Genomic DNA, 288,358 nt, shown 5'->3' on the forward strand with positions numbered 1-288,358 from the left:
GCCCCTCAAAAGTGATCTTTTTATAGCGCCGCAGCGATTTTACTGTGTTTTTGCAGTGATCAGAAAAAAAAAATTCGGTCACTGCGGTGGGGCGGACTGAACGCAAGTGTGCGCACAAGATCAGGCCTGATCGGGCGAACACTGCGTTTTTTGTAGAGCCTATAGAACATGTCCTATTCTTGTCCGCAATTGCAGACAAGAAAAGGCATTTTCTATATACATTTGCAAGAAAAAGTATGTGAACCCTTTGGAATTATATGGATTTCTGCACAAATTGGTCATAAAATGTGATCTGATCTTCATCTAAGTCACAACAATAGACAATCACAGTCTGCTTAAACTAATAACACACAAAGAATTAAATGTTACCATGTTTTTATTGAACACACCATGTAAGCATTCACAGTGCAGGTGGAAAAAGTATGTGAACCTCTAGACTATTGACATCGCCAAAAGCTAATTGGAGTGAGGTGTCAGCCAATTGGAGTCCAATCAATGAGATGAGATTGGAGGTGTTTGTTACAGCTGACCTGACCTATAAAAAACAGACACCAGTTCTGGGTTTGCTTTTCACAAGAAGCATTGCCTGATGTGAATGATGCCTCGCACAAAAGAGCTCTCAGAAGACCTACGATTAAGAATTGTTTACTTGCATAAAGCTGGAAAGGGTTATAAAAGTATCTTCAAAAGCCTTGCTGTTCATCAGTCCACAGTAAGACAAATTGTCTATAAATGGAGAAAGTTCAGCACTGCTGCTACTCTCCCTAGGAGTGGCCGTCCTGTAAAGATGACTGCAAGAGCACAGCACAGACTGCTCAATGAGGTGAAGAAGAATCCTAGAGGGTCAGCTAAAGACTTAGAAAAGTCTCTGGCATATACTAACATCCCTGTTAGCAAATCTATGATACGTAAAACACTAAACAAGAATGGATTTCATGGGAGGATACCACAGAGGAAGCCACTGCTGTCCAAAAAAAACATTGCTGCACGTTTACAGTTTGCACAAGAGCACCTGGATGTTCCACAGTAGTACTGGCAAAATATTCTGTGGACAGATGAAACCAAAGTTGAGTTGTTTGGAAGAAACACACAACACTATGTGTGGAGAAAAAGAGCACACCAACATCAAAACCTCATCCCAACTGTGAAGTATGGTGGTGGGGGAATCATGGTTTGGGGTTGCTTTGCTGCGTCAGGGCCTGGACGGATTGCTATCATCAAAGGAATAATGAATTCCCAAGTTTATCAAGACATTTTGGAGGAGAACTTAAAGCCAAGTAAATCAACAACAGAATGGCTTAAACAGAAGAAAATATGCCTTCTGGAGTGGCCCAGTCAGAGTCCTCACCTCAACCCAATTGAGATGCTGTGGCATGACCTCAAGAAAGCGATTCACACCAGACATCCCAAGAATATTGCTGAACTGAAACAGTTCTGTAAAGAGGAATGGTCAAGAATTACTCCTGACCATTGTGCACGTCTGATCTGCAACTACAGGAAATGTTTGGTTGAAGTTATTGCTGCCAATGGAGGTTCAACCAGTTATTAAATCCAAGGGTTCACATACTTTTTCCACCTGCACTGTGAATGTTTACATGGTGTATTTAATAAAAACATGGTAACATTTAATTCTTTGTGTGTTATTAGTTTAAGCAGACTTTGATCGTCTATTGTTGTGACTTAGATGAAGATCAGATCACATTTTATGACCAATTTGTGCAGAAATGCATATTATTCCAAAGTGTTCACATACTTTTTCTTGCAACTGTAGTTCTGGCAATGTGCGGATCCGCAAAATGCGGAAAGCACATTGCCGGTGTCCGTGTTTTGCGCATCCGCAGTGTCCATGTTTTGCGGATCCGTGGATCCGCAAAACACATACGGACATCTGAATGAAGCCTTACAGGGGGGTGATCAATGACAGGGGGGTGATCAGGGAGTCTATATGGGGTGATCACCCCCCTGTCATTGATCACCCCCCGTCAGGCTCCATTCAGACGTCCGTATGTGTATTGTGGATCCGCAAAACACATACGGAAGTCTGAATGGAGCCTTACAGGGGGGTGATCAATGACAGGGGGGTGATCAGGGAGTCTATATGGGGTGATCAGGGGTTAATAAGTGACAAGGGGGGGGGGTGTAGTGTAGTGGTGTTTGGTGCTACTTTACAGAGCTGCCTGTGTCCTCTGGTGGTCGATCTAAGCAAAAGGGACCACCAGAGGACCAGGTAGCAGGTATATTAGACGCTGTTATCAAAACAGCGTCTAATATACCTTTAAGGGGTTAAAAAAAATCGGATCTACAGCCTGCCAGCGAATGATCGCCACTGGCAGGCTGCAGATCCACTCGATTACCTGCAGTTCCTGTGAACGCGCGCGCCTGTGTGCGCGCGTTCACAGGAAATCTCGCGTCTCGCGAGATGACGTTCCGGCGCGTCCACTCGGAATAACAGGGCCGCCGCAAAGACGCAATCTTGCGTACGGCGGTCCTGTAGTGGTTAAGGCTATGCTTATGTTTAAATATATGTGTGAAATAAAAACACTTAAATCGGACTTTATCCTGTCTGTGTCCCTGCTTCCTGCACAGCTACAAAATGTCTACCAGAGCGACCCCCACAATAGAAAAAAGAAAAATAAAATAGACGTATTTGGTATTGCTGCGTCCGTGACAGCCAGCTCTATAAAAATATCACATGATCTACCCCATCAGGTAAACGGCATAAAAAAATAAATAAATAAACATTATCCAAAACAGCTTTTTTTATTTACCTCACCTCCCAAAAATCATAATGCTAATCGATCAAAAAGTCGTATGTACTCCAGAATGGTAGCAATAAAAAAGTCACCTCATCCTGCAAAAAAAAGTCTTCACACAAGACTATAGCCCGAAAAATTAAAAAAATATGGCTCTAATAAAATGGCAACATAAAAACATGAGTTTTTTTCCTAAAAATGTTCTTATTGTATAAAATATAAAAATAAAAAACACTAGACATATTTGGTATAATTGCGCCCGTTACGACCGGATCTACAACTTCCCAAAAGAATGAGCTAAAAAGCTACCAGAAAGCCAAAGCCAAATGTATCCCAAAATGGTGACAATAAAAACTACAGCTTGTCCCGCCAAAAATAAGCCCTCTCACAGCTCAGTCAACAAAAAAAAAAAAAGTTATCGCTCTTAAACATCATGACAGAAAATTCCATGTTAGAAAATCCAGATGCTGCTCCTTCCCTTCTGAGCTCTGGCGTATCCCCAAATAACAGTTTACGACCACAATTGGGGTGTTACTGTATTCAGGAGAAAATGGGTAGCAAATTGTGGGGGAAAATTCTCCTGTTATCTTTTGTGAAAAAGAAAGTTTGGGTCTAAAGTACCATTTTCTTGTAAAAGAAATAAATTATTTTTCATTTTCACAGCCAAGCGTTATAAATTCTATGAAACGCCTACTGGCTCAAAGTGCTCACTACACCCTTTAAAAATTCCTTGGGTAGTGTAGTTTACAAAATGTGGTCACTTTTTGGGGGTTTTAACTATGGGGATACATCAGGGTCTCTTTAAATGCAACATAGCACCCTAAGACCATTCCAGCAAAATCTGCCCTCCAAAAGTCATAAGGCACTCTTTGCCTTCTGCACCCATACAGCAGTATAAAAACACATATGGGGTGTTTCTGTAAACTGCAGAATCAGGGTAATAAATATTGAGTTTTGTTTGTTTACCCTTGATGTGTTACAGGTAAAAAAAAAATATTAAAATGAAAAATCTGCAAAAAATGGAAAATTTTGAAATTTCATCTCTATATTGCTTAAGGGGTTAACAACATTTCTAAAACCAGTTTTGAATAGTTTAAGATGTGTAGTTTCTAAAATGGGGTATTTATGGGTGGTTTCTATTATGTGAGCAGATGGGGTTTAACACAGACAAATGTAACTTATGCACATGGGAAGGAATAATGCAAGTCACCCGTACATACTAAATGGTAAAACACTGGTTAACATTGACATGGAAAATGATCTAGGAATTTTAGTGAACAGCAAACTAAGATGTAGAAACCAGTGTCAGGCAGCTGCTGCCAAGGCCACTAAAATAATGGGCTGCATCAAAAGGGACATAGATGCATTTGATGAGAACATAGTCCTGCCACTTTACAAATCACCACACATGGAGTACTGTGTACAGTTCTGGGCTCCTGTGAACAAGGCAGACATGGCAGAGCTGGAAAGGGTTCAGAGGAGGGTAACTAAAGTAATAACTGGGATGGGTGGACTACAGTACCCTGAAAGATTTATCAAAATTACCGTTATTCATTTTAGAAAAAAGACGACTGAAGGGAGATGTAATAACTATGTATAAATATATCAGGGGTCAGTACAGAGATCTCTCCCATCATCTATTTATCCCCAGGACTGTGACAAGGAGACATCCTCTGCCTCTGGAGGAAAGAAGGTTTGTACACAAACATAGAAGAGGATTCTTTACGGTAAGAGCAGTGAGACTATGGAACTCTCTGCCTGAGGAGGTGGTGATGGTGAGTTCACTAAAAGAGTTTAAGAGGGGCCTGGATGTATTTCTGGAGCAGTGGCGTGCCCAGGAAGGGGGGCGGGGCGCCCCGGGTGCCGGCTGACGGGGGTGCCAGCAGGCCCAGAAGCAATGAGCGCTTCCATCAATACAGATGGAAGCGCTCATTGCTGAAGCGCTGACACACGTGACCCAGTCCCACATACTGCGGCAGGGCAGGGAGCGGAGCGCATAGTTCCCTGCCCAGCCGCCGATCACCGCCATAGGCTTCAGGCCTAGTAGGCCTGAAGTCTATGCGGTAGTGAAATCCCGGCGCAGGCGCGCGTGATGACGTCATCGCGCGCACCTGTGGCGGGACTCAGCAGCACAGTGCTGGGACTCTGCAAGCAAGCGCAGGTAAGTATTTAGCTTTTAGGGTTTCCTTCTTTTTTTTTTCTTTTATGTGCCAACTTTGGGGGGACATGAGGGGGCCGGGCTGGACAGAGGACGTGTGGGGGCAAACTTTTATTTTATTTTATAATGTGGCAACTTTGGGGGACATGAGGGGGGTGCACACAGGAGGACGCGGGGAAAATATGGTGGGATACTGTGTGGCACAGTGGGGGGGCAATTTATTATGGGAGGGATGGCAATGTGGGGGACACTACTGTGTGGGGGGGCAGCGTGGGGGACACTACTGTGTGGGGGGGCAGCGTGGGGGACACTACTGTGTGGGGGACACTACTGTGTGGGGGCAGTGTGGGGGACACTACTGTATTGGGGAAATTTCTGTGTGGGGCAGCGTGGGGGACACTACTGTGTGGGGGGCAGTGTGGGGTAAATTACTGTGTGGGGGGGCAGCGTGGTGGACACTACTGTGTGGGGGACACTACTGTGTGGGGGGCTGGCGTGGGGGAAATTACTGTGTGGAGGGCAGCGTGGGGGACACTAATGTATGGGGAGACTACTGTGTGGGGGCAGTGTGGGGGAAATTACTGTGTGGGGGGCAGCGTGGGGGACACTACTGTGTGGGGGGCAGCGTGGGGGAAATTAATGTGTGAGGGGACACTACTGTATGGGGGGACTACTGTGTGGGGGCAGTGTGGGGGAAATTACTGTGTAGGGGGCAGCGTGGGGGACACTACTGTGTGGGGGGCAACATGGGGGACACTACTGTGTGGGGGAAATTACAGCGTGGGGGGACTACTGTGTGGGGGGCAGCGTGAGAGGACACTACTGTGTGGGGGGCAGCGTGGGCGGACTACTGTGTGGGGGGCAGCGTGGGGGAAATTACTGTGTGGGGGACACTACTGTGTGGGGGGCAGCATGGGGGCCTTGCTATTGGGGAGGCACTGTAGAGGCCAGTCTATTATTTCTGGGGACACTATAGAGGGATTATTACCTGGAGCACAATATAGGGTGTTATTATTATTACTTGGGGCATTATAGGGGACGTTATAGCTGCTGTAGACACTATAGAAACATTTGGGGTCATTTATCAAACTGGTGTAAAGTAGAACTGGCTTAGTTGCCCATAGCAACCAATCAGATTCCACCTTCCATTTTTGACAGCTCTTTTGGAAATCCAGTTCTACTTTACACCAGTTTGATAAAGGACTCCAATTATGTCTATTAGGGTCACTATTTTTTCAGCAGTATAGTACCTGGGGCATTGGGGGGCACAACGGGCACAGGTATTGGGGGTGGCAGCAGGATGACACTGTGGGGACACCAGGATGGAGAGGTTGATGGAAAAATTGAGAAATCTAACGTGTCTGTGTTAAAAACTCTGTAGAGACGAGATGCGGCTGAAATAATTTCTCATGGCGGTCTAACGGAGGAGAAGAGGAAAGAGAAGGTCTACATGACAGGAGATGTCCCTGGATGTAAGAGGTATGTGGTCAAGTATTAGGGGAGGGGGGGGGCCCGGGTGCCAAACACTCTGGGCATGCCACTGTTCTGGATTGTAATAATATTATAGGTTATAGCTACTAGAGAGGGGTCATTGATCCAAGGAGTTAGGCTAGGGCTACACGACGACATTTGTCGTGCGACAATGTTTATAATGATAGTCTATTGTGTCGCACTGCGACATGTTGCGTGTCACGGATGTTGTAGGGGAGAACACCAAAGGGCAACAAGAAGGAAGGGAAAAGACACTAGGCCTCACCACTAGGGAAGGAAAAGGGTCACCACCTATAAAACCCTGTTCCTGGCCCTAACTCCTATCCGTATGGGCACCTCTCGATGGTAGAGATGCCCATGCACAGGAACCTAGAAAACCCTGGTGGCCCTCAGTTGCCCTAATAGTAATGACCGGGCAGAGACAACCCACCCCTTCCCTGGTGAAGGAACTAGCGTCTCGCTGAGGCCTAGTAAACAACAAAGGTGGGGGGGATACAAAACACAACAAGCGGAACACTTAACTTCTGAGGCTGATGGATGATGGACGAACAGGACTTCACCACGAACCACACTCCAGCTCTTCCAAAAACCAAATGAAGCTATCCAGAGCAAGGAGTGATGGGTAAAGTCAGACTAAATAAGGGGAGGTGAAGATCACATGATCCACACCTGAACAGGGGGTGTGGACATACCAGCAACACACAGACAAAGTGAAACCAAAAGAGGCTGTCAGATAACTAATGTGCAGATATTCTTTCAGACCTTCTCAAACCTGTCACCGGCATGACTGTACCCCCCCCTTCTACGGGTGACCTCCGGGCACCCAGGACCAACCTTATCAGGATGAGCTCTGTGGAATGCTCTCACCAGACGGCTAGCATTAACATCGGTCGCTGGAACCCACATCCTCTCCTCTGGTCCGTACCCTCTCCAATGAACGAGATACTGGAGGGATCTCCGGAGAACTCGGGAGTCCACAATCCTGCTTATCTGAAATTCTAAATTGCCATCCACCATGACAGGAGCGGGAGGCAAGGAGGACGGTTCAACACATTTCTTTAACAACGATTTATGAAATACGTTATGGATTTTCAATGCCTGAGGAAGTTCAAGACGGAAGGCTACAGGGTTAACAATGGCAGTGATTTTATATGGACCAATAAATCTTGGTCCCAACTTCCAAGAAGGTACCTTAAGTTTAATGTTTCTTGTAGACAGCCACACAGAATCACCAACTCTCAGGTCCGGACCACTCACACGTCTCCTGTCAGCCGCACGCTTATACCTGTTGCCCATCTTTTCCAGGTTATTTTGGATTTTCCACCAAATAGAAGACAAAGAAGAGGAAAATCGTTCCTCCTCAGGAATGATGGAATTATGAGCACCAGAAAATGTACCAAACTGTGGATGGAACCCATATGCCCCAAAAAACGGCGACTTATCAGTGGATTCCTGTCTACGGTTATTTATAGCAAACTCAGCTAGCGACAAAAATAAAGACCACTGTTCTTGATTCTCTGAGACAAAACATCTTAAGTAAGTCTCCAGATTCTGATTAGTGCGCTCCGTCTGTCCATTCCACTGAGGATGAAAAGCCGAAGAGAAGGACAATTGTACACCCAGATGAGTACAGAACGCTCTCCAGAATCTGGAAACAAACCGAGTCCCTCTATCGGACACCACATCAGAGGTAATGCCGTGTAGTTTCACGATGTTGTCAACAAACACCTGCGCAAGAGTTTTAGCATTGGGTAGACTAGTTAATGCAATAAAGTGTGCCATTTTACTAAAACGATCGACAACCACCAGAATCACAGTCTTTCCCGAAGAATTCGGTAAATCTGTGATAAAATCCATGGACAAATGGGTCCACGGTCTGGACGGGATGGGCAATGGCTGACACATAGTCCTCAATACACTTACACAACCCCGGCCACCAGAATCTGCGAGAGATGAGATCGACAGTCGATCTGCTCCCAGGGTGCCCAGCAAGCACCGTACAGTGATGTTCCTCGAACACCTTGTGACGTAATTCGGAGGGAACAAACAATTTCCCCTGAGGACAAGAGTCCGGAGCATCCTCCCGTGCCTCCAACACCCTGGCCTCGAGATCAGGATAAATAGCGGATATAACCACCCTTTCAGATAAAATGGGACTAGGGTCATTAGACTCACCCCTTCCCCAGGAAAGCTACGTGACAAAGCATCCGCCTTGACATTCTTAACCCCAGGGAGGTAAGTGACGAAGTTTAGGCCTCATGCACATGACCGTTATTGTGTTCCGTGTTCGTTGTTCCGTTTTCCATGATTATCTGCGGACCCATTGACTTTCAATGGGTCCGTTGAAAACTCGGATAATGCACCGTTTGTCATCCGCTTCCGTGATCCGTGTTTCCAGTCTGTCCAAAAAATATGACCTGTCCTATTTTTTTCACGGACAACGGTTCGCGGACCCATTCAAGTCAATGGGTCTGTAAAAAAAAACAGAGGCACACAAGATTGTCATCCGTGTCCGTTTTTTTCCTATCATTTGCATGGCAAACTTGATTTTTTTTCACTTTCCTTAATGTCTGGTGATCCTCCAAAAATCAAGGAAGACACACGGAAACAAAGACGGAAACGGATCACGAAAAAACGGAACCCCGTTTTGCGGACCGCAAAAAAATACTGTCGTGTGCATGAGGCCTAAGTCTGGTGAAAAACAATGACCATCTGGCCTGCCTTGGGTTCAGTCGCTTAGCCGACTCCAAGTAGGCCAGATTCTTGTAATTACTGTAATAGGATGAATTGCTCCTTCCAACCAATGCCGCCACTCCTCGAACGCCTGCTTAATGGCCAGCAATTCCCTATTCCCCACATCATAATTCCTTTCAGCAGTCGAGAGTTTTTTAGAAAAAAATGCACATGGGCGCCATTTACTGGGTGAAGGACCCTGCGACAATATTGCTCCTACCCCAACCTCAGACGCGTCAACCTCAACAATAAATGGCTGAGACACGTCCGGTTGCACCAGAATAGGGGCTGAAGCAAAACATTCTTTCACAGCAGAAAAGGCCTGTAATGCCGCATCAGACCAGATAGAAATATCAGCACCCTTCCTAGTCATGTCTGATAAAGGTTTAACCACCGATAAATAGTTCAAGATAAATTTACGGTAGTAGTTGGTAAACCACAAAAACCGCATAAGCGCTTTCAGATTTTCGGGTCGATCCCAGTCCGACACGGCATGGACCTTCTCGGGATCCATACGAAAACCTGAGGATGAGAGCAGGTAACCCAGAAATTGCACTTCCTGTACAGCAAATACACACTTTCCCATCTTACCATACAACTTATTCTCTCTTATGATCTGTAACACCTGTCTCACATGATCCTGATGAGTCTCCATATTAGGTGAATAAATTAGTATGTCATCAAGGTATACAACGACAAACCTCCCCACCAGATGATGAAAGATGTCATTGACAAAGTGTTGAAAAACCGCAGGAGCATTGGTTAACCCAAAGGGCATGACTAGGTTTTCAAAATGACCCTCAGGGGTATTAAATGCGGTCTTCCACTCATCCCCCTCCTTGATCCTTACCAGATTATATGCCCCCCTCAGATCCAATTTAGAGAACACCTTGGCACCGACAATCTGACTAAACAAATCCGGAATCAAAGGAAGGGGGTAAGGATCACGGACGGTAATACGATTGAGCTCACGGAAGTCCAGACATGGTCTCAGGGTACAAAGAAAAATCCTGCAGCCACTGGGGACTTGGATGGTCTAATATGTCCCTTTGCCAAACTCTCGGTGATATATTTTCGCATAGCCTTTCTTTCGGGTTCCGAAAGATTATACAACCAAGATTTGGGTAATTTAGCTCTGGGAATAAGATTGATGGGACAGTCATACTCCCGATGTGGAGGCAACTCCTGATTTTATTTCAAGACACGGAGGCTTCATATTGCTTAACCCTTTCTTTACTACACACAGTAGCAGCAAGGAATTCAACAACAAAATCCACCAATGGGCACACAGCCCTCCCCTCAGTCCCAGTATAAAGGGAACACCCCTCAAGTCCTTCCTCCTCTTTCTTTGCTGCTACACAAGCTAAGTATCCCACTCTCCTGCCTGCAGGGGTTGGTGGGGGTTTTTGTCACATATATTTTAGTGTTTATCCCATTATAATGTGATATATATTATCCCCTATTACAACGTAATATATATATATTGTTTTCCCCGTTTTTTCTTTAGCCTGTTCATACTGTTCGGACTGTAGGTCCGTGAGTTTTGTTTGTCCTTTTTCCTTTACAGGCTCCTATCTGCTCACCCCCCCCCCCTTATCTCCCTCTTATCTGGAGGATCGGGGGTTCGGCTGTATTTCTCATAGTTTCTTGGTGCCAGCGCTCCTACCTTCATCTTCGCTGCACCGTCGCGTCCGAGATCTCGCGGCTTCTCGCGGGATCTCGGGCGCCATCTCGTCTTCCCTGCCGCTCGTTCCCGCCACTCCAGCTGCTGCGTCCGAAGTCTCGCGTTGCTTGACGAGATTTCGGACGTCATCTGTGTGAGCCGCACCGCTGTAGTCTCTGGTGTGCAGTCTCTTGCAGCGGCGGTCCGGAACAGCGGCTCCTTGCAGAGTGACTAACTCTGCTCTCTGTCTCCTAGCCAGGCCTGGTAGGGTTAGTTAGACTAGTCAGATAGTTTACTCCTCCATTATTATTACACCTTAGACATACTCCTGTCATACAGTTCAAGGTCATGTCTACCCAGAGACTCCCACATGCGATCCTTGGGACCCCATCTCAAGGGGAATCCCCTTGTCCCCCACAGAATATGGGGGTTATCCCGTCTACTGAGGGGGCTCCCTCAGGACCATCTGATTCTCAGGCCCTGACCCTGCAGAGATCTATCTCTGAGGCCATTATCTCTGCCATGGGTTCTATGTCCTCAGTGCTAACTCACTCTATATCTCAGGTGCTGATCGCCAATACTTCATCTGTGGTGGCCCCTATCCCCACTCCTATACCTGCCCCTAATGCCTCCAGAATTGATATGACTGATGGCCTTGTTCCATCCAATGACGGCGCGCTTCGGCCGCGCAAAAGAGCCTGTCCGCGCCAGGCAGAAAAAACACGGCATTGGAAATCTGCTCGGTCCCACCCCGAGCTAGAATCCGATTCTAACGGAGAATCTGAGGAGGAGGCTTTGATTGAATCGTATAATGATTCAGAGGAATTTGACGATGATGTGTCACCGGCTCAGGGAACATCCGTCTCTTTCTCATCATTACCCCGGCGTCCTGCAGAGGTCGACCCGGCGGTCCCGGGCCAATCCGTTTCCCTTATGGATCCGGCAGGGGAGGCCCTTTTTGATCCGGACTCCCTGCATCACCCCAGGTCCGCGGAATGGCTTCCAGCTCCCCATATCTCTAGTTACCTAGAGTCCATGGTCCGTAAGCCCCTTACCAAGGAGGCACGGAACAAGCTCCGGGCAGAATGCCCTCGCCCGGCTATACCCAATAAGGTATGCGATACACCGGTCGTGGACCCAAAAATGGTTCAGTTCCTGTCCAAAACAGGATTTAGCCCCAAGAGAGGCCTAGATTCGGCCCTTAAAGCTTGTCAGGACAAGCTACTTGATATCATGGGACCCCTAACAAAAATCTTTGATTTGGCGGAGTCCGCCAAGGCTGAAGGCCAGATGGTCGACCCGGACGAACTCCGTGGTTGGGCCCAAAGAGCCATTTGCATGGCAGGTAATGCAAACACCTCCTTGAGTATTGAACGGCGCAAAGCCATTCTGTTGAAAATAGAACCAAAATTAACCAATATGGCTCTGTCAGAATCCGGCAAGGATGCCCAAGGTTTCCTCTTTGGGGATCCCTTCATTAAGGAGCTAGGGAAGTTCGTAGGGACCTTTACCGCATTGGATAAAGCCCAAACGTCGATGCGTAGGGTATTCAGGGGTAGGGTCTCCACCAGGGCCGGCAGTACCAGGGGCCGTCTGTCCGGCCGTTCATCTTTCCAGACCCGAGGTTCGGGTCGAGGCTCCTTCTCGTCATACCGCCCGCCTGCTCACGAACAGAGATACCAACCGTCCTTCTTCCCGTCCCGGGGTGCTTCCGGTCGGGGAAGACCTTACAGAGGAAACCCAAACCTCAGACGCCCGTTTGGTAAGTCTACCTCCCCTTCTCCCTTTTTCGGAAAACTGTGTAGGGGGCAGACTCCAACATTTTATTCATGCTTGGGCGTTCATTACCAACGACCCCTGGGTGTTGTCCACGGTTCGGGGTTTCCACATAGAGCTAGTCACCGCTCCTGTGATTCCATCACCTCTTCCTCCCACGTGCCGTTCACAGGAATCTCAGAACCTCATAGACGTAGAAGTACGGGCTTTGTATCTCAAGGGAGCTATAGAACCGGCTCCTCTCCACCTCGAGGGGGTGGTCAGCAGTTTTTTCCTGGTGGAGAAGAAGGGAGGCCAATTCCATCCCGTTATCAACCTCAAGGCACTCAATGTATTCGTCAGGTACAGACATTTCAAGATGGAGGGCATCCATCTTCTAAGGGACATGTTACTGCCCGGGGACTGGATGGCCAAGTTAGACCTCAAGGATGCCTACTTGACGGTCCCGATTGCTCCTCCTTCCAGGGATCTCCTGCGTTTCCATTGGCAGGAGACGGTTTGGCGCTTCTCGTGCCTCCCCTTCGGTCTTTCGTCCGCCCCCTGGTGCTTCACCAAACTGATGCGTCCGGTGGTGGCTTGGCTCCGCTATCGGGGGGTGAGGCTAATCATCTATCTGGACGACATTCTGATTATGGCGGAGGACCGTCCCTCTCTGCTGTCCCACCTGCAGATGTCAATTCATCTCCTTTCATCTCTGGGCTTCATTATCAACCGAGAGAAGTCTTGTCTAATTCCTTCTCAGTCCATGGAGTTTCTCGGATTCCAGGTAGACTCTCTGTCTTTGACTCTCAGTCTTCCTCCTTCGAAGGTGCGGTCGGTCCGCAAAGAGTTACGTCGCACTCTATCCCTTCCGCGGATTTCCCTGCGTCATCTGGCCAGAGTGATAGGTCGCTTGTCATCTTCGATTCAGGCTATCTTTCCGGCTCCCCTTCATTATCGGGCCCTGCAGCGCCTAAAAATCGCACACCTGCATGCCGGTGCTTCTTATGCGGACCTTATCTCTCTGGATCAGGAAACGAGAGACGAGTTGGAATGGTGGATTGCCAACCTATCTGCCTGGAATGGCAGGGCTCTGTTCGGCCCTCACCCGGATATAGTGATAGAGTCGGACACCAGCCTTCACGGTTGGGGCGCTCATTGCGAGGGTGTTTCCACGGGAGGTCCTTGGTCCACAATAGAATCCCACTTACATATCAATGCTCTGGAGCTTCTGGCGGGTTCCTTTGCTATCCGCAGCTTCACCAGTGGGAGGGCCAAGGCCTGTATTCGCCTTCGCATGGACAATGTCTCGGCCGTCCGTTACATCAATTCAATGGGAGGTACCCGTTCGAGGATGTTGACACACCTGGCCAAAGACTTTTGGGATTATTGCCTGTCCAATGGCGTTTCTGTAGTGGCGGAATACCTGCCCGGGTTACACAACACGCTAGCCGATTGGAACTCTCGCTACATCTCAGATGCCAGCGACTGGAGATTAGACGTGGAGATATTTTCTGCCATCGAATCTCGTTGGGGCCCGTTTTCGATCGACCTTATCGCGTCACGATGGAACGCCCAACTGCCCAGGTACTTCAGTTGGAGACCGGACCCGGCCGCGGAAGCAGTGGATGCTTTTCTCCAGCAGTGGTCAGAGGACGTGATGTATGCATTCCCACCGTTCTCGATGATTCCTCAGACTTTGGCCAAGATACGTCTTCAAGTTTCGGAGCTGGTGTTGATTCTCCCGTTCTGGAGCGCACAGTCGTGGTTTCCGCAGCTGTTGGAACTTCTGGTGGAGATTCCCATCTTACTTCCTCTCCGGACATCGCTACTACTGGATCCGCTGAACCATCCTCATCCGCTGGTACTGGAGGGGTCCCTGCGTCTTCTGGCCTGCAGAGTTTCGGGTTGTCCTGGCAGACCAAGGGACTTTCGGAGACGGCTCTTTTCCTATTGGAGAGCGCGTGGGCCCCAGGAACCAGAAGAGCCTATAGGACGGCTTGGCGATCCTGGGCTGGTTGGTGCAGCATTCGGAACCTGGATCCCACTACGGCCGCTGTTGGCAATATAGTTCAATTTCTCAGCTCTCTTTATGAAGAAGGAAAAGCCTATCGAACTATAAATGTGTTTCGATCAGCCATTTCTTCCGGACATAAGGGATTTGATGGTTGTTCGGCTGGACGTCATCCTTTAGTGTGCCGGTTACTTAAAGGCTCCCGCTTTGCGCGTCCTCCCAGGCCGCGTTTTTCTAGCTCTTGGGATGTTTGGTCCGTTTTATCTTTTTTGTCAGCTTGGCATTCTAATGCAGATTTGTCTCTTCGCCAGTTATCGGCAAAATTGGTTACTCTTTTTTGCCTGATCTCTTGTAAAAGGGTTTCGGACGTCCGGGCATTAGATCATGACGCCCGGTCCTTTACTCCAGAGGGGGTAACATTCAATATTTCCTGGCGTACTAAAACTAATATCACTTCGGTGTCTTACCCCTCTTTCCCGTCTTCAGTGGCGCTCTGTCCAGTCGCTTGTCTGAAGGAGTACGAGTCCAGAACTCGGTCCTTAAGGTCTTCCTCTGCTTCTCAGTTGTTTATTTCTTTCCGTAGGCCTTTTGCTCCGGTTGCCGTGGTAACTCTGTCGCGTTGGGTGAAGTGGATTTTGTCTCTCTCTGGTATAGATACTTCCATTTTTACGGCACATTCGGTTCGTGGCGCTTCAGCGACTTCCTTGACTCTGTCTGGTGCGCGCCTGGAGGACGTCATGAAGTTGGCAGACTGGTCGCGTGTCTCCACGTTTAGGGAATTTTATTTTAGGCCGGATCCACATGTTTTCGCTTCTATTGTGGATCGACTTTAAACTAGCAATATGAAGCCTCCGTGTCTTGAAATAAAATGGAATGATTTTCCTAAAATATGACGTAAAGTCATGATTTTATGAAAGACACGGAGGCGAGTATTGCCCCTCCCTTGTATTTCCCTCCCTGGGGTTATGTGGTATGTTATTTTCTTATGTAAATGTTTTTTGTCATTTTGCATTATTTAGGACTATTGTGGATATTGTTAAATTATTAACGTTTTCTTACCTGGTCTGATGCCTTGTCACACCAATAGGATTGACGCTTTTGCGTTGCTAGAGATTATCTGTTTGTTTTTTCTCTTTTAAGGTTGACCCCATCGAGTTCGGTGAAGAATGGAGAGGATCTTCTGCAGTTTCGGTTTGCCGTTTTTTCCTTCAAGTCGGTGGTTCAAGACATGTTGGTCTTCTTGTTGGAGTTCTCCTGGTTCCGGTTGTTCCAGTTTGATTCGTGGATGGAGTTGTGAGGACAAAGAAAGAGGAGGAAGGACTTGAGGGGTGTTTCCTTTATACTGTGACTGAGGGGAGGGCTGTGTGCCCATTGGTGGATTTTGTTGTTGAATTCTTTGCTGCTATTGTGTGTAGTAAAGAAAGGGTTAAGCAATACTCGCCTCCGTGTCTTTCATAAAATCATGACTTTACGTCATATTTAAGGAAAATCATTTAATTACCACTCTCAGAAAAAACATCAGAAAATTCTGAAATGAACGAGGGTACAGTTTTAGTGGTAACCATAGAGAACGATGCAAGACAGTTGTCCATGCAAAAATCACTCCAATCGAGAATCTGTCTCGCTTGCCAATCGATGTTAGGGTTATGTTTGCTTAACCATGGTAAGCCCAACACCAACGGAGCAGGCAGACCCTCCAACACATAACAGGAGATAGATTCCTGATGCAAATCACCCACTCCTAAATGAATGTCATTCACTACCTGCGACAGGCATTTTTGGTGCTGAGTCAATTGCAAAGACAGAAATACTATTCTCTAATGCATTAGTAGGCAACCCGTGAATGCGTACAAACTGTCCATTAATCAAGTTGCCCCACTGTCGATAAATGCTTTGATTTTCACCGTTTTGGACTCTAGCACCACCTCGGCAGACAGGAGAAAATGGGTACTACCAGTAAAAGACAAAAGTAGGTTTTCTTGCTCCCCACCCATACTACCAATAGTAATTTGGGGATTAAACATTTTTTTCTTTTTGTTTACACCTTGATGCTGCAAGTACGGACAAATATTCACCAAATGTCCCAACAAAAATAGACTCCTTTCACATGACCCAAGCTTTTGCCAATAGTTCCAGGAGTAGCTCCTCCTAACTGCATAGGCACAAACACTTGTGTCTCTACACCATAAGTGTCAAAGGAAGCAGTACCCTTATTGCACAGTATGTCCTGAAGGTGAGGACCCCTAGATCTCTCCCTCAGGCGTCTATCAACCAGACGTACAGCAAGAGACATAGCTGCTTCCAATGACTCAGGATTTTCATGAAAAGCCAATGCGTCCTGCAGTCTCTCAGAGAGACCCTGGCAGAATTGGCTACGGAGAGCAGAATCGTTCCACTCTGTATCTGTAGCCCATCTCCTAAATTCTGAGCAATAAGTCTCTGCAGAACGTTCTCCCTGCCGCAAACCCCGTAACTTGGTCTCGGCCTGAGAGATCCGATCCGGGTCATCATAGATAAGACCCAAGGCTCTAAAGAATTCATCTACCAACCGGAGGGGCGGTGATCCGGTCGGCAGAGAAAAAGCCCAAGATTGGGCGTCCTCTTTTAGCAATGAAATAATCTTACCCACCCGTTGACACTCATCCCCAGAAGAGTATGGACACAGCCTAAAGTATAATTTACATGACTCCCTGAACTGGATGAAATTGTCACTACCCCTGGAAAACCTGTCTGGGAGAGCTACCTTCGGTTCAGGGCAGGTCTGGAACCCACCACCGGAACCAGCAGCCTGTGGACTCTGAATCTGCAAAACCATCGCACGGAGGTCTGCTACCTCCAAAGTCAAATTTTGTAGCTGTTTGACCAGTGCAGTCATAGCATCCACAGCTGCATAGATCAGAACAAAAAATGGCGGTATTGGCTCTGGATAATGTCACGGATGTTGTAGGGGAGAACACCAAAGGGCAACAAAAAGGAAGGGAAAAGACACTAGGCCTCACCGCTAGAGAAGGAAAAGGGTCACCACCTATAAAACCCTGCTCCTGGCCCTAACTCCTATCCGTATGGGCACCTCTCGATGGTAGAGATGCCCATACACAGGAACCTAGAAAACCCTGGTGGCCCTCAGTTGCCCTAATAGTAATGACCGGGCAGAGACAACCCGCTCCTTCCCTGGTGAAGGAACCATTGTCTCGCTGAGGCCTAGTAAACAACAAAGGTGGGGGGGGGGGGGAGAAATACAAAACAAGCGGAACACTTAACTTCTGAGGCTGATGGATGATGGACGAACAGGACTTCACCACAAACCACACTCCAGCTCTTCCAAAAACCAAATGAAGCTATCCAGAGCAAGGAGTGATGGGTAAAGTCAGACTAAATAGGGAGAGGTGAAGGTCACATGATCCACACCTGAACACGGAGTGTGGACATACCAGCAACACACAGACAAAGTGAAACCAAAAGAGGCTGTCAGATAACTAATGTGCAGATATTCTTTCAGACCTTCTCAAACCTGTCACCGGCGTGACACTGTGACTGAGACATGACAGTCGCAAAAAATCCATTCGATATGGATTTTTCTGTGACTATTGCGTCGCAGTATGTTGGATGTCGCAGTGCGACACCATAGACTATCATTATAAACATTGTCGCACGACATTGGTGCAACAAAATGTTGCGCGACAAATGTTGCAGTGTAGTTGAGCCCTATGTGTCACGCGACAAATGTTGTCGTGTAGCCCTAGCCTAACTCTGATTGCCTGATTGGAGCTGGGATGGAATTTTCCCCCATAAAGTGAGGAAAATTGGCTTCTACCTCACAGGTTTTTTTTGCCTTCCTCTGGATCAACTTGCAGGATAACAGGCCGAACTGGATGGACAAATGTCTTTTTCAGCCTTATAAAGTACAAACCGGATTCCAAAAAAGTTGGGACACTATACAAATCGTGAATAAAAACTGAATGCAATGATGTGGAGGTGCCAACTTCTAATATTTTATTCAGAATAGAACATAAATCACGGAACAAAAGTTTAAACTGAGAAAATGTACCATTTTAACCTCTTGCCGCCAAGCTAACGCCGAAAGGCGTCATTGCGGCGGCTCTCCCAGGCTACACTAACGCCGATTGGCGTCATCTCGCGTGAGCCGAGATTTCCTGTGAACGCGCGCACACAGGCGTGCGCGTTCACAGGATCGGAAGGTAAGCGAGTGGATCTCCAGCCTGCCAGCGGCGATCGTTCGCTGGCAGGCTGGAGATGCGATTTTTTTAACCCCTAACAGGTATATTAGACGCTGTTTTGATACCTGGTCCTCTGGTGGTCCCTTTTGTTTGGATCGACCACCAGAGGACACAGGTAGCTCAGTAATATGTAGCACCAAGCACCACACTACACTACACCCCCCCTGTCACTTATTAACCCCTTATTCACCCCTGATCACCCCATATAGACTCCCTGATCACCCCCTGTCATTGATCACCCCCGTCATTGATCACCCCCTTGTAAGGCTCCATTCAGACGTCCGTATGATTTTTACGGATCCACTGATATATGGATCGGATCCGCAAAACACATACGGACGTCTGAATGGAGCCTTACAGGGGGGTGATCAATGACGGGGGTGATCACCCCATATAGACTCCCTGATCACCCCCCTGTCATTGATCACCCCCCTGTCATTGATCACTCCCCTGTAAGGCTCCATTCAGACGTCCGTATGATTTTTACGGATCCACTGATACATGGATCAGATCCGCAAAACACATACGGACGTCTGAATGGAGCCTTACAGGGGGGGTGATCAATGACGGGGGTGATCACCCCATATAGACTCCCTGATCACCCCCCTGTCATTGATCACCCGCCTGTCATTGATCACTGACAGGGGGGTGATCAATGACAGGGGGGTGATCAGGGAGTCTATATGGGGTGATCACCCCCGTCATTGATCACCCCCCTGTAAGGCTCCATTCAGATGTCCGTATGTGTTTTGCGGATCCGATCCATGTATCCGTGGATCCGTAAAAAACATACGGACGTCTGAATAGAGCTTTACAGGGGGGTGATCAATGACAGGGGGGTGATCACCCCATATAGACTCCCTGATCACCCCCTTGTCATTGATCACCCCCCTGTAAGGCTCCATTCAGACATTTTTTTGGCCCAAGTTAGCGGAAATTTTTTATTTTATTTTTTCTTACAAAGTCTCATATTCCACTAACTTGTGTAAAAAAATAAAATCTCACATTAACCCCTCACAAAATTTTTTAGACATTTATATTCCAGACTTCTTCTCACGCTTTATGGCCCCTAAAATGCCAGGGCAGTATAAATACCCCATATGTGACCCCATTTCGGAAAGAAGACACCCCAAGGTATTCGCTGAGGGGCATATTGAGTCCATGAAAGATTGAAATTTTTGTCCCAAGTTAGCGGAAAGGGAGACTTTGTGAGAAAAAACAAAAAAAAATCAATTTCCGCTAACTTGTGGCAAAAAAAAAAAAATTCTATGAACTCGCCATGCCCCTCATTGAATACCTTGGGGTGTCTTCTTTCCAAAATGGGGTCACATGTCGGGTATTTATACTGCCCTGCCATTTTAGGGGCCCTAAAGCGTGAGAAGAAGTCTGGGATCCAAATGTCTAAAAATGCCCTCCTAAAAGGAATGTGGGCCCCTTTGCGCATCTAGGCTGCAAAAAAGTGTCACACATCTGGTATCGCCGTACTCAGGAGAAGTTGGGGAATGTGTTTTGGGGTGTCATTTTACATATACCCATGCTGGGTGAGAGAAATATCTCGGTCAAATGCCAACTTTGTATAAACAAATGGGAAAAGTTGTCTTTTGCCGAGATATTTATCTCACCCAGCATGGGTATATGTAAAATGACACCCCAAAACACATTGCCCAACTTCTCCTGAGTACGGCGATACCACATGTGTGACACTTTTTTGCAGCCTAGGTGGGCACAGGGGCCCACATTCCAAAGAGCACCTTTCGGATTTCACCGGCCATTTTTTACAGATTTTGATTTCAAACTACTTCTCACGCATTCGGGCCCCTAAAATGCCAGGGCAGTATAACTACCCCACAAGTGACCCCATTTTGGAAAGAAGACACCCCCAGGTATTTCGTGATGGGCATAGTGAGTTCATGGAAGTTTTTATTTTTTGTCATAAGTTAGTGGAATATGAGACTTTGTAAGAAAAAAATAAATAAAAAATCATCATTTTCCGCTAACTTGTGACAAAAAATAAAAAATTCTAGGAACTCGCCATGCCCCTCACGTCATACCTTGGGGTGTCTTCTTTCCAAAATGGGGTCACTTGTGGGGTAGTTATACTGCCCTGGCATTTTAGGGGCCCAAATGCGTGCAAAGTAGTTTGAAATCAAAATGTGTAAAAAATGGCCGGTGAAATCCTAAAGGTGCTCTTTGGAATGTGGGCCCCTTTGCCCACCTAGGCTGCAAAAAAGTGTCACACATGTGGTATCGCCGTACTCAGGAGAAGCTGGGCAATGTGTTTTGGGGTGTCATTTTACATATACCCATGCTGGGTGAGATAAATATCTTGGTCAAATGCCAACTTTGTATAAAAAAATGGGAAAAGTTGTCTTTTGCCGAGATATTTCTCTCACCCAGCATGGATATATGTAAAAAGACACCCCAAAACACATTGCCCAACTTCTCCTGAGTACGGCGATACCAGATGTGTGACACTTTTTTGCAGCCTAGGTGGGCAAAGGGGCCCACATTCCAAAGAGCACCTTTAGGATTTCACCGGCCATTTTTTACAGATTTTGATTTCAAACTACTTACCACACATAAGGGCCCCTAGAATGCCAGGGCAGTATAACTACCCCACAAGTGACCCCATTTTGGAAAGAAGACACCCCAAGGTATTTCGTGATGGGCATAGTGAGTTCATGGAAGTTTTTATTTTTTGTCACAAGTTAGTGGAATATGAGACTTTGTAAGGAAAAAAAATAAAATAAAAAAAATCATCATTTTCCGCTAACTTGTGACAAAAAATAAAAAGTTCTATGAACTCACTATGCCCATCAGCGAATACCTTAGGGTGTCTACTTTCCGAAATGGGGTCATTTGTGGGGTGTTTGTACTGTCTGGCCATTGTAGAACCTCAGGAAACATGACAGGTGCTCAGAAAGTCAGAGCTGCTTCAAAAAGCGGAAATTCACATTTTTGTACCATAGTTTGAAAAACGCTATAGCTTTTACCCAAACCATTTTTTTTTAATCAAAGACATATAGAACAATAAATTTAGAGAAAAATTTATATATGGATGTCGTTTTTTTTGCAAAATTTTACAACTGAAAGTGAAAAATTTCATTTTTTTGCAAAAAAAAAATCCGTAAATTTCGATTAATAACAAAAAAAGTAAAAATGTCAGCAGCAATGAAATACCACCAAATGAAAGCTCTATTAGTGAGAAGAAAAGGAGGTAAAATTCATTTGGGTGGTAAATTGCATGACCGAGCAATAAACCGCTAAAGTTGTGGAGTGCCGATTTGTAAAAAAGGGCCTGGTCACTAGGGGGGTATAAACCTGTGGTCCTTAAGTGGTTAAGGGAAAAATATGTTGAATCAGAATTTCATGGTGTCAACAAATCCCCAAAAAGTTGGGACAAGGCCATTTTCTCCACTGTGTGGCATCTCCCCTTCTTCTTACAACACTCAACAGACGTCTGGGGACCGAGGAGACCAGTTTCTCAAGTTTAGAAATAGGAATGCTCTCCCATTCTTGTCTAATACAGGCCTCTAACTGTTCAATCGTCTTGGGCCTCCTTTGTTGCACCTTCCTCTTTATGATGCGCCAAATGTTCTCTATAGGTGAAAGATCTGGACTGCAGACTGGCCATTTCAGTACCCGGATCCTTCTCCTACGCAGTCATGATGTTGTGATTGATGCAGAATGTGGTCTGGCATTATCTTGTTGAAAAATGCATGGTCTTCCCTGAAAGAGATGACGTCTGGATGGGAGCATATGTTGTTCTAGAACCTGAATATATTTTTCTGCATTGATGGTGCCTTTCCAGACATGCAAGCTGCCCATGCTACACGCACTCATGCAACCCCATACCATCAGAGATGCAGGCTTCTGAACTGAGCGTTGATAACAACTTGGGTTGTCCTTGTCCTCTTTGGTCCGGATGACATGGCGTCCCAGATTTCCAAAAAGAACTTCGAATCGTGACTCGTCTGACCACAGAACAGTCTTCCATTTTGCCACACTCCATTTTAAATGATCCCTGGCCCAGTGAAAACGCCTGAGCTTGTGGATCTTGCTTAGAAATGGCTTCTTCTTTGCACTGTAGAGTTTCAGCTGGCAACGGCGGATGGCACGGTGGATTGTGTTCACTGACAATGGTTTCTGGAAGTATTCCTGAGCCCATTCTGTGATTTCCTTTACAGTAGCATTCCTGTTTGTGGTGCAGTGTCGTTTAAGGGCCCGGAGATCACGGGCATCCAGTATGGTTTTACGGCCTTGACCCTTACGCACAGAGATTGTTCCAGATTCTCAGAATCTTCGGATGATGTTATGCACAGTTGATGATGATAGATGCAAAGTCTTTGCAATTTTTCGCTGGGTAACACCTTTCTGATATTGCTCCACTATCTTTCTGCGCAACATTGTGGGAATTGGTGATCCTCTACCCATCTTGGCTTCTGAGAGACACTGCCACTCTGAGAAGCTCTTTTTATACCCAATCATGTTGCCAATTGACCTAATTAGTGTTAATTGGTCTTCCAGCTCTTCGTTATGCTCAAATTTACTTTTTCCAGCCTCTTATTGCTACTTGTCCCAACTTTTTTGGGATTTGTTGACACCGTGAAAATTGGAATCAACGTATTTTTCCTTTAAAATGATACATTTACTCGGATTAAACGTTTGATCTGTCATCTACGTTCTATTACAAATAAAATATTGACATTTGCCATCTCCACATCATTGCATTCAGTTTTTATTCACAATTTGTTTAGTGTCCCAACTTTTTTGGAATCCGGTTTGTATTTATTAATGATCTTGTAGAAGGCTTGCATAGTAAAGTATCAATTTTCGCAGATGACACTAAACTGTGTAAAGTAATTTACACTGAAGAGGACATTATACTGCTACAGATGGATCTGGATAGATTGGAGGCTTGGGCAGATAAGTGGCAGATGAGGTTTAACACTGACAAATGTAAAGTTATGCACATGGGAAGGAATAATGCAAGTCACCCGTACATACTAAATGATAAAACACTCGGTAACACTGACATAGAAAAGGATCTAGGAATTTTAATAAACAGCAAACTAAGCTGCAAAAACCAGTGTCAGGCAGCTGCTGCCAAGGGCAATAAGATAATGGGTTGCATCAGAAGGGGCATAGATGCCCGTGATAAGAACATAGTCCTACCACTTTACAAATCGCTAGTCAGACCACACATGGAGTACTGTGTACAGTTCTGGGCTCCTGTGAACAAGGCAGACATAGCAGAGCTGGAGAAGGTCCAGAGGAGGGCAACTAAAGTAATAACTGGAATGGGGCAACTACAGTACCCTGAAAGATTATCAAAATTAGGGTTATTCACTTTAGAAAAAAGACGACTGAGGGGAGATCTAATTACTATGTATAAATATATCAGGGGTCAGTACAGAGATCTATCCCATCATCTATTTATCCCCAGGACTGTGACTGTGACGAGGGGACATCCTCTGCGTCTGGAGGAAAGAAGGTTTGTACACAAACATAGAAGAGGATTCTTTACGGTAAGAGCAGTGAGACTATGGAACTCTCTGCCTGAGGAGGTGGTGATGGTGAGTACAATAAAGGAATTCAAGAGGGGCCTGGATGTATTTCTGAAGTGTAATAATATTACAGGCTATAGCTACTAGAGAGGGGTCGTTGATCCAGAGAGTTATTCTGATTGCCTGATTGGAGTCGGGAAGGAATTTTTAATTCCCCTAAAGTGGGGAAAATTGGCTTCTACCTTTGTTTGTTTTTTGCCTTCCTCTGGATCAACTTGCAGGATAACAGGCCGAACTGGATGGACAAATGTTTTTTTTCGGCCTTATGTACTGTGTTACTATGTTATTATAAGGGTAATGTTTTTGTAATAGAACACATTATAAGGGGGGTATTTTTTGTACTGGCACACATTATAAGGGTTGTTTTTTTTGCACTGGTGCACTTTATAAAGGGGGCATTTTTTGTATTGGCACACATTAGGGGGCATTTTTTCAACTAGCACACATTATAAGGGGACACAATTAGGACATTATTACTATTTGGATCACTGTAGGGGGAACTTTAACACAAAGTGATATCTGGCAAAGAATTATTATTATTAGTGGGACTTTTTGGAGCACTATTACTGTGGAGGCACCCTGGCACAGTATAAGTTAAGTACAAGTAATGAGGGATTATTTTGAGGGATATTGGGGGTCATTTATTAAGACCGGCGTTTTAGACGCCGGTCTTTATAACCCTTATATCTGGTGGTAACAACATAAATTTGCTGCATCCAGCGCCAGTCTAAAGGTAAGCCAGCTTCCTAGGCGTAAAACAGGCGTAGAAAATGATGAATGAAATGGGTCTGCCTAGCCTCCTAATCCTAGGATAGACTCAATTTGCTTGGTTTCCAGACTAGCAACTGATGCTTGTCTGGCAGGCATAGCAAACCAATGCAGCAATACGAACTGGTGTGACATGAACTACTGACATAGAAAATAGATCACACTTGGTAGCTACTGTATATACATGGTGTCTCAAGTCACATTAGTCATTATATAAGACATAAACTTAAATATAACGTTGGTTTGTAAGAAGTATTAGGCCGTGATGTTTAAAACATGAATAAATGATGGGAAACATGAATAAATATTTTAATAAATTAAAATTATAAATGAATATGAATAAATTAATTAAAACCATAAAATATTAAAACTAATCATCAATTAATGCATGAGATGATACATCAACCAGTTCTAGCAGCCTAGCTGGGTGACAAAGCTCGCACTGACAAACATTGCGACTGTTTTTTGCGTTTCGTATATCAATGGTTCCGCAAAAAAAACGGAATGTACTCCGTATGCATTATGTTTCCGTATTTCCGTTCTGTTGAAAGATAGAACATGTCCTATTATTGCCCGCAAATCACGCTCCGTGGCTCCATTCAAGTCAATGGGTACGCAAAAAACGGAACACATATGGAAATGCATCCGTATGTCTTCTGTATCTGTTCCGTTTTTGCGGAACCATCTATTGAAAATGTTATGCCCATCCCAATTTTTTCTATGTAATTACTGTATACTGTATATGCCATACGGAGAAACGGAACGGAAAAACTGAACAGAAACGGAAACACAACGGAAACAAAAAACGGAACAACGGACCCGTGAAAAGCGGCCCGCAAAACACTGAAAAAGACATACGGTCGTGTGAACGAGCTCTAAGGGAAAATTTTCCTGCCATTGGCACTTTGACCCAGACAACTCAAATCTTCTGTGGTGCCACTATAATAGATAAAAGGGGGAGGGACTTCCAGGGGTGGGGCATCTCGGATTGCCGCATTTAACAAGGCTCCAGCTGGCCCTTCGTGCTATCGCTGCCAATCTAAACACTACAGGCAGGCACAGCCACAAACGACAGTGGAGGGATTGTGGACATGGTCCCCCAGCAGGAGCCTCCATTTTCAGCTCCGTATCATCGAGAGGTGAATTAGCTAAAGCCTGTGGCAGGACAAGGCCTCATAATCGCGCACTTCCCACAGTCTTGATCTGACTATGGAGCACAGCCTCTCCCTGCTGTGCCCCTCCACGATTGCTACTGCCTTGGAAGCCATCTTAGATGTCAGGGTGCTGCTGGGCCGGACAAAACCAGGAGGTGGCCATCTATTATATGTCAGGCCAGCGCATGCACTGCAGCCAGCCTGTTACGGCGTATACCGGATAGGGATTTTTTTTTCTATATTTTAATAGTTCAGACATTTTCGGACGTGGCAATACCTAATATGTTTTTTTATTTATTATATATATGTTTTTTTTATATAAAATTGGGAAGGGAGGGGTGATTTAGACTAATATACAGCTGCAAGAAAAAGTATGTGAACCCTTTGGAATGATATGGATTTCTGCACAAATTGCTCATAAAATGTGATCTGATCCTCATCTAAGTCACAACAATAGACAATCACAGTCTGCTTAAACTAATAACACACAGAATTAAATGTCACCATGTTTTTATTGAACACACCATGTAAACATTCACAGTGCAGGTGGAAAAAGTATGCGAACCCCTAGACTAATGACATCTCCAAGCGCTAATTGGAGTGAGGTGTCAGCCAACTGGAGTCCAATCAATGAGATGAGATTGGAGGTGTTGGTTACAGCTGCTCTGCCCTATAAAAAACACACACCAGTTCTGGGTTTGCTTTTCACAAGAAGCATTGCCTGATGTGAATGATACCTCACAAAAAAGAGCTACGATTAAGAATTGTTGACTTGCATAAAGCTAGAAAGGGTTATACAAGTATCTCCAAAAGAATTGCTGTTCATCAGTCCATGGTAAGACAAATTGTCTATAAATGGAGAAAGTTCAGCACTGGGAAGCCACTGTTATCCAAAAAAAAACATTGCTGCACGTTTACAGTTTGCATAAGAGCACCTGGATGTTCCACAGCAGTACTGGCAAAATATTCTGTGGACAGATGAAACCAAAGTTGAGAACATCAAAACCTCATCCCAACTGTGAGGTATGGTGGTGGGGGAATCATGGTTTGGGGCTGCTTTGCTGCGTCAGGGCCTGGACGGATTGCTATCATCCAAGGAAAAATGAATTCCCAAGTTTATCAAGACATTTTGCAGGAGAACTTAAGGCCATCTGTCCACCAGCTGAAGCTCAACAGAAGATGGGTGTTGCAACAGGACAACGACCCAAAGCATAGAAGTAAATCAACAACAGAATGGCTTAAACAGAAGAAAATACGCTTTCTGGAGTGGCCCAGTCAGAGTCCTGACCTCAACCCGATTGAGATGCTGTGGCATGACCTCAAGAAAGCGATTCACACCAGACATCCCAAGAATATTGCTGAACTGAAACAGTTCTGTAAAGAGGAATGGTCAAGAATTACTCCTGACCGTTGTGCACATCTTATCTGCAACCAGGCTCGGACTGACCCACAGGGGAACAGGGGAATCCCCCGGTGGGCCCCTGAGAAAGGTGGGCCCCCAGTCCACCAGCACAGCATCTCAAATAACCTATATCAATATAAAAAACTGGGTAGACTATCCAGTTTATTATTATATATGCATCGGAAGGTTAAAATAGCCTCTAGGAATAGAGGCAGGCCAGCCAGTATTCTCTCTTCTCTGGGACCCACTTTTTGAAGTTGTTGCAGAGACCCCCATAATCAATCATCTTGTAGTGTCTTGCTGCTGTCTGCCTCTATATAGGCAGGCAATATTTGCATGTCGCTGTACAGTGGGCCCCCAGAATGAATTTTACTGGTGGGCCCTAGGCATTCCAGTCCGACACTGTCTGCAACTACAGGAAACGTTTGGTTGAAGTTATTGCTGCCAAAGGAGGTTCAACCAGTTATTAATCCAAGGGTTCACATACTTTTTCCACCTGCACTGTGAAGGTTTACATGGTGTGTTCAATAAAAACATGGTAACATTTAATTCTGTGTGTGTTTATTAGCTTAAGCAGACTGTGATTGTCTATTGTTGTGACTTAGATGAAGATCAGATCACATTTTATGACCAATTTGTGCAGAAATCCATATCATTCCAAAGGGTTCACATAATTTTTTCTTGCAACTGTAAATTTTTGAAATGTTTTTTTTTTTTTTTAACAATTAGCCCCCTTAGAGGTCTAGAAATGGGAATCTTTTTTTATCCTTGTTCTGTGATGCTTGGGAGGCTCGTCCCCATCATCGCCTGCCATTGACTATCCCCCCCCAACACTGGATGTTTTCGTGGGAGGCCGTGCGGGCTTCAGAAGCGACACGGGTGCTGTCTGCATCCGTTCAGAACGGATCCGTTTGTATTATCTTTAACATAGCCAAAACTGATCCGTCTTGAACACCATTGAAAGACAATGGGGGACGAGATCCGTTTTATATTGTGCCGTATTGTGTCAGTGAAAACGTTTGGCTCAGTTTCGTCAGACGGACACCAAAACGCTGCTTGCAGCGTTTTGGTGTCCGCCTCCAAAGCGGAATGGAGGCGGAACGGAGCCAAACTGATGCTTTCTGAACAGATCCTTATCCATTCAGAATACATTAAGGGCAAAACTGATCCGTTTTGGACCGCTTGTGAGAGCCCTGAACGGATCTCGCAAACAGAAAGCCAAAACGCCAGTATTAATGTAGACTAAGTACATTGTGTGTGAGTGGCCCAGGCATATGGAGGGGCATTTCAGGGATCGATTTACCCCTTTAAATACAAACTGATGTCATACTTAACCTTTTCTCCAGTGTTGTTCCTGCTGCTGCTTGCTTACAAATTGCAGCAGTGAAGTGCCTGCATACAGTGTGAGTGCCACATTGTTCTACTGCTACATATGATTAGTATTGGAGTTTGGATGTAGAGCACTACGAGGACGATCCCCCTATTCTCAGGCGTGTGGAGAGGTGTGCGGACAGCGTGAAGGAAGCTGCGGGAGGGTCAGTCTGATCTACACTGTAGTATCTGTATACAGAATGTGCCTGCAGCACCAATCATTGTCCTCATCAGTGTACTGAAAAGACAGTGATTGGCTGCAGCTGTCATGTGCCATACACCTGCACCACCCTGCAGCCAATCACTTTCCTCAGTGGTAGCCCAGGAGCCAGAACTGGTGGGGAGCAGGTAAGGTTACGATGGCTAGGGGTGTGGGAAATGTAAAAAAGTCAACCCCTCCATCCAGGACAACCCCTTCAGCCACCTTGTCATTTCTGCGTTTATGTTTTTCACTCCCTGCCTTCCCAGTTTCATAACCTTTTTACTTTTGCGTTCATATGAGGGCTTTTTTTCTTGTAGGACAAGATGGCAGCTAACGCTCCTCTGTCTTCTGGTTACATAACATGGTCAGTGTTGAGCAAGTCTCCACAGTTATGTGAACAGAAGACAGAGGAGCGCTGCTAGGGCTCATAATGGGCCACTTTACAGCTATTTTTTTTATCGAAATATACGATATCAGTAATTAAAGTATATTACAAAAATGGTCATTATCACTGCCCCTATACATTACAAAAAAAAAATAAGAATGACTGTTAAGGGTCCATTCACACGTCCGTATGTGTTTTGCGGATCTGCAAATTGCGGATTCACAAAACACGGACACCGACAATGTGTGTTCCGCATTTTGCAGACCGTACATCACCGGCACTCTCATAGAAAATGGCTTTGCTTGTCCGCAATTGCGGAGAAGAATAGGATATGTTCTATTTTTTGGCGGAACGGAAGTGCAGTTCCGCAAATGTGGATGTGGACAGCACATTCCGGCCCCATTGAAAATGAATGGGTCCGCACCTGTTACGTAAAATTGTGGAACGGATGCGGACCCATTTTGCGGACGTGTGAATAGACCCTTACGCTTTAAAGGGAACCTGTCACCAGTTTTATGGTGTCCTAACTAAGGGCAACCTAAATAAGTGACTGATTCTCTTAGCACAATGCGGGGTCACTTACTTTAATTGACCCAGTCAATCTGCCAACATCTTGTATTGAAAAGCTCCAGCTGATAATGATGAGTCCTGAATATTCATGAGCTCCTGACTCTCCCCGCCCATCTGCTGCTTAATGACAGTTATTTTCCATATGAATCAGCAGCAGGTGGGCAGGGGAGTGGCTATAGCTCTGAATTAAATAAACGCTGGACTCACTGACATCACGCTGGACTCAAATCAGCTCCTTAGCATGCAGCATCTTTGTGTGTGTATTATGAGGTAACCATCTGTCACACCAGTAAGTGAATACATCTAAGGTACTTTTTAGTAGTTAATGATTGTATATAATTAGTTAGATTATAATCAAATATCCACATGACAGGTTCCCTTTAAGTTCACCACTCCCATTCACTTCTATGGGAGCAGCGCTTGGAGGTGGACGGACCCTGGGAAATCCAGGGTCCTCCAGTCACAGCCCTCCCCGATCCGTTCTTGTTGGGCAGACTGGATGGGCCGAATGGTTCTTATCTGCCGACACATTCTATGTTTCTATGTTTGTAGGTGCAGGTCCCACACCTATCAGACAATGGGGGATATCCTAGTGCTATGACCCCATTGTCTGTGAAGGGAATACCCCTTTAACCTAACCCCTTCCTTACAGCTCATGGCCCTTCGGATGCCCCCCTCTTGCCCCTACCTGGTGCTGCCTGAGGCCACCCCCTCACTTGGCCTCATTGGTGGTGCACCCCTGGGTATGTGTGCCCATCGGTACATTGTATGTACCTGTTTGCAATTGATGTGGCACGGCTGAATCCATCACCCGTATCGGAGGCTATGCCTAAGGCAGGCTATATGGCTGTTCAGAACTAGGCAGCGCAGTACATGTAGCCTTACTGTATGACTCCCTCTGCCTGACACACCCACTGCACGGAGCGCACACCCAGTGCAGCACACTACAGCCTGCTGACACTACAGGCCGACAGCGCGCCGCACAGCCCTACAGGAAGTTCCCCATCTCAGTGCTGTGCCCTCTTCCTCACTGCGCAGACCGGAGCCGGGAGCAGTCGTCAGATCCAGGCCCAGCACAGCCGGACATGGGAGATCCGGGCAGTACACAGCCGCACACCGACACACCGACACAAGGTACCGGCAGCACCGCGCCTGACTCATTGCGTAACCAGTGTGACAGGGGGACACAGCTGCCACATGTCACCAGTATAGCTCTATAGGTGTGTGCACATAGCAGTGGTCTCTATTAGAGACGCCCATCCTTGTAGTCCTTTGGACCTCCTTTGGCCTTTAGAACCGCAGCAGTTCAATATTCTGCAGAAACATTGGCCCATGTATTGAGCTATAGACCATGTATTACTTAGAATCATTTATCATGATGGTTTTCCAGTTTGTCCATAAAGAAACATGTTGGCTGTCTGTAACTTTGGGATAAGTTGTGCAGAATAAAGAGGTGGCGGTACTGACGCAGTGCGAACAGCCCATGTTTTATAGGATTAAGATTTGGGGAACGTGAAGGCCAGGAAAGCAAAAAATAAATGAATGAATAGCTGTCATCAGGGTTGTCAACTTTCCAGAATTTTCTGGATAGTCGGTAACAACAGATGACTTGTGAAAAATAACAGAAGTGTCCGTGATTTTTTTTCTGAGGCAGGTGGTACTTGACTAGATTCTTTTGGCGGTTGTTATCCTTGTTAGGCCTCATGCACACGGACGTTGTTTTGGTCCGCATCAGAGCCGCAGTTTTTGCGGCTTGGATGCAGACCCATTGCTGTCCGCATCCGTTGCTCCGTTCTGTGGTCCGCAAAAAAAATATAACCTGTCCTATTCTTGTTCGCTCTTTGAGGACAAGAATAGGCAGTTATATTAAAGGCTGTCCGTGCTGTTCCGCAAATTGCAGAACGCACACGGACGCCATCTGTGTTTTGCGGATCCGCGATTTTCAGATTGCAAAACACACCGGCAGTGTGCATGTAACCTTAGTGTTGAGCGAACATGTGTTTTCAAGTTCGGCGTACATAGTTCGGGTTATCTAAGAATTCCGTTATTGACTCCGCTACCACGGACCATAATGGAATTCTATGCCTGTAAGAGGCATTCCGTCATAATAGAAATCCTTACTTTACAGCTCCCAGTCTGTGCTGATAATGGGTTCTTATCAGTATTCTGAGCTATAGAAATGGATTATTTATAATCTTTTTCAGTATGGTTTTCCAATTTGTCCATAAAAAGATAAAATAAATGCTGTCCCTGATTTTGGGTTATGTTGTGCAGAAAAAAGAAAAATTCTGGTTGGCAATTCTGATCATGACTGTACAACCCTTGTGGCATGGTGCATTGTCCATAGGGTAAACAACAGCCATGAAGGGATGAATTTGATTGGCCACCAGTGATGGCCGGTTTGCAGTGTTCGCCCGATGAAGGCCCCCGGCGGCTGTTCTCGGAACTTCCTGCTCCAGGTGACCGCATTTGATTTCAGACCGGCTCGCGGCGCAGGTAAGGGCTTACCTGTGCCTCGCCGGACTTGTGAGTTAAGATGGCAGCCCGCATGTGTTCGCTGGCCATCACTGTTGGCCACAACATTTCGGTAAGCCCTTCTGTCCAAACATCCATCAGCAGGTACAGTCCTGATCAAAAGTTTAAGACCACTTGAAAAATGGAAAAAAAATCTTATTTTGCATGGCTGGATCTTAGCAAGGTTCCAAGTAGAGCTTCACCATGCAACAAGAAGAAATGGGAGTGAGACAAAACATTTTTTGAGCATTCATTTTAATGAAAACAACGAATAAACTGAAACAGGCTGTTTTTCAGCTGATCAAAAGTTTAGGACCACACCTCCAAAAAAACCCTACCCCTCCCCCCCCCAAAAACAGAAATCCAACCCCCAAACATGAACTCAGTAATGAGTAGCTCCACAGTTATTGTTTATCACTTCAAAAATTTGTTTCAGCATGCTTGATGCAAGCATTTCCATGAGGTGAGTGGGAACATTTCTCCAAGTGGTGAAGACGGCCGCACGAAGGCCATCTACTGTCTGGAACTGTTGTCCATTTTTGTAAACTTCCCTTGCCATCCATCCCCAAAGCTTCTCAATTGGATTTAGATCAGGGGAACACGCAGGATGGGCCAAAAGAGTGATGTTATTCTCCTGGAAGAAGTCCCTTGTCCTGCGGGCATTGTGTACTGTAGCGTTGTCCTGTTGAAAAACCCAGTCGTTACCACACAGACGAGGGCCCTCAGTCATGAGGAATGCTCTCTGCAACATCTGGACATAGCCAGCGGCCGTTTGACGCCCCTGCACTTCCTGAAGCTCCATTGTTCCACTGAAGGAAAAAGCACCCCAGACCATTATGGCGCCCCCTCCACTGTGGCGCGTAGAAAACATCTCAGGTGGGACCTGCTTGTCATGCCAGTAACGTTGGAAACCATCAGGACCATCAAGGTTACATTTTTTTTCTCATCAGAGAATAAAACTTTTCTCCACCTTTTTGAATGTCGCATGTTTGGTGCTCTCTTACAACGTACAAACGAGCAGTTCTGTGGCGTTCAAGGAGACGAGGTCTTTGAAGACATTGATTGCTCAAAAAATGTTTTCTCACTCCCATTTCTTCTTGTTACATGTTGAAGCTCTACTTGGAACCTTGTTAAGATCCAGCCATGCTAAATATGTTTTTTTGCCATTTTTTAAGTGGTCTTAAACTTTTGATCAGGACTGTATCACAGGATCCTGGATGTGCCTAGAAAACATTTTTCACACTGTTTCTTTTCCTCCACTAGCTTGAACTGTTGACAGGTTGGGTTCATCGATTTTTGCTGCTTGTTCCAAATTCTGACCCTCCCATCAGCATGGTGCAACAGAAATCTGGATTTATTTGGCCAGTTGATATTTTTCCACTGCTCAGTGCGCCGCTTTTTTGCCCACTGGAGTCATGCCATACAGTTTCCCTTAGGCCCCTTTCACACGGGCGAGCATTCCGCGCGGATGCGATGCGTGAGGTGAACGCATTGCACCCGCACTGAATACCGACCCATTCATTTCTATGGCGCTGTTCACATGAGCAGTGATTTTCACGCATCACTTATGCGTTGCGTGAAAATCGCAGCATGCTCTATATTCTGCGTTTTTCACGCAACGCAGGCCCCATAGAAGTGAATGGGGTTTGCATGAAAATCGCAAGCATCCGCAAGCAAGTGAGGATGCGGTGCGATTTTCACGCACGGTTGCTAGGAGACGATCGGGATGGAGATCCGATCATTATTATTTTCCCTTTATAACATGGTTATAAGGGAAAATAATAGCATTCTGAATACAGAATGCATAGTAAAACAGCACTGGAGGGGTTAAAAAAAATTAAAAATAATTTAACTCACCTTAGTCCACTTGATCGCGATGCCCGGCATCTCCTTCTGTCTCCTTTGTTGAATAGGACCTGTGGTGAGCATTAATTACAGGAACAGGACCTTTGATGACCTCACACCGGTCATCACATGGTACGTCACATGATCTTTTACCATGGTGATGGATCATGTGATGACCGGAGTGATGTCATCAAAGGTCCTGTTCCTGTATTTAATGCTCACCACAGGTCCTGTTCAACAAAGGAGACAGAAGGAGATGCCGGGCCGTGATCAAGTGGACTAAGGTGAGTTAAATTATTTACTGTATTTTTTGCTTTATAAGACGCACCTGATGATAAGACGCACCTAGATTTTTGAGGAGGAAAATAAGAAAAAAAATATTTGAACCAAAAAGGTGTGCTTTTGCTGGGTTTTTAACTAATGGTGGTCTGTGGATGACGCACTGTTATGGGGGGACCTGTGGATGACGCACTGTTATGGGGGGACCTGTGGATGACGCACTGTTATGGGGGGACCTGTGGATGGCGCACTGTTATGGGGGGACCTGTGGATGGCGCACTGTTATGGGGGGACCTGTGGATGGCGCACTGTTATGGGGGGACCTGTGGATGGCGCACTGTTATGGGGGGACCTGTGGATGGCGCACTGTTATGGGGGGACCTGTGGATGGCGCACTGTTATGGGGGGACCTGTGGATGGCGCACTGTTATGGGGGGACCTGTGGATGGCGCACTGTTATGGGGGGACCTGTGGATGGCGCACTGTTATGGGGGGACCTGTGGATGGCGCACTGTTATGAGGGGGATGTAGCATCATATATAGCATCTTATGTAATGGGGGTCACTATTCACACAGGGACAATATACTGTGACACATATGATACTGTGACCAGCATAAGATGATCTTATGCTGGTCACAGTATCATATGTGTCACAGTATATTGTCCTGTGTGAATAGTGACCCCCATTACACCACAGTGCACACAGACTTTATATGTAAAATCTTTTAATGGCTCTGCTTTCTTCTATACCAGTACTCACTATAAAAGCAGCAGTCCGGCCAGCACGTGACGTCACTCAGTCAGTCACGCTCCTGCCAGCTTCATTAATGAAGTGGGAGGAGCATGACCGAGTGAGTGACGTCACGTGCCGGCTGGACCGCTGCTTTCATAGTGAGTACTGTTATAGAAGAAAGCAGAGTGTAATGAAGCCGTTTTCATATGTAAAGTCTATTATCTTCAAGCAGTATCTCTGCTTTTAACTAGGGCAATCCTCTGTAGTAGTACACGCACCTTACTATGAAAGCGGCAGGCAGGGCGGCAGCGTAATCTCGCGATGCTCACTAATTCATGAAGGAAGTGGGAGGAGCGTGAATGAGTGAGCATCGCGAGATTACGCTGCCGCCCTGCCTGCCGCTTTCATAGTAAGGTGTACTACTACAGAGGATTGCCCTAGTTAAAAGCAGAGATACTGCTTGAAGATTATAGACTTTACATGTGATAATTACCGTGAGCGGGGCCCGATGTATTACAGTACAGTGACTGCATCGGGCCCCGCCGCGAGCGTTGCCAGCCTCCGTCCCCTCCTCCCACCCCTCTGATACATCGCGGCTTGCGATGTATCAGCGTCACCAAAGTAAACATGGCAGTGTTCGCTTTATAAGACGCACTGCCATTTTCCCCCCACTTTTGGGGGGAAAAAAGTGCGTCTTATAAAGCGAAAAATACGGTATTTATTTTTTAACCCCTCCAGCGCTGTTTTACTATGCATTCTGTATTCAGAATGCTATTATTTTCCCTTATAACCATGTAATAAGGAAAATAATACAATCTACAGAACACCGATCCCAAGCCCGAACTTCTGTGAAGAAGTTCGGGTTTGGGTACCAAACTAGGGATGTCCCGATACCATTTTTTTAAGACTGAGTACGAGTACCGATACTTTTTTTTAAGTACTCACCGATACCAATTACCGATACTAATTTTAACAATAAAATACACACACATGTATTTTCTGACCACTGACCAACCAAAAGGCCCAAAAACAGAACTATAACATTCCAAGGAGACATTATACTGTATGGGGGCAGCCACAAAGAGACGTTATACTGTATGGGGGCAGCCACAAGGAGACGTTATACTGTATGGGGGCCACAAGGAGATGTTATACTGTATGGGGGCAGCCACAAGGAGATGTTATACTGTATGGGGGCAGCCACAAGGAGACGTTATACTGTATGGGGGGGCAGCCACAAGGAGACGTTATACTGTATGGGGGGGCAGCCACAAGGAGACGTTATACTGTATGGGGGGGCAGCCACAAGGAGACGTTATACTGTATGGGGGGCAGCCACAAGGAGACGTTATACTGTATGGGGCAGCCACAAGGAGATGTTATACTGTATGGGGGCCACCAGGAGACGTTATACTGTATGGGGGCCACAAGGAGATGTTATACTGTATGGGGCGGCCACAAGGAGACGTTACACTGTGTGGGGCGGCCACAAGGAGACGTTATACTAGGGTTGTTGCGGGTATCGAAATTTCGATACCCAATCGATACTTTTGTCCCGGTATCGATACGATACCGGGATTTCCGTTTTTTCGATACTGGGCTGCGCTTCTGCGCAGTCTAGTATCTCTGAACATGAGCGCGCTGCTATCGGCGCGCTCATGTTCTCTCTCAGCAGCACGGGGAGAAGGAAGCTGTCCTCCCTCCCCCTGTGCTGCTGCCGCTGCCACCAATGAGAAGAGAGGGGCGGAGGAGGGGCGGCAATGAGAAGAGAGGGGCGGAGGAGGGGCGGCAATGAGAAGAGAGGGGGTGGAGGAGGGGCGGCAATGAGAAGAGAGGGGCGGAGGAGGGGCGGGCGCACTGCGCCCCCAATGATAGGATTACTATCGGAGCGATGGGAGGAGACATCAGCTTCACTAGTGGGCGTTCCTTTTCCCTGCGCTGCGATTGGACAGCGCTACAGCCAGGGAGAAGGAACGCCCACTAGTGAAGCTGATGTCTCCTCCCATCGCTCCGATAGTAATCAGCAGCATGTGGAGCAGGAGAGGAGACAGTAATGGGGCACTGCGGGCGAACGGAGCGGCGCCCAGGACTAAATGGTGAGTGCTGAGACATCGCTGGGCGCCGCTCTGTGTGGCCTAATAGTGAAAGTCTGGACTCATATACAGTAGTCAGTCTTTAACACATACAGGAGGCGGGTGCCGGCAGCAGAATCGCATTGCCGGCACCCTGCCCCTGACAGGGAGCTGCGATCAGCGGCAGTTAACTGCCGCTGATCTGCTAGTACCCGCCTCCTGTATAAAGGGGTAAAATCATTGGTGGTGCAGTGTGCCCCCCCCCTCAATCCCCCCATCCCATTAAAATCATTGGTGGCACAGTGCGCCGGCCCCTCTCAACCCTCCAGTATTAAAATCATTGGTGGCAGTGGCCACAGGGACCTCTCCACTCCCCCTCATTGGTGGTGCAGTGGCAGCTTCTGATCGGAGCCCCAGCTGTGTAAGCCTGGGGCTCCGATCGGTTACCATGGCAGCCAGGACGCTACAGAAGCCCTGGTTGCCATGGTAACATCCCTGATGCTGTGTGCACAAAGCACAGAGCAGCAGGGACAGTGTGGAGTCCTATTCACCCTGATAGAGATCTATCAGGGTGAATAGGAAAAGGGATGAAAGATCCCAGGTTCTAGCCCCTAAGGGGGGAAATAGTTATTAAATAAAAAGTGAAAAAAAAAAAAACACTAAAATATGAAGTATAAATCACCCCCCTTTTCCCAATTTCACATATAAAATATATAAATAAACATATTACATCGCCACGTCAGAAAAGTCCAAACTATTAAAATATAAAAAAAAAATCTAGGTGGTGAATGCCGGAACAGAAAAAATAAAATAAAAACTGCGCGATTCGCCATTTTTAAAAATGAGGAATGCACGTGGCTTTTTTTGTTTATTTTTTTCGCGTGGTATCGAATGGTATCGAGTATCGCAATACTTTTTCATGGTATCGAAACCGAATCAAAAATTTGGTATCGCAACAACTCTACGTTATACTGTATGGAGGGCAGCCACAAGGAGACGTTATACTGTATGGGGGCAGCCACAAGGAGACGTTATACTGTATGGGGCGGCCACAAGGAGATGTTACACTGTATGGGGGCAGCCACAAGGAGATGTTATACTGTATGGGGGCAGCCACAAGGAGACGTTATACTGTATGGGGGCAGCCACAAGGAGACGTTATACTGTATGGGGGGGCAGCCACAAGGAGACGTTATACTGTATGGGGGGCAGCCACAAGGAGATGTTACACTGTATGGGGGCAGCCACAAGGAGACGTTACACTGTATGGGGGGCAGCCACAAGGAGACGTTATACTGTATGGGGGCAGCCACAAGGAGACGTTATACTGTATGGGGGCAGCCACAAGGAGATGTTATACTGTATGGGGGCCACCAGGAGACGTTATACTGTATGGGGGCCACAAGGAGACGTTACACTGTATGGGGCGGCCACAAGGAGACGCTACTGTAAGGAGTCAGGAAAACAATTTTTGAAGCCCCCCTCCTCAGTATAATAGTCTTGTGGCCATCATACAGTAATGTATATTTCTTCTTGCCCTAATGCCTGCTTTTAGAGATCAATGTGCAGCTTTCAGGCAGGAAGGGAAGGACCAGGGCCATAGAAGACAGACACTATCACCAGGGACTTGCTCCTGGCAAACACAGCTCTGCTGCAGTGAATGCAGTGGTGCAGACTGTGATATAATTACAATGTATAGTTATTGCAGGGATTCAGAGAATCGTCTGAGAGTTTATTAGTTAAAAGAATCTAATGAGTCAGAGACTGTGTCACCGAGTCCCTGGCAGACTTCCTGCTCTGCTACATGCACCCTGTACACACCCAGCTCCACTACATGCTATGCTAATAATGCCCCCCCCCTTCCCCCTTCCCCCTTCCCCCGGACAGACTTACAGGGAGCGCAGAGCAGGGAGCCTGGCAGGGACTCGATGACACAGTCTGTGACTCATTAGATTCTTTTAACTAATAAACTGTCAGACGATTCTCTGAGTCCCTGCACTACGCTCCCTGTGCTGTGAGTCTCTGATTGGTTGGAGGGCGGGGAGGGGCGGGGCTAGCTTCCACTGTCGGCTCCTATTACACAGTGCCTGCTGCTGCCTCTGAAGCTGTATCAGCTGTGCGAGGTGCAGGGGCAGGCTGCGGACTGACACAGACACATAGAAGCGGCGCACAGGTATCGGCAGTGGTATCGGGGACATTTGCACGAGTACATGTACTCGTGCAAATGCCCGGTATCGGTCCCGATACCGATACTGGTATCGGTATCGGGACATCCCTATACCAAACATGCGCGATTTTTCTCACGCGAGTGCAAAACGCATTACAATGTTTTGCACTCGCGCGGAAAAATCCCGCAACGCACCCGCACATTTTCCCGCAACGCCCGTGTGAACCCAGCCTTAGGGTACATTTACTAGACAGTAAAAAAAAATGGCCATGTGCTAAGGGTGGGGGGACCTGTCCCTGGTGCCAGTTGTAATGGGGGTGCTAGCTGCTATGAGCATTTCCATCAATACATTGCTACAGCGCAGCAGAGTCGGCAGTTTTTTCACTCACTGACCGCAGCTCATCTCTCTGTGCTCCTTCTCTCCTCCAGGCCTGGCACAACGGTGACATAATGTGCGTGTGTGTGTTCCTGCTGTGCCGGGCGGGGGCAGAGAAGGAGCATGGGGAGATGAGCTGCTGTCAGTGAGTGAAAAGACTGCTGGTTACCCACAGCTCCAGCAATGACAGGTGTGTGAAGGGGCCACTGGGGGGGGGGGGGGGTCATTATACTGTGTGAAGGGGCCACTGGGGGGGGGGGTCATTATACTGTGTGAAGGGGCCACTGGGGGGGGGGGGGTCATTATACTGTGTGAAGGGGCCACTGGGGGGGGGGGGTCATTATACTGTGTGAAGGGGCCACTGGGGGGGGGGGGTCATTATACTGTGTGAAGGGGCCACTGGGGGGGGGTCATTATACTGTGTGAAGGGGCCACTGGGGGGGTCATTATACTGTGTGATAGCCCCTTGTAGAATATAATGAGCCCCAATGCCCCCCATACAGTATAATGAGCAACAGTGAGCCCTAGGGTTGTTTCGACACCAACATTTTGATTCGGTTTCGATACCATAAAAAAGTATTGCGATACTCAATACCATGGAAAAAAAATAAAACACCAAAAAAGCCGCGTGCATTCCGCATTTTATGGAACGTCCGGCCCATACTTGAACAGTCCTATCCTATTTTTTCCGGGGGCAAGGTGACTAAAATTGCGACTCGTGCAGTTTTTATTTTTTCTGTTATGGCGTTCACCGCATAGGAGTTTTTTTAAAATATTTTAATAGTTTGGACTTTTTAGACATGGCGATATGTAATTGTAATATGTATTTATTGTTTATATATTTTATATGTAAAAATGGGAAAGGGGCGATTTATACTTAATAATTTTGTGGTTTTGTTTTTGTTTTTTACTTTTTTCTTTTTTTTTATTTAATAACTATTGCCCTTAGGGACTAGATCTTTTAATCCCTTGTCCTATTCACCCTAGTAGATCTCTATTAGGGTTAATAGGAGCTGTCGGCAGATAAGAACCATTTGGCCCATCTAGTCTGCCCAATATATCTGAATCCTATGAATAGTCCCTGGCCCTATCTTATATGAAGGATAGCCTTATGCCTATCCCATGCATGCTTAAACTCCTTCACTGTATTTGCAGCTACCACTTCTGCAGGAAGGCTATTCCATGCATCCACTACTCTCTCAGTAAAGTAATACTTCCTTATATTACTTTTAAACCTTTGCCCCTCTAATTTAAAACTGTGTCCTCTTGTGGTAGTTTTTCTTCTTTTAAATATGCTCTCCTCCTTTACCGAGTTGATTCCCTTTATGTATTTAAAAGTTTCTATCATATCCCCTCTGTCTCTTCTTTCTTCCAAGCTGTACATGTTAAGGTCCTTTAACCTTTCCTGGTAAGTTTTTTATCCTGCAATCCATGTACTAGTTTAGTAGCTCTTCTCTGAACTCTCTCTAGAGTATCTATATCCTTCTGGAGATATGGCCTCCAGTACTGCGCACAATACTCCAAGTGAGGTCTCACCAGTGTTCTGTACAGCGGCATAAGCACTTCACTCTTTCTACTGCTTATACCTCTCCCTATACATCCAAGCATTCTGCTGGCATTTCGTGCTGCTCTATTACATTGTCTTCCCACCTTTAAGTCTTCTGAAATAATTACTCCTAAATCCCTTTCCTCAGATACTGAGGTCAGGACTGTGTCAAATATTCTATATTCTGCCCTTGGGTTTTTACACCCCAGGTGCATTATCTTGCACTTATCCACATTAAATTTCAGTTGCCAGAGTTCTGACCATTCTTCTAGTTTTCCTAAATCCTTTTCCATTTGGCGTTTCCCTCCAGGAACATCAACCCTGTTACAAATCTTTGTGTCATCAGCAAAAAGACAAACCTTACCATCGAGGCCTTTTGCAATATCACTTATGAAGATATTAAACAAAATTGGTCCCAGTACAGATCCCTGTGGAACCCCACTGGTAACACGACCTTGTTTTGAATGTTCTCCATTGACTACAACCCTCTGCTGTCTGTCACTCAGCCACTGCCTAATCCACTCAACAATATGGGAGTCCATGCTCAATGACTGCAGTTTATTGATAAGTCTTCTATGTGGGACAGTGTCAAAAGCCTTACTAAAATCTAGATATGCGATGTCTACTGCACCTCCACCGTCTATTATTTTAGTCACCCAGTCAAAAAAATCTATAAGATTTGTTTGACATGATCTCCCTGAAGTAAACCCATGTTGTTTTTCATCTTGCAATCCATGGGATTTTAGATGTTCCACAATCCTATCCTTTAATAGGGTTTCCATTAATTTGCCTACTATTGATGTCAGACTCACTGGTCTATAGTTGCTCGATTCCTCCCTACTACCTTTCTTGTAAATGGGCACGACATTTGCCAATTTCCAATCTTCCGGGACGACTCCTGTTACTAATGATTGGTTAAATAAATCTGTTAACGGTTTTGCCAGCTCACCACTAAGCTCTTTTAATAATTTTGGGTGTATCTCATCAGGCCCCTGTGACTTATTTGTCTTCACTTTAGACAGGAAACTTAGAACATCTTCCTCTGTAAAGATACATGCATCAAACGATTTATTAGTCATCCTTTCTAGTGGAGGTCCTTCTCCTTTTTCTTTTGTAAAAACTGAACAGAAGTATTCATTAAGGCAGTCGGCTAGCCCTTTATTCTCTTCTACATACCTTCCGTCCTTTGTTTTTAATTTAGTTATTCCTTGTTTTAATTTCCTTTTTTCATTTATATATCTGAAGAATGTCTTATCCCCTTTTTTCATAGACTGAGCTAGTTTTTCTTCTGCCTGCGATTTTAGAAGTTCTTATAACTTGCTTGGCCTCTTTCTGCCTAATCTTGTAGATTTCCTTATCTTCATTGCTCTGGTTTTTTTTATAATTATAAAATGCTAGCTTTTAATTTTTAATGATTTGGGCCACTTCTGCTGAGTACCACAGTGGTCCCTTCCTTTTTTTGCTTTTACTGACAAGTCTAATGCAATTTTCTGTTGCCTTCAATAATGCACCTTTTAAGTAGTCCCATTTCTCCTGGACTCCATGTAATCCGTTCCAGTCTGATTAGGACTCATTTATGACTAATTTCATTTTTGAAAAGTCTGTTTTTCTAAAATCTAAAACTTTTGTTTTTGTGTGGTGGGACTCTTTCACAGTTCTTATATTAAACCACACTGACTGGTGATCACTAGATCCCAAGGTTTCGCCTACAATGACATCATATACCGAATCCCCGTTTGTGAATACCAAATCCAAAATGGCCTCCCTCCGGGTTGGCTCCTCAACCACTTGTTGTAGAGATAACCCCAGTAGGGAATTTAGAATATCTGCACTCCTGGTAGAACTTGCTATTTTGGTTTTCCAGTTTATATCTGGAAGATTGAAATCTCCCATAATGATAACTTCTCCTTTCATTGTCATTTTAGCTATTTCTTCAACTAGTAGATCATCTAGTTCTTTAACTTGACCAGGTGGTCTATATATCACACCTACACGAGTTACTGCATGGTTAGCAAACTGCAACGTAACCCAAACTGACTCTATGTTGGCCTCACCAACTTGTATTAGGTTAGATTTAATGCTATCTTTCACATACAGGGCCACTCCTCCTCCTTTCTTGCCTTCTCTGTCTCTTCCGTATAAAGAGTACCCTGGTATGGTTATGTCCCAGTCATTTCTTTCATTAAACCATGTCTCCGTAACAGCCACTAAATCTACATTCTCAGATGCCATTATTGACCCAAGTTCATTGATTTTTTTTTTTACCTAAACTGCGAGCATTTGTAGACAGGACTCTGAGCTTATCATTTCTTAACCTCTGTGCTTCTGACCTGTTCTGGCATTGTTTCGGGGGGCAATTGGACTCTTTTATTTTCACTCTTTTGCCCCCCCTTCCTAGTTTAAATACTCTTCCGCAAATTCTTGGAGTTGTTCACTAAGTACATTTGTTCCTTTGAGAGAATGATGCAAACCATCTTTTTTGTACAGTTCCTTTCTATTCCAAGTAGAGCTATCATGAGAAACAAAGCCAAATCCTTGCTCTTGACACCATTTACCAAGCCATATGTTGAACTCCTTTATGCGCCTCTGCCTATCATTCTGAACATTATGCACAGGCAGAACTTCAGAAAATGAAATGGTGGATGCAAAATCCTGTACGTCATTACCAAGTGTGATTAAAAGATTTTTTTCACCTCTGACACTTCATTGCAAGCCAGGTCATTTGTCCCTAGATGGACAAGAACATCCACGTCCCCTTCCTGCTTTGCTTGCTTAACAATATTGCCATGGTAACTGATTGGAGCCCCAGGATTACACTGCTGGGGCTCCGATCACAAGCTGCCGCTGCCACCAATGAAGAGGGGACCCTGTGGCCACTGCCACCAATGATTTTAATACTGGGGGGTGGGGGTGGGGCGCACTGCGCCACCAATGACTTTAAAACTGGGAGGTTGGGGCACACTGCTCCACCAATGACTTTCATACTGGGGTGTGTGGGGGAGGGGGGGGGAGGCGCACTGCACCACCAATGATAATTAACCTTTAATACAGATACAGGAGGCGGGTACTGCCGGCACCCGCCTCCTGTATTTGTATTAAAGGTTTATTATCATTGGTGCCACAGGCACCTGCTATGGCGGCTGCCTGACTCTGGGGAGTACACTCAGGAGGAGGAGGCTGCCGTTCGCCGAGCTCACTAGCTCAGACGGCGCAGCAGTGTATTCCCTCCCCGTCCTGCCTTCTGCTTTAATTAATAGCGGCACATTCATTGGTGGCAGTGGTGCGGGCAGCTTCCGAGCCCGCTCACTTCATTGGGCTCACCGTGGCCGCGTCATATGAGGGAGGGACTTACTCCCTCCTTCTCAACTGTCTGCGCGTGCCATAAGAGGAGGGTCTAGTATTGAAAAATTAACATCCTGATACCGAATCGATACTGGAGTAAAAGTATTTATTGGGTATCGAAGGTTCGATACCCGAAAACAACCCTAGTGAGCCCCCTCATTCAGTATAATGACCCCCCGTGCCCCCCATATATTATGACTGTGGCCTCCCCATACAGTATATAGAGCCCCAGTGGTTCCCCATACAGTATAATGTGCCCCCCATACAATACAATGAGCCCCATTGCCTACCCCATACAGTATACTAACTCCCATTGCCTACCCCATACAATATATTTACCCCCAGTGCTTGTTTTGTACATTGGTCCGGCTATCTTATATAAAGTTGCAGGAGCCAGCCACCAGCCGATATCTGGAGTGCTTCTGAGTGCATGGGGTGTGGTGGATAGTGTTTGATGATGGGTCGTGTTCAGAAGAATGATGATGAATGGAGAAGAGTTAGATTAGGGGATACGGTAGACTGGACTATTAAGATGTGTATATTGTGATTTAACCTAATTGCTTGGAGTCTGACATTCCAGAGAACCGGAGCAGCACGGGAGAAGTCTTGGAGATGGGAGTGAGAGGTTCAGATTTTGGTGGATGTCAGTCGTTGAGCATAGAGCACTGGTGGTAGACATATTGGAGGGTGCAGCACTGTGGAGAGCTTTGTGGGTGAGAATGAGAAGTTTCAACTGAATCCTGTACTGTGTGGGCAACTAATGCAGTGATTGGCACAGGGCGGAGGCATCAGAGTAGTGGTTAAGCAGATATATGATCCTGGCTGCCGCGTTAAAGGGGTTACCCCTATAAGGACCCCCCCCCCCCCCCCAATGACCAGGCACCTCATATAGATCATACTTGCCCCGCTCCCCGGCACCCGTTAGGATCAAGAGCAATGCGGGTGCCAGGGAGCGGCGTAAGTATAATCTATATGAGGTGCCTGAGTATTGGGGGGTCAGTATAGGGGTTGGATGACCCCTTTAAGGATAGATTGGAGAGAGGAAAGTCTTGAGGGGGGAGACCAATTAGTAATGATTTAAAATAATCGAGGCGGGAATAGATCATGGTCACGAGTTTTAGTTGTTTCCACAGTAAGAAAGGGTTGGATTCTAGAGATGCTTTGAGGAGCAGGCAGCATGAGCGGGCATGAGATTGAAAGGAAGGGGCGAAAGAAAGATCAGTGTCATACATAGCACTGAAAACGCTGTCTAGGCGTGATTAAAGTGCCACCCGCTGAGAGGAAGGTATCATATTTAGGTTGGTTAGTAGAGAAAGAAAAAACATGAAGTTCAGTTTCAGATAGTCACTTGTTTTCTATAGTACAGCAGAGTGATGTCACAGCCAGGTTAAAGTATACAGTTGGGTGTCATCGGCATAGAGATGGTACTGAAAACCAAATCTGCTGATAGTCTGTCCAATATGGGTTGTTTGGAGAGAAAAAAGGAGAGGACGTAGGACTGAACCTAGAGGAAGCCCAACAGCAAGAGGGAGAGGAAGGGAAGTGGAACCAGCAAATTATACGCTGAAACAGAGGACAGAGAGATGGGAAGAAGACCAAGAGAGAGCAGTGTCCGTAAAGGGGTTTTCTGAGATGTTAATACTGATGACGTATCCCCTGAATAGGTCATCAGTATCTGATCGTGAGGGTCTGACGCCCTGGACCTTCACCAATTAGCTGTATAAGAAGGCACTAACACTTGCAGTAGTGCTGTAGCCTTCTCTCAGCTTTACCTAGGCCAGTGACAACGCGTTTATCGGTCACGTGTCCTATGCACAGTTCAGCCCCATTAAAGTGAATTGGGGCTGAGTGCGATAACAATCACAGCAGCTGTACAGTACTGTGTTTGGTAAGCTGTGAGAAGGCCACGCCGCTCACAGAAGCCCCAGTGCCGCCTTAAACAGCTAATCTGCTGAGGTCTCGGGTGTCGGATCCCAAACGATCAGATACAAACTAGGGCTATGGCCTAAAATCTATATCTCAATATAACAGGGATCTCAAGTCTCCCTGAAGTTCAGGGAGTCTCCCGCTATCTATAGCGGCTCCCTGACACCATGTCCGGAAAGGTTTATCTCAGTCAGATAGCAGAGCAGAGAGATAAGAGAAGTGACAGGACAGAGTTTAGATTACAGGTTGAATTAACCCTTTAGGATCAAATTGGCTTCTCAAGGAGATCTATATGTTAAAGGCATCCCTTCTTCTGTCTCATTCAGTAGCTATATAACTATTGAGAGAGATGTACCGTATATGCCGGCGTATAAGACGACCCCCAACTTTTACACTGAAAATATAGAGTTTGGGATATACTCGCCGTATAAGACTACCCCTTTTTCAACACACAGCAGTACATTACTGCATCCCACCACCATCCCTGGGTACCTCTGCCATCCCTGAATCCCACCACTATCCCTTGGTACCACTGCCATCCCTGCATCCCACCGCCATCCCTGCATCCCACTGCCATCCCTGCATCCCACCACCATCCCTAGGTACCACCGCCATCCCATGGTATCACCACCATCCCTGCATCCCACCACCTTCCTTGTCCTCCCTCCCTGCCTCCCAGACCCTAAACATGTGCCACCTATACCCTGAACATGTTTTTGTTATGTTATTCTTCATATTCACATTCACATTCACATATGCACATCTGCGCCGCACTTAGATACGCCGCACGGAGATCTCGCACATGCGCAGGAGCGAGATGCGAGCGGCCGTGCAGCACCCGCCATACCCGGCGTATAAGACGACCCCCGACTTTTGAGAAGATTTTCATGCGTTAAAAAGTAGTCTTATACGCAGGAATATACAGTATTTTTTTTTTTAAATACATTTACACATTTAACCCTCCATTTTAATTATATTATTTACCCCAGTGTTAAATTCACCCCCCCTGGATGCTTTAATCATATATATAAATATGATAATTTGGGGCAGGGTAATGAGCCCAGTCCTCTACACCATAGAGCACAGTGTGCAGATACTGCATATGTTTGGAAAATGTAATAAAAAGTTCGTGAAAAAAAAAAAAAAGAAAACCTCCCTGAAATGAGTTTTTGCAGGTTGGGATGTCTGATATAATTTGAAGCATGTGCGATAAGGATATATAGTGATATATTATTCCGTGGTCATCTATCGCAGTAGGGAGATATAGACAAAATCTATATTGTTGCCCAAATTCATATAGTTTAGTTTATATCGCATATTGTTTATATTGCCCACTCCTAGCCCCATGCCATTGACATTTGCCATCATCCATGTCCCCAAGCCAGCGCCATCAGCCCCTTCAAATGACAGGTGCCCCCTTCAAAACACCAACATTTTTTGGGGGGGACAAGGTGACCAAAAAATTGTAAATTGCGTGTTTTTAAATATATATATTTTTTTTCTGTTACTGCATTCACCGCATAGGAGGAATTTTAATCATTCTGACTTTTTCAGACGTGGCGATATGTATGTATGTATGTGTGTGTATATATATATATATATATATATATATATATATATATATATATATATATATATATATTCTCTATCTATATCCCTTTTTTGTTGTTTATATTTTTATATGTAAAACTAGCAGAAGGACCCGGCTTCGCACGGGTATATTTCATCTAGGGATCGACCGATATTGATTTTTTTAGGGCCGATACAGATAATTTGTAAACTTTCAGGCCGATAGCCGATAATTTATACCGATATTCTGGGTATTTTTATTTTTGTGAAAAAAATTTTCCTACACAAATCTGCTGAAAATTAATATGTTTATTGTTAACGTGTATTTCCATAGCATCATCACGACGGCATACAAGGAGATTGACCCCTGACCTCTGTAGGGGCAGGAACAGAGAAAGGTTAAATACCCTCCTCCCACCACCAACACCAGTGTTTCCTGTCCCTACAGAGGACAGGGCAGAGAAAGGTCTCCCTGTATGCAGGGAGATGAAGCTAAGGAAATGGAACCTGTTTATTTTTTATTTTCCGTTACCTTTGGAAAACGCCGGCATCCAGCATGGCGTCCCCCTGCCCTCCCGCGGTCCAAGTACTAACGCTGGGCAGGGGGTTCAGGGCTATCTCGTCCTGGTTATTCCGGGGCCTGTCCCTGGCGCAGACTCCCTCCTAGCCTAAGGAAAGGGCGATAGCTGGGTGCGCGCCGGCGCATGGAGCGCATGTTTCTGACGTCACGGCCGGCGACCCGGAAGTGACGTCGCGGCGGCAGCGTGGAGCCCAGTTTAAAACCGAGGCATAAACGCTGGTTACCGCCCGTGTCAGAACGCTCCCAGGATCGGTCCCCACTGGTGCGGAACCCTTGCCTACAGAGAGGACGATGTCAGCATCTGAGCGATTCCCCCAGAGCTGAGCCACCGGCGCTGCTACCAACTGTGAGTCCCCTTCGCCTATTGTTTGTGCAGGTCAGGGAGTCTGTTGATCCCCCTCTCCTGCTGTAATGGGTGGAAGGGGGAAAAAAGAGAGAGAGGAAGTTATTTCCAGGGGCAGCTAGCTCGCCTCTGCTGTCCCCCTCTTGCTCTCTCTCTCTCTCTCTCTCCCTCTAGTGGTCATACCCTGATGCCCTGCCTTCTCCTCTCTTTTAGGCTAAAGAAGCCCCGAAAAAAATCAAAAAGACACTCAAATGTATCTCCTGCAATAGCAGATTTCCTGACTGCTACCCTAAAAAGTTGTGCAAGTCTTGTATTTCTAATATTGTACGGGATGAAGCACCCTCCTTAAAAGAGGAATTGAAAACCATGATTCAGGAAGAGATCCGTTCTCCGGTTTGCAATCCAGGATATATCAGGAAACGTCCATCACTACCAGTTCAGGGCCCTTCCCTTCGGGATTTCATCTGCGCCAAGAATATTTACCAAAGTAGTGGTAGAGATGGTCGCCTTTGCCCGAAGACAGGGACTTATGATAATCCCTTATTTGGACGATTTCCTTCTAGTCAGCGAAAGTCTCAGCCAAATCAGTTCGAAGCTGAAGCTTTTTCTCTCCATCCTAGACGATCTGGGGTGGATCGTGAACAAAGGAAAGTCCGTCCTCACCCCCTCAAGGGAAGTTCGTTTCTTAGGGATGATCCTAGACTCCCGAAGGCAAGCGGTATTCCTACCTCGAGACAAAATATCAGTTCTCCAACAAAAGATCAGGTCCTTTCAAAAAAGAAGATCCTGCTCTATCAGAGAGGCGATGAGTCTGCTGGGCCTGCTAACATCCTGTATTCAGGCAGTTCCCTGGTGTCAAATACACTTCAGACCCCTACAGTCCTGGATCCTGAGTGTCTGGGACAAGTGCCAATCCTCTCTAGATCATCAAGTAAGTCCACCAACTCAGATTCTGCAGTCCCTAAATTGGTGGAAAGACCACGGAAACTTATCTCGGGGAAATCCGTGGCAGAAAACTCCCCAGGTCCAGGTAATAACAGACGCAAGTCTGTCCGGCTGGGGTGCAAAGGTGGGGGATCGTATGTTCCAGGGCACTTGGCCAGATTCGATCAGATCCCAGTCATCGAACTTCAGGGAACTGAGAGCAGTCTGGGAGGTGTTAAAGGTAGCAGAGGAAATGTTGTGTCATCATCACATAAAAGTGCTGTCGGACAACACTACGGCCATTGCCTACCTCTCCCATCAAGGGGGAACGCGGTCCGTAACCCTACAAGCACTGTCAACAAAAATCTTTGCTTGGGCAGAACAGAATGTGGCCTCGATATCGGCAGTTCATCTGAAGGGAATACTAAATCAGGAAGCAGATTTTCTCAGTCGCCACAGAATCGACCATACAGAATGGTCTCTAAGTCCAGAAATATTCGGGCTAGTAGTAAGGAAATGGGGTATGCCCGACGTGGATCTGTTTGCCACCAGGGCAAACTCAAAGGTGGAAACATTCTGTTCCCTAAACCCCAGGGACAGACCTCATGCCTTAGACGCCTTCGCCATTCGTTGGCATTGGAATCTGTGCTATGCCTTCCCTCCACTTCCTCTAATTCCGAAGGTGGTACAAAAAATTCTTCAAGACAAGGCCACGGTGATTGTGATCGCTCCCCTATGGCCAAAGAGAAGCTGGTTCTCATCCCTCCAAAAATTTTCCCTACAAGATCCATGCCTCCTTCCTGTGCGGGGGGATCTACTCCAGCAGGGTCCAGTTCTACACCCAAACCCACAGTTCCTGAAATTGGCGGCTTGGATCCTGAGTCCCAAACCCTGAAGCTTCAGGGCCTGTCAGACGGAGTTATTGCTACTTTGAAAGCCTCCAGAAAGAAGGTAACGTCAGCAATTTACCTTAAGATATGGAAACGTTTTTGTTCCTGGAGTGGGGACGAATCGCCACATTTGCGTAAACCCAACATCCAAAGAATACTGGATTTCCTACAGCAAGGTCTGGACCTGGGACTTAGACCCTCTACCTTGAAAGTCCAAATTTCAGCCCTAGGTTGTTTCTTTGACCAAGATATAGCCGGCCATCGTTGGATCAAAAGATTCATTAAGGCGGCGACGAGGCTCCGCCCAACGATCACCGCCCGTGTCCCTTCCTGGGATCTGAACGTCGTTCTTACAGGCCTTACTTTACCACCCTTTGAACCCATGTCTGACTGTCCAATAAAATTATGGTCCTTGAAAACGGCCTTCTTAATTGCGATAACTTCGGCCCGCAGAGTAGGGGAATTACAAGCCCTATCAATCAGGGAACCCTACCTCCGTATTCTAGATGATAGGATTATTCTCCGTTTGGATCCTGGATTTCTCCCCAAAGTCGTATCCAATTTTCATCGGAGCCAGGAGGTTACCCTACCTTCTTTTTGCCAGCACCCCTCTAATGATAAAGAATCGGCGTTTCACTCTCTGGACGTTAGACGGGCAGTCCTAAACTATATCACGGTGACTGAGAAGTTTAGAAAATCTGACAATCTTCTAGTCCTGTTTGGAGGAAGATTTAAGGGCCAAAAAGCCTCCCGGTCCTCTATAGCTAGATGGCTCAAAGAAGCCATTAGTCTTTGTTACCAGATACAAAACCTTACATGTCCAGTCAACATTAGGGCCCATTCCACTCGAGCCATGTCTTCCTCTCAGGCGGAGAGAGCTGGGGCTTCTCTGGAGGAAATCTGTCGTGCTGCCACTTGGTCCAGCATTCATACATTTATAAAGCACTATCGCCTGGATCTTTCCAGATCTTCTGATCTGTCCTTCGGGCGGAAAGTCCTCCAGGCTGTAGCCCCCCCTTAACTGATATATTTTTTATATCTCCTTGTATGCCGTCGTGATGATGCTATGGAAAAACCGGAATTAGTCTTACCGGTAATTCTGTTTCCATGAGATCATCACGACGGCACGTTATTCCCTCCCTATGATTTAAATCATTTTGACCTAGTAGGTCTCTAGAAGGTATGAAGTAATACCTTTGTTTCACTATTTTCCACCACCGGGTTGCTCTGTGTGATTTTGGAAACACTGGTGTTGGTGGTGGGAGGAGGGTATTTAACCTTTCTCTGTTCCTGCCCCTACAGAGGTCAGGGGTCAATCTCCTTGTATGCCGTCGTGATGATCTCATGGAAACAGAATTACCGGTAAGACTAATTCCGTTTTTTTTTTTTTTTTGTAAATCTTTTTCATTTATACTTAATATTTGTGTTTTTTTTACTAACCTTTAGCCCCCTTAGGGACTAGAACCCTTGTCCTATTCACCCTGATAGATCTCTATCAGGGTGAGTAGGATCTCACACTGTCCCTGCTGCTCTGTGCTCTGTGCACACAGCAGCATGGAGCTGAACATGGCAGCCAGGGCTTCAGTAGCGTCCTGGCTGCCATGGTAACCGATCGGAGCCCCAGGATTACACAGCTGGGGCTCCGATCGGAGGAGCAGGAGAGAGGGGATCCTGTGGCCACTGCCACCAATGATTAATACTGGGGGGGGGGGGCGCACTGCGCCACCAATGTATTTACTATTGGGATTGGGATGGGGGTGGGGGGTGCACTGCGCCACCAATGATTAATATTGGGGGGGCGCACTGCGCCACCAATGTTTTCACTATTGGGATGAGGGTGGGGGGCGCACTGCGCCACCAATGATTAATACTGGGGGGCTTGGGGGGGGGGGGGCGCACTGCGCCACCAATGAAGATAAGTCTCTCAATCATTCATATACAGGAGGCGGGAGCTGGCTGCAGAATCACATAGCCGGCTCCCGACCTCTATGAACTGTAGCTGCGATCTGCGGCACCTAAGGGGTTAACTACCGCGGACCGCAGCTACAGTTCATAGAGGTCGGGAGCCGGCTACGTGATTCTGCAGCCAGCTCCCGCCTCCTGTATATGAATAAATGAAAGACTTATCTTCATTGGTGGAGCGGTGGCCACAGCCCCTCCCCTCCATCTTCTGTCCTCTCATTGGCGGCAGCAGAACAGGGGGAGGAGACACTGCTTCCTTTTCTCCTGTGCTGCGGAGGGAACACAGAGAGCGCTGAGAGCAGCGCGGTCTGTGTTCCCAATACGTTATCGGTATATCGGCAAAATAGATGCCGATACCGATAACGGTCAAAATCCTCAATATCGGCCGATAATATCGGTAAAACCGATAATCGGTCGATCCCTAATTTCATCTATTTCATTTTATGTTTCCGTGTGTCGTAAAAAGATATCAACAGTTTCCCCCATAACAGTGACCTCTACAGTGGCCTTCCCCTTTAACAGTGACCGCATCTTTAGCATTGACCGCCACAGTGCCCACCCTTTAAAGGGCTGTTTCACACGAGCGAGTCCATTGCGGGAATCGCGCTCCGTGTGTGAGTTTGATCCTCTGCTCTGGACTTGCAGGAGCGCACGGCATTATCATGATTTATAATGCTACGTGTCTCTGCATGACCTTATTTCTACAGAATCATACTGACAGCTTTATGTCACTATGATTCTGTGGAAAAAAGGCCATGCAGAGACGCATAGCATTATAAATCATGATAATGCCGTGCGCTCCTGCAAATCCACAGCGGAGGATCACACTCGCACACCGAGCGTGATTCCCGCAATGGACTCGCTCGTGTGAAACAGCCCTAACAGTGACCTCCGCACTGTCCGCTCCTTTAACAGTGAGCTCCACAGTGGCCGTCCATTTAATAGTGGCTCCTTCTCCCCCCCATCATGCATGTAGCAGTTGTGACGTCATATGACTGAATATTTAAGGACCTGCAAACTGCTAAAACCCGGTCAAGGTATCTGTGTGTTATGGGTCCTACCGCTAAACTACCTATCGTGTGTGTGAACACAGTCTAATAGGTGCTAAGGACCGACTCGCAGCCAAGCTCCTCCATAGTAAGATCCCTATTACAATGGGAGGGAGGAGGAGGCTGCGAGCCCCACCTATAACAGGCCATATGACACAGGCTACCAGGTGCACCAGAATGTTATTAATGACAAGCATTAGCACATTCAATACATGTAAAGAAAAATCACTGAATGTGGCCATAAACTGCTGTACAGGCACACCGTTTTTGGAGGGCAGATTTCAATGGGATAATATTAACTTGCCATGTCACATTTGAAGACCCCCTGATGCAGACCTAGAGTAGAAACTCCAAAAAAAGTCACCCCATTTTGGAAACTATGGGATAAGGTGGCAGTTTTGTTGGTACTATTTTAGGGTACAGATGATTTTTGGTTGCTCTATATTACACTTTTTGTGAGGTAAGGTAACAAAAAAAAATTGCCGTTTTGGCACTGTTTTTATTTTTTGTTATTACAACGTTCATCTGACAGGTAAGGCTACTTTCACACTTGCGTTCGGTGCGGATACGTCTGGTATCTGCACAGACGGATCCGCACCTATAATGCAAACGCTTGCATCCGTTCAGAACGGATCCGTCTGCATAACAGCTTTTTCAGATCTGAGTTTTCACATTGTGAAAAGTCAGACCCGACAGTATATTCTAACACAGAGGCGTTCCCATGGCGATGGGGACGCTTCAAGTTAGAATATACTAAGAACTGTGTACATAACTGCCCCCTGCTGCCTGGCAGCACCCGATCTCTTACAGGGGGCACCTGTGGGGTTAATTGTGCGGATCACAGCCCCCTGTAAGAGATCAGGTGTTGCCAGGCAGCAGGGGCAAGACCCCCCTCCCTCCCCAGTTTTAAATTCATTGGTGGCCAGTGCGGCCTGCCCCCCCCCCTCCCCATCATTGGTGGCGGCGGAGAGTTCCGATTGGAGTCCCAGTTTAATCGCTGGGGCTCCTATCGGTTACCATCGCAGCTAGGACGCTACTGCAGTCCTGGCTGCCATGGTTACTTAGCGCAGGTAAGTATAATGCTTCTAAAATTGCTAAGTAACCATGGCAGCCAGGACTGCAGTAGCGTCCTGGCTGCCATGGTAACCGATCGGAGCCCCAGCGATTAAACTGGGACTCCGATTGGAACTCTCCGCTGCCACCAATGATGGGGGGGGGGAGAGGGGAGGACGCACTGGCCACCAATGAATTTTAATACAGGGGAGGGAGGGGGGGCCGCACTGGTGGCCACCAATGAATTAAATACTAGGGAGGGAGGGGGGGCCGCACTGGCCACCAATGAATTAAATACAGGGGAGGGGGGGCCGCACTGGCCACCAATGAATTAAATACAGGGGAGGGGGGGCCGCACTGGCCACCAATGAATTAAATACAGGGGAGGGGGGCCGCACTGGCCACCAATAAATGTAATACTGGGGAGGGAGGGGGGGGGCCGCACTGGCCACCAATGAATTAAATACTGGGGAGGGAGGGGGGGCGCACTGGCCACCAATGAATTAAATACTGGGGAGGGAGGGGGGGCGCACTGGCCACCAATGAATTAAATACTGGGGAGGGAGGGGGGGGGGCGCACTGGCCACCAATGAATTAAATACTGGGGAGGGAGGGGGGGGCGCACTGGCCACCAATGAATTAAATACTGGGGAGGGAGGGGGGGGGCGCACTGGCCACCAATGAATTAAATACTGGGGAGGGAGGGGGGGGGCGCACTGGCCACCAATGAATTAAATACTGGGGAGGGAGGGGGGGCCGCACTGGCCACCAATGAATTAAATACAGGGGAGGGAGAGGGGCCGCACTGGCCACCAATAAATGTAATACTGGGGAGGGAGGGGGGCCGCACTGGCCACCAATGAATTTAAAACTGGGGAGGGAGGGGGGTCACCTGAGGGGTTAATTGTGCGGATCACAGCCCCCTGTAAGAGATCGGGTGCTGCCAGGCAGCAGGGGGCCGTTATGTACACAGTTCTTAGTATATTCTATATCATTATGGGAATGCCTCTGTGTTAGAATATACTGTCGGATATGAGTTTTCACGCTCTAACTCAAATCCGATTGTATATTCTAACATAGAGGCGTTCCCATGGTGATGGGGACGCTTCAAGTTAAAATATACCATCGGATTGGAGAAAACTCCGATCCGATGGTATATTAATAGGGACTCCTAACTTTACATTAAAAGTCAATGGGGGACGGATCCGTTTGCAATTGCACCATATTGGCGACTGTCTTATGTAGGGGGTAATTTTTTTTTCCGTATGAGATGACGGTTTGATTGGTATTATTTTAGGGTGCATATAACTTTTTGATCACTTGGTATTACACTTTTTGTGATGTAAGGTGACCAAAAAATAGCCTTTTTGACACCATATATTATTTTTTTTTACGGTGTTTAGCTGAGGGGTTTAATCATGTCATATTTTTATAGAGAAGGTTGTTACAGATGCTGCGATACCTAATATGTATACTTTCCGTTTCATCCACCACGACGGCTACGGATGAGAGATTTACCTCTGGACCTCTATAGGGGCAGGAAATACACAGAGAGAAAGTTTAAGAAGCCCCCACCCACTCTCATCCTCAGTTTTTCCTATCCCTAAGGGGTTAGGCCGCACAGAGTAACTCCTACGGGGTTAGAAGAGTTCTTACTTTATTTTCTGTTCTTAAACAAACGATTGGCTTACCAATCTCCTCCTCAGCCCTCCCGCAGCTTATGCCAAAGCTGGGCTGGGAAGGTTAATGTGGATCTCGTCTCAGACTTGGGAGGCCTGATTTCACTGGGACTGGATGCGGTCTTCCTTCCCATCCTTTTGCGGAAGCAGACCGGCAGGTGTAAGGACGCTGAACGGGCCAGAGACTTCACTGCAGTCTGCCGTTTCCGGAGGGGCAGAGCTCATTGGGGCACACGTCATCACGTTGGTCCGGCGGTTCCTGATGACGTCAGATGCCGTTCTATCAAACAAGCGCGGGAGCGCATAGCCAGCGTCTCCCTCGGCAGCACCAATCTCTGCTCCGGAGGCTCCTGGGACCCGCGGCGACTGCACAGACCCACCTTCGGTAACTCCCACAATCCAAATACCCTTTCAAAAATCTGGCAGGACATAATAGAATTAAAAAAGTCGAATGTAAGAAAACAAGTCCAAATACCAGAGGAAAAACAAGGGTTTTACTCAAGACTCTTCTTAATCCAGAAACCGGATGGATCTTCCAGAACCATGATAAACCTAAAAGATTTAAACAAGTTCATAGCGTACAAAAAATTCTAAATGGAATCCATCTCCTCAATCGTACCCTTAATAAGAAAAGGGCCATACATGACGTCCGTAGACCTCAAAGACGCATACGATCACGTCCCTATACATCAAAATTCTCAAAAATTTCTGCGGTTTGCCCTGCCAGGCTCGGATCATCAAATTCATCATGTCCAATTCTGCGCTCTACCGTTCGGCATTTCATCCGCACCAAGGATCTTTACAAAACTGGTAGTAGAAATGCTGCCCCCCCCCCTAAGGGAAGTGGGACTTGCAATTTTCCCATATCTAGACGACTTTCTTCTATTGGGAAATTCAGTAGTCTTCTGGCAAAAAGAGCCAGGAGTACAGGTGGTAACCGACGCAAGCGCAACAGGATGGGGTGCAATAGTGGGCTCCTCAAACTGGCAAGGAAAATGGCCAGAACAAATTAAAAAACGAATCATCAAACTACAGGGAGTTAAGAGTGGTCTGGCTGGTTCTAAAATCAAACCCAGTTTTATTAAGTGGCAAACACCTAAAAGTCTCCTCAGACAATACAACAACAGTTGCCTATCTGAAACATCAAGGAGGCACAAAGTCCGAAAAACTAAAATCCTTAACAAGGAAAATCTTTTTTTGGGCAGAAAGAAATGTCTTATCCATCACAGCCATTCCCTTGAAAGTTCAGAGAATGCCGAGGCAGACTTTCTAAGCAGACAAACTCTAGACCCAGGGGAATGGTCTTTAAATCCAGCCATATTTAAAAAATTAATAAACAAGTGGGGCCAACCACAAATAGACCTATTCGCATCCAAAAGGAATGCAAAGGTCAACAGTTTCTGCTCACTCAATCCCAGGGAAAGTCCATGGGCAGTGGACACATTTTCAATAAAATGGAACTGGTACCTAGCCTACGCATTTCCTCCATGGGCTATAATACCCAAGGTTATTCAGAAAATCCTCACGGATCCTGTTACAGTGATTCTAATCACCCCCTATTGGCCCAAGCGAACCTGGTTTCCCATCCTGAAAAATCTATCCTTGGAAGATCCATGGCTGATTCCGTTCCAGAACGACATTCTCTCACAGGGTTGAATTTTACACCCAAACCTGGGACTCTTCAAACTGGCGGCTTGGATCCTGAAAGCAAGATCCTAAGGAGTAGGGGCCTCTCAAATTCCGTAATTAGTACCCTAAAAGCCAGCAGGAAAAAAGTCACAAACGTCATCTATTTAAAGATATGGAGAAGATACTGCTCATGGCTGGGGAAAGATTGTACTGATATATCATCCCTCGCCATACAAAAAATCTTAGAATTTTTACAAAGGGGCCTAGACTTGGGCCTTACTTCTACGACACCAACCTTTCAAATCATAGATGTGTTAGAAGATTTATTAAAGCTGCGTCTAGACTCAGACCATCTTTAAAGCCAAATACACCGTCATGGGACCTAAATTTAGTCCTTAATGGGTTAACAAATCCTCCTTTTTCCCCACTATCGGAAATCTCCCTAAAACATCTCTCCTTCAAAACGGCTTTCCTAATGGCGATTACATCCGCTAGACGCGTAGGAGAAATCCAGGCCTTGTCATGTAAGGAACCATACTTATTAGTTTTTCCCGATAAGATCCTACTAAAACTAGATCCGGGTTTTCTCCCGAAAGTAGTTTCAAACTTCCATAGGGACCAGGAGATTATCCTACCTTCCTTCTGTAGGGATCCAAAAAATCCCTCGGAAGAAAAATGGCATCTACTAGACATAAAAGAGACAATTATCCAATACCTAGAAGTGACATTATCCTTCCTAAAAGGGGCTAACTTATTAATTCAATTTTCCGGAAAAAATAAGGGTAAAAAAAACTCTCAAAAAGCTGCAACCTGGTCTAGTATAAATATTTTCATTAGACATTAGGCTGGGTTCACACTTGAACGTTTTACAGCGCATTCAAACGCGCTGTAAAACGCTCAACACATGAAAACCAATGCTTCCCTATGGCCCTGGTTCTCACTTGAGCGTTTTACAGCGCGTTTGAACGCGCTGAAAAACGCCCTACGCTCAAACAAGTTCTTGAGCGTCTTTGGGGCGTTTTGTCGTGCTTTTGCAGCCATAGGACACTAGTGTTAATCACACAAACGCGCGTAATACGCGCGTTGACTATGGACAAAAAACGCGCGACACAAACGCGCGTTAAACGCGCATATCAAATATGCTCAAGTGTGAACCCAGCCTTACCGCCTGAATTTTTCTGCTGCAGCAGATTTGGTGTTTGGCCAAAAAGGGCTACAAGCAGTTGCCCCCCCTACTTAGTAATCTGGCAGTTCTCATCCGTAGCCGTCATGGTGGATGAAACGAAAAAACCGTAATTAGACTTACCGGTAATTCTGTTTCCTTGAATCCACCATGACTGCTCATATATTCCCTCCCATAATAGAAAAAAATAAATAAAAAATCATGTTTTAGTGTCTCCATAGCCTGAGATCCATATTTTTTTGGGGCGATTGTCTTAGGCTTAGGTAGGGTATCATTTTTGCAGGAAGACATGATTGTTTGATTGGTACAATTTTGGGGTGCGTATGACTTCTTGACTTTTTGATCGCATGCTTTTTTTTTTTTTGGTGTTTACCTAAAGGCTTAGGTCATGTGGTATTTTTATAGAGCAGGTTGTTACGGATGCGGCGATACCTAATATGTATATTTTTTATGGTGTCTATCGGACGGCGTGGACGTGGCAATACCTAATATGTGGTTTGTTTTTTTTTTCAAATTTTTTTTTTATTATAAAATCGGGAAAGGGGGTTTTTTTTTTTTTTTTTTTACTTTAAAAAAAAACGTTATTTCTGTTCCACTCTGGGACTTCACCTTTTGGGGGTCTGATTCCCTCTGCAATGCATTGCAATACATCTGTATTGTAATGCATTGCCTGTTAGTGTAGTACACAGAGTAATCCACTAACAGGTGCCTAGGAGATGCACACCCTCCACAGCAGCGCGGGGACCCGATGCGCTCCTTCACCCGCTGCAAACCACTTCTATGTCTCGGTCAGCGCTAACTGCGGCATAGAAGGGGTTAATCCGCCGGGATAGCTGTAAACAGCGATGTCTGCGGATACAGCAGGGGCTCGGCTACCAGGAACTGCCAGACCCCTGCAGTGATCGGGCTGGCACAGCTCCTGCACCCACCCGATCAGCCCGCCGTGCATGTACGGTGGAATGCATTCTGGCACTGCATCCCCCGCCGTACATGCACAGCATTTTGCGTTAAGGGGTTAATAAGTATTTTATGGTGTATTGCTATCTGTCTTAAAAGCAGAGAAACTCACATTTTTCAAAGTTTTCGGATAATTATATATATTTTTCCTATAAATAAAGGTAAAACTTATTGACTCAAACAGGTCATACAATGTGTCACGAAAAAACTATCTCAGAATGGCTTGGATAAGTAAAAGCTCATGTCAAATTTTCTAAATTCGACTTGGTCAGGAAGGGGATAAATGGTCTGGAAGTGGTTAACTTTCTTTACATGATAGATTCCATTTAAGGTGCAAAATAGAGTGGTCAATAAGGGATTAATAATTTTTATATGATTGTTGTATGCCCCTGCCATTCAGCTTGATGCATATACAGGTTTGTGTTTTATTAACCAACCTTTTCCCACAAGACCGCACAGAAGATGCCTGCACAGGGAGTACAATTTAGAGCAAGTACTGCATATGTTCACGACTTGCTTACTCATGATGCTATTTACGTATGTAACAGAACAAGCCTAATACAACTAGAGCTCACTATGCATATGCAGTTAGCAGTGTGGGTTTTACAGCAGAAAACCTAACCGCACATGAAGAATACTATACAGGTGAAATTCGATAAATTAGAATATCGTGCAAAAGTTCATTTATTTCAGTAATGCAACTTAAAAGGTGAAACTAACATATGAGATACTTTCCATGTAATGAGTCTAAGATATTTCAAGCCTTTTTTATAATTTGGATGATTATAGCTTACAGCTTATGAAACCCCAAAGTCACAATCTCAGAACATTAGAATTTTGTGAAAAGGTTCAATATTCTAGTCTCAAAGTGTCACACTCTAGTAGTGATCGACAGATATAGATTTTTTTTTTTTTAGAGCCGATAACGATAACCTGTGAACTTTCAGGCCGATGGCCGATAACTCATACCGATATTCTGTGCATTCTCATTTTCATCACAAGTGCAAAGTGAAATATATATATATATATATATATATATATATATATATATATATATATATATATATACAGTCCTGATCAAAAGTTTAAGACCACTTGAAAAATGGCAAAAAATCCTATTTAGCATGGCTGGATCTTAACAAGGCTCCAAGTAGAGCTTCAACATGCAACAATAAGAAATGGGAGTGAGACGAAACATTTTTTGAGCATTCATTTTAATGAAAACAACGAATAAACTGAAACAGACAGTTTTTCAGCTGATCAAAAGTTTAGGACCACACCTCCAAAAAAACACCCCCCCCCCAAAAAAAAAACAGCAATCTAACTTCCAAACATGAACTCCAGTAATGAGTAGCTCCGCTGTTATTGTTTATTACTTCAAAAATTAGTTTCGGCATGCTTGATGCAAGCGTTTCCATGAGGTGAGTGGGAACATTTCTCCAAGTGGTGAAGACGGCCGCACGAAGGCCATCTACTGTCTGGAACTGTTGTCCATTTTTGTAAACTTTCCTTGCCATCCATCCCCAAAGGTTCTCAATTGGATTTAGATCAGGGGAACACGCAGGATGGGCCAAAAGAGTGATGTTATTCTCCTGGAAGAAGTCCCTTGCCCTGTGGGCATTGTGTACTGTAGCGTTGTCCTGTTGAAAAACCCAGTCATTACCACACAGACGAGGGCCCTCAGTCATGAGGAATGCTCTCTGCAACATCTGGACATAGCCAGCGGCCGTTTGACGCCCCTGCACTTTCTGAAGCTCCATTGTTCCACTGAAGGAAAAAGCACCCCAGACCATTATGGCGCCCCCTCCACTGTGGCGCGTAGAAAACATCTCAGGTGGGATCTGCTTGTCATGCCAGTAACGTTGGAAACAATCAGGACCATCAAGGTTAAAAAAAATTCTCATCAGAGAATAAAACTTTCTTCCACCTTTGAATGTCGCATGTTTGGTGCTCTCTTGCAAAGTCCAAACGAGCAGTTCTGTGGCGTTCAAGGAGACGAGGTCTTTGAAGACTTTTTTTGTTTTTGAAGCCCTTCAGACTCAGATGCCGTCTGATGGTTATGGGGCTGCAGTCAGCACCAGTAAGGGCCTTAATTTGGGTCGAGGATCGTCCAGTGTCTTGATGGACAGCCAATTGGATCCTCCGGCTCAGTGCTGATGAAATTTTTTTTGGGTCTTCCACTTGACTTTTTTGTTCCATAACCCTCAGGATCATTTAAGAAATTCCGAATGACTGTCTTACTGCATCCCACCTCAGCAGCGATGGCGCGCTGTGAGAGACCCTGCTTATGCAGTTCAACAACCTGACCACGTTCAAAAAGGGAGAGTTTTTTTTGCCTTTGCCATCACAACGTGTGACTACCTGACAGAAAATGACAATGAATCCACATCTTTGCACAGATTTGGCGTTTTAAAGGCACGTGGTCCTAAAATTTGGATCAGCTGAAAAAAAGCCTGTTTCAGTTTAATTGTGATTTTTAATTAATTGAATGCTCAAAAAATGTTTTGTCTCACTCATTTCTTCTTGTTGCATGTTGAAGCTCTACTTGGAGCCTTGTTAAGATCCAACAGTGTAAAATGTTTTTTTTTTGCCATTTTTCAAGTGGTCTTAAAATTTTCATCAGGACTGTGTGTGTGTGTAAAATATATATATATATATATATATATATATATATATATATATATATATATATATAATGCCAAACCATTCATCAAATCAATAAACATGATGCAAAACAGTAATAGAAGATATGGCACTCATATATCTGGAGGACTGCTCAAACAAACTATTTTATTTAAGTTCAACTGTTAATAATTCGCAATGTTAAAAAATCATGATATTAAAGTGTCTTTCAAGATACGTAAATTGTACAGAAATTTAAAAACAAATGAATAAAACATCACAAAAATGACGGTTGGGATAAAAAATCACTTGAGGTATGGATTAACTAGTTGTCACAGGTCAGACAGCATATAGGTGCTTGGCATATCCACGATAAAATCTGGTTATCGATAATTCACCGAAGCAAAGTTCTCGATTTAAATGGTCACCAAATATTCGGTTAATATAATCGTCAATTCTCGGTAGTATGATGCACTTATATACTTTTCGATTCAATTATTAATTCGAGCGGCTGACAGAGTCAATATTTCATAGTGATAATTCTTATGCAACAATTCGTAGGCTGATCGAATTTTTAAGTTATTCGGGAGTTCAGCTCTAGGTGGCGTCCCACCTATTATCGAGCTGTACAATTCCCTTACCTCCAACATCAGAGTGCGGCTTATATCTTTGATCTCCGCTCCTTCAGCATCCCTCGTGCTCGAATCCTCGCTAGCTCCGATCAAGCTGGGAATGGAACTGTATCACTCCAGGAAGTTAACGAGCACAGGTTTCTGTATGAGACGAATCAGTCCCATACAGAATCAGTCCCATTATTGATGAGGAGGTAAAAGTAAAGATGTTCTTGCGTACGCCAGAATGGTGGTATTATGGGGTCCAGATTCCTCCCAGACACGTTTTTGAAGTCCCAAAAGGTACTGACTTCTTCCTCAGTGGTATCCTGGCTCCCACTAAACCACCTTTTTATATCCTCTTTTCGAATTGGATCCAGATGGTGCAGAATCCAGTCTTAGATCAGGATTCAAGTCACATGGCAACGAAGATCCGGCCCGGATTGTAATGGCGGAATCCCAATACAATAAAATTGGTGATAAAGTAAGATTGTTTGAAGATATAGCATCTCTCCATGTGTAATAAGTCTCATACATATATATTATATCAAAATCTTACTTCCGATTGAAAAAACGCAAGTGCAGTAGTGATGCGGTTCTGATGCGTTTTTTATCTACCGATGCGTTTTTTTTCACAAATGCTGCTGAAAACTTACCCTTGATAACTTGGATAAAGGGTTTAGTGTTATCTGCATTCTTTAATGAGTTATATCCAGATTTTCACTTAACTCCCACTAATGTAATTTATACTAGTAGAATTAAGATGCATATGATCTAAAATATATAAACGAGTATAAAAATTGATATATAAAAGGTCATTAAAATCCTATATCATTACAATTGAACACATTTTTTATTCTTATCTATACATAATCGACACAAGATAGTAGAGGAGGACTTGTGTTCGGTATGATGGACATGAGATTGTGGTTGAATAAGAGTGGGTGCCCTCCACTAAGGCACGGTCGGACGTACGTAACTAATATACCATCCGACCACGCATCAGTGGAAGGCATCCACCCCAGAGCCTTCGTAATCTATAGAAAACCAAAAATTTCAAGTTCTGCGTTTAAACCATGTGGGATGAGAGTGTCCAGTTCAAAAATCCATCTTGATTCTATTCTGGACATTTTATCCACATGGTTCCCACCTCTCCAATCCATTTCAACCTTCTCTATCGCTGCGAAGCTCAGATTTTTTGTTTGTTGGTTGTGAGGTTCCTTAAAATGTTTTGAGTGGGTGATCCATATGGCCTTTTCTGATGTTGTTAAGATGCTCCGCAATCCTTTTCTTTAGCATCCGTTTAGTCCTTCCCACATAAATTTTATTACACGGGCAGCTTATTATATAAATGACACTCATGGTACTGCAGGTGAGATACTCCTTTTATGTCTCAATTGATTTACTGGGGATACTATTTCAGGCGTTTTCCGTGGAAAACACGTTGATCGGCAATTGATACAAGTGCCGCATCTATAAAAACCTTGGATATCTAACATTGTATTGTAGGTTTATTAGTTTTCTTTCTTTTTGTTGTTGGGGCTACCTTTTAAACCTAAGTTGGGAGCTTTATTATATACAATATGTGGTATAGTCGGGATGAATGGACCTATCAATCTGTCCCCCTTCAGAAAGTGCCAGTGCTTTTTAATTATTTGTTGAATTTTGCGGTACTGGGCATTAAAGGGCAAGACCATTCTTATAATTCCCTCATCTTTGTTCATTCTCCTAGGTTGTATTGGATTAAAAAAAGATTTTCTGTCTAGTTCTCGTACTTTAATCAAGGATGAGTCTACTAGGGTTTCAGGATATTCTCTAGTTACAAATTGTTCTTTCATTTTACAAGCTTCCTCCTCGAATTGCTTGTCTCTAGTACAATTACGTTTTATACGTCGGAATTGTCCATAAGGTATATTCAACAGCCATCTGGGTAGATGGCCGCTAGTGTAGGGGATCACACTGTTTTTGGCCACATCTTTCAGAAAGGTGTTGCAGATAACATTTTCACCCTCAATTCGTATGTTTAAATCCAAAAATTCTATATTTTCATCATAAATTTTAGATGAGGTGTATGTTTCTGTCATTTCTATTCAATGTGTCTATAAAGGAGGTTAAAGAGCCCCCATCCCCATTCCATACTAAAATAATATCATCAATATACCTGTACCATAGCACCAGGTCCGTCCCCAGCCGAGGTAAAACGGACCTCTCCTCCCAGTCAGCCATGAAGAGGTTCGCATTGCTGGGGGAGAACCTGGTGCCCATGGCAGTACCGCATTTTTGCACACAAAAACTTGACCCAAAACAAAAATGGTTGTGGGATAAGATAAAGTTTACACTTTCTTCCAGGAAACCTATTTGTTCTCTCTTTAGTCTACCTTCCATTATTAGTTGATTCCTCATAGCTTCTCTCCCTTGTTGGTGATCAATAATTGTATACAACGACCGCACATCCAGTGTGCACATTGTCCATTCGGGGTTAAATTTTAGTCTTTCTAAAATGTCAATAATTTGTGTCGTGTCTCGGATGTAAGTTTTCATATTCTTTACTGTCGGCTGAAGATGACTGTCAATATATTTTGACAGGTTACTCGTAATAGAGCCTATCCTGGACACAATGGGTCGGCTGGGTGGTTGTGTAGGGTTCTTGTGTATCTTCGGCAGACAGTAAAAAATAGGCATTCTTGCTTGAGTGTCACATATAAATTCATATTCCTGTTTGTTTAATATTTTTCTGGAGATTCCTCTTTCACATAGTTGTTTCAACTCCTCTTGGTACACCCTAGTTGGGTCCAATTTTAATTTCATATATGTGGTCTCATCCTCCAATTGTTTTAGACATTCCATATTGTACTCTTCCACACCCCAAATTACGATAGCCCCTCCTTTATCAGCTGGTCTGATCACTACTTTTTCTTTCGTTTGTAATTCTTTTATGGCTTTTATCTCCTGATTTGTAATGTTGCATCCCCTATTATTATTTTTAATCTTTCTTAGATCGTATTCGACTGATTGGCGAAAGGCAATAATCTCCTGATTTAGCTCTTGTATGGGATATTTCTTGGATTTCTTTTTTAAATCCGTATGTATATATTCCTGTGTAACTAACATAGGTCTTTCAACAGGATTTTTAAGATGATATTTCTTGAGGCATAGTTTTCTAACAAATTTCTCGACGCCGATATATGCGTCGAAGTGGTTTAACTTTTGTGTAGGTGCAAATTTTAGCCCCCAGTAATCGCATTTGAATTTCTGTTAGTGTCATGTCACTTAAATTTACTACTAAATTCTGTGATAAATCTTCTATCTGTGTCTTCGTGCTCCTCTTCCCCCTTCCCCTTTTGTATCTTCTTCTTTTTCCCTCCCAATATGTGTCCCGTGCTGGTGATCTGTGTCTCGTGCTCTGTGTTTCGTGTTGTCCTGGTGATTTGTGTCTCATCTTGTTCTGTGTCTCGTGATGTACTGGTGTTCTGTGTCTCGTGTTGTTCTGTGTCCTTTCCACATAATTGTGAGTCTGTTCTATCTGCCTGTGCCTTAGGTTGTAGTGATGTGGGCTTGGTGAATTTCGTTGGTGACTCCGTATTGGAGACTGTTGTGATCTCCCTCGTGTGCGTACCATGTGAAGGGGTTACATCTAAAAAATGCTCCTCTGTTAATAAGTCAAATTTGTTGCTAACTGGGATTGTATGTCTATTGCCTTGGTCATCTCTCTCTTGTCTTTCTCCTGTTGGGCCCTTATTCCCATTTTGTACTGCCTGTTGTCTATTTATATCTTGTTTGTTGCCCGAAGGGTTTTTCACTATTTTTTTGGATTTCCTATTTATAATGTCCTGCTCTGTTTTATCAAGACTTTTAATTAGTCTTTGTTGCCACATCTCATATTCATCATCCCTCGGTAGTTTATCTATTTTATCTTTCACCAAGTTCAATTGGCTTGCTATTTTATCCAACATCACAGTCCTCCTTTTTATGATTAATAGTATCAGCAATTTTGACTGTTCTTTCAGCAATGTGTTCCATTCAATTTCAAATTCCGGAGGATCCCATAGGTCCTGGACTGGTATCTTAGTCAAGCTCAGTCCCCTTGGGATAATATCACAATGGATATATTGTTGTAGGGATTTGATTTCCCATCTCTGCCGTAATTGTTTTAACAGCAGAGATTCAGCTTCCCTGAATAAGTCGGTCACTGATTGGTTACACTTGCATCCGGAACGTCAAAGTTAAACGATGCAAAACAGTCATGTGCAATTAATAACATAATCAATATATGAATAAAATTACTATATAGAGATAAAAACAGTGATCAAAGTATATCATGTACATGTGATGATACAACAATGTGGTAAAAATTGGCAGTGTTACATAATTCATAAATATATAGATGATAAAGTGCATATGTGCTTGTAACAAAGTATATCACACAATTAAAAACATAATCGGAGCGGAGATCAAAGGAGAAATGACCATATAGTCATACCCAACAGGTGGATCCGCTGTGTACAATGGCGCAATACTCAGTGTGTAATAGGTCACAGTGCGCATGCCCCAGCCTACGGCACCGCTGCGCGGAAGCAGGATGGGATGTGCAGCAAAAAACAGTGCATGCACACCTCATACCCGCTCCACACACCACCATCTTAAGTGTGGTTTCTATCAAATAAGAGTGCGCACAAGCATAATGGAATAACTCCGCCATATTGGAATCTGGCGGACTGCCCAGAAAGGAACTCGTAAGGCTCGGGGAAAGCTGCTAACATTCCTACCATGTAGAGGAGAGGTCACGCCTCTTCAGAGGGGTGAAACCTCCCCAGAGAAGGCATCCCAGACTAACTTGTACAGCACGTTGGTGCCATACATATTAAGTGAGTATGCCGAATGGTATCAGTATATCGCTCGCAGCTACATCAGGGAATCTCCTGCTGGACAGAACAAATATATATGCAATAAAATCTACTATAACCACACATGGAATAAAAGCTTAGTGACCAATAAAAATAAATAGCATTTCTATAAATCCAGGTGCTGAGTATTTTTGTTCCCATCTCCCAGATCTTCCGCTTCATAATTCCAATTACTAGAAAAAACAAAGAGAAAAAACAATTACTTATCTATCCAAGATGATATAACAATCTGTGTTCAAACTCAACCACTAACCAGGAGCGGAGTAGAGCAGATTATACAGAAGGAAAGGGCAAGCCACTAATCAAATAACACTCCATGTTTTATATTCGATATTAAGACCAAAAGGTTTAAGACAGTTCAGTGTATGTATCCAATACATTTCTCTTTTTTTCAACAAAGACAATCTGTTTCCACCTCTCCTGGGTAGGGGGACATGATCAATGATCCAAAATTGTGTATAGTACAGCTATCCTCTTTATGAGGATTCCTTGTCAAAGTAGTTCTCCTTTCCATCTTGCGAACCTCATTTAACTGTGATTGCAGTAGACCACTTGGATAACCTCTTTGTAAAAATCTATCCGTCATGATATCAAGAGTACCATCCAGAACCATAGGGTCAGAAACAATACGTTTCGCCCAAAGGTACTGCGAAAACGGAAGATGTTTGACCATCTTCCTAGGATGATTGCTATCCTAGCATAAGATAGTATTTTTATCTGTTGGTTTAGTATACAAAGAGGTATCCAACTTGCCACCAAGCACTTTAACTGTAGTGTCAAGGAATTGAATCTTTGAATCAGAATAAACCAAGGTAAATTGTAAATCCTTGTTCACATTATTCAACATGCTCTGAAAATCGATCAACTGTGTTGTCAGACTGCCTGTCGATAAGAGGAAGATGTCGTCAATGTATCGCCACCACGACATCCTCCTCAAAGCATCTCCTAAAAAATGTTGGCGTAGGTGGGCGCCTCGTTCGAGCCCATCTCCACGCCCCGTTTTTGCATATAAAAAACATCCTGAAACAAAGTAATTCTGTCTCAGGATGATATTGATTCAGTCAATAATGAAATCACAGGCTGGTACCTATGAAGACCTTTCCAACATATTTTTAATAGCAAAAATGCCCAAATCGTGATCAATGGAAGTGTATAAGGATACAACATCAAAGGATGCCAATATGACTGTGCCTGTATCACCCAACTCCACTGCCTCCAACTTGCATAGAAAAATCTGTTGTGTCCTGAATATAGGACAACGCTCCCATGACAAAAATACGTAAGACTTGATCTAGAAAAATTGCAATGTTGGAGAAAATTGAATTGGAACCAGACACAATAGGGTGTCCTGGAGGATCAATGAGTGACTTATGGACCTTAGGTAATACATAGAACACTGGGGTGACAGGGTGGATCACTGTGAGGAAATTATTGTCGATAGTACCAGCTGCAACAGCTTCGGTCAACAATGTTTGATCAGCCGTGCAATATGAAATTAAGGATCGGCCTCAATGGCACTGTATACTTCTGTATTATTGAGCTGGCGCATAACTTCGGCATTGTACCTGTGAGTGTCCAAAATCACAATGGCCCCACCTTTGTCGGTGGGTTTCACTGTGACAGACAAATTGTCCCTTAATTGTTGCAAAGCCTCAACCTCTAATCTGGTGAGCTTTGGATGTTTACATACACTAGGTGAACATGTGGATTTAAAGGAAGCAATATCCTGTTTCACCACTAACATAAATACTTCAACAGCAGGTTAATAATGACAGGTGAAAAATAACTTTTGGCAGACAGATTGAGACTCCTCAGAGTAAGTTCACTAGTCTGTGGGGTCTGAATCTGTGATCTATTATGAAACTAGGGGTGCACCGAAATTCCGGCAGCCGAAAATATCGGCCGAAAATGTACCTAATCCATTTCGGCCGATATTGTTACATATCGGCCGAAAATATGGGGTGTAGGATTTGTCACCCACCATCTGCGGGCGGGCGCCGGGCGGGCGGTTTTCTGCAATTTTTTTTTTACCTTACAATCGTGACGCTCCAGTAAGAACTCTGCAGGCAGAGCGGAGGGCGGCGTAACGTCACTTACTCACGTGACGCGCCTGCTCCGCCTCCTTCATTCATAAAGGGGGCGGAGCAGGTGCGTCACGTGAGTAAGTGACGTTACGCCGCCCTCCGCTCTGCCTGCAGAGTTCTTACTGGAGCGTCACGATTGTAAGGTAAAATAAAGATGCAGTGAGTGATGCTGTGAGCAGCAGGGCCGGGGCTGTTATGGGTAGGGGGATCGGTCTATGGCACTGCTATGGGGAGGGGGGATCTGTGCACTGTTATGGGGAAAGGGATCTGTGCACTGTTATGCCCATAACAGTGCACATATCCCCCCCCCTCCATAACAGCGCCACCCACAGATCCCCCTCTCCATAACAGCGCCACCCACAGATCCCCCTCTCCATAACAGAGCCACCCACAGATCCCCCTCTCCATAACAGAGCCACCCACAGATCCCCCTCTCCATAACAGAGCCACCCACAGATCCCCCTCTCCATAACAGCGCCACCCACAGATCCCCCTCTCCATAACAGAGCCACCCACAGATCCCCCTCTCCATAACAGCGCCACCCACAGATCCCCCTCTCCATAACAGCGCCACCCACAGATCCCCCTCTCCATAACAGAGCCACCCACAGATCCCCCTCTCCATAACAGCGCCACCCACAGATCCCCCTCTCCATAACAGAGCCACCCACAGATCCCCCTCTCCATAACAGCGCCACCCACAGATCCCCCTCTCCATAACAGAGCCACCCACAGATCCCCCTCTCCATAACAGCGCCACCCACAGATCCCCCTCTCCATAACAGCGCCACCCACAGATCCCCCTCTCCATAACAGCGCCACCCACAGATCCCCCTCTCCATAATAGAGCCACCCACAGATCCCTCTCTCAATAACAGCGCCACCCACAGATCCCCCTCTCCATAACAGCGCCAATCATTAAAAAAAAAGTATTTTAAAAGTATTTGGGCAGTTTCGGTTTTCGGTCAAGGGCATCCTGAATTTTCGGTTTCGGACCAGAATTTTCATTTCGGTGCACCCCTATATGAAACCAAACTGTTAGCTTAATGGAACGAAAAAAGGCTGACAAATCACAGTTAAGATTAAGCCAATTAACTGGAGAACAAGGACAGAGACAATCCTTTTGATAAGACACTCACTTGTGCATGGGTCAGTATCTGGGAAGATGGGTTAATCACAGTAATTTTTTCTTGGCTGTCTAAGATCTGTTCTGTGACCGCGCTATGTTGTTGCGTAATTTTCCGGAATCTGTGGTGCCCACGACCCCCACATCTGGTGCGTCGTCGTCTTGGTGTTGTGCACTGAACTTGTCCCCTAAAAAATAAGAAGGTTGCGCCATCGCAGGTGTCTGTATGTTCTTTTTATTTCTAATGTCCTTCTGGATCACATTATCAGACTGCCAAACATAGATAGTTCCCTTCTTATCATCCTCAATGTCTCTATTCTATTTAGAGCGTTTCCTCGCCTCTGTTTCCAATTTAAATCTAGTCAATTGGAGGGCAAAATGCTCTATGAAACGGCCATACTCCTCTGCTGACAAATATATATAAACTCATAGTATATAAATATATATACATGTGTTATATATTTACAGTATATACATAATTATATGTATATAAATTATAAACAGTGTAATATAGAGCAACCAAAAATCATATGTACCCTAAAATAGTACCAACAAAACTGCCACCATATCCCGTAGTTTCCAAAATGGGGCCATTTTTTTTGAGTTTCTACTCTAGGGGTGCATCAGGGGGGCTTCAAATGTGACATGGCAACTTATCCCAGTGAAATCTGCCTTCCGAAAACCATATGGCATTCCTTTCCTACTGCGCCCTGTGGTTTGCCCGTATAGCAGTTTACGACCACATATGGGGTGTTTCTGTAAACTACAGAATTGGGGCAATAAATATTGAGTTTTTTATGGCTGTTAACCCTTGCTTTGTTACTGAAATTTTTTTATTAAAATTGAAAATCTGCCAAAAAAGTGAAATTCTGAAATGTGATCTCCATTTTCCTTTAATTCTTGTGGAGCACCTAAAGGGTTTACAAAGTTTATAACATCAATTTTGAATACCTTGAGGGGTGTAGTTTCTAAAATTGGGCATTTATGGGTGGTTTCTATTATGTAAGCCTCACAAAGTGACTTCAGACCTGAACTGGTCCTTTTTAACCACCTCAGCCCCCAGTGCTTAAACACCCTGAAAGACCAGGCCACTTTTTACACTTCTGACCTACACTACTTTCACCGTTTATTGCTCGGTCATGCAACTTACCACCCAAATGAACTTTACCTCCTTTTCTTCTCACTAATAGAGCTTTCATTTGGTGGTATTTCATTGCTGCTGACATTTTTACTTTTTTTGTTATTAATCGAAATTTAACGATTTTTGTGCAAAAAAATGTCATTTTTTACTTTCAGTTGTAAAATTTTGCAAAAAAAACGACATCCATATATAAATTTTGCTCTAAATTTATTGTTCTACATGTCTTTGATAAAAAAAAAATGTTTGGGTAAAAAAAAAATGGTTTGGGTAAAAGTTATAGCGTTTACAAACTATGGTACAAAAATGTGAATTTCCGCTTTTTGAAGCAGCTCTGACTTTCTGAGCACCTGTCATGTTTCCTGAGGTTCTACAATGCCCAGACAGTACAAACACCCCACAAATGACCCCATTTCGGAAAGTACACACCCTAAGGTATTCGCTGATGGGCATAGTGAGTTCATAGAACTTTTTATTTTTTGTCACAAGTTAGTGGAAAATGATGATTTTTTTTTTTTTTTTTCTTACAAAGTCTCATATTCCACTAACTTGTGACAAAAAATAAAAACTTCTATGAACTCACTATGCCCATCACGAAATACCTTGGGGTCTCTTCTTTCCAAAATGGGGTCACTTGTGGGGTAGTTATACTGCCCTGGCATTCTAGGGGCCCAAATGTGTGGTAAGGAGTTTGAAATCAAATTCTGTAAAAAATGACCTGTGAAATCCGAAAGGTGCTCTTTGGAATATGGGCCCCTTTGACCACCTTGGCTGCAAAAAAGTGTCACACATCTGGTATCTCCGTACTCAGGAGAAGGTGGGGAATGTGTTTTGGGGTGTCTTTTTACATATACCCATGCTGGGTGAGATAAATATCTTGGTCAAATGCCAACTTTGTATAAAAAAATGGGAAAAGTTGTCTTTTGCCAAGATATTTCTCTCACCCAGCATGGGTATATGTAAAATGACACCCCAAAACACATTCCCCACCTTCTCCTGAGTACGGCAATACCAGATGTGTGACACTTTTTTGCAGCCTAGGTGGGCAAAGGGGCCCATATTCCAAAGAGCACCTTTCGGATTTCACAGGTCATTTTTTACAGAATTTGATTTCAAACTCCTTACCACACATTTGGGCCCCTAGAATGCCAGGGCAGTATAACTACCCCACAAGTGACCCCATTTTGGAAAGAAGAGACCCCAAGGTATTCGCTGATGGGCATAGTGAGTTCATGGAAGTTTTTATTTTTTGTCACAAGTTAGTGGAATATGAGACTTTGTATGAAAAAAAAAAAAAAAAATCATCATTTTCCACTAACTTGTGACAAAAAATAAAAAATTCTAGGAACTCGCCATGCCCCTCACGGAATACCTTGGGGTGTCTTCTTTCCAAAATGGGGTCACTTGTGGGGTAGTTATACTGCCCTGGCATTTTCCAGGGGCCCTAATGTGTGGTAAGTAGGTAAATGACCTGTGAAATCCTAAAGGTGCTCTTTGGAATATGGGCCCCTTTGCCCACCTAGGCTGCAAAAAAGTGTCACAAATGTGGTATCGCCGTATTCAGGAGAAGTTGGGGAATGTGTTTTGGGGTGTCATTTTACATATACCCATGCTGGGTGAGAGAAATATCTTGGCAAAAGACAACTTTTCCCATTTTTTTATACAAAGTTGGCATTTGACCAAGATATTTCTCACACCCAGCATGGGTATATGTAAAATGACACCCCAAAACACATTCCCCAACTTCTCCTGAATACGGAGATACCAGATGTGTGACACTTTTTTGCAGCCTAGATGCGCAAAGGTGCCCAAATTCCTTTTAGGAGGGCATTTTTAGACATTTGGATACCAGACTTCTTCTCACGCTTTGGGGCCCCTAGAATGCCAGGGCAGTATAAATACCCAACATGTGACCCCATTTTGGAAAGAAGACACCCCAAGGTATTCAATGAGAGGCATGGCGAGTTGATAGAATTTTTTTTTTTTTGGCACAAGTTAGCGGAAATTGATATTTTTAATTTTTTTCTCACAAAGTCTCCCGTTCCGCTAACTTAGGACAAAAATTTCAATCTTTCATGGACTCAATATGCCCCTCACGGAATACCTGGGGGTGTCTTCTTTCCGAAATGGGGTCACATGTGGGGTATTTATACTGCCCTGGCATTCTAGGGGCCCTAAAGCGTGAGAAGAAGTCTGGAATATAAATGTCTAAAACATTTTACGCATTTGGTTTCCGTGAGGGGTATGGTGAGTTCATGTGAGATTTTATTTTTTGACACAAGTTAGTGGAATATGAGACTTTGTAAGAAAAAAAAAAAAAATTCCGCTAACTTGGGCCAAAAAAATGTCTGAATGGAGCCTTACAGAGGGTGATCAATGACAGGGGGGGTGATCAATGACAGGGGGGTGATCAGGGAGTCTATATGGGGTGATAACCACAGTCATTGATCACGCCCCTGTAAGGCTTCATTCAGATGTCCGGATGCGTTTTGCGGATCTGATCCATCTATCAGTGCATCCGTAAAAATCATGCGGACATCTGAATGGAGCTTTACAGGGGGTTGATCAATGACAGGGGTGTAATCAATGACAGGGGGGTGATCAGGGAGTCTATATGGGGTGATCACCACAGTCATTGATCATGCCCCTGTAAGGCTTCATTCAGACGTCCGGATGCGTTTTGCGGATCGGATCCATCTATCAGTGCATCCGTAAAAATCATGCGGACATCTGAATGGAGCTTTACAGGGGGTTGATCAATGACAGGGGTGTAATCAATGACAGGGGGGTGATCAGGGAGTCTATATGGGGTGATAACCACAGTCATTGATCATGCCCCTGTAAGGCTGCATTCAGACGTCCGTATGATTTTTACGGATCCGATCAGTCTATCAGTGGATCCGTAAAAATCATGCGGACATCTGAATGGAGCTTTACAGGGGGGTGATCAATGACAGGGGGGTAATCAATGACAGGGGGTAATCAATGACAGGGGGGTGATCAGGGAGTCTATATGGGGTGATCAGGGGTGATCAAGGGTGAATAAGGGGTTAATAAGTGACAGGGGGGGGGGGTGTAGTGTAGTGGTGCTTGGTGCAACATATTACTGAGCTACCTGTGTCCTCTGGTGGTCGATCCAAACAAAGGGGACCACCAGAGGACCAGGTAGCAGGTATATTAGACGCTGTTATCAAAACAGCGTCTAATATACCTGTTAGGGGTTAAAAAAATCACATCTCCAACCTGCCAGCGAACGATCGCCGCTGGCAGGCTGGAGATCCACTCCCTTACCTTCCGATCCTGTGAACGCGCGCGCCTGTGTGCGCGCGTTCACAGGAAATCTCGCGTCTCGCGAGAGGACGCACCGGCGCGTCCACCCAGAACAACAGGACCGCCGCAAAGACGCAATCCTGCGTACGGCGGTCCTGGGGTGGTTAAAATGTGGGTTTTGGAAATTTTCTGAAAAATGTCAAGATTTGCTTCTAAACTTCTAAGGCCCCTTTCACACAAGCGAGTTTTCTGCGCCAGTGCAATGCGTGACGTGAAGGCATTGCACCCGCACTGAATCCTGAACCATTAATTTCAATGGGTCTGTGTACATGAGCGTTGTTTTTCACGCATCACTTCTGCGTTGCGTGAAAATCGCAATATGTTCTATATTCTGTATTTTTTCAGGCAGCCCTGGCCCCAAAGAAGTGAATGGGGCTGCGTGAAAAACACATCTCATCCGCAAGCGATGCGTTTTTCACTGATAGTTGCTAAAAGATGTTTGTAAACCTTCCGTTTTTTATCACGCGTGTGAAAAATGCATCAAAACGCATTGCACCTGTGCGGAAAAAACATAACGCAATCGCAGACAAAACTGACTGAACTTGCTTGCAAAATGGTGCGAGTTTCACTGAAAGCACCATGAACTCATCCAGACCTAATCCATATAGTTCGTGTGAAAGAGGCCTAAGCCTTCGTTCTAATGTCCCCAAAAAATAAAATGGCATTAACAAAATCATCCAAACATGAAGTAGACATATCGGGAATGTAAAGTAATACCGTATTTTCCTGCGTATAAGACGACTGGGCGTATAAGACGACCCCCAACTTTTCCATTTAAAATATAGGGTTTGGGCTATACTCGCCATATAAGACTACCCCTGAATGCCCAGCCCTCCCTGTCTTCAAGATGATCTTCTCCAGTCCAGGGAACTGACTGGGATCTGTGGATGGCACTGCTATGGGGAGGGGGATCAGTGGATGACACTGCTATGGGGAGGGGGATCAGTGGATGACACTGCTATGGGGAGGGGGATCAGTGGATGACACTGCTATGGGGAGGGGGATCAGTGGATGACACTGCTATGGGGAGGGGGATCAGTGGATGACACTGCTATGGGGAGGGGGATCAGTGGATGACACTGCTATGGGGAGGGGGATCAGTGGATGACACTGCTATGGAGAGGGGGATCAGTGGATGACACTGCTATGGGGAGGGGGGATCAGTGGATGACACTATATAGCATCTTATGCTATATGTGTCATCCACAGATCCACCCCATGTCAGTGCCATCCACAGATCCCCCCCCCCATGACAGTGCCATCCACAGATCCCCCTCCCCATAACAGTGTCGTCCACAGATCCCCCCCATGACAGTGCCATCCACAGATCCCCCTCCCCATAACACTGTTATCCACAGATCCCCCTCCCCATGACAGTGCCATCCACAGATCCCCCTCCCCATGACAGTGTCGTCCACAGATCCCCCCCCATGACAGTGCCATCCACAGATCCCCCTCCCCATAACACTGTTATCCACAGATCCCCCCATGACAGTGCCATCCACAGATCCCCCTCCCCATGACAGTGCCATCCACAGATCCCCCTCCCCATGACAGTGCCATCCACAGATCCCCCTCCCCATAACAGTGCCATCCACAGACCCCCCTCCAAATAGTGCCATCCACAGATCCCCCCCCCCCCTAAACACTGCCATCCACAGATCTCCCTCCCCATAACAGTGCCATCCACAGATTCCCCCCCCCCCCCCCCCCCATGACAGTGCCATCCACAGATCCCCCTCCCCGACGCTCAGAGGAGTATACATTTATTAACTGTAATCTGTAACTTTAACTTTAAATGAGCGCTCATGTCTTTACTAGGGTACCTTACTCTCAGCTCTGGTAATAGGCAGTGCGGGCGGCGCTCACTCACTGACGTCACGCGCCTGCGCCACCTAGTGGGAGGAGCAGGCACGTGACGTCAGTGAGTGAGCGCCGCCCGCACTGCCTGTTAGCGGAGCTGAGAGTAAGGTACCCTAGTAAAGACATGAGCGCTCATTTAAAGTTAGTTACAGATTACAGTTAATAAATGTATACTCCTCTGAGCGGCGGGGCCCTGTATATTCTAACCCCCAGGCAAGCGTCCCGTCACCATGGGAACGCCTGGGGGTTAGAATATACCATCGGATCTGAGTATACCCGGCGTATAAGACGACCCCCGACTTTTGAAAATAATTTTTAGTGTTAGAAAGTCGTCTTATACGCCGGAAAATACGGTAACTATTTTTAGAGTTATTACGATTATAAAAGTAGAGAAATTGAAATTTTTTGTAAATTTGGTATTTTTTTATAAATAAAAATGAAATATTTTGACTCCATTTTTTACCACTATTTATGAAGTACAATATGTAATGAGTAAACATTCTCAGAATGGCCTGGATAAGTAAAAGCGTTTTAAAGTTATTACCACATAAAGTGACATATGTCAGATTTGCTGAAAATGATCTGGGTAGGAAGGTGAAAAATGTCTTGGTCCTGAAAGGGTTAAAGGGACCGTCCAGATCTATTGATGACATATTCTCAGGATAGGTCATCAGTATCTGATCGGTTGGGGCCTGACAACCAGCATCCCCGCCAATCAGCTGGATGAAGAGGAGGCAGTGCTCCATGAGAGTGCTGCATCCTCTTCATTACATTGCTTGTCGTCTTGCAAGTGCAATGTAATAAAAGTGCTCACACCATTCAGGTGAATGGAGCCAGTGCTTGTAATTATACTACGAGGAGCCGACGCATAGTGTAATGACCAGGAAGCATACAGCTGTCGGACCCCTGCCGATCAGATATTGATGACCTATCTTGATGATAGGTCGTGAATATACACTCACCTAAAGAATTATTAGGAACACCATACTAATACGGTGTTGGACCCCCTTTGCCTTCAGAACTGCCTTAATTCTACATGGCATTGATTCAACAAGGTGCTGATAGCATTCTTTAGAAATGTTGGCCCATATTGATAGGATAGCATCTTGCAGTTGATGGAGATTTGAGGGATGCACATCCAGGGCACGAAGCTCCCGTTCCACCACATCCCAAAGATGCTCTATTGGGTTGAGATCTGGTGACTGTGGGGCCCATTTTAGTACAGTGAACTCATTGTCATGTTCAAGAAACCAATTTGAAATGATTTGAGCTTTGTGGCATGGTGCATTATCCTGCTGAAAGTAGCCATCAGAGGATGGGTACATGGTGGTCATGAAGGGATGGACATGGTCAGAAACAATGCTCAGGTAGCCCGTGGCATTTAAACGATGCCCAATTGGCACTAAGGGGCCTAAAGTGTGCCCAGAAAACATCCTCCACACCATTACACCACCACCACCAGCCTGCACAGTGGTAACAAGGCATGATGGATACATGTTCTCATTCTTTTTACGCCAAATTCGGACTCTACCATTTGAATGTCTCAACAGAAATCGAGACTCATCAGACCAGGCAACATTTTTCCAGTCTTTAACAGTCCAATTTTGGTGAGCTCGTGCAAATTGTAGCCTCTTTTTCCTATTTGTAGTGGAGATGAGTGGTACCCGGTGGGGTCTTCTGCTGTTGTAGCCCATCCAAGGTTGTGCGTGTTGTGGCTTCACAAATGCTTTGCTGCATACCTCGGTTGTAACGAGTGGTTATTTCAGTCAACATTGCTCTTCTATCAGCTTGAATCAGTCGGCCCATTCTCCTCTGACCTCTAGCATCCACAAGGCATTTTTGCCCACAGGACTGCCGCATACTGGATGTTTTTCCCTTTTCACAGCATTCTTTGTAAACCCTAGAAATGGTTGTGCGTGAAAATCCCAGTAACTGAGCAGATTGTGAAATACTCAGACCGGCCCGTCTGGCACCAACAACCATGCCATGCTCAAAATTGCTTAAATCACCTTTCTTTCCCATTCTGACATTCAGTTTGGAGTTCAGGAGATTGTCTTGACCAGGACCACAACCCTAAATGCATTGAAGCAACTGCCATGTGATTGGTTGACTAGATAATTGCATTAATGAGAAATAGAACAGGTGTTCCTAATAATTCTTTAGGTGAGTGTATATGGAAGGACAGCCCCTTTCACCCCTTCAGGACCAGGCCATTTTCCAATTTTTACTTTTGGCCTTCCCGGAGCCATAACTTTTATAATTTTCCATTCAAATAGCTGTATGAGGGCTTGTTTTTTTTACAGGACAAATAGTATTTTTTATTGGCACCATCTACTTTTGAATTTGATGTGGTGTAAAGCTGTAAAATCCAGAAGGGGTGTAATGTAAAAAATAAATAAATCTGCCACAGTGTAATTACACTGATACCACATTTGCAAGTTTTTTCTTTTAATACTGAAATAGATCATTTCAAAAAAATATATTTTCTTTGCATCTCCATATTCTGATCCCCATTTCTGTTTTAGAATTTTGTCTACGTTGATGACTGAGGGCTAATTTTTTGCGTTGTGATCTGTAGTTTTAGGCCTCATGCACACGACCGTAGTTATGGTCTGCATCCGAGCCCCAGTTTTTGCGGCTCGGATGCGGACCCATTCACTTCAATGGGGCCGCAAAAGATGCAGACAACACTCAGTGTGCTGTCCGCATCCGTTGCTCCGTTCCAAGGCCCCGCAAAAAAAATATAACATGTCCTATTCTTGTCCGTTTTGCGGACAAGAATAGGCATGTCAACAATGGGCCGCCCGTTCCGCAAATTGCGGAAGGCACACGGGCGGCTTCCGTTTTTTGCGGATCCGTGGTTTGCAGACCGCAAAAAAACGGCACGGTCGTGTGCATGATGCCTTATTATTTAGACCACTTTGGAGTGTGTGGGTGAGTGGGTTTTTGATCACTTTTTTTTTTTTATTATTTAAAAAAAAAAAAATTATGAAACAATGAAAAAAAGACAAATTGGTCATGTAGATTTTTTTTCCTAGTTATACCTTCTACCCTATGGGATACATATTTTAATAGTGATAGCTTTTTTTTTAAGTGGCGGTGCCAAAGATAATTTATATTTTCACTTTATATTTATTTTTATCTTTATTTTGGAGAAAGAGGGATGATTTTAATTTTAATATTTTAAATATCCATCCTTCTTTAAAAGCCCTCCTAAGGGATCTGAAAATGCGATCTTTAGATTGCTTCTCCTATAGACTGCTGTGATTTAGCATTTGCAGTCTAAGGCCTCATGCACACGAACGTTGTTGTGTTCCGTTCCGCAAAATGGGGTTCCGTTGTTCCGTGATCCGTTTCCGTGTGTCTTCCTTTATTTTTGGAGGATCACCAGACATGGCATGGCAAAAATAAAAAAATGCCATGCAAATGATAGGAAAAAAACTGGCGCGGACACGGATGACAATCTTGTGTGCCTCCGTGTTTTTTAGCGGTCCCATTGACTTGAATGGGTCCGCGAACCGTTTTCCACGAAAAAAATATGACAGGTTATATTTTTTTGACTGACTGGAACCACGGACCATGGACGCGGATGACAAACGGTGCATTAGCCGAGTTTTCAACGGACCCTTAGAAAGTCAATGGGTCCGCAGAAAATCATGAAAAACGGAACAACTGACACGGAATAAAACAACGGTCGTGTGCATGAGGCCTAAGGGTTCATGCACACAAGCGTGTGTGCCCCGTTCCTGTATTGCAGACAGCAAACATCCCATTGAGGCCTCATGCACACGGGCGTTGTGCGGCCGTTCTGTGCATTGGGGACCGCAATTGTGGTCCCCAATGCACGGGCAACATCCGTGTAGCGGGCCGGACCCTTTCAACTTAAATGAGTCCATGGTCTGTCCACACCGCAAAAAAATATGACCTGTCATATTTATTTGCGGTGCGGAATAACTGAAAGAAACACCACGGAAGAACTCCGTAGTGCTTCCGGTGTTCCGTTCCGCATCTCCGGAATTGCAGACCTATTCAAGTGAATGGGTCGACATCCGTGATGCATGGTGCCCAACGGCCTCGTGCATGAGGCCTGACTTGAATGGGTCTGCAATCTGCAAGATACAGAGTGGTATGGAGCGCAGGCACGGATCAGAAGCCCGCGGAAGCAGTACAAAGTGCTTCCAAATAATTTTTCTCTGTGCTTCTGCATGTGCAAACAAATAGAACGTGTTCTATCTTTTTGTGGTGCGGAATGTAGCTTGCGGATCACAGACCCATTGAAGTGAATGGGTCCACATCTGCAAACTGCCTGCACTCGGCTGGTACCTGTGCATTGCGGACCACTATATGTGGTGCAGCACTCTTGGGGAAAGCCACCTCAGATGCTGTGGTTACAAAAGACCATGGCATCTGTCTGCGATCGGCATTATGGTCAATCACAGACATTAGCCCTCCTGGGTCTCTTTTAAAACAGCAGAAACCCAGAATCTAAACAAACCTGTCTCGGCAAACTACACTTTGCTGAAACCACTGCAGCTTTCTGGATTTCAATTATCTCATCTGGGTGAGATATACACACCTTCCACCACAGTAGATATAGATAGATATACAGATGTAAATAGATACAGTAAATTATGATGGATGGATGGATATAGTAAATGATCTCTCTATTATATTATATTATATTATATATATATATATATATATATATATATATATATATATAATTACACTGCTCAAAAAAATAAAGGGAACACAAAAATAACACCTCCTAGATCTGAATTAATTAAATATTCTTCTGAAATACTTTGTTCTTTACATAGTTGAATGTGCTGACAACAAAATCACACAAAAATAAAAAAAATGGAAATCAAATTTTTCAACCCATGGAGGTCTGGATTTGGAGTCGCACTCAAAATTAAAGTGGAAAAACACACTACAGGCTGATCCAACTTTGATGTAATGTCCTTAAAACAAGTCAAAATGAGGCTCAGTAGTGTGTGTGTGGTTTCCACGTGCCTGTATGACCTCCCTACAACGCCTGTGCATGCTCCTGATGAGGTGGCGGACGGTCTCCTGAGGGGTCTCCTCCCAGACCTGGACTAAAGCATCTGCCAACTCCTGGACAGTCTGTGGTGCAACGTGACATTGGTGGATAGAGCGAGACATGATGTCCCAGATGTGCTCAATTGGATTCAGGTCTGGGGAACGGCCGGGCCAGTCCATAGAATCAATGCCTTCGTCTTGCAGGAACTGCTGACACACTCCAGCCACATGAGGTCTAGCATTGTCTTGCATTAGGAGGAACCCAGGGCCAACCGCACCAGCATATGGTCTCACAAGGGGTCTGAGGATCTCCTCTCGGTACCTAATGGCAGTCAGGCTACCTCTGGCGAGCACATGGAGGGCTGTGCGGCTCTCCAAAGAAATGCCACCCCACACCATTACTGACCCAATGCCAAACCGGTCATGCTGGAGGATGTTGCAGGCAGCAGAACATTCTCCACGGCGTCTCAAGACTCTGTCACGTCTGTCACGTGCTCAGTGTGAACCTGCTTTCATCTGTGAAGAGCACAGGACGCCAGTGGCGAATTTGCCAATCTTGGTGTTCTCTGGCAAATGCCAAACGTCCTGCATGGTGTTGGGCTGTAAGCACAACCCCCACTTGTGGACGTCTGGCCCTCATATCACCCTCATGGAGTCTGTTTCTGACCGTTTGAGCAGACACATGCACATTTGTGGCCTGCTGGAGGTCATTTTGCAGGGCTCTGGCAGTGCTCCTCCTGTTCCTCCTTGCACAAAGGCGGAGGTAGTGGTCCTGCTGCTGGGTTGTTGCCCTCCTACGGCCTCCTCAACGTCTCCTGATGTACTGGCCTGTCTCCTGGTAGCGCCTCCGTGCTCTGGACACTACGCTGACAGACACAGCAAACCTTCTTGCCACAGCTCGCATTGAGGTGCCATCCTGGATAAGCTGCACTACCTGAGCCACTTGTGTGGGTTGTAGACTCCGTCTCATGCTACCACTAGAGTGAAAGCACCGCCAGCATTCAAAAGTGACCAAAACATCAGCCAGGAAGCATAGGAACTGAGAAGTGGTCTGTGGTCACCACCTGCAGAACCACTCCTTTATTGGGGGTGTCTTGCTAATTGCCTATAATTTCCACCTGTTGTCTATCCCATTTGCACAACAGCATGTGAAATTGTCACTCAGTGTTGCTTCCTAAGTGGACAGTTTGATTTCACAGAAGTGTGATTGACTTGGAGTTACATATATATATATATATTTTATACTTCAATGCTGGGAATGTAGGATTGCTATCATTATGTTGATTTCTCTATGCAGTTATTTGACTGATGAGATGACACCTGAGGTGCTGTTGTCACTATGGCATCACAAATAGGCAGCGATGTCATGTGATCACTCCTCTGAAGATGCATGCTGGGATTTTTACTTTCACTTTGCAGCAGCTCCGCCCACACAGCCTCTCATCAATGTGAGCATGATATGCTGAATGCAGTAGAAAAATTATATGTACACAGTATATCTCTCATGATACAAATACCTCTTGGCTTTAGTTATTGTCTGGGGCACTTTATTGTTTTTATACTTATGGTGGCCAACCCCTTTAATTATTATTTTTTATTTTATTTAATAACTATTTCCCTCCTTAGGGGCTAGAACCTGGGATCTTTTGATCTCTTGTCCTATTCACCCTGATAGAGCTCTATTAGGGTGAATAGGTGTCACGGCTGAGAGTGGGGGAAACCCTCAACCGTGCAATGTTATATAAATAAGGAAGCTGCTAGGCCAGGACAACAGAATCAGGAAGCAGGTCACCTCCTTAAGCATCCCTAAACTCTGACCCTGACTCCTAACCGTATGAGCCAACCCAGATGGTAGGAGGGCTCATACTCAGGAACCTCGGGTCCCTACTAGCCCTCAGGATATCCCTTGACTAAGAGCAGGGTAAGACGACCTGTTCCTCCTAGACACGGACGAACAGGAGTCTAAACTGATCAAGCTGCAAGGAAAGGGAAACATATACAACTTCCACACCTACCTGCCACAGACACATTGACTGGAACCCGTGCTCAAATGCTGATGTCTACACCAAACATAGAGGGAGACAGCACACACACATTAAACACACAGGAACCAGATCCATAGCTGCAATAAGGTAAAACACCACACAAACGTAAGCTTAACATCAGTACATGTTTTATGACCACAAGGGTGGCCCTCACTGGACAGATGGTATAAGACCAGGAGGATGACTCCAGCATAAGGCATGGCTGGAGTACCCCTCAGCTACAGGGATGTAGCAGAGGCTAAATAGCCCAAGTAGCCACACCCGCACACACAAACTAGGAAAGGAGTTAACCCTTTCAACACCAGACAAGCTAAGTGTCACTTAAAGGGGAAATGCACAGATAACATAAATCCCGGGCACACCAAACATAGAAAGTGAACACATACATACATATGTTGCCAGATGCAACCGCATGCCTTGACAGCGAGCTGCCTAGCAACCAGCTCAGGCTGCTACACTGCCAAACCTCATTATGTTGCCAGCGGCAACCACACGTGAGACAAACATACAAATTGTCCTCACCTGCGGTAGACGACAAGCAGATCGCTGGCAACTGCATGCGACACAAAGAGTCACAACCATAGGCCGTGACAATAGGACTTTACACTCTCCCTGCTGCCCCGTGCATAGTGCACACAGCAGCACGGAGCTTACCATCGCAACCAGGGCTTCAGTAGCGTCCTGGCTGCCATGGTAACCGATCGGAGCCCCAGAATTACACGCCTGGGGCTCCAATCGGAGCTGCCACTGCCACCAATGAAGAGGAGGGGAGAGGGGACCCTGTGGCCACTGCCACCAATGAAGAGGAGGGGAGAGGGGACCCTGTGGCCACTGCCACCAATGATTTTAATACTGGGAAGGTTGGGGGGCGCACTGCGCCACCAATGTTTTTAATACTGGGGGGGTGGGCGCACTGCACCACCAATTACTTTAATACTTTGGGGGGGGGGGGGGTGAGGGCACACTGTGCCACCAATGTTTTTAATACTGGGGAGGCCGCACTGCGCCACCAATGATAATTAACGTTTAATACAGGAGGCGGGTGTGTCGGCGGCAGAATCGCACAGCCGACACCCTGCCTCTGACAGGGAGCTGCGATTAGTGGCAGCAGTTAGCCCCTGCCGTTGATCGCAGCTTCCCGTCATATGGGCTGGGCACCGCTTCCTGTATTTGTATTAGACGTTAACTTTCATTGGTGGCGCAATGCACCCGCCCCTCCTCCTCCCGTCTCTCCACATTGGCAGTGCGGCACAGGGGGGAGGGCGAGAGTGAATCCTTCTCCCCTGTGCTAATGAGGGAACATGGCGCGCTGACAGCAGCTCTCATGTTCTGTGATACCGCGCTGGACGCATTATCGGCAAGGTTAGATGCCGATACCGATAACTTAGAAAATCATGAATATCGGCCGATAACATCGGTAAATCCAGTAGATCCCTACACTCTAGTCAGCTAATTAATCCAGAACACCTGCAAAGGGTTCCTGAGCCTTTAAATTGTCTCTGTCTTGTTCAGTAGGAATCACAATCATGGGAAGACTGCTGACCTGACAGTTGTGCAGAAAGCCATCATTGACACCCTCCATAAGGAGGGAAAGCCTCAAAAGGTAATTGCAAAAGAAGTTAGATGTTCCCAAAATGCTGAATCAAAGCACATTAATAGAAAGTTATGTGGAAGGGACAAGTGTGGAAGGAAAAGGTGCACAAGCAGCAGGGATGACCGCAGCCTGGAGAAGATTGTAAGGAAAAGGCCATTCAAAAGTGTTGGGGACTTTCACAAGGAGTGAACTGAGGCTGGAGTTAGTGTATCAAGAGCCACCACACACAGACGGATCCTGGACATGGACTTCAAATGTTGTATTCCTCTTGTCAAGCCTCTCCTGAACAACAAACAACGTCAGAAGCGTCTTACCTGGGCTAAAGAAAAAAGGAACTGGTCTGTTGCTCAGTGGTCCAAAGTCCTCTTTTCTGATGAGAGCAACTTTTGCATCTCATTTGGAAACCAAGGACCCAGAGTCTGGAGGAAGAATGGAGAGGCACACAATGCAAGATGCTTGAAGTCCAGTGTGAAGTTTCCACAGTCTGTGTTGGTTTGGGGAGCCATCTCATCTGCTGGTGTTGGTCCACTGTGCTTCATTAAGTCCAGAGTCAATGCAGCCGTCTACCAGGAGATTTTGGAGCACTTCATGCTTCCTTCCTCAGTCGAGCTTTATGAAGATGGTAACTTCATTTTCTAGCAGGACTTGGCACCTGCCCACACTGCCAAAAGTACCAAAACCTAGTTCAATGACCAAGGGGTTACTGTGCCTGATTGGCCAGCAAGCTCGCCTGACCTGAACCCCATAGAGAATCTGTGGGGCATTGCAAAGACAAAGATGAGACATGAGACCAGGGGCCCAAACCAAATACTGAGTACATATGCATGATTATACTTTTCAGAGGTCCTACATTTTTCTATTTAACATCCTTTTTTTTAATTGATTTTCATGTAATATTCTAATTTTCTAAGAGTGTGAATTTGGGGTTTTCATAAGCTGTAAGCCATATTTATCCAAATTATAACAAAGGCTTGAAATATCTCTCTCCATGTAATGAGTCTCATATATTAGTTTCACCTTTTAAGTTGCATTACTGAATAAATAAACTTTTGCACTTATTCTAATTTTTCGAGTTTCACCTGTAGGAAATGTATTGGCATTGTAACTTGCAGTCATGTAAGTATACATGATCAATTTGGAGACTGGCAGAATCCAGAGGGATACCAACAGAAAGAAAAAAAAAAAATAGGAAGAATCCTCATGCACACGACCGTATGAATTTGGTGGTCCACAAAAGATCTGCAAAAAATACGAATGACATCCGCGTGCATTCCGAATTTTGCAGAACCGAACAGCTGACCCCTAATAGAACAGTACTATTCTTGTCTATGATGCAGACAATAATAGGACATGTTCTATTTCTTTGTGGAAACAGAATGCACACAGAGTAACTTCCATATATAATTAATAATTTTTTTTTTTTTGCGGATCCATTGAAGTCAATGGGTCCGGATACGGTCCGCAAAAAAAACGAACGGACACTGAAATGAAATAAGTTTGTGTGCATGAGCCCTAAGAATAAGGACCCACAACTACTTTGGCCACCACATACATCACAAGACCAAAGGTTGTGGTATAGCACTGACTGCAGTGCAAGTAATAAAAAGTCAAATTAGCATGACTGTGACACAAGAGTTGCAGCAAATCCAGTGTTGGCATGTAGTCTCAGCCTTGCCAGGATAGGAGGACAGGTGCTTCTCGTCCTTTGTAGGAGAGATCAGAGGTGTGACTCTTACCACTCCACCTCATTTGTTTTCCAATTTGGGATTATATAGATGTCCCCTATGATGGAGGAGGACAGGGCCCTGTCTGTATGCTGTGCTGTTGGTGTGCATTTATAGATACTGTAAATGTAAAGGTATGCACTTGCGGGCTTGTAATCTGCATGCAGCATATGTGCTAGGGAAGTAAAACGGGGAGTCACTGGTTGAGAAGGATCTGGGTGTATTAGTAGATCTTAGACTAAATACCAGCATGCAATGCCAGTCAGCTGCCTCTAAGGCCAACAGAATTTTTTCTTGTATTTAAAGAGGTATGGACTCACTGAACAGGGATGTAATATTGCCACTATTCAAAGCATTGGTATGGCCTCGCCTGGAATACGCGGTTCAGTTCTGGGCACCAGTCAATAAAAAGGATGCCCTGGTGTTAGAAAAAGTGCAAAAGAGAGCAACTAAACTCATAAAGGACCTGGAAGATCTTAGCTATGAGCAAAGATTAAAATAACTGAATTTGCTTATAGGGTTGCATCGGGTATCGAACTTTCAATGCCCAATCGATACTTTTGTACCCGGATCGATGCGATACCGGGATTTGCTGTTTTCGGATACTAGACTACGCTATTGCACAGCCTAGTATCTTTTAGAGAACATGGCACACGCCACCCTCAGCGCTCACCATGTTCTCCTGAGCTGGCACAGTGGAGAAGGAGGCAGTCCCTCCCTCCCTCTCCACTGTGACGCGGCTGCCACTGGCCAACAATGAAAAGAGTGGGGAGGGGGGCTGTGAAGTTGCTGCTGCCACCAATGAAGATGATTAAGGCTACTTTCACACTGGCGTTTTGGCTTTCCGTTTGTGAGATCCGTTCAGGGCTCTCACAAGCGGTCCAAAATGGATCAGTTTTACCCTAATGCATTCTGAATGGAAAAGGATCCGCTCAGAATGCATCAGTTTGCATCAGTTCAGTCTCCATTCCACTTTGGAGGCGGACACCAAAACGCTGCTTGTAGCGAAACTGAGCCAAACGGATCCATCCTGGCACACAATGTAAGTCAATGGGGACTGATCCGTTTTCTCTGACACAATCTGGCACAATAGAAAACGGATCCATCCTCTATTGACTTTCAATGGTGTTCAAGACAGAACCGTCTTGGCTATGTTAAAGATAATACAAACGGATCCGTTCTGAATGGATGCAGACTGTTGTATTATCTGAACGGATCCGTCTGTAGATCCATGACTGATCCGCACCAAAACGCAAGTGTGAAAGTAGCCTAACATGATTATAATACTGAGGGGGAGGCAACTGCGCCACCAATGCATATGATTAACCCTTAAATACAAATGTAGGCTGCAGGTGCTGGTGGTATCGCATACCCAGCAGCCAACCTCAGTGATGGGGCATACAGCGGGTCCGCAATACACTGGTACCGGCCATGTACACCACGCATTGAATGGGTCCGCAATCCGGGAGATGCAGTGCAGAATGGAAGCATGGATCGGAAGCCCACGTAAACACTACAGAGTGCTTTCTTGGTGTTTCTGTCCGTGCCTCCGCACCGCAAAAAAATGGAACATGTTAAATTTTTTGATGATGCGGACGGATCATGGAATTCAAGTTGAATGGGTCTCGATCCGTCCCGGCTGCCGCATGGATGTTGCCCGTGCATTGGGGACCGCTAATTGCGGTCCCCAATGCACGGAACGACCGCACAACGGCCATGTGCATGAGGCCTCATAATCTTGTTAATTATCTTTATTGGTGGCACAGTGCGGCCCCCCACCCCAGTATTATAATCATTGGTGGTCCAGTGGCCACAGGATCCCCTCTGCCTCAGAATATTCATTGGTGGCAGTGACCGCTTCCGATCAGAGCCCCACCAGTGAAATTGCGGGGTTCTAATCGGTTACCATGGCAGCCAGGGCGCTACTGAAGCCTTGGCTGTCATAGTAACCTCCCTGTGCTGTTCTGTGTGCACAAAGAACAGGGCAGCAGGAGCAGTGTAAAATCATATTCACCCTAATAGATCTCTATTAGGGTGAATAGGGAAAGGGATTAAAAGATCCCAGGTTCTAGCCCCTAAGGGGGCTAATAATTGTTTAAAAAAAAATGTACATATAAAAGTATATAAACAATAAAAAATAAACATATTGGGTATCACTGCATCCGAAAAAGTCTGAACTGTTAAAAAATGTCTCCTATGTGGTGAACGCCGTAACAGAAACAAAAAGCAAACAAACATGATTTGTCATTTTCTAATCACCTTGTCCCCCTCCAAAAAAATAAGCCGGACGTTCCATGAAATATGGATTGCACACGTTTGTTTGTTTGTTTTTTTATGTTTTATTTCTTATTTTATTTTTCATGGTATCGAGTATCGCAATACTTTTTTTATGGTATCAAAATTTTCGTATTGTGACAACCCTATTTGCTCAGTCTTGAAATAACGTCTAAGGACATGATTAATCTATTCAAATATATAAACGAACCATACAAAAAATATAGAGAGAAGCTGTTCTGTGTTAAACCCCGTCAAAAAAACAATGGGCCACTCCCTACGACTGGAGAAAAAAAGATTGTCGTTAGAGGTGACAAGCATTCTTTACAGTAAGGTCTGTGAATCTCTATAACAGCCTGCTGCTGGAGCTGGCCACAGCAAATACAGTAGATGGCTTCGAAAAAGGCTTAGATGACTTTAATTCAAAATTGATGCTTATGACAATGCATAGAAATCTGTTCTGCGCACCCTTTACCCTTGGCCCAACCCCTTTTTAAAAGGAAGATGGACATTGATCCAGGGATTTATTCTGATTGCCATATCTGTAGTTGGTAAGGATTTTTTTATTATTTTTTCCTTCATAGGGCTTTATTCTTTTTTTTTTTTTTTTTTTGTCTTCCTTTGGATCGATATAGCTTGATTACATGTTGGACTCTTGATGTCTTTTTTTTTTTTTTTGTCTCTTTCCAACCTTAACAACTATGTAAGAAGACAGGATGTAAGCAGTTGCTGTTTTATACTGGCGGTTTTAGGAAAAATGGAAAACCTCATTATTTGTCTGCTAATATCGGCTCCAATAAAGCTGGATGTTACACTTGTGTATGACACTCGAGTTTTGTTTCTATGTATTTTCATGTATAAATGATTTATATTTTTAATTTCTGTTCTAGTGAATCTGACCGGAAATGAAGACAAAGTTGGAATGGAAGACTTTGAACTGCTGAAAATTCTAGGCACTGGAGGTAAGACCTGACCTCTAACATTCACGTGTCTCATCATATAACTCCTTCTGTTGTTACACATGAAACCTTTCATTTTGTAGTTTATGTATATTTTACAGCATTTTGTGACATGCATTATCTATTGCTGCAGTCAGGCTTTTTTAATTCTAGTACCATGCCGTCCAATACAACTATATAATAATATCAGTATGAAGTTAAAGTGACTTCCCCACCAGCGCCGTAGTACTACAGCGCGCTGATTGGATGGGTGCAGGAGCTGCGCCCTCCCGATCAGCTGCAGGGGTCCAGCTGTTCCCATTAGACGGACCCCTGCTGTTTGTTTCCACCGATGCTGGTGCAGATGCCGGCGCATTAACCCTCACTATGCCATGGTCAGCAGGGTGTGTGAATGGAGGGAACTCCCTCCTCGTCCCCATCGGGTCCCCGTGCTGCTATGACGGGGACCCGATGTCTGGGAAGGCAGCCCGATGTCTTCCTTAGGACGAGTTCACACGAACGTGTGTGACCCGTGCCTGTGAAGCGACCCGCATATAGAGGGCTGCAATGCTCGATCACCGGCCGTAGGTCAGCCGCATCGGATCGCGGACCCATTCACTTTAATGGGTCCGCGATCCGGCCGTTCCGCTAAAAGATAGGACTTGTTCTATCTTTTAGCGGAACGGAAGTACGGGACGTAACCCCACGGAGGCACTCCGTAGTGCTTCCGAGGGGTCCCGTCCTGTGTGGCCGTTCCGCGATTCCGGATTAGCGGACCCATTGAAGTGAATGCGGAATTCACACGGAACTGTGGCCGTGTATTGCGGCCCGCGATTTGCGGGCCGCAATACGGCCACAGATCACACACGTTTGTGTGAACTTAGCCTTAGGCACTGTGCTGCCTTCCCTGTTAGGCCTCCTGCACACAACCGTTTTTTCCCCCCGTTTACTGGCTGTTTTTTGCGTTCCGTATACGGTCCGTATACGGAACGATTCATTTCAATGGTTCCGCAAAAGAAACGGAATGTACTCCGTATGCATTCCGTTTCTGTATTTCCGTTTTTCCGTTCCGTTTAAAGATAGAACATGTCCTCTTATTGCCCGCAAATCACGTTCCATGGCTCCATTTAAGTCAATGGGTCAGCAAAAAAAGGAACACATACGGAAATCTATTGAAAATGTTATGCCCAGCCCAATTTTATCTATGTAATTACTGTATATGCCATACGGAGAAACGGAACAACGGATCCGTGAAAAACGGACCGCAAAACACTGAAAAAGCCATACGGTCGTGTGCAGGAGGCCTTAGCCTGTGAGATTCAGCCCCCTGAATCTCACAGACAGGAAGGCTGTAAGTATATTACACAGTGTAATACACTTACAGACAATGCATTACAATACAGATGTATTGTAATGCATTGGAGAGGGGATTAAACCCCCAAAGGTTGGGGGGGGGGGGGGGAAGTTAAAATAAAGTTTCTGCATAAGAAAAAAAAGTAGACATATTAGGTATCACATGATCCACCCCGTCAGGTGAACTCTGTAAAAAAAATAAAAATAATAATAAGTACCAAAAGTGCAATTTTGTTTGGTCACCTTCCCTCACAAAAGTGTAATACCAAGTGATCAAAAAGTTATATGTACCCCAAAATGGTACCAATCAAACCATCATCTTATCCCGCAAAAAAATGAGACCCAGCATAAGACATTCGATCAAAAATTTTTAAAAAATATGGCTGTCAAAAAATGGCAACACAAAAACATGATATTTTTCTTTTGAAAAATGCTTTTACTGAGATAAAACTTAACAAAAATAAATAAAATGGACACATTAGGTTTCACCGCATCCATAACAACCTACTCTCTGAAAATATCACAATCTACCCCATAACATGAATGCTTAAAAAAAATAAAAGTAAAAACTGTGCCAAAACAGCAATTTTGTCACATTGCCTCACAAAAAGTGTAATACCATATTATCAAAAAGTCAAGTCAAAATGGTACCACTAAAACAGTCATCTCATCCCGCAAAAAATGAGACCCTACCTAAGACAATTGCTCAAAAAGTAAAAAAAAGCTCATAAAATGGCAACAAAAAAGATATTTTTCTTGTCAAAAATGCTTTTACATTGTAAAACCTAACGAAAATAAAAATAGGCATATTGGGTATCGCCACGTCCAAAACAACCTGCCCTACAAAAATATCACATGACCTACTCTGTCAGGTGAACGCTGTAAAAATGAATAAATAAAAACTGTGCCAGAACAGTCATTTTTTGTCACCTTGCCTTACAAAAGCCAAGTGGTGCTCCTTCCATTCTGAGTCCTGCCATGTGCCCCCACAGCAGTTTACCACTACATATGGGGTGTTGCCGTATTCAGGAGAAAATGGGTAACAAATTATGGGGTGCTTTTTCTCCCAGTGCTCCTTGTGAAAATGAAAAATATGGGGCTAACGCAACATTTTATTGGAAGAAATGAAACTTTTTATATCCATTTCATCACCATGACGTCCACACAGGAGGTTGACCCATGACTTCTGTAGGGGCAGGAACAGAGAAGAGGTTAAATTGCCCCCTCCCACCTCCACTCACCAGTGTTCCTGTCCCTACTGAGGCCAGGGGCGGAGAAGAGTCTCCCTGCGCATCAGGAAGATGAAGAGGAAGCTATCCTTTTTTTCTTTTCCTTTTTTTTAATTTTTTTTTTATTTTTACTTTAGCTCCAGGAGGTCCGAGGACGGTCTCCTGGTCTTTCTTACCTTAGCTCCAGTGGGAGCTCCCCAGTCCGCCGGCGGCCGCGTGCTTATGCTGGGCTGGGGGTATCGGGAGGACTCGGGCCTGCATGGTTCCTCCTCTCCCCCGATGGGGCGGGCAGTGTAGCGACGTCACTTCCGGGTCCCAGTCACGTGACCAACCCGAAAGTCTTCATGGACGGGAGGCAGAGCAGTATAAGAAGCGGGCAAGCCACGGCAGACGCCGATCTGAGGTCTGAGTAAGTACCAGATATCCACTGGCACCCCCAGCATGTCGGGTCCTGAGCTGCAGGTTTCTATGGAGCCTGATGCCCCCATACTGCCTCCCATAAGTTCCCCTGGTGGGACCCCTATTTACTTAAACTGTTAAATTTCTTGGTAAATCCTCATGTCTTTCCCTGACGGCTCTCCTCCATCTTTATTTTTCATATCCCCAGGTTAAGGAGGCACAGAAAAAGATTAAAAAGCCTTCCCGTTGTTTAACTTGCTCAAAAAATTTACCTGAGGGATATGCAAAAAATTTATGCAAGGACTGTATTTTGGACGTAATCCGCCAAGAACAGCCTTCGCTTATGGAATGCATCTGTTCGGTGGTTCAGGAGGAGCTGAGAGCCGCCAGGTCCGGGGTACCCAATCCCCAACCTCAATTCCCTAAATGGCCAAGGATAAAAGATATTTCTTCTTCGGATTCGGACATGGAGGATGAGGCTTCCTCCTCCAGACTGTGGGAAGAGGACGCCTCCCTTTCCGAAGTAGAAATTTCGGAGAGTGATAAGAAATTCTATTCCTCTGCTATGGAGATGCACGACCTATTTAAAAGCGGTTCGTGCCACCATGGGGATTGAGGAGGCCCAATCCAGGATGAAATGTTCGGGGGGCTGAGAGTGAGAAGGGCAATGGTATTTCCCATAAATGAGAACATCAGAGACATGGTGTTGGAGGAATGGTCTGAACCAGAGAAAAGATTGGGAGTATCCAAAGAATTCAAAAACCTTTTAGTTTTTGACCCATCTCAGTCAAAACTGTTTGATGAAACTCCAAAAATAGATGTCCAGGTGGCAAAAGTAAATAAAAAGATCGCTTTGCCATTTGAAGATGCGGCTCAGCTTAAAGATGACATGGAAGGCAAAGCGGACGCCCTTCTAAGAAAATCATGGAAGGCATCCATGTACGGGCTCAAAACTAATATAGCGGCGATGTCCGTGGCCAGATCCATGTTCTTGTGGCTGAATGAACTGGAGAATCATTTAAGGAACAGAACTTCTAGGGAAGAAATCCTTTAGTCCTTACCACTACTGAAATCTGCTACAGGGTTATTAGCTGACACCTCGGCTGAATCCATTAGATTCAGCGCCAGGGATGCAAACTTATCTAATGCTGCTCGTAGAGCGCTATGGATGAAGTCCTGGTCAGGGGACAAAGCCTCAAAGATGAAGCTCTGCTCAATCCCCTTCTCAGGGGAATACGTGTTTGGCCCTGTCTTAGACAAAATCCTAGAGAAGGCTGCGGATAAAAAGGGCTTCCCAGAAGATAGACCCTATAGAAGGAACCAGTCCTTTCGTCCTTATGCCAGCCAGAACAGGTCCTATAAGGGCAAATCAGGCCGCTGGGCCTACCCTAAAGGAGGTAAAGGTAGGGGTTTCCTTTTCAAACCCCAGACTAAGTCTGACGACAAGCAATGACGCCATTGTTGGGGGGAGGCTGAGAGCCCCTGGGAGAAGATAACAAAAAATCCCTGGGCTCTGGAAATCATTTGTTCAGGATACAAAATAGAGTTCACTTCCATCCCCCCAACAAAATTCGTCATCACAAATGTAGTCTCCAGAAATTCCAGGCAAAACATTCTTTCGGGTGTCCAGGACCTAGTGGAAAAAGGAGCGGTAGTTCCAGTCCCAGTTTCCCAATTAAAACAGGGATACTATTCGACTCTATTTCTAGTAAGAAAGAAAGAAGGATCATTTCGCACGATAATAAATCTGAAGCACTTGAACAAATTTGTCCTATACAGGAGATTCAAGATGGAATCCCTGAAGTCGATTATCCCCTAATAAATATGGGAGCAGCCATGTGCTCGGTCGATTTAAGGGACGCATATTATCATATCCCAATCTATCCCAACCATCAAAAATTCCTGCGATTCGCAGTTCAGGACTTGCACAACCGGATCCTTCATTTCAAGTTCACAGCCCTCCCATTCGGGATCTCATCTGCTCCGAGACTCTTTACAAAACTGGTAATAGAAATGGTGGCACCTATGAGACAAAAGGGACTCAACATAGTACCATACCTGAACGACTTTTTGATCATAGGCGATTCAAGGACTCTCCTTCTACCTCACTTAGAAACATTTTTGTCCCGTCTGGCGGAGCTGGGCTGGATAGTGAACAGGTCAAAGTCTGTTCTACATCCCTCCACGAGCGTGACCTTCCTAGGTGTAAACCTTTCTCCCTCAGGTCAAAATCCAGGCCCTCAAACAGAAGGTAAGAAGATTCCAATTGAAAAGAGAATGTTCTATAAGAGAGGCGGTGAGCCTCTTGGGCCTTCTAACTTCCTGCATCCCCTCAGTAGAATGGGCTCAGGCACATTATCGTGTCATGCAAAGCTGGATTCTGAATCGGTGGAACAAAAAATTAGGATATTTAGACCACAGGTTGGGGATCCCAAGCTCCGTAAAGATATCCCTATCCTGGTGGACAGTGGAGAGAAACTTGTCCAGGGGAGTCCCATGGAGCAGATCCCCATCAATCACAACCCTTACGGACGCCAGCAAATCAGGTTGGGGGGCAAAGGTCGAAGACAGATACTACCAGGGCTCCGGGGGGAAGGAAACGTCCAATCAATCTTCCAATTTCAGGGAACTGTATGCTGTCTGGAAGAGCCCGAATGCAGCCAGGGAGCTTCTAAAAAAACTGCCATGTAAAGATCCTATCGGACAACATGACAACTGTCTCATACCTCAGACACCAGGGAGGTACACGCTCAAAAAGACCCCAGAGCGTTGCGGAAGAAATATTCTCCTGGGCAGAGAAAGAAGTGAGATCTATCTCGGCAGTCCACTTGAAGGGCTCTCTGAACCAGGAAGCAGACTTCCTCAGCAGACAGAAAATAGACCACTCAGAGTGGTCATTGAAACAAGAAGTGTTCGAGACGATAACCAGGAGATGGGGCCTCCCCACGATAGACCTGTTCGCCTCAAAAGGAAATATGGAAAAAGGTTTCCTGAGGTTTGGTTCTATCTCACCAGACCATGAGCAAAACCAACATCCAGAAGATCCTTGACTTCTTACAGAACGGTCTGGAGATGGGACTTACTCTCTCTACATTGAAAGTGCAAATCTCCGCACTTAGTACCTTCTTCGACACCAGTCTCGCTGATCATAGGTGGATTAAGTGGTTTATCAGAGCAGCAATCAGGCTTAGGTCCTCCTTAAAGGGAGTCTGTCACCAGCATTTCACTTTTTTAACCCTTCCCACAGCTCCCTAGCATGCTTACAGTTAATAAAAACGTTACCTCTGGCATCAATCCTGGACTTATAGAACCCTCAAAAACGATCTTTATAAGATATGCAAATGAGGGCTCGCAAGTGCCCAGGGCGGCGTTACTCTCTTAGGTGCCCTGCTTGCTCAGCCTTCTCATTGCGTCTGCCCGCCCATCCTTTCCCTCTGACCGCCTTTGTACTAACTTGTTATGCTGCCGATATCCCGCGCCGACACACTCATTCCTTTGGCCGGCGCATGCGCACTGCGATGCCCATTCCTTGTACGGCATCACAGTAACTATTGCGCATGCGCCGGCTAACGACGCGAAAATCGGCGTCATAGCCGGCGCATGCGCAATAGTTACTGTGATGCCGTACAAGGAATGGGCATCGCAGTGCGCATGGCCCGGCCAAAGGAATGAGTGCGCCGGTGCGGGATATCGGCAGCATAACAAGTTAGTACAAAGGCGGGCAGAGGGTAGGAAGGGGCGGGGGGGACGCAATGAGAAGGCTGAGCAAGCAGGGCACCTAAGAGAGTAACACCGCCCTGGGCACTTGCGAGCCCTCATTTGCATATCTTATAAAGATCGTTTTTGAGGGTTCTATAAGTCCAGGATTGATGCCAGATGTAACGTTTTTATTAACTGTAAGCATGCTAGGAAGCTGTGGGAAGGGTTAAAAAAGTGAAATGCTGGTGGCAGACTCCCTTTTAAGATCTCGTACTCCTACCTGGGACCTAAACCTAGTCCTTAACGTACTTATGCATCCTCCTTTTGAACCCCTGGAAGACTGCACAATAAAAATACTATCCTTCAAGACCGCATTTCCCATAGCCATTACTTCAGCCAGGAGGCTGGGAGAGATACAAGCACTCTCCATAAGAGAACCTTATCTCACCATCTCTGATGACAAAATCATCTTAAAACTAGATCCAGGATTTATGCCCAAGGTAGTCTCCAACTATCACAGAAGTCAGGAAATCATCCTTTCATCCAAAAAACCAGAGGGAAAGTGACTTCCATACTCATGACGTCAGACGCACTGTACTGAGATACCTGGAAGCCACAAAAAACTTTAGAAAATCTGACAGTCTTCTCATCCAGTTTGCAGGAAAGAATAGGGACTTGACGGTCTCTAGGTCCTCCATTGCCCGATGGATTAAAGATGCCATCTCTCTCTCCTACAAGCTTCAGAACCTGGATCCACCCGCAAACGTTCGGGCCCATTCCACTAGAGCAGTTTCCACCACCTTTGCAGAAAGAGCAGGAGCTTCGCTAGATGACATATGCAGGGCGGCCACCTGGTCACGCATACACACTTTTGTCAGACATTACCGCTTAGACTTATCCAGGTCTTCTGACCTTTCCTATGGACGCAAGGTCCTTCAAGCGGTTGCCCCCCCCCAAATGTATAATTTTATAATTCTCCTGTGTGGCCGTCATGGTGATGAAATGGAAAACCGGAATTAGACTTACCGGTAATTTTGTTTCCCATGAAATCACCATGACGGCCCATATTTCCCTTCCCCTTTTATTTTTATTTTATTGGTATGAAGTAATACCTTGTGTCTCCCTTTCGGGGTATGAGGTAATACCTTGAATTATTTTGCTTATGATTCTGGCACTCGGTAATCTTTGAAACACTGGGGAGTGGAGGTGGGAGGGGGCAATTTAACCTCTTCTCTATTCCTGCCCCTACAGAGGTCATGGGTCAACCTCCTGTGTGGCCATCATGGTGATTTCATGGAAACAAAATTACCAGTAAGTCTAATTCCGATTTTTCACCGCCATGTGTTTCAAAATTCAGTAAAAAGCATATGGGGTCAGAGTGCTCATTACACCCCTAAATAAATTCTTTGTGGGGTGTAGTTTCCAAAATGGAGTCACTTTTTGAGAGTTTCCACTGTAGGGGTACGAAGAAAAGGACGCTAGACCTTAGGTAGATAGGCAATATTTTGGTTTCAGCAGTATTCCATTTATTCGTGAGACAAAGCGTTTCGGGGTACTAGAGTCCCCTTTATCAAGTCTAAAATGAAGGTTAGTAAAAAAAGAAGAAACATGTATTGGAAAAACACAAAATATGTGCTCCTCTGTAGGAATATATATAGCAAATAATAATAAATATATAAATACAGATATATACATATACGAAAACATACATTGATAAAATGTACACCTATGTATAGAATAAAAAATATAATATATATATATATATATATAATGTGTAAAATATATAATATCAAAAATAATATAAAAAAATTCTAATAAAATTTAATGAAAGTTAAAAAAAATTTTTTATACTGATACTTTAGAATAATATCTATACTGTGAGACTGATCTGTATATTATATATTAATAACACCAATGAAAACCACTAGCATAAAAAGACCATATACAGATGTAGATCTTTAATACGGATGAGTATACATGAAGATCAACTAAAAACCCCTTGGTGTACCTAGTGCTCATGATATAAAAAAAAGGGGGGGGGGGGCTAATTGCTATTAATCCATAGTAGAAAGGCATGGGAAATACAAAGCTAATAGATTCCATAGGTTTAAAGAGAGACCCTATGGGATGTGGAAAGAAGCTGTTGCAGATATAATGTAACATGTCCACTAGCAAACGGGGTATTGATGTCCCGGAGACTTCAAATGAGCTGTAATTATTGAATGAATACGTGATGGGGTTAAAAACTATATATATATATTAGTCCGTGCAACAAACAGAAGGTGTTAATGTCCTGGCAGCTTAAACCAAAAGTTGCAATTACCAGACAAATGCATGATGTAATTAAGAAAATGTATTCCAATAGCTATTGTAGAAGCGCTTCAATAACGGAATATATTATCTGAGCCGGATGAGCTGGAAGAATGCCGCGGCTCGTTCACAGAGGCACGTGTAGAACTGTAGAATTGTACTGATGATGGCGACTTCCTGATTCAGAGCGAGATACTACGATCTAGGTTCACAAAGAAAAAATACCCGAAAAGAATTGTAGATAATGCGTTCATGCGGGTAAAAAATCAGAGCCAAGAAGAATGTCTGAATATAAAAAAGAAGAATGAGTTGGTCGAAACACCAAAAACCATGGATTATAAGACCTCTTTTAACCCCAACCATGAAGCCTTAAGAACCATCTTAACAAAACATTGGCACATACTCAAATGTGACCCGTATCTAAAAGACACCATACCGCAAAAAACGCATATTATATTCAGGAAAGCAAAATCTCAGAAGAATTTACTTGCACCGAGTAAACTGAAGAAGAAGAGTATTAACACAACCTCAGCTGGTTCGACGGGTCATCTGAAATTTACAGGCACTTACAAATGCAATCACAAACTATGCAAATGCTGTAATATTTCAAATCGTATACAGTCGTTTAAGAGCAATGTGACGGGGGAGGAATACCCAATCAAAAGTCTTCTGAATTGCTCATCCTCATGTTATATACTTGATGGAGTGTGGGTTACAGTATGTAGGCCGCACCATCCAGTCATTGAGAGAAAGACTAAACAAACACTGTTTGAACATCTCACGGGGCTACCTCAAACAGTGTGTCCCGCCATTTCCTGACCTCCCATAATAAAGACCCCTCTAAGTTGACAATTGCACCTATCGAAACTGTTACAGAAACAACTTCAGATAGATTCAGGACCTTACAGAAGAGAGAGATGTTTTGGATATTTAAATTACAAACCCTCGAACCCTATGGACTCAATGAGTCCTTGGAGAGCAAGTGTTTCTGACCAGCTCTCCGTCAAGTACAGAAAGAAAAAAGTTTTTCAGTTACACCCTAGTGCTTTTTACCCTGTACGCCCCCCACATAAGTCACGACCTATAAGTATGGTCTGGGCACATTTCTCCGCAGACCACTTATGGGACCCCTTTCTTTCCTTACTTCATTGATATATATATATATATATATATATGTATTAAGGCAGATTGCCTGGATTTGTGGGAGGGGCTGAGGTCCGCCTCCAGCCTATTTAGGGCACTCCCCTTACCTGGCTCCTGCATCATTGAGGTCTGAGCTTTTGAGAGAGGAGGTCGCGTGTGGAGTGTCTGGAGAGTTGCCTGCGAATCGCTGAAGTTCTGGGAGTTTTTCGTTGCCATCAGTTCTGGATTTGGAGCATTTCGGTTCTATTTTTCCGGCTTTACTCAGGTTCACTGTGGGTCACGTTTGCCCGTTAAACTGCGAGTCATCTATACGGTACAGCCGGGGCCTCACGGTTGCCCCTGTACCGGTTCAATTCATTTCACCAAACGCTGCACCAATGTCACTGTTTTCTCGTACAAGTCACCAGTATTTCATTTCTGTCACGCCTTGTTCATGCACAAATTTGTCTACACCGTACCACTATTCCGGTCAGCACCCCTGCGGCAGGCATGCAGTCGTTCCTGGGCAATCCCCATTTCTTTTCATTTCACCAAACGCTGCACTAATGTCACAGCTTTCTCGCCCAGGTCACCAGCATTCATTTCTGTCATGTCTCGTTCACACATAAATTTATCTGCACCGTATCACCACTCCGGTCAACACCCCTGCGCCATGCAGGCAGGGGTTTCCGAGTCATCCATACGGTACAGCCAGGGCCTCACGGTTGCCCCCTGTACCGGTTCATTCATTTCATCATACGCTGCACCAATGTCACGGTTTCTCATACAAGTCACCAGTTTTCATTTCTGTCACGCCTTGTTCATGCGCAATTTGTCCACACCGTACTACGATTCCGGTCAACACCTCTGCAACATGCGGCATGGTTTCTGGCCTAATCCGCCATTTCTGTTTCATTTCATTCATGGACGCTGCGCCAATATCACGGATTTCTCAGTCACCAGCATCTCATTTTTGTCATGTCTCGTTCAAGCAATCCCACAGAAACAACACTGCGGTCAGCACCCCTGGGGTCCAGGCTCGTTCCCCATTTCTTTTTCAGTCCATATCACCCCACAATCACCCACATTCATGCCCCCCCCTCCTCATGTTCATGTGCACGGCTGCAGGAGCACAAATGCGTATGAGTCATTCATACGGTACAGCAGGGCCTCACGGTTGCCCCTGTACCGGTTCATCTCACTTCATCAATGCGCACCAATATCACAGGTTTCATACAAGTCACCAGCATTCATTTCTGTCACACCTGTTTCATGCGTATTTATTCACAAACCGCACCACCATTCCGGTCAACAGCTCTGGCAGCATGCGACCAATGGTTCCTGGATTAAATCCCCCTTTTCTGTTGTTCTTTTCACACACTGCACCCATGTCACGGCTGCTCGCAGCAATCACCGGCAGCTCATTGCTCATGCCTATTCTGGCGTCTCCCCACAGGATCGTCACTCCGGTCAGCTCACTGATGGTTCCAGCCCCATTCCCCATTTCTGGTTTATTTCAGTTCACCACTCAACATCCAACATTCATTCAAGCCAGCCCAGGTTATTGTTCCTGGGGTTTCCTCCCATTCCAGTTCAACAAACCACCCTGCACTCACTTACATTCATGCCCCCCCCCCCCGTTTCATGTCACAGCAGGGCCAAAAAATCACACACTTGCTCACATGACCTTGCGCAGCTGAAAAGGCCACACTGCTCACACCCTCCCTCATGGTCAGCACCGCCGGGCACGCACGCTGCTTCAAGGCGACCCCCACCCCCCCCCCCCCCCCGCTGCCTCCGGTCCCATTCCGCCGATCCTCCTGCCGTGCTGCCGATGGCGGCCGGCCGCGTCTCTGCGTTTGGTCTGCGCACGCGCGGCCGGGGTACTGCGCATGCGCGGCGGTGCCGTCGGCGCATGCGCTGTGTCCCGGCGGCCGTCCGCCGTTGTGGCTGGTGCAGGGTGCCGCCGCCGGGTCTGTCCGACCTCCTGACTGGCCGGCGGAGCCCTGGGCCAGTAGTTCAGCGTCATGCCCCCACCCACACAGGCTGCACAGTCCAGGGGGCATCCAGCCTGTTTTGCCTTGCACACAAACCCTCCTTGTTAAAACACCCCACCGCCATCAGGTCAAACAGCCCCCACACATAAACATAAACCCACCACTTTGCCCCAGGGCCAAAAATAAATAAATAAATAAATAAATAAAAAAAAAAATATATATATATATATAAAGGGAAACCCGCCATATAGTCCATGGCCATACGTTCCACCATAAAAAAAAAAAAAAAACGGGCCGCACGATCACACGCTCCGCCACGTAATAAATCACAGGCCTCATTTCGCACATCACAGGCGCTGCATTATTGCATATTCACGTTATGATCCTCTCGGGTCATGCTAATGTTTATACCACAGTCCACTCTCGTCATACTACTTTCTGTTACCAGGTACGTACACCTGCTCTTAAAACGATTTTCTCCTTACATTTCGGATGGTCCCGTTACTAAAAAAAAAAAAAAACTGGGGGGAGGAGTTATCGTCTGGTTACTAATAAAGGAGAAAGAAAACAAAAAAAAAAAAAAACCGAATTAAAGGACACAGACCAATACGTTCCATTGGATTGCAAACGCGCATTTCCACTTGTGCATGGCCAGGCGCCACGCGCTGGTCTCTTCTCACACCAGGCGCAAGCTATCATTTCATGAACAACCGTCATGATCCTCCGGGTCATGCATATGTACCATGTACATTGTCACATTTCATTACACTATTTTATGTCTCCCCTCCCCCTCTTTTTCAGGCGGTCAACCTATATTGTATTTTGCACTACCGTGTATCCGGAAAATACCACCAGGTACGTTCACCTGCTCATTTAACAAAAGTCTTCCTTACATTTCGAATGATCCCGTTAGGGTCAGCGTGCTGGCTTTAGGGGCACCATCATCCCACTAGGTTACCCCCTTCTTGGCTTCGCCAGCAGTTAGTGGTCCCGCGAGGCCGACACCCCGCCTCAAACGTACAGAGGCACCCGCCCAACGCGCCACCTCGTTAGTAAGCCGCCTCGCGTGTTGCATAGAGAGGGCCTCACCTGTCACTCCCTTCCCCTAGTCCTGTCTTACAGTCACCGAGAGGCCAACGCTCCTGCCACTACCACAAGTGGCCTCATTAACCCCTCGCGCCAAATCATAGGTAGAGCCTCTCAAGCCGCTTGGCAATTAGCAGGGCCTCATCTGTCACCATGCAAGTATAATTTTTTTTCGCCGTCCGGCCTAGCTAGCCAGCACGATCCTGTGTTTCCCCAAGCTAATCAACTGTTTTGTTTTACTATGTCTCTGGAAGGGAAAGAGAACTTCTCCCTACCTGGCACCCCTGCTAGATCCGTCACTGCTACCCAGGGAGACGGTCTAGCCAGTCCAGCACCCATCAGATCCTGGGCAATCCCGCGCATAACGATTGAGTCAAGGTGACGGCATGTTCCCTTGCCCGCCACGGCGAGGGAAGCAGAGCTTTTCCGGCTGCTGCGCACGCCAATCGATAACAGGGAGGCAGGGGAGGACCTAGCCAGTCCAGCACAGGGGATATACATACCATGCTGTCCTCCCTAAATGTCATCCATGTCTAAAGTCAACGCCAGGTTGGAGAGGCTGGAATCGCGGGGCCACCACCGGCAGCGTCACCGGCCGGATTGCCAGTGATCACGTCGACCGTTAGCCTGGAGGACCAAGAAGTCAGCCCGACACACATAATACCGGAGGAGGAACCGGGGGTACCCATCGCCACCAAGAAGACAGAAGGGCCAGACACGGTCATCACCTTTCCTGGGTACCCAGTTGGATTCAGCCAGTTTGCCATCCGGGAAGATCCAGGACATTCTCGCCCACATAGGCAACTACCTTCAACTCCGCACCGGCAACCGCAAAGAACTGCAGTCCCTGCTGGGCTCCCTGATCTTTGCCATGCGCATCCACCTCAGTGTCGCTCATTTATATCACGGCTCCTGCACCTCTCCCCTTTTCCTACACGACTCGCACAGGTTGTCCCTGGATGCCCACGCTGCAGGCAGGTCTGGGCATGTGGGGGAGATTTCTGTCCACCTGGAATGGCGGGAGCTTGTTTCTCCCTCAGCCGTCGGACTCTTCCCCCTCTATCTGGTCAGATGCGGCATCTACCACAGGCTTCGCGGCCATTTTTTGGGAACGATTGGCTGTGGGGCAGCTGGCCTCCTGCGGTCCGGGGTTTGGAAGGATTCTCCACTGCCTCAGCGCTTTTCAAGATCTACCCCATCGTGGCGGCGGCCGTAGCATGGGGTCATTCATGGGCAACATGTCGGTCCGGTGCTATTCAGACAACCATACGACCTGCCAGTTCATCAACAGGATTGTTCCAAATCTCTCTCAATCGTGAGGTTTCTGCGGAGACTTCCTTGGTTGGCCGCTTGCAATATTTTCTTCTTGCATTGTTTCCATGTCCCGGGGGTGGGCAATACAGCAGCTGACAGTCTGTCTCGCGTCAAATTTCAGGCATTTCATCAAGCTCTCCCATCAGCGTTACCCACGGCCTCCATCACTCCATTATTTCAAACAGCTCATTCTGGATTAGAAGGCATCATGCGGCATAGCCAGTCTTTGTCCCGCTTAGCACTATCAGACGATACACATAGAACATACGACAGAGCGTTCACACTATTCAACAGGTCCTGTTGGAACACAACATCACGCACCCCTTTTTGTCATGACGTCTCTTCCGGGTTTGGCTTCTTTTTGCCACCTCAAACTCATGTCATACAACACCATCAAACCATATCTCACTGGCATTTCAACATCATATGCTAATCATACACCCCAATACCATCAGCTTCATGTCCTCGCACCAGATCAAATCCATACTCAGAAGTATTCAGGAAACGGAACCCGCACGTCCAGCCCAGAGGCTACCCATAATCAATCATATTTTCAAAGCATTATCCGACTTACTGGACGCCACGCCTCTGGAAACAGATACCAACTCCATCATCAATACGGCATTTACTTGACCTTCTACGGATTCCTGAGTTCCGGGAAATTCATTACAGCCTCCACGACCCGAACCTCACCTTGTCTTCTTGTCTCCCACTTGTCAAAACACATGGGTCACTACATCCTGTCCTTACCTCACTCCAAGAACAGTCAGCACTTTCATATTACACATAGCACAACAGATGGTGTCCAGTCAGGGTCCTGGTCCTGGATGCTCACAATCAGCGTCACAAGTTCTACCCTCTCAACCGCTACTTCAACTACATGGTTCGGTACTCACCACCACCACCTTCATGACCCATGTCGGGTCATCCCTCACACAACTAGGCCTCAACGCAGCCAACTACTCAGGGCACTCCTTTCGCATTGGAGCCACGTCCACGGCCTCCAGTGCCAACATCCTCACTCATGGCATCAGGGGATTGGGGCGCTGGGAGTCATCCGCTTACGCGCAATACATTCCCCAATCCAACACAAGAGTTTAAGAGTGGCTTTCCAAAACATGTCGGGTTAAACTATTGATACATCAATTGGCTACAATAAACTGGTTTATTTCCATTTTTGCCCTCTTCTTTCTCAGGCCTATCTCATCCTCGGTTTCGGCACACCACAACCGACTGCACTCATTCCCTGCTTTCCCAGGGCTCTTCACTGTACTACCGTAAGCCCCTTACACAAGTATTAAGGCAGATTGCCTGGATTTGTGGGAGGGGCTGAGGTCCGCCTCCAGCCTATTTAGGGCACTCCCCTTACCTGGCTCCTGCATCATTGAGGTCTGAGCTTTTGACCCTCCCACCACTCCACTCATTTACAACTCATTTCTTCCATATCTTTTCCTTGGGTAGGCCCTCTTCTTTCTCAGGCCTATCTCATCCTCGGTTTCGGCACACCACAACCGACTGCACTCATTCCCTGCTTTCCCAGGGCTCTTCACTGTACTACCGTAAGCCCCTTACACAAATATATATATATATATAATATTAATTTTTATTTTTTTCCCATCTCTCCATTAAACCTTCCCTCCCCCCTTTTTTCAACTTCCGTTCCCCTCCCTCTTGTACACATCCTGTAGATCCATTCCCCACTCATCCTGGCATTTTTTGGTCTATAATACAGTTCAGTCCACTCTTTGCTCCTCAACCTCAGTATCATTATCCTCTGTCCCCCTTCCCCCAGTATCGATCCCCTTATATACACTAGTAATTGTCCCTAATGCTCCCGGGGCAATCTATTTCCCCTGTGTAATCATCCTGCGTTATCATTACTTGCTTACTATTTACACCCATTCACAAAACCTTCTCATGGATAATTTTTTTCATTTTCTAACCTATCTCCTATATGCCGGCTGCAGCCTCGCCTCTCCACCAGTGCGACGCAGTCCTGCCTCCAACCCGCCCAACTGTCTCTTCTCTGTCACTCCGTGCGCTTCCCACAACCACGCCCCCGTACGGATGCTCCACCTATAAACCCAGGCAGGCCCTCCCATTCACCTCCTCTCTTGGGCATCCGTGCGCTCCGCATAACCACGCCCCCCCCTACGGACCCTGGCAGGCCCTCCCATCCACTCCCCCTTATCTGTAGCGGCGCGGGCACTGAAGAGGTCAGCGTTCTACATGTGCCTCTGTGAACGAGCCGCGGCATTCTTCCAGCTCATCCGGCTCAGATAATATACACTGCGTGCAGAATTATTAGGCAAATGAGTATTTTGACCACATCATCCTCTTTATGCATGTTGTCTTACTCCAAGCTGTATAGGGTCGAAAGCCTACTACCAATTAAGCATTATAGGTGTGTGCATCTCTGTAATGAGAAGGGGTGTGGTCTAATGACATCAACACCCTATATTAGGTGTGCATAATTATTAGGCAACTTCCTTTCCTTTGGCAAAATGGGTCAAAAGAAGGACTTGACAGGCTCAGAAAAGTCAAAATAGTGAGATATCTTGCAGAGGGATGCAGCACTTTTAAAATTGCAAAGCTTCTGAAGCGTGATCATCGAACAATCAAGCGTTTCATTCAAAATAGTCAACAGGGTCGCAAGAAGCGTGTGGAAAAACCAAGGCGCAAAATAACTGCCCATGAACTGAGAAAAGTCAAGCGTGCAGCTGCCAAGATGCCACTTGCCACCAGTTTGGCCATATTTCAGAGCTGCAACATCACTGGAGTGCCCAAAAGCACAAGGTGTGCAATACTCAGAGACATGGCCAAGGTAAGAAAGGCTGAAAGATGACCACCACTGAACAAGACACACAAGCTGAAACTTCAAGACTGGGCCAAGAAATATCTCAAGACTGATTTTTCTAAGGTTTTATGGACTGATGAAATGAGCGTGAGTCTTGATGGGCCAGATGGATGGGCCCGTGGCTGGATTGGTAAAGGGCAGAGAGCTCCAGTCCGACTCAGACGCCAGCAAGGTGGAGGTGGAGTACTGGTTTCGGCTGGTATCATCAAAGATGAGCTTGTGGGGCCTTTTCGGGTTGACTGGCAGTAGCTCCCAGTCCTACTGCCAGTTTCTGGAAGACACCTTCTTCAAGCAGTGGTACAGGAAGAAGTCTGCATCCTTCAAGAAAAACATGATTTTCATGCAGGACAATGCTCCATCACACGCGTCCAAGTACTCCACAGCGTGGCTGGCAAGAAAGGGTATAAAAGAAGAAAATCTAATGACATGGCCTCCTTGTTCACCTGATCTGAACCCCATTGAGAACCTGTGGTCCATCATTAAATGTGAGATTTACAAGGAGGGAAAACAGTACACCTCTCTGAACAGTGTCTGGGAGGCTGTGGTTGCTGCTGCACGCAATGTTGATGGTGAACAGATCAAAACACTGACAGAATCCATGGATGGCAGGCTTTTGAGTGTCCTTGCAAAGAAAGGTGGCTATATTGGTCACTGATTTGTTTTTGTTTTGTTTTTGAATGTCAGAAATGTATATTTGTGAATGTTGAGATGTTATATTGGTTTCACTGGTAAAAATAAATAATTGAAATGGGTATATATTTGTTTTTTGTTAAGTTGCCTAATAATTATGCACAGTAATGGTCACCTGCACACACAGATATCCCCCTAAAATAGCTAAAACTAAAAACAAACTAAAAACTACTTCCAAAAATATTCAGCTTTGATATTAATGAGTTTTTTGGGTTCATTGAGAACATGGTTGTTGTTCAATAATAAAATTAATCCTCAAAAATACAACTTGCCTAATAATTCTGCACTCCCTGTATTCCGTTATTGAAGCGCTTCTACAATAGCTATTGGAATACATTTTCTTAATTACATCATGCATTTGTCTGGTAATTGCAACTTTTGGTTTGAGCTGCCAGGACATTAACACCTTCTGTTTGTTGCACGGACTAATATAATATATATATAATATATATCTATAGTTTTTAACCCCATCACGTATTCATTCAATAATTACAGCTCATTTGGAGTCTCCGGGACATCAATATCCCCTGTTTGCTAGTAGACATGTTACTTTATATCTGCCATGAATGCACTGCAGCGAGCTGGCCGGCTGGCCGGCGCGTGACTAAGTGACGTCAGTCACGCGCCGGCCGGCCCGCTCGCTGCAGTGCTTTCATAGTGAAAGTGAGTACAGAGGCTGGCCATTTTATTAATAGGAGAGAGCTTGTTTCAGACAGTAGTAAAATACTTTACACACAAAGCCAGTTAAGTGCGCGGGGCCCTTTCATATATAATCGCCGTATTTTCGGGTCGGCCAAATCGCCATATCGCATTTGGCGATTATCGCGATTCGATTATTTTTTCGATATATCGTGCAGCCCTAATATGTATATATCTGTATTTATATATTTATCATTATTTATTTGCTATATACAGTACAGACCAAAAGTTTGGACACACCTTCTCATTCAAAGAGTTTTCTTTATTTTCATGACTATGAAGGCATCAAAACTATGAATTAACACATGTGGAATTATATACATAACAAACAAGTGTGAAACAACTGAAAATATGTCAAATTCTAGGTTCTTCAAAGTAGCCACCTTTTGCTTTGATTACTGCTTTGCACACTCTTGGCATTCTCTTGATGAGCTTCAAGAGGTAGTCCCCTGAAATGGTCTTCCAACAGTCTTGAAGGAGTTCCCAGAGATGCTTAGCACTTGTTGGCCCTTTTGCCTTCACTCTGCGGTCCAGCTCACCCCAAACCATCTCGATTGGGTTCAGGTCCGGTGACTGTGGAGGCCAGGTCATCTGGCGCAGCACCCCATCACTCTCCTTCATGGTCAAATAGCCCTTACTTTCAAAGTTTTCCCAATTTTTCGGCTGACTGACTGACCTTCATTTCTTAAAGTAATGATGGCCACTCATTTTTCTTTACTTAGCTGCTTTTTTCTTGCCATAATACAAATTCTAACAGTCTATTCAGTAGGACTATCGGCTGTGTATCCACCTGACTTCTCCTCAACGCAACTGATGGTCCTAACCCCATTTATAAGGCAAGAAATCCCACTTATTAAACCTGACAGGGCACACCTGTGAAGTGAAAACCATTTCAGGGGACTACCTCTTGAAGCTCATCAAGAGAATGCCAAGAGTGTGCAAAGCAGTAATCAAAGCAAAAGGTGGCTACTTTGAAGAACCTAGAACTAACATATTTTCAGTTGTTTCACACTTGTTTGTTATGTATATAATTCCACATGTGTTAATTCATAGTTTTGATGCCTTCAGTGTGAAACTACAATTGTCATAGTCATGAAAATAAAGAAAACTCTTTGAATGAGAAGGTGTGTCCAAACTTTTGGTCTGTACTGTATATTCCTACAGAGGAGCACATATTTTGTATTTTTCCAATACGTTTCTTCTTTTTTACTAACCTTCATTTTAGACTTGATAAAGGGGACTCTATTACCCCGAAACGCGTTGTCTCACGAATAAATGGAATACTGCTGAAACCAAAATATTGCCTATGACCGGTTGTTTTGTGCCCCCATTGTGGTCCATACGCTCTACCTAAGGTCTAGCGTCCTTTTCTTCATACCGTTACCCGAGTGGCAGGGTGGCCCCTGCCCAAGGCGATCGGACGAATCTAGGCTGCCCCAACCGTTACTCCTCTACACTCGACCTTCATTGCAGTTGCTTCCAATTGATGCAACCGCAATAGGTGAGCAAACCATTTATTTTATTAGAAATTTGATTTGCTGAACTTACTCGCCCTATGAGCGCCTTTCTCTATCCTATTGGCCATTATCTACTGTAGGGGTACGTCAGGGTCTCTTCAAATACAAAATTGTGCCCAAAAAACATTCTAGCAAAATCTTCCTCCAAAATCCTCCTTTCATTCTGACCACTTCCACGTGCCCATAGAGCAGTTTACCACCACATATCTGGTATTTCTGTAAACTTCAGAATCAAAGTAATTCATATTGAGGTTTATTTTGCTGTTAACTCTTCCTGCAAGCAAAAATAGTTTAACATAAATCTGCAAAAAAAATATGAAATTTTAAAATTTCGCCTCCTAAAGGGTTAATAAAGTTTGTAACATCAGTTATAAATAATTTGAGGAGTGTAGTTTCTAAAATGGGTGGTTTCCATTATGTAATCCCCTCAATCACTTTATATCTGAATTGGTGCTTAAAAATACGGTTTTGGAAATTTGAAAAATAGCTTCTAAGCCTTCTAACGTCCTAAAAACAATAAAATGACATTTACAAAATGATGTTAACAAAAAGTAGACATTTGGAGAATGATGACTGATAACTATTTTATGAGGCATTACTATCTGTCTTAAAAGTAATTTAGAAAATGTTATTTTTTCCAAATTTCTGGTAAATTTGGGATTTTTTTATTTTTTTTATAAATGAAGGAAAAATATATTGACTCAAATTTACCAGTGTCATGAAGTACAATGTGTCACCAGAAAACAGTCTCAGAATGGCCTGGATAAGTAAGTGTTCCAAAGTTATTACCACATAAAGTGACACATGTCAGATTTGCAAAAAATGGCCTGGGCAGGAAGGTGAAACCTGGCCTGGGGTAGAAAGGGTTAAAGGGGGTTATCTTCTCACAGACAACTTATTTCATGTGATGCCAAACTGATTTTGCCAGGTTCAGCTTTGTTCACATCTCTGTTCGGAGACCTGCCTGGCTGTTCTGGCACAGAGTAGCCTGCCGGATTCTATACTTCACTGACAAATTCCCATAGACTGCAATGAGGTTGGTGGTAATAAATAAATGCTGGGTTTCGGCTGAACAAAAACAGTTGCATGCAATGTTTTTTTGTCCGCTGACAGGTGACATTTGCACCGGATGAGGCAGCTAGATCTCCGAAATGGAGACGTGAACACAGCCTTAGGCTACGTCCACATGTGTACTTCTAAGGCTGGGTTCACACGGGCGTTGCGGGAAAAGATGCGGGTGCTTTGCGGGAACATGCTTGATTTCCCCCCGCGAGTGCAAAGCGTTTTAATGCGTTTTGCACGCGCGTGAGAAAAATCTGCATGTTTGGTACCCAGACCCGAACCCGGACTTCTTCACAGAAGTTCGGGTTTGGGTTAGGTGTTGTGTAGATCTCCATCCCGATCATTAAAAAAATGCGTGAAAATCGCACAGCATCCGCACTTGCTTGCGATTTTCATTTCACTTCTATGGGGCCTGCGTTGCGTGATAAACACACAATATAGAGCATGCTGCGATTTTCACGCAACGCACCAGTGATGCGTAAAAAATCACCGCTCATGTGCACAGCCCCATAGAAATTAAAGGGTCCGGATTCAGTGCGGGTGCAATGTGTTCACCTCACGCATTTTCCCTGTGCGGAAATCTCGCCCGTGTGAAAGGGGCCTTATTCTGGCATTCTCTTCCAGCAAAGAAACAGAATACCTGAATTCCCTTATCCAATATATAACAGACACCGGCAGCAGGTGACGGACTCAATTCACGGTAATGGGATCTGCCAGGTGTCTGGTACCATGCAGTGGTATTTTATCTGGCCATATGTTGGTATCCATACTGGACACCTGGTGGACCCATTGGGTGTCGGTGGTGTCCAGCATATCCTGGATATTGCAAATCCAGTATTCTGTTCCTTTGCTAGGGGAAAAGGGGGGAGTGTTCATGATGTCCATATGCCGTAGTAAAAAATATATTTAATGTGCATTTTATTTTCCATTTAATTTCTTTGGATATATTTTTTACAATAATGCCCAATCTTTTACAAATCAAACAGATGTCTAATTTGTTTAGTGCAGCTAAGACACTAGGTAAACTTATAGCTACAAATGACATACTCGACACACAGATGGCTACCCATGACGTCATTGATACATACACTCACCTAAAGAATTATTAGGAACACCATACTAATACGGTGTTGGACCCCCTTTTGCCTTCAGAACTGCCTTAATTCTACGTGGCATTGATTCAACAAGGTGCTGATAGCATTCTTTAGAAATGTTGGCCCATATTGATAGGATAGCATCTTGCAGTTGATGGAGATTTGAGGGATGCACATCCAGGGCACTAAGCTCCCGTTCCACCACATCCCAAAGATGCTCTATTGGGTTGAGATCTGGTGACTGTGGGGGCCATTTTAGTACAGTGAACTCATTGTCATGTTCAAGAAACCAATTTGAAATGATTCGAGCTTTGTGACATGGTGCATTATCCTGCTGGAAGTAGCCATCAGAGGATGGATACATGTTCTCATTCTGTTTACACCAAATTCGGACTCTACCATTTGAATGTCTCAACAGAAATCGAGACTCATCAGACCAGGCAACATTTTTCCAGTCTTCAACAGTCCAATTTTGGTGAGCTTGTGCAAATTGTAGCCTCTTTTTCCTATTTGTAGTGGAGATGAGTGGTACCCGGTGGGGTCTTCTGCTGTTGTAGCCCATCCGCCTCAAGGTTGTGCGTGTTGTGGCTTCACAAATGCTTTGCTGCATACCTCGGTTGTAACGAGTGGTTATTTCAGTCAGCGTTGCTCTTCTATCAGCTTGAATCAGTCGGCCCATTCTCCTCTGACCTCTAGCATCCACAAGGCATTTTTGCCCACAGGACTGCCGCATACTGGATGTTTTTCCCTTTTCACACCATTCTTTGTAAACCCTAGAAATGGTTGTGCGTGAAAATCCCAGTAACTGAGCAGATTGTGAAATACTCAGACCGGCCCGTCTGGCACCAACAACCATGCCACTCTCAAAATTGCTTAAATCGCCTTTCTTTCCCATTCTGACATTCAGTTTGGAGTTCAGGAGATTGTCTTGACCAGGACCACCCCCCTAAATGCATTGAAGCAACTGCCATGTGATTGGTTGACTAGATAATTGCATTAATGAGAAATAGAACAGGTGTTCCTAATAATTCTTTAGGTGAGAGTATACTTCTTCCACTGACATGCCAGACACGTATGCGGCTTGCAGTGACCCGCTAAATATGTATGCAGTGACCCGCTAGACAAATATATTTGTGTAATACTCATTTACTCTTTTTTGCAGCATATGGGAAAGTTTTTCTTGTACGCAAAGTAACTGGGCCAGATGCAAAGCGCCTTTATGCTATGAAGGTTCTGCGTAAAGCAGCCCTGGTTCAGAAAGCGAAAACAGCAGAACACACACGGACAGAGCGCACAGTACTAGAACATGTAAGAGAGAGTCCATTTCTTGTGACTCTTCACTACGCCTTCCAGACAGATGCAAAACTCCACCTTATACTAGGTAGGTAAAATTAAAAAAAAAATATTTGGATTATGAGGTGGCTCACCTGCTAACTTATCTGGACTGGGTGCTCTAACTTATTGATTCACCCAATCTATCTTAAATGTACGTTTATTCTAGTATAGTTAGGCACACCTACATCTGGACACACCATGGATTCAGTATTATTAGTAAAACTGGATTATATTTATTTATTTATTTATTTATTAATATATATATATATATATATATTAAAACCTCTCCAAAAAAACTTCATTAAAACATCCTAAAATACAAATGACTAATTCTTGATAGCCCACAATGTTATCAATCCTTGCTACTACTAACAGTGTAACCTGCAAACACAAAATTAAATTAGCTATGGTTTGCACCATATAAATGCGTCTCAATGATGGTATGTATCAATAAAGGTATGTATAATATACGGTGCATACAAAGTTTCATAGACAAGTTCTATAGAAGATGAGAATTGAAGAATATTTATGCGCTAGTCATTATAGGGAATGTACGGTTTGTTTTTTTTGTTTTTTATAAAGAAAATAAAAAAAGACTTTGTTTTAGAAAACACTTTAAAAAAAATATGTACAGTATAGAATACATTTTTTAGAGAGGTTCTATTAAAAACTGGTAGGTAGAGAATTAATTTTTAATCTTTGAATTTTTATATTTTTTAAAATTTTAAAATTTTTGTTTTGATATGAATCATGAAACACAACAAAATCAGTCCTTGATTAAAAGATATTATAATTTTAGATATACTATATGAGTAGGGTTTTTCAAAACTGCCTTCCAGTAAAACTGCTGAGAAATCGTGATGGAATCGCATAGAAACCGTGAATATGTATTTTTGAACAATGTTTTTCAATTGAATATATGAGTTTCCGACTTGATTTATTTAAGAAATATATATTTGATAATATTTGATGAGGTCGTGAGAAAATACAAAGGTAAAGCCACTCCAGGATTTGGATATATCATATAGCTAGAAATCCTGGATAAGGTATTTAAACGAGCTGAAAACATAGGGGGCTTAACCACTGAAGGAGGAGTATGTTATTAACTCCGAAACGCGTTTGATATGAATAAGCCCCCCTGACAATATATTGGAGGTTCGCTTGTTACATATACAGAATCTGGAGGGCTCTTGAAAGATTCACAGAATTTTCACAAGCAGATTTGAGTTATGCCAAGACAGCGCAAAAATACGTGAGACGCCAACGTTATCAACATTCCACATTAGGAGTTGCCGTCTTGATCCTGCGGTCATACAGCTAGGAAGCACAGCGCAACAAGACTCACGAGAGAAAGAAGATGGAGGTAAGGGTTTCCCAGATCGCAACATACGTGGGACACCACAGCAGATATGGGACCCAGCCCCAACCCAGCGAACAGTGAGTAATTGGCGATTCAAAATAGCCCAAGTATATATATATGCAAGCATGACTATAAGACTCAAACTATTAACAGCAACATCTCCATAAGTAATAGTGTTGGAACTACTATTTCCAGTACAGTATATAGAGAATAAGTGCATATTACTGCGCAGCATATGATTCACTCAACCAACATCGTGACCTCTATTATTAGTAGGATTAGTACAACAGTACATGGACTGATTTCATCTGGCTACAGTATCACAATATATGTGATTCAGAGAAAACCTTCTAAATAGACTTTTTTTTATATATTTACCTGTTCTGTGGCACAGATTAGGGTTTTTGCTGAAAGACAAATGAATATCAATTAGCAATATCAACATAAGATATATAATTGTGACATTTAGCAACTTTTATTCGCTCTTATTAAGGAATTGGTAATATTGTTTGTACCGTATATAATACATACCTTTATTGATACACATACCATCATTGAGATGCATTTATATGGTGCAAACCATAGCTAATTTAATTTTGTGTTTGCAGGTTACACTGTTAGTAGTAGCAAGTATTTAACATTGTGGGCTATCAAGAATTAGTCATTTGTATTTGTATTTTAGGATGTTTTAATGACGTTTTTTTGGGGGAGATATTTTAATATATATATAATAATAAATAAATATAATCAAGTTTTACTAATAATACTGAATCCATGGTGTGTCCAGATGTAGCTGTGCCTAACTATACTAGAATAAATTTTAAAAAATGTCATTCTTTTATTATTAAAGGACTCTTTTTTTGAGTTTTATGGTGCCCAAGCTAAGAGCAGCGTAATCAATCAAGATCTCCTTGGTCGCTTTTTTTTTTTTTCTGTTTTGCTAAACTGTTGAATGGAACCGCTCCAGCGCTGGTGGTGTTCAGTACACAGTGCATTCCGATGAGTGCACATCCCTCCTGCCGCTGATTGGACCAATGCTTTTGAGTCTGTTTTCTTATATCAGGTGTGCATCTATTACTATAGAAGGGATTCATGTATGGAGGGCAGGTAATACGGTCAGAGCTACAGCTTGTCAGATTACTTATGGTCTACAAAGTGTAAACACTTCAGAACGGCATACAGCAGGTGATGATGGGCTCTTAGTCATAATTCACCACATAGCAAAGACATGAACAATTTAAAATAAAGATCAGCCCACCTCACCAAATGCGATGATTGCTGAACCAATTAGCTCTCTTTGATTTGAGAAATAATCAGGATTTGGAGGTCCACACAGCTGACAAGGGTGGTTAATTTATTGTCCTGAATGCTAAATTTAAAATACATATAATTACGGTATAATAAAAAGACAAAAACATAAACACACATGTCTTACCTAGGGTTGTCATGATACCAAAATTTTGACTCTATTTCGATACCATAAAGTATTGCGATACTCTATACCACGTGAAAAAAATAAAACACCCAGAAAATCTGGAATACACGCAGCTTTTTTGAACGTCTGGACCATAATAGAACAGTCCTAACCTAATTTTTGTTGGGACAAGGTGACCAAAAAATGGCAAATTGCACGTTTTTTTTATTTATTTTTTTCCTGTTACGGCGTTCACCGCATAGGAGATTATTTTTTTTTAAACTTTTTATTTAATAAACATTTCCCCCCTTAGGGGCTAGAACCTGGGATCTTTTATCCCTTGTCCTATTCAACCTGATGGAGCTCTATCAGGGTGAATAGGATCTCACACTCTCCCTGCTGCCCTGTGCATAGTACACACAGCAGCAGGGAGCCGACCATGGCAGCCAGGGCTTCAGTAGCGGCTGCCTTCTCTTTCGGTGACGTCATCGGCGCAGGCGCACTGAGGGAGTGCTGAGGAGGCGAGCATCCTCCTCTTAGTGCGCCTGCGCCAAATGAAGACAGGCGTGGGATTTGAAATGCTGACTGGGCCAGCCGGAGGAGAGCGCTCCCTGGCCCTGTCAATCAACTGGAGGAGGGGGCGTTTTTTTGCGGCGGCTACCAGCAAGTAGACGCCTTACTTGCTGGTAGTGAAGTGATTTGCATAGTTTAAAAGATCGATTTTTAAGGAAAAGAAGCCACAGACAAAGGTAAGAGCCCTAAATAGGGAATAGTCGTTAAATAAGGATTTTAACAAGCCCAAAAAAAAAGTGTTTTGGGGGTGACAGAAGCCCTTTAAAGAGGACCTTTCACTAGAATAAAACATCTAAACTGACTATACAGACATGTAGAGCGGCGCCCAGGGATCCCCCTGCACTTGCTGTTATCCCTGGGCGCCGCTCCGTTCTCTTGTTATAGGCTCCGGTATCTTCATAGTTAGGCTCCACCCAGGGGAACCTGACGGCGTCTCTTTCTCCTATGCTGTAGCGCTGGCCAATCGCAGCGCTCAGCTCATAGCCTGAGAGGCTTTTTTTTCTCTCAGGCTATGAGCTGAGCGCTGCGATTGGCCAGCGCTACAGCATGGGAGAATGAGACACAGGCAGGTTCAACTGGGTGGAGCCTAACTATGAAGATACCGGAGGCTATAACCGGAGAACGGAGCGGCGCCCAGGTATAATAGTAAGTGCAGGGAGATCCCTGGGCGCCGCTCTACATGTCTGTATAGTTAGTTTAGATGTTTTATTCTAGTGAAAGGTCCTCTTTAAGCATAAACTATATTCATTGGTGGCGCAGTGGCCACAGCCCCTCCCCCCCTCCTCGCTTCTATCAGACCATTGGTGGCAGAGGCACAGGGGGGAGGGACTGACTCCTCCTCCCCTGTGCTGTTGAGAAGAACATGGCACGTGCTGACAGCAGCACGTCCCATGTCAGTTCCTCCTGTGTGAGAGGCAGAGCAGCGGAGGGTCTAGGCGCAAATGGCGACAAGACTACAAAGTCTTGTCGCCATTTAGCGATTTCAAGTCGCATTGGCGACCATTTTGGTCGCCATCTGGAGCCCTGTATTCTATATGAAACTTGAGTTGGAGCTTTTACAGGATACCCAAATCTGCAGAAGATTTAGTGGTGACCCCACCCAGCCAGTTTCCAGGGTTCTTGGTAAATTATTGTATGATGTGTTACTCTTGGTATATTCTAAAATGCACATATTTTTAGCAGTGCGGTCTCCCATGATCCCCGTGTTTTACCCACTGCCTAAGGTCTGTAAGGACTTATTCCCTCTCCCTATGCGTCCTGTCGTAGACGGGACACATTCTGTGGGTGAGACTCGAATCTTGGTTTGACAGTTTGTTACAACCAATAATCAGAAATGTTCTGGTGCTAAACATCGTCTTTAAACTTTGGATCTGATACAGTGGAAGGAGCATTATTGATGGCTTCAGGATTTAGCCATCAGGGCCTTGGCCCAATTTTTGGAACATTATAGCAGTACAATATGGAAGTGAAGGAATCTTTGTGTTGGTGGGTCTCGTACAGTGTAATTATGTTAATTTGAATGTTTATTATTTTATTTTCTTCAGCTATGGGGAGCGAGAAAGTCCTCTCCTCATACAGCTGTACGCAGTGCGCACGTTCTGTCTCCTGTTCACCACTGCTATCTGTGGCCATAGACAAAAGCAGCAGACAGGAAGAGAGACGGCACATGCACACTGCGCGCTGATCGCCGGGTGTCGGACCCACCAATCTGATATTGAAGAACTATCCTAAGGATAGGTCATCAATGGTAAAAGCCCGGACAACCCCTTTAATTGTATGTATACTAATGCCAGAAGCCTGACTAATAAAACTGGGGAGCTAGAATTGGTGATGTATGAGGAGGACTATGACATAGTGGGAATAACTGAGACATGGCTGGATGATAGCTATGACTGTGCAGTTAATGTACAGGATTAGGCCTCTTTCACACTTGCGTTGTTGTTTTCCAAGATTGAGATACGACAGAGGATCTCAATACCGGAAAAAATAAATTCTGTTTAGTCCTCATGCATTCTGAATGGAAAGATATCTGTTCAGAAGGCATCACGATGTCTTCCGTTCCATCAGCATTTTGTTTTGTGACCGGACACCAAACCGCTGCAAGCTGCAGTTGTGTCCGGTCATAAAAATGGAAAAAAACAGATCCATCACTAAAAACAATGTAAGTCAATGGTGACGGATCCGGAGCCTAAAAAAACGGATCCATTTTTTCCATTTTGATTCCATACAACCGCATCCTAATGGAACGGATGCATCCTGATATGCAAAATCAAAACGGATCTGTTTGATTCTGGTATTTAGATCCTCTGCTGGATCTCAATACCAGAATTAGCGCGAGTGTGAAACAGGCCTTACGGTCTGTTTAGAAAATATTGTAGAAAACATTCCCACACTCCGGGAATATATAAGTGAGGGACATGAACATGTGGAGTCACTGTGAGTAGAGCTACATGGAGCTAAAAACAATAATAAATTACTGATAGGAGTTTACTATAAACCACCTAATATACCAGAGTCCACAGAAAATCTACTACTAAACGAAATAGACGAGGCGGCAAATCATAATGAGGTGGTTATTATGGGGGACTTCAACTACCCAGTTATAGACTGGGAAACTGAAACCTGTATATCTCATAAAGGAAACAGGTTCTTGGCAATAACCAAAGACAATTACCTTTCCCAACTGGTTCAGGACCCGACTAGAGGGACGGCCATGCTGGACTTAAAGGGGTATTCCCATCTTAGACTATGGAGAGTATCGCTAGGATATGCCCCCATTATCTGATAGGTGCGGGTCCCACCTGTCTATGGGGCAGCTGAAAATACCTAAGTGCTGGCTCGGCTATTTCAGTCGGCCACATAGAATGAATGGGAGCAGTGGCCGCGCAAGCGCTGTGTGCTTCTATTCATTTCCGTGGTGCTGACATAAATAACTGAGCCAACATTCAGCTATTTTCAGCGGCCCCATAGAAATGAATGGAGGGTGGCTGGACATGAGTGCTGCGCCGTTCGTGACTTTGAAGGCTCAGTTTGTCAGATACGTGCGGGTCCCAGAGGTGGCACCCGCACCTATCAGACAATGGGGACATATCCTAGCAATTGAGATGACACAACCCCTTTAATATTAACCAATAGACCTGACAGAACAACTGTTGTGCAGGTTGGAGAACACCTGGGAAATAGTTACCAATCCTAAACTCTAAGGCCTCATGCACACGACAGTGTTTTTTCACTGTCAGTGATTTGGCTTCAGTGGTCAGTGTCCGATTTTGCTTCAGTTGTTTCCTTGTGTCTTCCTTTTTTTTTGTCTGACAGGGGGAAAAAAATGAAGGTTAATGAAAAGTGTAATTTTATTGCACCAAGGTCTTGTAGAAAAAAAACGGACGCGGACACGGATGACATACCAATTGTGCATCTGTTTTTTTGACGGACCCATTGACTTGAATGGGTCCATCCTCCGTTTTCCACTGACCAGAATAGGACAGGTTATATTTTTTTGACTGACTGGAATCACGGACGCGGAGAAAAAACTGAGGACTATCAGTTTTTTTTCACAGCTCCATAGAAATGAAGGGGACCTTCACTAAACTGAAAAATGACGGAATGGACGCGGATGCACACAACGGTCGTGTGCATGAGGCCCAAGTGTGAGAGGTACATACCTTATAGGAATAAAAGGGTGAGCAACAAGAAAATACCAGTTTGTATAAATAGAAATGTAAAGGAAGCAATAAATGACAAACAGAAAGCATTTAAATCACTAAAGCAGGAAGGTACCGAGGAAGCACTGTAAGAAGATAAGGAAAAAATAGAATATGTAAAAGACAAATAAAAGCAGCCATACTGGAGACAGAGATTCCTTGCCAGAGAGAGTAACACGTCACTAACCCTAAAATGTTCTTCAATTATATAAATGTAAAAAGTTTAAACCTGAAAGTGTTGGCCCTTTAGGCCTCATTCACATGAGCGTTACGGATTGTCAGCATGCATCCAGGATGTGTTCAGTGACACTCGCACCATTTCGTAAGCAAGTCCCGTCAGTTTTGTCTGCAATTGTGTTCAGTGTTTCAGGTTTTTCAGCACGGATGCAATCTGTTTTGATGCATTTTTCATGTGCGTGAGAGAAAAAAACTGAAGATTTACGAATAACATCTCCTAGCAGCCATCAGTGAAAAACGCATTGCATCCGGATGCAATGCATTTTTCATGAAGCCCCATTCACTTCTATGGGGCCTGGGCTGCGTGCAAAAACGCAGAATATAGAAAATGATGCGTCAAAAACAACGCTTATGTGAACAGACCCATTGAAATGAATGGATCAGGATTCCGTGCGGGTGCTATGCGTTCACTTCATGCATTGCACCCGCATGGAAAACTTGCTCGTGTGGATGGGGCTTTGCAGAGTGATGAGGGAGAAATTGTACAGAGCGATGCGTAAAAAACGAATCTATTAAATCTTTTTTTCCCACTAATTCACTAAAAGAGTTCAAGAGGGGCCTGGATGCATTTCTGGAGTGTAAAATTATTACAGATTATAGTTATTAGATTTCTGGAGAGGTCATTGATCCAGGGAGTGATTCTAATTGCCTGAGTCGGGAAAAAAATGAACGAACTCCTATCATAATAAATGGCTTCCGTTATTTTCATTATTCTGCCCCTCTAACAGACCAGAAGAACAGAAATAAATAGCGGTGTTGTGAATGCCCAAAGAGGTGGGTATTTATGCAGGGAAACCATTACTAGTTTAAATAACATCTCTCCCGTCCGTACAGCCCCCTCCAACATACAGTCCATGTAAATACAAGCTCTTCGCTCCCGTCAGGTTCTCCAACATACAGTCCCATGTAAGTAACATCCCACCCTCTCACCAGCCCCTCCAACATACAATCTCATGTAAATAACATTGCTCCCCATCATCCAACATAAGGTTAATTAGCCCCTGAGAGGGATCTGGAGTGAATACGCTGCAGGCAATTATAGTGAAGTGATGAAGTACAGTACTTGGCTATTAAATCCTGCTGTGCATTCACTACACACTGCACTACATGCATCACACACACTGCGCTATATACATTACACATATCCATACATCACATGCTGCGCTACATACATTACACACTGCATTGTCACTTTGTAGTTAATGCCACCAATATGATAACCGGATCAATAGTTTTAATACTACAAAGAGGGCAAAAACATGTAAACTGAGCAACAAACAAATTGCAACGCCACACTTCGGTGAGAAAGTGGTAAATACAAACTTTATTAAAGGTAAAATATTGCAATACAGTACAGAGATAATTATTTTAGACAGCAGCCATAACAAAATGGAGGACACAAAACCAAGGAGGAGGCTGAGGGGTCAGCACATGCGGGACACTGCGAACAGCATGAAAAAAGCAGGCATCCACATTCACCTGTCTATAAGGTGCATGAAACTCCCGGACAAAACCAAGGACAAAGGAAAGAGCAAAAGTGACATGTGGAGAAACATAAATGTAGTAAATACCCGCCGTGTGCTGGCTCCTCAGCCGCCGCCTCCCAACGCTGTTTCGCCAGACACGCTGGCTTCTTCCGGGGATGGTGTGTAGGTGGTACTATGGTCTTTTTATAGTGATCTTAATAAGAGGATAGCAGATTGGTGTGCTAAAGGAACACCCACAATGGGCGGACCAATAGACCATGTTACCAGAAAGTCACTCGTAAATAGTTAAAATATACTGTTCAGTCAGATGTACAATCAAGGTAAAAATAGAATAAGACTCGATAGTTGATAGTCTATGGTATAAAAAGTAGGCACACTGCAAAAATTATGCAAAAACAGCATATAAGTTCAAAGTAAAAGGACCTTCTGACATAAGGTTGTGGGTATGGCCAAACCCCACATGACACAGATCATGCAAGGAGGCTTGTAGTTTCATAGTGGTAGGACCTTATGACGCACGTTTTTGTGGGCGTGGATGAGCCTCACATAACATGGTTTACGGGCGTAGCCAAGCCTTGCATATATTGGTTTGTGTGCCCAACTGAGCCTCGCATCACATGATCTGTGGGCTTAGCCCAAACCTCACATGACGTAGTTTGTGGGCACAACTAAGTCCTACATGATCTAATTGGTCACTACGGACAACAGTGATCGCGTATAATAGAGCAGCTGAATGAATGCCGAACCCAGTATATACCAAAGACGTATAATTAAAAAGAGAGACTCAAACCATCCATATCCCACATTGTGAAAATGAGTATATATTATCTTATACTTGTTTAACACAAATCTAAATCATGATCATATGTGAAAAATATATAAATGTGTAAGGAATTGACAATAATACACACAACATAAATAAGTGAGCAAATATATAAAAAAGCATGATACATAAAATATATAAACAAGGTTATAGTGATGTCATGATAATGCCCTGACAAAAATATCAGAGTGATTGATAAAAAGCGCCTAAAGTACATGAAAATATATATGTTAATAAATAAATACTCAATGGTACTCATTTTACCGACCTCGGAAAGATGGAAGGCTGAGTAAACCCCGCCGGGATCGACCCTGAGGACTCAGGTGAACACAGATTGCTGCAACGGAGCATTAGCCCGCTGTAAAGGGGACGGCGTAAGTGAGGACCAGTGCAAAGAGGTGATGTGCACAGTGAAGGAAGGGAGGGGAGTGGGGGGGGATAAGTGAATAACATACCAAATGAATCGTGAAAGTGATGTGGACCACACAGTGAGGTGATGCAGGAAAAGGGTTCATGGATACAGGAAATCATCAAATGGTAAGTATCGATGGGGAATGGATGGCAGGCTCTTCTGCCAGGTATTCATTATGTGGCCATAGGTACCGTGAATCATGTAAGACGGGTGGACCCATGGGAAAAATTTCCCATAGGTAAACACAACTGTTAAAATGAGTAAGAACAAAAATGTATAAAATATTGGATACCACCAGGATAATCAGGATATGTAAATGAGTATATTGCAACAAAAGATCATGAGTCGGGTCATTATAAAAATATTATTACAAAAATGGTGCAAAAGACATATCTTCATTTAAGCCTCTAGGTACCATACTGTCTAAGTGATAGATCCATTTTACCTCTTTTTGAGCAAGAACTTGTCGCCAATTGCCACCTCTCAACGAGATATAAACTCAATCGATTCCTCTGACACGGAATGATGTGCTATCACAATTATGGGCTTCCTTAAAATGCCTGGGGATAGTTTTCAGTACAGCTAGGTCCTTCTCCTCTTTTGCTGCTTTTATCCCGAGGACGTGCTCCCGAACTCGTCTCTTCAGTTCCCTAGATGTCATGCCAATATAGATTAGAGAACATGGACAGGAGGCCAGATAGATAACCCTAACAGTGTGACAGGAGATGTTATGGGTAATCTTATAACTTCTGTCACTCAAAGATGGATTACTGAAATGAGTCGCCCTATCCATATTCAGACAGGCCACGCATTTACCACATGGATAGCTTCCCCATTTAGGGCCTTTAGATCCAAAGATTTTTGATGGATTTTTCCAGAGTAGTGGCTTTTAACCAGAAGGTCTCATAAGTTTTTTGTCCTTCTGTATGTAATGGCCGGGCATGTGGGAAGAATTTGATGTAGAGTGGGGTCTAACTGAAGCACTTCCCAGTGTTTATTAAGGGCACCCCTAATTGAGTGCCACTGAGGGTTAAAGGAGGTAATAAAGCGTACCTTCTCATCTCGTGTCTGATGTTTTTGGTGATAGGATAGCAATTGGTCCCTTTTGGCTAATTTAGCTTTCTTATAGCCTTCTGTAATGCTGGTATCAGAATATCCTCGTTGTGTGAATCTATTGGAAGATCCTGAGATTGTAGATCAAAAGACGTGTCAGTGGAACAGATCCTTCTGGCTCTCAAAAATTGGCTATATGGAATGCTGTGGATCAAGTTCTTGGGATGGCACGAATTGGCATGTAGAATTTAATTAGTGGAAGTTTCTTTACGGTATAAGTCCGTGGAGATTTTTCCTTCATTATCAACCAGGATTTTAACGTCCAAGAAGTCCAAATCAGTCTTGCTCATCCTGTGAGTTAATTTAATATTGTAATTATTATGGTTAAGGTTGGTAATGAGGTCAGTGAATCCAGACTGTGGGCCCTGCCACACAATGAAAATGTCATCTATGTAGCGGGCCCACATCTGGACCTCCCCAACCAACATGTAGGTCTCTGTCAAGAAGACTTCCCTCTCCCACAGCCCCAGGAACGGGTTGGCGAAGGACGGCGCACGGGCAGCCCCCATCGCTGTCCCCTGGAGCTGCAGGTAGGTGTCCTCAAACAGGAAAAAGTTATGGGTGAGAACAAAGTATAGAAGATCCACAATAAACTCGCCATATTCCTCATCGATGTCAGACATCGTCAGAAAGAAGCGTGCAGCTTCCAATCCGTCTTGGTGTCGAATACTCGTGTAGAGTGATTCGACATCACAGGATGCGATCCACATATCTGGTTTGAGGTGTAGGTCATTAAGTCGGCGTAGAAGGTCTGTAGTGTCCTTTATAAAAGATGGCAATTGTTCAACCAATGGCTGCAACACAAAATCAATGAGTTTACAAGCAGGTTCGCATAGATTGCCCTTCCCAGAAACTATGGGTCGTCCCGGGGGGCAGATGGTGTTCTTATGGATCTTGGGAAGTAAATATAAGCATGCAACCTGAGGGTGTTCGGATATAAGGCTGTCTTGCTTATTTCTTTGAAATTATGTCTCTCTCCTGGGCTCCACTAACAAGAGTTACCAATTCTTTTTTGTATTGTAGACTGGGATTATAGGTAAGGCGTTGATAGCATGATGTGTCCTTTAATTGCCTGTATGCCTCTTTTTAATATTGGCGTTTTGGCCAAATTACAACGTTGCCACGTTTATCGGCGGGTTTGAATATAACGTCGTCCATTTGCTGTAATTCCTTAATTGCTTTCCTTTGTATATATGTTAAATTGGAACCTGAAACATTGACACTCTTGTCAATCTTCTGGAACTCCTTTGTAACCAAGTGGACAAAGGTGTGTATGTGAGAGTACGTATTAAGTGCTGGAAATCGTTTAGATTTCGGCAGTAGTGATAATGGGAACTTACCTTGGATGTGCAGTTGGTTAGGTGTTTGTTCCTCCATTAGCTCCTCCAAAATGGCTACTGCTTCTTGTTCCTGCGGTGTAGTCAAAGTCTCAGAGGATACATTCTTGTTATGGCTGCTGTCTAAAATAATTATCTATGTACTGTATTGTAATATTTTACCTTTAATAAAGTTTGTATTTACCACTTTCTCACCAAAGTGTGGCGTTGCAATTTGTTTGTGGCTCACTTTGTAGTTCATGTCAAACTGGATGTCCGGGCTGGGCAGTAGTTATCCACCACTCCGCAATCCACTTGTTTGCCGGTATCCTCGGACAGAGCTGCTCCCCTCTACTCTTGTTACAGCAACGGCCTGGGAGCGAGCCCCTCCTTCTTTCAAGTACAGCTATTATTCCTGCCAGCTTCCCCCTGCTGCAGGACACAGTATTGCTGCCTATCTGGCAACCTGCCCAAAACAACCAATAACAAAGCTCCATCTTGGAGAACTAACCACAGATCAGGGGTGTTGCTAGGTTAAAGCATTCGGGGCCTGGGCCCCTGATGTTTTGTCCAGGGCCCCGTATGTACTGCCTGCTAGATACAACTGTATTGCCATCCTCAGGACGGTAATACATTTGAATCTAATGCCCTGCAAGAGTTGAAGGACCTGTGATGACATTACAGGTCATGTGATCAGTGCTAAATGCAGTAGCTGAAAAGGACCTGCGATGATGTCACAGTCATGTGACCAGTGCAAGAGAGGATGGCTCAGCAGTGAAGAGAAGTCCTGGGAAGAAGCTGTGGTGAGGTCTGCTACATGAGGAGAGGTAAGTGAAGGGGTAGATTGCTCAGTATGAGAGGCAGAGCAATGTTGGGAGTTGTAGTTATTTAACTGCGACTGTATGTTAGGACTGAAGGTAGGGAATTTATTTACATGGTACAGTGGGGTGGAGTGATGTTATTTACATGGAACTATATGTTGAAGGTGGCCGTGGGAGGGAGTGATATTTACATGGGACTGAATGTTGAGGGGTAATGTGACTTACATGGGACTGCATGTTGGAGGTGGCTGTGGAGGGGGTGATTGTATTTACATGGAACTGTATGTTGAAAGTGACTGGGGGAGTTAGTGATGTTATTTACATGGGACTGAATATTGAGGGGGTGATGTTATTTACATGGGACTGTATGTTGAAGGAGGCTGGGGAGGGGGTAATGTTGTTTACATGGGACTGTATATTGGAGGGGGCTGGAGAGATGGTGTGATGGTATTTACATGGCACTCTGGCGTAGAAGGGAAATAATGTTATTTACATGGGACTGTATGGTGGAGGGGCTGAGAAATTATTATTTTTGAGGACCGTAAATGGAGGAATATAACTACAGGGGGCATTATAAATACTGGGAGTGCTTCAGGGCGAGCATTTTAACAGTAGGGGGCAATATAAATACTGGGGGCACTTCAGGGCGGGCAATATAAATACTTGGGGCACTATGGGGGCATTTTTAATCAAGGAGACATTAGGCGTTTATACTGGGGACTCTATAGTACTCTATAGGATGGACTTATAGATCCGCATTATTTCTTCTAAGAGCACTGTGGGGGTCTTATTACTACTGAGGGGTCAGTAGATAGCTTTATTACCACTGGGGGAACAATAGGGGGACCTTATTTCTACTAGGGGCTCTGTAAGAGCATTATTAATACTGGAGGGCTCTTCAACTAATGGGGGCACTCTTAAGGAGAACTATCACTGTAGGAGGCAGTATTACTAATGAGCGCATTCTAAAAGGGAATTACTATTGGTGGGACTATGAGGAGCACTATTACTATGGGGGCACTCATTTTTCTTCAGGATAGTATTTGGGGGTACAGAAAAATGAGGAAGCTAAGATGTCTGTGTGTCACACTCTGCAGAGACGAAGCGGCTGAGAGAAGTTGCCCGAACCGAATGGAGACGATAACAGAGAAGATCTACATTGTAGGAGACATCACCTGGGAGGAACTGGATGTGAGAGGTACGTGCTGCTGTATAGCTATAGCGGGATCGGTTTGTCGACTTGGGGCTTGAGCCCCGGATCTTTTGAGACCCTAGCAGCACCCCTGCCACAGATCCTCTGTGGATGTAGGCTTGCTCAAATCCTTCTGTCACTTCATGTAATCCCATACAGACTCAATGATGTTGAGAACATAGGGACAAGAAAATAAAAAGGACTCCCTTAGAAAGTGCAAATTTATAATAAAATATGCCTACTCTAGCCGGCATATTTAGTTCTTCCACTTTAGGAGAGCCATAATCCATTCTACTATCAGTAAGTAAATTTATATAGAGCTAACATTAATATCACACGTGGGCATGGCATGACCGGGCATGTAAGCAGACTCGTGGTGCGGAGCTCCTGGCTAAGGGTACTTTCACACTTGCGTTGTTTGATTCCGGCAGGCAGTTCCGTTGCCTGATCAGGCAAACTGTATGCAAACGCATGTCATTTTTTCTGACTGATCAGGCATTTTTCAGACTGATCAGGATCCTGATCAGTCTGAAAAATGCCTGATCAGTCTGAAAAATGCATTGCAATACCGGATCCGTTTTTACGGTGTCATCAGGCAAAACAGATCCGGTATTAATTTTTTTCTCATTTTTAAAGGTCTGCGCATGCGCAGACCGGAAGGACGGATCCTGCATTCAGGCAAGTCTTCAGTTTTTTTCGCCGGAGATAAAACCGTAGCATGCTACAGTTTTATCTTTTGCCTGATCAGTCAAAATGCATGGGGATACGCCTGACCAGTTATTTTCCGGTATAGAGCCCCTGTGACGGAATTCTATGCCGGAAAAGAAAAACGTGAAAAATGTGAAAGTACCCTAAGTCTCCTGTACATTCTCAGTTTACCTGCTGTTTTGCTGGACAACTTACCACTAGCCTGTGTGGAACTGCTTCCCCTGTGACTCAACACCTTCCAGCGACAACATGACGCTCCAAAAGTCCAAAGAAAAGGAGGGGAAGGAATGCTTTCTTGCTACGCCAGCCAAACAACATGGCGCCGGCCAAGCTGCGAGGATGTCAGAAGTGGCTGCGTGGCTAGAAAAGTTTAGCTAGATCTGGAGGTAGACAAGGCATTCGAACTTAGACTCCACTGGGAATGTTGGCTCCTGCACTACACCACTCACAGAGAGGGAGGTCAGTACAGTACTGGATATGAACCAACCATCAAGGATGTCTTTGCAGCGGTAGCGCAACGCAATATGATGCTTACCTCGTTGAATACACATATGGGGGGTCTCAAGGAGGACATTTTACTTATCAGACAAGACACAAGGCAAGTGACAGAGCGGATTGGTGAGACGGAGGGCCGACTAAGTACAATGGAGGATCAGGTACCGCCTGTAAAAAGAGACCTTCAGCATCTAATACGCAATGTCTCACTCCTTATATCTAAATCTACTGATCTTGAGAATAGACTGAGACGTAATGATGTCAGAATACTTGGTGTGCCTGAACACGCTGAGGGAGCTGATGCTGTTACGTTTATGGAGAAATGGCTTGCTGATAAAATTGGAAGAGAGAGAGACTGTCTCCCCTATTTGCTATTGAGCAGGCTCACCGCGTACCATTTCACCCTCCACCACCAGGGGCGCCGCTGAGACTTCTTCTGATAAAAATTCAGCATTTTAGATATCGGGATGCGATTTTGAGAGGCGCACGAGACTGTGCAGATCTTGGGCTACTTTAACACTCTCGATTGGCTTTCCGTTTGCGAGATCCGTTCAGGGCTCTCACAAGCGGTCCAAAATGGATCAGTTTTGCCCTAATGCATTCTGAATGGAAAAGGATCCGCTCAGAATGCATCAGTTTGCCTCCGATCAGTCTCTATTCCGCTCTGGAGGCGGACACCGAACCGCTGCCTGCAGCGTTTTGCTGTCCGCTTGACGAAACGGAGCCATACGGATCCGTCCTGACACACAATGTAAGTCAACTGGGTTTTTCTTGCACAATAGAAAACAGATCCATCTCCCACTGACTTTTAATGGAGTTCATGACTGATCCGTCTTGGCTATGTTACAGATAATGCAAACGGATCCGTTCATGACGGATGCATGCAGTTGTATTAGGCTACTTTCACACTCGCGTTTTGGGTTGGATCCGTCATGGATCTGCAAAAATGGATCCGTTACAATAATACAACCGTATGCATCTGTCATGAGCGGATCAGTTTGTATTATCTGTAACATTGCCAAGACGGATCTGTCATGCACTCCATTGAAAGCCAATGGGAGACGGATCTGTTTTCTATTGTCAGCTTAACGTACAAAATCGTATTCATAAAAAATCACATTCATAAAAAACAACTAATATTTTAATCAAAAACACATAATACACAAATATATAATTCAGAAATAAAACCAAATAAAATAGAATCAAATAAGATAGAACGTTCTTACCTTATATGGCCAGATTTAAAATCCAGTCCCTCTAAATGGTGCGGGGCTCAAGCACCATTTGTATAAAAAATGTCAGTGTTTGGCCTCATGCACACGACCTTTCCGTTTTTTGCGGTCCGCAAACTGTAGAAATGCCTATTCTTGTCCACAAAACGGACAAGAATAGTACATGCTATATTTTTTTGGCGGGGCCACGGAACGGAGCAATGGATGCAGACAGCACACGGAGTGAAAACTGCGGCTCAGATGCGGACCACAACAACGGCCGTGTGCATGAGGCCTTCCTTATAATATCTCTTATATCAAATAAGCAGACATAAAATATAAGAGCGCGTATCCTTGTTTTAACACAATTAGCTTGAATAGAAACAGTCTAAATCCTGTTCCTTCTTAGCTGGTTTAATGGAAACTAGCAGCAAATTATATGGTTTAATTATATAACGCCAGTTAGAAACTGCAACTCCTCGGTTAGTTCAATGTGAACAAGCGGCAAATTTCATGGTGAATATATCGCACGGCACTGCAATTGGCTGTATTATACTTCGCTTGTATATGACTTCCCGATGTGTGCAGTGGATGCGTAGTATGTAGTAAATCTGCTTACCCCAGTTGTTATTGGAGCCATGGGTATTTCTAGCAGCCTGTGTATATACTACTTCTCTCCAGCCATCTGAAATCAATCTCCCGTAGTGGTGCCGGCACCAAAGTGTGAAATATACGGGTCTGAAATCCAGGAAGGCTCAGTATGAGCAATGGCTTGTGTGTCGTTCGTTTCAATTAAGATGGAATCGTGCTACAAATGTTCATTCCCTCCGGTTTGTCTGCGAATCAACCAATATTGGAACACTGGAAAAAAAATTCCCATACACGTTTCGAAACACCAAATGGTTTCTTCCTTAGTGGTATCAAGTATAAAAGATGAGGGACATATCCATGTATAAATAGTCTTATAGTCTCTATATAAACCGGGACAGGATTTTTACCATCGGACCTCCGGCTAAAAATAAGGACTGGATCAAATCTCAATATAGTGCATATGTTCACACTATGCATTTTACATGGCATTAATAATAGCGAACGATTATGTTAAGAACAGCTGCGTATTTCATTAAGTTGATATCCGATATATACAGAGGCAGCATACATAGACATGTGACCATTTATATTAAAGGGATTCTGTCACCAGGTTTTGGACTATAGAGCTGCGGACATGCACGGCTAGATCGCCGCTAGCATGTCCGCAATATACCGGTCATATAGGGCTGTGTGCTTTTAATTTCTTTAAAAAAGGATTTTATAGATATGTAAATTAGTCTTGTATGTGTCCAAGGGGTTGTACTAACCTTCCTGGAGCCCAGCCACGCCCACCTGTGAAGGAGCCCAGCACCGCCTATGTCCTCCGAATCTCCTCCTTTCATCACAGATAGATTACCGTAATCTTGCGATGTGCGAGCTCGCGCATGCGCAGTGCCGGTATAGTGTTCTTTCCCTGTGCTGGCATCAGCCTCAGGGAAAGAACTGCACATGCGCGAGCTCACGCATCGCGAGATTACGTCAAATCTATCGGTGATGAAAGGAGGAGATTCGGAGGACATAGGCGGTGCTGGGCTCCTTCACAGGCGGGCACGGCTGGGCTCCAGGAAGGTTAGTACAGCCCCTTGGACTAATTTACATATCTATAAAATACTTTTTTAAAGAAATTAAAAGCACACAGCCCTATAGGACAGATATATTGCGGACATGCTAGCGGCGATCTAGCCGTGCATGTCCGCAGCTCTATAGCCCAAAACCTGGTGACAGAATCTCTTTAAATGGAGAGACTCCTCTCCCAATAATAGATAAAACATACTAGGCAGTCAGATTTTCTTCCACCTATATATTTAAATAATGCCTGCTCATTCTGTACACACTATGCTACCACAGTATGGAAGTGTTCACAGCCTATGTTTTTACTAAATTCATTAGATTATATATGCTATGAAGGCATATGTTAGAGCAGTGTTCCTCAACTCCAGTCCTCAGGACCCACCTACCGGTCATGATTTGAGAATATCCCACAGAATGAATACCTCTGGTAAGTCCTAATGCACTGACACTAATTATATCACCTGCTCAATACTAAGGAAATCCTAAAAATGTGACCTGCAGGTGGGCCCTGAGGACTGGAGTTGAGGAACACTGTGTTAGAGGATTATATATCAAAAGTATTAGTGTGCACAAGACCGAAAGCAGGGCTCTAACAGCGGAACTCACTGATAGGCTTTTGTCCACGGAGTGTAAATATGTTGAAGTCCGTCACCAGAGAATGCAGCTAGTTGGAAGGAAGCCCAGGGTTTGTTGAAGGAACATTTGAAAGTTAGAGCCAGGGATAAGCAATTTTTTAAGACCCTGAAGTTTTTCACTGAGGGGGAGAGCGCTGGTCAATTACTGGCTACTGTCATCAAATCACATGAGATAAGAGAGGCGATTGTGGTGGTGATGCCAAAACCAGGTAAGGATCCTACACAGGTGGATTCTTACCGGCCTATTTCCCTGTTGACAGTGGACATTAAAGTACTAGCCAAAGTCCTAGCTAATAGGTTATTGAGCGTCTATTAATACTGTTATTCATGAAGATCAATCTGGCTTTATGCCTGTGGTGTCCCCGGCGTTGGCCTTAGAGAGAGGGACAAGGCAAGGCTGTCCTTAGTCCCCTCTTCTGTTTGCCATTGCCATAGAGACTCTAGCGTGCCTGCTGAGAACTACACCACTAATAAATGGCTTTAGAAGGGGAGGTATAGAGGAGTGAGTCTCGTTATTCGCGGACGATATGCTGCTGTATGTAGGAGATCTGGCCTCATCAATAGACCCTATCATATCTCTGATTTCTGAATTTGGCAAGCAGTCTGGGTTGCTTATTAATTGGAGCAAGTCAGTGATACTGCCGTTGTCCCCATCTTCACAGAGTCTATCTTTGTCTTAGTCATACCAATCTCAAAGTTGTGTCATCCTTTAAATATTTGGGAGTTGAGGTGTCCATTAATCCACATAGATTCATACAAGACAATGTAGTGCCGCTACTGGCTAAGTTTAAAGAGGACCTTTCACTAGAATAAAACATCTAAACTAAGTATACAGACATGTAGAGCGGCACCCAGGGATCCCCCTGCACTTACTGTTATCCCTGGGCGCCGCTCCGTTCTCCCGGTATAGCCTCCGGTATCTTCATAGTTAGGCTCCACCCAGGGGAACCTGACTGCGTCTCATTCTCCCAGGCTGTAGCGCTGGCCAATCGCAGCGCTCGGCTCATAGCCTGAGAGAACAAAAAGCCTCTCAGGCTATGAGCTGAGCGCTGTGATTGGCCAGCGCTACAGCATGGGAGAATGAGACGCCGTCAGGTACCTGTCACTACCAGAGCTTTGGGACGTTCTCACAGCTGTTTCTCCACCCCTGTGATGATGTCACTACTAGAGCTGGGAGGAGTTCACTGCTCTGTTTACTTTTGGTTTCCTTCCTCCCAGCTGTTCCTCATGCGTTTGATTTCCCTCTCTTTATATCACCCCTCCTCCTATTGTAGGGCGTGGATTATAGTTCTCATTTCAGTTGTAGCTCTTGCTTTAGTATCTTCACTTGTAGCTATCAGTTCACTGGACCTGTGTTCTGCTGCAGCAAGCACTCCGGATATTGCCAGCTGTCCTTGGATCCGTCTTCTCTGCGGCTGCAACACCTTCAGCTAAGTGTACAGACATTGTTGTGTACCTGATTATTTTCTGACTGGATCTGAGGTGGCCACGGTTCCCTCCATATACTGAGTAGGGCACCGGTGGCCGTGCCCCTTCCACTATTGTAGGGGTTACAGTGGTCATCAGTCTTAGGCACGTGGGCATGCCTCGTTCCGCCATTTGGATCCGGGCATGTGCTTTAGCAGAATAGGGAGAGCTTTGAGGGTCTGACAGGGGTCACCCTTTATCCTCCCTAGTTTGGGTCCGGTCAGTAGCTCTTTTACTGTGTATACTATTGTTGCTCACATACAGCCGTGACATTATAATCCACCAAAACCGTCCTTTTTTGACATGGATCCGCTTTCTGGCCTGGTTGACCGCATGCAGGGTCTTTCTTTGGAAGTAGCGGATCTCCGTCAATCTATGACTCAGCTTCAAGCATTGGGCTCTGCTTCGGCTCATGGAGTCTGTTGCGAGCCAAAGGTCTCACTTCCGGAAACGTTCTCCGGGGGCAGTGAGAATTTTGTTCGCTTCAGAGAGGCATGCAAACTCCATTTTTGCTTGTGTCCCCACTCCTCTGGTAAGGAGGAGCAGAGGGTGAGGATTGTCATCTCCCTGCTCAGGGGTAATGCTCAGACTTGGGCTTTTTCGCTGCCATCAGGGGATCCCTCCCTTCGATCCGTGGAAAGATTTTTTGTGGCCCTGGGGCAGATTTATGATGACCCGGATCGTGTTGCTCTGGCCAAATCTAACTTACGTGTTTTATGCCAGAACAAACTGTCTGCGGAGCTTTATTGTTCTGAATTTCGGAGATGGGCAGCTGATTCGGGTTGGAATGATGCTGCACTCCGGAGTCAGTTCTGTCATGGTCTCTCAGAGAGATTGAAAGATGCGTTTGCTTTCCATGAGAGACCAACGTCCTTAGTCTGCCATGTCATTGGCGGTACACCTTGACAGGCATCTAAGAGAAAGAAACGAGACCTCTATGTCCAGCCATTGTCAGTCTAGGGGCAGTGGTGCGAACTCATTCAGTGTGCAGGGGCCTCATCCTGTCTCGCTCCCCTCTGAGGAGGAGCCCATGCAGTTAGGTCGACTTGCCCCTGATAAAAGAGGATTTAGTCCTCAGAGTATGGTGTGTTTTTGTTGTGGGGGCATAGGTCATTTGGCAAATGTTTGTCCCTCTAGGAGATTCTTGAACTGTACTAAGAGCGATAATAAGAGAAAAACCTCAAAAGGTAAATCATCAAATTCTGCTTCATCTGCTACTTTGGGCAAAGTTGATGTAGGAATTGATGCTTTTCCTCTGACCTGCAGTTCCCGTTTTCTCCTGTCTGCCAGGGTGGCGCTAGAGAGCAAAGTCATTTCTTGTGAGATTTTTGTCGATAGTGGAGCGGCCGTCAATCTTATTGACACTCAATTTGTAGCCATGCATGGTTTTCAGGTTTGCACATTAGAAAAGGATATACCTGTTTTTGCTATTGACTCTGCTCCACTCTCACAGAGATCTCTGAAGGGCATTGTTCACAATATCCGGCTAGCTGTAGGTGACACTCATGTGGAGGATATATCTTGTTTTGTCCTTAACGGATTGCCTTCTCCTCTAGTTTTGGGGTTACCCTGGCTCACTAGACATAACCCCACTATTGATTGGCAAGGAAGGCAAATAAATGAGTGGAGTGACTTTTGTAGAGAGAATTGTCTCACAGCGACTTTTGCAGAGGTGTCTACTAAAACTGTGCCATCATTTCTCTCTGATTTCTCGGACGTGTTTTCCGAGAGCGGTGTTCAGGAGCTACCTCCTCACTGGGAGTTTGACTGTCCCATTAACCTCATTCCCGGCGCCAAGCTGCCTAAAGCACGCCTCTACAATCTCTCACAACCGGAAAGAATCGCAATGCGAACTTATATCTCCGAGAGTCTCGAGAAGGGGCATATTCGTCCCTCAAAGTCACCTGTGGCCGCAGGTTTTTTTTTTGTTAAAAAAAAAAGATGGCTCTCTGAGACCTTGCCTAGATTTTAGGGAGCTGAACCGTATCACGATTCGCGATCCCTATCCCCTTCCTCTGATCCCGGACCTCTTCAACCAAATTGTTGGGGCCAAGGTGTTTTCCAAATTGGATTTGAGAGGCGCGTACAACCTGGTCAGGGTCATAGAGGGGGATGAATGGAAAACGGCCTTTAATACCCCTAACGGGCATTTCGAGAATCTCGTTATGCCTTTCGGCCTGATGAATGCTCCGGCCGTCTTTCAGCATTTTGTTAATAGTATTTTCTACCATTTAATGGGGAAATTTGTATTGGTGTATCTTGATGATATTTTGATTTTTTCCCCTGATGTTCAGACCCATCAGGATCATCTTTTTCAGGTTCTGCAGATTCTGCGGGAAAATAAATTGTACGCCAAGCTGGAGAAATGTCTTTTTATGGTATCGGAGATTCAATTTCTGGGTTTTCTCCTCTCTGCTTCTGGTTTTCGCATGGATCCGGAGAAGGTCCGTGCTGTACTTGAGTGGGAGCTTCCTGAGAATCAGAAGGCATTGATGCGCTTTCTGGGTTTTGCAAACTATTACAGAAAGTTCATTTTGAATTATTCCTCTGTTGTCAAACCCCTTACTGACATGACAAAAAAGGGGGCGGATTTTTCCTCTTGGTCGGAGGAGGCGCTTGCAGCCTTTTCTAAGATTAAAGAGAGTTTTGGTCTGCTCCCGTCTTGGTGCATCCCGATGTTTCCTTACCTTTTATTGTTGAGGTGGATGCTTCCGAGGTGGGTGTGGGTGCGGTTTTGTCCCAGGGCCCTTCTCCTGCCAAATGGCGACCCTGTGCCTTTTTCTCTAAAAAACTCTCCCCGGCAGAGAGAAACTATGATGTGGGAGATAGGGAGTTGTTGGCCATCAAGTTGGCTTTCGAGGAATGGCGCCATTGGTTGGAGGAGGCCAGGCACCCTATCACCGTTTTTACCGACCATAAGAATCTGGCATACTTGGAGTCGGCCAGGCGTATGAATCCGAGACAGGCCAGATGGTCTCTGTTCTTCTCCAGATTCAATTTTGTTGTTACATTCCGACCTGGGATAAAAAATGTGAAGGCTGATGCTCTCTCTCGCTGTTTTCCGGGAGGAGGAAACTCCGAGGACCCGGGTCCCATTTTGGCGGAGGGGGTAGTTGTTTCTGCTCTATATTCGGATTTGGAGGCCGAGGTCCAGGCTGCCCAGACTGAGGCACCTGCCCGTTGTCCTTCTGGGAAGTTGTTCGTGCCTCCTGACCTACGTCACAAACTCTTTAAGGAGCATCATGATACGGTTCTTGCTGGTCACCCCGGGAGTAGAGCCACGGTAGATCTCATTGCTCGGAGAATTTGGTGGCCGGCTCTTCGTAAGTCGGTGGAGGGTTTTGTGGCTGCTTGTGAGACGTGCGCTCGCGCTAAGGTCCCTCGTTCACGGCCTTCAGGTTCCCTTCTCCCGTTACCCATACCTTCCCGTCCTTGGACACACCTGTCCATGGACTTTATCACGGATCTTACTCGTTCCTCGGGGAAGTCGGTGATCCTGGTGGTGGTGGACCGTTTTAGCAAGATGGCTCATTTCGTACCTTTCCCTGGTTTACCCAATGCTAAAACGTTGGCGCAAGCTTTTGTCGACCATATTGTTAAATTGCACGGCATTCCCTCTGATATTGTTTCCGATAGAGGCACGCAGTTTGTGTCCAGGTTCTGAAAGGCTTTCTGTTCTCGCCTGGGGGTTCGGCTGTCCTTCTCTTCTGCTTTTCACCCGCAGTCGAATGGTCAGACTGAGCGCCTCAATCAGAATCTGGAGACATATTTGCGCTGTTTTGTGGCAGAGAACCAGGAGGATTGGTGTTCATTTCTCCCTCTTGCTGAGTTTGCTCTGAACAACCGTCGTCAGGAATCTTCTGATAAGTCACCATTCTTTGGTGCATATGGGTTCCATCCGCAGTTTGGGACATTCTCGGGAGGGGCTCTTTCTGGTATACCTGAGGAGGAGAGATTTTCCTCGTCTTTGTCTACCATTTGGCAAAAGATTCAGAGTAATCTTAAAAAGATGAGTGAGAGGTATAGGCGTGTGGCTGATAAGAGACGTGTGCCTGGTCCGGACCTGAATGTGGGTGATCTGGTGTGGTTGTCTACAAGAAATATTAAACTGAAGGTTCCCTCCTGGAAATTGGGTCCCAAGTTTATTGGGCCTTATAAAATCTTGTCAGTCATCAATCCTGTTGCCTTCCGTCTTGATCTTCCACGGGTTTGGAAGATACATAATGTATTTCACAGATCTCTCTTAAAACCATATGTCCAGCCCACGGTACCCTCCTCTTTGCCTCCTCCTCCGATTTTGGTTGATGGCAATCTGGAGTTTGAGGTTTCCAGAATTGTGGACTCTCACATTGTCCGCGGTTCTCTTCAGTACCTCGTTCATTGGAAGGGTTATGGTCCTGAGGAGAGGATGTGGGTTCCGGTGTCGGACATTAAAGCCACTCGCCTCATCAGGGCATTTCATAGGGCTCATCCTGAGAAGGTGGGTCCTGGGTGTCCGGAGTCCACCCGTAGAGGGGGGGTACTGTCACTACCAGAGCTTTGGGACGTTCTCACAGCTCTGTTTCTCCACCCCTGTGATGATGTCACTACTAGAGCTGGGAGGAGTTCTCACTGCTCTGTTTACTTTTGGTTTCCTTCCTCCCAGCTGTTCCTCATGCGTTTGATTTCCCTCTCTTTATATCACCCCTCCTCCTATTGTAGGGCGTGGATTATAGTTCTCATTTCAGTTGTAGCTCTTGCTTTAGTATCTTCACTTGTAGCTATCAGTTCACTGGACCTGTGTTCTGCTGCAGCAAGCACTCCGGATATTGCCAGCTGTCCTTGTATCCGTCTTCTCTGCGGCTGCAACACCTTCAGCTAAGTGTACAGACATTGTTGTGTACCTGATTATTTTCTGACTGGATCTGAGGTGGCCACGGTTCCCTCCATATACTGAGTAGGGCACCGGTGGCCGTGCCCCTTCCACTATTGTAGGGGTTACAGTGGTCATCAGTCTTAGGCACGTGGGCATGCCTCGTTCCGCCATTTGGATCCGGGCATGTGCTTTAGCAGAATAGGGAGAGCTTTGAGGGTCTGACAGGGGTCACCCTTTATCCTCCCTAGTTTGGGTCCGGTCAGTAGCTCTTTTACTGTGTATACTATTGTTGCTCACATACAGCCGTGACAGTACCCCTGGGTGGAGCCTAACTATGAAGATACCGGAGGCTATACCGGGAGAACGGAGCGGCGCCCAGGTATAACAGTAAGTGCAGGGGGATCCCTGGGCGCCGCTCTACATGTCTGTATAGTTAGTTTAGATGTTTTATTCTAGTGAAAGGTCCTCTTTAAGCTTAAAGCTGCTTTCTGGCATAAGTTGCCCTCTGTCTCTAGTACATAGGGGAAATCTGATCAAGATGGTGCTAATGCCGCAGCTCCTATATATACTTCATAACTCGCCACTATGGATCCCCATGCATTATTTTTACAAAACCCAACAAATTTTTTGTTTTTTATTATGGAAGACTAAAGGAAGTAGAATTAGATAGGAAACCCTGCAAAGAAACAAAGAATCGGGTGGTCTAGCAATGCCCAACCCTTTATTATATTTTCTCTCAGCCCAGCTGCAGCACTTTGAAGGAAGGAACACGGCTGGAGGAGCGGGAATAAATGGCAGATTAGTTGAATGGGCATCGGGACACTTTCCACCCCTGGAAGGGGAAGTGGATCTAAGACTTAGGTGCTTATGAGGATCTGCGGGCTAAGGCTAAAGTGCTTCTTGGGGTCTCAGGACTAATAAATATGTCTCCCATATGGAACAACCCTGTCTTACCAGAACTTTCCCAACTAAGTGGATTCTCCCTATGGGAAAGGAAAGGGATTTGGAACATTGGAGAATTGTACTCCCAGGGCCTTCTGAAGCAATTTCAGCAATTGTGCTGAGTTTGATCTACCCTCCAGTCATTTCTATAAGTATTTACAGATAAGGCACGCATTAGATGCCCAATCCAAAACACTATTGCTGCAATATACATCCACTCAGGCGCTTGACTCTGTGGTGGCAGTAGGATCTGTAATGGGAGCTATCTCGAGAATTAAAGGGGTATTCCCATCTTTCTAAATCAGCCAGAGCTGCAGTTACAGCAGAATTCACTTCCTGGTTTTCTGCTGCTAAGGCTGGGCGGGCTTAGGCAGCTAGAGTGAAGGCCGGCCACACCTCCTTATGACATCACACTGAGAGCTGAGTCCTGCCTAGTTCATGTGAAGAGTATGACTCATCAGTCTGGCAGCCTGCAGTGTGTGTGAGGGTAATGGTCACTCAGAGAGCCATGTGAAGTGAGCTCAGTGCACAGTAACACGTGGCTGTTCTGCAGTTTTACACACAAAATCTCTGTCTGATCTTTTACAAACCCATTCTGTGCATCAAAAACTATAATTCCATATTATACATTAGCTCAAAAGCTTGAATAACCCCCATCGACCAGCACTGATGCAGATTTGTTTCCATTACAGCTATACTCCAGTTATGTATAAACCTTACACTATGTATCTTTATAGATGCATATACAGCTCAGCTACATGTGTCTTCTCCAGGCCCCTAACATCACTTTGGCTGAATGGCTTCCTATACAGCCCTGCTACATCTTTATTCTACTCCCCCACTAGCACAGTCTCAGAACAGCCGCATATTCAGCGTTTCTCTCTTTCACTAGCATTGATGCTCACCTGCCACATATACAGCTCTCCTACATCTGTTTTTCTCTTCAACCAGCACTGTCGGAACAGCCGCATATTCAGCTCTGCTCTATCGGTTTCTCTTTCACCAGCATTGATGCTGACCCGCCACATATACAGCTCTGCTACATCTGTCTATTCCCTTTCCCACTCGAATTATGGCTGAACAGCAGCATATTCAGCTCTGCTACATCCATCTGCCCCCAAAGTGCCTCCACCATCTGCCCCCAAAGTGCCGACACCAGCCCCCAATCGTTGGTGGATTTAGTGGTGCGAGTAGAAATTATACTTACCTATTATAAAATAGTCTCCCGGTCCTCAGATGTCCGTCCGCACACTCCGCTGCCTCGCCCGAACTGTTCCGGCAGCCGCCATATCATACGCGATAGATAGATAGATTCTGCGCATGCGCGGCCGCCCCAAAGAGCAGCCGACGTGCGCGTTTAAAAGTCCTTCCACAGGCCGGCCGCAGTATCGCAGGCGCGGCCCGTGGATGCGGCAGGGGAGATGTGGCGGTATCCATGGGAAGCGCAAAAAAACACAACACAGAAAAAGAAGAAATTAAAGGGGCGGTCACAGTGAAAGTCACAGTTAAAGGGGCAGTCACAGTGAAAGTCATAGTTAAAGGGGCGGTCACAGTTAAAGGGGCGGTAACAGTGAAAGTCACAGTTAACCACCTCAGCCCCCCTAGCTTAAACACCCTTAATGACCAGACCACTTTTTACAATTCTGCACTACACAACTTTCACGGTTTATTGCTCGGTCATGCAACTTACCACCCAAATGAATTTTACCTCCTTTTCTTCTCACTAATAGAGCTTTCATTTGGTAGTATTTCATTGCTGCTGACATTTTTACTTTTTTTGTTATTAATCGAAATTTACTGAAATTTTTGCAAACAAATGACATTTTTTAAATTTCAGTTGTAAAATTTTTCCAAAAAAAATACATTTCTATATAAATTTTAAGCTAAATTTATTGTTCTACATGTCTTTGATAAAAAAAAATGTTTGGGTAAAAAAAAAAATGGTTTGGGTAAAAGTTATAGCGTTTACAAACTATGGTACAAAAATGTTAATTTCCGCTTTTGAAGCCGCTCTGACTTTCTGAGCACCTGTCATGTTTCCTGAGGTTCTACAATGCCCAGACAGTAAAAACACCCCACAAATAACCCCATTTCGGAAAGTAGACACCCTAAGGTATTCGCTGATGGGCATAGTGAGTTCATAGAACTTTTTATTTTTTGTCACAAGTTAGCGGAAAATGATGATTATTATTTATTTTTTTCCTTACAAAGTCTCATATTCCACTAACTTGTGACAAAAAATAAAAACTTCCATGAACTCACTATGCCCATCACGAAATACCTTGGGGTGTCTTCTTTCCAAAATGGGGTCACTTGTGGGGTAGTTATACTGCCCTGGCATTTTAGGGGACCTAATGCGTGAGAAGTAGTTTGAAATTAAAATGTGTAAAAAATGCCCTGTGAAATCCTAAAGGTGCTCTTTGGAATGTGGGCCCCTTTGCCCACCTAGGCTGCAAAAAAGTGTCATACATGTGGTATTGCCGTACTCAGGAGAAGTTGGGCAATGTGTTTTGGGGTGTCTTTTTACATATACCCATGCTGGGTGAGAGAAATATCTCTCTAAAAGACAACTTTTCCCATTTTTTTTTTTTATACAAAATTGGCATTTGACCGAGATATTTATCTCACCCAGCATGGGTATATGTAAAATGACACCCCAAAACACATTGCCCTACTTCTCCTTAGTACGGCGATACCACATGTGTGACACTTTTTTGCAGCCTAGATACGCAAAGGGGCCCAAATTCCTTTTAGGAGGGCATTTTTAGACATTTGGATCCCAGACTTCTTCTCACGCTATAGGGCCCCTAAAATGCCAGGGCAGTATAAATACCCCACATGTGACCCCATTTTGGAAAGAAGACACCCCAAGGTATTCCGTGAGAGGCATGCCGAGTTCATAGATTTTTTTATTTTTTTTTGGCACAAGTTAGCGGAAATTGATTATTAATTTTTTTTCTCTCACAAAGTCTCCCTTTCCGCTAACTTGGGACAAAAAGTTCAATCTTTCATGGACTCAATATGCCCCTCAGCGAATACCTTGGGGTGTCTACTTTCCGAAATGGGGTCATTTGTGGGGTGTGTTTACTGTTCTGGCATTTTGGGCGGGGCTAAATTGTGAGCAACCCTGTAAAGCATAAAGGTACTCGTTGGACTTTCAGCCCCTTTACGCACCTAGGCTGCAAAAAAGTGTCACACATGTGGTATCCGCGTACTCAGGAGAAGTAGGGCAATGTGTTTTGGGGTGTCTTTTTACATATACCCATGCTGGGTGAGAGAAATATCTCTGTAAATTGACAACTTTGTATAAATTTTTTTTTAAAGTTGTCATTTACAGAGATATTTCTCACACACAGTATGGGTATATGTAAAAAGACACCCCAAAACACATTGCCCTACTTCTCCTGAGTACGGCAATGCCACATGTGTGACACTTTTTTGCAGCCTAGGTGCGCAAAGAGGCCCAAATTCCAATGAGAATCTTTACGATTTCACAGGGCATTTTTTACGCATTTGGATTCCAAACTACTTCTCACGCTTTAGGTCCTCTAAAATGCCAGGGCAGTATAAATACCCCACAAGTGACCCCATTTTGGAAAGAAGACACCCCAAGGTATTCCGTGAGGGGCATGGCGAGTTCCTAGAATATTTTTTTTTTTGGCACAAGTTAGCGGAAAATGATTTTTCTTTTTTTTTTTTTTTCTCTTACAAAGTCTCATATTCCACTAACTTGTGACAAAAATTAAATTTTACATGAACTCGCTATGCCCCTCACGAAATACCTTGGGGTGTCTTCTTTCCAAAATGGGGTCACATGTGGGGTATTTATACTGCCCTGGCATTTTAGGGGCCCTAAAGCGTGAGAAGAAGTCTGGAATATAAATGTCCAAACGCATTTGGATTCCGTGAGGGGTATGGGGAGTTCATGTGACATTTTATTTTTTGTCACAAGTTAGTGGAATATGAGACTTTGTAAGAAAAAATAAAAATAAAAAAAAAATAAAAATTTCCACTAACTTGTGCCAAAAAAAATGTCTGAATGGAGCCTTACAGGGGGGTGATCAATGACAGGGGGGTGATCAGGGAGTCTATATGGGGTGATCACCCCCCTGTAAGGCTCCATTCAGACGTCCGTATGTGTTTTGCGGATCCGAAAAACACATACGGACGTCTGAATGGAGCCTTACAGGGGGGTGATCAATGACAGGGGGGTGATCAGGGAGTCTATATGGGGTGATCACCACCCTGTCATTGATCACCCCCCTGTAAGGCTCCATTCAGACGTCCGTATGTGTTTTGCGGATCCGATCCGTGGATCCGTAAAACTCATACGGACGTCTGAATGGAGCCTTACAGGGGGGTGATCAATGACAAGGGGGTGATCAGGGAGTCTATATGGGGTGATCAGGGGTTAATAAGTGACAGGGGGGTGTAGTGTAGTGTGGTGCTTGGTGCTACTTATTACAGAGCTGCCTGTGTCCTCTGGTGGTCGATCCAAGCAAAAGGGACCACCAGAGGACCAGGTAGCAGGTATATTAGACGCTGTTATCAAAACAGCGTCTAATATACCTGTTAGGGGTTAAAAAAATCGCATCTACAGCCTGCCAGCGAACGATCGCCGCTGGCAGGCTGTAGATCCACTCGCTTACCTGCAGTTCCTGTGAACGCGCACGCCTGTGTCGCGAGATGACGCGTATATGCGTGACTCTGCCTGAGTGAGCCGCCTCCGGAACCCGATCCTGCGTTAGGCGGTTAAAGGGGCTGCCACTGTGGAAGTCACAGTTAAAGGGGCGGTCACAGTTAAAGGCACGGTCACAGTGAAAGTCACAGTTAAAGGGGCGTTCACAGTGAAAGTCACAGTTAGAGGGGCGGTCACTGTGAAAGTCCCTGTTAAAGGGGCGGTCACTGTGGAGATTAATGTTAAAGGGGCGGACCCTGTGGAGGTCATTGTTAAAGGGACAGGAACTGTAGAGGTCACTGTTATGGGGGAAACTTTCGATATCTTTTTACGACACACAGAAACTTTTAATAAAATAGATTAAATATACCCGTGCGAAGCCGGGTCCTTCTGCTAGATATATATATACCTGTACCGTTCCTGAGATATTCCCAAAAAAGGACCCCCCCCCCCCAAAAAAAATACAAGTCTGCAAGTCTTTCTCTTCAAATCCCAACTGCCATAAACACAGTTTTACTCCAGGTTTCCATAACAAACCAGCCTTTTTTCTTTACTGCTTAAAGGGGCACTGTGGAGGTCAATGTTTTTAAAGGGGCGGGCACAGTGAAGGTCACTGTTTTTAAAGGGGCGGGCACAGTGGAAGTCACGGTTATTAAATGGGCGGGCACTGTGGAGGTCACTGTTAAAGGGGCGGTCACTGAAAGTTACTGTTAAAGGGGCGGGCACTGTGGAGGTTATTGTCAAAGGGGCGGGTACTGTAGAGGTCACTGTTATGGGGGAAACTCGATATCTTTTTATGACACACGGAAACATAAAAAGAAATAGATGACATATACCCGTGCGAAGCCGGGTCCTTCTGAGATATATATATATGTGTGTGTGTGTTTCTGTCTGTCTACAGTCGTGGCCAAAAGTTTTGAGAATTACATAAATATTGGAAAAGTTGCTGCTTAAGTTTTTATAATAGAAATTTGCATATACTCCAGAATGTTATGAAGAGTGATCAGATGAATTGCATAGTCCTCCTTTGCCATGAAAATTAACTTAATCCCCAAATAACCTTTCCACTGCATTTCATTGCTGTCATTAAAGGACCTGCTGAGATCATTTCAGTAATCGTCTTGTTAACTCAGGTGAGAATCTTGACGAGCACAAGGCTGGAGATCATTATGTCAGGCTGATAGGGTTAAAATGGCAGACTTGACATGTTAAAAGGAGGGTGATGCTTGAAATCATTGTTCTTCCATTGTTAACTATGGTCACCTGCAAAGAAACGTGTGCAGCCATCATTGTGTTGCATTCACAGGCAAGGATATTGTGGCTACTAAGATTGCACCTCAATCAACAATTTATAGGATCATCAAGAACTTCAAGGAAAGAGGTTCAATTCTTGTTAAGAAGGCTTCAGGGCGTCCAAGAAAGTCCAGCAAGCGCCAGGATCGTCTCCTAAAGAGGATTCAGCTGCGGGATTGGAGTGCCATCAGTGCAGAGCTTGCTCCTCAGGAATGGCAGCAGGCAGGTGTGAGCGCATCTGCACGCACAGTGAGGTGAAGACTTTTGGAAGATGGCCTGGTTTCAAGAAGGGCAGCAAAGAAGCCAATTCTCTCCAAAAAAAACATCAGGGACAGATTGATCTTCAGCAGAAAGTTTGGTGAATGGACTGCTGAAGACTGGGGCAAAGTCATATTCTCCGATGAAGCCTCTTTCCGAATGTTTGGGGCATCTGGAAAAAGGCTTGTCCGGAGAAGAAAAGGTGAGCACTACCATCAGTCCTGTGTCATGCCAACAGTAAAGCATCCTGAGACCATTCATGTGTGGGGTTGCTTCTCATCCAAGGGAGTGGGCTCACTCACAATTTTGCCCCAAAACACAGCAATGAATAAAGAATGGTACCAAAACACCCTCCAACAGCAACTTCTTCCAACAATCCAACAACCGTTTGGTTAAGAACAATGCATTTTCCAGCACAATGGAGCACCGTGCCATAAGTGATAACTAAGTGGTTCGGGGACCAAAACGTTGACATTTTGGGTCCATGCCCTGGAAACTCCCCAGATCTTAATCCCATTGAGAACTTGTGGTCAATCCTTAAGAGGCGGGTGGACAAACAAAAACCCACTAATTCTGACAAATTCCAAGAAGTGATTATAAAAGAATGGGTTGCTATCAGTCAGGAATTGGCCCAGAAGTTGATTGAGAGCATGCCCAGTCGAATTGCAGAGGTCCTGAAAAAGAAGGGCCAACACTGCAAATACTGACTCTTTGCATAAATGTCATGTAATTGTCGATAAAAGCCTTTGAAATATATGAAGTGCGTGTAATTATATTTCACTGCATCACAGAAACAACTGAAACAAAGATCTAAAAGCAGTTTAGCAGCAAACTTTGTGTAAACTAATATTTGTGTCATTCTCAAAACTTTTGGCCACGACTGTAGACGTCTGTCTGGACGTTCTTTATGCGCGACCAAACGATTGGACGGATCTTCACCAAATTTGGCACACAGGTACATCAGGTGTCCTGGAAGGTTTTAGATCTAGCTCTCTAGGATGTACCGTTAGAGATATTCCCTAAAAATGACCCACTTTAGCCAATACAAGCCTGCAAGTCTTTCTCTTCAAATCCCAACTGCCATAAACACAGTTTTACTCCAGGTTTCCCTAACAACCCAGCCATTTTTCTTTACTGCTTAAAAGGGCGGGCACTATGGAGGTCACTTATTAAAGGGGTGGGCGCTATGAAAGTCCCTGTTAAAGGGGCGGTCACTGTGAAGGTCATTGTTAAAGGGGCAGGTACTGTAGAGGTCAATGTTATGGGGGAAACTATCTATCTTTTTACGACACTATAATAAATATATATATATATATATATATATATATATATACATACATACACACTGCTCAAAAAAATAAAGGGAACACAAAAATAACACCTCCTAGATCTGAATTAATTAAATATTCTTCTGAAATACTTTGTTCTTTACATAGTTGAATGTGCTGACAACAAAATCACACAAAAATAAAAAAATGGAAATCAAATTTTTCAACCCATGGAGGTCTGGATTTGGAGTCACACTCAAAATGAAAGTGGAAAAACACACTACAGGCTTATCCAACTTTGATGTAATGTTCTTAAAACAAGTCAAAATGAGGCTCAATAGTGTGTGTGGCCTCCACGTCCCTGTATGACCTCCCTACAATGCCTGTGCATGCTCCTGATGAGGTGGCGGACGGTCTCCTGAGGGATCTCCTCCCAGACCTGGACTAAAGAATCTTCAAATTCCTGGACAGTGGTGCAACGTGACGTTGGTGGATAGAGCGAGACATGATGTCCCAGATGTGCTCAATTGGATTCAGGTCTGGGGAACGGGCGGGCCAGTCCATAGTATCAATGCCTTCGTCTTGCAGGAACTGCTGACACTCCAGCCACATGAGGTCTAGCATTGTCTTGCATTAGGAGGAACCCAGGGCCAACCGCACCAGCATATGGTCTCACAAGGGGTCTGAGGATCTCAATTCGGTACCTAATGGGAGTCAGGCTACCTCTGGCGAGCACATGGAGGGCTGTGCGGCCCTCCAAAGAAATGCCACCCCACACATTACTGACCCAATGCCAAACCGGTCATGCTGGAGGATGTTGCAGGCAGCAGAACGTTCTCCACGGCGTCTCCAGACTCTGTCACGTCTGTCACGTGCTCAGTGTGAACCTGCTTTCATCTGTGAAGAGCACAGGGCGCCAGTGGCGAATTTGCCAATCTTGGTGTTCTCTGGCAAATGCCAAACGTCCTGCACGGTGTTGGGCTGTAAGCACAACCCCCACCTGTGGACGTCGGGCCCTCATATCACCCTCATGGAGTCTGTTTCTGACCATTTGAGCAGACACATGCTCATTTGTGGCCTGCTGGAGGTGATTTTGCAGGGCTCTGGCAGTGCTCCTGCTGTTCCTCCTTGCACAAAGGCGGAGGTAGCGGTCCTACTGCAGGGTTGTTGCCCTCCTACGGCCTCCTCCACGTCTCCTGATGTACTGGCCTGTCTCCTGGTAGTGCCTCCTTGCTCTGGACACTACACTGACAGACACAGCAAACCTTCTTGCCACAGCTCACATTGATGTGCCATCCTGGATAAGCTGCACTACCTGAGCCACTTGTGTGGGTTGTAGACTCCGTCTCATGCTACCACTAGAGTGAAAGCACCACCTGCAGAACCACTCCTTTTATTGGGGGTGAAAGTCAATGGGGGACGGATCCGTTTGAAATTGCACCATATTGTGTCAACGTCAAACGGATCCGTCCCCATTGACTTACATTGTAAGTCTGGACGGATCCGTTTGTCTCCACACGGCCAGGTGGACACGAAAACACTGCAAGCAGCGCTCGGGTGTCCGCCTGCTGAGCGGAACGGAGGCCAAACTGAGCCATGCTGATGCATTCTGAGCGGATCCTTATCCACTCAGAATGCATTTGGGCTGTACGGATCCGTTCGGGGCCGCTTGTGAGAGCCTTCAAACGGAAAAGTGTGAAAGTAGCCTGAACTGTTTTAGACACTGTAAACATGATGTGCATTTTGTTTGTTTTTGGATAAAACTCAATAAAAAGGTATGATTTAATAAAAACATAAATATCACACACTACTATTGTATAGTTGCCTCTTTTTATATGTCTATAGAATATCTTGCAGTAGGGAGAAAAATTATGTTCATCTCTCCTATCTTCTGTGATATCAATCATTCCCACTGTGTGAAATATCTTTCAGGGTGACACCTGTATTACGACCTACAGTTGCAAGAAAAAGTATGTGAACCCTTTGGAATGATATGGATTTCTGCACAAATTGGTCATAAAATGTGATCTGATCTTCATCTAAGTCACAACAATAGACAATCACAGTCTGCTTAAACTAATAACACACAAAGAATTAAATGTTACCATGTTTTTATTGAACGCACCATGTAAACATTCACAGTGCAGGTGGAAAAAGTATGTGAACCCTTGGATTTAATAACTGGTTTAACCTCCATTGGCAGCAATAACTTCAACCAAACATTTCCTGTAGTTGCAGATCAGACGTGCACAACGGTCAGGAGTAATTCTTGACCATTCCTCTTTACAGAACTGTTTCAGTTCAGCAATATTCTTGGGATGTCTGGTGTGAATCGCTTTCTTGAGGTCATGCCACAGCATCTCAATCTGGTTGAGGTCAGGACTCTGACTGGGCCACTCCAGAAGGCGTATTTTCTTCTGTTTAAGCCATTCTGTTGTTGATTTGCTTCTATGCTTTGGGTCGTTGTCCTGTTGCAACACCCATCTTCTGTTGAGCTTCAGCTGGTGGACAGATGGCCTTAAGTTCTCCTGCAAAATGTCTTGATAAACTTGGGAATTCATTTTTCTTTCGATTATAGCAATCCGTCCAGGCCCTGACACAGCAAAGCAGCCCCAAACCATGATGCCCCCACCACCATACTTCACAGTTAGGATGAGGTTTTGATGTTGGTGTGCTGTGCCTCTTTTTCTCCACACATAGTGTTGCGTGTTTCTTCCATACAACTCAATTTTGGTTTCCTCTGTCCACAGAATATTTTGCCAGTACTGCTGTGGAACATCCTGGTGCTCTTGTGCAAACTGTAAACATGCAGCTATGTATTTTTGGACAGCAGTCGCTTCCTCTGTGGTATCCTCCCATGAAATCCGTTATTGTTTAGTGTTTTACATATCGTAGATTCGCTAACAGGGATGTTAGCATATGCCAGAGACTTTTGTAAGTCTTTAGCTGACACTCTAGGATTCTTTACCTCATTGAGCAGTCTGCGCTGTGCTCTTGCAGTCATCTTTACAGGACGGCCACTCCTAGGGAGAGTAGCAGCAGTGCTGAACTTTGTCCATTTATAGACAATTTGTCTTACCGTGGACTGATGAACAGCAAGGCTTTTGGAGATACATTTACAGTCATGTGAAAAAATTAGGACACCCTTTGAAAGCATGTGGTTTTTTGTAACATTTTTAATAAATGGTTATTTCATCTCCGTTTCAACAATACAGAGAGTGTAAAGTAATCCGACTAAACAAAGAAAACTGAAGAAAAGTCTTTTCAAGATCTTCTGTAAATGTCATTCTACAAAAATGCCTATTCTAACTGAGGAAAAAGATAGGACACCCTTGCCCCTAATAGCGAGTGTTACCTCCTTTGGCTGAAATAACTGCAGTGAGACGGTTCTTGTAGCCATCTACCAGTCTTCGACATCGGTCTGAGGAAATTTTACCCCACTCCTCAATGCAGAACTTTTTCAGCTGTGAGATGTTTGAGGGGTTTCTTGCACGTACAGCCCTTTTCAAGTCACCCCACAGCATCTCAATGGGATTCAAATCTGGACTTTGACTTGGCCATTCCAGGACTCTCCATTTCTTCTTTTTCAGCCAATCTTTGGTTGATTTACTAGTATGTTTTGGGTCATTGTCATGTTGCATGGTCCAGTTCCGCTTCAGCTTTAATTTTCTAACTGATGGTCTCACATGTTCTTCAAGCACCTTCTGATACACAGTAGAATTCATCGTGGATTCTATGATGGTGAGCTGACCAGGTCCTGCTGCAGCAAAGCAGCCCCAAACCATGACACTTCCACCTCCATGCTTCACAGTTGGTATGAGGTTCTTTTCTTGGAATGCTGTGTTTGGTTTACGCCAAACATGTCCTCTGCTGTTGTGTCCAAATAATTCAATTTTGGACTCATCTGTCCAAAGAACATTATTCCAGAAGTCCTGGTCTTTGTCAACTTTATCGCTGGCAAATGTCAGTCTGGCCTCGATGTTTCTCTTGGAAAGCAAAGGTTTCCTCCTTGCACACCTCCCATGCAAGTTAAACTTGTACAGTCTCTTTCTGATTGTAGAGGCATGTACTTCTACATCAACAGTAGCCAGAGCCTGCTGTAGTTCTCGAGATGACACTTTAGGGTTTTTGGATACCTCTTTTAGCATCTTGCGGTCTGCTCTTGGGGTGAACTTGCTGGGGCGACCAGTCCTGGGCATGTTGGCAGTTGTTTTGAAAGCCCTCCACTTGTAGACTATCTTCCGGACAGTGGAATGGCTGATTTCAAAATCTTTTGAGATCTTTTTAAATCCCTTCCCAGACTCATAGGCTGCTACAATCTTTTTTCTGAAGTCCTCTGACAGCTCTTTTGCTCTCACCATGGTGCTCACTCTCACTTCAACAGTCAGGAGCACACCAAACTAAATGTCTGAGGTTTAAATAGGGCAAGCCTCATTCAACATGCAGAGTAACGATCTACTAATTATGTGCACCTGGTGTGATATACCTGTGTGAGATCTGAGCCAATTTAAGAGGGAATACATGTGAGGGTGTCCTATCTTTTTCCTCAGTTAGAATAGCCATTTTTGTAGAATGACATTTACAGAAGATCTTGAAAAGACTTTTCTTCAGTTTTCTTTGTTTAGTCGGATTACTTTAATCTCTCTGTATTGTTGAAACGGAGATGAAATAACCATTTATTAAAAATGTTACAAAAAACCACATGCTTTCAAAGGGTGTCCTAATTTTTTCACATGACTGTATAACCCTTTCCAGCTTTATGCAAGTCAACAATTCTTAATCGTAGTTATTCTGAGAGCTATTTTGTGCGAGGCATCATTCACATCAGGCAATGCTTCTTGTGAAAAGAAAACCCAGAACTGGTGTGTGTTTTTTATTATAGGGCAGGGCAGCTGTAACCAACACCTCCAATCTCCTCTCATTGATTGGACTCCAGTTGGCTGACACCTCACTCCAATTAGCTCTTGGAGATGTCATTAGTCTAGGGGTTCACATACTTTTTCCACCTGCATTGTGAATGTTTACATGGTGTGTTCAATAAAAACATGGTAAGATTTAATTCTTTGTGTGTTATTAGTTTAAGCAGACTGTGATTGTCTATTGTTGTGACTTAGATGAAGATCAGATCACATTTTATGACCAATTTGTGCAGAAATCCATATCATTCCAAAGGGTTCACATACTTTTTCTTGCAACTGTATGTTATACCTCCTTACCCCATATATAAGTGGTCTGTGTATTATGCTTAAATCTGTATTATACAGTGGCGGAAATAATTATTTGACCCCTCACTGATTTTGTAAGTTTGTCCAATGACAAAGAAATAAAGTCTCAGAACAGTATCATTTCAATGGTAGGTTTATTGTAACAGTGGCAGATAGCACATCAAAAGGAAAATCGAAGAAATAACTTTAAATAAAAGATAGCAACTGATTTGCATTTCATTGAGTGAAATAAGTATTTGAACCCTCTAACAAAAAAAGACTTAATACTTGGTGGAAAAACCCTTGTTTGCAAGCACAGAGGTCAAACGTTTCTTGTAATTGATGACCAAGTTTGCGCACATTTTAGGAGGAATGTTGGTCCACTCCTCTTTGCAGATCATCTCTAAATCCCTAAGGTTTCGAGGCTGTCTCTGTGCAACTCTGAGCTTGAGCTCCCTCCATAGGTTTTCGATTGGATTAAGGTCCGGAGACTGACTAGGCCACTCCATGACCTTAATGTGCTTCTTCTTGAGCCACTCCTTTGTTGCCTTTGCTGTATGTTTTGGGTCATTGTCGTGCTGGAACACCCATCCACGACCCATTTTCAGTTTCCTGGCAGAGGGAAGGAGGTTGTCGCTCAGGATTTCACGATACATGGCTCCGTCCATTTTCCCGTTTATGCGAATAAGTTGTCCTGTGCCCTTAGCAGAAACACACCCCCAAAGCAAAATGTTTCCACCCCCATGCTTGACGGTGGGGACGGTGTTTTGGGGGTCATAGGCAGCATTTTTCTTCCTCCAAACACAGCGAGTTGAGTTAATGCCAAAGAGCTCTATTTTGGTCTCATCAGACCACAGCACCTTCTCCCAGTCACTCTCTGAATCATTCAGGTGTTCATTGGCAAACTTCAGACGGGCCTGCACATGTGCCTTCCTGAGCAGGGGGACCTTGCGAGCCCTGCAGGATTTTAATCCATTGCGGTGTAATGTGTTTCCAATGGTTTTCTTGGTGACTGTGGTCCCTGCTAATTTGAGGTCATTAACTAACTCCTCCCGTGTAGTTCTAGGATGCTTTTTCACCTTTCTCAGAACCATTGACACCCCACGAGGTGAGATCTTGCGTGGAGCCCCAGAGCGAGGTCGATTGATGGTCATTTTGTGCTCCTTCCATTTTCGAACAATCGCACCAACAGTTGTCACCTTCTCTCCCAGCTTCTTGCTAATGGTTTTGTAGCCCATTCCAGCCTTGTGCAGGTCTACAATTTTGTCTCTGACATCCTTGGACAGCTCTTTGGTCTTTCCCATGTTGGAGAGTTTGGAGTCTGCTTGATTGATTGATTCTGTGGACAGGTGTCTTTTATACAGGTGACTAGTTAAGACAGGTGTCCTTAATGAGGGTGACTAATTGAGTAGAAGTGTCTAACCACTCTGTGGGAGCCAGAACTCTTAATGGTTGGTAGGGGTTCAAATACTTATTTCACTCAATGAAATGCAAATCAGTTGCTATCTTTTATTTAAAGTTTTATTTTTTCGATTTTCCTTTTGATGTGCTATCTGCCACTGTTACAATAAACCTACCATTGAAATGATACTGTTCTGAGACTTTTCATTTCTTTGTCATTGGACAAACTTACAAAATCAGTGAGGGGTCAAATAATTATTTCCGCCACTGTATATTGCTTTTACATATAGCCTATTGATGCCTTTTTCCTACCTTTTTAGGCCTACATATAACAGTTTATGTTGACCTATTGGAGACTTTTTGGAATGTACACGCTTGTGGAGTGCCTATAGTCAACATTTGTATGGAACATATATTGTGAAGTGAGATATCTACTATTGTAGACACCTTTGGATGAGTTATATACGGAGGTGGATTGACTTTTTTTATGTCTATGCTTTTGACACTTTTTCATCTATCCCTTAATTAACCAAAAGCATTGGGGAAATGCATTAGGATTATGTAGATTTACTAATCCAATGGCCAATTGAATATACCTGACATTTGGCTGTTTTTTCATTTTTTTTTAAATTAGATTTTATGGCCTATGTGACACGTGGCCGTTATATCTGGTATTACAATACCTGTATCTGTAGATGTATTGTCCTACTTAATAATTGTAAGGTATGGAACACAGTTTTTTGCTTATTATAAGCAAACAGCTATGTTCCTGTCATAATAGATTCTACAGGTTTGGGCAATTTTATGATATCTCTGCACTTTCTAAGGAAGTATTTAAAAAAAAAAAATTCTTAATCAGCAAAAATTAGATAAATTATTTAATGTCTGTGAATTTGATGCTGTTGAGGTAAGGGCTCTGTGTGGGCCATATCATGACTTCTATGAATCCTTGTTCTTCTTTACACTAGTTTTTAATGATATTGGCTGTACGTTTGGGGTCTTTGTCCTGTTGCAGAATACATTTGGAGAAAGTCAGATGCCTCCCTGATGGTATTGCATGATGGATAATTATCTGCCTGTATTTCTTAGCATTGAATACACCCTTAATCCTGACTAGATCCCCCCAACCCCTGAAATGCAGCCCGAAACTTGCAAAGTTCCTTCACCATGCTTTTTAGGATGCATTTACACCAACAGATTATCTGACCAATTTCTGTCAAATCAGACCAATAATTGGTGTGTATTACAAATGATCTGTGTGTGTAAACGGCTATCTGACCAATGATTGGTCAGAAAATCTGTCAGATAATTTCTTGATGTAAATGCCCCTTTTATGTTGCCTACAGAAACTCATTATTGTACCGCACTCCAGCCCTTTGGAGAACAAACTGCCTTCTATTTCAGCCAAATATTTCAAATGTTGGGACTCTCCAGTAAAGAGCACCTGTTGCCATTTTTCTGCATCCCAGTTCTAATGTTCTTGTACATGGTTGAGTTGCTTAGCCTTATTTCACCATTAAATGTATGGCTTTTTGGCCAAAATTCTCCCATTAAGAACATTTCTGGCCAGTCTTCTACAAACAGTAGATGGGTATACCTGGCTCCCACTTGTTTTTGCCAGTTCTGGCTGATGGCACTGTTGGACATCTTCCCATTTTCAAAGGGAAGCATGGTGTGTCTTTCATATTCTGCACTAATTTTTCTTGGCCAACTACTACATCGATGGTCCTCAAAGTTGTTTCTTTCATGCTTCCTGTTTCTTTCATGCTTCTTCAAAAGAGCTTGAACAGCACATCTTGAAACCCCAGTCTTCTGTGGAATCTTTGCCTGGGAGAGACCTTGCTGATGCAGTATGACTATTTGTTGTCTTGTTGCTGTGATCAGTCTTGCCATGGTTGATGACCTGTGACATGAAACGGTCTTCCACAAACAGCAGTTTGGCTCTTCCTCGTCTAGGTTTAAAGGGGTTATCCAAGACTATAAAATACTCCCCCATATGCCAGGCCCCTCACTTTGAATATATTTACCTAGCTCCCTGCGCCGCTCCTGGTCCCCGCACCGCCGCTGCTGCTTCTCCCCGTGCTCGGATGAAAATATCCGGTGTCTGTAGGGAGCAGCCAATGGCAGGCAGTGACGAGCCTCCCTAGCATCGAGGGTGACGCAAAGGAGTCTTGTCCTCGTTCCCGCCTGCCATTGGCTCCTCCCCACCGACACCACATGTTTTCATCCTCGCACGGGGAGAAGCGGCAGTGCAGGGACCAGGAGTGGCGCAAAGAGTATTTTATAGTCTTTGATAACCCCTTTAAGGCTACTTTCACACTGGCGTTTCTGGGTCCGCATGTGAGATCCGATTTAGGGCTCTCACAAGCAGCCCAAAACGGATCAGTTCAGCCCCAATGCAATTTGGCTGCGTTTGGTCTCCGTTGCGTTTTTTAGACTGTCACTAAAATGCAGCTTGCAGCGTTTTGGTGACCATCTGACGATGCGGAGCCGAACGGATCCGTCCTGACTTACAATGTAAGTCAATAGGGACGGATCCGTTTTTCACTGACATAATATGGTGCAATTTAAAACTAATCCGTCCCCCATTGACTTTCAATGTAAGTCAAGACGTATCCGTTTTTTTTTGTTTTTTTTAATAATGCAAACGGATCCGTTATTAATGGATACAAGTGATTGCATTATTGGTGCAGATCCGTCTGTGCAGATACAAGACGGATCCGCACCAAACGCGAGTGTGATAGTAGCCTAAGCCTCCTACACAGCTGTTTCAGTTAATGACTGTGTTCCAACCTACATATGTAAATGAAGATCATTGTCACCTTTTTGGTATAATTGGTTAATTGTACACCTGACTATAATCCTACAAATTCCCTAAATTTGTGCAAGTGTATCTAGAATTGATGCCGTTTTGAAGGCAACGGGTAGTCACACCAAATATTGTTTTGACTTAAAGCTCTTTTATTCATTCACCTTTAATTTTTTTATTTATAAAAATAAACCATTAACACTTCTATTTTTGAAAGCTTTCTCACTTTGCAGCACTTTTTTCTGCACCTGCCTAAAACATCTGCACAGTACTGTACAATAAACATATATCAATGTCCTATATAATGGCAGTAATGTTTCGGCAGAGGAATGACTAATGCAGCATTATAGTACAGGGATAATGCACACAGTTATGTCAAAGGACAGAGATCAAACACTAGTGCAAGTGACAAAGTGGCTGTTAAGCCTTATCAGGCCCTGTGGCCCAGGTGTAACTTCAGCTTTTGGTTATGCCTTTAAAAGAAGTCTGTCACCTCCAAAATCAGTTTCAAGGTAAGTATACAACCATATAGGGTAGCTGTCCCAAAACAGAACCATACCTTTATTGTGAAAATTCGGTATCCTAATACTTTAAAATGCTTATTTTTATTTTTATGCAAATAAGGCATCGTGGGCAGGGCCTCTTTTCTTAGGTGCAAAGATGGCTTTCCCCGCTTTATCGCTATTGGCTCGGAAATCTCAGGGACCGTCAATCAAACGAGGGAGAGAGCCTGGGTGGGGTTATGGTGGCGTGATGGTTCACCAAACAGAGTTGCCCTGCCAACCGAAAACCTTATTAGCATAAAAAATAAGAGAAGCATTTCTCAAGATTAGAGAAGCATATTTTCACAAGAAAGGTATAGTTATATGTTGGGACACATACACTACATGATGGTATGGGTAGTTTAAAACTGATTTTAGTGTTTACAGACTTCCTTTAAATATTTTGTAGGAAGAGGTAATGCCAGTACAGCTGTCATAGCAAGAAATTTAATATGCAGTAATGAAATAAAAATGCAAAGAGCACCTGTAAAATCAGAAGAGCTTATCTGTACCTAATAATATAGCCTGTGTAGCAGATATCATACAGTAAAGCTATACAGTAAATACCTCAGTGGTGAACCAACAGAGCCCTGTTGGTTCACCACTCAGGTATTTACTGTATAGATTTTCTATGGCTCTTTTCATGTGATATACTTATGCACTTTGTCATTTTCTGCACTATGCACTTTATATCTTGGCATGTATTGCATTTCATTCTGATCTAGGCCTGTCAGCCTTGGCTAGGTTTTATATATTTGATATTTGGCTTTGCGCCATACGTACACATTGTAGGATATTTGTATCATTCCTCCAGCCTTGATATGTTCTGTTATCCAGTGGTGCTCCATTATCTTGAGTGCTCCCCACTTACCATTGTATTGTCTTTTATGTGCATTTTAATACATTCTTGTCTCTTGTTGAGACTATAATAAAGTTTACATCCATTACTATTTGTGCTAGCCTTGTCTCTCTTTTTTGGTGTTACATCGTACGTGCAGGCTTAGCACGTGTACTCACATTTCCTGTGAGTCATTCTCTATTGGTGATTATTTTTTATTTTTTTTGTATCCCCCTACAGATTATGTTAGTGGTGGAGAACTTTTCACTCACCTCTATCAGCGGGATAATTTCTCTGAAGATGCAGTACGGTTTTATTCTGGAGAGGTTATCCTGGCTCTTGAGCACTTGCACAAGGTGAGGCCTGACTAGCTTGTCTTATTGACTTTGACTTACTGATATAGTGGAGATTGTTCTGACCTCACAAATGTTTATGTAGCTGGGAATTGTATACAGAGACATCAAGCTGGAGAACATCTTATTGGACAGTGATGGTCATGTGGTGCTGACTGACTTTGGCCTGAGCAAGGAGTTTGTGGCTGAAGAGGTGAGAGGCTGTTGGAAATAGGGGTTTTTGATATACTTTTATTTTGTCATTTGTTTTATTTATTTTTCCTTAAAAATCTGTTTTATAGTGTGAGCGCACATACTCATTCTGTGGCACAACTGAGTATATGGCACCAGAAATCATACGAGGGCAGGGGGGTCATGGCAAGGTGAGTAATTCTTTTCTTTGTGATTGGAGCTGTTCTGCTGCCATTGCTATAATTGGAGTGAGGGTCCTAATACTTGGTGTTTTTGTTAATGCAGTCTGTGGACTGGTGGAGCTTAGGAATCCTCATTTATGAACTACTGACAGGAGCTTCTCCATTCACACTGGAAGGGGAAAAGAACTCGCAGAGTGAGGTGTCCAGGTGAGAAGAGAAAACTTAAGAAACTATATGATTGTATGAAAGAAGGGGTAAGTCTGGCTGTTATGAGATAACATAACTAACATGTTTTCTATGCTGTCCAAGTACTTAGGGATCTGTCCTTAAAGGGGTATTCTCCTAATAAAAACAGGTTAGGGGACAAGTTTCTGATCTGTTGGTGTCCAGCCTCGGGTACCCCTACTAATAAAGAGTAATGGGGTTCTTTATTACACCATTTGAATAGGGCAGTGGTTGATAGGCTAAATAATGCTTCATGCAAACTCTGTTGAGCACTGTGCTTGGCTATCTTCAGCTGTCCTATAGACTATGAATTGAGCCGTATCACGATATTAGCACTCTGGGGGGAGGCACATAGGAACCCCATTCTTGTGATCAGTCAAGCCCCCACCTGTGGATAGGTGATAAGTTGTCATTCTGGGACAACTGTGTTCACTGAACCTCAGGGAACAGGACTATAATAATTTTGTCTGTGGTTAAAAAGATTTCTGGCTTTTTGGTATTTTACCCAACTCACAAATGAATCAATTGATCAGTAAGATGAGAATAAGACGATAAATTAATTTGAACTTTATTAGGCAACAAGCAGATCATTAATATAAGATGTTTTTAGTTTTTGCCCTGTTTACTACCCTTAAGTGTCCATTCACATGTCCGCTTAGGCCATTACTAGGAGGAGACACTATGCAAATAATAAAAAACAGCTCCTCCTCCACTGGCTATACCCCCATGCTCCAACAGGAGGACCTCCGTTTTAGGTTAGTGTCGGATAAGGAGGTGACACTCCTGCTCCTGCAGGGTTGTCCCTGTAGTTTTTTCTTCTCCTGTTTTGTTTTATTCTAAACAGAGGACGCAGGGTCGCATGGTGCGTCCCTGGTCTCTCAGTGGAGCGAGCGCCGGGGTCGAATGGCCGTCCACGGCTATCTCCCTTTCCCCCCAGAAAATAAGTGGAACCGGGCTCGACCTGCAGCTCCGGTGGTTTACCAGATTCGGGGTCACCTAGTCCTGCCCTCTATCCAGTGCACTGCCACTCCTTGTGCCAGATGACTGAAGAGGTGACCCCCCTGCTGGTCCGGAACAGAGGGTGAAGACTGCAGGACTCAGATAAGTACATCGGTTCTCCTGCAAACTCCCCATCCCCCCGTGCTCACACTGTGACATGGTTCTTTAGGGCTTACCTGTGGATCTGGGAGGGCTGGCTGCTTGAGAGGGAGGAGGGATTCCTTCTTGTCCCCTGCATCCTGGCGGTGGGCGCCATTTTAGGAGCCAGGGTCTGCCTTTCTTTTTTTTTTTTTTTTCATATCTCCCGCCCGTTATTTTTTCCCGCAATTTTTTTTGCGCGATCTGTGACGCGACTGGGGGGCGGAGCCTATTGCATCAGCTCCGGCGCTTCCGCTTTGCCTCATCTGGGGCCCCCCAAAAATCTAAAGCGACACCTCAGGTCCCACTGGGATCCTGTAAGGTCTGCTGCTTGCCACTATCGGTTACAGGCTCCTGTGACTCTTGCCTTGCCTCGGGACAGGATCATCCACCTCCTCCTCCCCCTCCACCAAACCAGCCCAGTCCCTCCTCCACCCCTTCGGAGCCCACGGAGCCCTCCTGGGCCTCTGCCATAGCTAGGGCGGCCGCGGACTTGGCCCAAGTCTCGCGCGCGGCCATGGCCTTCATGGAACGCATGGCGGCCACTGATCCACCGCCTGCGGTGCCTGTGGTTAGCACCGCTCCACCTCCCACAGAGGACGCTCGACCGCTAAGAGGCAGCGTACGCAGCAGCATCCCTCCTCGGATGACTCTGCTTCCCCCCCTCGCCTGGAGGCGTGTTCAGCCTCTCCCTCTCGCAGGTATTACAGGTCTGAAGGATGAGGACACGGAGCCGGAACCCTCACCTAATCTAAGCTCTCCACCATGGTGGCAGACTTGGTCACGGCGGTAGACCACATCCAGGGGGAACCTCCTTCTAGTAGTAGCCAGGAATTCCCCCTCTTCCATTCCAGAAAACCGGAGGCAGTCACATTCCCCATTCATGGCGAGTTCGCCAAGGTCCTTTCTAAGGCTTGGGAACGCCCTAATCACCGTTTTTCTGCTACAAGGCGCATGGATACTCTTTATCCTTTCCCGGCAGATAACGTGCAGCAGTGGTCTTCTCCTCCTAAGGTCGACCCGCCGGTGGCCAGATTGGCTAAGAATTCGGCAATACCAGTCCAGGACGGGTCCTCCCTACAGGACTCCGTTGACAGGCGTTTGGACTTTCTTTCCAAAGCCATCTTCTCTCTGGCGGGCACAGGTCTGCGGCCCGCGTTCGCCTCGGCCTGGGTAGCCAGGGCGCTTTCGGTTTGGTTGCAGCGCCATCATCAGGACCTCGCGGAGCAGGATGCCTCTGCGGACACCCTAAACTTCATCCTCCAGATGTCCCAGGCGACAACATTCTTCTGTAAGGCCTCATTGGACGTCAGCACTCTCTTTGCGCGGATTTTGGCCCTCTCGGTCACGCAGAGCAGGGAGGTCTGGTTGAAGGTCTAGGACGTCGACGCTTCCTCCAAGCACTCCCTCACTAACCTCCCCTTTGCGGGCTCCAGGCTCTTCGGTGCTAAGCTGGATGAGATTATCTCTGACGCTACGGGGGGCAAGAGTACACACCTGCCCCAATCTAGATCCAAGCGCGCTTTCAGAGCTCGCCCCTCTGGCTCTAGAAACCAGTCCTTTCGGCGCTTCTCCTCCTCCAGGTCTGCGACAGCCTCCTCCGGCGGCTCTCAGGGCTCCCGCAAGAAGCCTTCCTTTAAGCCTCAACCTTCCTGGCGCCCGCGGGCACAGTTCCAGGGGAGTTCTGCCCGCCCCACGGTTCCCAAGCAGTCCTCCGCCTGAAGGGTCTGCTCTCCTTTCAGCATGTCTGGAGAGCTCAAGTTCAAGACGCCTGGGCCCTGGAAATTGTAACTTCCGGTTACAAGATAGAATTAGTTTCCAGACCTCCGGAACGTTTCTTTCAGTCTCGTGTTCCGGGGGATCCGGCCCGAGCCTCGGCCCTTTTACAGGCGGTTTCTTCCCTTCTGGTCAGGGGAGTAGTTGTCCCAGTTCCTCTGGAGGAACAGGGGGCCGGTTTCTACTCAAATCTCTTTGTAGTGCCAAAGAAGGAGGGATCAGTGCGTCCGGTCCTAGACCTGAAGCTGTTAAACAAGTCCCTGCGGGTGCGGAGGTTTCGGATGGAATCCCTCCGCTCCGTTATTGCTTCTCTTCTTCCAGGGGAGTTCCTCACGTTGGTGGACATCCGGGACGCCTATCTGCATGTCCCTATCGCAGAGTCTCACCACAGGTTCCTGCGCTTCGCCATTGGCGACCGTCATTTATCAGTTCGTCGCCCTTCCCTTTGGGCTGGCGACAGCCCCGCGGGTATTCACAAAGATCTTGGCGACAATCATGGCGCTTCTCCGTACCAGGGGCATATCTCTGCTGCCCTACCTGGATGACATTCTGATAAAGGCTCCCTCTCGTCCCCAGGCCGAAGACAGCGTCAGGATCACTGTTCAGACTCTGCAACAGTTCGGTTGGCTGATCAACTTCCCGAAGTCCTCTCTCCAGCCTTCCCAGAGGGTGACCTTCCTGGGGATGGTTATGGACACTACTGCAGCCCGGGTATTCCTCCCGGATTGCAAGTTCTCACGGATACAGGAGTCGGTGTCTCGCCTTCTGCATTCCCCGCGTCTCTCCATCTGGGAGTGCATGCAGGTTCTGGGGCTTATGGTGGCCTCCTTCGAGGCAGTCCCCTTTGCCCAGTTTCACACTCAGCCTCTGCAGCAGGCGATCCTGTCCTTCTGGGACAGGACATCGAGGGGTCTGGACTCTCGGATCCGCCTTCCTCCTCGGGTTCGCATGGACCTCCCGTGGTGGCTGTCCCCTCAGAATCTGACTTCGGGGAAATCCTTCCTCCCAATCTCCTGGACAGTCATCACCACCGATGCCAGTCTCCTGGGTTGGGGTGGCGTTCTCCGGGCTCGGACGGTTCAGGGGGTGTGGTCAGAAGTGGAAGCCCACCTTCCGATCAACATATTGGAGCTCAGAGCAATTTTCCTCTCTGTCTCATTGGACCCCCCTCCTAACGGGTCTCCCGGTAAGGATCCATCGGAAAATGCCACAGCCGTGGCCTACATCAATCATCAGGGCGGAACCCGCAGCCGGCCGGTGATGCAGGAGGTGAAGAGGATCCTCCAGTGGGCGGAGGCTCACGTTCCAATATTGTCTGCAGTGTACATCCTAGGGGTCGAAAACTGGACGGCGGACTTTCTCAGCCGCAACAGGGTGGATCCGGGAGAGTGGTCTCTGCATCCGGACGTATTCAAGGACGTCTGTCGCCGTTGGGGCCGCCCGGACGTGGACTTGATGGCGTCCAGGCTCAACAACAAGGTTCCCACGTTCCTGGCCCGAGCTCGGGATCCGGACGCGTACGGGGTGGACGCTCTGGTGTCTCCGTGGCAAGACTTCGCACTCCTCTATGTCTTCCCACCACTGCCTCTGCTCCCAAAGGTTCTTTGCAGGGTCGCGGCAGAAGGAATCCCGACCATCCTCATTGCCCCCGATTGGCCTCCCCGCGCCTAGTTCTCGGAGGTCACTCGGATGCTGGCGGACATTCCGTGGCCTCTTCCTCTCAGGGAGGACCTGCTGTCTCAAGGACCTCTCTTCCACCAGAATTTACAACCACTTTGTTTAACGGCGTGGCTGTTGAGACCACCATCTTGAAGAAGAGGGGCTTCTCAGACTCTGTCGTGAAGACCATGATCGAAGCCAGGAAACCAGCTTCCTCACAGATATACTATCGTACCTGGAAGGCCTTTCTTGCCTTTTGTGAGAAGATAGGCGTTTTTCCCCTTCATTTCTCCGTTCCGGTGGTCCTCTTCTTTCTCCAGTCGGGTCTTGAGATGGGAATGTCCCTGAGCTCTCTGAAGGGTCAGGTCTCCGCTCTGGCCATTTTCTTTCAGCGCTCTCTGGCTCTGCTAGGTCCGGTGAGGACCTTCCTGCAGGGAGTGGCGTATTCGGTCCCTCCGTATGTCTCTCCTCTGCCCCCCTGGGATCTGAACCTGGTTCTGTCTTCTCTCCAGGCGGCTCCTTTTGAGCCCCTGAGGGACATTTCCCTGAGTTTTCTCACCTGGAAGGTGGTCTTTTTGGCGTCCATCACCTCTATCAGGAGGGTATCTGAGCTGGCCGCCCTTTCCTCTAAAGAGCCCTTTTTGGTCTTCCACAAGGACAAGGTGGTACTGCGCCCTGTCCCTTCCTTTTTGCCCAAGGTGGTCTCCGCCTTCCACCTTAATGGGGACATAGTCCTGCCATCCTTTTGCCCCGCTCCGGCGAACCCCAAGGAGCGCGCTCTCCATTCTCTGGATGTTGTCCGTGCTTTACGGGTGTACCTGTCGGTTACTGCCCCATTTCGCCGCTCGGACTCCCTTTTTGTGGTTCCCGAGGGGCCTCGTAAGGGTCGAGCGGCCTCCAAGGTAACTGTGGCTCGGTGGATTCGGTTGACTATTGCCATGGCCTATCGGTCCCGGGGTAGGGTTCCCCCAGCAGGGGTTACCGCGCACTCCACCAGGGCCTCCTGGGCTAGGCACAATCTAGCCTCTACATCACAACTTTGTAAGGCAGCCACCTGGTTGTCCTTACATACCTTTACAAAGTTCTACCAGCCACACTCTTTGGCGTCGGCTGATGCTGCCCTAGGGTGCAAGGTATTGCAGGCTGTGGTTCCTGTTTAACCGTTGGAAGTTTTCCCTCTGGAGGTGCTGGTCTTCCCAACCCATGGACTGCTCTAGGACGTCCCATGGTCTGTGTCCCCCAATGGAATCGGCGAGAAAAGGAGATTTTTTGTGAAACTCATCTGTAAAATCTTTTTCTCGTCTTTTCCATTGGGGGACACAGCTCCCACCCATTCTTGTCTGTTGCAGGAGGGGTTGGTTCTATTCTAGTGGGACCTTATGGTTAATGTCCCGATGGCGGTGTTCCTTGGTTCTGCTTTTCTTTGTTAATATTTGGTTTCTGATCTCCTTCTCCTACTGCTTTTGCACGCACTGAGGCCCTCCTGTTGGAGCAGGGGGTATAGCCAGTGGATGAGGAGCTGTTTTTTTATTATTTGCATAGTTTCTCCTCCTAGTAATGGCCTAAGCTATACCCATGGTCTGTGTCCCCCAATGGAAAAGACGAGAAAAAGATTTTACAGGTGAGTTTCACAAAAAATCTCCTTTTTCTTGTCTGGGGCTGTGGACAAGAATAGAACATGTTCTATTTTCCCCTCCCCTCCATGACTGCACTCTACTTGGAGATTATCCTCCTCCTCCAGCCAGGCAGGGACAGGAAGGTTCAAAAGGGCCCGCCTCCTCACTTATCTTCAGTGTCTTCCCGTCCCTGCCAGGCGGAGGATAGGAGCTATCGCATGATGGCGGGTGCATTGCGCCAGCTACGGGCTTACCTTGGACAAGTAAGTCTGTTCCATGGAGTGCCTGCCGCGGTCTTTTTTGATAAAACTCTCACACGCCAGCGCTTAGTGGCAGGCTGCGGCACCCGGACACACAAGGGAGCACTTCCGGGTTCTAGGCCTTCCGCTGCCCGAGATTCTCGGCTCCGGCGGGTGACGTCATCCGGGGGCCTAATAGGGGTGGCTTGAGGATGCCGGCCTGGATGACGTCGGAGGTCCTGTCCTGCCGGCCATACATTTTTAAAAGCTGGCGCCCTGGTCAAGTCGTATGTCGCCCTCTGACCAGAGAAGTTGTATGCATTATTGCAGCCTCGGCTATCCACACACATGGATCCGGAGGAAGCTATGGATCAACCTGTAGCAGTGAGTGACATCCAGGTTGTGAGTATGAAATGCTGCTTGCACATGCTGTTAATAGGCCTTTCTCATCTTTTCCCTTTGTATAGAAGAGTGACGAGGACATTTCTATAAAACCTAAAATAGGGCAAAAATTTAAAATTCTTAGATGTATCGTATGTTCTGTTAAACTCCCCGAAAATCATGCTAAAAAACTTTGTGAAAAGTGCATTGATAACATTGTCAGGGAGGAAGTCCCGTCTTTAAGACAGGAACTTCAGGGTCTGATTAAGCAAGAAATAAAGTCTGCTTTTTCAGATTTTTCAGCAGCCGCTAGCCTACCATCAACATCAAAACAGGGGTCCAGGGAAAAATCACCCTTAAAAACCTCTACATCTTCTTCTTCTTCCGATGTTTCTTCGGATATCGATGAGAGTAGTAGTAATTCTGACGCTGATGGCGATTTTAAAAATTACTTATTTTCATCTGACGATATAAACGATCTATTAAAAGCGGTTAGGGATACCATGGAAATTAAAGAAGAAAAAATACATAGATCCGCCCAAGATAGAATGTTTTCAGTATTAGAAACCAAGAAAAAGAGTATTTCCGGTACACAAAAATCTGCAGTCTCTCTTATTTTGAGGGAGTGGAAAAATCCAGACAGAAAAGTTTTCCTACCCAGAAGAATTAGGAAAAGGCTACCCTTCGACGAAGAATTATCCCCGTTCCTAAATTGTCCCAAAATAAATGTATCACTCTCCAAACTGGCTAAGGGTACTTCTTTACCGTTTGAAGATACAGGGTCATTACGTGACTCTATGGATAAAAAGGTGGATGCTAACCTTAGGAGAACCTGGGACGTGGCCGCGGCTTTATTTAAACCTAATATTGCGGCCACATCCGTATCTAGATCCCTAAAAAGTTGGCTGGTACAACTGGAAGCATTACTAAAATCCAATACCCCATATGAAAACTTTGCAGACTCCTTCCCTCTCATTAAAAGCCGTAGATTTTTTGTCAGACACAACAGCGGATTCCGTTATGCTGACCGCAAGAGCTACGGCCCTAGCTAACAGCTCTAGAAGGGCACTTTGGTTAAAAGCTTGGTCTGGAAACACAGGCTCCAAGGCAAAATTATGCAACATCCCGTTTTATGGTAATCTTGTCTTTGGTCAGTACTTAGATAAAATCTAGAGAAAGCCTTTGATTCCAAAAAGAGTTTCCCGGAGGATAAAAAGAAAAGGAAAACTCCTTTTTTCGTCCCCAAAAGAAGGATAGTTTTCAAAACAAAAGGAGTAAAACAGAAAACTGGAGATCGGGAAAACGGAAAGGGAAGGGTTTTATGTTCTCTCCCTGTTCTTAGGAGTCTTCCAAAAAATGACGCCAGAGCCCCAGTGGGGGGGGAAGACTGGGAAAATTCGTGGAGCGCTGGGAAAAAGACTCATGCAGCTGCTGGTTATTAAATACCCTCCACGAAGGGTACAGTATTCCCTTTGTCAAAAGTCCCCCCACTCTATTTGTTCAGACTCCAGTTCAGAGATCGGAACATCTTCAGCTTTGTCTGGAGCAAGAAATCGAACTGCTAGTTCAGATGAACGTTCTTGTTCTGGTACCGACGAATCAAGTCGGTCTGGGCTGTTATTCCAGGGTTTTTATGGTAAGAAAGCCAAACGGGAAAGTGCGTCTTATCATAAATATGAAAATGCTGAACAAAGTACGAAAAATTCAAGATGGAATCTATAAAAACCACAGTCAAAGTTTTACAAGAAGGGGCGTTTCTAGCATCCATAGACTTAAAAGATGCGTATTTTCACGTACCCATTCATCCAGAGTCACAACAATTTTTGAGAATAGCGGTTTGTGTCCAAGGGCATCTAAAACATTTTCAGTTTCAAGCACTGTCGTTTGGGATAACAACTGCCCCCAGGCTTTTTACCAAAATTATGCTAGAGATGTTAACCCCTCTGAGAAAGGAGAAAGTAATGATAGTTCCATACCTGGATGACCTTTTGATAGTGGGGGACTCCCAGAAAGACCTAGAAACCAATCTATACAAAATGATAGACAGACTGGAGGAACTGGGTTGGATTTTAAATTTGGAGAAGTCTCACTTAGTTCCCATGCAAAAAATCGTTTTTTGGGGAATTCTCATAGATTCAGTGAGTCAAAAATATTTTTTACCAGTAGAGAAGGTCGCAAAAATCCAATCCCAGGTAAAACAATTCAGAAAACAAAAATCCCACACCATAAGGCAAACGATGGCCCTGATAGGGTCTTTTACAGCTTGCATCCCGGCAGTGAAGTGGGCGCAAATACATTCCCGTTCCAGAGATTTATGTTAAAAAAATGGAACCGGAAGCAGGATTCCCTAGACAGACTTATAGCGTTTCCGGATCACATTCTGTCCTCACTAAAATGGTGGGAATTAAATTCAAACCTGCAGAAGGGAGTACTGTGGATAGTGAGAAATCAGTTGATCCTCACCACTGATGCCAGTCTCTGGGGCTGGGGAGCACATCCCCAAGCATTGTCTGCCCAAGGGGAGTGATCCCAATCCCAGAAAAAAATACTCGTCAAATCACCAGGAACTTCTGGCGGTTTGGGGGGCTCTAAGTTACTTCTCAGAGGAGCTAAAAGGTTCCAATGTAAAAATAAGATCCGACAACAAGACAGTTGTAGCGTATATAAACCACCAGGGAGGAACGAAAAGCGAGCGACTACAAGCCTTAACCAACAAAATTTTCTTGTGGGCAGAGGAGAATCTCCTCTCCCTATCAGTGTGTTTTTTTTTAAGGGGACACAAAACATCCAAGCGGATTTCCTCAGCTGCAGGAAATTTAGATCCGGGGGAGTGGAGTTTAAAAGAGGAAATTTTTCAAGCCTTAACACAAAAATGGGGTCTTCCCCAGATAGACTTATTTGCAAATAAGATGAATGCGAAATTACCAGCTTATTTTTCCCTAGATCCGAGGAGTGCAGGGACGGATGCACTGGCTCTTCCTTGGAAATTCCAACTGGCATATTGCTTCCCACCTCTGCCTCTGATTCCAAGGGTACTCAAAAAAATATATAATTTTAATTGTACCCAATTGGCCGAGGAGATCTTGGTTTCCTCTCCTGGCAAAAATGTCCACGGAGGAACCATGGATTCTACCCTGGTCAGAAGACCTCCTAAGTCAAGGGCCAAAGACCCAAAGACGCAAAGTCTGCACCTCTCGCCTTGGATAATGAAAGGGCAATCTTAAAATCTAAGGGTCTATCTGACAGAGTAATCAAGACCATGCTAGCCAGTAAAAAAGAAGTCACAAATAAAATTTACCGTAAAATCTGGAACAGATGTGTTTCCTGGTGTTCAGAAAATCCTTCTAACTCAGTGGGGGGGGGAGTATTTTGTCTATTCTAGACTTTCTCCAAGAAGGCTTTAATAAGGGTTTAAAACCTTGCACTCTTAGGGCTCATGCACACGACAGTATGGCTTTTTCAGTGTTTTGCGGTCTGTTTTTTACGGATCCGTCGTTCCGCTTTTTGTTTACGTTGTGTTTCCTTTGCGTTTTTCCGTATGCCATATACAGTATACAGTAATTACATAGAAAAAATTGGGCTGGGAATAACATTTTTCAATAGATGGTTCAGCAAAAACGGAACGGATACGGAAGACATACGGATGCATTACCGTATGTGTTCCGTTTTTTTTGCGGACCCGTTGAGTTGAATGGAGCCAAGCTTTGTGATTTGCGGACAAGAATAGGACATGTTCTATCTTTTCACGGTACGGGAATACGGAAATACTGAAACGGAATGCACACGGAGACACTTCAGTTTTTTTTGCTGAACCATTGAAATGAATGGTTCAGTATATGTACAGCATACTGAACGCAAAATACTGTCGTGTGCATGAGCCCTTAGAGTACAAATTTCAGCATTAAGCGCCTATTTAGATGAAAAAATAGCATCTAATCCATGGATCATTCGCTTTATGAAGGGAACAGGCTCAGACCCAGAAGTAACATAGAAACATAGAATGTGTCGGCAGATAAGAACCATTTGGCCCATCTAGTCTGCCCAATATATCTGAATCCTATTAATAGTCCCTGGCCCTATCTTATATGAAGGATAGCCTTATGCCTATCCCATGCATGCTTAAACCCCTTCACTGTATTTGCAGCTACCACTTCTGCAGGAAGGCTATTCCATGCATCCACTACTCTCTCAGTAAAGTAATACTTCCTTATATTACTTTTAAACCTTTGCCCCTCTAATTTAAAACTGTGTCCTCTTGTGGTAGTTTTTCTTCTTTTAAATATGCTCTCCTCCTTTACCGAGTTGATTCCCTTTATGTATTTAAAAGTTTCTATCATATCCCCTCTGTCTCTTCTTTCTTCCAAGCTGTACATGTTAAGGTCCTTTAACCTTTCCTGGTAAGTTTTATCCTGCAATCCATGTACTAGTTTAGTAGCTCTTCTCTGAACTCTCTCTAGAGTATCTATATCCTTCTGGAGATATGGCCTCCAGTACTGCGCACAATACTCCAAGTGAGGTCTCACCAGTGTTCTGTACAGCGGCATAAGCACTTCACTCTTTCTACTGCTTATACCTCTCCCTATACATCCAAGCATTCTGCTGGCATTTCGTGCTGCTCTATTACATTGTCTTCCCACCTTTAAGTCTTCTGAAATAATTACTCCTAAATCCCTTTCCTCAGATACTGAGGTCAGGACTGTGTCAAATATTCTATATTCTGCCCTTGGGTTTTTACGCCCCAGGTGCATTATCTTGCACTTATCCACATTAAATTTCAGTTGCCAGAGTTCTGACCATTCTTCTAGTTTTCCTAAATCCTTTTCCATTTGGCGTTTCCCTCCAGGAACATCAACCCTGTTACATATCTTTGTGTCATCAGCAAAAAGACAAACCTTACCATCGAGGCCTTTTGCAATATCACTTATGAAGATATTAAACAAAATTGGTCCCAGTACAGATCCCTGTGGAACCCCACTGGTAACATGACCTTGTTTTGAATGTTCTCTATTGACTACAACCCTCTGCTGTCTGTCACTCAGCCACTGCCTAATCCACTCAACAATATGGGAGTCCATGCTCAATGACTGCAGTTTATTGATAAGTCTTCTATGTGGGACAGTGTCAAAAGCCTTACTAAAATCTAGATATGCGATGTCTACTGCACCTCCACCGTCTATTATTTTAGTCACCCAGTCAAAAAAATCTATAAGATTTGTTTGACATGATCTCCCTGAAGTAAACCCATGTTGTTTTTCATCTTGCAATCCATGGGATTTTAGATGTTCCACAATCCTATCCTTTAATAGGGTTTCCATTAATTTGCCTACTATTGATGTCAGACTCACTGGTCTATAGTTGCTCGATTCCTCCCTACTACCTTTCTTGTGAATGGGCACGACATTTGCCAATTTCCAATCTTCCGGGACGACTCCTGTTGTTACTAATGATTGGTTAAATAAATCTGTTAGCGGTTTTGCCAGCTCACCACTAAGCTCTTTTAATACTTTTGGGTGTATCTCATCAGGCCCCTGTGACTTATTTGTCTTCACCTTAGACAGCAAACTTAGAACATCTTCCTCTGTAAAGATACATGCATCAAATGATTTATTAGTCATCCTTTCTAGTGGAGGTCCTTCTTTTTCTTTTGTAAAAACTGAACAGAAGTATTCATTAAGGCAGTCGGCTAGCCCTTTATTCTCTTCTACATACCTTCCGTCCTTTGTTTTTAATTTAGTTATTCCCTGTTTTAATTTCCTTTTTTCATTTATATATCTGAAGAATGTCTTATCCCCTTTTTTCATAGACTGAGCTAGTTTTTCTTCTGCCTGCGCTTTAGAAATTCTTATAACTTGCTTGGCCTCTCTCTGCCTAATCTTGTAGATTTCCTTATCTTCATTGCTCTGGGTTTTTTTATAATTACAAAATGCTAGCTTTTTATTTTTAATGATTTGGGCCACTTCTGCTGAGTACCACAGTGGTCTCTTCCTTTTTTTGCTTTTACTGACAAGTCTAATGCAATTTTCTGTTGCCTTCAATAATGCACCTTTTAAGTAGTCCCATTTCTCCTGGACTCCATGTATTCCGTTCCAGTCTGATAAGGACTCATTTATGACTAATTTCATTTTTGAAAAGTCTGTTTTTCTAAAATCTAAAACTTTTGTTTTTGTGTGGTGGGACTCTTTCACAGTTCTTATATTAAACCACACTGACTGGTGATCACTAGATCCCAAGGTTTCGCCTACAATGACATCATATACCGAATCCCCATTTGTGAATACCAAATCCAAAATGGCCTCCCTCCGGGTTGGCTCCTCAACCACTTGTTGTAGAGATAACCCCAGTAGGGAATTTAGAATATCTGTACTCCTGGTAGAACTTGCTATTTTGGTTTTCCAGTTTATATCTGGAAGATTGAAATCTCCCATAATGATAACTTCTCCTTTCATTGTCATTTTAGCTATTTCTTCAACTAGTAGATCATCTAGTTCTTTAACTTGACCAGGTGGTCTATATATCACACCTACACGAGTTACTGCATGGTTAGCAAACTGCAACGTAACCCAAACTGACTCTATGTTGGCCTCACCCACTTGTATTAGGTTAGATTTAATGCTATCTTTCACATACAGGGCCACTCCTCCTCCTTTCTTGCCTTCTCTGTCTCTTCTGTATAAAGAGTACCCTGGTAGGGTTATGTCCCAGTCATTTCTTTCATTAAACCATGTCTCCGTAACAGCCACTAAATCTACATTCTCAGATGCCATTATTGACCCAAGTTCATTGATTTTTTTACCTAAACTGCGAGCATTTGTAGACAGGACTCTGAGCTTATCATTTCTTAACCTCTGTGCTTCTGACCTGTTCTGGCATTGTTTTGGGGGGCAATTGGACTCTTTTATTTTCACTCTTTTGCCCCCCCTTCCTAGTTTAAATACTCTTTCGCAAATTCTTGGAGTTGTTCACTGAGTACATTTGTTCCTTTGAGAGAAAGATGCAAACCAAGTAGACCTCTGGTCGCTTCGTGGGATTTAAACACTGTTCTTTCTGGTCTCACTAAATCCCCTTTTGAACCCTTGGAATCAGCAAATATCAGATATCTGACCCTTAAAACAGTATTCCTAGTTGCCATTACTTCTGCACGTAGGGTTAATAAGATACAAGCCTTCTCGGTTAAAAAAAACCCCTTCATGATTGTCAGGGATGATAGAATAGTCCTGAGATTTGACGATTCCTTTCTGCCTAAAGTGGTCTCTGAGTTCCATAGGATGGAGAAGGTGGTTCTTCCTTCATTTTGTGAAAATCCCAGATCTAAAAAAGAAGTCTTTTACACTTTGGATGTCAGAAGGTGTGTTCTGAGGTATACACTCACCTAAAGAATTATTAGGAACACCTGTTCTATTTCTCATTTAATGCAATTATCTAGTCAACCAATCACATGGCAGTTGCTTCAATGCATTTAGGGGTGTGGTCCTGGTCAAGACAATCTCCTGAACTCCAAACTGAATGTCAGAATGGGAAAGAAAGGTGATTTAAGCAATTTTGAGCGTTGTATGGTTGTTGGTGCCAGACGGGCCGGTCTGAGTATTTCACAATCTGCTCAGTTACTGGGATTTTCACGCACAACCATTTCTAGGGTTTAAAAAGAATGGTGTGAAAAGGGAAAAACATCCAGTATGCGGCAGTCCTGTGGGCAAAAATGCCTTGTGGATGCTAGAGGTCAGAGGAGAATGGGCCGACTGATTCAAGCTGATAGAAGAGCAATGTTGACTGAAATAACCACTCGTTACAACAGAGGTATGCAGCAAAGCATTTGTGAAGCCACAACACGCTCAACCTTGAGGCGGATGGGCTACAACAGCAGAAGACCCCACTGGGTACCACTCATCTCCACTACAAATAGGAAAAAGAGGCTACAATTTGCACGAGCTCACCAACATTGGACTGTTGAAGACTGGAAAAATGTTGCCTGGTCTGATGAGTCTCGATTTCTGTTAAGACATTCAAATGGTAGAGTCCGAATTTGGCGTAAACAGAATGAGAACATGTATCCATCCTCTGATGGCTACTTTCAGCAGGATAATGCACCATGTCACAAAGCTCGAATCATTTCAAATTGGTTTCTTGAACATGACAATGAGTTCACTGTACTAAAATGGCCCCCACAGTCACCAGATCTCAACCCAATAGAGCATTTTTGGGATGTGGTGGAACGGGAGCTTCGTGCCCTGGTTGTGCATCCCTCAAATCTCCATCAACTGCAAGATGCTATCCTATCAATATGGGCCAACATTTCTAAAGAATGCTATCAGCACCTTCTTGAATCAATGCCACGTAGAATTAAGGCAGTTCTGAAGGCAAAAGGGGGTCCAACACCGTATTAGTATGGTGTTCCTAATAATTCTTTAGGTGAGTGTATATCGGAAACTAAAGATTGGAGAAAATCTAATAACCTCTTTATCCAATTCTTAGTGGGCAGGAAAGGATTAAAAGCGTCCAAACCTTCTATTGCACGCTGGCTAAAATCGGCCATCTCAGAAGCCTACATAGCAATGGGAGAACGACCCCCGGTAAATATCAAAGCTCGTTCTACAAGGGCAGTATCGACTTCATGGGCAGAAGAAGCATCCGCTTCCTTGGATCAAATCTGTAGGGCAGCAACCTGGTCAAGTCCTCATACCTTTGTAAAACACCTATAGGATAGATATTGATTCCAAAAGAGACCTATCCTACTGTAGGAAAGTTTTACAAGCAGTAGTCCCTCCCTAATTCATTAATCTGTTAGCTCTCCAAGTAAGGTGCCGTCCTGGAGGGAAGGGGAAAAGTTGAATTAGTCTTACCGGTAATTCCTTTTTCGCGAATCCTCCATGACGGCACCGCTTATATTCCCCCCCCAAAAAAAAAAAAAATAAGAGACTAGTTATGAAATTAAATAATTGGTCTAGAGTTGTATATATGCGATTTAATATGTATAATAAAGAATAGCTAAGTCACTGGTGAAGGTTATGAATGAGTGTGTAAGTTTAGGGCCTGTCAAGTCCAGAAGACACTGAAGATAAGTGAGGAGGCGGGCCCTTTTGAACCTTCCTGTCCCTGCCTGGCTGGAGGAGGAGAATAATCTCCGAGTAAGGTGCCGTCATGGAGGATTCGCGAAAAAGGAATTACCGGTAAGACTTTTTTTGCGGGGCCGCGGAACGGAAGTGCGGATGTGGACAGCACACAGTGTGCTGTCTGCATCTTTTGCGGCCCCATTGAAAATGAATCTGTCCGCATCCGTTCCCCAAAATTGCGGAACAGATGCGGACCCATTATGCGAACATGTGAATGGACCTTAAGAGCTTAAAGGTGTCTAGGATATAATAAAGTAAATTGCCACCCAAGGAACCAGGACATTTGTGCGTAACATGGACTTCCCAAATATTTCAGTGCTTAAAGGCAATGCAGTTTCAATAATCAATAATATAAACAAAGATATGAATCTTATTAGAGAAAATATTCTCTTTGCCCTGTCTCCTAAGTTTATCATTCACTCTCAATTCACAGCAAAAATCTGTGTCGAGAGACGAAACGGATTGTCAGCTGCTTTAGTAATCAGATTACATGCTGTCAATAGAAGTCTATTGAGAGGGAGGGGAAAAGGAGAGAGTTGTTGGAAGGAGGCAAAGACTCAGACAGAGAGACTGCTGCTGGCTCTAGTAAGTATTGTACGTCACTCCAGGGTTGGATTCGCATCTGCAAGGCTCAGCACTTCTGTATAATGTCTTTGGTGCTTGTGCTGCTTTTGAGGGTATTCTGCAGAGAGGTAGGGGAGCAGGATCTAGTCTGTGTCTACAGTGTGTGGGAGACAACATATCAGCTCGTCTCTGTCAACTGGAGCTGAATTCAGGAAAAATGTCAATTATAGAGAGAGCCTGCAGTGGGGAACTGCTGCTAAATGCAGGATACAAGTCATAGTGATCAAATCTAGTGTGTTATACCTAATGTACATGCTCATGACAGCTTATTCTGAAAAGGTATGCTATAAATTGTCCTGATCTGTTCTGTGATAAGGGGTTATCAAACTAAAATTGTTGTGGAAACATACAATGAATTTTGTTTAGAGTAGTGTACTGTAGCAGTATACGTAAGAAGCCAGAAAGAAGGCACCGAATTACAAATGGTACTAAAGAAAACCATTGTCACTGCAGGAGGATTCTGAAGATGGAGCCAATATACCCCTCCTCTTTAAGTTTGGTGGCTCGAGATCTCCTTCAGAAGTTGCTCCGCAAGGACCCTAAAAAACGACTTGGGGCGGAGGGGGCCTCCCAAATAAAAGAACACCCATTTTATCAGGTAAGTAACCACCATTCTAATTTTTCAGTTTTGGAGACAGTTTTGGTGATGGTGAACTCACTAAGAGTTCAAGAGGGGCCCAGATGTATTTAATGTATAGACACTAATTTAATAACTTTGTGGGGGGGGGGGGGGGGGGGTTCAGAGCTTGCCACAAACGGAAACGGCCGCATGTTAGTGGAGCTCCAGAAACCTTTTTTAAAAGCAGCACAAAGCACAAGAGAGGAAAGAGAAGGCCTAAGGAAACGCTCATCTGTGCTCACCTTTTTACAAACATCCTCCTGCATCTCAATGACCCACCACAAAGCAAAATCTATGGGTAGCCAGCGCAAAATGAGAGATATCTCCTTCAGCGCGGCTTAAAGATGGCACCAGTGGTAATAAGAGGGCACTTGGCTGCATTTACATAGCGTTCAGCCCTGCTTTAGGTGGTGTGAACAGCAGGCGTTCAAATGTGAGTAAAATATGCAAGGAAAAATAATTACCTGCAAAGACAGAGAGGGAACATGGAACACATAGAGAAGCTCCTACATTAGCTACTGCTTCTCCTTCCTCTATGCATCAGAGAGGCTCCTCTACAGCTATAGAGTCTACTGTTTCTAATCTCCAAGCTCTATCACATGATCCTATTACTGAAGCAACCATAAAAAACATGCGTATGAGCCTGCAAAAATATATTTAGTTCTGATATAAGTTTTATGATGTAGCACATTAAAATTTCCTTCGATGAGCTAGTATCACGTACAGACAACATTGAAAATGAAATGGGGGAATAAGTCTTTAATGATCTGGTGGACTCACACAGTTATTTAACTGAAAAGTTTGAAGCTACCACAGATAGACTAACGGACATTGAAGACCGTCCTAGGATTAACAATTTTAAAATACGAGTGCTGAAAGAAGATTCTTCTATTGAATTACCAAAATACATTCGATAGAGCACACCGTCTAGCGAATCGGAAATTTCTTGCAGAAGAAATCCCAAGAGATGTCCTCATCAGGGTCCATTTTTTCCCAACTAAAGAGAAATTATAAGTGTCTGCGAAATCCTTTTCTCCCCTCTATGATGTGTTATGTATTTATGCACATCTCTTGATTGGGACGATGCTTCACTTATTACCTAAACGTATATGACTCTTATACCTGTACTATTAAAATCCAAAATAATTTATTCTATATGGTGAACGCTGCTAATGGGAAAAGATCAATAAAAACTACAGATTGTCCTGAAAAAAATGAGCCCTCACACATATCCATAGACGTAAATACAAAATGGTATTAAAGACTATGTACGCCTTTTTATGATTGTATTTTTCAGTTGGCCTTTATTAAAAATATTGAGCCATTCTGTCACAAAGGGTTAACTGTTTTTCTAACTGTGTGAATGGTACTTTCACTTTGTGCAGGTCATCTAATAACCCTTATCTCTAATTTCCTATGAGGTCATAAACATTATTTAAGCCACATTCTTATCAGTAAGATAAGGATTGAGCTTTGATTAGTGTTTATAAGGTTAGAGAGCAGAGATAATTTCGCTCCTTATGGAAAAGATAGAAAATCCACAGGTAGCTGTTACAGCTTGTCAGATCTGCACACAAAAAAGGACTCCATATTGATAATAAAGACAAATTGAAAAAAATATTTTTAACTCAAAATGAGCACAATTAAATAATGAAAAAAATTGCCCCCAAAGATGTACATAGCCTTTAAAACAAAAAAATAATAAATATGAATTTGTTAACTTTGTACTGACAAGGAGAATGAAGTTAACATGTTAGTTTTAATGTATAGGAAACACTGAAAGTGTAACCCGTAATTCCACTTCATTTGGAGTTTTATTTTATTTTTTCAACTTCCCACTACACTGTATGCAATATTAAATGGTTCCATTAGAAAGTGCAAATGCACAAAACAAGCCCTCATATAGGAACGGAAAAAATGTTATGGCTCTTGAAAGGAAAGGAGTAGAAAATGTAAAAAAAAAAACTTTAAAATTGCCAGGCCAGGAAGGGGTTAATGTGAGGGGTTTAAATAGCCAATATAAAAGAAAATTCATGTGGAGTGAAGCCTCACAAACTAATAATGATATTTTGTTTATCCGAGAAACTAATATTCAAAGGTAAAACACCTAAATGTTCACAGCCGATACTTCCAAATACAGTATATTCATGTCATGATGCAAAAAAAAAAAAAAAAAGAAAGAAACTGAGAGGATTCCGTAGCTTGTCAACTCACTGATTCACATTAGATTTTTTATTGTTATTGGAGATATAAATAACATTAGATATACTTTGGTTAATTTTTTAATTTTTATCTAAAATATTTCATGAAGTACAGCACAAGATAAAGTTATACTAGGAGGTGACTTTAATATAATCGTAATATAATCGTTGATTCAGACCTAAATTCTGCAACTAACTCCTCGACATTCAAAAAATGTTACATAAGGAAGATTTATAAGACCTGTGGAGATGTGTGCATGGTTCTGAAAAGGAATTTCCTTTTTACTCAACAGGACACATTTACTTCTTTCTTGTTGATAAACAGACATTGGAAGCTGTAGAAAAATCTGATGTATGGGTATAATTACTTGGAGTTTCTATCTCCATCTCAGACACTGACAACAATATAGGGTCACTTCTTGGCATCTCAATAAATGTCTTAAATCATCCTTTATATGAAAAACACAGTAATTCACCTTCTAGCTCTAATTCATTTTCTTTATATCATTTTCTTTTATAAGAGATATTTTTTTTTGCAAGCCAGCTTGACACAAAGCTACAATTATTAACAGAAAAATATAAAACATTCATAAATAATAAGTAAAAACAATCTTCTTTAGAGAGGGTTTAATTGTTACTCAATTATAGGGCTCAACTTTTTAGAAATACTTCTATATAGATTTGAGAAACTTCTCAAATTGATTAAATTTGATTCATATGAAAACAATATCCCAGGTAAAAGATTAGCCAACTTCATAAAAGCAAAACAGGCTAGATCTAAGATCCCTTATCTGCTAAACACAAAAGGCAAAATGATTATCAACCTTAGGGTACTTAAAGTATCATAGCTTGGGAATGGAGCATTGGATCAACAAAATGAAAACAGACTTTTAGCCAGGCAAACCACAGTTATATTTGTATACAGTTTGATAGGGAGGTTGCTGACCAATTCCCTTTAAGGCCACTTGGGGTCCTTGAGGAAATTATATGAAGAACAATGGGGGAAATTTATCAAGGTAGGCACTTTTTGCACTGGTCTTGATATCCCTAGCACATGCCCCGTCATAAATGAGGCACATCCTCCGGCAGTCTGGGCACCTCATCATAGCTGTCATAGATTTCTGGCCACTTTTCTGGTGCAGGTAGATGGTAAATATTCCCCCGAATCACTCTCTTTTATAATGGATGCTTTAGGTCCATAGACAATACTTCTGTCTCTCATGAAGTAACTCTATGGCAGATAATGATTTTTTTTTTTGAAAACTACAATCTTATATATCCCATTGTTTACCATTCTTCATATTTTGTTTTCGGTTTTGATATTTCTCTGTAAAACTTGTATTATTTTACTTTTAATCCTCTGTTCCTTGGTATTTCACGGCACAGTTATACCAAATTGTATATGACTTTTCTTGTCTGTTTCTGTTAACAGAACCATATTTATCTATGTGTTCTACAAAAAGAAAATAATCTAATTTCTGTTGTGTTCTATATCAGGGCCTGGACTGGGAATTACTGTCTCTCCGTAAAGTCACTCCTCCATTCCGTCCCTCTATTCGCAGTGAGACAGATGTCAGTAATTTTTCTGATGAATTTACAAGTCTTGATCCAGTATACTCACCTGCCGCTACTCCACCCTCTGGAGCTCGTATATTCCAGGTTTGTGATTTATATAATAAAATACGGTCTTTTCCAAAATAGTTATTTTCCCTGATTGGTGGGGGTCCGACTCACAGCACCGTAGCTGATCAGCTGTTTCAAGAGACAGGGACACTTTGTTGAGCGCTGTGGCCTCCTTGCAGCTTACCAATCACAGCACCATCCATTGGATAGCAGCTGTGCTTGGTATTGCAGCTCAGTCCCATTTAGGACTGAGCTGCACCTAGGCCATGTGACTGATGAATTTGACTTTACTGGCCTAAGAAGAGGCTGCAGCACTCCCCAGAGCACCACAGCCTCTTCAGCTGGTCGGTGGAGGTGCTGTGAGTCAGACCTCCCCACCGAGCAGATATTGATGACCTATCCTATACATACAGATAGGACCGCTGTGGCCAGCAGTTGGCTGCAGTAATCTTCTGCTTAGGGTACTTTCACACTAGCGTTTTTCTTTTCCAGCACTGAGTTCCGTCAAAAGGGCTCAATATCTGGAAAAAAACTGATCAGGCATATCCCCATGCATTCTGAATGGAGAGTAATCCGTTCAGGATGCATCAAGGATGTCTTCAGTGCATTTTATTAAATTATTATTTTTGAGAGATGTATACAGATAAATATTATTCTGCAAAGGTTTTCTCAGACCTGGAGCAAAGACATCAACAACTTTATGTAAAAATCATACAAAAACACACCTCGCTCAACCCCTCAGCCACGGGACACTGCAGGTGCACGGACAACTGGAGCCAGGAAATATGCAATGGAAAAGGTGAAGTCTAGCACATGGTGCCTCCAGACTACTGTCCCACGCTCATATGTTTTATAAGTGCTCTCCCATGCATGCAGTCAGTGCCACTCTAGGACATATGGTCCGGTCCGCTCATGGACTTGGAGGGCATACTGTCGTGTGCATGGGCGCTACATCACATTTCTTGCATATCATTATGCATTACTTTTTTCCATATAGCGGCTTTTAAATTTGGATTATTATTAGGTTTATTCTTAAAATGAAAAAGGAAAATGGCAGAGCACTAATGTACTGTGGGCTGTTTGTGGCTGTCTGGTTTAGTATAGAGACAGTATATGTGCTGTGCTGTCCATCACAACCCACCATCTGTATTGAAAAATTCAGCACTGCTACACCTTCTTCATGTATGTGCACCTTTGAATTGATGGACATTCTTTTTGGCACTTGGGATAGATTAGATACAACTAACAAAGAATATCCAACAAAGGTGCACTACCTGTCGTTCTTTTATTTTGGCGGCCTCTCGGCATGCGCTGCCGTGCTGCAGCCGGAACTCCGCCCGCCCCCATTATAGTCAATGAGAGGCCGGAGTGGTAGTCTCGGGGCACACATTCATTAGCGGCAGGACGGATCCGGCAGGCTGTTCACCCGCTGGAACAGCCTGCCAGAGTCCCTTGCCGCTAGTGTGAATCTAGCCTAACTGGTTTTAATTGGTAAAAAAAAATCTAGGTAATATATTCATTGTGTCATTTTTAATATTTTCTGTCTTTTCTTATAACTCAGGGTTATTCCTTTGTGGCACCTTCCGTCCTCTTTGGTGTAAATGCAGTTATGACAGATATGCCAGCTCCATCTACTGACAAACCATGTAGCCCTACACTGGTTCTTAGTGCAGCTATGAAGGTAAAAGATGTTGCAATATTCAGTTTTTACCTGCAGTTAAAGAGTTTTTTGGTGACTTAACTATTAATGACCTATCCTTGAATGGGAGCAACAGTGCAGTAACCAAGCAGGCCACCACTCAGTTTATAGGAATGTATATTTCAGGTGCCTGGTTCTGGTGCAGGAGCTCCTAAAAAGAGCTGATCGGCAGTGGTGCAAGCAGTTAGTCCCCTTTTGATATTGTATTGATTATCTAAAAATAGGTAATTTTTTAAGTAAAGTCCCCATTTAAATAGCAGAATCTGTATTCTACTTCCTGTTTTGCCTATCTTATTTTCTCAGTACATCTGTCTCCCTTTGGGTTATTTCTAGGATTCTCCCTTCTTTCAGCAGTATGAGATGGATCTACAAGAGTCCGCACTAGGATCTGGCAGTTTTTCAGTTTGCAGAAAGTGTAGACATCGACAAAACAAGAAAGAGTATGCTGTGAAAATCCTGAGTAAGAGGTCAGTTAAACCTTATTTTTTTATTAGACTACATGCTACACTTGTGTTCTTGAGAGGGTTCAGGAAACTTTAGATTCTTTGTAATTTTAACATCAGTACCTCTAAAATGTTTTGTCTTAAAGGGCAGTTTGTTGCATTAAGTCTTTACACATATTATCTTGTCCTAAAATGTAGGTCCCATTTTTCCATTTTCATAGGATGGAGGTGAACACTCAACGAGAAGTAGCAGCTCTGAAGCTATGTCAGGGGCACCCAAACATTGTGAATCTTCATGATGTTCTTCATGACCAGGTCTACTTTTCTTTATTAGAGAAACATTCCCTTTCCTAGTAATGTGATGTGTAAAGCCGCTCATAACTACAGTGTGTAAGTCCATGATAAATGGACTATTCCTTAACTGCATTAAAGGGCTATACATGTTCTCCAAAATTATGTTGGATTTAAAACAAATTACTTGTTTTGTAAGCATGGAGTACGGGTGTGGCCTGTCTGGATATCCCTTTAATCCTTCAGCTGTTGGGACAGCATTCACACTTTTGACACAAATATAACCTGAATTCTGTAATTAAAAATAAAATCATATTATATCCCCATAGCTATATACCTTCATAACGTAGAACCTTGCTCATTGTGAAAACACCCCCAGTACTCCGCATTTGTGCCTTCAAACTGTTTTGCTTCAAAGCATAACGTTTTGTAAAAAAAAATGTTTGCGTATGTTTTTATGCATCTGACTATAAAGTTTCAAGATATTCAGAGTCCACCGTCTACATGCACAGATCTTAACATAATTGGCAGAACTAAAATTACCAAAAGTCTCTGACATCTAGATGTTGCAAACATTCTCCAGACTAAAATTGACAAATTTGATCATCTTCTCACCCTTGTAGTAGAAAAGAAAGACAACCCCCTACTCCAAATTTGACAATCAGAGAGCACATATCCTCCTTTATTGGTGAGATGGGTAATATAAAGAAGAGTTCATGTATCATTCCCCTGGGGTCAGTGGAGGCTGTACAGGGGAAGGGATGACAATAACAGACTGATGTAGCCATGCAATCTTCCATGGAGAAAGCTATGATTGAAAGCCACCACTGAGGCAACAGTTGGGATCAGAGAAAACTCTGATAAAAAGCCGTTTCACCTTTGTAATGCTGAAATCAGTAGCAGTTTCAAAGGGTCACTGAGTTTTCAAAAAAGTTTTAATATGTCATAGGCATATCAAAAGTTTTGATCGGTGGAGGTCTGACTGCTTAGATTCCCACTGATCTCCTCTAGAACAAGGCGAGAAGTACTTGCTTATCACTGGCTCTCTCCTCTTCAGGAGATGTTCCCACAGATTTCTACTGAGCCCATCTTGATACCATCCTCTACGTCAAGGACAGAGTGTACAATATATGAGTGCTGCTCTCTCCTCTTTTTAGGGTTTGGTGGGGATCTCAGCACTGATCAAATTTCTCATGCTATGACACATGAAAAGTGTTTTGAAAAATCAGTGACCTTTTGTGGGGCAGACTTCGGCCTATGTGATGTATTGTTAGAGCATAACAGAGGACTGTTCCAACTGCTGCCTATGCATTTTACATACACAGGCAGTAATGCATTGAAATACTATTGAAAAGGGCAAGAAGGCAATATTGACAATCACAATACATTAGTAAGTGCCTTGTATTAACTTTGTCTACATGATAAATGCCATTGGCTGAAGTGAGACAACCCCTTTAAGCTTGTTGGATCTGTTGTTGCACAAGGGTATTTTACCATGTATCTAATAAGCTTACTTTTATAGATAGGTAGAAAGCTTTAAAACATAGTGGAAATGTCTACTTTAAAATCATGCCAAGACAAAAATAAATCATGACATTTATGGAGAAAGTGTGTCACAAATTTTCTATTCCTATTGATCAGTCTTGAGAAAGTTGCCCATTTCTGGAGAGAAAAAAATAAAATAAAGTAACCTAAAACTCCAGTGTAACACAACCCTCAAAGATCTTTTTCCTATGGCAGAAATATATGTTGCATCATCAGTAAATCTTCTTTTTCTTAATTAGAACATTTCTATGTTGTAGTATCACTCATATCTTGTGATGGAGCTCTTGGATGGTGGGGAATTACTGGATCGAATCAAGAAGCAGTCATGCTTTAGTGAGGTAGAAGCAAGTGGTCTAATGCGTAGTCTTGTGAGCGCTGTTGCACATATGCATGAAGCTGGAGTGGTGCACAGAGATCTTAAACCTGAGGTAGGACTCTTAGAGAATCAGAGAAGACCTGATCTATCATTATAGAGTCGGGAAACTGGATGCGTGGCACATTTCTTATTTACTAATTTGCTCCTGTTGCTTTACACAGAATCTTCTTCTTTCTTCTCCCGGTGAAGATGCGGTTTTAAAGGTGATAGACTTTGGCTTTGCTAGACTTCGTCCACCGGGGTCACGGCCCTTGCACACCCCTTGCTTTACATTGCACTATGCAGCCCCAGAACTGCTTTCTCGACAGGGTTATGACGAGTCATGTGATTTATGGAGCCTTGGGGTAATCATGGTAAGTGTCATATGACCTTATTTTTCTAGTTGGCATGTGCTTGTTTAATGTGTAATTTACCGTTGAATCATTTTTATTATTGTTAGGGCTCATGCACACGGCCGTTCCGTGCATTGATGAATTCAATTTGCGGTCCCCAATGCACAGGCAGCATCCGTGCAGTGGCCTGGACGGATCGAGACCCATTCAACCTGAATGGGTCCGTGATCCGTCCGCACCGTGAAAAAAAATAGAACATGTTCTATTTTCCCCTCTCCTCCATGACGGCACCTTACTTTGAGATTATCCTCCTCCTACCAGGCAGGGACAGGAAGCTTTAAAAAGGGCCCACCTCCTTGCCATCCTCAGTATCTTCCTGTCCCTGCCAGGCGGAGGAGCAGGAGGAGCCCCTGTGCCTCAGTTCGGGGGCCGTAAAGAAGAGGGGCGAAGCTGGAGCTGCAGCCTCATTTGCGGTTGTTTGGTGGCTGGCCTTGGGTAAGTAAGCTCCCTCTCTCTATGTGCCTGCCGTCGATCTTTTCCCCACATGTGTGCCAGTAGAGGGGGCGGGCCGCGGCATCCGGACACTCATATGGAGTTCTTCCGGATTCTATTGGCCGCCCACTGCTCGAGAATCTCGGCTCCGGCGGCTGACTTCATCCGGGGTCCTGATCGGGCTGTCCTGGGAAACTCTGGCTGGATGACGTCGGAGGTTTTTGTTACTTTCAGTGATGGGCTTTAAATTCTGGCGTTCTGCTCAAGGTGGTTGTCACCCTCTGACCAGCAGATCTCCTGCAGTTCTCAGCCATTTACTCCTGGAGATATGGAACCTGGAGGAGTGTGCGAAGCAACCTGTCAGCTTGACAGTGAGTGTTCAGAACGCCAGAGGTTGTACTGGACTGCATAGTATTTTTTCTTTAATGTGCCTTTTCTTTAACAGCGCAAAAATCTAAGTCTCTTAGATGTGGTGTGTGTGCGGCTAGGCTTCCAGATAAATACCCTAAAAAACTATGTAAAAAATGTACTGATGACAGAGAGGAAGTACCTTCCTTAAGAGACGAAATGAAGGGCATGATAAGGCAGGAGATAAGTTCCGTTTTGGCGGATTTTTCACCAGCTTCCTTCACCCATCTACTTCTAAGTATGGATCCAGGAAGGGGGTCATCCTCTTTTTCATCCTCATCCTCTGAAGATTTTTCAGACCAGGGGGAAAAAACTAGTGATTCTGATAGTGATAGCGATTTTAAAAAGTATTTATTTTCCTCCAAAGATATTAACGAATTGTTAAAAGCTGTCAGAGCTACAATGGAAATTAAAGAAGAAAAGGTTCAGAGATCTGCTCTGGATAAAATGTTTTCCGGTTTAGAGAAAAAGAAAAAGAGGGTGTTCCCGATACATAAAAACCTTCATTCTTTAATCTTAAGAGAATGGAAAAACCTGTATAGGAAATTTTTTTTGCCCATTAAAAAGAGATTACCTTTTGATGATGAGGATTTAAGTCTATTTTTGAATTGTCCTAAAATTTGATGTTTCCCTTTCCAAATTGGCGAAAGGTACATCATTGCCATTTGAGAATACGGGATCTCTTTGTCATCCCATGGATAAAAAGGTAGATGCAAATCTCAGGAAAACTTGGGACGCAGCCGCATCACTTTTTAAACCCAATATTGCAGCCACCTCGGTAGCTAGGTCCCTGAAAAGCTGGTTGATGGATTTAGAAAACTTATTAAAACCTAATACACCATATGAAAATTTTACAGACTTTTTTCCACTGCTGTTGAAAGCAGTAGATTTATTATCTGATAATATGGCGGACTCAGTCAGGCTTACCGCTAGGACGATGGCTCTGGCCAATAGCTCTAGAAGAGCGCTATGGCTAAAGTCGTGGTCAGGGGATATTGGCTCTAAAGCTAGGTTATGTAATTTTTCCCTTCTACGGTGAACTACTCTTTGGAAAAGATTTAGAAAAAAATCTTGAAATGGCTTCTGACTGAAAGAAAAGTTTCCCAGAAGATAAAAAGAAGAGGAAACACTAAATTTTTTCGTTTTAAAAATCCAGACCGGTTTCAAAATAAAAAAGGGAAAATAGATGGTTAGAGATCTACCAAACAAAATAAAGGAAAGCGATTTTTATTTAACTCTCGTGATAACAACTCATCCAGGAAATGACGCCAGAGATCCGGTGGGGGGAAGGTTGAGAAAGTTTGTGGAATCCTTTAAAAAAAAAAAATCTCCAAACCCTTGATTGATAAATATTCTTTGTCAGGGTTAGGGGATTCCCTTTCTCAATGTTCCTCCCACAACCTTTGTGATCACTCCAGTCCATAGCTCAGGGTGTCTTCAACTTTGTCTGGAGCAGGGGATTCTGGACTTGGTACCAGAACTTCCATCTGGACTAGTACCGAAAAACCAAATCAGTCTGGGTTACTACTCCACGGTATTCATGGTATCCAAACCCAGCGGGAAAATGTGTTTAATCATAAATCTAAAAAAATTAAACAAGTCAATAAAATCTGAAAAGTTCAAAATGGAGTCAGTCAAATGCACGGTCAATGTTTTGAAGGAAGGTGTCTTTTTAGCATCACTAGACCTAAAAGATGCATATTTACATGTACCCATTCATCAGAATTCCCAACAATATCTAAGAATAGCGGTGTGGATTCAAAGTCAGTTAAAACACTTCCAATTTCAAGCTCTTCCCTTCGGTATAACGACAGCGCACAGACTCTTTACAAAAATTATGTTGGAGATGATAACGCCTCTGAGGAAAGAGAACGTCTTAGTAATACAGTATTTGGATGATCTTTTAATAGTAGGCGATTCCAAAACAGACCTCGAAAACAACCTATTAAAAACCAGAGACAGATTGGGGGACCTGGGGGTGAATTATAAATTGGGAGAAATCTCAGATTCTTCCCACGCAAAAGATTGTGTTCCTGGGCATACTTATAGATTTACTTGCAAACAAAAACAATGCAAAGTTGCCAATTTACTTCTCCCTGGATCCAAGGGACAAAACGAGTGCAGGAACAGACGCTCTTGCGATCCGGTGGAATTTTCATTTAGCTTATTGCTTCCCACCACTGCCTCTAATTCCGAGAGTCCTAAGAAAAATAAGAGAATGTAATTCTCATAGTACCAAACTGGGCGAGGAGGTCTTGGTATCCGCTTCTGTCAAAAATGACCAAGGAATCTTGTGTTATTACTACAAAACTAATAAAGAATATGTGAGAGAAAAAAAATGACCAAGGAAAAGCCCTGGGTTCTACCGTGGTCCCAGGACCTTCTAACGCAAGGCCCGGTTTCCCATCCCAAAGCAGAAAGTTTACACCTGTCAGCCTGGATCCTGAGAGGTTAATTTTAAAATCTAAGGGCCTATCTGACTCTGTAGTCAACACCATGTTAGCCAGCAAGTAAAGAGTGACTAGTAGCATCTACCAGAAAATCTGGAAAAAATAAATTTCTTGGTGCTCTGAGAATCCTTCAGTTATAGTGGGCAATATTCCCTCAATTTTAGATTTTTTACAAGAAGTATTTAACAAAGGGTTAAAACCCAGCACCCTCAGAGTGCAGATTTCGGCCTTGAGCGCTTCTTTGGACGAAAAGTTGGCCTCTAACTCATGGATCATACGATTCATGAAAGGTGCCAATAGACTTAGACCTAAAATAAGAACGCTAGTTGCTCCTTGGGACTTGAACTTGGTTCTTTCAGGGCTCACTAATTCCCCGTTTGAACCTTTGGAGGTAGCAAATATTAAAGGGAATCTGTCACCTGGATTGAGCATATTAAGGTGTTACTACTGCCATGTACAATAAAATACCTTATTTCTTGCTGTAGTCTTCATTTTTTGTTTCATGAGAGATAAAATCCATTTTTATGTTATGCAAATGAGTGTCCAAGGTGCCCAGAGGAGCGTTATTATCCTAAACTGGAGCCCAGGAACTCCCCTGTACAGTGCCCAGCCCGCCTTCCTTTAGAGCCCAAGCACGACTCTTCCAGCATAAGTAACTGCCCAGACCCGAACTCTTTGCCGCCGCCCCCCTCCGCTATGTGAAATCTCATGCAGGCGCAGTACCGTGGACTGCCTGCACGATGTAGAAGCTCCTGAGGGCAACAGCTTCAAATGTGTCAATGGGCATGTGCCGAGCCCGGTGACAAATGAATTAAACCATGAAACAAAAAATTAAGACTACAGAAAGGAATAAGGTATTTTATTGTACATGGCAGTAGTAACAACCTTAATATGCTCAAACCAGGTGACAGATTCCCTTTAAATACTTGACACTCAAGACGGTATTTCTTGTTGCAATTACTTCAGCTCGCAGGGTTGACGAAATTCAAGCTTTTTCTGTTAGAGAACCCTTCTTAAAGGGATTCTGTCACCAGGTTTCACCCCTGTCAGCTAAACATATGCTGATGTTCAGGGCCTCATCAGGATTCCTAATGTGGGCTTCTAAATGTGATCCGTAGCCTTATTTTGCTAAAAAACAGGTTTTACTAACCTGTCACTCAAAGAAATAATGTGCCCAAGGGGATGTCAAGGGATGCAAGGTGCCCGCCGCACCCACAGCCGTTCGTGCCCAGCACCGCCTTTCCAGACTTCTGTGCCGCCTCTCGCTCTCCCTCCCCCCCCTCCTCCTGCTGTAAGATATCGCGCGTGCGCACAGGGCTCTGAGAGGCTGGCGCCAGAGTGCAGGTCATACCTGGGTTAAGCGAAGTGCTGGCGCATGCGCACTTCGCTTAAAGAAGCCAAATTGAGAAGTCCGCACGGGCGCATCAGGCAGAGCCCTGTGCGCACGCGCGAGATCTTACAGCAGGAGGAGGGTGGATGGAGGTAGAGCGAGAGGCGGCACAGAGGATTAGGAGGCGGTGCAGAAGTCTGGAAAGGCAGCGCTAGGCACGAACGGCGGTGGGTGCGGCGGGCACCTTGCATCCCTTGACATCCCCTTTGGCACCTTATTTCTTTGAGTGACAGGTTAGTAAAACCTGTTTTTTAGCAAAATAAGGCTACGGATCACATTTAGAAGCCCACATTAGGAATCCTGATGAGGCCCTGAACATCAGCATATGTTTAGCTGACAGGGGTGAAACCTGGTGACAGAATCCCTTTAACTGTTAGAGATGACAGAATTATCTTGAGGTTTTAAAACTTTCTTACCCAAGGTAGTCTCACAGTTTAACAGCACTCCGTAGTGCTTCCGATCCGTGCATCCGTTCCGCATCTCCCAGATTGCGGACCCGTTCAAGTGAATGGGTCCGCATCTGTGATGCGGGGTGCACACGGCCAGTGCCCTTGTATTGCGGACCCGCTGTATGTGGGCCGCAATACGGCCACGGCCGTTTGCATGATCCCTTACTGAATAACATCAGCCTTTTTTTAGTTGAAGACAATTTGGAGAAAACATAATGTTCTCTGATGAGCTAATTTTTCACAGTCCTCACATGAACACTACCCACAACCATCTGCCACTATTACCAGCACTGATTGGTACACAATCTGTTGCCAAGAACATACTTGTTTATTAACATGCACAGTCAGGGGTAGGGCACCTGCAATTTCAGTATTCTAGTGACTATTCTTAGACTAGTATCTTATACGGTGGCCAAAATCATTTGAAAGGACATGTTAAACAGAACTAAAGTTAAAAGCACATATTAACTGTTGTGCTACTTTTGGGGGTTCTGTCTTGTGGGACTACTTGTTTCCCTCCATCTTTTACCTTAACTTTTTTTTTACTTTAAAGAGGTTGTCCAGGTTTTTTTTTTATTTTTATATAATTCTCCCCCACCTAGGAGTCCCTGTGAAGAAATCTATACTTACAGCTCCCGCCACTCAGTTCTGGCTTTGTGGCCTCTGGGCTGTCTTCACTGGACTTCCGTCTCTTGTCTGTCAATTTCCGCATGGAAGGGATCACCTGCACCGTTACAGCAAATGACTGGTCTCAGCGATGACATGTCTGTAAGCGGCTTAGGGACACGTCACCCCTGACGATAGTCAGTGTTTGGAGAGGCTTACATGTCCCCGTCCTTGTGAAATTTGATAGACAAGAACCAGAAGCCCAATGAAGACAACCCAGGAGCCACGATGCCCGAGTGGCAAGGAGCATGTAAGTATTGATTTCTTGACATGTACCACTGGGTGGGAGGGAGGGGACAAAGCAGCTGATAGACAGCTCTGGCAGGTCGCTTTTCTCTCAAAAAACAAAATATGTATGGTCAGCTTAAAGGGTTTTTCTCTGGGCCGTTCTCTAAATTAGTGAGCAGCCCGACCGGCCGCTTGCTTTTCTGATTAAGTCTAGTGCTCCTGTGTCCCCTTGTTAAGCTGCATAATGTACAGGCAGCTTAACAGGAAGAAACAGGACCACATCCAGTAGGGACTTCAGAAGAAGATCATGTAGCGAAGTGGGCGGTCACGTGATCGCAGCAGAGATTTCAGAATCGGCAGTGCAACAAAATGGTAAGTACTGCTGAAACGGTCGTCTTTCCACAATGTAGCTGAAACAGAGAATTTTGGAGAACCCATTTAAGGGTGTGTTCACATGGTTAAAATCTGCCACTGATTCAGTAGCAGAAAACAACATTTTCCACTGCTAAATACACATTCCAAACTCGCCAACAGTTTCCCTATTGACTTTAATGTTAAATACTCCAGCTTTTGCACACAGTGTAAAATGGTAGAGTTTTTTTCAGTAGCTGATTTGAAAAACCTTTGAGAAGTGACATGTTACTTCTTGGGAGCAGATTTGATTGTGTATTTCACAGAAGTCAGTGGGGAAGCAGAGAAACCTCAACCAAATACTCTTGTAAAACCTCCAGCAAATTACAAATCTGCCACCAAAAATGACCTGTTTTCAGCTAGTAATCTGCTACAGATTTTTCCGCTGCTGATTTTGCTGTGTAAACTTAGTCTCATGGTGAAAAATATGGCAGTAGTTGTGGACCCAGGGACAAAACAGAAAACCCATGCTCCAGGGGGTGTCACTAGAAGCCTAAAACTTAATAACAGCTAATGTGGAATTTTATTCCATTTTGTATGCACTCTGCATCAATATCTATGAAGTGGTATTATTTATAATATGTAATGGGTATACGTTATTTACCTATTAGCATACAAACTGCAAGTTGAATTGGGGGAGATTATGGAGATATTAGATTTCTCATAGGGTGTCGTTAATATGTATCTCGGCCACTGCTTTGTTGAGAAGAGGAGGATGTTTTTTATTTTTATTTATCAGATGGTGCCCTGCTATATAGCAGAGTCCTTTCTGTATGCGAGTTACTGGTTTATTTCCACAAGCAAATTTATACAAATTATGCTAGGCTTCTTAGTTGGGATTAGCACAGCTATTCTGCATACAAGACTCATCCGGAAAGCCTATTAGCAGCCACTTTAACCCCCGTAATCTTTATTGAAGATTACGGTGGATTTACTCATTTTTTGACATTATATGGTTCTTTTCATGTCCGATAAATAAGGCTTTCAGTTTAGTTGACCAGGTATAGAAGATGACCAGATAAGAACTATAAGTTTACAATACATTATAAATATTGATGTCCGACATTTTCTGCGAGGTTAAGCTTTGCTAACTAGCTAAGTTCCAGCAGTGCCATGTGATGGGTAATTATTGTGGCATCCCATGTGAGGTCATTCTTATTCTCCTCATTCTGCAGTACACAATGCTGTGTGGCCAGGTTCCCTTCCAGGGTGAAAGGGGTGGTTCTCCTCAGAGCCGTGCTGCTGACATTATTAACAAGATCAAGGAAGGAGACTTTATGATGCAGGGTGAAAGCTGGGATCATGTGAGCGATGAAGCAAAGGAGCTGGTGAAAGGTAAGAGGCATTTATGTAACTTTATCATTATTTTATCACAACTTTGTTATTTGCATTAATGTGCTGGTAACAGCACTATTAGCCACTTACTGATATATTGCATCCTCTGAGACACAACATCACCTTGATAGCACACTCTGTTCTACTGACTGTACAGCGCTTTCATCCTTAACATGGCCACTGATGGAGGGGCATGTGACCCAACATGTCCTTCTACAGCCTCCATTGAATTACCCTATGCACAGTGTTGGACACTAGTGCATGTGAAGTGCTGCGCACTGTGTACTTCAATGGAGGCTGCTGATGGACAAGTTGAGCCACATGGTGCAGATTTTTTCATAAATAAAGGTGAAATATTTTGACTCAAATTTATTACTGTCATGAAGTACAATGTGTCACGAGAAAACAATCTCTGAATGACTTGGATAAGTAAAGGCGTTCCAAAGTTATTACCACATAAAGTGAGATATGTCAGTTTTGCCATCTGGGCCATTTGCCCCCTTCCTGACCAGGCCTAATTTTGCAAGTGGTTAAAACTGGCGCAAAACACTGAAAAAGCCATACGGTCGTGTGAACGAGCCCTTAGGGTGAATAGAACAAGGGATCAAAAGATCCTAGATTCTAGCCCCCCTAAGGGGACTAATGGTTAATAAGTAAAAAGAAAAAAAAATATTAAAAGTTTAAATCCCTCCTTTCCCAATTTTACATATAAAAATATATAAACCATAAAAAATATATACATATTAGGTATTGCCACGTCTTAGAATGTCTGAACTATTAAAATATATTTTAAAAATTTCCTGTGCGGTGAACGCTGTAACGAGAAGAAAAACGTGATTCACCATTTTTTTTGTCATTTTGTGTGTTGTCGTCGTCCCCAAAAAATAAAAAATTAAATTGAGTCACAGTGATCAAAAAAATTAGAGGTGGGACGAATCCAATTTTTTTTAGAATCAGAATCCAAAAAGGTTCTCGAATCTCTCAAATCTTTCGAATCTCGAATCCTGTACATAAGAATTGTGTGAACGGTGTAAGAAACAAAGTGATCCAAACTCAATATTCTTTTAATATGAAAAAATAGAGTCCTTACTTTTTTAACAAAGTATTCGGATTTGGATTCGAAAAAAATTGGAAATACAGGCTAATGCAGCGCCACATACCTCTTACATCCAGTGATGTCTCTTTGACGTAGATGTTCTTTTTCCTCATCTTCTCCTTTCAGACCTTCAGATCAGACCTCCAGTTTTCAGCCATTTTTCGTCTCTGCAGTTTGACCAAAAAAAAAAATCTTAGTTTACTACTTTTCCATCATCCTCGCATCTTTTGGACAAATCATCCTACCACCCCCAATACTGTGCCGCTGTGCTCCCCAATACAATACTGCAGAAACAGATAAACCCCCTGATAATAGTACTACACAGAGTCACCCCATATAAAATACACCTTCTTTGTGGCCTCACTAGATGCCCCTATAGTGACCCCCAATAATGTGCCAGTAAAAAGGGACCCCCATAATGCCCCCCCCCATAATGTGCCAGTAAGTGTCCCCATAGATGCCCCCATGTGCCAGTATCAAGTGCCAAACCCCCCCATGTACCAGTATCAACTGCCTCTCTCCTTCCCCCCCCAATGTGCCAGTATTAAGTGCCTCTCTCCTCCCCCCCATGTGCCAGTATCATAGTGCCATATCTCCCCCCCCCCCCCCCCCCCGAATGTGCCAGTATCAAGTGCCTCTCTCCTTCCCACCCACCTCCCAGTGTGCCAGTATCATAGTGCCATCTCCCCCCCAATGTGCCAGTATTAAGTGCCTCTCTCCTTCCCCCCCATGTACCAGTATGATAGTGCCAAACCCCTCCCATGTGCCAGTATCATAGTGCCACCCCCCCCAATGTGCCAGTATCATAGTGCCATCTCCCCCCCCCCTCCCAATGTACCAGTATCAAGTGCCCCTCTCCTTCCTACCCCCCCCCCCCCCCCATGTGCCAGTATCAAGTGCCTCCCGCTCCCCCCATGTGGCAGTATTTAAAGGGCTTCTATCACCCCCCAAAAGTCATTTTTCATTTTTGGGCTAATTAAAATCCTTATAGTGCGATTATTCAATATATAGTGATCTTACCTTTTTCTGTTGTTTAGTTTCTTTAAAAACCGCACTTTTATAATAAGTTAATTACCTTGCTACCAGCAAGTAGGGCGTCTACTTGCTGGTCGCCGCCGCAACGTCCTTTCTAAAAAACGCCCCCTCCTCCTGTTGATTGACAGGGCCAGCGAGCACTCTCCTCCTCCAGCTGGCCCTGTCTGCAATTCAAATCCTGCGCCTTATGTGTCTTCATCCGGCGCAGGCGCTCTGAGAAGGACGCTCGCTTCCTCAGCACTCCCTCAGTGCGCCTGCGCGGATGACGTCTTCTCTTTTGGGTTTAGAGGTGACGTCATCAGCGCAGGCGCACTGAGGGAGTGCTGAGGAAGCGAGCGTCCTTCTCTGAGCGCCTGCGCCGAATGAAGACACATAAGGCGCAGGCGCGGGATTTGAATTGCAGACAGGGCCAGCCGGAGGAGGAGAGCGCTCGCTGGTCCTGTCAATAAACAGGAGGAGGGGGCTTTTTTTGAAAGGAGGATGCGGCGGCTACCAGCAAGTAGACGCCCTACTTGCTGGTAGCAAGGTAATTAACATATTACGCACCACCAATCAGAGTCCGAGCATTTGGGAGAGGCGGTGCTGGCCGTGGTGCTGAATACCGATGTCCAGGGTGCTGATTGGTGCGGGGAGAGGGGCGCGAGATTCAAATTTCCAGCGCTCCCCTCTCCCCTCCTCTTCCTGTTCAGCACCTGCACCGTCCTCACCAGGCTCCTGCGATCCCCCCATCGGCACCCATCACCCTCCTGCACCCATCACACTTCAGGTAGGTTAGGGTCAGTGAGGGAGAGGCACCGTCAGGCAGGGATAGAAGGGAAAAGCTAGTTAGGAAAAAAAACAAAAAACACTTTATCTAAATTTATTGTTTTCTAGCTTTCAGACCCTAGACCCCCCCCACCACGTGAACACCTGTGCCCCCACACACACACACATACAATAAAGTTTTACACGCACATACATACATACACACACACACACACACACATACCCATGGCCCGCCGGATGTTCTCGGTGGAGGAGGCATATGCCCAGCTTGCCTCCTACTCAGAGAGCCCCAGTGAGGATGAGGATGACCCCACGTTCCTCTTGTCATCCGCATCCTCTTCATCATCATCTGATGACGATGAGCCCCCAACGCGGCGGAGACAGGGGCCCCACATGCTAGGGACCCTGTGGCCCACCCTCGTACTGGTTTCCCAGCCCACCGGAGCCCCCTGCCGGTGAATTTAGCTGGTGTCCCCCAGTGGATTTTGAGCCCGAGATTCCGGATTTTGTTGGCAATCCAGGAATCCAGATTCCCACAGTGGGGTTTACTGAAATTGACTTTTTTAGGTTTTTTTTCAGTGACCCATTTGTAAATCTAATGGTGGAGCAGACGAACCTGTACGCCCAACAGTTCGTTGCTCAGCACCCGGGCTCCTTTTTGGCTAGACCCGGTGGCTGGACGCCGGTCAGTGCAGCTGAGATGAGGACATTTTGGGGCCTCGTGCTGCACATGGGTCTAGTGCAAAAACCCAGTGTCAGGCAATACTGGAGTGGGGACGTCCTCTACCAGACCCCACTCTACAGTATGGCCATGACACGTCCCCGGTTTGAGGCCATCCGGAAATGTCTGCATTATTCAGATAATGCAGCATGTCCCGCCCCCCGAGGTGATCCTGCCCATGACCGTCTGTATAAGATACGGCCGGTCATCGATCACTTCGGGGCCAAATTTGCGCAGGCCTACGTACCTGGAAGGGAGGTCGCGGTTGATGAGTCTCTCATTGCGTTCAAGGGGAGTCTCAGTTTCCGCCAATACATTCCCTCTAAGCGGGCGAGGTATGGCGTGAAAATGTACAAAATTTGTGAGTGTACCTCAGGTTACACTTACAAATTTTGTGTGTACGAGGGGCGAGATTCCCGTATTGAACCCCCAGAATGTCCCCCCACTCTGGGTGTTAGCGGGAAACTCGCGTGGGACCTTATGTACCCACTGCTAGTTAAGGGTTACCACTTGTACGTGGATAACTTTTATACTAGCATTCCCTTGTTCAGGTCCCTTGCCGCCAGATCCACGTTCGCTTGTGGGACCGTGCGGAAAAATCAACGCGGCCTCCCTACCTATCCCCTCCAGGTACCTATCCCCAGGGGTGAGACCCGTGCCCTTACCAGTGGAAACCTGTTGCTGGTCAGGTATAAGGACAAGAGGGATGTCTTTATACTGTCCACAATCCACGATAACAGCACCACCCCTGTCGCGGCAACGGTCCTCAAGCCCGATTGTATCGTCGACTACAATCGGTATATGGGAGGAGTTGATCTCTCTGATCAAGTCCGCAAGCCATATAATGCCATGCGCAAAACCCGGGCATGGTACAAAACTGTTGCGGTCTACTTGGTACAGGTTGCCTTGTACAACGCTTTTGTACTATCCCGAAGCGCTGGCAGCACAGGGACATTCCTCCAATTCTATGAGGCAGTGCTAAAGGCCCTGATCTTTTCAGACCGGGAAAGAGCAGGCTGGAGTACCTCGGGAACTGGAGGCGCCCGGATCGTCCCTGGCCAACATTTTCCAGGTGTGGTCCCCCATACTGGAAAGAAGGGACGAACCCCAAAAAAGTGCAGACTGTGTCACAAGAGGGGGATACGGAAGGACACCACCACTCAATGTGACACTTGCCCCGATTATCCCGGCCTCTGCGTTATCGATTGCTTCAGGGAGTATCACACTTCCATGGAGTACTACATTTTTATGATCCCCAACAGTCCCCTAGAGAACATAAAAAAACTACGGAAATAATATATTTTTTTCCAAAAATATTAGTTTTAGTGCAGGCATCCTCAAACTGCGGCCTCCCAGCATGCCCAGACAACCTACAGCCATCAGCAGGGCATGGTGAGAATTGTAGTTTTACAACATCTGGAGGGCCGCAGTTTCAGGATGCCTGCTTAGTGTCTCCAAAGTCGCAGAGCCATACATATTGAGCATCCCCGCGGCCGTAAAAATCTTCTCTATAAAAATAACATTTAACCCAACCCCCCCTTCCCCCTCTGGATGAACAGCGTTAAAAAAAAAAAAAAAAAGTGTAAAAAAAGCCTTTTTTTGTCACCTAACATCACAAAAAGTGTAATAGCGAGTGATCAAAATGTCATATGCACCCCCAATTAGTGCCAATAAAACCGCCATCTCATCCCGCAAAAAATTAGCCCCTACATTAGTCGCCCAACAAAAAAAAAAAAAACTGTAGCTCCCAGGCTATGGAGATACTAAAGTAATTTGTTTTGGTTCCTAAAATGATAATATAGTGTAAAATCTAAATACATTTTAAAATGTAGACATATTAGGTATCGCCGCGTCCGTAAGAATCTGCCCTATAAAAATAACATTTCACCAAACCCCTCGGATGAACAGCGTTAAAAATATAAAATAAAAACTTTGCCAAAACACCCATTTTTGGGCAAAATTTCCATTTGAATCCTTTTTTTCCGGTAATGAAGCAAGGGTTAACAGCCAAACAAAACGAAATATTTATTGCCCTGATTCTGTAGTTCTGTAGTTTGCAGAAACACCCAATATGTGGTCGTAAATGGCTATATAGCCACACGGCAGGGCATAGAACGAAGGGAATGCCATATGGTTTCTGGAAGGCAGATTTTGATGGACTGATTTATTTACACCATGTCTCATTAGATGTAGCCTAGACTAGAAACTCCAAAAATTTACCCCATCTAAGAAACTACACCCCTCAAGGTATTCAAAAGTTACTTTACAAAATTTGTTAAACCTTTAGGTGTTCCACAAAACTAAATAGTGAATGTAGAAACAATTTTAGAATTTAAATTTTTTGTTACCTTGCCTCAAAAATCATATTTACCCTAAAATAGTCCCAAAACATCAACCACCTTATCCCGTAGTTTCCTAGATGGGGTCACTTTTATGGAGTTTCAACTCTAGGGTTGCATCAGGGGGCTTGAAAGGGTACATGGTGTAAATAAACCAGTCCAGAAAAATCTGCCTTCCAAAAACCATATGGCGTTCCCCTTCTTCTATGTCCTGCCGTTTAGCCAAATAGTAGTTTACAACCACATATGGGGTGTTTCTGCAAACTACAGAATCAGGGCAACCCATATTGAGTTTTGTTTAGCTATTAACCCATTTTTTCTAGTAATAAAGTAAGGGTTAAAATGGAAAATTAAAAAAATAGAAGTTCCTAAATTGTTTCTCCATCTGCCATTAACTCTTGTGGAACACCTAAAGGGTTAACAAAGTTTGTAAACCCAGTTTTGAATACCTTGAGGGGTGTACTTTCTTAGATGGAGTCACTTTTTTGGAATTTCTATTCTAGGGGTGCAACGGGGGGCTTGAAATGGGACATGGTATAAACAAAACAAGTCCTGCAAAATCTGCCTTCCAAAACCCATATGGCTGTGGGGGGACCTGATGGCATGGAAGGCAGCGCGATGCCGGTGACAAGCCTGTGAGATCCAGCCCCCTGAATCTCACAGGCCGGAAGCTGTATGAGTAATACACACAGTATTACTCATACAGCCAATGCATTCCAATACAGAAGTATTGGAATGCATTGTAAAGGATTAGACCCCCAAAAGTTCAAGTCCCAAAGTGGGACAAAAAAATTAAGTGAAAAAAAAAAGTTGGAAAAATTGTTTTCCCCCCAAAAAATTAAGTTTCAAGTAAAAATAAACAAACACGTCATTTTCCCCAAATAAAGTAAAAACAAAATTGGTAAAAGGTAGGGGGGGGGGGAAAAGTATACATATTAGGTATCGCCGTGTCCGTATTGACCGGCTCTATAAACATATCACATGACCTAACCCCTCAGATGAACACCGTAAAAAATAACTGTGCTAAATAAACCATTTTTTGTCACCTTACATCACAAAAAGTGTAATAGCAAGCGATCAAAAAGTCACACACACCCCGAAATAGTGCCAATAAAACCGTCATTTCATCCCATAAAAATAATACCCTACCCAAGGTAATCGCCCAAAAACTGAAAAAATTATGGCTCTGACTATGGAAACACAAAAAAAAAACATAACATGATTATATTTTTTTTGTTTCAAAAAAGAAATCATTGTGTAAAACTTACATAAATAAAAAAGTATACATATTAGGTATCGCCGCATCCGTGACAACCTGGTCTATAAAAATATCACATAATCTAGCCTGTCAGATGAATGTTGTAAATAACAAAAAATAAAAACGGTGCCAAAACAGCTATTTCTTGTTACCTTGCCTCACAAAAAGTGTAATATAGAGCAACCAAAAATCATATGATCCCTAAAGTATTACCAACAATACTGCCACCCTATCCCGTAGTTTCTAAAATGGGGTCACAACCAGTCCAGCAAAATCTGCTTTCCAAAAACCGTATGGCATTCCTTTCCTTCTGCGCCCTGCCGTGTGCCCGTACAGTAGTTTACGACCACATATGGGGTGTTTCTGTAAACTACAGAATCAGGGCCATAAATATTGAGCTTTGTTTGGCTGTTAACCCTTGCTTTGTTACTGGGAAAAATGGATTAAAATGGAAAATTTGCCAAAAAATTGAAATTCTGAAATGTCATCTCCATTTGCCAATACCTCTTGTGGAACACATAAATTAATGACGTTTGTAAAATCTGTTTTGAATACTTTGAGGGGTGTAGTTTCTTAGATTAGGTCACTTTTATGGAGTTTCTACTCTAGGGGTGCATCAGGGGTCCTTCAAATGGGACATGGTTTCCAAAAAATCAGTCCAGCAAAACCTGCCTTCCAAAAACCGTATGGCATTCCTTTCCTTCTGCGCCCTGCCGTGTGCCCGTACAGCGGTTTACGACCACATATGGAGTGTTTCTGTAAACTACAGAATCAGGGCCATAAATATTAAGTTTGGTTTGGCTGTTAACCCTTGCTTTGTAACTAAAAAAAAATTATTAAAATGGAAAATCTGCCAAAAAAGTAACATTTTGAAATTGTATCTCTATTTTCCATTGTTTCCAATTCTTGTGGAACACCTAAAGGGTTAACAACGTTTGTAAAATCATTTTTGAATACCTTGAGGGGTGTAGTTTATAGAATGGGGTCATTTTTGGGTGGTTTCTATTATGTAAGCCTCGCAAAGTGACTTCAGACCTGAACTGGTCCCTAAAAACTAGGTTTTTGAAAATTTCTGAAAAATTTCAAGATTTGCTTCTAAACTTTTAAGCCTTGTAACATCCCCAAAAAATTAAATATCATTCCCAAAATGATCTAAACATGAAGTAGACATATGGGGTATGTAAATTAATAACTATTTGGGGAGTTATTACTATGTATTGTAGAAGTAGAGAAATTGAAAGTTAAAAATTTGCTAATTTTTCTTTTTTATAAATAAAAAGGATTTATTTTTTTACTCAATTTTTACCAGTGTCATGAAGTACAATATGTGACAAGAAAACAATCTCAGAATAGCCTGGATAAGTAAAAGTGTTTTAAAGTTCTCACCACATAAAGTGACACTGGTCAGATTTGCAAAAAATGGCCTGGTCCTTAAGGTGAAATAAGGCTGTGTCCTGAAGGGGTTAAAGTGGCCCTGGAACAAAACTTAAAATGGCCCCATGTTGTAGACAGGTCTAGCAATACCATAGTACAGAACAAAATACCACAGTGCAGCACAAAATACTACCTCTACAAAACCTAATTCCACAATGCAGCCCAAAATACTGCTGCCTGCAGCACAGTATGAAACTGAGGACAGCAATACAGTTGAATTCAGAAGGGCATCTGCATCTGCTGGCTAGATGCATATAAGTGCCTGATGCTCCTACATTAATGCTGAGAGCATCAGATCTTTATGTAGCTGGCTGGTGGCCAGGAGGAGGGCTTGGGCGGATCCCTGGGCATCAGCCGACCGGAAATTTTTCCTATAGGGTCTATGGCCAGTCCACCTATGGGGCCGGCAGATTTTCCGTCTGCATCCGGCAGTGCCGGAAGCGGTGAATTACGACAGGCTGTTCTTTGCCAGAACAGCCCGCTGGAATTCACACCACAACTGTGAAACAAGCCTAATACATACTCCGAAATGGTATCAATAGAAATCACTGATTGCATTGCAAAAACTTCCCATTTTACCTTTCATGCAGCTTCTTCCTGCCATTTTCAGGTTTGCTGACTGTAGACCCATCTTGTCGATTGAGCCTTAGTGAACTGCAAGAAAGTGAGTGGCTGCGTGGTGGACGACCTCTCTCATCCACTCCTCTCATGACACCAGATGTCCTGGAATCTAGTGGGATGGCCACAAAAACCTGTGTACATGCCACATTCATGGTAAGTGAATTAGACCTAGTCCTTGGCCATAGAAGGTAGGTCTCCACCATGTTAAAGGATAACTGTCATATTTTCATCAAAAAATCTATTTTAGCATATGTTACTGCTGCTACAGCATTATGCATAAAGCAATCTTTTTAGTTTCTTCACTTACGACTGTTTTCCTTGAGTTTTCCCCTTAGTTACGGCTGTTTTGAATCCTACATTATGAGGATCTTCTCAAGATGGCTCCTCTGCCTGTTCTCTGAGGCCAAAACTGCATTCCCTCAGGTCACATACAAACTTGCTGTAGCAAGTAGCGTTCCTGCCAGCCAATCAGATTGGCTTACTGAGAGACACGCATCCTCACTCTGAAGCCTAATGCAGGCATGCAGTGTGAAGGACCGTGCCTCTGTCTTCCTAGCCGGAGACAGATGAGCCATAGCAACGGTCTTTTAAGGGAGCAGTGGAAAGGGACAGGAGACATTAATGAAAGCTGTTATTATAAGGTAATTACAGATCTTTTGGCAATCATTGACAGACTAACTCAGGTATACATGCCTAGCTCTAATAAACTAGCAAATAAAATAAAAAATATGACCGTTATCCTTTAAAGGTTGAAGGTGAATGCACTTTGACCAAGGGCATATGTTTGCATAGTGGTCCTCAGCTGTAATGTTTGTTTTTTGCAACAAAAAAAAGAAAAATCACTCATCCACTTGAACTCGTAGAGGCAGTTGCTGCTCACTTGATTGTGAAGGACCGATCATACTGGAATCGTGTGGTGACGTCATTGCAGGTCTTCGGCAGGTCCTTCACAATCAAGAGAAGTGTGACTGCCTCTGCATGCAAGTGGATGAGTGCAGGGCCGGTGCAAGGATTTTTGCACACACAAGCGAAGCTACATTTTGGCGCCTCCCCCCTTCCCCCACACACACACACACACACAACTCGGTGGGGGTGATGTAAAAAGGAGGGCGTGATGTGACATGGAGGGGGATGAGAAATGTGACATGGAGGGGGATGAGAAATGTGACATGGAGGGGGATGAGAAATGTGACATGGAGGGGGATGAGAAATGTGACATTTCTCCCCCTCCATGTTACATCACCTCCTGCTTTTTACATCACCCCCTTTGTGTCACATTTCAACACCCTCCATGTCACATTTCTCCCCCTCCTTGTCACATTTCTCCCCCTCCATGTCACATTTCTCCCCATCCATGTCACATCCCCCCCCCCCCCCCCCCTCATGTCACATTTCTCCCCCTCTATTAATGTTGTGTAAAAAGAAACATTATGCTCCTCACCTGGCCCTGGTCGTCTGCAGCAGCTCCCCTTCTCCTCTGTGTGGTCCTGGTATCTTCTCTCTGTGCTCCCGACAAGACTTTGAGGACCTTTCCCACCCAGCAGGAAATCACTGCTTTGACACGTGACACAGCTGCGGCCACTGATTGGCAGAGTGGGAAAGGTCCTCGAACAACTTGTCAGGACTTGGGAGCCCAGAGAGAAGATATGAGGACCACCACACAGAGGAGAACAGCCGCAGGAGGCCGGCGGCATGCAAGTGATTAATGAAAGGAACAAAAAGGTAAATTTTTCCGCCCCCCCTTCTCAGCGCCCTAAGGCGGCCGCTTGGTCTGCCTTATTATAGCATCGGGCCTGGATGAGTTTTTGTTTTGTTTTTTTGTTAGTTTTTTTCCAAAAAATAAATAAATAATTACATTTACATTTCTATCAGTTCCGATCGCTATGTCACAAGTTTTTGCAGACTTACTCCCACCATCGTCCTCTCACTTGGTTTGCGCAAACTATAGTTGATAACAAGCTCCTCCGAAAGGGGCTAGCCAGGATCTACAGAGCCCTGGCTACCCCGACACAGTCGGATCCTCTACCTTTAGTGCGAGAGTGGGAAGAACTAAGCAGAACTTTCTCACCGGCAGAAGTTAAACTGTGTTCGTACAAAGGAGAACTCCTATAAAATACTCACCCGCTGGTATAAGACCCCTGCTTTTCTTTACTCCAAAGGGTATAGCCTCACCAATCAATGCTGTAGATGTGGAATTGCCCCTGGGACCATTTCTCACATTTGGTGGGAGTGCACTGGGATCCAAACCTTTTGGAAGGTGGTGGGAGATGTGCGCCAGATCTGCGAACAGCCGATCACTTTGAGTAAAGAGACTATTCTCCCCACAAGAGATTCCACCTGACTCCTCTTATTACTGCAGCTAAGTTACTGATTCCAACTAAATGGGCCCAGTGGATTGACAAAATAGATGAGATGTTCCAACTGGAGGAGATCACTGCATGGGTCGATGGCACCCATGACCGCTTTGAGCGTATGTGGCTTCCCTAGATGCGTTTCAAAAGATCCCTGCAGTGACCCCCCCCACACACTAAAAAATAAGGTTTTTCTCTGACCAAGTCTGGAAATGTCATGAGATCTCCACCTCCGTAGGATAGGGCTGATTGGCCATTGTGACCCTTGATACTAGCCTCCTCTTAATGCAACCACACCCCATTATGTTTAACTCTCCATCTTCATACTCATTGATCTGTATCAGGCTGCTGTCTACCAAAGTCTTCTTTTTTGTATTCATTATGATTGACCAGTTTCCCTGACTTTCTTTTTTTTTTTTTTTTTAACTAGTTTTATTGAAGCATAACAAGAAAGGCATGTTACATCAAAATGAGTCAGGGATAAATCCCACGTAGGGGATACATTAAAAACAACATAATGCTGTGCGATAGTCTTGCAAAAGGTCCGGAAGAAAGCTCTCGTCTTAGTCAACATCAGTAAACAGCATGAATAATAAAACATTAGTTCAGGACACAAGGTCCTCATATTATCATACATCGGCTACAGAATACATGCATGCATTATGCAATGTCAAAGAGGATGCACACCACTCACCCCATACTTTGTCAAATTTTTGTGGGCATTTTCTATGAATAAAAACAACTTTTTCCATGCTAACAGCGTGATTAACCAATGACTTCCACTGGCCTATTGTAGGCGTTCTATCAGCCATCCATCTCAGGGCAACCGCTTTCCTAGCAAAGAATAGAGTTTCACTCAGAAAAATCCTGTGATGATGCCCCCAGACCTCCTCATCTGGTATGCCGAGAACACAACTTTTTGGACATAACGGCACTGCAGTTGGGACCATAGTGGATAGCACTTCCACTACTGTTTCCCAGAAGCTTTTTAAGTATGTGCAGTCCCACATGACTGCACATCGGCCCCATCCTGATGGCATCTATGACATCTACTATGTGTCAATCTACCCATTTTATGTAGCCTGATAGGCGTGAGAACTTCTGTGCAATATAAACAGCTGGATCATTGATGGAGAAACCCTTGTTGGAGTCATCAATGCTTCATTCCAATCATCAGCTGATAGTGAAGGAATGGAATTTCTCCATTTCCCTTCAACAGCAAGATGATTCATCAGCATACGATTGTTAAAGGGATTCTGTCACCAGGTTTGTGGCTATAGAGATACGGACATGCACGGCTAGATCGGCGCTAGCATGTCCGCAATATATGTGTCCTATAGGGCTGTGTGGTTTTAATTTCTTTAAAAAAGGATTTTATAGATATGTAAATGAGTGTTGAATGTGTCCAAGGGGCTGTACTAACCTTCCTTGTGCCCAGCCACGCCCGCCTGTGAAGGAGCCCAGCACCACCTATGTCTCCTCCTTTCATCCACGATAGATAGCCGTAATATCGCGATGCGTGAGCTCGCGCATGCGCAGTTCTTTCCCTGAGGCTGATGCCAGCACAGGGAAGGAACACTATACCGGCACTGCGCATGCGCGAGATTACGGCTATCTATCGTTGATGAAAGGAGGAGGCATAGGCGGTGCTGGGCTCCTTCACAGGTGGGTGTGGCTGGGCACAGCTGGGCACAAGGAAGGTTAGTACAGCCCCTTGGACACATTCAACCCTCATTTACATATCTATAAAATCCTTTTTTAAAGAAATTAAAACCACACAGCCCTATAGGACACATATATTGCGGACATGCTAGCGCCGATCTAGCCGTGCATGTCCGTATCTCTATAGCCCCAAACCTCGTGACAGAATCCCTTTAAGCAGATGCGTATAGAGCACAGAAATGATGCCTTTCGGACCCTGTGACCGTAGAACTCCTATCAAGGGATATTTTGAAATTTTTCGGCCACCTGCCCCAAATTGCACTGTCAACGCATATCTCAGTTGTAGATATCTAAAGAAAAGGTTTCGGGGTAATTCAAACTTTTCCTGCAATTGCAAGAAGGAGCATAGACTGCCCCCAGCATATAAATCCCTCAATTTGTTGATGCCTTGGGTCTTCCACAAATTAGCCCCCTCCAGTTCTCGCAAGTGGGCGAACATGGGATTATCCCATAATGGTATGTCATCCGGAAAATCCTTAAACGATTGCATCTTAACAGCACTCCATACCTGGTGGGCCAACCTATGAATGGGGAGCAAGCGCATGGGAACCAAGCGTGAACCTTCCAGTACTGGCCACAAGGAGGTCATGCTTAAAAATTCCCTGAGATAATATTCTGCGTTTGGCAAATCTGACGATAGAACCCAGGAAGTTAGGGAATTTCAGCTGCCCAGCCAGGTAATATAAAAATAAATCAGGCAAAGCAGCACCACCCTCTAGTTTGGATCTCTGCAGGACATTAAGGGATAATTTCCGTCTAGACTCCCCCCAAATAAATTTAGCCATCAGTGAGTGAATACGGGCAAAGAATCCCTGTGATATCGGGGTGCACGCATGCGCCAATAGATAGAGCCCCTTGGGTAAGAGAATCATTTTAACCAAATTTAATCGCCCCATGATTGATAACGGCAGGGTCCTCCATATTTTGAATTTATCTATAAACAGGGATTCCAGAGGTGCAATGTTTAGTGAGTACGCCAATTGGGGATCCCTGGTAAAAACAATTCCGAGGTATTTAAAGCTGTCTACAACCGGCAAATTACAGTACTGTGGGGGCCACGTGTGCGTCCATAAGGGCATTAGTGCTGATTTCATCCAGTTTATGTGCAAACCCGAGAACTCTCCAAACCTACCTATTATGTCAATTGCTCTAGGGAGTGTAGTTTCAGGTTCATCCATAAAGAGAAGGAGATCATCCGCATAAAGTCTAACTTTGTCTGTCCTGTCTCCCATGCACACCCCTCTGAAGACCTGATCCTGCCTGATTCTTAAAGCTAGATGCTCTATCGCTATGGCGAACAAGAGCGGCGACATCGGACATCCCTGCCTAGTGCCTCTGTGGAGTCTAAAAGACTCAGAGAGCGATCCATTCACCAGTGTTACCTTTGGGAAGGTGGTATAAAATCTCTACCCACTTGACAAACTTAGGGCCAAATCCAAAGCTCTGTAGCACTCCTATCAGGAGTACCCATTCCACTGAGTCAAAAGCTTTGGCTGTGTCTAGTGATGCCAGAGCCCAATGCTTTTTCTTTGCCACTCCAACCTGCGCTATGGCCTGCGCCCTTCTGATGTTGTCAGATGTTGACCTTCCCGGAATGAATCCAGACTGATCTTTGTGTACTATGGTGGCTATTACCTTATTTAGTCTGGAGGCTAGCAATCTTGTGAGTATTTTATAGTCTAAGTTCAGGAGCGATATCGGTCTGTAAGACCCACACTCCAGGGGGTCCTTATCAGGTTTCAAAATCACCACTATGGTAGCATCATACATAGTCTGGTAGCCTGTTCCTTTGCTGTGCAGTCTGGTATAGTTTAAGAAGCTTGGGCCCTAATACCTCAGTATATTTGTTATATACTTCCACTGGGATCCCGTCTGGGCCTGGCGCTTTGCCTGTTGGCAGCTCCGTCATTGCCATCTGAATTTCATCTAATGAGATATCAGCCTCTAGTAGGTTCCTATCCACATCACTGAGTTGGGGATGTGTTACCTGTTCTAAATAAAGCCTCAGCTCCTAAGCGGTGTATTGAGCTGCTGACCTGTACAGATCCTGATGGAATCCCTTAAATCTTCCCAATATATCACCAACTGACTCCACCACCGCTCCCACTGAATTCTTTATTCTAATAATCGGGGGAGACATACTGTTGCTACGCACAATATGGGCCAGTAATTTACCTGCCTGACTACCGGATTCAAAGGATTGCTGCTTTAAAAAGAACAATTTACGCTCGCTCTTTTCCCTGAGGTGTGTCATATATAGCCTTCCTTTAAAGAGGACCTTTCACTAGTTTAAAAACTAACTATATCAGTGGGCAGAGCGGCGCCCAGGGGTCCCCCTGCACTTACTAGTATGTCTGGGCGCCGCTCCGTTCGCCCGGTATAGGCTCCGGTGTATGCAGCTCCCTCTGTTGTACTGGGCGGAGTTATTGTATTAGGGTTGTCCCTTGCTGCAGCGCTGGCCAATCGTAGCGCACAGCTCATAGCCTGTGCAGGGGGACCCCTGGGCGCCGCTCTGCCCACTGATATAGTTAGTTTTTAAACTAGTGAAAGGTCCTCTTTAAGCATCCAGTTCTGCCTATTCACCTCAGTGGGATCAGATCTGAAGGAGTTCTCCGCCTCCTTGCAACTGGTGTGCAATTCTAGTTCTTTGCGCGCAGAATCTCTTTTAATATAGGATATGGATGACTTGAGACATCCTCTCAAATAGGCTTTTAATGTCTCCCAAAGAAGTAGCTCATCTGTCTCCTCATCCTGCACTTCCAGAAACATCTGAAGCTGATCAGGAATTCTATCGTTTGAGGACATAAGAGATAACCAAAAGGGGTGCACACGCATTTTGGCACTCTGTTTAATACCGTCATATAGTGTAAATTGAGCGAGAATCGGAGCATGATCCGAGGGCCCTTGTGATCCATATCCAATATCTTTGAGATCTGTGTACAGTCGTGGCCAAAAGTTTTGAGAATGACACAAATATTAGTTTTCACAAAGTTTGCTGCTAAACTGCTTTTAGATCTTTGTTTCAGTTGTTTCTGTGATGTAGTGAAATATAATTACACGCACTTCATACGTTTCAAAGGCTTTTTTCGACAATTACATGACATTTATGCAAAGAGTCAGTATTTGCAGTGTTGGCCCTTATTTTTCAGGACCTCTGCAATTCGACTGGGCATGCTCTCAATCAACTTCTGGGCCAATTCCTGACTGATAGCAACCCATTCTTTCATAATCACTTATTGGAGTTTGTCAGAATTTGTGGGTTTTTGTTTGTTCACCCGCCTCTTGAGGATTGACCACAAGTTCTCAATGGGATTAAGATCTGGGGAGTTTCCAGGCCATGGACCCAAAATGTCAACGTTTTGGTCCCCGAGCCACTTAGTTATCACTTTTGCCTTATGGCACGGTGCTCCATCGTGCTGGAAAATGCATTGTTCTTCACCAAACGGTTGTTGGATTGTTGGAAGAAGTTGCTGTTGGAGGGTGTTTTGGTACCATTCTTTATTCATGGCTGTGTTTTTGGGCAAAATTGTGAGTGAGCCCACTCCCTTGGATGAGAAGCAACCCCACACATGAATGGTCTCAGGATGCTTTACTGTTGGCATGACACAGGACTGATGGTAGCGCTCACCTTTTCTTCTCTGGACAAGCCTTTTTCCAGATACCCCAAACAATCGGAAAGAGGCTTCATCGGAGAATATGACTTTGCCCCAGTCCTCAGCAGTCCATTCACCATACTTTCTGCAGAAGATCAATCTGTCCCTGGTGTTTTTTTTGGAGAGAAGTGGCTTCTTTGCTGCCCTTCTTGACACCAGGCCATCTTCCAAAAGTCTTCGTCTCACTGTGCGTGCAGATGCGCTCACACCTGCCTGCTGCCATTCCTGAGCAAGCTCTGCACTGGTGGCACTCCGATCCTGCAGCTGAATCCTCTTTAGGAGACGATCCTGCGCTTGCTGGACTTTCTTGGACGCCCTGAAGCCGCCTTAACAAGAATTGAACCTCTTTCCTTGAAGTTCATGATGATCCTATAAATTGTTGATTGAGGTGCAATCTTAGTAGCCACAATATCCTTGCCTGTGAAGCCATTTTTATGCAACGCAATGATGGCTGCACGCGTTTCTTTGCAGGTCACCATGGTTAACAATGAAAGAACAATTTCAAGCATCACCCTCCTTTTAACATGTCAAGTCTGCCATTTTAACCCAATCAGCCTGACATAATGATCTCCAGCCTTGTGCTCGTCAACATTCTCACCTGAGTTAACAAGACGATTACTGAAATGATCTCAGCAGGTCCTTTAATGACAGCAATGAAATGCAGTGGAACGTTTTTTTTTGGGATTAAGTTCTCATGGCAAAGAAGGACTATGCAATTCATCTGATCACTCTTCATAACATTCTGGAGTATATGCAAATTGCTATTATAAAAACTTAAGCAGCAACTTTTCCAATTTCCAATATTTATGTAATTCTCAAAACTTTTGGCCATGACTGTATACTGCAGCATTGCCGAGAATGTAATCTATTCTGGACAGTGCGCCCCTAGCAGGAGTAAAGCAGGAATAGTCTCTCTGAAGAGGATGTCGCAGCCTCCACATATCCAGCCACCCAAGTTCAGTCACAATTCTAGATATATTAGTGACGCTCTGAGTGTGCTCACCCTCTCTCACCACTGGGCGGAACCTATCCATATCCTCATGCATCACTAAATTGAAGTCCCCCATGCATTGGGATAATGCGCAACAAAACTCATCACCACCTGGAATATGGTTGTTGTGGCGGGGGGGGGGGGGGGGGGGTATATATATTAACCACAACATATGGAGCACAATTGATGAATGCATACACCAGACTATATTGCCCCTCAGGGTCCACCACTGATTGCTGGACCTCCCACCTGATGTTCCTGTGGACAAGTATAGCTACCCCTCTGGAGTGTGTAGACCCAAACGCATTTAAAGACCATTGAACCCATGGTTTCTTAATTCTGTTCCCAGTTTCTGGAGTCAAATGAGTCTCTTGCAAACCCAGGATATGGGGATTGTACTGTCTGATATGAGAGAATACAGCAATTCTTTTTCTCTGACTCCCCAATCCCCTCACATTCCACGATACAACATTAAAGTCAGCCATTTTGACTCAGTGAACTATACTCCTTACAAATCAGCATTCCCCCTCCATAAAAATCTAAGCTGTTCACCTCTGACCTTCTCTTGCACTCCCCTTGCATTATAATATCATACTTAGGCCTCTTTCACACTTGCGTTGTCCGGATCCGTCGTGCACTCCATTTGCCGGAATTACACGCTGGATCCGGAAAAACGCAAGTGAACTGAAAGCATTTGAAGACGGATCCGTCTTCAAAATGCGTTCAGTTTTACTATGGCACCCAGGACGCTATTAAAGTCCTGGCTGCCATAGTAGTAGTGGGGAGCGGGGGAGCAGTATACTTACCGTCCGTGCGGCTCCCGGGGCGCTCCAGAATGACGCCAGAGCGCCCCATGCACATGGATGACGTGTCTATGCGATCACGTCATCCATGAGCGTGGGGCGCCCTGACGTCACTCTGGAGCGCCCGGGGAGCCACACGGACGGTAAGTATACTGCTCCCCTGCTCCCCACTACACTTTACCATGGCTGACAGGACTTTAGCGTCCCGGCAGCCATGGTAACCATTCAGAAAAAGCTGAACGTCGGATCCGGCAATGCGCCGAAATGACGTTTAGCTTAAGGCCGGATCCGGATTAATGCCTTTCAATGGCAAGTGTTCCGGATTTTTGGCCGGAGCATGCTGCGGTATTTTCTCCGGCCAAAAAACGTTCCGTTCCAGAACTGAAGGCATCCTGAACGGATTTCTCTCCATTCAGAATGCATTAGGATAATCCTGATCAGGATTCTTCCGGCATAGAGCCCCGCTGACGGAACTCTATGCCGGAAGAAAAGAACGCAAGTGTGAAAGAGCCCTTAGCGTACCATGCCTTTAACAGTATAAACAATATACAACTTAATTGTAAAATAACAGATAAGTAAATAACCCTATAATCGATGACATCTCTGCCATCCTTTACTGTGGCTGATTTATCGGGGACCTGCATAGTGCAATGTGGTGTTAAACCTATGCAGGTATCCGCTCAACCCCATATCAATGGAACAACACTGGATAATGCGTTTACAGATAATAATGAGGAGAGTAGGGAGGACTAAGGGGGAAGGAAAGGGGATCAAGCAACAAGGAGTAGGGTTCAAATAAATGGGAGGGTAATGGCAGCCATTCCGACACATCCACAGGAATGTCCTGCAGGTATGATCTCTGCAGCTGTATACAATGAGGGGTTCCCCTCTAGTCCCGGACCAGGATATTAAAGTCAGCAGAACTCATGTATCGGGTAAGCACATCATTACCACACAAAATACTTGCAGCAATAGTGACAACGGCATCCTCATCGTGGGCCTGGACGACTTGGCCTCTTGGAGATCCATTCTTCCACCTCTTTAGGATCCACAAAGAAGATCGTCTTCTCTCCATCTATCACCCGAAGACATGCTGGATAGGCCATGGAGTACTGCAGATTCATATCACAGAGTCGCCGCTTAACGGAGATAAAAGTGGCCCTCTTATTTCGCAGCTCAGCTGAGAAATCAGGAAACAGCGATATATTCGTGCTTTCATGTTTAATGTCGCGCTTGTTCCTTGCTTGCCCCAAAATCAGATCTCTATCTTTCCAGTTGAGCATTCGCGCCAACAGAGGCCTTGGGGGAGCTCCAGGAGGGGGAGGCCTGGCGGGAACCCGGTGCGCTCTTTCAACTGCGTGAGCGCCTGAAAATGGCGCGTCGGGGAACTGTGCCTTGAACCAAAGTTCCAAGAAGGTAGCTGGGTCAGAGCCCTCCGCCCTCTCGGGTAACCCCAGGATCCTGACGTTATTGCGTCTGGCTCTATTCTCGAGGTAATCGCATTTTTGCTGCCATAAGCTCGCAGACCTCTCCACTTCCTGCACTCTGCTTGTAAGTGGCCTGGTAAGATCTTCTAGAGCCGAGACCCTGTCTTCTGTATGATGCACACGCTCCCTGAGCTGCTGCACATCTTGTCTGAGCAGGCCCAAATCCACCTTCACTTCCTCTATCTTGCAGGTAAGTGATGTATGACAGGTGGAAATTGCAGTTAAGAGCTGATGAGAGACAGTCTTAAGGGTTACCTCAGGCTCCTCCGATCCGTCCGCCTCTGACTGCTGCGCTGCTTGACCTCTCGTTACCGCCGCTCGCGGCGTAGCAGGGCCTCTTGCCTGACATACTCTTTAAGCTTTTCAGCCGCCGATTGTGCCTTACTGGGGCCCATTGCTGCTTTCCCAGGCCTTCTCTTCCTCCTCTGTACCTGCCACTCGTCTCTCTGTGCAGCCAGTATGTCAGGATGTTGAAGGATTGAGATCGGGGTATGGAGCAGACCAAGTGCGTGCGCTCATGTCAGCAGTTAGCCACGCCCCCCCCTGACTTTCTTTTTATACATTTTCCTTTTTTCTTTGTAAATGTTCACGCTTTTAAATCAATAAACAAATATTTGACAAAAAAAAAACATTACAGCTGGGGGCCGCTATGGTTGACATTATGTATACTGAAAGCACTGCAGGGGTTGGGATTTTGTTTGAAAAAAGACAATGAAATACATCTGTTTTTCATGGTCATTTTTAACGGCCATGAAAAACGTGTGCCAAACGTCCATTAAAAACAGACGCCAGAAAATGGATGCACAAATGATTGAAAAATGGCAATGAAAAACTGACAGTGTCTACTTTTAATGGCTGTTTTTTTTTTTTACTGTAATATGCACGTAGCCTTAGGCTAATTTTACATGAGCGAGTTTTCTGTTTACATGCGGCCCATTTTGCGAACTGACAGCATCCAGACTGAACCCTGACTCATGGACTCATTCATTTCAGTGGCTATATGCACGAGTATCGTTTTTCACCGACCATCCGAGGTTCAAGAAAATTCACAACATGCTCTATCTAAATCCGTTCTTGTCACAAGACAGCTGCTGATGCATGGCATCTGGATGCAGTCCGTTTTTCACTGTGATGGTTGCTAGGAGATGTCTTATTCTTCAGTTTTTCTTTATGAAACAGACCTTATGTTAATTATAATGCTAGGCATACAATGTTTGTTATTTGCAGTAATCCTGCTTTTTTACAGTTTATATACTGAATGCATGTGCAGAGCCACCTGTTCTTTATTTCTAGAATGGCAGCATTTAACACATCCTAGAGGAAATCTCAGTGACCTCATAAAACAGGAAACCTATTCAGTTCCGAAGATTATATTTTGTAATATACACATCAGATTTCTTTTGAGTGAACAGTTCTGATTCTGTCGCCCAACAGAGCAGTGTGTGTAAAGCATACCTCCGGTGATGCACTTAACCAGTTCAGGTCCAGGGTCCATTTAGCAGATTTTAATACACACTAGTTTAATGGCTATAAACAGTTTTTTATTTTATAATTTAGACACCTAGGGGGAGATTTATCAAACTTGTGCAAAGGAAAACTGAAGTAGTTTCCCATAGCAATAATCTGCCAATGTAAAGTTGCCGCCGATTACCCGAAGAAATGTAGTGGTCTCCTTCACTGACGTGCAGGTGCTTGCCGGGAAGGGATGCTTCCATCCCGAAGATCATCTGCTCAACTGAGTGTAAAGGACTCTTAGAAATAGCTAAATGATTTTATTCAAGAGGCGCATGCAAATAGGTAAGGATACTGACACGTGGTTATTTGTAGCGTTTACTAGGTGTCCTATTCATATTTTTTTGCAGGCATTTAATCGTGGTAAGCGCGAAGGAGTCTTCTTAAAGAGCGTGGATAATGCTCCTTTGGCTAAAAGACGCAAACTGAAGCAGAGCAGCACAGGAGGTGACATGCGCAGTGGATCCTCATCTTCTTCTTCGTCATCATCCTCATTTGCTACCACTGCAGCTCGATCCCCCAAATCCAGAGCACCCCCACAAAGTAATAGGCCTGCAAATTTATAACTATTTGCTTTATTTTAAATGCACTACAGGCCCTGTTATCATGTGCAAAAGGAGAGGACCAAAAAAGTAGAGTACCTTATGTACACCATTTTACATGTAATAGGTGTGTGGGCACCTATCATGTACCGTATTTCCATCAGGTGTGAGGACAGTGTACAGAATTCAGAGGAATGGGCAGTATTACTGCTCAGAGCATTTGTATATCAAGTTTGTACATAGAAAGGACATTAAACACTAGCCATTTTCCAAGTATCAGTGAATGTGAGTCTTCCCTCCCAGTCTGAATGTACTAACGCAGTTAAGGATTTAGGAGAGGGCAGTTAGGGTACATGTCCTGGGCAACGTGCACCAGCATTTACTGTTTATTTTGCAGTGTTTAAAGTTGATGTCATTTAATATTTTTTCTTTATAATTATATATGTATGTATGGGTATGTGTGTGTGTGTGTGTGTGTGTGTGTGTGTGTGTAATATATATATGTATGGGTATGTGTGTTTTATTATTAACAGGCTTGTATTCAAGCTTTTTAAGGACCTGGAGTGCTTGGATACCAGAGAATTTAGTGTGTGTAACATGTGAGTTCTGTGTCTCTATCCATTGTTTGTATATATACAGTACAGACCAAAAGTTTGGACACACCTTCTCATTCAAAGAGTTTTTTCTTTATTTTCATGACTATGAGGCATCAAAACTATGAATTAACACATGTGGAATTATATACATAAAAAACAAGTGTGAAACAACTGAAAATATGTCATATTCTAGGTTCTTCAAAGTAGCCACCTTTTGCTTTGATTACTGCTTTGCACACTCTTGGCATTCTCTTGATGAGCTTCAAGAGGTAGTCCCCTGAAATGGTTTTCACTTCACAGGTGTGCCCTGTCAGGTTTAATAAGTGGGATTTCTTGCCTTATAAATGGAGTTGGGACCATCAGTTGCGTTGAGGAGAAGTCAGGTGGATACACAGCTGATAGTCCTACTGAATAGACTGTTAGAATTTGTATTATGGCAAGAAAAAAGCAGCTAAGTAAAGAAAAACGAGTGGCCATCATTACTTTAAGAAATGAAGGTCAGTCAGTCAGCCGAAAAATTGGGAAAACTTTGAAAGTAAGGGCTATTTGACCATGAAGGAGAGTGATAGGGTGCTGCGCAAGATGACCTGGCCTCCACAGTCACCGGACCTGAACCCAATCGAGATGGTTTGGGGTGAGCTGGACCGCAGAGTGAAGGCAAAAGGGCCAACAAGTGCTAAGCATCTCTGGGAACTCCTTCAAGACTGTAGAAAGACCATTTCAGGGGACTACCTCTTGAAGCTCATCATGAGAATGCCAAGAGTGTGCAAAGCAGTAATCAAAGCAAAAGGTGGCTACTTTGAAGAACCTAGAATATGACATATTTTCAGTTGTTTCACACTTGTTTGTTATGTATATAATTCCACATGTGTTAATTAATAGTTTTGATGCCTTCATAGTCATGAAAATAAAGAAAACTCTTTGAATGAGAAGGTGTGTCCAAACTTTTGGTCTGTACTGTGTGTGTATATATATATATATAAAACTGTATATTGCCAAAAAAAACATGACTGGATCCTTGCATGTGGAAGATATTTTCTTCACTCTGCTGTGATAGATTCCATTTTCTAGCATGACATTATTAAATTGCTAATTAGTATTATTTGATAGAGATTTATCCTAAGAACAGGGCTGCAAAAGAGAAGCCAGAGAATCTGAATTTGGTAGTCAATACCACTTAAAAGGGGTTGTCCAAGTCAAAAATGAAACAAAAGGTAAAAGGCAGGGAAGGTGTTGAAACAATAAAATGAGTTATGCTCACCAGTACAAACCCCCTCCTGTGGTCATCCCAGACAGGCTTTGTTTTCTTTAATTGTAGCATTGATTTACCTGTAGACTGCAAGTGACCACAGTGGCCTTTCACAGTCCAGTGATTGACTGCAGCAGTCATATGCGGGATGTCTTGCTGCAGAAAATTCAGAAATAACTACAGATATGGGAGATTTTACAGGGTCACACGTAACTAAGGTATCATTTATAGGTCATATGTGTTTGGTCCATGTTCCCTGTGTGTGTTTTTTCCCAAAAATGGGACAGTATTCTCACAGAGGCCCTGAAGGTATCATCTGTCACCATCTGTAATGTAAGGACCCTACAATCAACTCCCCATATTTTAGCCGCTAGAACCACCTTGTGATGTGGGAGGTAATCACATGGGAGTTTTCAGGTTTTCGGTTTGCTTTTAGAGGGATCTATTACCGCAGTAGTACTGCAGATGAGGAGTCCAGAGCTCCATTTATTTTCCTACTGCCCCCTCCATTCTCCTGGTGTCAGAGTTTAAAGCTGCACTGAGATACATTGTAAGGACATGTGCACATTATGTTAACATAACAGTCCGGACTGTGTATTTCAGCACAGATTTGAGTTCTGACAGTGGAGGAGTGGAGGGCAATAGGAGAATAAAAAATAGCGATCTGGACTCCTTATCTGCAGTGTTACTAATGTGGTCCTACACTTAATCCTCCAAGATTGTGCTGACAAATTCCCTTTAAACTGACATTATGTTTGGGGATCCTTTTCTATGTGCAGTCAGCTGAATTTTTAGGATTTGTAAAGACGTATACAGGAAGGTTTAAAAAAAAAAATTTTAAATCTGGTGTCTGACACCACTATAAATGTATTCCTAATTTGTGACCCTGATGGCCCAGAAACTATATAAATGTTTCACAACAATAACATTGACTATACAGTTCTGTTTATGGCCTCTTCCTCTTTTCTAAAACATAGCCTTTATTTATGCTTTAAAAAGGTCCAAAATTGGGACAATACTTTCAGTTTGTGATTAGCAAAGCCTTATGGGATATTAAAAACAAAGAGCGTCAGGGTTTCCTTTTATTCTTTTTTTATCTTACAACTGTATGGTAGCAGGGGAGAAGTGTTATTTAGTTTCTATATTTAGTATATTTTCTGTTGTGAGTAGAGGGGATGTGTTATTTTCACACTATCTCCACTCTTGTTCTTTCTTTATATTTGTCAACATGCAGTCTATTTATCATCTGGGGATATAAACTGTTATGATTGTCACATCAATCAGTGGCTGTATCTACTTTCCCTCAGCACTAGTTCAGTTTTTAACACAAGGGCATCAGTGTTAGTAGTCAGAGATTCGTACTGCAGACGTCCCTCTGCTTAAAAAAGTGTTAACAGCCAGTTACTGATTTGTAAAGAGAGCAGAGCGAAATTGATATAGTGCTATTAGTGAATAATAGCGAATGTTGCTATATGTCTTCAAGTGTGGGGGGAAGAGATACAACCATTTATAGAAGTGGTAATAACAAAGCAGTCTATATCTATGGTTGGTAATTAGACATATACTATAGACATATACTAAAGAAATAACAAGAGTGGGAGAGTGTGAAAATAACACATCTCTTCTGCTCAGAATGTCTACATTGTTTCAATCTGTGGAAAGTAGATACAGCCACTGATTGATGTGACAATCATATAACAGTTTATATCCCCAGATGATAAATAGACTGCATGTTGACTAATATAAGGAAAGAACAAAAGTGGAGATAGTGTGAAAATAACACATTCCCTCTACCCACAGTAGAAAATATACAAAAAAATATAAAAATAGAAACTAAATGACACTTCTCCCCTGCTCTCACGTGTGAATACCATACAGTTGTAAGATGAGAATAAAAGGAAACACTGACTGTTTTTAATATCCCATAAGGCTTTGCTAATGACAAACTGAAAGAATTGTCCCAATTTTGGACATTTTTAAAGCATAAATAAAGGCTATGTTTTAGAAAAGAGGAAGAGGCCATAAACAGAACTTTATAGTCAAGGCTATTGTTGTGAAACCACTATAAATTGCCTCTATTTCTGTGAGTCCATTGAACTCCTAAGAATTAATTAACTGCCTTCATTGTGTGTCCATATGGGCCATATTAGTTATATCTTGGCAGAACATGTATGTATTAATGAATTTAGCCCTTGCAGAAGCTCCTGTGGTTTAAATCCTTTCCATCCAATGTCTCGGTAACTTCCCGGCCCAGTTTAAATCCCAGCCTCACACACAGCAGAAGCAAAGGGCATTCTTTATGGCCTACTAAATTGCCCTACCATAACAGAGCCTGAGAACTTTGACTTCTTTATTGATTTTGTATTTGTTGTTTATCCAGCCATTTTCATGTTGTGTCCTGTATTGTTGGAGTGTGTCTGTTTTTGCATACATTTTAACTATTTTGAAGATGATGGTGTTTCTGGAATTGATGAACTATGTGTATATCCTGTGTATATGGGGTAGTCCTAAAGCACAGGATACATGCCCGCTGAAAGCTTTGCATATGTATTATGTATTGAGTACAATTATCTGTGCAGAGCAGTGTTTGCCTGGAACGTTTACAGAGCATTATATACCATTGTGCAGTCTATAGTTAGATCTTGGTCGCAGTAATCTGTGTATTGGCTCAAATTCATTGTTTAGCCTGGGCACTTAATAGTAAAAAAATATATAATTTTGTATATAGTAAATGAAATGTACAGTATATGTATTTTTATGGAGCTTAGTTTTGCAGATTGTCTATGTTTAGAATGTAAAAAGATCTTCTTACCACTGGTAAGCACAATGACTGTTATCACATCTGGGGCATTGAGACTACTCTGTATTATTTTACCAATGTATATGTAGAACATTGCAGAACATCTCCGGCCCAGCACTGAAGAACATCACCTCACCATATTACATGTGATGCCCACGGGACATTATTTTATGAATATTCAGCATTAACCCTGTAGCCTGCAACCCCATATTATGTCAGTTAAACCTCTCTCCAAGCCCAGAAATGCAAGTTTTGCCTCTTTCTAACCAAAGATATGTAGAACATAAGATGTTTTTCTTATTTACAGGCAGCATAGGAATATTTGTCTTGCTATTCCTCATATACTGGAGAACCACCCATACAGTGTGTTGGACACTGGCTCGCTGACGATTCTCCTAAGTTTAACTTTGATTCGGTCTGTAGAATAAAGCCTCATTCACACATCAGTGTTTTGGTCAGTGATTTCCATCAGTGATTGTGAGCCAAAACCAGGATTGGAGCCTCCACAGAGATAAGGTATGAGGGAAAGATCTGCACATGTTCTGTGTTTAGAGCCGCACCTGGTTTTGGCTCAAAATCACTGACCGAACACTGACTTGCGAATAAGGCATGAGTCGTCAGAGAGACAGTCTGACAGATTATCACATCACAGAACAGGCCTCTGCAACTGCTATGTACTATGAAAATAAGAAAAAGCTGCAGAATCTAAACCTGGGGTGCACAACCTTTTTTCTCTTTGGGCCGCATTGTTATGCTTCATGGGGCCACAAAAATTTACTTCAGGAAAGTCGTAACTTGTTCAGCACTATAAATATTTTGTTTATACGTTGATACATTCATATATCAATACCACCCCTTAGGGCTAGAACCTGGGATCTTTTGATCCCTTGTCCTATTCAACCTAATAGAGCTCTATCAGGGTGAATAGGACCTCACACTCTCCCTGCTGCCATGTGTATAGTGCACACAGCAGCAGGGAGCCGACCATGACAGCCAGGGCTTCAGTAGCGTCCTGGCTGCCCTGGTAACTGATCGGAGCCCCAGGATTACACTGCTGGGGCTCCTATCAGAACTGCCGCTGCATCGCCAATGAAGAGGGGGGAGGGGACCCCACTGCCACCAATGATTTAATACTGGGGGGGGGTTGGGGGCGCACTGCGCCACCAATGATTTAATACTGGGGGGCTTGAGGGGGGGGCGCACTTCGCCACCAATGATTTAATACTGGGGGACGGGGGGGGGGGTGCACTGCGCCAATGTTTTTCAACCATTAATACAAATACACCTGAGGGGTTAACTGCCGCTGATGGCAGCTCCCTGTCATAGAGGTCAGGTTGCGGGCTATGTGTTTCTGCTGCTGTCACCCGCCTCCTGTATTTGTATTAATGGGTTACTTTATCTTCATTGGTGGCACAGTGTCCACAGCTCCTCCACCCCCTCTCTTCACATTGGTGGCAGCAGCAGCACAGCACAGGGGGGAGGGAAGATGGCGCAGGCTGAGAGCAGTGCGTGCCATGTTATGTGATACTAGGCTGCGCAGTAGTGCAGCCTAGTATCTGTAAATGGCAAATCCCGGTATTGAATTGATACCGGTGCAAAAGTATCGATTGGGTATCGATAATTCGATACCCGGTGCAACCCTAGTTCACACAACATGATCTGCTGCATGAAACATTATTTCACCCAATGAACAAGTGTTTTGCTTGTTCATCAGGTAACTGGCAGCATGTTTACACAGGCATATTATCAGAAATGAGCATTCATAGTAACATTGGTTCCTGATAATATGCCTGACAATTATTCTTTGTAAATGTTGTAAATATGCTATTCGATCACCAGTGATTTCAAACTTCAATTTCCATGCAACTTTACATGTTAAAAATGGCACAGAGGCCCACTTAAAGGGGTTGTCCGGGTTCAGAGCAGAACCCGGACATATCCCCATTTTCACCCAGGCAGCCCCCCTGACTTGAACATTGGAGCAGTTCATGCTCCGATGCTCTCCTTTGCCCTGCGCTAAATCGCACAGGGCAAAGGCATTTTCTGGAGTTCTGGTGACGAACCAGGCTCTCCATAGGGCTGCCAGGCGGAGGCTTCCGCCCAGCAGTGATTCCGGTGACATCACCAGCACTGATGGGCGGGCTTTAGAGCTGCCCTAGCCTGTAAAACTGCTAGGGCAGTGCTGAAGCCCGCCCATCAGAGCCTTTGACGTCACTGAGCACACTGCTGGGCGGAAGCCTCAAGGGAGAGCATCGGAGCATTAAATGCTCCGATGCTAACATCAGGAGGGCTGCCTGGGTGAAATTATGGGTATGTCCGGGTTCAGCTCTGAACCCGGACAACCCCGTTAAAAGTCCACCTGCTAACTAAACTGTTCAGTATTTACCAATAAGTGTGGTTAAAAAAAAAAAAACTTTCATGGTGGGGGGGTTTTCAAGCCAAAATAACTGAAAAAAATGTAGTGTGGCAGCACCTTACAATAATAGTCATGACAAATATAAAAATTCCACAAGACAGTAATGGAGTAATGGCACTATATATTTGTTGTGTTGAACAGTTCAAGCATGTATACTGCTCACAATAAACAGAACAAGGTTTAAATACCAGTAAGTCAAATAACACATATGGCACAATACAGTATTTATTCATCTCTTTTAATAGAGATTTGTAAAATGATCTTTAGGCCTGCAAATATCAAAGCAACTGGATGTTCCTTTCAGGAACTGCACTTTTAGGCTACATTTACACGACCATATGAATGGGTCCACATCCCTTCCACAATTTTTGCGGAACAGCTGCAGACCCATTCATTTCATTTCATCACACAGTGTGCTGTCCACATCCATGGTTCTGTTCCACGGCCCCGCAAGAAATATAGAGCATGTCCTATTCTTGTCCGCAATTCTGGACAATAGTCATTTTCTATATAGTGCCGGACGATATCCATGGTTTGCGGATCCGCAATTTGTGGACCTCACAATACGGAATGGTCGTTTGAATGTACCCTTACCTGAAGAAACTGTGAAAAAATTTGAAAATGAACCTTAAATTTTACACACAGATGTGTGTAAAGACCTGAAAAAACGCTATAGAGACAGAATGTCATGTTTTTTTAATAATTCTTTATTTTAATTTCAAGAAAATCTTAACAAACTAAAATAAAGTCTGTACATCCTCTTACATTCATAGTGAGATACCGAGCAATGGTAAAAAGTGTGCAGATACAGTTCCACTTTTAGGTAACATATTAGTCATTATATACTGGGGCTACATTGCACTACATAACATGTAATGTGTAACTTGCATCTCCACTAATGGTTGAGATCTATTTTCTCTTTCATATGAGTTAGCCAAGGCTGCCAAATTTTTAGGAAGCCTTCCCTGTTGTTACTCTCCCACTCCGCCAGTTCCTCCATATGGCACAAATGATTCATTTTCTCATGCCACATGGTAATAGTGGGGGGGGGGGGGGGGGAATCAACCTCTCTCCACCGATTCGGAATGGGGAGTTTGGCTGCAGTAATAATATGAGTTGGTAAGTTAGAGTATCTGGTTTGAATCCACTCACCGGCATCCACAGCAACACTAGTGGGACTGAAGGGAACAAATCTTGTTAATGACCGTTTCTACTTCTCTCCAAAATTGTTTCAATACTGGGCATGTCCACTAAATGGGAGAAATGCTGCCGGTTCCATTGGAGCACCTCCAACATTGATCAGTGGGAAGCAAGTTTATTTTATGAAGAAACTCTGATGTGCGGTACCACCTAGTAAGGATCTTTAGAGAGTTTTCCTGGACCCTAATGCATCTGGAAAACTTATGTGAATGGGCCAATATAAATGATCTACTGGAATCGTCCAGTTTGATGAGGTCTTCCTCCCAGGCTTTCAAATATGCGGGTGCCTGCTGGTCTCTATTGGTCAGCAATTGTTTATATATCGGAGAGGCACTTTGGGGGAAGTGTAGGTAGCAGTATATAATTCTATAACCAAGTGGGGTCAGGTAAAGGTAAGGGTTTGGATTTTTTGAACATAGCGCATGGGCTCTCAAAGTCCCACTTCTGCAAGATATTCCTTTCATTTAATAGTCTGCCTGTAAGGGCTGCATAATAGTCTGAGGTCGTTGTCAGTCGTGATAGATCACCTAATCTGAGCTCAGATACAGATGACCAGACTGCGGTCGTGTCAACAAGGCGCTCCAAGAGCACATGTGGCAGTATGTGAAGTGGTGGTAGGGGGGATAAACGCTTACTACTCATGTTGAGTGCAGTAGATTTGTGGCAGCAGCTGATAGTACTTGTGAGCTCACTCATCAGTTCCTGTCTATTGGGTAGGGGGGTGTTATGTGATAGTAAATGTTCTCTATTTTTCCCTAGTAAAGCCCTTTCCATAATTACATGTATAGGTGTCGGCTGGGGTCTAGACAGAGCCAACCATCTTTCCAGATGGATAGCTTGGATATAAACTGAGATAACCGGCAGGGATATACCTCCTAGTTTCCTTTTCTTAGTAAGTAGAGAAAGGGGTAATCTAGCCTTTCTATTTGCCCATAGAAACTTTCCCATGATCGTCCTCAATTTGTTCACATATGTTTTGGGTATTGATATGGGGAGAGAGCGGAAGGTATATAATAATTGTGGTAGAATGTATGTGGTTAGTACATTTTTCCTTCCTAGCCAGGACAGCATAGGTAGTAAGGAGTTGGATAGGAAGGTTTGTATCCTCCCTAACAAGGGTGTGCAGTTTAGCTGGAAGAGAAGATTGGGATTAGCCGGTACCAGAATACCCAGATATTTATTTGCAAAAGTGGTCCATTTTAAATGGAGTTAAGTCCTTAATACGCCTCTGTTGGGCAGGGGATATGGACACCCCAAAGGCCTCGGATTTCTCTTGACGTTGGAGATCTCTCCAAACATCGTAAAGGTTTTCAACACTTGGGGCATGGTATCCTCTGGGTTGGTAATCATCAGCAGCATGTCGTCTGCGAAAGCCACCATTTTGTGTGTAAAGCTGCCCATCTGTAAGCCTCTTATGCTGGGGGATTGCCTACATTTTAAGAGTAAAGTTTCTAGAGTTAATATGAAAAGCGTAGGCGAGAGGAGGCACCCCTGCCTTGTCCCATTTTTTATTTGAAAGGTGTCTGAAATAGCTTCTATGAATCTGACAGGGAAGCCAAAGGACTCCAGGGTGCAACGCATATGTTGCCAACTCACTCGATCAAACGCCTTTTCGGCATCGGTCCCTAAAAGAACTAAAGGCATCTTCTTCCCCTTAGCAAGATACACTGCATCTAATACCCTACTGATATTATGTCTGCCTTCTCTGCCAGGTACAAAACCCACTTGTTCTTCACCCACAAGCCCAGGTAGCAGTTTAGATATACGGTGGCTCAGTAGTTTAGCCCACCATTTCAGATCGGTGTTGAGGATGGAAATGGATCGAAAACTACCACATGCTTCCGGATCTTTCCCTTCCTTATGGATTATGGTAATGTGGGCTTGCGGGGGAAGGGCAGATCCCTGCATCAGGGAATTGCATACTCTAGTGAAGTGTGGGACCAAAATGTCCCTAAATTTCCTATAATAAAAAAATTGGGTATCCATCTGGTCCAGAGCTTTTTCCTGAAGGTATGGTATGTAATATCTTATCTATTTCCTGCTTTGTGAAGGGGCGTAAAAGACTGACTGTCCTCTTATACGGTTGGCACTGCTGTAGGTGTGGGATTTAACTTGGTGCTGCACTGATCGAATGTAAGTAGTGGTGGTGCTCAGCATAAAAAACTTAGTATTTGCAACAAAGGAGAGAAAATAAAAAAGTATGCGGCACTCACCAAAAAATAGTTTTTGCAGCTTTATTCACATAAAAAGGCCAGCGTCATGCTATGGCTTGAAAAAGCGCAACAAGCGCAAAACGGCTGTTGCCTTCTAGCTGTGTTTTGCCCACATGACGCTGACCTTTTTATGTGAATAAAGCTGCAAAGAGTATTTTTTGGTGAGTGTCGCATTCTTTTTTTATTTTCTCTCCTTTGTTGCAGTTGCTATTAGGTGATGGGGCTTCCTCTCCTAAGTTGTAGAGCGATGAATAAAATCTACAAAATTCCCTTGCAATAGCAGGGGTCATTATCAGCCTGTTACTGTCTTTAGACTTCACCGCGTGTATAAAGGTTTTATTTCTCTGGGCTCTCAGCAAATTAGACATTAATTTAGATCCTTTATCTCCGTGGGAGTAGTGTTTAAAGCGCAAGGACTGCATTCTTTTTGCTGATTTTATTAGTTCTTTTAATTGGGAACGTAGGCTTTTGAGCGTGTCATGCGCTTCTGCAGTTGGGGTTGTCTTGTGCAATTTTTCTAGTGTGGATATCTGAAAGATCAAGGAGTAAATTTTTTTTTTTACCTTAGCCTTTTTACTTTGCTGCCCAAACTGATTGGTTCACCCCTAATGACAGCCTTGTGAGCTTCAAAGATAATTGGTGTGGAGGTTTGGGGGGTGTCATTCACTTTAAAGTGCTCTTTAGTTGCTTCATCTTCAATTAATGTAGTGTTTAATCTCCAGGACCAGGTTTGGGGGGAATATTTTGTAATGTCATTTGTATACGAACTGGGGCGTTGTCAGATACGGTAAGGAAGAAAAGCCCCTCAAGTAGGGCTAAGGGCCTAAGAAGGCCTAACCCTCCCTGATAGCTCCAGACCAGGGTCCCCGGAAGTTATTCAATATGCAGAAAAAACATTAATGTTAGTGACTGCTATAAAACTATATAGACAACTAACGCTGATAAGACAGCGTAAAACTTCTTATGTCCGCTAATCACTAAACCAATAGGTGAGGACCTGACATTAGAGATGAAAACAAAAATCAAACCCTCAAAGTCCCAAGGAGAAGGACATCAGTCCACGGGTGCTGATTTCTTCTTTGGTGACTTGAATTTAGCGGTCAATTGCCATGGTGATGGAGCTGACTGCTTAGACAGTTCTTACGTAGCAGCAGTCGGTAGCCATGACGGTATACCCAACGGTGTTATCTCCAACGCCTCCCACACCTTCGGTAATTCATCTGGTTGTCTCACAAGTAACTGTCGTCCATTGATAGTTGTGCTTAAACCGAATGGAAAGAGCCATCTGATGGGAAGTTTCCTAGCTCTCAGTTCAGGTGTTAGCGGACGCAGGGCCCTGCGTTTAGCTAGTGTGCTGGCAACTAAGTCCTGGAACAACAGTATGTTATGATTGTCAATCAGTATATCTTCGCGATCCCTCGCAGCTTTAAGTACTTCCACAATGTCCAGATAACTTAGCAGAGAGTAAATCGTGTCTTTGGGAGGGTCTCCTGTCAGAGGTTTCGGCCTAAGCGCCTTATGGGCTCTTTTAATGGTAATGGCGGACACGCGTTCTTGTCCCAGCAGCATGGTGAAAACTTGTTACACAGTTTCACTCCACCCCAGAATACCATGTTTAAAAAACACACCCCAGTTAAAACTGGCACTCGCAAAAAAAACACGTCTTTTATTCACAAATTACATAGACTTCCAACCAGCTTATGCAGCTGGCATTTTTCTTGCAAAAACACAGCAATGCAAAAAAAAAAAAAAAAGATTGCTAGCCTTAGTGGAAAAACAAGGCTGTGTGAATAAGCACATTCAAATCAATGTATATATGTGCTGTCACCAGAGGCCTCATTTATACATCCAAGTCCCTGATGACATCCGTGACAAGATGGTCAGTGGTTCATCTGTGAAAATGTCCGTGAAGTATCATTGTTTGGTCCGTGGTTTTTGCCCTCTCTGTGTCATCTGTTTTCCACATATACTACTAGACTGAAAACCACTGAAAGAAAATGGATGCCATCTGTCTTGTCAGGGGTTTTCACAGACCCATTGACTTCAATGTGCATTTGGTCCGCATCTGTCTATGTTGGTCCATGGGTCTGTGGAAAAACTACTGATGTGTGAATAAACGCAAGTCAGTGAGTACATGTGCTGTCCATGGAGGACACAGACAGCACACATCTGTCATTCACTGACACATGAAAGAGGCCTCAATGTAATTTCTGGGGTTGCATATTTTTTGCTAGTTTTTGGATGTTAGGCTTCAGCTCAGTTGTGGCTAGTTGCAGAATTGATTGAAGATTCTCATTTCCGGTATTGAGTAGGGGCTCAATACCGGAAAAAAACGCATCAGTTTTGTCCTAATGAATTCTGAATGGAAAGCAATCGGGATGTCTTCCGTTCTGTCCCTTTTTTTACGGTATTTGGCCGGAGAAAATACTGCAGCATTCTGCGGTATTTTCTCCGGCAAAAATTCCGGAACACTTGCCGGATCTGGCATTAATTTCCATTGAAATGTATTAATGCCGGATCTGGTACCAAGTGTTCAGGAAATTGCGCGTTGACGGATCCGGTTTTTCGGTCTGCGCAGACCTTTAAAAATGTAAAAAACAAAAAATACCAGATCCGTTTTTCCGGAGGACACCGGAGAGACAGATCCGGTATTTCAATGCATTTGTCAGACTGATCCGGAAACAAATGATATCCGTTTGCATACGGATTTCCGGATCCAGCAGGCACTTCCAGCAACAGAACTGCCTGCCGGATTCTTCTAACGCTAGTGTGAAAGTACCCGAAGTCTGCTTCAGAACTTTGAAAATAGAAAATGTCTGCTCGCATGAGTTCATTGAACCAAATAGGCATAAATAGCTGCTCTTTCACACACATTTGGATATTCATCTTTTGGCACACATATGTAGAAGTTCCCTAAATCCCCTTCCTCGAAGACTGTCACATGACTGAAGACTAATGAGTTAAAGTTGAAATTCTGGGGGTGCTTCCTTAGGAACAACTGAAAAGAGGTCTGCAAATGTTTCAAAACCCTTTTTCCCGTTTTCAAAATCAGTGAAACTATGCTCAAATGTTGACTGTAGATGTGCATTTTTTTTCTACTTTGACATGTTGGCATCTCTGCTAATTTTTTGTCTACGTGCTGGAAAATGCACAATATCGCCATTTTCAAGCTGAGATTGGAACAATCTTAGTTTGGATTGGAAAGCAAGGATGTAGTTACAAAGACTACTAACAAGCTGAGTTTCCCATGTAGTTTTAAATTGAGTGCGTTCAGATGTTGTATTATGTCTACCAAGGTGTTTTCTTAACAGAGTTACCATACCATTTTTGGGGCCTGTCATGGCTAACGTTCTATCAGTAACAATTCCAACTAGCTTAATTGAATCTAGATTTCAGTATGCCACTTAACAAATCACTTCCCTTTGTTTGCCCTTAAAATTAGATCCTTCCAAGTAATCCTTCAAAAATAAAAAATAAATCTGTGGTGACACCCCCCTTTCCCAAATAAAAAAAAAACTGTAGTTGGACAGTTGAAGTGATATCTGTGGATTCTTTTGTTTACGGTACATTGTTGGGCAGTTCCCCCCCGCCCTCCTCCCCAGTATTAAAGGGACACTGACAGGCCGTTAGAGCATATAAAGTGACATTCTTCTATTGGTCTTAATATGCTTAATTAAACTATACCATTATCACCCCTCGCTGCCTTTCCTTTACTTATAAAAAGTGTTTTTATCAATATGCAGATTACCTTACTTTGTGCCCAAGGGGCTGTCTCCTAGTGCCGCCCAGCTCGTGTACGCCAAAATAGTACCAATCAAACAGTCATCTCATCCCGCAAAAATCATACCCTACCCAAGATAATCGCCCAAAAACTGAAAAAACTATGGCTCTTAGACTATGGAAACACTAAAACATGATTTAATTTTTTCAAAAAATTAAATCATTTTGGGAGAGAGATGTGGAGGTAGAAGATTTGACTCTTAAAATGAGAGAGGGGTTAGAATATGTCAGGAAAGCAGTCCATAGTGAACAATGGAGAGAATCGCAATGGAGGATCTTACATAAAGCGACATATGCATACAACCTCTCATATACTAATGCACCAGCACATTATCTGAGGGAATGCCCTAAATGTTCATTACCTAAAGCAGACCTTTTACATGGGCTGTGGAACTGCCAACGGCTTAGACCGCTATGGGAAGACGTGATCTCGCTTATTAAAGAGGTCTGGGATGTAGAGGTGAGAACAGATCCGCAACAGTGTGTGTTCCAATATATTCCTGTGGGTCAGGATGTCTCGCTGGGCAAAGGGGTGGCGGAACCAGGAGTCCATATTACCCTTATGGCAGTCAAAAAGTGTTTGCTACGACATTGGTTAGAGCCAGTCATTCCTACCAAAGAAGAGGTGGTGGGTCTCATTAAGAAAATTTTGTATCTAGAGAGATTAGAAGTAGGTAGGAACAAAGAGAAGGAAGTAGCAAAATTTTTTAAAAAATGGAAAAAACTGGTGGAGCATAGCCTAACAAGGGAAGAAATTGTGGAATTAGTAACCCCATTCAAGCAAACAAAGTGGTTTTTGGAGGCAAGTTTGAGAGGCACTCTAGGTTTATTGGAGATCTAGATAAGGGTTTGGGTTTTTTATTTTCTATTCTTGTGTGAAATCTGAAATATTAGAGGAAATGAACAAGATTGGTATGAGTAGCAGAAGTTGGGAGGGGTGAAGGGAGGGTGGGTAGTTAAGGTGGGGAAAAATAATGGGGAGAAAAAAGATGTATTAGAATGCAGATAGCAAGAAATATGATTGTATGTCTCTTAAGATGTATACTTATTGTAGTAAGTGACTGTATATCTTGTGCATCTGAATAAAGAAATGTTTTAAAAAAAAAAAAATTAAATCATTGTGTAAAACTTACATAAATAAAAATAAAGTATACATATTAGGTATCACCGCGTCCGTATCGACCGACTCTATAAAAATATCACATGATCTAACCCCTCAGGTGACAACCGTAAAAAAATAAAAATAAAAACGGTGTAAATCACAAACAGTGTAATAGCAAGCGATAAAGTCTTATGCACCCCAAAATAGTGCCAATCAAACCGTCATCTCATCCCACAAAAGATGAGACCCTACTTAAGATAATCGCCCAAAAACTGAAAAAACTATGGCTCTCAGACTATGGAGACACTAAAACATGATTTTTTTTTGTTTCAAAAATGAAATCATTGTGTAAAACTTACATAAATAAAAAAAATTGTATACATATTCGGTATCGCCGTGTCCGTGACAACCTGCTCTATAAAAATACCACATGATCTAACCTGTCATATGAATGTTGTAAATAACAATAACAAAAAAACTGTGCCAAAAAAGCTATTTCTTGTTATCTTGCCTCACAAAAAGTGTAATATAGAGCAACCAAAAATCATATGTACCCTAAACTAGTACCAACAAAACTGCCACCCAATCCCATAGTTTCTAAAATGGGGTCACTTTTTTGGAGTTTCTACTCTAGGGGTGCATCAGGGGGGCTTCAAATGGGACATGGTGTCAAAAAAAAAGGTCCAGCAAAATTTGCCTTCCAAAAACCGCATGGCATTCCTTTCCTTCTGCGCCCTGCCGTGTGCCCGTACAGCAGTTTACGACCACATATGGGGTGTTTCTGTAAACTACAGAATCAGGGCCATAAATAATGAGTTTTGTTTGGCTGTTAACCCTTGCTTTGTAACTGAAAAAAAAATATGAAAATGGAAAATCTGCCAAAAAAGTGAAATTTTGAAATTGTATCTCTATTTTCCATTAAATCTTGTGTAACACCTAAAGGGTTAACAAAGTTTGTAAAATCAGTTTTGAATACCTTGAGGGGTGTAGTTTCTTAGATGGGGTCACTTTTATGGAGTTTCTACTCTAGGGGGGCTTCAAATGGGACATGGTGTCAAAAAAACCAGTCCAGCAAAATCTGCCTTCCAAAAACCATACGGCGCACCTTTCCCTCTACGCCCTACTGTGTGCCCGTACAGTAGTTTACGGCCACATATGGGGTGTTTCTGCAAACTACAGAATCGGGGCAATAAATATAGCATTTTGTTTGGCTGTTAACCCTTGCTTTGTTACTGGGAAAAAATTGAAAATTTGCCAAAAAATCTAAATTCTGATATTTTATCACCATTTGCCATTAACTCTTGTGGAACACCTAAAGGGTTAACGACGTTTGTAAAATCAGTTTTGAATACCTTGAGGGGTGTAGTTTCTAGAATGGGGTCATTTTTGGGTGGTTTCTATTATGTAAGCCTCACAAAGTGACTTCAGACCTGAACTGGTCCCTAAAAAGTGGGTTTTTGAAAATTTCTGAAAAACTTCAAGATTTGCTTCTAAACTTCTAAGCCTTGTAACATCCCCCAAAAATAAAATATCATTCCCAAATTGATCCAAACATGAAGTAGACATATGGGGAATCTAAAGTACTAACTATTTTTGTAGGTATTACCATGTATTATAGAAGTAGAGAAATTGAAATTTGGAAATTTTGCAATTTTTTAAAAAATTTCTTTGTCAATTTGGTATTTTTTTATAAATAAAAATGAATTTTTTTTACTTCATTTTACCAGTGGCATGAAGTACAATATGTGACTAAAAAACTATCTCAGAATGGCTTGGATAAGTCAAAGCGTTTTAAAGTTATCAGCACTTAAAGTGACACAGGTCAGATTTGCAAAAAATGGCCAAGTCCTTAAGGGGTTAATACTGGGGGGGGGGCGCACTGCCCACCAATGTAAACATTGTAGAAGGCACCCGACCTCTGACAGGGAGCTGCCGTCCCGCGCAATTAACCCCTCGTGTGCCGCGGATGGAAGCTCCCTGTCATAGGTGCGTCCCCATCACCATGGGAACGCCTCGGGTTTAGAATATACTATCGGATCAGAGTTTTCTCCAATCCGATGGTATATTCTAACTTCAAGCCCTGGCTGCACAGGATCTAAAGGGAGCGCGCACGCAATGCCTGCTTGTACGTCCTCAGTCTTCTCTATGAGGAAACAGGGAGACGGAGGACACATAGCAAAGGGATTTTCAGCGCAGGTATTAATAGCCAGGAGAGGGAACAAAAATGCAGAAATTGAGAGTTATTGAATACACAGTTAAAAGTTTTTAAACAGGGGCACAGAGGTGATATTAATCAGCCACATCCTATGCTACAAAAAATAATAATTGGACAGTTATCCTTTAAGGCTGAGTTTACACGAGCGTGTCCGGATGTGTTGCGGCAAACCCGCGCGTGAGTAGGTACCCAATTGCAGTCAGTTTTGACTGCGATTGCGTTCCGTTCAGTTTTTATCGCGCGGGTGCAATGCGTTTTGCACGCGCGTGATAAAAAAACTGACTGTGGTACCCAGACCCGAACTTCTTCACTGAAGTTCAGGTTTGGGTTCAAGGTTGTGTAGATATAATTATTTTCCCTTATAACATGGTTATAACGGAAAATAATAGCATTCTATAATACAGAATGCTTAGTAGGTGGTCAATTGAGGGTTAAAAAATAAAAAATAATTAACTCACCTTCTCCTCTTGATCGCGTAGCTGCCGGTCTCTTCTTACCATTTTAATCATGAGCTACCTCCCGCATTGCACCCGCGCGGAAATCTCGCCCGTGTGAACTCAGCCTAAGGCGGTCAGGAAGGATGCGTATTAAACGCAGCGATCGTCCCCATTCTGTACAGTTGTTTGTTGGCAGCAGATCGTGATTAGAGACCATGATCTGCCACCGGCAAATGATGATAATTTTTAATCCTGCCAAAAGATTTGGATTGCCCGATGAAGGAGCGTTTGCTTGTTCAACGGGTAATCAATGGCAGTATTACTCTGCCAGATCATCGCTAATGGACGTTTCTACAAACGACTGTTAGCGATAATTGGCCTGACAATCGTCTGGTGTAATACATGCTGTAGGCTGCGCTGTGAGATAAGATCTGTTATTTGCACAGTTCTCCCTTAAATTGCTCAAAAGTTGAATGTTTTGTTTCACTGTGCAGCTTAACATTAAATTCCTTCGGCACTGCAACTACACTTTTGCAAATTAAGCAAACTAGCTTTCCCCTTTCTTCAATAAAGAATTTTTTTCTGTCCAGAAATTTCCTGTTCACATCTGCAATTTTTCTCTTCTTCTCATGCCAGCGGCGTACAACAAGCTTAAACCTATAGCAGCTCCCTTACTGGATTTAACCCATTTTCTACGCCAAAAACTGGCATAGAAAATGATAAACAGAATTCCGTCCCGCCCTCTTACATGTCCAGGCCCCCTTTACTCTGCACTGGGGTGAGCAGTGTAAAAGGGGGTGGGGGGGGGAAATCGCAGATTTTGCTGCAAAACTCTTGCAACAAAATCTGCGCCTAACATACACCATAAAGTGGCATATATTGTATGATAAATAACGCCCTTTGTGTCTCAGATCTGTGAAAAACATCACATACAGGTTATTTAACAGGGATATTGAATATACCAAATTTATACTTTATTTTACTACTCTAAAAAAATAAAATCCTTTGAAAAAATAAAAAGTTTCTTTGCATCACAATACTCTGACAACCATAACTTTTTTCTATTTCCATCTATAGAGTTGAGTGAGGGCTTGTTTTTTTACAGGGCGAGCTGTAGTTTATATTGGATGGACAAGATGACCAAAAAATGGCAAATTTCGCATTATAATTCACTATAAAAATATTTTGATATTTTAATAGTTTGGACATTTTCAGATGTCACTGTGACAGGAAACTTTAATAACCAGAGCACTTCACTCAGGCGCACAATAAAAGGTTGTGCACCCTAATAATACTGTTTAAAGAGACTGCAGCACTCATAGGAGCCCTGCGGCCTTTTCACTGTTCACTAGCTTATAATGGCAGAGCAGTGTGGGACGAGCAGTTGTCATTTTACTCATATGAGCTCTGCGGTTTCTTCAAACAGTTGATTGGCAGGGGGTGTCAGTAGTTGGATTCCTGCCGATATTCCTGGATTCTGATATTGGTGACCTAGTGATAAGTCTTCAATAGCAACATCAATATTATAGCGCACAGTCAAGCTGCGTCTGATTTTCACCACCCACTCCTGTTGTAATAAAATATTTAAAGGGATTGTGTCACTTCAGCAAATGGTATTTATCATGTAGAGAAAGTTAATACAAGGCATTTACTAATGTATTGTGATTGTCCATGTTGCCTCCTTTGCTGGCTTGATTCATTTTTCAGTTACATTATACACTGCTCACATACAGGGGTTATGATCATCTTGCAATCCAGCAGAGGTGGCCGCTCTTGCAAACTATAGGAATTAGCGCTGGCCGCTCTGGTGTCCAGGACCATGGTTACACACATAGGCACGCTTGCGCAGCAGCTCACGTTCCAACCACCTTGTATCTGCACTGCAGCGGTGGCCGTAGTCCCTGGAAGTGAACAGCGAATAATGCGATTTAAAAATGAACCAATCAAGCTATAATACTGTATATGCAAATTGCAACAAGTTTATTAAAATGTTACTTAGTAACTTTGGTAAAGTTCTGATGTAGCAGGGCTGTTTGGTAATCGTGGCAGTATAATCATATTGCACTTGTAGGCGTCTGATACGTTAATTAATAATCAGTAAGGAAAAGAGAAGTGTAGCAGCTCTCACCTGCCCTTCCTTTGATTGTGAGCACGGATGGCCCGTGTCAGGTGCGGGCAGCAAATACAAAAAGAAGTTGAGAGAAATCCAGCTCCACTTGGATAAAGGAATATGCGTTTATTCAGCTTGCGGTTAAAAACTCATCCATGAATTACTAAAATTAGCAGTCTTGTCTACGCGTTTCGGGCTACCAGAGACAATTCCAGCCCACGTCACGAAGAAGGGCTGGAATTGTCTCTGGTAGCCCGAAACGCGTAGACAAGACTGCTAATTTTAGTAATTCATGGATGAGTTTTTGACCGCAAGCTGAATAAACGCATATTCCTTTATCCAAGTGGAGCTGGATTTCTCTCAACTTCTTTTTGTTAATTAATAATCATATTGCATTTGTTTCTCTCCATATATATATATTTAGTCTAGATTTTGTGTGGTATTGGTGACAATGTGTCATGTGCACAAGCATTTTCTTTCAACTTAATTTCCTAGCTCTGTGTCTCTTAAAGTAGAATTCCCGCAAAGCTTTTTATTCTCTGACCTGCTAGAAAGTGATGTCTGATCTCCAACTGACACAGGACAGGAAGTCTGTTACTTCTCTATTCATTCCTGTGAGACAGAGAGGCCCCATAGGAATACATAGAGAAACAGACTTCCTGTCCACACATAAGATGCTGTGTCAGTTGGGGAGTCTGATTGCTGGTCACATGACACAGGTGAGAAGCAGAAGGGAGGTATAACTCACAAATACAGATACTGGTAAGAAGATTACATTCACTAGATATTATCATGTACCTTTCTAGCAGGTCAGAGAATACATTTTCTTTCCAGGAGTTCTTCTTTAAAGAGAACCTGTTTGGCTTCATGTTGCTGAATCACAGGATACATAAAATACAAACAGGCCCCCTCATTACAACCAACCCGCGCTTTACTCTGAAACGCGGCAGCATCCAGTAAAAACAGTATAAAGATAAGCCAGAAACAAGGAGCAGTGTCATGAGGGTGGCACTTTGCCAACCTCTACCTGCCCAGGTCATCAAGCTGAACTGAAGGAAGGGGAGAAGCCTGCAGTGAGCGGCTCCTGTGACTCTTTAGATATACAGGGAGTGCAGAATTATTAGGCAAGTTGTATTTTTGAGGATTAATTTTATTATTGAACAACAACCATGTTCTCAATGAACCCAAAAAACTCATTAATATCAAAGCTGAATATTTTTGGAAGTAGTTTTTAGTTTGTTTTTAGTTTTAGCTATTTTAGGGGGATATCTGTGTGTGCAGGTGACTATTACTGTGCATAATTATTAGGCAACTTAACAAAAAACAAATATATACCCATTTCAATTATTTATTTTTACCAGTGAAACCAATATAACATCTCAACATTCACAAATATACATTTCTGACATTCAAAAACAAAACAAAAACTAATCAGTGACCAATATAGCCACCTTTCTTTGCAAGGACACTCAAAAGCCTGCCATCCATGGATTCTGTCAGTGTTTTGATCTGTTCACCATCAACATTGCGTGCAGCAGCAACCACAGCCTCCCAGACACTGTTCAGAGAGGTGTACTGTTTTCCCTCCTTGTAAATCTCACATTTGATGATGGACCACAGGTTCTCAATGGGGTTCAGATCAGGTGAACAAGGAGGCCATGTCATTAGATTTTCTTCTTTTATACCCTTTCTTGCCAGCCACGCTGTGGAGTACTTGGACGCGTGTGATGGAGCATTGTCCTGCATGAAAATCATGTTTTTCTTGAAGGATGCAGACTTCTTCCTGTACCACTGCTTGAAGAAGGTGTCTTCCAGAAACTGGCAGTAGGACTGGGAGTTGAGCTTGACTCCATCCTCAACCCGAAAAGGCCCCACAAGCTCATCTTTGATGATACCAGCCCAAACCAGTACTCCACCTCCACCTTGCTGGCGTCTGAGTCGGACTGGAGCTCTCTGCCCTTTACCAATCCAGCCACGGGCCCATCCATCTGGCCCATCAAGACTCACTCTCATTTCATCAGTCCATAAAACCTTAGAAAAATCAGTCTTGAGATATTTCTTGGCCCAGTCTTGACGTTTCAGCTTGTGTGTCTTGTTCAGTGGTGGTCGTCTTTCAGCCTTTCTTACCTTGGCCATGTCTCTGAGTATTGCACACCTTGTGCTTTTGGGCACTCCAGTGATGTTGCAGCTCTGAAATATGGCCAAACTGGTGGAAAGTGGCATCTTGGCAGCTGCACGCTTGACTTTTCTCAGTTCATGGGCAGTTATTTTGCGCCTTGGTTTTTCCACACGCTTCTTGCGACCCTGTTGACTATTTTGAATGAAACGCTTGATTGTTCGATGATCACGCTTCAGAAGCTTTGCAATTTTAAGAGTGCTGCATCCCTCTGCAAGATATCTCACTATTTTTTACTTTTCTGAGCCTGTCAAGTCCTTCTTTTGACCCATTTTGCCAAAGGAAAGGAAGTTGCCTAATAATTATGCACACCTAATATAGGGTGTTGATGTCATTAGACCACACCCCTTCTCATTACAGAGATGCACATCACCTAATATGCTTAATTGGTAGTAGGCTTTCGAGCCTATACAGCTTGGAGTAAGACAACATGCATAAAGAGGATGATGTGGTCAAAATACTAATTTGCGTAATAATTCTGCACGCAGTGTATGCACACACATAACTACTGCACTGATATAGAGTAAATCGTTTTTTGTAACCAGGGAGCCTGTTAGTATTCATGCCATCTGTGGTTCGGCAACATGGAGCTCCTGACAGGTAGGGGTGGACTGAGAACTTAAACTGGCCCTGGAAAAAAATTAAGAAGTGTCCCTCTGTTGTGGGAAGGTCCAAACTGACAGAAGGCGGGCCAGCAATACTGTAGTGCAGCACAGAATACTGCCCCAGCAGTTAACGCCATCACCATCCCGAGGACAGCAATACTGTTGAATGCAAGAGGGCACTTTCTTCTGACAGCCAGGTACATAAGATGCTCCCAGTATTAATTAATGCTTAGAACATCAGTTCTCTATGTACCGTGAGGACACTGAGGAGAGTTTGGGTGGCCCCCTAGGCATTGGCCCACAGGGAAATTTTCCTGTAGGGACTATGGCCAGTCCTCCCCTGTTGATAGGTTCCCTTCATACGGCAATGAAAAAACTGCCAGTTTTAGAACCAATTGAAGTCAAATCAATGCGGCTATTCAAATGGCCATTTATTTATTTTTAACAGCCGGTGAATAGTGGCCATCAAAGAATACTACATGTCCTGTTTTTGGCAGTTTTTCACGGCCAGACAGACCTATTGTAATCAATGGACCTTTTTTAGGGACTGTTTAGACAAGAGTGCACCCATCTAACAGCTGTTAAAAGTGGTTGTACCAAAAGGCGTTCATGGGTTAAAAAAATACCTCATCCACTTGCAAGCACAAGGTCTCTCACTGCTGGCATAGGACCAATGAGGAGCGAGTGTTCCATTGGATGCAAGTGGATAAGGTGAGCTTTTTTCTCTTTTAATGGAGCTGTTAACACTATGGCTGGAGCGAAGAGGGGCATTATTTATACTGGAGGCTCAAATAAGTATAATTAAGGGCATTAAGGGGTCATTATTTATCCTGAGAGGGCACTATGTGGACAATTATTCATACTCAGGGGCACTATAGGGCCATTGTTCATAACCAGGGTTACCATGGGGGCCATTTGTTGTCCAGGAGCACCTGAGGGGGAAAAAAATATACTGAGGGTACTACAGGGGTTATAATGTTAAAAAAAAAAAAAAAAAGCCAATGAACTAGACACACTAGAAAGTGTGTCCATTTTTAATAGCTATTTTTTTCACTGTTGTATGAATGTAGCCTTAAATAAGACTTTTGCGAAGGCACAAGACAGTGAAAAACAGCCGTATAATGGCCTTTTTTTGTAATGGCTGTCTCACGACCGTTTTAATGGTAGTCTGGGGTTATTCACACAGACGTTTTTTTTTGACAGCCAGTGAATAACAGCCTTCAAACAATAGGCCATGTCTTATTTTATCAGTTTTCACGGACCGACAGCTACCATACATTTGAATGGGACTGTTTTTAACTGCCGTTTCTCAGAAAAGCATCAGTTAGTGGCCATTACAAACAGACCATCTTGATGTTTTTAACAGATTTTTTTCACTCTTGTGTGAATGTACCCTAATGCCTTATTAACTCGTCAGTGATTTCCATCAGCGATTGTGAGCCTAAATCAGGTGCGGCTCTAAACACAGAACAGGTGCAGATCCTTCCCTTATACCTTATGTCTGTGGAGGCTCCAGTCCTGGTTTTGGCTCAGTCACTGATGGAAATCACTGACATGTGAAGAAGGCATAAAGCTGCCTTGCCCATGGAATTCTGTTGCCACTGATTTGCACTAATTTCTCAAGCAGGGGGAGATGTTGATCGGGTGTCTCCTATTGGATGTATGTAGGTTACTGAACTACTATAGGGCATGCTTGCCCAAAGCAATACTACCATATTGAAAACGTTCTAAGCTTTTTATTTCATCTTTTACAAATGTCTTATAGTTTGTGAAATAATGGAATTAATCAACGGCATAAAAATAATCAAAGTGTAACTCCACTGAAAAAGTAATGTAGCTATTTCAAGTAGCTATCCCCGCAAAGACTTCCTTCAATCATACAGGGACATATGGAAGTTGTGTGCAAGGTCTATAGCTGAAAGGGCTGATAAAGTTGCCCCTTTCTCATGAACGGAGCATGGCATGTCAGACAACCCATTTAGACTTCTTCCAGTGACTCCGATCGATGTCCCTGATAAACTCAGAAGTCTAGAAAGAAAAAGACTTCTCAATCCTGAAATGGTTAAAATTCCCAATATCTAGAAAAAAAAGCTATCCATAGGTATAAATGATGAGGGGTACCAGAGAACACTCTTAGCCATGAGTAGATCTCTCACAATATGTATGTTTGTATTACTGGTCCATTCACACTCCTGTGTCCATTTCGAAGACCACAAACCGTGGATACCACATTTTACCCTTCTGCAGGTCTGCACTATGTTACAAATGTCCGTTTTGCAGATAAGAATAGGACATGTTCTGTCCGCGTCTTTTGTGGCCCCATTGAAATGAATGAATGGGTCCGCATGCAATCCGCAAAAAGTGTGGATCAAATGCAGAACAAAAATGTGGTCATGTGAATAGGGCCTAATGTGGCAGATTTCTATCAGGACTAAAATTGTCTGGGTCTTTATCGTTTTCTCTGTGCCTGTGGACAGCTTTAGACTGAACAGTGCATGGAAGGTTGAGGGATGTTCATACATAGTAACAGGTTAAGGTGTGTAATATGGTGTCATTGATTTAGGTGGGCATCTTGAATGTAATTGGCAATGTCTCTGTCATCAGACAGCAGCATAGAGTGGTAGGTTGCCAGTTCTGATTTTGATAGCTCTGGTCACCTAACATGCTAAACATGGACATCAGCCAGTAGATTATAACTTGGCAATGTGCAATGATCTCAAGCCAGAATGTATTATTTGAGACATTTGTCAATCATTATGGCTTGTTTTATGAAATAAACTTTTTTACCACAATGATTGTGATCTAGACATCTTATTCTGTTAAAGTCCAGTTACACAACCAATATTACAAGGCATTGATTAGGAATGAGCATTCATATGAATGTTTGTTCCACATCATTGGCCGTTTGTTGCTGCATTTACATGCAGCGATCATGGGAATGAACATCGTTAACATTATTGTTCATCACCATCTTTCATTGTTCCCCAGCAGTACATCCCTGTTTGCATGCAGATAAATCCAATGTTTATTTCATCTTTATAAAAATACTGAAACCGCACCCCAAAAAAGCTACCCGTTCAGACGATCCAGTACATGTCCTTCATCATGAGTGATACAGGCTGGAAAAGCAGCTGTATGGTTACATTAAAATATGTAACCAGTGCAGTGCAGGAAGAAGCAGAGGAGAAATTTTAAACCATTTACAGGGGTTGTCCGAGTTTTTATTTAATTTGGACAACTCCTTTAAACTTAAAGAGGTTCTGCAGTGCAAAGATATTGAAGACCCATCCTCAGGTTAGGTCATCAATATCAGATCAGCAGCGGTTTGACACCCAACACCCCTGCCTATCAGCTGTTTGAAGAGGTAGTGGTAGTCTAGCGAGCTCTGCTTTTGCTTCAAAATCACACTGTGCGTCCTCTCACATGTAGAGGCAGTGCAGTGTAATTACAACTGCTCCTCCCATTCAAGTGAACGGGACAAGCGGTTGTAATTACATTGCGCAGCCTCTGCAAATGAGACTGCGCACAGGTAAGGCTACTTTAACACTTGCAGTAGCCTTTTCCGGCAGGCTGTTTCGGCAGGGGAACAGCCTGCCAGATCCGTGCTACCGCAAGTCCACCATGCTGCCGGAAGTCCACTCCGGCCCCATTCACTATAATGGGGATGGGCCAAAGGTCCAGCCACTGCATGGCAAACAAGCTGAGAGGCGGCCAGACAAAAACTGCAGCATGTAGTTTTTGTTCGGCCGCCTCTCAGCATGTTTGCCGTGCTGCGGCTGGACCTCCGGCCCGCCCCCATTATAGTCAATGGGGCAGGAGCCGACTTCCGGCGGCACGGTGGACTTGCTGTAGCGTGAATCTGTCAGGCTGTTCCCCCGCCGGAACAGCCTGGCGGAAAAGGATACCGCAAGTGTGAAAGTAGCCTCATTTTGAAGGAGACACAGACAGAAAGCCTGTATCCCATTATAGTCAAAGGGGATCCAGCAGTTCACCGAATTACCTGGCTATGCTGGATATGGTGAACTCCAGCAGGCTGATCCTCTGCTGGAGCAGCCTGCCAGATTTCTGAATGCAGATGTGAATGTACCCTTAGACCAGCTGTCTAGACTTGCACCAGATTTATCACAGTGGCTCAGACTGGATGATAACTATAATTGAGGAATAGGAAAACTTGCAGAAAAAAATGGAAAAATGGAAACCACAGCGTAACAGGTTTATGCGCTTCAGCTTAACACCTTAGTCATTACCTTACATACATCTACTACAACCCCCATTTTGACACCACATTCCAGAGAGATTAAAAATATTACCAACTGAATGAAGTGTATACCTTAGTTACATAGTTAATACAGTTGAAAAAAGACCGAAGTCCATCAAGTTCAACCAAGGGATAGATGGGGACATGAATCTCAGAAGGAAGTGAGACTCAGAATTCTACACATTTTCATAAGCATTAATGCAATTTACTTTTAAGAATTCATCTAACCCCTTTTTAAAACTGTCCACTGTTCCTGCTGTGACCACGTCCTGAGGAAGTCTTTTCCACAGATTCACAGTTCTTACAGTAAGGAAGCTTTGACGCTTCTGGAGACTGAACTTTGTTTTCTCCACTCGGATGACGTGCCCCCTTGTCTTTTGAGGGCATTTGACATGGAACAGTTTTTCACTGTATGTTTTGTATGGCCCATTTATATATTTGTATAGGTTAATCATGTCCCCCTTAGACGTCTCTTCTCAAGGCTAAATAAATTTAATTATTTTAATCTTTCCTCATAACCAAAACCCTCTATGCCCCTTATCAGTTTAGTCGCTCTCCTCTGTACTTTTTCCAGCTGCAGAGCGTCCTTTCTATTCACTTGTGCCCAGAACTGAACTGCATATTCCAGATGAGGCCGCACCAATGCTTTATAAAGTGGTAATATTACACCCCTGCCCCGAGAGTCCTTGCCTCGTTTAATGCATGACAATATCCTTAGAAGCAGAGGATTGACATTGTATGCGGTTATTTAATCTACCATTTACAAGGACACCTAAATCTCTCTCTACAAGTGACTCTCCCAGTGTTACATCACCTAGGACATATGAAGCACAGAGATTATTATTATTACCAAGATGCATAACTTTACATTTATCCACATTGAACCTCATTTGCCAAGTGGATGCCCAATCACTCAATGGGCATCTTCCATAGACTTCACAGTACTACACAGCTTAGTGTCATCTACAAAAATAGAAATTGTCTCATTAATACCCTTCCTCGATATAATTAATAAATAAATTAAATAATAGAGGACCCAGCACTAAACCTTGGGGTAAACCACTTATAACCCAGGACCATTCTGAATAGGAATCATTGACTGCAACTCTCTGGACACGGTCCTTCAACCAGTTTTCAATCCAATTACAAACTATACTTTCCAAGCCTATAGATTTTACCTATTAAACGTTTGAGGGACAGTATCAAAAGCCTTTGCAGAATTCTGAAACACTACATCCACAGCCGCCCCTCTGTCCAGGCTTCTACTCCTCTCCTCATAAAAACAGATCAGGTTAGTCTGGCAACTTCTGTCCTTGGTAAACCCATGTTGTTTATGACTTATAATATTAATTACAATCACATACTCCTATATATAGTCCCTTAAGGGTCCATTCACACGTCCGTAAGTGTTCTGCGGATCCGCAAAACACGGACACTGGCAATGTGCATTCCGCAATTTGCAGACCGCACATCGCTGGCACTATAATAGAAACTGCCTAATTTTGTCCGCAATTGCGGACAAGAATAGGACATGTTCTATTTTTTGCGGAAACGGATGCGGAAGTGCGGATCCGCAATTGCAGATGCGGATCCGCAAATGCGGACAGCACATTCCTGCCCCATTAAAAATTAATGGGTCTGTACCCGTTCCGCAAAATTGCGGAACGGATGCGGACCCATTTTGCGGACGTGTGAATGGACCCTAAGAGTCGTCCTAACATTTTTCCCACAACAGAAGTTAAACTAACTGGTCTATAATTACCTGTGGAGGCCCTAGATCCTTTTTTAAATATGGGCACCACATTTGCCTTGCGCCAATTACTTGGCACTGTACCAGTACTTAGAGAATCTTTAAAAATCTTAAAGAGCCTGAAATCTATTCTGAAGAAAAATCTTGATAGGCAGTCTGAACACAGAGCTAGTCTTACTAAATAATAGAGAATTGCTGCACACGGCTTCTTTTGTCTGCAGTTTGTCATTTATTAGTGTTACATGGGATTTATGATCCAGTTACATTTCAGAAGAAAATTAGTCACATACACTAGATTTGGCGACCGAACTTTTCGGCCTATCGAGGCCTCCCTCAGCGGTCTATTATCTTAGTGTGACTGCTTGTATTCAATGGCGCACACCGGATCCAGCGCCATTGAATACAAGCAGATTTGCCAAATCTAGTGTATGTGACAAATTTTATTCTGAAATGTGACTGGATCATAAATCCCATGTGATGTAACACTAATAAATGACAAACTGCAGACAAAAGAAGCCGTGTGCCGCAATTCTCTATTTGGCTACGACTTACAAGTCCATGCTGGCACTGGCAATAACGGTGTGCGGTGCTCTACCTCTACAACATAGAGCTAGTTTTACTAGCACAGATGGTTCGCAGGACTCATTAATTACACCTGAGCAGTGGAGTAACTAGAACTGACTGGGCCCCACACCAAATTTCTGAATGGGGCCTCCTCCTATGCAATCCCCACTCCTGTGGCTGGTCCAGATAGCATTCTCAGACCAGCCAGCCGCTCTGTCCGTTTCCTACACGTATAATACTGTCTGTCATGTCACTGTATATAATGTTAAGAGGGCCCTGACAACAAAATCTTTCAGTCCTCCCTAGCAGGCTCCTTCTGATTTTAGGCCTCGTAGCAGCCACTTTCCTTGCTTCCTCTATACCTACGCTTCTGCATCTGAGGATTCTTCAGATTCATCCATGGTGCAGACTCCTAGACCAGATCACAAGTCTAAAGGTAAAAGCAAACAAAAGCTCAAACGAGAATACAAGAATGATCACGCAATGGAGTCTGACAATCATAAAATGCCAAATAACGACGTCAGAGAGCGGAGCAGAAGCATCGATCGAGGTAGCAGATACTCCATGAGGAAAAGACACAATGAAAGATAAGTGGCTCTATTGTAAATTTATCAAGCACTATGTTGTTGGAGTCTGAAATAGCTGAATTGGAGAAAGGATTAAATTTTGTGCCAATGGCGAACTTTGAAATTTTTTGCACCACTCTGGATATCCATAAATTTGCCTGTAATTTTGCAGTGAAAAGGCAATTTAAAGCTACTTTCACACTAGCGTTCGGGGCTCCGCTTGTGAGCTCCGTTTGAAGGGGCTCACAAGTGGCCCCGAACGCATCCGTACTGCCCTAATGCATTCTGAGTGGACGCGGATCCGCTCAGAATGCATCAGTCTGGCAGCGTTCAGCCTCCGCTCCGCTCAGCATGCGGACACCCAAACGCTGCTTGCAGCGTTCGGGTGTCCGCCTGGCCGTGCGGAGGCAAACGGATCCGTCCAGACTTACAATGTAAATCAATGGGGACGGATCTGTTTGAAGATGACACAATATGGCTCAATTTTCAAACGGATCCGTCCCCATTGACTTTCAATGTAAAGTCTGGACGGATCCGTCTGAACTACTTTCACACTTAGAATTTTTTCTAAGCTATAATGCAGACGGATCCGTTCTGAACGGATCCAAACGTCTGCATTATAGGAGAGGATCCGTCTGTGCAGACACCAGACGGATCCTCTCTGAACGCAAGTGTGAAAGTAGCCTAAGTTGTTAAATAACCAAGCTGTTTAGCCATCTACTAATGTGGAGGGAGAGGTATATATTTGGATGCCTGTGACAAACCATTAGATCTGAGGGAACAGCGTACCATGTTAACATTGCTAAATCGGACATGTCACTCAAACAGTGTGTAAGGGGTAGCTCTTTTTCAGGGGGTCACACTCACAGATATCTTCAGACACCAAGATTTAAGGGCCAAAACTGTTCGCGTAAACAGTTATACAAAATAATCTGGGCTCTACCTAAACACATAGGTTTCCCTGACTCACCTCTAAGTACCGCTTAGTGTCAGGGTCTCAGGCTCCAAGCCTTAGCAGGATCCGCTCATCAAGCGTCAGTCCACACAGGGAAAAGATCAGGCTTCGCATAGCCTTGTGGCCCCTCAGTCCTCCTGACTGAGACCACACACAGAGCCTCTGCTCCAGGTTCACAGACCCTTCTCCCTCCTCAGACTGACACCCTGGGAGGTGCTTTATGCCAGCCTGATTACAGCAGGCCTCACCTGCGATCACCTTCCTGCTAGGGAAAAACCTGTCCCGGACTTGGGGGTGGATTGGGATGTCCCACTGCCAAAACCTACCATCCCAATCCAAGTAAAATCCAGCCCTGAATAAATAAAGAAAATAGCTCCACCAACTATATTTAGTGAAGCCAGCGTCATTCTGGATTTCACCCACCTCAGCCAATTGAGGAACCTGGGAGAGATATACCCCCCTTCCTGGACTTTCCCATGCATTTTACAGTTCACATTGCCACATATCCCCCCCTTCCTCTTCTTCAGACCGCAGGTCTGGGGATTTTCCCACATCGTACCATGCCCTCTGGATGATGTGGTCAGTGTCACATATTTCTCTCTATTCTGCCCCCTTCCAGGCTAGCAGAGCTTGGTTTTTCATAAACATGGACTTTCTACCTAGCAGACAGTGTCTAAGGGACTCCTCCTTCTCCTCTTTGCTTGAGAACTTTTCCTTAGCTTTCTGGCTTGCTCCTTTTCCAGATTTCTTCTTAGGTTCTCGACCTCTAACATCCGCAATCTTTACAGCCATGTTTTCCACAGGGAGCTCCCGCCGCCTCCTTTTGTTGGAGATCCGGCTGGTCGGTTTTATACCGCCCTTTAGCCGCTCTGGTGTCACCTGGTATTCACACTTGCTTTGTTTCTTTCTTCTATCAACAGATAACACTTCTCTTTTTTCTTTACTCCCCACAGGGTTTAGCTCAGGTGTGGCTTCAGTTTCAGAGTCTTCTGCTTCTTCAGTAGCTCTGCCCACTTCGGCCGACTCTTCTTCAGCCTTATCAGGGGGCTCTGGAGCATCCGAGTATTTCTCCCACTCCAACTCATCGGCCTTAGCTTCTTCAGCCTTTAAGTCTTTATTCATTTTGTTAGCCTTCTCATCCTTCTTGGACACAGTATTATATACTTGCATTCTTAACCCCTCCTCCTCTTTCTCATCAAGGTTGAAGTTACTGGAGACACTGGGGTCCTCATCAGACTAGTCATCTTCTGGCATTCCCTCCAGAGGGTCACCCAGGATATTGTTCTCCTTTCGGGCAGGCTCTAGGAGAGCCACCTCACAGTAATAGACAACATCTGCATGCTGGCCATCTGTCTCCTCATATATCTTCCCCAGCAGACCGCTGGCTTTCTGGAAGGCATTGACGGCAGAGGGGACATCTTTCATGACCCGGCCCTGGCTACTCGCTGCCATGAGTCTCTCTCTTGACTTCTGCTTCCACATCAGCTTCATCAACTTGTTCAGAAGAAACTTCTTCCATCTTCTCTGGCTCGGCCGGCAGCGCAGTGCCACCATCTTCAGGCCCATTCTTAACAGGCTCTGACTTCTTGGCATCTTTCAGAGGATGCTCCTCTTCAGGTTTCTCATTTTCCTTTGATTTGAGCCAACCTGTCATCTCGAGAAGCTTTTGCCTCTAACTCCTTAAGCTTAGTCTTCTCCAACTCATAGACGTTCTTCCCGATGTCATCCTTTTGAGCTCACGAGATCCTCCATCTCTGCTCTGAGTTGCTTGTTCAGCCTCTCACATTCACCTTGCTCCTCAAGCGCTTCTTCAAGGGCTCTAACCAAGCAGAGGCCCTTGGTCTCCTTCTCCCGCTCGGCCACGTTCTTTGGCATATCAGGCCGAGCTGTATTTCTCTATATGAGACATAATTTGCCTCTGGTGGTCCAGGTCCACCATCAGATCATCCAATTCTCGCTGAAGTTTGTTCTTGGTTTTGCGCACAACCTTGATGGAAGCCCCCCGCTCTTTGGCCTCCTGTTCCAGCTGCTCCTCGCTCTGCTCTGCTGCTGCAGCAGATGTAGGAGTACCACCATTCTTTTTTGAACACCCTGTGAGGGTTCTACCCAGTCTCTTTAAGCACTTTGTCCGTGTCTACCGCAGTTTTCTGTGCTTCTTTGGAGCCTTTACTCTTCACCTGGATATCAGGCAGTAGATCCTTCAGCTCACTCATCTCTTTCTGGGTCTCCTCCTTTGACCCTTCTGAAGCCTTTTTCAGTTTCTCTGTGAAGACAGCTAGTCCCTTCTCTAACGTATCTAGGGACCGTGTGAAGAAAGAGAAATCATCTTCCAGAAGTCCGGTCATCTACCACTGCCTGGGTATAGGTCTCAGTCGCTAGGCTGACGTCTCCCCACTTAACTCTCTTCACGTCAGGTATAACTGTCGTCTGGTCGCTACTAGCAACTACCTTAATTTCGCAAGACTTTGACCTGGTAGCTTCTTTCTGAGTTGCTATTGGTCACTGCACATACGTCATTAATACCACTCGGGTCATTATCAATCCTGACCTCTAGGGGCACCGATGAGCCAAACCCAACATTGGACATTTCCTTATTAAACATAGAACCCTGGAGAGACAGCACTCTCTCCTCTGGTACGTGTGGTACATACGCTAGCTGTGCCCCACTTTCCCGCACATTTACCACAGTGGGTTCCCTCAGGTGTGTGCCCTTGAAATTTACCAGCATTTCTACATCAATTACACTTTTACCAGCAAGGGGAGCTTCTTCCCCACATCAATTAAATTTTTACCAGCAGGGGGAGCTTCTTCCCCAATCACAGCCTGCAAGAGAAAAGGCATGTCATAATCATCACCACCTATATCACATGACATCACATTTTCGTTATGCACTTCCGCAAACTTGGTACAATCACCTTGCACCTTATCAGCACCATTGTTTCCAATGGTCACTTCATTTAAAGGGCTAGGTACCAGTTCTGAATGAATTAGGTTCCTCCTTTGGAACCACCCCCAGAGGAGATAACCTGAAATCCCCAAAGGGTGGCTCCACAAAAGGACCAGCCACTCTACCTGCTAAAATTTCAGCATTTAATTTAACCTCCACAACATGCGGGTATTTCTCAACCGACGGCAGGTTCTTCACCATCACACAGCCCTGCCCAGAAAATGGCGGTATAATGAAACCCTCTGAAAAACCCGAAATCAACAAATCAGCTATCTGTCGGTTTAGATACCGACCTAACCAAGGGAGCATGCTTTCCCACTTTACTGGTGTCAACGCTTTTCTGAAGAAACTCCTTTGCCGTCGGCTGTGACGGCAAACTGGCCTTCTTAAAGCATCTGGACATCGGATGGCCCGCCCCACAGAAAGCACACTCATGCTTGTACTTGCATGTGGCGGGCCATTTGCAATGTGACTCGTTGTATGCAAAACATACCCCACGCTTCATTACACTCTCAGAAGGAGGCGTCTTAGGAATAGCCACCGACTTCTGCGGTATTAATAAATTAAGCCATAGGCCTACATCCTTAGTACCCCAACGCAACTGAGGATAGACCGCCATTTTCTGTCTAAAGTTCTCATCGTAATGAAACCATCCTAAACCACCAAAATTTTCATATGCTTCCAACACTATGTCTACATGCTGAAAAAGACCTGAGCATTTCTCCGGCTGCTTCTCTCCTAAAACACTAGCAAAAATACAAAATGCTTGAAGCCAATTGTGGAAAGATCAAGGAATGGGATGCCTCCTCTCCTCCTCAGATTTTTCATCTCTGCGCTCCACTTTAACAATAAAATCCTTAGAGGCAGGGAGGAGGGACAAAATATCAATAAAGTCGTCATTCCAGATCTTTTCCTTAATCGCTGTAGGTAGATGAAAGCCTAATGGAGAAATAAAACAAGGCATAACTTCCCTAAAACAGCCCTCTGCTATACCTTTTGGCACGGGACAGCACAGGCACAGACAGAGGCTCTATTAAGCTATCCCCCTCTCCCAGTCCCAAGCCGTCAGCCGGTAGCCAGGCAGAAGAAACATTACCTAACAAACCACCAGCTGCAGCAGGGGAGGGAGGGGGTTGAAGCTGGGGGGGGTCTAGAAACCAGCCCCTGTAAGGAGGATAACACTTGGGATAAAGATGAAATAACCGGAGCAAGTTGGCCTGGCCACTCACCTGACTGATGAACAGGTCCAGGTAGGGATGATGCTGCCATCTGCGCACTGGATCCAGGTGTTCCTCCTGCCGCACCTCCAGCCCAGCCAACAGAGGGCTGGCTATCCATGACTCCCGTTCCAGGCCCCTCCGCACCCTGGGACTCAAGGCCACGAGCCCCTAGGGGGGAGTTAAAAGCCTGCGCTGCCGATCCATTCGCAGAGACAACAGGAAGTCGCGCACCCGATGACGTCAAATCGCGGTGTCCTCTCGCGATGCTTTCCACAGAAGTCCCGGTCCCGCGAGATCTTGGCCGAGCCTGCACAGATGGAGAGGGACAATATCTTCTGTTCGCCCGCCGGCTCCTCCTCAGACGGGTATCCCGGACCGCACCAGCTCCAGATGAGTCTTCAATACGCGCCGATTCCGGAAGCTCCAACCCGTCTACGGCGGAAACACCATCAGGAACAGCTGAAAGCAAGGAAGATGGAAAGGCAGCAGACGTCCCAGCCGAAACCGGCTCTGGAGATCTCAAGAGAAGCAGACATTCTCCGATCCAGGAAGGCGCTCCATCCTCAACAGCAAGGCTCGCCAATTCTTCAATCAGGGACTCCATAAGGTAAGCAGGAACAGCTGGGCACGAACTGTCCGCTTGACAGGCGTAGGTCAGTTCAAAAGGCACCACAGCCCGTGTCTCCCACCTTCTTATCCAAACCCCTAGGACTCACATGACCAATCAGAGCCCCATCTCCAGGGCCCAGCGAAAACTGCCCTAGTCCTAGAGCATCTACAGGCCCACCTGAAAACCAATCAACATAAGGTGGCTGGGCAAAGCACATCAGCCCAGGAACCTTAACCAAAACAGCGGGAAACTTTCCCGCCTAAAATCCATCTTTCTCTGCCCTCCTTGCCTACCAACACAAACCTCCTCACCTAAGGTCAAATTAAGTTCAAATAAGGCTTAATGCCAATTCTGCCATGGATCCCCCTCCTAATGGTCCGGGGGCTATTCATTAGATCAAAATACAGCAGACTACTTTGTTAGTTCGTCATCATGTGGTGTTGATTTTCCACTCCCCCCCCCCCCCCTAAGGTTCACAAGGGGGCTTTTCCTCCTTCATTAAGACCAATTGTGGCAGATATAGGAAGCCTTGTGGAGCATTGTGGATCATGGGTAGACCATTTTTTGCAGCCATTAGTATGTAAGCTACATCAGAGATACCAAACATGTGCTGGGTCTCGTGCTGGGTGTGCTGGGTATTAGCTATAGTGGCAAGAAAGCTATAAATGGGCCACATGTGATGTTGGGGCCCTGAAGCCCTTCTACTCCCAATCACTTAGGGTTACTGGCTCTAAGATGTCATTTAGACTGGTATAGTACTTATAGTCCATCATTGAAGGAGTTTTTCTGTTTGTCAGTGGAGTTTCTCCTGAGCTGTAATTACTAGGGATGAGCGAATTTCATATTTTGAAGTTGTGTGCGGGTTCGTGTTCTGGCATTTACTGAATTGCGTTATGGATTCCGTTACCACGGACCATAACGCAATTCCCTGATAGACTGCTTAACGGAATGCCTTTAGAGGCATTCCGTTATTCATTCCGTCATAATAGAAGTCTATGGCCTGCATAACGGATCCGTCCGGTTTAAGTTATGCTGGAGTCCTCTGGAGCCCGGTATGCAGGCCATAGACTTCTATTATGCCTCTAAAGGCATTCCATTATGCATTCCGTAATGGAATTGCGTTATGGTCCGTGGTAATGGAATCCATAACACAATTCAGTAAATACCACAACACGAACCCGCACACGAACTTCAAAATATGATATTGCTTACCCCTGAACTTTAATTTGCAAACGGGGGGGCATCAATAGGTGCGAAATGTTCCCCCTCGTTTGCAAATATTTATATGGCTTATTAGAAAAAATCGGTTTTGATGAGTGAGTCAAATGTGTACCTGCTGTCCATTGTTTGGTACAGTAGGTACATAGATGACCTGGTGTTGGTTTGGAATTTAACAGCGGAACTGTTCATACCGTTCATAACATGAACTAACAATTCACATCCAGCATAGCGGATATCAAATTGTCTAACTCAGAGCGAAAAGTGATTACAGACATTAAAAAAAAAAAGAATCAAGTGGTAACACTGTTAGCCTCATCATATCATCTATGATGTGGTAAATAACATCCCTTATGTGGAATGTGTTAAACTGTGTCATAATTGTTCAGACGATGCAGTCTTTTCAAGAGAAGCAGACAGACTATATGATAAATTGGGAGTTAGGGGATATTTCGCTCACACAGTTAAAGGCTATGTTCACCTTTTGGTGAAATTTTTTATGATTGCATTGTACTCATTTTGAGCTAAAAATATCTTTTTAGTTTCAAAACATATTTATTGGTTTTATGGCAAGGATGGAGAAAATATACAGTATTTTCCGCTTTATAAGACGCAGCCGATGATAAGACGCACCTAGGTTTTAGAGGAGGACAATAAGAAAAAAATATTTTTCATTAGACCTCAGATCAGGCCAGCAATCAGACACCCAATGTTAATCAGACCTCATCTGACAGCCCCAATCAGACCCCCAATGTTAATAATACCTGCGATCAGACCTCAGATCAGACCCCCAATGTTAATAAGACCCTAGTAAGACCTTAGATCAGCCCCCCATGCCTCAGATTAGCCCCCCCATGCCTCAGATCTGCCCCCACTATGAGCCCCCATGCCATCTATGAGCCTTCATTATGAGCCCCCATGCCATCTATGAGCCTCCATTATGAGCCCCCATGCCATTTGTCAGCCCCAGTGCCATTTATTAGCCCCCATGCCACAGATAAAATAAAATAAAAAACTTATTGAATGAGATTATCCTCCAATTTATTGAGGTTTTCCTTTAACTTGTCATCCAATTTAGTAAATGCAGGGTTATCCACAAATGTTTTAAGGGTATCTTCGTAGTTTTGATCTCATCTTTAAGATCATTAACAACTTGCTGTTCATGTTGGACAATCAACTGCATTAGTCTAATAGAGCACTCAGAAAGAATTGACTGCCAGTGCAAAGTGAAGGACTCCGAATAGACAATTGTTGGTTTATTTTTAAGCCTAAGACCTCGTGGAATCATATTTTATCGATATATTTTTGATGTGAGGTCAGGTCCCACCATGTGTGTAGCTCCTTCACTAGAAGCTTTTCAAGTGTAGACATGAGTCCATTCAAATTGAGGTCGTCCTGTAATGACTGGTCAGGGATATTAAATATGGCATTAATTTTTTGCGTGAGATCACCCACTTCGTCCATAGAGCGCAATGATGCGTGTGCCATATCCCGATCCAACACGGAAGAAAACCGCAATATATAAATATATACCAAAAGCAGGAGGTGCTCACTATCCCGGTGAACAACAATGAAAAATTGGAAAAAAGCAGCTCTCACCTGCTCCCTGCTATGCAGAGCACGGACAACAGCCCCTGGGCTTAGCTGTTCCAACGATAATTCAAAATAGTTTAGGAATCAAGCTCAAAGCAACAGCGCATGCCACCACTTTTGTTACACAATATAGTGAAGAATATGGTAAAATATGCAAAATTGTTAAAGAAACATTTTACCAGTACTAAGTTATGACAACCAACGGTCTGATGTGGTTGCGGGGGGACTAAGATGTGCCGCACGAAAAGCTCCTACTTTGGGTAGCTTAATTAGTCCAAATTTGTTTCAGGAGAAAAAAAAACATCTCAACCAACCTGGCTAGTAAAGCAGAGGTAGTTACAAATGTGGTCACAACAGGTGTATTTGTTGTGATCATTTCAAGGTGGGTGGCCATTTTAAATCACTAGTAAATGGCAAGGAATTTGCAAAAAAAGCGTACCTGAATTACAATACAAAATACGCTATATATTTAATCACTTGTGAAGAATGCCATCTACAGTATGTTGGGTGTACCTCCAACCAAAAAAAATCTAGGATTCACAAACACATTTCAGCTGCAATGTGTCTGCGGTTAGCTTGCACTTTGCAGTTGTGCATGGTGGGAATACATCTGGACTCAAGGCGCAAGGTATTGAGAGAGTAAAAATTCCTGTGAGAGGGGGAGATTATAAAAGAAAATTATTGAATAGAGAGGCGTACTGGATGTTTCAGCTGGCTACTTGTCATCCGACTGGCCTCAACAAGAGGCATGATTTAATATTACAATACTAATAGAGCTACTGCCTTTGGTAACTATTTGGAGCTATAGTATGATTTTAATTGCACATTTCTTTGTAAATGTTTTGCAAATGTTTTATATGTTTTCACATGTGTTCTTTGATTGCGCTCTGTGTGCCCCGATCACGTGATCCTCTAATTTTAGGGCCAGGTGGCGGGTAAGCACATATAGTGCGTCCATTTGAGTGTTTAGTGTGTCATGATGAAGGACCCGAATTAAGAGGTCTGAAACGCGTAACATTATACCCTGTACTGGAAGTTTTTAACCGCTGAAATAAAGATTCCCCTGTTTTTGCTTTGAACTGGATTCCTAAAGTTTTTGGGATTATCATTGGAACAGCTAAGCCCAGGGGCTGTTGTCCGTGCTCTGCATAGCAGGAGGCAGGTGCGAGCTGCTTTTTTCCAATTTTTCAAGAGTACAGAGTACAACATAGTTTAAAGAAGTAATAAAACATAACATATGTAGGACAGTAGGAACCCATTACAAGAATAAAACAGTACAGAGTAAAACGGGTTCAGCTCTCGTAACTATCCCAGTCAGAAGTAATAAAAAGAATAAGGGGGGTGAGGACAAGCAGGTAGGTCTTCAGGGCACTAAAGCAACTATTTAGAGGTATGGAAAATACTGTAAGTGAGGAGAGTTGGTACAGTTTAGGCAGGGGTTCCATATTTGCGAGCAACGGTCCCTAGTATCATTCAAAGTGGCATTTCATTTTTCGTACAAGGCAATGCGGTTAACTCTGAGGATAACCGCTGATACCAAAAGAGAGGGAGACCGCCTCCTGGACACGACATGAATCCTTGCAGACATCAGAATGTATTGTAGAAGCTTATAGGCATTGTTGTTGAAAGTTGGCGGTTTAAGGCCTAGCAGATATACAGGTGCCAACAAGGGGAGGTCCTTCAAGAACACCTCAAATAGTCCTCTTTTGATGTTGGTCCAAAACTGTCTCACTATAGGACAAGTCCACCAAACATGAAGGATGTTGCCGGTTTTAAAAACATTTTTTAAATTGGTCTTTATTACAAATATGGAACCGTTTATTCTGTACAGGGCTAAGATGCTCTAATAGAACGATCTGAATTTTCTCTCTGCTCTGTCAGCCAGCTAATATGACAGGCTCCTTATCTCTGCTCTCTGACATTATAAACACTTATTATAGCTCCGTTCTTATCTTACTGATAAGAATGTGGCTTAAATAAGTTTTTATGACCTCTTAGTAAATTACAGGCAAGGGCACAAAGTGAAAGTACTGTTCACACAGCACTATAACGACAAACCGTTAACCCTTTGTGACAGAATGGATCCATATTTTTAATAAAGACCAATTTTAAAAAAATGATTTTAGCCCAAAATTTGTAAAATGCAATCATCAAAAAATTTGCCTCCGAAGGTGTACCTAGCCTTCAAGCACACTAGAGATAAAATCAAACCAGTAGATCAAGCTCGCCTTATAGATATTAGTACCTAAAATACATATAAGAAACAAGATAGCCAGAAATTAACGTTTGTGACCACATACAGATGGCAGTTTGGGAAGATAAAACGTGTTAAGAAATACATTCCCATTTTATATCAAGTTGAGAAACTGTTAAAAGCAGGCATTAGATTTGGATGTCGAAAAACTACTTTAAGCCCTTGGATACCGGAGGTTTTTTAATTTTTTCGTTTTAATTTTTCTTCCCTTTCTTCCCTTTCTTCCCTTTCTTCCCTTTCTTCCCTTTCTTCCCTTTCTTCCCTTTCTTCCCTTTCTTCCCTGAGCCATAACTTTTTTATTTTTCCATTCACATAGTCATATTAGGGCTTATTTCCAGGACGTCCTCCATGACAGCACCCATGGAGGATGTCCTTACTGGTTTCTGTTGGGACAGGAAGAGAGAGACAGTTTAAAGGGCCCCTCCCCACCCCCTTGCTCCAGTGTTCTTCCTGTCCCAACAGGGATAGGAGGAGTTAGGCAGCTCTCTCCTAGTAAGTTAGGTAGGGAACGGGGGCGAGTCTGGTCGGGGGGTTCCTACTTCTCCTCTTCAGACTCCGGCAGGCCCCCGAACCAGCACCACTCTGGGAAGCGGTCCCCTGGTTAAGTCCCCGATTCTCTCTCTGGCCGGCCGCATGAATCGGGGACGCTGTTGCCGTTTCTCCCCATCGGAGCTCTGGGCTCGGCTTCGGCTCCTGCCTCCTCTGACGTCAGTTCCTGGCCGCGCTCACGTGACCGGAAGCCGGAAGTAATTATGACGCGATGCGGAAGTAACAAGCAGTATGCTGGAGACACGCCGATCCGGTGGTCTCGCATGTCCTGGGGGTTGACTCTTCCCCGGAATGAGTCCCCCTGGGAAAGAGCAAGTGGAGGCGGAGTCAGGCGGCGACGGGCGGACCGGTAAGTCACCTGAATCTTATTTAAGACGCCAGATGGCAGCCTGCTAGGTTGCATCATGGAGGTCCAGGCGTCCAGCAAGCTTGAAACTTGTTCAGACTCCCCCGTCCAGGCCCCTGTAAGTAGTCACTTGCATACTTTGTACAGGGATAGGTCTTTGGCTCAGCAGTTCCCTAATGGCCTTATCCTCCCTTTTCTCTTAGACTTCTAAGGAACCAGGGCACAGGCCTCATGGGGATCCCAAAAAGAAGGGCAGGAAATGCCCGACCTGCCAAACAAAGCTGCTAGAGTCCTATAAGAAGCAGCTATGCCCAGAATGTATCTCCAAAATTATGAGGGATGAACGGGCATCCTTGCTTTCAGATCTAAGGGATATTGTAAGAGAGGAGGTGCAGGCGGCAACCTCTAGCCAAACACCCCCTCCTCCTTCCCCCCCCTTCTCCAAAAAAGCCAGGATCCAGTCAGGCTCTGACTCAGAGGAAGAAGGGTTATGTGTCTCAGACAATGACGACATAGAGTCCCTCCATCAGAATGAGCAGAGGAGATACTTCTTTTGGTCTGAGGACTTAGATTCCCTGCTTACCGCCATTAGACAGACCATGGCTATTGAGGAGGAGGAACAGACTCGTTCGGTGGAGGACGAAATGTTTGGGGGTCTTAAAGTCAGGAGAAAGAAGGTCTTCCCAGTAAATGAAAATCTTAAAGATCTCATCACAGAGGAATGGGCTGACGGCGAAAGGAAGCTCTTTATTCCCAGGGATTTTAAAAATCGTCTGCGGTTTGACCCAAAGGACACTAACCTCTGGGACGAGGTTCCCAAAGTAGATATCCAGGTGGCCAAGGTCGTGAAAAAAACCTCAATACCCTTTGAGGATTCGTCACAGCTAAGGGACCCCATGGATAGGAAGCTAGACGGCCTGTTGAAAAAATCCTGGGAGTCAGGGGCAACCGCAATTAATACCAACATTGCAGCTACTTCGGTTTCCAGAGCCTTAATCTTATGGATTAATCAACTGGAGAGTCACCTTAGGGCAAGAACATCCAGGGAAGAAATCCTAGAGTCTCTCCCGCTTCTAAAGATGGCCTCTAGTTTCCTGGCGGATGCCTCAGCGGAGACCATTAGATTCGCAGCCAAATCCCAGTCTCAGACTAACGCCGCTAGACGGGCCCTCTGGCTCAAGTCCTGGTCTGGGGACGTAGCGTCAAAGAACAGACTCTGCTCCATTCCGTTCTCTGGCTCGTTTATGTTCGGCCCAGTTCTGGACTCTATTCTCCAGAATGCGGCAGATAACAAGAAGGGGTTCCCTGAGGAGAAACCTAAAAAACCCCAGCCCTTTCGGAGACCCTCGGGCCAAAATCAGGCCAGGGCCTATAGAGGGAAAGGAAAATCGGGCCGCTGGAGCTACCCCAAGGGTAGAGGTAGGGGTTTCCTCTTCAACCCCAACACCAATACAGGGAAACCATGACGCCAGACCAGTGGGAGGGAGACTTCGTCACTTTTGGGAAAGATGGAAGAGAGTTACCTGCAATCAATGGATCCTGGACTCCATCAGGGACGGCTTCAGGATAGATTTCAGAACTCCTCCTCCCCAGGTGTTCCAGGTGACCTATTTCGAATCTCCTCTCCTCCAACAGCAACTAAGGTCACATATTCAAGACCTCCTGTCTCTGGGAGCTATCACCCTGGTTCCTCCTCCCCAGCAGTTCACAGGCCATTACTCAAGACTTTTCTTTGTGAAGAAGCCAGACGGGTCGATGAGGACAATCATCAACTTGAAGTTTCTGAACAGGTGGGTGACGTACTACAGGTTCAAGATGGAGTCAATAAAATCCTCCACTCCTCTGATCCCTCCAGGTGCTCACCTTTGCACATTGGACCTCAAGGATGCGTACTACCACATCCCCATACATCCCCAACATCAACAGTACTTAAGGTTTGCGGTCAGGTACGGAAAGGAGACCTCTCACTACCAGTTCCAGTGCCTGCCGTTCGGTATCTCATCTGCCCCCCGCCTATTCACAAAGGTAGTATCCGAAATGATGGCCTTCCTTCGCCAGAATACAATTACAATCGTGCCCTACCTGGACGATTTCTTGCTGATAGCAGACTCGGTTCAAAAATTGCTGGGGGACATCCATCAAACCTTAGCCCTATTCAAGGACTTGGGGTGGATTGTGAACTACCCAAAATCCGACTTGATACTGGACACAAGAAAGGAATTCCTAGGCACTCTCCTGGATACAAGAATACAACACTCTTTTCTTCCAGAGAGAAAACAGACCAATCTGAAACAAAAGATAGAGTTGTTCAAAAAGAGGAAGACACACTCAATCAGGGAAGCCATGCAGATCCTGGGACTGATGACCTCCTGCATCTCAATAGTACCCTGGGCCCAATTCCACTCCAGGACCCTCCAGAATGCAGTTTTGACAGCTTGGAACAGAGATCACCGTTCTCTGAACTCCAGGATGAAAATATCGGGAAAAGTGATAAAATCCCTGTCCTGGTGGACAGAACCAGGGAATCTGGAGAAAGGAGTCCCGTGGAATTTGACTCCAGCCATAACCGTCACCACGGACGCAAGTCTGAAAGGCTGGGGGGGGGGCACGTGGACCAGCATCTCTTCCAGGGTTCCTGGGTCCTTCAAGACAAGATAAGATCCTCAAACTACCGGGAACTGAAGACAGTGCTGAAGACTCTGAGAGCAGCCAAACATCTCCTCAAGGATCAGCATGTCAGGATCCTATCCGACAACATTACTACGGTATGTTATCTAAAAAGACAGGGCGGTACCAGATGCCCGCTCCTTTAGGATCTTGCAGATCAAATCTTCATATGGGCAGAAAAGGAAGTTCGGTCCATTTCAGCAACCCATCTAAAGGGGTCTCAGAACTCGAGAGCCGACTTCCTAAGCCGTCACAGGATCGACGCGGGAGAATGGAATCTGAACAAACAGGTTTTCAGACAGGTCTGCCAGCTATGGGGTTATCCAGAAATAGACCTCTTCGCATCCAGGGGGAATTCTCAACTGGACTGTTTTTACTCACTAAACCCCAGCGAAAACCCAGTGGCAGTAGACGCCTTAGCCCAGAATTGGGACATGAAACTGGCCTACGCCTTTCCTCCCTTTCCCCTAATCCCGGCAGTCCTAAAGAAGATGAGGATCAGTACCACCACTCTGATCCTGGTCGCACCAGACTGGCCCAAGAGAGCTTGGTATCCCATCTTGAGGGAGATGTCGATCAAAGACCCGTACCCCCTTCCAGACAGGAAAGATCTGTTAACGCAGGGACCTCTGGAGCATCCCAATCTCAACAAGCTGAGACTGACTGCTTGGATCCTGAGAGGCAAACCCTGAGGAAAAAGGGTCTCTCCGATCAGGTAATATCAACACTGCAGCAATGCCGTAAACCTGTGACTTCAGCCATATATCTCAAAATATGGAAGAAATTCTCATCTTGGCTAGTTCAGAATCATCCAGAGTCTAGTAATCCATCCATAGGCAATATACTAGATTTTCTTCAGAAAGGGTTCGATATAGGTCTAAAACCAAGTACCCTCAAGGTACAGATCTTAAGTTGCTGCTTAGATATACCATTAGCAGAACATAGGTGGGTCAAGAGATTTGTCAGAGCAGTCTCCAGAATACGACCCACCCTGAGACAAACAGTTCCTGAGTGGGATCTAAATATAGTTCTAAATGGCCTATGTGATGCTCCCTTCGAACCTGTTGAGGATATTCCCATCAAACTTCTATCCCTCAAGGCTGTGTTTTTAATTGCCATCACTACTGCTCGTAGGATAGGCGAAATTCAGGCCCTGTCAGTTAGGGACCCCTTTTTGAAAGTCCTAGACGATAGGATAGTTCTTAGGCTGGATCATTCCTTTCTTCCCAAGGTTGTCTCAACGTTCCACAGAGAACAGGAGATAATTCTCCCTTCGTTTTGTACCTCCCCCAAAAACATACAGGAGGAGCGGTTCCACTGTCTTGATGTGAGAAGAACGGTCCTCGCCTACATCAAGCGGACAAAATCCTGGAGAAAGTCGTCAAACCTCTTCATCCAATTCGGTGGTAGGAACAAGGGAAGCAAAGCCTCTAAAACCTCTTTAGCCCGCTGGATCAAGGAGACTATCAGTGAATGTTATAGACTGCAGAGTTCATCCTGCCCCATAACGTTGAGGGCTCATTCTACCAGAGCCATGTCTGCAACCTGGGCGGAGAAGGCTGGAGCTTCCATCGACCAGATCTGCAGAGCGGCAACCTGGTCCTCCTCCACTACCTTTGTCAGACACTACAGACTGGACTCTATGGCCAATCAGGACTTAGCTTTTGGCCGTAAGGTCCTACAAGCAGTGGTCCCCCCCTAATATGGCGTTCTAAGTTGTTAGTTCTCCATGGGTGCTGTCATGGAGGACGTCCTGGAAACATATGTTTAGTTTACCGGTAAACTGCTTTCCAGGAGTCCGGAATGACAGCACCCAATACTACCCCCCCATTTTTTGTTCCTTCCGGGACACTTTTTTGGTTTGTATATTTGTACTGCTACTGTATACAGTGTGAAGTAACACTTGTTCTTGAAATAAAGATGTGGCAGCCTATCCGGTGTAGTAAGTTATAAACACTGGAGCAAGGGGGTGGGGAGGGGCCCTTTAAACTGTCTCTCTCTTCCTGTCCCAACAGAAACCAGTAAGGACATCCTCCATGGGTGCTGTCATTCCGGACTCCTGGAAAGCAGTTTACCGGTAAACTAAACATATGTTTTCTGCGGGACAAGTTGTACTTTCTAATGCCACCAGTTAATTATTGGGAAGCAGATAAAAAATTCCAAATGGGGTGGAATCGAAAAAACAAAAGCAACTCCTCTGCCGTTTTACGGATTTTGTTCCTACGGTGTTCCCTTTGTGGCAAAACTGACCTATGCCCTTCATTCTCTGGGGCATTACGATTACAACAATACCACCTATGTATATATATTTTTTAGGTCTAAATAGTGTCAAAATATATTAAAACTTTGAAAAAAAATATTTTTTCACATCACCATATTTTGACACCCAATAATAATAATAAATATATATATATATATATATATATATATATATATATATATATATATATATATATGTGTGTGTGTTATGTCTACTGAGCTGTGTGGGGGCTCATTTTTTGTGGGACGATCTGTAGATTTTATTGATACCATTTTGGAGTATGTGTGTGTTTTTGATCACATTTAATTACATTTTATGCGTAAGAGAAGTGATGAAAAAATGATGAATCGGCCATTTTGACCCTTTTTTTCCATTACGCCATTCACTGTATTGTAAAATATATATATATATTTTAATAGTACAGGCTTTTTCGGATGGGGTGATACCCACGATGTTAATATTTTTTGTTATTTATGTATGGTATTTATTTTAAAATTTTTATTTTTTATATTTTTTTTTACATTTTTGTTTTAGCGTTTTATTGTTTTGAAGCTTGGTAATATTTCAATTGCTGATTTCTTATTTTGGCCTGCCACCTGCTGGCCAAACTAAGAATTGCAGCTCCAATACCCTGGGTCTCTTTGGATATGACCCTGGTCATATACACTTGGTTGTCAACAGGTAAATTTTGTATTTTAATGCATTGTAGAGGGGATCAGACCCAAGTGGGACAAAAATAAAAAGTAAAAAAGTTTTAAAAAAAGTGTTTTTCATGATAAAAAAAAAAAATTTCAAGTAAAAAAGAAAAGCCCCTTTCGCCTAAGGCATATAAAAGTGTAAAACATAAAAAAGAAAAACCGATTTATTAGGTATCTACACGTCCTTAATGGCAGAGTATATAACCCGTCAGGTAAAGGCTGAAAAATAATAAATAAAAACTGTGCCAATACAGACATTTTTGGTCACTTTACCTCACAAAAAGTGTAATCCCAAGCAATCAAAAAGTCCTATGTACCCCAAAATGGTACCAATCAAACAGTCACCTCATCCCGCAAAAAACAAGCCCCTACATAAGACAATTACCCGAAAAAATATATATATATGGGTTTCAGAATATGGCAACACAAATACGATATTTTTTTTCTTTTCAAAAATGCTTTTATCTGTGTAAAACTTAACAAAAAAAATAGACATATTAGGTATTGCTGCATCCGTAACAAACTGCTGTACAAAAATATCACATGATCTACCCCCTCAAGTGAATGCAGTAAAAAAAAAAACTGTGCCAAAGCAGCCAGTTTTGGTCATTTGGCCCAAAACATGCAATATTAAATGATCAAAAAAGTCATATGTACCCAAAAATGGTACCAATAAAAAGTCTACTTTTCCATGATTTTTGTAAAACGGAGACAAAAAAACCATAAGAATAGACATATTTGGTATTGTTGTGTCCGTAACGACCTACTCTATAAAAATAACATATGATCTATCTTGTCAAGTGAATACTGTAATAAATGAAAACTGCCAGATGTTGTGCCTTTTCATGAGTGTAAACATTTATATATGAGTATTCTAGTTATAATGGATATTCATTGCCTTTAAGAGCAATGTTGGTTTATATTCACTATTTTGTATGGATTTTTAATTTAGGCCGAAGTGAGTCCATGGGAAATTAGGGAGGGGTTAATGTCCTGATTGACATGTCATTTTGGGAGATGCAATTATAGATTTGCCAACATATTAGGCTTCATGTACATGGCCATACCTTGTTTTATGGTCTGCAAAACACAGATACCAGCCATGTGCGTTCCACATTTTCATTTTGCGTAATGGAAGGTCTGGCCCTCAATAAACCGTCATATCCTGTCTGTCATACGGACAAGAATAGGACATTTATCTTTTTTCGGGGCTGCGGAACAGAGGTACGGATGTGGACAGCACAAAGTGCTGTCCCCATCTTTTGCGGCCCTGTTGAAGTGAATGGGTCCGCATCCAAGCAATGCAGATGCGGACGCAAACAACGGGGGAGATTTATCAATCTGGTGTAAAGTAGAACGGACTTAGTTGCCCATAGCTTTTATTTTTCACAACTCCTTTGGAAAATAAAAGGTGGAATCTGACTGGTTGCTATGGGCAACTAAGCCAGTTCTGCTTTACACCAGTTTGATAAATTTCTCCCAACGAGGGGAGCTATTGGCACACAGAGAAACCTATCCGGCAGCGCTCCATAAACTTGTTACCATATTATAGTCCCATAACACCGGTTGTATAGAATCATAATATAACCATATGGACGAGCTTTAACTCCTTAAGGACACAGCCTTATTTCACCTTACGGACCAGGCCATTTTTTGCAAATCTGACCAGTGTCACTTTATGTGGAGATAACTTTAAAACGCTTTGACTTATCCAGGCCATTATGAGATAGTTTTTTCGTCACATATTGTACTTCATGACACTGGTAAAATGAAGTCAAAAAAATTAATTTTTATTTATAAAAAAAATTCCAAATTTACCAAAAATTTGTAAAAAAAAAAAAAATTTCCAAGTTTCAATTTCTCTACTTCTATAATACATAGTAATGCCTCCAAAAATAGTTATTACTTTACATTCCCCATATGTCTACTTCATGTTTGGGTCTTTTTGGGAATGATATTTTATTTTTTGGGGATGTTACAAGGGTTAGAAGTTTAGAAGCAAATCTTCAAATTCAAAACTGATTTTACAAACGTCGTTAACCCTTTAGGTGTTCCACAAGAATTAATGGAAAATAGAGAGATCATTTCAAAATTTCACTTTTTTTGTAGATTTTCCATTTTAATATTTTTTTCCAGTTACAAAGCAAGGGTTAACAGCCAAACAAAACTCAATATTTATGGCCCTGATTCTGTAGTTTACAGAAACACCCTATATGTGGTCATAAACTGCTGTACTGGCACACGGCAGTTTGCAGAAGGAAAGGAATGCTGTACGGTTTTTGGAAGGCAGGTTTTGCTGGACTGGTTTTTTTGACACCATGTCCCATTTGAAGCTCCCCTGATGCACCCCTAGAGTAGAAACTCCATAAAAGTGACCCCATCTAAGAAACTACACCCCTCAAGGTATTCAAAACTGATTTTACAAACTTAGTTAAGCCTTTAGATGTTCCACAAGAATTAATGGAAAATATAGATATAATTTCAAAATTTCACTTTTTTGGCAGATTTTCCATTTAAATTTTTTTTTTTTCCAGTTACAAAGCAAGGGTTAACAGCCAAACAAAACTCAATATTTATGGCCCTGATTCTGTAGTTTACAGAAACACCCCATATGTGGTCGTAAACTGCTGTACGGGCACACGGCAGGGCGCAGAAGGAAAGGAATGCCATACGGTTTTTGAAAGGCAGATTTTGCTGGACTGGTTTTTTTGACACCATGTCCCATTTGAAGCCCCCCTGATGCACCCCTAGAGTAGAAACTCCAAAAAAGTGACCCCCGTTTAGAAACTACGGGATAGGGTGGAAGTTTTGTTGGTACTAGTTAAGGGTACATATGATTTTTGGTTGCTCTATATTATACTTTTTGTGAGGCAAGGTAACAAGAAATAGCTGTTTTGGCACCGTTTTTTTATTTTTTGTTATTTACAACATTCATCTGACAGGTTAGATCATGTGGTATTTTTATAGACCAGGTTGTCACGGACGCGGCGATACCTAATATGTATACTTTTTTTTAAATTTATGTAAGTTTTACACAATGATTTCATTTTTTGAAGCAAAAAAAAAAATCATGTTTTAGTGTTTCCATAGTCTGAGAGCCATAATTTTTTCAGTTTTTGGGCGATTATCTTAGGTAGGGTCTCATTTTTTGCGGGATGAGATTATAGTTTGATTGCCACTATTTTGGGGTGCATATGATCTTTTGATCGTTTGCTATTACACTTTTTGTGATGTAAGGTGACAAAAAATTGTTTATTTAGCACAGTTTTAATTTTTTTTTTTTTACGGTGTTCACCTGAGGGGTTAGGTCATGTGATATTTTTATAGAGCCGGTCGATACGGATGCGGCGATACCTAATATGTATACTTTTTTTTTTTTATGTAAGTTTTACACAATAATATCTTTTTTTTTTTTTGGGGGCGATTGTCTCAGGAAGGGGCTCATTTTTTGCAGGATGAGGTGACGGTTAGATTGGTACTATTTTGGTGGGCAAACACCTTTTTGATCGTTTGCTGTTGTACTTTTTGTGATGTTAAGTGACAAAAAAATGGTTTAGCAGTTTTTATTTTTATTTTTTTACGGTGTTCATCTGAGGGGTTAGGTCATGTGATATGTTTATAGAGCCGGTCGATACGGACGCAGCGATACCTAATATGTATACTTTTTTTTTTTTTTACCAATTTTTTTTTTTACTTTATTTGGGGAAAATGACGTTTTGGTTTATTTTTACTTGAAACTTTAAATTTTTTGGGGGGAAAATTTTTTTTTTTTAAACTTTTTTTTCACTTTATTTTTTGTCCCACTTTAGGACATCAACTTTTGGGGGTCTAATCCTTTACAATGCATTCCAATACTTCTGTATTGGAATGCATTGGCTGTATGAGTAATACAGTGAGTATTACTCATACAGCTTCCGGCCTGTGAAATCCAGGGAGCTGGATCTTACAGGCTCGTCACTGGAAGGCAGTGCAGATGGCTAAGGAAGGCATCGCGCTGCCTTCCATGCCATTGGGTCCCCCCTACAGCCCCATGGGGACCCGATGGCACGCCCGATCACCGCCGCAACCACAGGTAAAAGCAGCAAATCGCAGGTCTGAATTGACCTGCGGTTTGCGGCGATCGCCGACACGGGGGGGGGGGGAACCTTGCCACAGGACCATTTAGCCGGGTGGACGTGCGGCAATTGCGGCCGCTGTTATTTCTATGGAGAAGCTCCAGAGCTTCTGGGTAGGTTCGCTCCTGTCCTCGATGTCTGAGGACAGGAGATAGGGGCATCCGGTTCCTCTGCCGACCCCTCCGGGGTTCTAATACTTAGAGCGGCCAGTGCTCTAGTGGCGTCCCGGAAGTGCGTCATCTGACGAATTCCGGTCGGGCGCGCAGCTTTTTTTTTTTTGCCGCTAGAGTTTTTTTCTTCACCTCCTGTCATCTTGTGTGTCTGAGGACAGGAAACAGGGGCCGACTAGATGTATTATTTTTTATTACGTTTCTAGAAGGCCGCCCCAGCTGAGTGAGGCCTTGCATTCTGACCTCACTTCCGGGTAGGAGGTTATCTCCGCCCTCTGGCTATTTAAGGCTACTTTCACACTTGCGCTTGATCGGATCCGTTCTGAACGGATCCGATCATATTAATGCAGACGGAGGCTCCGTTCAGTACGGATCCGTCTGCATTAATAACTTAGAAAAATTTCTAAGTGCGAAAGTAGCCTGAGCGGATCCGTTCAGACTTTCAATGTAAAGTCAATGGGGGACGGATCCGCTTGAAGATTGAGCCATATGGTGTCATCTTCAAGCGGATCCGTTCCCATTGACTTACATTGTAAGTCTGGACGGATCCGCACGCCTCCGCACGGCCAGGCGGACACCCGAACGCTGCAAGCAGCGTTCAGCTGTCCGCCTGGCCGTGCGGAGGCGAGCGGAGCGGAGGCTGAACGCCGCCAGACTGATGCAGTCTGAGCGGATCCGCATCCATTCAGACTGCATCAGGGCTGGACGGAAGCGTTCTGCTCCGCTCGTGAGCCCCTTCAAACGGAGCTCACGAGCGGACAGCAGAACGCTAGTGTGAAAGTAGCCTAAGCCAGTCTGCCTAGCTCAGTGCGGCAGGAGTAAGGATTCTACTCCAGTCACATTCGGAGCTGCACTTCAGGTGGTCAGCCGAAATCCTGTTAGTGTGCTACACTTGCGTCATCATGACATCTCCAGGTTCCGGACATGGAAAATCCACTCAAAAACATAGGCATCTTGCGTGCTAATTGTGGAACTCCATTGCCGGATTCATATGAATTCCACCGTTGCCCTGGGTGTTGGCCCATGCCTCCCAGTACAGAGCCTACAGTCTGTAAGATGTTCTCCTGGATGAAGGAATTTATGGACACTTCCATTTCGGAGATAAAGAATGCGGTCTCTGGTAAGAGACCTAGACGGGCCTCTCCTGGTCCTGTCTCTACGTTATTTCGGTCGAGGATGTTTCCTCTTCTGAGGATGAAGGTTCGACTTTTCTTTTTCCGGACGAAAAGACTCAACGTCTACTACACTCTATCAGGTCAAGGGACCAGGATGTTGAGCAAAGGGAAGCTCCAGAGTCCACTTCCAGGGGGCCAAGGGCCTTTAAAGTGGATGAGTCTCTAAGGAAACTAATGGAAAACACCTCGAAAAGGGTCCGGTTCTCACTAAAAGATTCAAATTAATGTTTCCCTTGCAGGAAAAAGAGTCTGATCTTTGGATACCACCTCCGAAAGTTGTTATGGCGATATCTAAACTTTCTAAGAGGACCCTTATGCCATCCGATGATGGCGGTAATCTCCAGGACCCCCTGGATTTAGAATCTGGTATTGCCAGAAATTATGTCCTCGACCAATTCAAGACCCTCCTCCTTGGAATTGACTTCCTATGCGATGCTGCACCCCAACATTTTAAGCTAGCAGCCAAGACAATGGCTCTTTCTTCGGCCAGTAGATGCCCCCTTTGGCTCAGACCATGGGTGGCAGACAACACCTCAAGTTTTAACCTTTGTGGTCTCCCCTATGAGCCCGGAAGATTGTTTGGGTCCGAGCTCGATCGCTTGATGGAGAGCTTAGCTGACAAGAAAGAGAAGTCCCTTCCACAACAGGCTTTTCGAGGCCGAGAAAGAGTTAGACGATATCAGATTTCGTCCAGGTCCCAAAGACACTCTGAGACACAGACGCGATAGAGGTCGCGGTCGTGGGAAAGACCGCAAGGCTGACCCATGACTCTCATCAGCCTTCTACAAGTCACCCTCCCCTACCCCCTCCAGTCCCGCTGCATGTGGCGTTATTTCCCAATCCTCCTCTAGTCGGAGCATGTTTAATTTTGTTCAGGAATTTTTGGCTTCAAGAAATTCGGGATCCCTGGGTTTTGGATGCAGTGACATCCAGGTACAAGATCAAGTTTATTTTCTCCCCTCAGGAGAAGTTTATCCTGACAAAACCCCTTGCCCATGACAAGCAGCTAGTCTTGGAGGACTCCGTTCGGAGGACCCTCCTCACGAACGGGGTCGAGGGGTCTATTCCCAGATTTTTCTTGTCCCAAAGACGTCAATCGCGATTGGTGTATGATTATCGACCTATGCTATCTGAATCGCTTTATCAGGCAAAAGCGCTTCCGGATGGAGACCATACGCTCAGTAATCAATATTCTGAATCCCGGAGACCTTATGATCACCATAGATCTGAAGGACGCGTACCTTCATGTTTCCATCCATCCAGCACAAAAAAAGGTATCTGAGAGTCTCTGTATCCATAAAAGGTGTGGTGAAGCACTACCAGTTTGCTGTACTGCCCTTTGGCATCTCCTCCGCCCCCCACACCTTCACCAAGGTTTTGGCTCTGTTTGTTGCCCAGCTCAGGCTTCAGGGACTAGAGATCGTCCCATACTTAGACGACTGGCTTCTAAAATCCGCCACTCTAGACGTCTTGCAATCTCCTCTTCAGCTGGCTCTTCAAACTCTGCAACGCCTAGGCTGACTTATAAATTGGGACAAGTCAGAAATTCTTCCTTCCACCACAAAGAAATTTCTGGGTTTTGTGATCAATTCCGATCACATGACTCTTTTTCTGGAGAGGAAAGATCGTGTAAGAAGAGCAGCGGAGTTCCTTCTGGTACCCAGACGAGTTTCCATCAGAACTCTTTTGAAGATGTTAGGCCACATGTCAGCATCTGCAGAGGCAGTTCCTTGGGCCTTGTGGCATCTTCGTCCCCTCCAAGAGGAAGTGTTAGCGGTTTGGAATCACAATTTCAGGGGTTTGAACAAGATGCACTCCCTGTCCACCGAAGTCCGTTCTTCACTCAGGTGGTGGAAGAACCTATCAGATGGGAGGTCCTTGATTCAACCTCGTTGGATCACATTGACCATCGATGCCTCCCTTCTAGGTTGGGGAGCCCATCTGGAGGAGAATCCAGTACAAGGGAAGAGACCAACCTATCCCACCTAACGACGGTTCATATCAGGTGAGCTCTCAACATAGTTGCAGATCACCTGAGTCGAGGCCTTCCAGTTCCAGGCAAGTGGTCGCTGAACAAGGGCATCTTCACCAAGATAACCCAGCGCTGGGGAACTCCAGAGATTGACTTGATGGCAACTCGACTAAACGCCAAGGTGAACAGGTTCTTCTCTCTTTACAAGGAGGACAATCCTGTAGTGATAGACGCTCTGTCCATAACATGGAGGTTCAGGCTGGCTCATGTATTCCCTCCATGATACAAAGGGTATTAATAAAAATCAAGCAATAACAGACCTCAGTGATCACCATCATTCCATTTTGGCCAAGGAGGTCTTGGTTCACCCAGCTCATGCAGATGAGTCACAGTGTATATTGGAGACTTTCCCTAACGCAGAACCTAGTGTATCAGGACACAGGTTCCTGCCCAGATCTGAGGAGACTCAGTCTGACAGCCTGGAGATTGACAGGTCCCTACTAGAAGCTAGAGGGCTTTCAGCGGAGGTCTTGAGAACAATTTCACACTCCAGGGCGGAGTCTACAAATAAGAAGTATTTCAGGATAAACAAGATCTTCCTTCAATGGTGTGCTGATAAAGAGGTAGTAGCCTCAGATCCTCCTCTTTCAGCTATTTTACAGTTTCTTCAAGATGGTCTGGACAAGGGTCTAAGCCCATCTACACTCAGAGTCCATATCTCTGCTTTATCTGCCTGTCTTTGCAGATCTCTTTCTCAAGACCCCCTAATCAGGAAGTTCCTTAAAGAAGCTGAGAGACTTAAACCTAGCATCCTGAGACCAATCCCTAAGTGGGATTTATCTATTGTTCTAAAGGGGTTATGTTCTTCCCCATTTGAACCTTTGGAAAGTGTTGACCTTAGGTTTTTGTCCCTAAAGGTCACCTTTTTGTTGGCCATTACCTCGGCCAAAAGGATTAGAGAACTTCAGGCCCTGGGGGCCTCTGAGCCATATACACTGCTGAAAAAAATAAAGGGAACACAAAAATAACACATCCTAGATCTGAATTAATTAAATATTCTTCTGAAATACTTTGTTCTTTACATAGTTGAATGTGCTGACAACAAAATCACACAAAAATTTAAAAATGGAAATCAAATTTTTCAACCCGTGGAGGTCTGGATTTGGAGTCACACTCAAAATTAAAGTGGAAAAACACACTACAGGCTGATCCAACTTTGATGTAATGTCCTTAAAACAAGTCAAAATGAGGCTCAGTAGTGTGTGTGGCCTCCACGTGCCTGTATGACCTCCCTACAACGCCTGTACATGCTCCTCATGCGGTGGCGGATGGTCTCCTGAGGGATCTCCTCCCAGACCTGGACTAAAGCATCTGCCAACTCCTGGACAGTCTGTGGTGCAACGTGACGTTGGTGGATAGAGCGAGACATGATGTCCCAGATGTGCTCAATTGGATTCAGGTCTGGGGAACGGGCAGGCCAGTCCATAGCATCAATGCCTTCGTCTTGCAGGAACTGCTGACACATTCCAGCCACATGAGGTCTAGCATTGTCTTGCATTAGGAGGAACCCAGGGCCAACCGCACCAGCATATGGTCTCACAAGGGGTCTGAGGATCTCATCTCGGTACCTAATGGCAGTCAGGCTACCTCTGATGAGCCCATGGAGGGCTGTGCGGCCCTCCAAAGAAATGCCACCCCACACCATTACTGACCCAATGCCAAACCGGTCATGCTGGAGGATCTTGCAGGCAGCAGAACGTTCTACACGGTGTCTCAAGACTGTCACGTCTGTCACATCTGCTCAGTGTGAACCTGCTTTCATCTGTGAAGAGCACAGGGCGCCAGTGGCGAATTTGCCAATCTTGGTGTTCTCTGCAAATGCAAAACGTCCTGCACGGTGTTGCGCTGTAAGCACAACCCCCACCTGTGGACGTCGGGCCCTCATATCACCCTCATGGAGTCTGTTTCTGACCGTTTGAGCAGACACATGCACATTTGTGGCCTGCTGGAGGTCATTTTGCAGGGCGCTGGCAGTGCTCCTCCTGATCCTCCTTGCACAAAGGCGGAGGTAGCGGTCCTGCTGCTGGGTTGTTGCCCTCCTACGGCCTCCTCCACGTCTCCTGATGTACTGGCCTGTCTCCTGGTAGCGGCTCCATGCTCTGGACACTACGCTGACAGACACAGCAAACCTTCTTGCCACAGCTCACATAGATGTGCCATCCTGGATAAGCTCCACTACCTGAGCCACTTGTGTGGGTTGTAGACTCCGTCTCATGCTACCACTAGAGTGAAAGCACCGCCAGCATTCAAAAGTGACCAAAACATCAGCCAGGAAGTATAGGAACTGAGAAGTGGACTGTGGTCTTCACCTGCAGAACCACTCCTTTATTGGGGGTGTCTTGCTAATTGCCTATAATTTCCACTTGTTGTCTATCCCATTTGCACAACAGCATGTGAAATTGATTGTCACTCAGTGTTGCTTCCTAAGTGGACAGTTTGATTTCACAGAAGTGTGATTGACTTGGAGTTACATTGTGTTGTTTTAGTGTTCCCTTTATTTTTTTGAGCAGTGTATATTGTTTCTTTAGGACAAGGTCCTGCTAAGATTCCTTCCGACCTTTGTACCAAAAGTTCTGTCTTTCAGGAATACCAGCCAGACAATATCTTTACCAGTCTTCTGTCCTTCCCCATCATCTCCAGAAGAAGAAATGTTGCATACCTTGGACATCCCTAGAATCCTAAGAATTTATCTGGACAGAACTGTGGGCTTCAGAAGATCTGAAAATCTCCTTTTATCATATGCCGGTAAAAACAATGGTCTTAAAGCCTCTAAACCTTCTTTGAGCAGGTGGGTAAAGGAGGCTATCCGGGGAACTTTCCTATCTCAGGATTTGGCTCCTACATCCTTTGTGACTGGCCATTCCACCAGGGCAGTCTCCACTTCCTATGCCGAAAAGAAGCCGATTCCGCTAGACCAGATCTGTGCTGCCGCTTCTTAGAGCTCCCAGAGCACCTTTATTAGACATTATCGTCTAGACCAGTGGTCGGCAAGCCGCGGCTCGCGAGCCACATGCGGCTCTTTACACACTTTAATGCGGCTCTTCTGCAGGGCTCCAGATGCCATTTGCGACTGGACCCGCCGCCGCAGCTCTGCTCAATACAGCGGCGGGCACAGGAGATGATCGTTCTCAGCAGCGCAGGAGGAGTCTCTCCCTCCCCCCTGTGCTGCTGCCCCCGCCGCTGCCAATAAGAAGAGACGGGAGGAGGAGGGGAGGGGCTGTGGCCACTGCGCCACCAATGAAGAAAACTGACCTGTTAATACAAATACAGGAGGCGGGTGCCGGAATCAAATAGCCGACACCCGACCTCTATGACAGGGAGCTGCGATCCGCTGCAGTTGAGTTAACCCTTCAGGTGCGGTACCTGAGGGGTTAACTGCCGCTGATCGCAGCTCCCTGTCACAAAGGTCGGGTGCCGGCTATTTGATTCCGGCACCCGCCTCCTGTATTTGTATAAGAAACGTTGGTGGCACAGTGCGCCCCCCCCCCCCAGTATAATAAACGTTGGTGGCACAGTGCCCCCCCCCCCCCCCCCCAGTATAATAAGTGCGCCCCCCCCCCCCCAGTATAATAAACGTTGGTGGCACAGTGCGCCCCCCCCAGTATAATAAGTGCGCCCCCCCCCCCAGTATAATAAACGTTGGTGGCACAGTGCGCCCCCCCCCCCAGTATAATAAACGTTGGTGGCACAGTGCGGTTCCCCCCCCCCCCCAGTATAATAAACGTTGGTGGCACAGTGGGAAGTGCCAATGAGGGTTAAAAATAATAAAAGAAAATTAACTCGCCTCCTCCAGTTGATCAGGTAGCTGCCGGTCTCCTGTTCTTACTTCTTTCTAGTTTCTTCAGGACCTGTGGTGACGTCACTGAGCTCATCACATGGCCCATTACCATGGTGATGGATCATGTGATGAGCACAGTGATGTCACCACAGGTCCTGCGTCCTGAAGAAACTAGAAAGAAGTAAGAACAGGAGACGATCAATTGGAGGAGGTGAGTTAATTATTTTTTAACCCTCATTGGCACTGCCCACTGCGCCACCAATGTTTATTATATTGAGGGGGGGCCGCACTGCGCCACCAATGTTTATTATATTGGGGTGATGGGGGGGCGCACTGCGCCACCAATGTTTATTATACTGGGGTGTTGGGGGGGCGCACTGCGCCACCAATGTTTATTATATTGGGGTGATGGGGGGGCGCACTGCGCCACCAATGTTTATTATATTGGGGTGATGGGGGGGCGCACTGCGCCACCAATGTTTATTATATTGAGGGGGGGCACACTGCGCCACCAATGTTTATTATATTGGGGTGATGGGGGGGGCGCACTGCGCCACCAATGTTTATTATATTGGGGTGATGGGGGGGCGCACTGCGCCACCAATGTTTATTATATTGAGGGGGGGCGCACTGCACCACCAATGTTTATTATATTGGGGTGATGGGGGGGGCGCACTGCGCCACCAATGTTTATTATATTGACCTTCTACTATGCATTCTGTATTCAGAATGCTATTATTTTCCCTTATAACCATGTTATAAGGGAAAATAATACAGTGAATAGACTTTCATCCTAGGAACCATGCGTGAAAATCGCACCGCATCCGCACTTGCTTGCGATTTTCACACAGCCCCATTAACTTCTAACGTGAAAAACGCACAACAGAGCATGCTGCGATTTTCACGCAACGCACAAGTGATGTGTGAAAATCACCGCTCATGTGCACAGCCCCATAGAAGTGAATGGGTCCCGATTTAGTGCGGGTGCATTCCGGTATTTTGAATGCCGGATCCGGCACTAATACATTCCTATGGGGAAAAATGCCGGAGCCGGCATTCAGGCAAATCTTCATTTTTTTTCGCCGGAGATAAAACCGTAGCATGCTACGGTTTTATCTTTTGCCTGATCAGTCAAAATGACTGAACTGAAGACATCCTGATGCATCCTGAACGGATTACTCTCCATTCAGAATGCATGGGGATATAACTGATCAGTTATTTTCCGGTATAGAGCCCCTGTGACGGAACTCAGTGCCGGAAATGAAAAACGCTAATGTGAAAGTACTTTAAAATATTAAGTTTAAATCCCCCCTTTCCCAATTTTACATATAAAATATATAAACAATAAATAAATAAACATATTACATAGCCTTTTTAGTCACCTTGTCACCCCAAAAAATAGGATAGGACTGTTCTATTATGGGCCGAATGTTTCATAAAATGCGAAATGCACGCAGCTTTTTTTGGTGTTTTTTTTTTTTTGCACGGTATTGAGTATCACAATACTTTTTTATGGTGACGAAAGCGAATCAAAATTTTGGTTTCAAAACAACCCTACGCCGATCTGATCGGCGTAGCGTTGTCACGATACCAAAATTTTGATTCAGTTTCGATTTGGCGACTAAAAATTTGATTTGGCTCCTAAATCTTTCAGTTCAGGAGCCAATGGCTACTAGGAATTTTTTTTAGTCTGGAGCACTGTTCTGTGTGCCGGGCGCCCGCTCCCCTCCCTCCTCTCGGGGGCGGCAGCCTGCGGCTGTCCTGCCTACATGTGTGCCGTGCGGCGCTCAGGCCAAAGGAGGCGTCACTGACTGTATTTTCGGTTTTAAAAATGTGGCTCTCAAAATAAATTTCAATCGTGGTTTTGGCGAGATTTGGCTCAGTTGAAAAAAAAGGTTGCCCACCACTGGTCTAGACTCTAGACTGTCTGAGGGAGTGGCCTTTGGACAGTCTATTCTAAGTGCCGGTCTCTCCTAAAAAAATAAATGGGGGACCTCCCAATTTGTATGCTGTACTCCTTGCTAAGTCCCCACTTGTGCTGCTGGTTAGGACGACAGGGAAGCGTTAATTTTTTAATGTAACTTTGTTTTCCCTTAGTCCTAACAGCAGCACACAAATTTCCCACCCTATCTGGGTTTTTATTTCTACTTGCTAAAAAGCACCTCCTGCCAGGGCGGGGAGTCCTATATAGGGGTGGGTTTAATTAATTATACTTGGCAGTAATTTTCTTTTTTCAACAAAAATTCCACCTGTCCTGACCGGCTTCACAGGGGAGGAATCCCCACTTGTGCTGCTGTTAGGACTAAGGGAAAACAAATTTACGTTAAAAAATTAACGCTTCTCATCCTTTGCTCTCTTATTTAACTTTAAATCACATTTGGGAAGGAAGACATGGTGTCTGGTCCAGCAGAGCAGTTCTCCATCCAGTATCATAGAGTGCAGTGATGCTCATTTGGCATAGTAGGGTATATGGACAGGGCTGGACTTTTTTTTTCTAAGGCCCCTTTCACACGGCAAGAATTCTGAGCGGGTGCAATGCGTGAGGTGAATGCATTGCACCCGCACTAAATCCAGACCCATTCACTTGGATGGGGCTGTTCAGATGAGCTGTGATTTTCACGCATCACTTGTGCGTTGCATGAAAATCGCAACATGTTCTATATTCAGCGTTTTTTACGCAACGCAGGCCCCATAGAAATAAATTGGTCTGCGTGAAAATCGCAAGCATCCGCAAGCAAGTGTGGATGTGGTGCGATTTTCACACATGGTTGCTAGGATATGATGTAAGTAAATTGATAAGTCAATTTACTGTATTATTTTCCCTTATAACATGGTTATAAGGGAAAATAATAGCATTCTTAATACAGAATGCTTACTAAAATGTGGCTTTAGGGGTTAAAAATAAAAAAATTAACTCACATCATCCTCATTTCTTCTTCTTTCAGGACCTGCAAAAGGACCTTTGACGTAATCGCACTCACCACGTGGTGAGCGCAGTGACGTCAGCGCAGGTCCTGCTGAATGAAGATAGAGGATTTCTATCTTCATTCAGCAGGACCTGCTCTGACGTCACCGCGCTCACCACGTGGTGAGCACGATTACATCATCAAAGGTCCTTTGGCAGGTCCTGAAAGAAGAAGAAATGAGGTTGAGGGGAGTACATTTTTATTTATTTTTTTAACCCCTAAAGCCACATTTTAGTAAGCATTCTGTATTAAGAATGCTATTATTTTCCTTTATAACCATGTTATAAGGGAAAATAATAAAATATACAGAACACCTAACCCAAACCCGAACTTTAGTAAAGAAGTCCGGGTTCGGGTCTGGGTACCACAGTCAGTTTTTTATCACGCACGTGCAAAATGCATTGCACCCGCACGATAAAAACTGAACATCGGAACACAATTGCAGTCAAAACTGACTGCAATTGCGTACCTACTCGCACGATTTTCCCTGATCGCAGACGCAACGCATCCAGACACGCTCGTCTGCGTATACTGTGCGGGAATCATGATCCATGTGAATATGTTTCCCCCGTTATGGACACTGCTCGTTTCTCAGGAGCACACAGCATTAAAAATTTATGATGCTGTGTATCTCTGCATGACCTTACTTATACAGAATTATACTGACAGCAATATGTCAGTATAAGGGCTCATTGCGCAAGGCCGTTGCCCGTATTGGGCCCACAATACACTGGCATCAGCCATGTGAACCCCGCCTCAAGGGAATGGGTCGGCGATGTGTAATGTCCGGTGCGGAACGGAGGCACAGAACCCCACGGAAGCGCTTCCGCGGGGTTTCTTCTGTGCCTCCGCACCACAAAAAAATAGAACGTTCTTTTTTTTGCAGTGTGGACGGATCACAGACCCATTCAAGTTGAATGAGTCTGTATCAGTCTGTGGAATCCACACGAATGCTGCTCGTGCATTGGGGACCGCAAATTGTGGTCCCCAATGCACGGAATGGCCGTGTGCATGAGCCCTAATTCAGTAGATACAGGTCATGCAGACACACAACATTATATATCAGTATAATGCCATGTGCTCCTGAGAAACAAAGTGTCCATAATGGGCAAACACGCTCACTCGGAGCATGATTCCTGCACAGAACACGCTTGTCTGAAACAGGCCTAAGGGCCTTGGCACACAGCGCAGTTGTGATGCAGTTGAAAACAAACTCCATAAGGTTTGTGTGTGAATAAACGTGCATTCACAACGCAGTTTCTAATTTAGCCAGTTTAGCAGCCTCATTTAACCCTGGTGTTCTGCGTAGAAGAAATCATTTAAATAATGTAATTAATTTTAGCAGGCTACAATCAAAAACTGCATTGTGAATGCATGTTTGTCGGTGCAGTAACTGCATCACAACTACATCTGTGCCCTCAAACAACCATTTCTTGAAAACCTGTGGTTATTAACCATGGTATCTGAGCTGCAGGCAGCGGGGGTTATTTATCCAGGGACTTTTAGACATGAAAATAGTGGCAAGTTCCCTTTTTTGACCGGCCATTGGACAATATTATATTGCACGGCCGATGTAAGGGCTATTGTAGCTTTAACACCAGAAGCGTGGCTGCCAGAGGATTAGCCTGATCCTCCAGCAACGCAAGGGGAAACAGACAGGAGTGAAAATAGTCCAATAAAACTAAATTCTCTGTTGCTATTAAAGTCATCTCAAGGCCAAAGCACAAGCAGTAGGCTAGTGTTCAGAAAGCAGAACCTGGAAGCCATGTGGCAGCCCAATATTCTCAATAAGGTCTCATCTGCCTCTAGAAAAAAGGAGACAACCTAACATACAGTAAGAAGTGTAGTCCCTCATTAGGTCAAATCCAACTCCTAGGTAAAAGAAAATAGCCGGAGAGAACTGATAGAATTAAGTGCTAATCGCAACAGTTCAGAGCTGCTTTCTGCATCACATACCACGCGCAACACCCGCTGGTGTTTCAAATAAAGGAGCGCCAGCAGGACCACTGCCATCACCAGCACAACAGAGGAGCATCATAGCGGTGCTCCGGCCTCACTACCTCTCCACATCCAGGCCACCTAGGCTGCCACTGGAGGGAACTTCACCAGGACTTAGTGTCTGCCAAGCCCAGCAAGAGAGGAAGGAGAGGCATCCCTGTCGGATCAGACCTTGGCCTGCACAGGTGAACATCTCCTTTCGCCAGGATTCATTACATCAGGGCTAAGAAAAGAGTATTACACTCACCGGTAATCCGGTTTCCTGGAAGTCTCCATGACACCAAGTCCTGAGATTGACTTCCTTCTGATTGGACAGGAAAAACACAGAGAGGTTAAAACCCCCACCCCCTCCTCACATCACCAGTGTATTTTAACGAAGAACCCCAGGATGAAAGGATAATAGCTAATAGCAGAAAAAAAGGGTGGGATATATGTGGTGTCATGGAGACTTCCAGGAAACCGGATTACCGGTGAGTGTAATACTCTTTTCCCCAGTCGTCTCCATGACACCAAGTCCTGAGACAATATCAAAGATACAATTAGGGGGGGACGACTGCCGACAGGACCTTACGTCCAAATCTTAGGTCGTCATTAGCAGCTACATCTAGTCTGTAGTGCTTAGTGAAAGTATGAACTCTTTTCCATGTTGCTGCCCTGCAAATCTGTTGTAAGGAGGCTGAGGCTTTTTCCGCCCAGGAGGCAGCCATGCCTCTCGTAGAATGTGCTTTTAGGGAAGCAGGGACGTCTTTTCCCTGAGCTTTATATGCTTCGGAGATTGCCATCTTAATCCATCTGGAGATGGAACTTTTTGCCGCTCTCTTCCCTTTGTTAGGACCTGAAAATTGGACAAACAGATTTTTGTCTTTTCTCCAAAGGCTGGTAGCTTCCAGGTACTTTAAGACCGCTCTCCGGACATCTAATGTGTGGTAAGTGATTTCTTGATCGTTTTTCGGATCGTCACAGAACGAGGGGAGAACAATGTCCTGAGACCTATGGAAGGTCGAGACTACCTTGGGGAGGAAAGTCGGATCTAATTTGAAAATTAATTTGTCCTCAAATATTGCAAGGAATGGTTCTTGGATGGACAAGGCCTGCAGCTCACAGACCCTTCTGGCTGAGGTTATTGCCACCAGAAAAATCGTTTTAATGGTAAGCCATCTGATGTGGATAGAGTCCAGAGGTTCGAATGGATCGGAGGTTAGACCCCCTAGTACCGTATTAAGGTTCCATGGTGGCACCATGTTTCTAATTGTAGGTCTGATCCTATCTGCTGCCTTAAGGAATCTGGATATCCAGGGATGTTCCGTTAGCTTGGTATTATATAGTGCTCCTAAAGCCGATACCTGGACCCTAAGGGTATTGGGGGATAGACCTAAATCTAGCCCTTCTTGAAGAAAATCCAGGATTAGTGAGATGTTGGCTCTAAACTGGTTGAAGGAGGTCCCAGACCAATCAGCAAATTTCTTCCATATTTTTTGGTACTTGTCGTTGGTACTCTGTTTCCTGCTAAGGAGTAAGGTGTTCACTACTTTTTTTGATAGACCAAAGTTTAATAAGTTGGATTCTTCAGAATCCAGGCTGTTAACTTTAGTATTTTCAGGTCTGGGTGAGAAATGGGCCCCTGACTTAGAAGGTCCGGCCTCTGAGGTAGAAGGAGAGGAGCTTCCACGCTGAGGGCTTTCAAGAGGGAGAACCAACTTCTCTTGGGCCAGAAGGGGGTTATCAGGATTAGTGTACACTTTTCTTTTAGGAACTTCTGTAACACTCTGGGGATAAGCGGAAATGGGGGGAAGGCGTAGACTAAGTTTGTTGTCCAACTCTGGTTGAGGGCGTCTACTGCCCGAGGATGATCCCTGGGGTTGAGGGATGCAAACAGGTCTATCGTCGGCCTGCCCCATTTCTTTGTGATTAAATGGAAGGCTTCTGGAGCTAACATCCATTCCCCTGGGTCTAGTCTGTGCCGGCTTAGGTAATCGGCCTGAATGTTTAAAACTCCCTTCAAATGAACCGCTGAAAGAGATTAGATGTTGCCTTCTGCCCAGGAAAAGATTTTGTTTGCCAGGTTCTGTAGCAGGCGATGCCTTGTGCCTCCCTGGTGTTGGATAAAGGCCACGGCTGTAGCGTTGTCCGAGTAGACTAGGACGTGACGACCCTTTGCCAGCTGACTTGTGTGTTTCAGTGCTTCCCACACTGCCCTCAGCTCCTTGAAATTTGAGGATTGCTGGCTCACGTAATTCCCCCATGTTCCCTGGTAGGAGTTCCCCTGGACGACCGCTCCCCACCCGTGGAGGCTGGCATCTGTTGTGATGACTAGAGGGAGATCTTGTGCCCAGAAAATCCCGTTTTCTAGGTTCGAATTGCTGAGCCACCAAGTTAGTGATTTTTTGGTCTCTGCATCTAAGAATATTTTCCTCTCTAGGGTTAATTGCGATCTGTTCCATTTGTCTAAGATGAATTTCTGGAGTGGTCTTAGATGGAACTGTGCCCAGGCAACTGCTGGAATGCAAGCGGACAGACTCCCTAGTACCTTCATGGCCTGTCTTATTGAACAGAATTTTTCCTTCTTGAACTTCCTCAAAGCTGTCTGAAGTTTTACTATCTTTTGAGGTGGTAGAAAGGATCTTTGGGAGACTGTGTCTAGAGTAATGCCCAGAAAAACTTTCCGTTTGGATGGGATTAAATCCGATTTTTTCCAATTGATGAGCCAACCTAGGCTCTGTAGATGATCCAGGACTAACCCGAGATGGATTCCCATGGTCTCTATGTTGTCCGCCACTACCAGTAGGTCGTCCAGATAGGGGATCACACAAATTGCCTTTTCTCTCAAGGTTGTCAAGGCTTCCGCCATTATTTTGGTAAAAACCCTTGGGGCAGAAGAGATCCCGAAGGGGAGACACCTGAACTGGAAATGCTGAATGTTTCCCTCCAATTCTATTGCGAACCTTAGGAATTCCCTTGATGACCTGTGAATTGGGACGTGATAATAGGCGTCGCTTAAATCTATTGTGGCCATCACTGCATCCTTTTTTAAGAGTTTCACTGCTGACTTCAGGGTCTCCATTTTGAATTTTTGATATCTTACGTATTTGTTTAGATGTTTCAGATTTATAATTACCCTGGATTTCCCGTTTGGTTTCTTTATAATGAAGAGGCGGGAATAGAATCCCAGTCCTGTCTGATTTTTCGGGACGGGCTCTATGGCGTCCAAGGTTAATAGGTTTTTTATGTCGTTTTTTAAGGTCGCAGTTTGAGATGGGGGAAGGGTAGTGATCACATATTTCTGTGGAGGGGAAGAGAGAAGATCTATCAGATAACCCTCTTGTATAATACTTAAGATCCACCGGCTGTTTGTTACATGCTCCCAAGATCTTAGAAAGGAGCTGAGTCTTCCCCCCACTGGTATGGCGTCATTGTTTGTTGTTGAATGAGGAGGCTTCGGCCCGATTTGGGTTGAAGAGGAAGCTTCTCCCCCTGCCTCCCTTCGCATAGCTCCACCTCCCAGTCTTCCCTTTATCTTTTTTATTTTCGGGTTGAAAAAATCGGTCACGAAAGGGCTGCCTTTTTTGTTTATATCTTTCCTCTGGAAACCCTCTTTTTTTATTTGTCGCGTTGTCTAGGATTTTATCTAGATCTTCTCCGAAAACGTACTGACCGTGGAAGGGGAGTGCGATTAATTTATTTTTAGATGTGATATCTCCTGACCACGCTTTAAGCCATAGTGCCCTTCTCGCTGTATTTGAGAGAACAGCTGTACGGGCGGACAGTTTAACTGATTCAGCAGCTGCGTCTGCTAGAAAGGAGGTTGCCATCTTTAATAGAGGCAAGCTCTCTAGAATTTGATCCCGTGGTGTCTTATTGACCAGATGTATCTCTAGCTGGTCTAGCCAAAGGTTCAGTGTTCTGGCCACACATGTGGAGGCAACGCCCGGTTTGAGAAGGGCCGCCGTAGTCTCCCAGGTCTTTCGCAAAAGACTCTCCGCTTTCCTGTCTAGAGGATCTTTCAATTGTGCTGAGTCTTCAAACGGTAGGGCCGTATGTTTTGCTACCTTGGCCACTGGCGCGTCTACTTTGGGAATGGTCTCCCAATCCGTACAGTCCTCTTGGCTAAAGGGGTAGCGCCTCTTAATTCCTCTTGGGATAAAGGATCCTTTATCCGGTTTTTCCCATTCAGACCTAATTAATTTTTGGACACTATCAGGGACTGGAAAAACGGCCTTCTTCCTTTCACCTAGACCCCCAAAAATTTCTTGCTGGGTAGACCTAGGGGTTTTAGGCATCTCCATCTGAATGGTGGCCCTGATAAGTTCATCAATATCTTCAGGATTGAACAGGAAGCGCTTATATTCGCCCTCTTCATCTGAAGATGCCGGGTGTTTTTGGACAGATTCGGAGTCTGAGACCGCCAGCCCCTCAGAGTCGGAATCCAGGATAAGTGATTTAACACTACGGGCGTCCTGAGTGGGGGGAACTAGGTTCTCTGGTAGTTAAGGCTAGCTGAACCTCTTCTTTTACCACTTTCCTAATGTCTTCAATTAGACTAGAAGACTCAGACTTGATGACACTGGCAGTACATTCTTTACACAGGGGCTTGGATCCAGTGTTAGACAATCTTTTGCAGCAAATACCACATTTTCTAGTTTTTTTGGCTGCAGAAGCCGAATCCTTTTCTCCCTGAAATGGTAAGGGAGGAAAGGATGAGCAGACTGAACCCACCATACAAAGCATGTACCTGAGAACAGGTTACTCACTGTCCCAGGGTTTGATGCAGGCTCGGTTCCAGAGCCCGGCGTGAGGGGGGTGCTCATCTTGACTCCCGACCGCTTCAGAGATGCTTCACCAAAATATGTGAGCCGCGCTATGCAGGGCGCCGTTACACAGGTCCTGAGCGTTTTTATAGTGTCTCCATGTGCTTCTCATGCTGCAGGACCTGTGGCGCATGTTGATGACGTCAGCGCGCTTAGCTCCGCCCCCGGCATCTGACGTCATCCGCCTGCCGGCCGGAAGGGACACATCACAGTGCCGATCCGCCGTGTTCCTCCTTCCCTCTGCATCAAGCCCTCCGGGACCGCCGCAGAGGGAATCTTCGCAGGGGCACTACCTATGTGCCCGAGCCCAGGCCTAACCAAATGGAGGAGGGAGAGCTGCACTGCAGATCCGACCTCGGCCCAGATGAAAAAAATAACTCCAGGTGAGCCCAAACGAGCTCCGTGCACCTCTCCTGCTTCCTATCCTGATGGGACAGGAAAAACACTGGTGATGTGAGGAGGGGGTGGGGGTTTTAACCTCTCTGTGTTTTTCCTGTCCAATCAGAAGGAAGTCAATCTCAGGACTTGGTGTCATGGAGACGACTGGGGAAATACTGACTGCAGCTTCTGTCCTGTACAGGGACAGGAAAAACCCTGAGGATGGGGAGCGGCCTTTTAAATGTCTGCTTATGTGTTTTTCCTGTCCAAACAGGTCCAGGATGATCTCAGGTGTGGAGTCATGGAAACAATTGGGGAGAACAGTATCCACTTCACTGGTCCTTTCATCATATTATTGTAATAGTGTCAAACAAAAGGACTGGTAGAGTTCTGAAACATGTGACAGAGAGCAATATCCACTATATGATGTATTAAAATGAATAGTAGTAGGGAAAAATTGGGACTTCACTGCGGTGCGTCCTCAAGGGACAACCTGGGATGGAAATACAGTAATAAACAGCAATAGCGTACTGAAACTGGAGAGCCCTATGTTGTGCATGATCGGTTGCTGTGCCACCAAGCACAACTGCTATAGTTGAGGCATTTGCCTTTGTGTATAAAGTAGGAACGAGCCATTCCATAGAAGTGAATGGGACAGCTTGTAATTAACATCTGCTCGCCGCTGCGATGTCAACGGCAAGTAGGAAAACAATGACTGTGCTCGCATGGAGTGTGGCCTTCTCTTCAACCAGCTGATCTGCAGGGTTGCTGGGAGTCAGAACCCTGCCGATCCCAAGGATAGTGCAAGCAAGATCGACGGCAGCATGTCCTTCAAGGGTTCTTTATTTAAAAAGGACCGTTCATGGGTCCAGACATTATAAAACTAAGTATCAGGATATGTAGGGCATAATGCAGGGATCTAACTGCACTTACTATTTTTTTTTCTGGGCACCGCTCCATTCGTCCTCTGTGGCCCCCATTGTATTCTCCTGCCTGGTATGCCAATTTTAGCATCAGAACAATGAGGAGGAGACTTAGTCTTTCTCTGTGGGCATCTCCTTCTCCCTGGCTGTAGTGCTGTCCAATCACAGTGGAGAGAGTCACAGCCACTGAGGAAAAAAAAAAAAAACTCACCCATTGAGAAATAGGGCAGTCTCCTCCTCATTGTTAAATTGCTAAAATTAGCATACCAGGAGGGAGAATACAACAGACCACAGTGGGCGAACGGAGCAGCGCCCAGAAAGAATAGTAAGTGCAGTTAGATCCCTGCACTATGCCCTACGTATCCTGATACTTCGTTTATAGTTGAAACGTTGCACTCTTTGTACATTTATATGGACACATTAAATAAGGAACCCTTGAAGGACATCGATCTTGCTTGAACTGTTTATGGAGCGACCGCTGTGAATCCATGGTTGCTGACAGGCTGAGGCATTCCTGAGGGAGTTAGTGCTGCTTTCATTCTACATTTCTACTATCCTGAGGATAGGTCATCAATATTGAAATCCCAGAAAACCCCTTTAAAGTGAATTACGTTCCCTTACTATAAATTATAAATAATATTTGCTTCACCAGTCAGTCTAGCCCTAGCATTAAGGGGGAGATTACGGTACACATCTGGCTGACGCTCCTGTAAACATCAAGACTTGTAGATCCAGCAAACCGCAAAAAAAAAAAAAAAAAAAAAAAAATGAATAGAAGCAGCATAATAACCACACAGCAATATCAGCGGACATAAAACTTCTTTTAATAAAAGGAAACATTTTCTGACCAGAATGCTTTGCTCCCCTTTTATTTTTCCCTCCCAAAACACCCAGGGGTCATTTTGACACCATACTGTATTATTTGTGTGACACAATCATTCATACATAAGTGTGTACATACATTCTAGAGCATTTACGGTTCACAATACAATTAAGCACACAACACTTATTGCTGTTAACGCGTTTAAAGAACTTCTTGCCCAATAAGTTTAGACATTTGTTGGTGGTCTCATTGCAATGCTATGAAGGATGAAAGGGAGGGAAGAGTGAAAGGGGTTTGGCAAGGGCTAATACTGTGCCTCCTGGCATGGAAAAAATAGGATCAGAATATGGAATGTGAGAATACAGCTCAGCTCACACAGGTTTCCTTATGCACTGTATGGATATTTAAGCAGTAAGGCTTCTCCTGCTGCTAACTTCAACTTCTTTATGGAAATACTGCTCCCTTC

At 44.4% G+C, this 288,358-nt stretch overlaps 2 protein-coding genes across 4 annotated transcripts in view; one reads left to right on the plus strand and one right to left on the minus strand.

Moving 5' to 3' along the window:
- The first annotated feature begins 31,191 nt into the window (after positions 1-31,191).
- Positions 31,192-217,843, plus strand: LOC120981106 (ribosomal protein S6 kinase alpha-5-like). Of its 3 annotated transcripts, XM_040410595.1 has the most exons (17): positions 31,192-31,358; positions 92,092-92,163; positions 115,730-115,948; positions 160,858-160,973; positions 161,056-161,163; positions 161,252-161,332; positions 161,427-161,530; positions 178,541-178,685; positions 182,405-182,566; positions 184,092-184,211; positions 184,563-184,696; positions 184,894-184,987; positions 186,766-186,936; positions 187,046-187,237; positions 194,886-195,045; positions 204,304-204,467; positions 217,184-217,843. In XM_040410595.1, exons 1-17 carry the CDS (start codon positions 31,310-31,312, stop codon positions 217,397-217,399), a joined length of 2,307 nt encoding a protein of 768 aa, XP_040266529.1. In that variant the 5' UTR covers positions 31,192-31,309; the 3' UTR covers positions 217,400-217,843. The 3 variants fall into 3 exon arrangements, with proteins under 3 accessions (XP_040266529.1, XP_040266531.1, XP_040266530.1); XM_040410597.1 differs by lacking the exons at positions 31,192-31,358; positions 92,092-92,163; positions 115,730-115,948; ... (1 more) ...; positions 161,056-161,163; positions 161,252-161,332 and having other exon boundaries at positions 161,501-161,577; XM_040410596.1 differs by lacking the exons at positions 31,192-31,358; positions 92,092-92,163; positions 115,730-115,948; ... (2 more) ...; positions 161,252-161,332; positions 161,427-161,530 and adding an exon at positions 177,920-178,048.
- Positions 217,844-287,882: 70,039 nt separating this feature from the next.
- The window catches only part of SLC3A2 (solute carrier family 3 member 2), a 9,840-nt gene continuing 9,364 nt past the window's right edge, over positions 287,883-288,358 (minus strand). The window contains exon 10 of the mRNA XM_040410598.1: positions 287,883-288,358. This exon is cut by the window's right edge and continues 264 nt beyond it. Coding sequence (XP_040266532.1) covers positions 288,278-288,358 — 81 coding nt within the window. The 3' untranslated portion in view covers positions 287,883-288,277.

This window comes from Bufo bufo, chromosome 10 (assembly GCF_905171765.1).
Source record: "Bufo bufo chromosome 10, aBufBuf1.1, whole genome shotgun sequence".
In the NCBI taxonomy this organism is placed as follows: Eukaryota; Metazoa; Chordata; class Amphibia; order Anura; family Bufonidae; genus Bufo; species Bufo bufo.

Bases quoted from the DNA above. Each gene is read 5' to 3' on its own strand.
- LOC120981106 (XM_040410595.1), top strand. From the start codon at position 31,310: ATGGGAGATCCGGGCAGTACACAGCCGCACACCGACACACCGACACAA. The intron at 160,974-161,055 runs GTGAGGCCTGAC...ATGTTTATGTAG, and splicing joins CTCTTGAGCACTTGCACAAG to CTGGGAATTGTATACAGAGA. The intron at 184,212-184,562 runs GTAAAAGATGTT...GGTTATTTCTAG, and splicing joins TTCTTAGTGCAGCTATGAAG to GATTCTCCCTTCTTTCAGCA.